We start from the raw sequence: 284425 nt of genomic DNA, 5'->3' as shown, positions 1-284425 counted from the left end.
ACATCCCTGATAGGGTTTGGGGTTTGTGTTTGGTTTTTGTTTGTTTTCAAAGCACAAATCCTATGTGTATGTGTATATATGTATTTTATGTGCATATATATGTATGTCACTTACAAAGAAAACACTTGTGACTTTAATTTACAGCTAATCCACACCATATGTATCCCTTATTTGCAATTTGCAAATCACCTTAGTGCCAGAGAAAATGCCTTCCATGCCCACTTCTGGAACGGGCCTGTTGCTGCGACAGCGCGTTTGATTGTAAAGCAACACAGAATGTTTATGACATCCACATGTGCAAGCAACTGTTGCCATGTTGTTATTTTTATAACGGTTTTACTGCATAGCGCAAGCTGAAAACCAGAAAAAGCCATTTTCATTGTGTGTGTATGCGTGTGTGCACTTATAGGCATGTAGAACAATAGAAAATGTTTGATCAAGCTACAGCAAAAATATGTCTGAAAACTTGGAGCTTTATTTAGAATTTAATTTACAGAGAGTACTTGAGTTAGCAGAAATAGTCACTGTAAATTATGTGCAACTGATATACAAAGAGCAAAAGTTGTGTCTGCAAATATATGAATAAGCTGCCCCTCATGGAATTAATTACATGCATGCCTTTGCTTGTTCAGACTGCTGAAACTAGATGTGGTGTGTGTGATAGAGGAATGGGGCTACAGCGCAAGTATTATATTGCAAATACCTAATTTTCAGAGAAAAGAAAAATGTGTGGGTGGCTTCCATTTCAGCTAGGTAGCTTTAAAAACCAGAAACCTCAAATAAGACAGACTAGACAAAAGTATAAAACTGACAACAGAGATGCATTTAATCACTTATTTTTAGCTTCTAAAAATATCTCTAGGGTATTAAAAAACATAAAAGAGGAAATGTACTGGGAAAGGAAAAACCGGTACACAGAGGTGTTTGTTGCATTTTGTGTTTGAGTTCTGAGTTTTCAATAAGGTAAAGCTGCCACTTCAGAATTGTGAAAGGTGAGATAGTTAAAGTCAACTTCCATTATAAAATTATCAGCTATTCCAAATAACATGATACAACAAGCAAATTCAGTCATCTAAAGTTCGGTGAGAGGGGAGACCTTTAGAAGATATTTTGATGCTTTCCAACACAAAGGTGTGACTTACATGGGCTGAGTTTGTTTTGGGCTTTTGAGGTGCTTGTCTTCATGAGTTAACTAGTAGCTATGGACTTAGTCTGGATGCCTAAACAGAGACTTTTAAAACTTCAGAAAAATTAATCTCTTCTTCTTTCTTGCATCTGCAAGTTGGCATATAAAATCCCCACTAAGTTAAAAGGAACTTAGACAGAAAACGAGTATTTTTGTATTCAGACTGAACTGACACTTTGTTTTGCACTGTTTTGGTGTTGTCCTTTTCCTGAATACATAACCTATCACCTATTTAATCCTTTTCCTGGATTCCTGTGCATAAATGAATAATCACTTATCCTTTGGGATATTCAGAATAATGACTATAATTTCAACAAAAACAATAATAATAATATTTCTATATCTACCAGTAAAAATTTTTGCTTCATGCAATGTCCCAAATATTTTAAGTAAAATATATTTTCATATAGATAGCTTAAACTTTGCAGTCTTCTTGGCCCTGATTTAATGCTGAGTGTGTTTCAATATATCTCCCTGGCAAGGCTTGCATTTTTGCAGTATATTTAGTGTAAAAAGAAAAAGATTGAGCAAGAAAAACAGAATAGTAAGATTGCAGTCACCATTTTTTAAAAGAAATGGATACGATATACACCGTTACAGTACGGTACTTGCACAGTTCGTTCTTTTACTATCTTATGCAATGAAATACTTTCAAAGGTTCTGTACTGTATGGCATTTTCACAAAAGGTATTTTTAAAAACTGCATCTTCATTTTATAGAATCAACTAATTCATGTTGGAAGGGATCTCTGGAGGTCATCTGGTCCATCCCCACAAGAAAGCAGAATTATTTGCCATATCACAAGTTTGTACAGTTCTGCATACACATACTTACAGAACCCATCAAAAAATGAAAGGATTACCTGCATCAAACTTAAAATTGCCAGTGTTATACTAATGCTACATAGAAGCTAGTACAGTTAACTTGCTTTACAGGTTGAAAGTAAATTTCACTTGGGAAGGAGTGAACTAAATGCAAAATATAGTAGATCAATGAGTATTTCCTTTTTTCTTCTTGTTACCGGAAATATTTTATCAGTGTTTATCAGAACCCCGAGGAAAGATCAGCAGGATATCCCACCTGCATTCCAGCTACTGCTCCACAAGGGCAGGTCTTCTGTAGGTCCAGTAGCTGCAAGCCCTGTGCAGATGTTTCAAATACTCCGTGCTGCTAAAGCATTCAGGCATTTGACTTGCTTCTCTGACTCATACTATTAATCTTGCTGATGGCACTGACAACATCCCAGTGATCCTAACAAGTTCAGGAGCAGAATTTTGGGAGATTTTTTATTCTTCCAGTAAATAATACAAGCTTGACCCTGTATTTAAACAGTTCAGACTGGTTTTGATTTGAAGCTAGTGATCAACTTGAATGGTTAGACTACTGCCTGGGAAACAAGATTTGAATTCTTTAGTTTTTCTAGTATTATGTGTAATATAAATGACATAATGTTGCACAATGGTAAATGTCAGGGAAGAAAGCAAAACAGTCTGTATCATATGGATGGCCTAGCTCATTCAAATCCAGCTTCAGTCTGACTTGACAGCTAAATACTACCCTGGAGAATAAAGACCACCAGCATCACAGATGTGACAGGCCTGGTGGAGAAAAGTTCCAACAGATGTATAAATACTCTGTCTTATTTTCCTATCAGCACGATTTGGGTGTTTCATTTATTTAAACATTCTCTGGCCATTCTGTGTGCTGGAGTATTCTTGCAGTTAAGCTTCCAAGTCTGATTGACAGCCAGAAAAGAAATTCTTGTCTGCTGCAGTGCTTTATGAGTATGTAAACAACATTATGTCCCTGCCCATGGCAGGGGGTTGGAACTAGATCATAATTAAGGTCCCTTCCAACTCAAACCATGATATATGTTAAGCGATCCTATTACTCTAGTCTTAGAAATTTACATCCTAATGTTTCAAAATATTGTATGTACACTTCCACAATGGTTTGGATCTATCCTAACATATGTATACACACACACACACACATATATATATCTCTATTGCTACAATCACATATGCCTTCCAGAACATGATAACTGGAATTTTTGGTCCTCTATAATGTGCAAGTTTGGAATGCCTGAGGCTTCATGGAAGGATGCTTAAATAGAGAAGTTATTATAAAAGTGTTGCTGTTAGTCACGTAAGTAAAACTTCTGTATTCAGTAATTGAAATCAAGTTATTAACATTGTTTGTATTTTTCTGAAAAACATTATGCATGTTTAAAACTTCTAATAGTGCTTCCTAACAAAATTGACCACCTTAGCCTTTAAGTAATAGTTTCTAAAAAGATAATGTTTGCAGAGCTCTCTACATGTAGAAGTCAATACTGTTCTTACTGATGTCTGATGGAAATGTGCCTATTAATTCAGAAACTACTTTGCCACTGGGCTGCCACTGTCCATAACCTCCAGATATAGATAAAAGCCATGAACTTTTCAGTTTCAAATGATTTTTTAATTGTTATGGCTACCAGAGTAATTTTTGAATGCAAACTTCCAGTGTTCTGTCTTAATATGTTGACAATGAAGTTATGTTTATGTGGTGGCAAGACTGTGCCATGCAGAGATGCCCAAAAGCAGGTCTAAATGAATTCCCTTGGGTATTGGAAGGTCTGTATCTGTTGCTGGCCCCTAATACTATCTGTGGACTATGAGGGTTCAGGCAACGTGTTCAGAGAGCATAGGCATTCCCAGTAACAATGAGTACAATAATTCAATCGTTCAGTTAATGACATGAAGATATACCAAGGCAAATAGATGTCCTGTAGTGATTTCATACTGTAATATTAAATACATGGAAATGATAACATGCAAATACAAAATAAAACTAGTCTGAAGAAGAGTTTGAATTTATACATGTAAGACTTGCACGTTCATTGATTCAAGGGAAAAGGAGTGTAATCACAATACCGTAACTCTTAAAATTATTATCTTAATCAAACAAAAAGCCTTCATTTATAATACTGATCATGTATCTTACTCTAAATAGGGGACACATTATAGTTATTGGCTGCCTGGCACACTGAAAGTGTTTCTTCATGCATTCTGCCTTGGGAAAACCCCTGACTCCTCTGTCTCACTGATTTGATCTTTTGGGATCCTGTAACTTCTGTTTAGTCTATCAAAGCTCTACTGACCTAAGCTATATGAATTAATTACCTATACACTATTTACTACTAGTATTCTTATTCTCTAATTATTAGCATATACTTGGTACTGTACCTGAGCTAAAGGTACTAGCAAGTAGCTACAGCTAGTAAAACTGTTAGGTTTGACTGGTATCTGGCCACTGCAGCAGTGTATCAAAGGCAGTTACTTAATGATTTAATTCTCAGTTGTCTCAAATCTGCGTACATGGCAACAGCCACCATTACAATGTTGTCCTGCTCAGAAAACAGGACCTAGGCCTGGAACAGACCTTCTAGATAAAATCCACTATCTTCCTCCTATGTTCATATAATCACATTCATAATTTGTTACTTTATTGTTAATTAGCAGCAGAATGAAAATAGCATAATTATGTTTCACAGCTGTTTGATTCTGTTTATTCTTTCTTGCCTACATGAGAAAAATGAAGCAGGGAACATTGATGAAGGAATGGAGAAGGTGCTTGAAAAGTAGCTTCATGAACTGCAAGGTTCTCAAAAACTACATAGTTGTTATTGACTTCAGAGTTTTTTCTAGAGCTGTCAGACATGATGATTTTGTTGTCATTGTCATGTAGAAACAGTTTAATAAATCTAGATTAAAGTTTTCTGAAGCCCATGTTCTAATTTTTTGCAGTATTTGCTTGCAATGATATGTATAGGCATGGTACGTATACCAATGTGTATTGGCATTATTTAGGCCTATGACTAACAAAGATATTTGTTCAAGTTCACAAACTCTACAGGGGAGAAAAATACTTGAGAGCATGTTTGTAAAAGTGGTAGGGAACTCAAACAAGTAGCACTCATTGTAGCAGAGCACAATTAGAATCCAGTATGAACTCTGGATGTGTCAAACACAAAGGAAATATTCAAACTACATAAATTTAAAAGAGCTTTTAGACAACTGCTTGGACTTCTAGATACACTAACGGTACACTAGTAGCTTTGAGAATATGGCTTTTATGCCTGTCAGGCTGATCTTGTTATTTCTTATTACAAAGACATGTACAGTTATAAAATCACATGTGGGTAAAGCTCTCTTCACTTCTACAGAAATATCTGTGTTTTAAAAAGTGATAGCTATGTAGGTATCGGCAAACTCTAAAATGCATTGTCATCTTATAGAGAGCTTTTCTACCTTTATACAGTTTGGTGTATAAACACTTTTAATCCATAATACAGCTTTCTCCTCTTCTAAATACACTTGATAATTGCTCCAACATCATGGTAAGGTAACTTTTTGCAAGTCTTTGGGATTTTGTGTTAGCAAAGAGTAGTACTTCGTGATTGTACAATCTAAGCACCAGCTGAAGTATTTTCAATCCATTTACTGTATTTATATTTCCCCAGGCTCCCACTAGTTTGATTCCTTCTTAGACAAATATTTCCAGTACTTGCAGGTGTTGGAGCTACCTGATTGTTCGCCTTGAGGGAATAGAAGGTTTGCTGTTAGTTAAAGGTTATTGATACAAGGAAGCTCCCTGTTTTGTGTGTCCACTCACTGATGAGTACAAATAGCTTTCCATTCAAAGGTGTATACTCATGTAATGAAAAAAATTCTAGGCACACACACATACATACATAGACAGTTTTGTTATTTTAGTTCATTCAAGGTGATATAAAGTTTTTCACCTGAAAATATTACTCAAATATACTGTTTTGTTAAAGCTAAACATTTTTAGGAAGTTCTTGTGATGCAGGAAACTTTTGTTAACTTCAGAAGGGAAAGGAGAATTGTAAGATCTGAACTTTTGGATTTAAAAAATACTACTTTGAAACAAAGCATTTCACATAAATGTTTAAAATTTTCTGATCAAGAAGGACATAGTTCAGATGCTTGAAATACTTTTGCAAAATGGAGAGGATGCCTTCTAGTTATTTCTTTGTTTCCTTGCTATCTTTTAATAGTGACATAAGTTTATCTCTTGTTGTACTTCTAGTGTCCAAGACCATCACCATTTTATCACACAGTTCAGAAAGCAGCTGGGGCTCATTTGCCTTCCAGTTATTCTATCTCACAATTATTTTCCCTGGTTAAAAAAAAAAGATAGATTAATGTGGAATTATATACATATATAATACATATGTATTTTATATAGCTATTATATTTAGTATTGATCCAGTTTAGCTATGTAAGATATGTATAAAACCCACCCTGGTTATACTAGTCTCCATAGTCAAGAACAAATTAGCATATCTAGAAGGATAACCTTAATCCTTGATTTACCTGTTTTTTTAAATCTAAGCAAAGAACATACCCTCCATGAAATTCAAGCTAGATTATCGCTATAATTATACAGTTTATTTTCCTATTTGATGCACTTCAGTTTTTCAGATTTTCAGAAAGTCCAAACATCCATCCTCTGAAAAGCCACTAGTCCTTGTTACTTTCTAATTCATTCTTTATATCGAGGACTTTATTTTTTACTCTCTTTTCCAGACTCCTCTATCTGAACTGCAAATATACCCAAGTGGTAAGAGAAGAGTCCGATTTCTAAAGCGAAAGTGTGAACCCAGCTTCAACAGATTGTACTCATTCTTCAAACTTCAGCAAACATCCCAAGGTAAAAATACAGTAGCTTGGCGTAAAGTTAGGAATCTTTCAATTGCAGTTTCCCTTTTGGTGCTCTGGGAGAAAGTGCTGGTCTAGTAATTTTTTTAAAAAATCCTAAAAATTATTGTTTAGCAATAATACTGACTAAGAAAACTGATTTATGCTGGGCTTTTTGGAAGGTGACATTAGATACTTCCTTGTAACTAGACATCTGAATAGCTTTTAGATCTAGTCCTTGTTTTCAGTTTGAAAGACAACAAAAAGCATACACATTTTCCGAAACTACACTTTATATATGTAAATGCCTTGGTTAAAATATTATTATAGAATCAGAATCGTTTAGGTTGGAAAAGACCTTTAAGATCATTAAGTCCAACCATTAACCCAACACTGTCCACCACTAAACCATGTCCCTAAGTGCGACAAATACACGTCTTTTAAATACCTTCGGGGTACTTAAATACCAGGGGTATTCCCTGGGCAGCCTGTTCCAATGCTTGATCACCCTTTCAGTGAAGAAATTTTTCCTAATATCCAACCTAAACCTCCCCTGGCACAACTTGAGGCCACTTCCTCTTGCCCTATTACTTGTTATTTGGGAGAAGAGACTGACACCCACCTCACTACAACCCCTTTTCTGGTAGCTGTAGAGAGTGATAAGTGCCGCTTTTTCTTCAGGCTAAACAACCCCAGATCCCTCAGCTGTTCCTCATAAGACTTTTGCTCTTTACGCTTCACCAGCCTTGTTGCTCTTCTTTGGACTCTCTTCAGCACCCTCATGTATCTCTTGTAGTGAAGGGCCCGAAACTGAACACAGTATTACAATGAATTTGTAAGGCCAGGAATAAAATATTGCCTAGTCTGCAATGGGATAGCTTTTCTGTGTCTGCCATTGTTGGGAATACTGGAGTTGCATACATACCTACACAGTTTTCATGCAATGACATCTTAACTCCCAGAATGGTTTAAAACATGTACTAGTAGAACATTAATAACTGCCAGTAAATCTGAATAGTTTTTAAGGCAATGGTAGGTCACTAGTAAGCAGTGCTGAAAACTTAACTCCAAGGTAGATAGGATTGCAGTTAAATACTGGTTTTTAACAAATAAACACTAGCAAAAACACCCCACCACAAATGAGAACAAGCTAAACTGCCATCTCTGCAACTGGCTTCCTGGGTTTTTATTTTTTCCCCTCTCTCTTACTGTGCTACTCGCATACATAAACAGCTTTGGCATTCCAGTCTGGAACTGGTACCAGTAAAACTCTAAAACAGTGCTCCATAATCTCAAAGCATCCTCAGTCTCTTTGGCAAGGCAGTCAGACCTTGAGGCTCTTGAAGAGCAGCCAGTGTGGACAAGTGCCTTTGCAGCCCTCTTGACAACACCACAGTGTGACACCTCTGCCTTCAGTGCTCTGCAGAATTTCACTGTCAGTCTTCGAAGTTCTTAATTGTGCAGCTTCTCATTATACTCTGACTTTCAGCAGATGCCGTTTTGTGTCACAAGGATAGTGAAAGAATGGGACACAAGAAGAAAGAAAACATTGAAGTTGTTCAATTATAGAGACATAAAGGTACAATCAAAAACGTAGAAGTGCTTCTGTCATGACAATCCCATTATGAAATGTAACTGTGTGAAAATTAGGGGAAAGCAATGCCTGGCTTCAGTGGCATACTTCACACAGGAAAGAGTAACACCTTGACATCTAACACTCACAAGCAGACCTTTATCTAGGTTTAAAAGGGAGACATACAGATTATAACACTTAGTATTACTGTGCCTGACTCCTGGAAACTCACAGAAATGAAGGAATTTGTGTGAACTTGCCATGCTCAATGCCCTGGAAAAATTAGGTATCTAGAAGGGAATTAATTGAAATAATTTTACAGGGCAGGTTGTAAACTAAGCTAGACAACAGAAAATGAAATTTGCAGCTGTGAGTTCTGTGGAAGCTGGGTGCCCAAAGCTGCCCAGTGCCCTTTTCCTCCATCCATAAAGAATGAAGAGAACATTCAGAGGTAATTTCTGGGCAGGGACACTGTACTCAAAGGGACTCCCTTTGTTCCAGGGAGTGCCCAGTATTAGCACAACATACCACTAGCATTGGCCTTTCTGCATGCACTTTTTTCTTCTGTCTTCTGTACCCCAAATCTGAGGGACACAAATCACTCCTCTGCCAGTTTTGCATCAGGATTTTCAGTCTAAGCCTTCCATGAGCAAACTAACTGCTGGTTCACTGGATATACTGCAGTGGTGAGGCTATTCCACTTGCCCTTTTTTTTTCTCAACAAAAGCTTCCATAAAGAAGATGAGTGTCGCTGGTGCTGTCTTTGCTTTGGCCTGGGATTGCCTATTGGCCTTCCATGCAGGTGAAGGATTGTTAAGCTGTTCCCTCAAAGAAAGATCAAATATTTTAGGTCTCAAAATTATTCTAGAATATCTAGACACCTTACAGGTTTTTGTTGTAAGCCCAGCAACCAAAATTAATACCATTGGTTTGCGTGAAGAGATACTTACACCAATAAATCCTGAAGATTTATTAGAGGAAATTATTTTTATCCATGTTTCATGTATGGAGAATTAAAAGCACAGAATTCTAAAAGCACAGATTGGCAGTGATGGAAATAAAATTAAGATCTACTGACTCTCACCTCTACACCCAAATAGCAAGGTTCCATGAAGGGAAAAAAAAGAGAAGGTTGATTTAAACATGTTTTAATAACGTAGTTTTAAAACCACTTAAATGCATTCAGTGAAGTTTAAGTCTGAGCAGAACTTTTTTAAGTGCCTGAAAACTGGTATATTAAAAGTGATCCTACATTCTTGTTGCCTGGGACACTAACAGAATATAGTGATTTTTTCCATGTTCCATCAGAAATTTTGAAGTAACTTTTTCTTCCCAATTTTGGCTGAAAAGCAAGATGTTCATCAGAGAGAAGAAGTACTGTCCTTCAGCCTGTGCTTTGTCAAGGGGAATCTGGTCACTCTTCTTGAAAGATGTCTCCCTATTTAATATAAGTTTTCAGGCAATTTTGAAATAGAACATTGTTTTATTCTCTCAGCCTCACAAAGTAAAAAATTCTTTATATCTCATTTTGTGAGGGCAAATAGCTTACTATAAGAACATACAAGAAAAAATGGAAGTTGAATTGAATCCAAGCCCATACTGTGAGAATGTATTTTCATATGTATATGACAAAGATACAACTTAGACAAATAAGCAATTTTAATTGAAAAATGCTGACAAAATCGTAACTATTTGGACTGTGCAATCTGGTTTTGATTTTAGACATAAAAGAGTCTTAATTTTATAGAAAAGACGTGATGGGACTATGTATAATTCAAAGTTCTCCATTGTCAATATAAATATTATGATCTTGGTCAACAGCGAGGGGATTGTATTCATTTTGGCAATATTCAAAATGCAGTCAACCATAGATTTATGAACGCCTTTAGACACTGTGCAATGGTGCATAAAACCAATCAATTATCCTTTTTGGCTAGGCTTATCTGGCACTGAGACTGGAAACCTGTCCTATTGTGAATTGTATGCACCTCAAAAATACATACAAACTATTTTCTTGTTTCTATTTGGTTAATTAGTATACATGATATTCCTAGTTGTACTGGGCATGGGAATCTTTGCCATCCAATTTTCACATGCATCCTTTGTCTACGAAATGTATCTAGGAAGTAAATAAACCCAGTTTATCACTCTTTCGAACCTTGTTGGATGTATCTTCTTGTCTCAGCCTCACCATGTTTTTAATCGATGTCTGCAGCATGGAACTCACAGTTGTGTGGTATACCATATTTTCACAGCATTCTGAGCCCCACATGAAAGCAAAGGACTAAATGTGTTCGCAGTATAGTTCCCTGAATAATTACTTGACTTACTCCACCAGTATAGGTGAGATCAGATCTGTGACAGGATGCACAGTTTGGCACAAATGCCTATTTCTGATCAGGATTACAAATAGCAGCGGTGGCAATCTGCTTATATGAAACTTAGCAGTATCAAGAAATTTTCTTTAATACTATACAGTGGCTCCTGCAGAGGAACAAAGGAGTCAGAGAAAGATATTATACTCTCTGAGCTTCCTGCACATTCCTCTGCTTTATTCAAAATGTCAAATCCCCTCTCTTCTTGTCCAAAATAAGCCATTTGTTTAAGACTTGATTCCAATCAGTAATCTAGTTCACCGTTACATTAAAAATGGCATATCCCATTTTATCACAGCTGTTAAGGCGTGGAAGTTTTCTCCACATTCTGTAGTATATGTTGCGTTTAGAGGATGCTGTCTTCAATCATACTATTACTGTCTTGACAGTTTAGTCATTGTTATGATGCTTATCTGCAAGTTTTTCAAAGAAGATCACATAGCTATGACCTTGAAAGGAGAATGAATGAGGCCTCTGTGTACTATAAATCAATAACAGTCAGCCCAATGTTTGTATTTTTCACCTGGGAGAAAAGAAGACAGCTACCTGTGGCCACAAGCTTCTGTACTTGTACATAATAGTTGTTACTTATGCAGAATTAAACCGCTAACATATGAGGTGGAAAAATGAAAGTGAAAAGGAAAGTTTTCAAAACCAGTGCTCAGCCAAAGCTACTAAAGCAGGAGAAATACTGTCAGAGAAGACATTGTATATATATGATTCAGAGCCTTTGAGGAAAACTTTAAAGACATTCCAGAAGAGCACAACATAATTAAAAGAGCTGCAGATATAGATATATGCATTAAAGAACAGTCAAATAGCACATTAGAGGAAAGTGTAAGTTTTACAGAAGCACAGGTAAATATATTACTTTGCTGTAGCAAAAATAAGGTACTCCTTAAAATTTTAAATTTTGAGTTAATGAATAGCATTGCATACAAAACAGTAGGTTGAAATCAGTGAGGAGGAAAATAAAACTCTATTCTCCAGAATTACTTTTTTATCCCTTAGGAATAAACAATAAATAAATGTAACCTGTCTTACTAGAAGAGCAACCATCAGATTGATAATACGGAACCCCTCAGTTCACCAGCTGAATCCCAGAACTTGCTGAGAAACTCTCCTAAAACTTAAAAATGTCTTGGCATGATGTGTAACAACATGTAGCTTTAAGGGCAACTTCATAAGGGATTGAGCAGCTACCTTATGAGGAGAGAGCAAAAAGCAGTGCAAGGAGAAGGCTGTGAAGAAAAAGTGATGAAGTGTTCTGAAGTCATGAAAAGAGTGGATAGGATGAAGGCAGAACTTCTAGTCATTCTATGCTGTAATAGAAGAACTTCATAAAAATAACAGAACATCAGCCAACAGATAAACCAAAATGTTTCTTTAAACACAAGTTAGCGAACTTCTGGCACTCGCTTGCACACAAGATTGTACAGGCAAACTATGTCAACAGTTTCAAAGAGGGATTAGACAAATAGATGGACAATATCTCCATAGGATAGGGATGTACTGCTGACACCCCTAACACAACAATGTTGTATTGTGGGAGGTGAAGGAGGAATGGACCTCTGAAAACAGCTGGGTTTGTTATTCTTTGAATAGCCTGTCTTATTGTTACTGCTGGAGACACAAAACTCAGCTGGACAGACCATTTGTCTGACCCATTTAAACCTTTTTTACATACTTAAAATTCAGAGCTCTATTTAAATGCAAGAACTAATCTCATAGGCAATACTAACCTATTACTAATTATACACAGATGGGATTCTGTCTCTTTTAATTAAAAAAAAAACATCCTATCTATTTGCTTGCTTCAAGAGAAATATAGAAGTAGCAGACAAAATTCATTTTTCAAGCAAAAGCATAACACATATACCAATAATGCTATCTTCAAAATGCTAAGAAATTCAGTAGAATACCCTACTTCTATGGAAATGTCTCAAAACATTCATCCTATCATGCAAAAAAAAAATATTTAAAAAAGATGTATTCTGAAAATTGATTGTTACGGACTCTAAGAAGACAAGTTTTGATATAGGGCTTTTTACATAGCTACTACATTATATACCTCCATGTAACAAAGCTTCAGGTATACAGGAGCTTGCCCTATCTGTGTTCCCATTTTGAAGTTCACTTTGCTGGATGGACTGAAGTTTCCAGTCAGATTCACAAAGCCCGTCTAGGTAGTCTCTGCTCTGCAAGTACGTTCAGGTGAGCCAGGTGAAGGAAGCTTACATTAGTAACTAGTGCAGGCTAATGGGAAAGGATTTGTGGCAGGAAGGAGTTCATGCTAAGAACATCCACACCACACACTTCAGGAGGGTTTACTTAGGGGTATTTATAGCCTTGTCCTGTGGCTGGAGAGTATTGGGTGTGCTTTTGAAGTGCATCTTCTTGTTTGATCTCATCCAAAAGTAACCTAGTTATATGATTTGAGATGATTTCATGATGTGAATAAAAGCGTGATAAATACTAAATAAGCGCATTCTAGAATACCAGTGGTGAAATGCGAGCATGGGTATCATCAACATTCAAAATTAGTTATATTTCAGTACTTTAAGCACAAAGGTCTTTCACAGTCTGGGTTACTTAGGGGCCATACTTGTGAAGGCTTTTCATAAAAATAGTAGATTAACTTCCAACCTTCCTTTAGCATAAGACTAGATAAGACTAAGGAAAGTATAAGATATCAGAGCAAATATGAGCTTCATAGAACAAAAGAAAAGAACTCGTTTGCAAATATAAGTATTTGCTTTAACTAGATTTATCCACCAGATGGTGTCCCATAACATATCCTTTAGTAGCTGCTTGAAAGAATGAGGAATGGTTCCACACCTTTCACAAATACCAACATTGAGTTTTTGAAACTCCAAAATATTTTTCAATAATGAATGTTCAAGGAAAAAAAGTTATAATATATCAAAAAGCCATATCTGGAAAAGTCAGGGTAAATGGTGTCCTTCATTGCTGCATTGCATTTTGTTCATTTTCATCTTTCAATGAGCCATGGAGGCAGGAAGTTCTCAAGTGTCCGTATTTTATTAAAAGTGTAGAAAACTGTGTGGTTTAGAGAACATTGACACTAAACTAATCAATTCAAGCTGGATGAGGAAAAGATCAGGCTTATATAAATAGAAAATATTCAACAGTCTACTCAATGACAAAATTTTGAAAAAGGGAAGCCGCTAAAAAGTGGAAAAATAGATCCTTTTGATTAATGACTCAGTAATGGAAGAATGTTGCCCATACCCATCTGTGTCCCAGACAAAGTGAAGGAGATGGTTTATCTCCTGCCAGGACAAAAGCCAGCACAAAAGGAACATCTTACAATGGAGAATTCTAGTGTCTTCACTAATGGTATCCCATGGAGTCACTAGTTACAATAGGAAAAGGAAACGTGACAGACTAAAAAAAATCTCACAGAAAGCCAGAAGACGAGAATTTAAGGTTTTACTAAATAGAGCTACAGGTTTGTATTTGAGTGTAATCTGGTTCGTTGCTTACAGAAGTACACAGTATCACTTTAAGTTCATAGCAGAATAGTAAGACAGGGAAAACCAAATAGATAATGAAAATAGAATATGTGGTTCCTGTAGTGTGTTGCTCATTATGTATCAGTGGACTAAACTGAAAGAGCTCATGGCAATAGGCTATGCTACTATCTGTGCAAAATGCTTCATAAACTCTTGGTATTTAAGACAACACTTTCAGTACTTTCTCCAAATTAGGAGCCTAAACCTGGTTCTTACATTAATAGTCCAATTCTCAGTTGTACGAAGTCCCCAGTCACATCTGCTGAGGCACTAAGAAGTACAGTGCTCAACATTTTAGTTTAACTTACATAGGTTTGCAAACTTTTTCCCTCACCTTTGGCACTGCTCTCACCAAAATATTCTCCCCCGCTGTTTCTTCTTTCCTCTGCAGTATGAAAACTATTGCTAACAGGCAATTTCTCTGTTGGACAAATACATACATAATCATGAGTTACAGAATACAATCATACATCGATACATAATCTTAAGAGAGGTTGACCCCGTACCATGTAGATCTCACACCCACAGCTGTGACTGATTCAGTTAACTTTGAAGAGTGTCACTATTTCTTTTCCTGGTGTCTTTTCCAGCATCTGCTTTGGATGAGGAGGAAGGTTCTGGAGTTACCATTGTTCACTACTCCATGGCCAGCCTCTGCTTCTGCCTTGGGCACATCAGTCCTTCTCCCAACAGAAATTCCCTCAGCATAGCTCTGTGCCTTGACCTCAGCCATCTTTTAGCCACTGCTCAAGCAGTGTGATTCATGGGGAATGACCTCCTATGTGGTGAACTGCCCAGAATGACAAGTAAGTAATAAACAAACAGCAAAAAAACCCAAGAACTCAGGCTCATTTTGGCTTCAAGTCATAGATTTCTATGAAATGGTGGAGGTAGAGCAAATAATTTGATATAAAAGTGATTAGTCATGATGTGCATATGAAACAGATACCATATTAAACAGGTTAATACCATTTAATATTATGCTCCATTTTCCTCTTCACTATATTCTGTCTCCAGTTTTCTGATTACTTTCCAATCTTTGTATTTAATCCTTGTTTATTAGTAAAAGTTACTTTTTTTAACTTCTCAGTGTCTTCTACAACACTTATGTAACTTGAGGAGCAACTGTATGTAGTTTAAAATGTCAGCATTCACTACCTGGATGGCAGCACTATGATGGTATGTGGGCCACCAGTATAATTACTAAGACCTTCTGCAGATTCAGGAGTTTGTCCTGATGAAATGCAGGAGAAATATACCTCTAGGTGATGGAAATTCTGGTGTGAAACCACAGGACTCGCCTGAACACATAACCTTGCCTTCAGTTCGCATCAAATGACACCAACCTTTCTCCTGCAAGTTCTAGGAATATATTAGTTTCATGTGCATGAAAACACCAACTTCCTGATTTGTGTCCAGCTTTAGAATCAAAGACAAGGTCTGTATTGTTTATTTGTAAACCAGTACATTTCAGTGAAAACAGTCTGATGATTTTGGAATTCCTATTTTAAGGTGTTTCTAGAAAGAATGCATAGGTACAAATGACCAGCATGCAATGAAAAACCATCAACCAGCCTGAAAAGGGCACACTTCTTGTTTTATGACCTTCAGATGTCAAAAAACAGGGGTAAGGGGGGGTCGACCTCAAAGTATTAATTTTCAAGCAGTATCTCTTTGCATGATGGAGCAATATTTGTAAAAGGTGGGGATACATATAACTTTTTATTAAGGTATTCTTCACTTTGATACTGCTGAGAATTTAACAACATTGTTCTTAAATTAGATTTTTGTCCTGAATGTCTTGAGGTTTTGTACTCTGTGTATAAAAGGCCTTATGCCATATTCTTAGAGACAAAAATAACTCCTTTGTGTTCAGCTGAGTAGTTTGGTAGCTGTTTGAGAGACTGAACAGTGATAAATTAGAGAGAAATAAAGGAAGACTTCAATATTCCGGAAACCTAGTGTGGCTGTACCTTTACAAGGGAAAGTACCGGGTAGTAATATAGATGAGAAATCTTTTTGCAGTCAAAACCCAAAAACCCTAATCTTCAGACTACAGATAAGACATAAACTCTCAGTAGCAAGGGTGTATGTCCAAATTCTCAGAAGAAATGGATTCTGCATCTGCTGAAGTCTTCTTTCACATTTCAGTGGCTTCCTGAAACACATTCTTTAGTCAAATACAGGTTATGAAGTTGAGTACTAAAGTACCTGGATGTATTGCAATCATCATCTAGCAATCTCCCCTGGCCTTCCAATATTAAAAAAGCTTTACAAAATGTAGTAAAATTGGATACATGCTTTGTTTACTCTTCCATTTAAAAAAGAGTAACAAATAACATTTAAATACTTTTCATGTGTGCATCAAATGTTTTACTTTATCTGTATCCTTTAGAATTAATAATCTGCATAAGTTTTTGTGGCTTCCACAGTCTCAGACTCTTGACCTCTAATGAAAAATAGTGCCTTGTTTTAGTGTCTGTCTGCTTCAGACAAACATAAAGCTGATGACAGAAGCTAAGCTATCCTTGTGAACTGACTGAAGTGGACAGCTGATTTTCTTTGGCTCTTTTAAAGACTTCAGCCAAAATTTCTTTTTTCCATGGTTCCCCTGCAAATACAATCTCAGAAACAAGAAAAAACTGTATTCCATACACTTAAAGAGGAATAGAGTGTGTATGTTTCTTTTGTCTTTCTAAACAGTTATGCTTGAAACAAAGAAATACTGTATAAAAGGCTTTACAGCCTGTGGCACGGAACAACACACAACTTGGCCAGTAGACCATGTGTGGAAAAGAAAAAAGCAATTTTAATGAACAATAGGTCCAAAGAAAAAACATCAACTGTTATCATTACTTTCTTTTAAAATTAAAATGGTCCAACTTTGAGAGAATTCTTCCAAAAACTCAAAAAAAAGTATGCAGATTATACTTTACAATTAGAAAGCAAAAAAGAAAACGTACATTTTAAAATGTTTTATGTACATGTTTATTATCTGTACCATATGAGTTGTGCTTTGTCCATAAGTGTTCCATTGATATTTACTTGAAATGCTTGGATGAGGACTGGCCCTTTGGCAGGAGTGAGGTAGACAGAGTACATAAAATAAGAATCAGTGTAATCCCTTTCTTCTGGTGAAATACCTTTTTATTTTGTTGTGAATTTTGTCTCAGTGTGCAAAAAATGCAGCTTCAATTTGGTTTGCTATTTCTAATGCCACATACTACATCCATTACTTTTCCAGTCTTACCTAACAGCATTTCAGTGAATGGTGCAGCTACTCTTCAGCTAGCTAGATCCTGCCTCACTTATGCACAATTATAGTTGAACTCAGGGAGAGTTCTTTCTTCTAAAGAAACAGATATTTGAGTTCTAACTTTTATTGTGAATTTTTGGATCTTTCAAGGCGCTAGCTGTCAAAATATAAAGCTATATGACAGTTTTGTAAGTTATTCACTGTATCCTCCATTTTATTTCCACTGTAACGAAAAAGCTTATGATCTTCCATGGTCCAAGATATGTGCTGTGCAAGGTCCAAGGTATGTGTCTGGTTGTTGCTCCCTATTCAGTTTAGTCACATAGAGGTGATTTTGAATGAATGCAGTTTGCAAAGTCTGTTGGGAATTTTCAGGATGAAAAGCACTTTATAAATGTAAAAGATTGTATTATTACAGCTGCCTGCAAGAGAGAAGTTATATTTAGCAGAACATTCAGAAAGAAAATATACAGAAATTTATTAGAAGCCTAATTTTGTTTCCAAACCCACAGTCACTAAGAGATTCAAACTATTTATCTTGAATTGTACCTGCCAAATTTTGATGAGATTAAATTCCCCCCTCCCCATTTAAAAGAGTGGGATTGACCACAGTCATAGAATCATAGAATAGTTAGGATTGGAAAGGACCTTAAGATCATCCAGTTCCAACCCCCCTGCCATGGGCAGGGACACCTCACACTAAACCATGTCACCCAAGGCTTCGTCCAACCTGGTCTTGAACACTGCCAGGGATGGAGCATTCACAACCTCTCTGGGCAACCCATTCCAGTGCATCACCACCTTAACAGTAAAGAATTTCTTCCTTATATCCAATCTAAACCTCTGCTGTTTAAGTTTCAACCCATTACCCCTTGTCCTATCACTACAGTCCCTAATGAAGAGTCCCTCACCAGCATCCCTGTAGGCCCCCTTCAGATACTGGAAGGCTGCTATGAGGTCTCCACGCAGCCTTCTCTTCTCCAAGCTGAACAGCCCCAACTTTCTCAGCCTGTCTTCACATGGGAGGTGCTCCAGTCCCCTGATCATCCTTGTGGCCCTCCTCTGGACTTGTTCCAACAGTTCCATATTAACCTGCACTATTAGGTTTTCTCCACATTCTAACCCATCTGCCTTGGTGTATTAAATCCTACTTTCATCTATGTGAGGTTCAGTATTTTCAAATCCAAGCCATAAGTCCATGTCTAAACTACAAGCAGAAAAGTGAGTTTGACTGCACACATGAACACACTGAGCCAAATGTCCCACAAATTTTCCATCTACACTTTTGTATGTAGCCCACTCACAGCTTGGTTTTAAATAACCTACACTCTTACAAAACCAACCTCCCAGTACTACCTGGTGAGCCATTACTGTGACTGATTTTGCCTGCATGCAGGCCAGGCAGACTGCCTGAACAAAAGCTTGCCTCACATAAAGCCACTGAATATAATCACTGTTTCTGAGCATAGTGAGAGTTTTTCCACCTCCTGGCACTCCTGCCTTGGTATTATTAGTTTAAGGGTTTGTGGTGTGAATTATGCAAGAGTTAGGTCTTGAGAATATTCTGAGATCTGCATATGCTTGACAGTAGAGATGCAAAGACATAAAAAATATTGTAATGGGCCCAAAATCACAAGATCAGTTTAATGAGACATTTTCAAGTACACTGCCAACTTTTGATGCTGAATCCCAAAGCAATTAGGGTTCAGGATACAGCCTGAACTTTTACCATGCAAAAATGATGTGTGCCACAAAGCTGAATGCTAGGTTTGGAGAGCAAACTCAGTGTTCCTGCTCCTCAGATGTTTTCTGAAGCTAATAAAGCAAACAATAAGCAGCTTCAGGTTCTCTTTAACATCCCTAGCCAAAAAAGGACCTTAATAATCAAGAGTAATCCTGAAGTATGACTACATTAGGCAGCCTCTGTATTCTTGGTATTGTCTTCCTTCCTTTAATCTTTGTGTGGGAGATAATTAAGATATTTTCAAGTTCTTTCAGGTGTTGTAGTTTCACAAAGTAGTGTTTAGTCTTATGTGGTGATGTGCTATTAAGTCACTGCTATATTACCTACTGTATCAAAACAAAGAACAGTTAGTGATATAAAGAGGAATGGGAATGGAGGATTCCCAAACCTCCCTTCCAAGGACAATCGCAGGTTTCTCATGTGGCATGAGATTGAATTTGGAGTCTCACTGCTGACTGTACATAGAAAGAAATGCACATAGGAGGGGATGGCGGCTTCTAGGGAAGGATGCATTCACTAATGACCTCTATGCAGACTAAATTTCTTTCAAGAAGGATTAGAAAAAGCCTTCAGATGTTTGGAACGAGGACTTGGGAAAGATTGCCATCATATAATAAGCGCAAGTCTGCTGACATTAATAATAAACATTAAGTAATGGAAAAACTGAAAAATGTAAACTAGTTTTAATGAGCTGGATAAATCAAATATTTTATAACTATGCTCCTCATAAATATGATGAACTCTTTTTAACAGGGAAATGTGAGTCCAACAATGCCAATTAAATAAAAGTTAATAAAAAGACTACATCAGTTGCTGCATATAGATAGTAATAGTTCATTTTGGCCTTTTAGACTTAAGTTATGAAACATCGTTTTTCTGTGCTGCCGGTGACCTGCCATTGCTTTATTTATGGTTTAGACTTCGAGATCTCATATGCCACCTACTGGCCAGATTTGAAGTTATTGAAATATGCACGACATGAACACGGATCATGGGAGCACTGCCAGCTAGTCTCTCAGTGAGGGTTTTACTTTATGGAGAATCTAAACCAAACTCCCTTTAAGACAGTTGGAGGATTTCTATTGACTTCAAAAAGGTTTGAATTGGACCATTAAAGTAAGTTAATGTGGCAGCAAAAAGCATACATAGATCTTCCTTCTGACAATTTATAAAATAAATGTTCTATCTTACACAGTTTACTCTCAACACTAAGTGATTTCTGGAATGTAAAATAAAAGCAAGTATTTCATGGCCATATATACCTCTGTCCTTAGTAACCATCATATCCATTCATTTTTGTTTATACTTGTTGACTAAATGAATAGTAATAAAATAACCACTTAGCAGATCTTATGATGATACTGAGCATTGACAAGAATTATGTATTGGGTTGCCCAGAACAAAATATTTTATTCTGAATAAGATGTCTTTATGTTCTCCATATTATTTTTTAGGAGGAGCACAAAGTATCTATTCTGTGCACAATCTATGACATGCTACATATGTAGATGTGGTACAGTTCCAGTAATAAGCAGATGTAAAACTGAATATAGGTATATAAAACTGGAACCGAGGCATTTGAGATATAACAGCATTTGCTGGTATTCTCTACACCTATAAACCAGAAATTATGCTGTAATTCTTTGTACATATGGAAGTAGAAGTAATTTTAAGTAATTTTCATTGAAGTAATTTCTTTAAAGCAAAAAACCCACAGATATGGTTCTGCACTATTGTAAGGAGCTCTACAGCAACAGGTACTTTCATCTGTCATAGAAATTACGAAGATTCTTTTCCACTCATTTTTGATATAAACGAGTGTGAAGTGCATTGCCACCTGTTAGTTAACAGCATCTCCTCTGAATACCTATTTTATAAAATCTGTCCCCAGATTGCCTCCTGGACCTGCCTGATCTACTACCTGTGGTGTTAGGTCACGGCCAAGGTGACTTTTGCCTTAGTATGTTGCTCTGGGACCTGTTGTCTTAGCACCTCACCTGAGACCACAGCTCATGTGTCCCCTGAAAGCAGCTCTGCAGTGGAGAGTCCTAGGGCAGGTTTTAGATCTTGGAAAAATACAACAGTAATCATCTCGTGTCAGGTTTCTTAAATGTTGAAATATTTTCTGCAATGCACTGCTGTTAAAGAAAAATTGTAATGAACACATCCTAAATTTTAAGCACATTAATTAATAATGTTTAAACATGAAAAATAACAACTTAAAGTGTATTAATTATGACATTTACTTGCTCTTATAACAGCTGTTCATATTTCAATAATATTTGCAAGATATGTATAAGAGGATAGCATAGTGAACAATGAGAAGATTTAGTATCATTGTTATTTAGGTGAGTCTTCTTAAATGCATCTCTAGATGTATATACAGTGAAATGGAAAGATGAGCTTAAAGGGAGAAAAATCCTCTTCTGGAAGTTGGTTATGTGTTGTGAATTTATCTCTGAGTGTATTATGAGCCATGACTCTTTCATGGTCCGGAGGTACATACATACAGCAAGTGAAAATATCAGTCTGTGCATAACAGTAAGTGTTTAGGAAACACAGTTATGTTTAAAACAAGCAACTGGACAGACATTTGAGTAGTGCATTCCTTTAGTTGAGTACAGCTGTATCAGTGCAATGTACCACATGAATGCTTCATGGCTTCTGGCTTGTCTCAATCCTCTGCATTGTTAATGCCTAACATGATTTTGCACCTAGCTTTCTTTACAGTGAGGGTGGTAAAATACTGGCACAAGTTGCCCAGAATGGTGATGGATGTGCCATCCTTGGAAACATTCAAGGCCAGGTAGGATGTGGTTCTGGGCAACCTGATCTAGTTGAAGATGTCCCTGCTTATAGCAGGGGAGTTGGACTAGATGACCTTTTTAAGGTCCCTTCCAACCTAAACTATTCTGTGATTCTGTGATTCTGTGACACTGTGTAACTGTGCAGCCTTAGTAAGCATCTCAAATGCTTTTCCTCTCTTGAAGATTCAACTGTGCAAAAAAAGATCTCTGGAGCAATACCCTCCCAATCCTCGTCTTCTCTTTTGGTTGCCAAAGGCGCTTCCTGCACAGAGGAACCAGGTGGACAGTCATGGAAATGCCAAGCAGTCATCACACCTCTTATGCTCTAACAGCTCACCAGAATTTGCAATGGAAGAAGTAAAAGAGGAAGTCAATATGGGATGCTAATTCCATTTGGCTACATAACAGGTGAATGGAAATGAGCATCTATGATGCAAAACTGAAGGGAAGCTGGAAGGCAAGATTTCATACCTCCCAAGAAGTATCAAAGGTAGCAAGTAAAGAGAAAACCAAAAATTATGCAAAACACCATCTTTTACTGGCTCTTTATACAAAGGTGGTTTGTTACATCCAACCTTAAGAAAGAAATGTGCATCTCCTGAATTAAAGGAAGCCAATCTGGTAACCATCAGGGAAGAATCGTGCCAGGGATTTTCACCTGCAGGATCTTCCACTTACAGTAACAACTGTTAGGTTGTTCTAATCAGGCAGGCACTAATGTGTGAGATGAGAGCTACATTTTAGCTGAAAATTCACAAAAGGGAGGACACTATTCTGTTTTTCTTCAGAGTGGAAATTTTTGGAAATACTCCTCCTGAAAACCAACTTCAGATGTTCACAGTTATGAAAACTTTAGTTGTATAACATTCCCAAGTTAGGATGAATTTTAGAAAAGAAACCCTGTGAAAAGCTTTGAAGAATTGCAGAAAGGCCAAGTGAACAAACAAAATGTTATGACATTTCCTTTCTTGAATACTGTTTATATGTCATTTGAACCAGTTTGTAATTCCAAATAGACTTAAGACTGAAGTCTCAAAATAAATGTCTCTCACAACAACCATGGTTTGCATGGGAAAAGGAATGTCTTCATTGCCTGAAAATTACAGACATAAATAGTGACAAGGTTTTGAACATAGGGAAACACACATTCATTATAGGACCTGTTCAGTTTCTGGACACTGATGTCAGGTGCACTTGCGACAAGAACTACTGCTACAGTCAGTTATGAACAGTATTGACAAAGTTTTATCTCTGGAGAAACAGTAATTTTAAACTCCTCATTGCTGATTATCTGTGCTGACAGCGGCTTCATTGTTGTTTTGTAATCATATTACTTTAACAACAGTTTAATTCTAAATGCTAATTTGTTGTGATCATATAGATATATAGAGCATTAGCTGAAGGACTGAAATCCCACTGCACTTCAGACTAGAGGATGGTTTTGCCTAAAGATCTGTGATTAAGCAAGTACAGCTAATACTTGTTTATTACCATAAAGACATACCTAGAAACTTCTAAGCTTAGATAAGATAAAATGAATAATCCTTTAAAACCTAATGTCATGCTTAAGGCAGGGATTATCCTGCTGCTGTTGAGCCAGCATTATTGAAAGTCAAGATTAATCAAAGAAAAAAAAAGTCAGAATAGTAACGTGTGGTTAGATTTTCTTTTTTCTCTGAAAAGTGTGAAGATTTTCTTCTGACTTGGATTGAGGGAAAGATTTTTAAATCTGGACACCTACTGTTGCAAAGAATTTCCATCCTTTGTTCTTCCCTGAAGTGTTTCAATACTAAATTTTACATACAACCTGGAGAATGGGTGGAATGCACTGAATTCATTCCCACCTCTTGACTTTATGGCATTAGCATTTTCCACACTTCTAGCCAAACTGAGTGTGCATGTCTTTCTACATATTATATCTGTGTATGTGAGTCAACAGCAACAACTAAATATTCTCACTGCAAAAATACCCCAAAAATTGTTAAGCAATTATCCCTAGGAGTTTGAAAACTTGAGTCTCGGTGTGCATTTTGCCACTTCATTAGTTAAGGCTGTACTGTAGTCATAGTAAGTTTTATTTAGCTTTAGTATAGTACAAATGTAATTTTATTGGTTTAAAACAGATCCTAGAGCATTCCAGTGAGGAGATCTTCAATTGGCTCTTTCTGTTACATTTTCTTTTACATGTAAATTCCAGTTAATTAAAATTGCTGGAAAGGAAGTCTGGAATGGGCTGCAGTGTGCAGTCATAAGCAGGTGATCCTTGGTTCTGTGCCTTAATTTCAATCAGCCTCATTCATTGTGTCATTCATTGATTGTACGTCTCATTCATTGATTGCATGCAACAGTTTGGTACTTAAAAGAGAACTAGGTGACTGAAATGAACTTCAGGTAGGAAGGTTGACTATCAGTAGCTGAGATGAAAAACTAGTATATCAAGATATTCTTACAGATCATTTGAGAGTGAGAGACACCTCCATTTTAATTAAGGTTCCCAGTGTTTAAAATTGTGTTTGGGGTGGTACTGTGGAAACATTTGCTGGATTATAGCAGATCCTACATGTGCAGATTAGAGGGGGTTTTAGTACTATACAAATGCACAGTAATACTGCATGGATATATTTTAATAAAACAAGCTGTATACACTTTGTTCAATTATATTCTGGTCCATGAGTTATAAGAGAAACTCTGATACTGAGTGTGTGGTAAATCTGTGAATTCGTTGTGCAAGATGAGCCATTTCTGTCTCTTGGCAGGGAAGGGATTACACAGTATTACAATTATTAAAATTTTAATTTGGGGCCAGGTTTTGCCCTCAGGTACTTCCTTAGTTTCAGTAGGGAGTTGTGCATGTTTATCTGATTGAACAATTTGGACACTAACATTCCTGGTGAAGGTAACATTTTTCTTTAACAAGAATATACACAAGCCAAATCTAAAATCTGAAGGTAGCAGGAATGGATTTCTTACCAGTAGACAAACGTCAGTAGCTGTTCTGTTTTGATAAGGGAAAACAATTTCCTTGTAAGGGAGTGGGAGATGGAGCAGAAGGAAGGAAGGAGGGATCCTCTTCCAGATACCTTGTAGGCTTGTTTTTAAATTATTACTTCGGATCTAACAACAGGTTTGGCAAGTGTTTGCCTAGGAAATCCTGACACCATGCCAGATTTTCTTAGCTGGTTTGTTGTAGAGTGTGCATTTTTTAAATACACTGTAATCACTTCAGACCACGTAATTAGAAACACAAAGCAGTTTACTGAAACATAGTGATATATTAAGAGTTCAGTTAATTACATGTAAAGAAACAGGTCAGACTTCAAAACCTTTACTCAATTTCTATTTTATTTGCAACTGGGGCATGTTTATGGGACTTTGCCTGCTTAACACTGAGTAGGAGGTTCAGAATTTTAACCGCAGGGTAAAATTTTCAAAAGCATTTAAGTGACTGGCTCACTGAAAATCAATAGGACTTCCACTCCTTAGGGCAACATTTTAGAAAGTATGTAGATACCAAAGTCCAGTTGATTTCAGTGCCTATATATATATTAAAAAATCCTGCTTTATTGCCTTCAGTTAGTTTAAAATAGAAATGTCACACTTCAGTGTCACCTAAGAGCTGCCGAAAATGTTACCCCAATAAACAAGCTGTTCTCATATTTTTTCACTTGTAAAGCCCTGTTTTGTTTTTCTTTCTTCTTCAACATACCAAGAAATCAAAAACCATGTTTTGAATGGTAATAATCCACATCATCTTCAATCTGGTCTTAAAATCTTACTGCAAATGCTCAAGGAGAGGTGGCAATTGTAATTATTGCAGACAGTTATTCACTCTACCATAAACTTTTCTAGAATTTCAAAATAAACTTAAATATTTCCCCCTTTTTTGTCTATTTACTGTCTTTTTTGATAAAAGTGATAAATTGCCTCCTTTGAAGCCACAGTCTGACCTAAATTATTCTGTTTACATTATGTATACATAAGAGCAAGTAGAGAAAATTAAAATTGTAATACAAATTCTTAGGGTGATGAAGGAGACATAAATCAGAACTAATTAGTCATTCTCATTAATGAGAATATATGTTATGTTTACCAGTCAATCTCTCAACTGTAATTTACTGTGAAAATTAAAAAGTACCACTTAGTATAGAAAAACCTGAATATTCAAAAAAATCTTTGGTTAGACAATGTGGCGGGGGATGGACGGACGGACGGACATATCTTGGTTCTCTAACACATTTTCTGTACGAGCTTTAAAACTATGCTATCTTGTTGCACAACAGCTTACAAGTTCTCAACAGTTGAATTTATTACAATTTTACCACACTTTCAGAGGAGTTCTCTTATCATGCTCCAAATCACATTTTATTCTGCTTTGAAGTACATTACTAATATGCTTATTGCTTAACAGAAAATAGCCTGACAGTCATTTCTGTTTTAAGGTGCAAAGTAATAAATGTCAGTTTCTTTTTTTGCAGTCATTTATCTGAACCTGTACTTAATCTCAAAGTATCTGCCTTTGGAAACAAGTCAGAAGTGCAGTGCTCTAATGGTCTTCTCTTCGGAACTAACGATAAAAATACAAACCCAAAGTTTGAACCTACCTTTCTGTGCAGCCTTCATTCTAATTCTGGCCTTTTCCTGTTATTATTAAAACTGGGCAGGCCCAAAAGTTATAAAAAATTGGGAATTCCTTCTTATTTTGTGCATGTTCAGTGATCATGTGGTTTGCAAGGACAAGGCTCTCTGGCAGTCATTTGTACTTGTCAGTGCATACCCTTCTATTCCCTGTGGCTGTTTTGTGCTGCTAGACAGGTGTGTGCACTCCACACAAAATTTTGCCCTTTGGACATCATTATAGTGTCTAAGAAACATGGGGGATGGGATCCTGACAGACTTATAAATGACAATGAAGAAGTGAATTCTCATTCGGGATCTCTACAGAACACATGCCTTGTATTTTCTGCATCCATTGAGAGAAACATGATTTTTTTTTTCCATCACAGAAAATGGAGAAAGCAATATTTAAGGCATGGGTAATTCTGGTTGGCATCCTCTCTGAAGGGCGATGGATGGCTTTACCACTATGTTTAGGTTCATTCAGAAGCAAGGCTGTTAAGATACAAGAAGCAGTTAAGCTGAAAAAAGCATGTAGTTAAATGTAGCACTTTATCCCAGGGTACACGTACAAAAGTTTAACTTAATCTGGTTAATCGGTTTCTTCCCTGTGCTTTCCCCACAGTCACCTTTCAAGTATCTGACTAGCCAAGGGCCTTTACAGCATGCCAGGCAGCAGAGCAGAGCTCTCATGGATCCTGTGGAGCAGTGAAATCCAGTCTTCTAGGCCCTTCACGCTGAGCCTTCAACCTCTCCAGACACTCAGGTATAGTAAGTTTGCCCTGGCTGATCTTAAGCTCCTAATGGAAGATAAAGGAGAGAGAATTTATTGCCTAGGACTCAAAGCATATAGGGTTTTATAGATCAATAAGAACATCCTGAGTTATGGCCAGAGGCAAAAAGGAAGCCCGTACAGACTTCAAAGACATTGTGTAATATATTCCTTATGGCAAACATTACATATTAAGCACAGAGCTATGCTCTACACAAGCCATTGAATCTGACTAGAGTAAGGACAGACTGTATGTTGTATAAGTCTATTCTGGAGGCTACAAAGGTAACTTACAGCCTTCACCTTTAAGAACTTATCACAATCTTCTAACTAATGACAGCAAAAAAAAATTTAAGTTTAGGAACCTGTTCTAAGGTAAGCATCAAGGAACACCTTTAGACTGTGAAGTTCATTCAGGAAGAGTAACGAAATTTGACTGACCAGCATCCCTTCCTTCATGTGACTTCTAATCTCTCTCAGGAAGACTCAAAAAAAGTCCAAGACTGCAAGCTCTAGGTTTGGCAAAAGAAAGTATAAATCAAATTAACTGACAAATTCCTCAGAAGCCTGTCTACCTTTCAGAGCAGGGAGGCTGACAATACTGACCACATTTTCATACAACACTGTAATAAGTGCGAAATACAAATGTAGTTGAAATAATGTCTACTCTCAAGTGCACAGAGAAAAATTAAGCAATTAACTTTCCTGTGGCAAATTCAGGGTCAGACTTTTCCTTTAGAAAGGCTGTAAGAGGCTTTTCTTGAGGTCTTCCTTCTCTAAGCGACAAGACCAAGAAAAGAATGTGACATATAGCCCAAATTTGAAAGGATGTTTTTTAGCCTTCATTGAAAGCTGAAAGGTTGAGGCTTAGCAAACCCAGTCACAGACCCAGTCCTATAGCCACCCCAAGATCCCATTCATTTTTCCTATGACAAGATTATATGCCTTATTTCAAAGGAAACAGCTCTCAAGGGAACTCACGATTTTTCCAAGTCTCGCCTAACGTGGGAAAATCTTCCTGCTAGTAAGAGGTCCCATGGAACTGGAAAATGGGTTCCATGTTTTTAATTATATTGGCCTCTGTTCAGCAGAGACTCCTCTGCAGTAAGGTGACAGGTTAGATGTGTGAAGATCTGTGAAGATGAGAAAATAATGAAGTAGGACTTGAGCATCAACAAAGCATATCTTTGGTTAGCTGCTGCTGAATAAAAATAATAATGGTCTGAAATGGACTCATCTTCTTTGATAATCTGCTTCAGGAAACTGGCTTTTTTTTTTTTTTTTTTTTTTTTTTAAAGGGCAGGTAAAATGCACATCTCTGCTTTTGTGCTTAAATAGGATGTAGCATGAGAGTGGAACTTGGAGCTTTGTCAGAGGTGAGCAATGATCCCATTCCTCCATACATTACTCTGCTGAAAGGTCTCACTCTGCCTTGCAACATTCTTGTTATTCCAGAACTGGGTTGGGCTAGTCATAATAGATGCAGGCAATCAACTCAACTTCCCCACACACAGCTCTGCCAGTAAAACTCACTTCACCTTGCAACACTCCTGTTTTTCCTGTGTCTTTTAAGCAAAGGCTATCAATTTGGTACTTACTGCAGGTCTGTCCTTATTCCTGCTGAAATCCAGGGTAACTTTCTTAGTGATGCAAGAAGAAAGTTTTGCTGATACAGACGAATGTCTGCTCGTGACTAGGGTGAAACAAAGCTGTCTTTTCTGCATGATTGAGATTTTGACCCTGACTAGAGCTCATACTGACCAGTGTTCCACTTCTGCTTTCATTCCAGTAAATAAAACCCAGGATGACTGCAAATACTAACTCAGTTATAGAGTGTGAGACTAGAGTCTGACCTTTGCTAATGTAGCCTTCTTCATGGTTGTGCTCTTTCCCAAGAACAAAGTTTCCTTTTAATTAGAACACTAGAGCTTTCAGTGTTGATTACTGTTATTTACAAGGAAAATCTACAGAGCATTCACCATGCTGCAGACAAGCATTGGCCTATTGACAGCATCTCTATTTACACTACCATTTGGATTTGGGCCATATAATTCCATGTAAAAAAAGGTGAGTGTGTGACACAGTAAAATGGTATGCCAAAATAAAGATTATTCTTTCCTCTTTGTTTTCTTTATCACATGAAATAATACATTAAAAATATACGAATGCTCTAGGCAATGTAGAAAACTAAAAAGGACTAGTTTGGTGAATGAGCATAGTGAGAGGCTATGAATATGGATATGTTTGTACTAAGAAGCCTAGAGGAGATACTTTTTATGTGTGGTAATACAGAAATACATACTTGTAACTCTGCACACCAGGGAGAGAATATTCCCCTAAAACAAGTACTTTCTCTAGCAGTGCTCCTTGTTGATCAAAGCTGCATAATTTAAAGCATCTAGAGGTAGCTTTAAATTATTCACAGTATTTTTTTTAAGTGATTTGGTATATTGCAGACAGTCTTCGTGTATCTAGCAGTCTTCTGTAAGTTCTATAAACTTTTGCATTCTTACAGAACTAGCAAGTTTTCTGAAAGTCACACTCGAGAGGAGGGGACAGGACTTTGCATAACAGGAGCAACCGTGGTAGCCACATCAAACAAAAATGCCAGGCATGCAAGCCAATACAGAATGGCTGGACAGAGCCGGCAGCCTCTAGGTCTCAGGCCAAACGTTGCTATGTGGTGCCTAAGAGTTTTCTGATACCCTCAAAAGCCCCAAATAGGAATCCTGCAATTAATGCATCTAACTCCTCCTTTACTGCAGTCTCCTCTCCTATTGGTAAAAGGTCTTCCCAGGCTCATGTGGGGATCCCACCCCTTTTGTGGGTTTTCATTCTGAAGCTATCCACAACTTTACACCTGAATGAATGCCAAGCCTCTCTGAATATATAAAGGAAACCTTCAAGAACAATTTCAGAGTTACCCAGAAGAAGCAGGAGAAAAACGAATTCATCCAGCTCTGTCAGAGCCTGAATCAACCATGCTTCTCCCTGCTATTCACTTCTATGGCTTTCTCCTAGCTTGCATCTTCACGAAAAGCTACTTGGCTTTCAAGAACGATGCCACAGAGATACTTTATTCGCACGTTGTTAAACCTGCTGCAGCGAGCCCAAGCAGCAACAGCACGTTGAATCAAGCCAGGAATGGAGGCAGGCACTACACCAGCACAGGATCTGACCGTAACAGTGAGTATCCTACCGGCGGCACTTCCACCGCACTCCTCTGCCCGTGCCCCTCTGGCAGCCCCAGCCCCGCAGCAGAGCGGAGCCCCCCCGGCAGCGGCGCCCCTCCGCAGCGCGCTTTGCCCCAGAGCCCGGCGCTGCAGGGAACCCGCGCCTCGGGGAAGTAGGGGCAACAGAAGATGCTGCTGCTTCCCGGCTGAGACCTGCCTCGCCGGGCGGCCCCCGAACAAAACTCCCTCCCTCCCCCATGCGAGTCCTGCAGGACCGGCTCTCTCGGGCAGGTTCCTTCCTGAAGGAGGTTCATCCAGGAACTCCGGGGCTTATGGGTTATCCGGCAGGGAAGAGAGATAAAGGAAAAGGAGAGGCATTTCTAAAGCGCTCGCTTTCTTAATTCTCCCTCCCACTGCGGTCAGGAGAGATCCCTGGGCTATTTTTCAAATGCAATAAAAAACTCCGAATTTTGTTCCCGCTGTTTATACTTCCTGCTGTAGCACTTACCTGCTTAACACCTCCAGCAAAAGTAAACAAATCAGCTCGTCATTTACCTACCATCTCTGCTCTGACTTGCATTTTTATATCTAGTCTTTTTTTTTTCTGCTGAGCTTTATGTATGTATAGCAAGATACATGGGACAAAACCTTCTGCTGACTTTATCTGTTCCCTCCCTTGTCAGCCTCCTTAAAATGAAACACGCACCCCAAGCCACCCACAAGAATTCAATAAAAATAGCGTAATCCGTGGAAAGTGAAGGCAAAAAGTGCCACAGATACCTCGCAGCTAAGCCAGGTGTATCAGCTTCTGTGAATGCTCAGGGTTTAAGCGCACAGGAAGCATCTCATCATTAGGAGATTACTGGAGCAGCCCAGTAGGTATTAATCGTCAAAGAGCTGTCACTGGAGAAAAGCTGAGCCAGGAAAGGCATAAAAACAGTAGGAGAAATGAAATCAGATCTGCGACCAGCTGCTTCCAGGTACATTCCTGAGTGCAGCTGCAGGAAGGCAAGATGGAATCTTTCCTGAAAGGCAGGCGAGAGGACGCTCCTGCAAACAGCCCCTTGGAGCAGTCCCCTGGACTGCCCATCCTGGGACACATGGGACAGGGTTAAGTAATCTTCACTCGGTGTCTCTGTTCAGAACTTGCTTCCAAAAATCCAAGTAGAAACAGAAGCAGCCTGTAGCTGTGATATGTAGATATACCTTCAAAGCCTTTAATGATTCACTCTAAAATGTTTCTAGTAATTACTTCTATTTTTAAGGCGTTAGTTAATTGCATTGTGTGTAGAATCCGTGCTGTAATTGTCCTTCAGAAAGAGGGAGAGCACAGCCAGTAGATTGCTTATTAAAATTAAGCATACTGTGGGCGTTTATTTCAAAGTGTAATTACTGAAATAAACATTTGTGTTTATTGCAGGGTGCAGAGCTGCACATACAAACGGGTACAGACATGCCTGTATGAGAAGCTCTGCATGTTCATTCTATGTCAGTTGCCTGAGATAATCTGCAGAATCTTCTATGTTGCATACAATATCAAGACTACTATAGGTACAGAGATGGTGTTCCCCTGAGGACAGAACAACCACTCTGAAATCCTTACTGCTAATTGTTCCAACTTTAGATGCAGAATGCCAGTCCCTGGTAACTTCAGCTATTGTCACTTTTGCAGTGTCTTATTGAGAGCAGCAGTGCTCTTCTCAGTCCACTGTAACCATGGAGTGACATGAAACATACTATTTGAAATTAATTTAAAATCATACAAACAGTTTCCAAAGCACTATTTCCCCTCTTGCTAATGATCAAACATAATTGTTGTAAACATCACAGAGCAGATTCCCTAGACTGAGAACAAGCAGGAAACATTTCTTCCCTTGGGGCATTTTTTCTCTTCTAAAAGGTATGTCCCTGAGAAGAAGGAGAGGGAATAAAACTGCCTCTTTTACCACAACTGCTGAAGTGCATCTCATAATAATTTCTTTCTGCTGTGGTAATAGCCAGAGATACCAACAGCACTCTAGGCCCTTCTCTTGGGGGATACAACAGTAAGAAGAAAAACTTAGTCTGTTAACGTGGAAATGACTGGTTGGTCTGAATCTCAGTGTTTATTGTTCTGTACATTCTGCAGATCGTGTTCAAGTTGGATGTCGAGAACTGAGATCCACCAAGTACATTTCTGATGGCCAGTGCACCAGCATCAACCCACTGAAGGAGCTGGTGTGTGCTGGTGAATGCCTCCCTTTGCCGCTGCTTCCCAATTGGATTGGAGGAGGTTATGGAACCAAGTACTGGAGCAGACGGAGCTCACAAGAGTGGAGATGTGTCAATGACAAAACTCGCACCCAGAGGATCCAGCTTCAGTGCCAGGACGGAAGTATAAGAACCTACAAAATAACTGTGGTCACGGCCTGCAAGTGCAAGCGATATACCAGGCAGCACAACGAGTCCAGCCACAACTTCGAGGGAACCTCTCAAGCAAAACCTATCCAGCATCACAAAGAGCGGAAAAGAGCCAGTAAATCCAGCAAACATAGTACAAGTTAGACGTCAGATGTTCTCTACTCACTCATCTCCCTGTCCTTGTGCCAAAATTGAACTCACCTGTAACCATTTGCTTTACCATTCTGACTGCTTAAAGACAAGTCTGCCATTGCTGTGTTCTCAGCTGACACTACATGCTTATTGCTTTGACCAAAACCAGAAGGGCATTCTTAGCATATGGACCTTTTGGGTGATTTTCCAAATGCTCAAGATGGAGAACAACACAAGCCTTCCAAACCCACACAATGAACTTTCTCCAGCCATGGAGGCAAAGAAAATTTGCCATGAATATTCACTGAAGTCTATTTTGTAAAAAGATGCTTTGTTGTGTGTTTTCATGAGAACAGTTATCTGTCTATTGCCTTCTATATCATGTTTTCATGAGAACAATTATCTGTCTATTGCCTTCTATATCATGTTTTATGAACTTCTGAAAACAGCTTAAAAGTACAACACCTAGCACCTGCTTTCAGATTCATTCTAAACACAAATGCCTTGCATGCTGACCTTTCTCTTATCTCAGTATACCAAAAATTAAAATCTGCATGGCAGCAATGAAAAAGTAAATCTGAACAAACTATTTATTTGTTGTTTTAATTATTTAATGAGCTTTTATGTGTGTTATAATTCCCTTCAGAATGTTCTTATGTTTATAGCTTTTCTCATGTATCAAAGTATTTTTCTATGATTTGTGGCTGGATTAGAACATACATTTTGTAGATAATGTAAAATAGACATTTTAGCATTCTTTATATATATATTTCCATTTTGAACATTCATAGACTTAGGTGTTATTTTGAAGTAGCAACATAAAAAATGGTTGGTTTGTTTTTTCTTTGTCACTCTACACTCTGTGTTATTTTGTTTACAAGTGTGCAATCAAAGACAGATCTGGTGACTTCCTGTCAAATCCATTGGGGTTTTTTTCTTTACAAAAATAAACACTGCTAAAACCTGTATTGTCTGCCTCTATGCATGAAAGTGCACATGTTGTAATTACTCACAACATTCAATCTTTAAACGTAGTAGAAAATTATTTGGTTAATAAAATCTATCCATGATATTCAAGATTAAAACAATCTTCTTGTGAAGTCCTTTTGGATGTATAGATGTAATACGGCCATTTAACAGATGGTCCTTATTAATGATCTGAGTGAGGCTCATACTGAACAATTCTCAAGTTGCACATTGCAGAGGTGTGTATTTAGGAATTTTTCCAAGCTAGTAAGATACCACCAATTTCTCTTTCATTAGTGATGATCAAGTAGAAAGAGTAATGGTAAAAACAGCAAGCAGTTTCTCCTCTCCCACAGAGCCAATAGAGTCCTACACATTATCTACAAATTCATATAGAATGTATATGGAAATGTACAGAAGGCAGTCTACCTTCCAACACATAGTCTATGAATTACTTGTCCATAATCTTTCAAACTATAGTGAAACACTATGGGCAAGCTTTCATCATGGGATTCTGTGGTTCTTAAATCATTAACTTTTACAACCCACTTGCACCCAAAGAAAAGATTACACAAGAAGAAAGTAATGAAAATTCCTGCCTGATAAGGTCTCACATAAGATCTCTTTGACATTCTCTTTACCTCATTCCATTTTGCATTTTAATTCCAAAAGATTAATCATGAAGCTCTTGGCAAAGATCTTCCTTGGTCATTAACGCAGAACTGTTTGAAAAATAACTGCTACTGTTTGACTTACTGAATCCTAAATTTTATTAACAAAATTTAATGTTTTTTTCCTCAAAGCTGCTTTCAAGAACTCTTTTTAAAATCTGCTATATGTAAGAAACATACATACATTTTTAGTTTTGGGGTTTTCTTTGATCTCGTGGTGGTGCAGTTAAAAACCATTGCATTGATGACCTTCTTGTTTCAAGTTTAATTCTATGATCAAGAAAATATCAGAACAATGAGATCAGATACCATTTAAACTTATATACTGTGATCTTAAAGGTGCTTCTTTTAAGCCTAAGAGGATAGATGATGAATAAAAGTGTGAGCAGAGAGAGGTGACATGACGTTGCTCCTAGGCATATCAGTCCACAGACATACAGGTATCCTAGGTTTTTATTTTAAACAGATATTACAGTCTCATTCAATCAATTTTATAAAAGAAAGATTATCATAGAATCATAGAATAGTTAGGGTTGGAAAGGACCTTAAGATCATCTAGTTCCAGGCTCTCTGCCATGGGTAGGGACACCTCACACTAAACCATGTCATCTGAGACTCTGTGTTCATTATCCCCAAATGCCAAACATCTATCCATTTTTAAATTGTTCTCCAGCTTCTTCAAAGATGATAAAGCACAGAAGATTGAGATAACAGACCAAAATCTAGCCAAAATTATTTTCAAAGCCAATAGTCACTACATGTCAGTAAAGCTGCCCTGCCTGTTCTGTGCTTGACTCCCAGAAATAAGAATAATGAAAAAAACCCACACTTCTTGACCATGACTCTTCTACAGTCAGTGAAGTTTGACTGTAATAAAAATATGCACATTTAATAAGAGTCTGCATTTAGCAATGGAAATGATAACTCCTACTTCATCTTTTCACACAGAACTACCTTAAGGGGAATAGTTTGTCATACTTCCATTAAGATGACTTCTGCTGGACGTGTTATTGAAAGACCACAGGTCCATCTGTAAGCCTGGAATATTTGAGGGAACATGAGGGAAGCCAGCAAGAGCTTTGTCCATCAGCAGCAACTCAACTTTGAAGTGCCACCTGGTTTAGCTATGGTCTCTTCTCTGGGCAAGACTTTGGCCTTTTGTAGGCGAGGTCTGCAGGAAAGCAGGATTACAAATATGTTAATCTTGAATTTTCATCAGGAATAATGTTACTCTTTGTGACTCATCTCCTATCTCTGAATGCTTTAATCTGGCCTATACAATCTGCCTTCTGTTTCATCCTGTTACATGTGAACTCACAGGGCTCTACCCAAGGATCTAGCAAAAGGCATTTATATAAGTACGTCCAACTATTTTTTTATTGTATAGAGACTCTTCAGCATGCAAAGTTGCAGTGGGTAGGATATGGGTATCTTGTATCTACAGTTTCTCAAAAATTCAATTATAAAATAGTACTGCTTAAACTAAAATAATGTTAAATATGATACATGTTTGTTTCATAACAAGTTTAAATGAGTTAAAACGGAAAGACAACATGCTAGAATTTTCTTAGTTGTCACCTGAAATATTAAGCCAAAGAGATACAAGAATCATGTAAATGTTTTAAAAAAGCATAATGTAGATTCGGATCATGCAAGATGTTATGCAAATTAGACTGCTAAATAGTCTAGATTTATTACACTAAGAATATACAGAAGTTGACTTTCTCAACAATATCTTAACATACTAGCAGACCACTAAGCCCTAGTGCTTCTTAAAAAACATTTCAAACATCTTAAAAAAGAACCTAACAATTTTTAAAGTTCTCATACTTGCATCTTTAGAAAAGTAAAAGTGAAGAAATTAGAAATAATATGTTAATCTGCCAGTAGCATGTCATTGCTTTCGAACTGATGAAAACTGCCCCCAGCTAAGGGGCAAATTGTTTTATATTGAATGGAAATCCATTTTCCGTAGACACTACTAGAAAGAAACTTACAGATGCTGATTGTTTTGGTAACATGGTAGCATGCAGAGGCACACTTTGTAGAGGCAGTGGTAGATAGTATGTGTCACTAAGACAGCATTGACTCTGGAAGTCAGAAGGGCCTGACACTTGTAGTCTAGACCAGAAATGCCCTTGAGAAATTTATTTATTTGTTCAGTTTTTTAGCAATAGTAACAAGTCTGTTGCTCTCTCCAGCAGCCTTGAATCAAACCATGCAGTCCAAGTTCAAGCATTTGTTTGGACAAAACATGAGCAGACATTTGAATAACACCCTTCAAAATACCTAACAGATTTCTGCCAGTAAATCACTGTAGTCCTTGTCACCTTGACCTTTATATCCTTTCTGAAGAAGTACAACATTAATCAAGAAAGGACTGTTCAATACATTCCACTGTGAGAGTCTTGTTGCTACAATATTAACCTGGAGGTGTTCCGTGGAAAATTATAAGGAATCCTTAGTGTTGGAAGGCGTCCTATCCTCATGATGCATTTCCTTTCCCGTAGGCCAGGCAAAGGGCTTTGATTTTAAGTTCACTGACATGCACATAAACATCACTCCAGGCCAAAACTGAAAATTCTCTAGAGATTTATGAGTTAAGCAGACATTCTGTCACTGGATTTAACTTTCCCTGAACATTGCCCCACAACAGAAAGCCTGCCCATGCATCTTTCTGAAATGCATCAGGCCCTTCAGCTCACTCATTGTATGAGTTATGTGGCCTGACACACTGAAAAAGTGTGTTTTTCAAGTGATATTGCCTACCACTGAGTTAATATTCAAACATCTACCCTCCTCAGCACTTCCATGACAAAAAAAATACTCTTCATCCTTAATGTTAATCAAACTACATGCCATGAAGATAGTCTCTACTAATTGCTACGAAAAATACAAAATTTGACTGTAACTCTGCTTGGGGAGTTTGTTTTTTCTTAACTCACTTTGGTTTGACAACACATTATAATGAATGAAGCAGTTTTATAGTACCTCACTGGAGTTCAGGCCTGAATGCCTCTATACAACCACAAAAAACAGAGAGGTTTTCCTAATATAGATGAAAATCAGGATCACTGACTGTAATAAGGCTGTTTGTGGAATATGGTACTTCATCAATGTAAAGGAAAATAAAAAAAACCCCCTCAGCTCTCTAGGAAAGAGGCCTAAATCAGAACACACTGCAACAATAATATAGTTCTGTTTACTAAACCCCAAAGACAACTGCTATCACAAAGTGACCTTTGTTATCATGTACTTAGGAACAAAATATTAAATCATCTGAAAATACTTTGTTGAGCACTTTGTCTATTTCTTGTCCCCTGCCCTATTTTAGCAGTTGTACAATACTGTATTATTGCCTCATTGTTTAAACCCTTAGCTGTTCTGAACTATACTTACCATAGCATGCTTTTTGATACAGAAATACTGCAAATCTCTTTTTAGAATGACTGGATGCACCAGTTTTGTATTTTGACTACCAAAAGGAAAAGTCTTTCTCTGACTTGACCTAGGAGTTGCACATTTGATTTGTTTTGTTAACCCCAGTAAGAAGTGACTTAGTGAGGATATTGCAAAGAAACTTAGTAAAAGCATAAAACAGTTTGTGAAGTCTGATGCTTTGGTGGGCTAAGGAAGAGCTAACCAAGCACATTCATTAAAGGTCTTTTATATGAAACAGTGAAGAGTTGATGGAGATGGCTTCAGGAGAAAAGTACTTTCTAGCCCTACCACAAGAACAGCCACTGACAAATAGAAGGACTGTGCAGAGCTTTAAAAGAGACTCTGTAGCACAAAACTTCGCTTTAATTGCAGCTGAAGCAAGTTTAAACATCTGTTGCTTGTTAGATTATTACTTTATTTATTTACTTATTTATTTATTCATTTATTTTGGGATGGGTTGAAGAAAGCTCTTTTAGATTCCCTATGGCCATTAAGCTGGGATGGAGAACAGAGGTCTGAGTGTTACTACAATGTAAAACTGCAAAATTTTTGGTTTTAGCAAGGTTTGCTTGCCCTTCTCCTCCCTCTCTCCCTGAAAAAAAAGCTTGCTGAAACTTTTGCTTTTGTACATATTTACTGAAATTTTTCGGAAGGTAGACAGAACAGTTTATAGCAGGGGGGAACAGGTTGTATCACTGCACTGCATCTTTTGTGTGCAGATACTGAAATGTCTGAATCTGGGTGTGTCTAGAAGAGGAGAAAGAAGAGAAAATGAATTTAAAAAAAAGGAGCAGAAAGACATGTGGAAGACAGCATGTGTTGCTTGTTCTTCATTTTCTTCTGATCATCACAACTTTTCATGAGACTTCAGAAGACTTGCTCTGTCTGCAAATGCCAAGCCAAACATTAGCCAATGCACATGCTACCCTTGGGATTTAACAGACTGTCAAGTTGAAATTCACATGGTAGATAACCATTTCTGTCTTCTCTTGCCATGCAAGGAAGGAGAAGAATGCATAGCACAGTGTGTCTGTAAAATCCACGCATTCCATACTTAACCACAGTAAATCAGGGAAACTTTGGAATCTGACATCCACAGAAACTCATGTTTTGCTACTTTGGTCATGTCTTTTGGTGGGTGACCACAGCCTCCTCCATCTGAGGAGAAAGAATACTGCCTAAGCTGAAAAGGTTCACATACAGGTTTCTTAGAATGCTATCAGTCTATCATGCACCTGAGCTTCCCTGTTGAGGAATTTGGCTCAAAATCCTGCTTACAAACTACAGAAAATCTTTCACTGAATTCTCTCTCAGTGTTACCCTTAGGAAATTACAGTAATCTGATTTTGTGAACAAGACCATTACAAATACAGGTAGTGAGCTATCCATTAAACCTCTTTCAAGTGCTCTGCAATTATTGTCCCTGTATTTTCATTTGAATTCTCTGTAATCAGTTATGAATCACAGAATCCCAAGGGTTGGAAGGGGCCTCAAAAGATCATCTAGTCCAACCCCCCTGCAAGAGCAGGGTAACCTAGAGTACATCACACAGGAACTTGTCCAGGCAGGCCTTGAATATCTCCAACGTAGGAGACTCCACAGCCCCCCTGGGCAACCTGTTCCAGTGCTCTGGCACTCTTACAGTAAAGAAGTTCTTCCTGACGTTCATATGGAACCACCTATGCTTTAGTTTACACCCATTACCCCTTGTCCTGTCACTGGATATCAATGAAAAAAACCTAGCTCCATCATCCTGACACCCACCCTTTACATATTTGTAAACACTGATGAGGTCACCCCTCAGTCTCCTCTTCTCCAAGCTAAAGAGACCCAGCTCCCTCAGCCTCTCCTCGTAAGGGAGATGTTCCACTCCATCATCTTTGTGGCTCTGCGCTGGACTCTTTCAAACAATTCCCTGTCCTTCTTGAACTGAGGGGCCCAGAACTGGATGCAATATTCCAGATGCGGCCTCACCAAGGCAGAGTAGAGGGGGAGGAGAACCTCTCTTGCCCTACTAACCACACCCTTTCTAATACACCCTAGGTTGCCATTTGCCTTCTTGGCCACAAGGGCACATTGCTGGCTCATGGTCATCCTCCTATCCACCAGGACCCCCAGGTCCCTTTCCCCTTCACTACTTTCCAGAAGGTCAACCCCCAGCCTGTACTGGTACATGGGGTTGTTCTTCCCCAGATGCAAGACTCTACACTGTGACTCTACATCTGTGTTCTTCAGACATGGGACTAATGAATAACATTCCTGGTATTCTAAGAGTATGGAACATTAGTAACATGACAAGAGATGCAGAAGCAATACTTCCAGTGTAGTAATACATAGTAAAGCCTGTACCAAATCTGCACATTTTCACTGCTGTTTTTTTTATTATCTTCATCACTTTTAAGTTTGGTGAATTGTTTCATATTCCTTCACAAACATTCCATGGAGATAACACAGAACATGGGAAAGCAATAAAACACAGTATAATGACATATATACACCAAAATAAAAACAAACTAAAACTTAAGATCATTGAAAATCCCAACTCTATTCTGAATCTAAGTTCAGATTTTTGGTATTTTCTAATGTTCCACTACATTATTATATATTACTGGCATCTGTGGCTTAATACCACATACTTAACCAGTTCATAGACTACCTCTCCTTTGAATCACTTTGGGAAAAAGAAACTACCCTTAGTCTTTCCTCAGAAATAACTGTTTCCCCAGTCACAACTGGATGTCTATCAAAAAAGAATAAATTAAACACTGCTTGGTTTATTGTTTGTTGGGTTTTTTTTTGGTTTTTGGTGGGGTTTTTTTTTTCACTGAGATGATAGGGCACTATCCTAATGGTTGGTACCTGCTGTCACAGTGACAGTGCAAAACAGCTTCTGGGATTTCTGTCCCTGAACTTACATGTCTTAATCTTTGTTAGGGTCACCAAACAATGCACTCTGACAGTTGAACACCCTAAACCATAATTCCTATACATCAGCATAATAAATAGTGATGTTAAAATTGTGCAGCTAGGCTTCCCTGACCTTGGCATTACTTAACATCTGACCAACATACCTAGAACCGACAAACACCCTCCCAAGTGCTTAAAACTAGTCAACTATTTCTAACAAAAAATTACATGAGGCCTCCATCTCAGCACACAGATTAAAGCACACCCCGAAGTATTAGAAGAATTTCTTAAAGTCTTTAACTTTTTTGAATTCCACTAGTCAGGGGCACTCATGAATTGTTGGATTAGATACTATGGGGTAATTCTCTTATCTTTAAATTGTTTTATTTTATGTACACAAAATACTCATTAGCTCTTGAACTAACTTTCCATACCCCAGAGAAACAGTTTAAAGGATTATCAAGTAGAGAACAGTTAAACACTCCAGGGTGAATATAATATTTTAGTGAAGCTTCAAAATACGTGTCAAACATCAAATGAAATCTGTTGATTTTTTCTCTAGCACTTGCATGGAACATAAGCAAGATGCTACCTCTGTTTATCAAGTATTCATAGATTGTAGAAGAAATTTATCTTCCAGAATCATGTAAAACAATGCCAAAGATGTGACATAAAACATACAGTACAACAGGTGAAACATCAACACATATTTCTCAACACCTACCTACAATGACATGCAAGTATGAAAGCACTCCATTGTGTTCAGACACCATATTTCCTTTACATTTGTAGCATATACATTCTCTATTTATATATATATTATTTAGCATATATATTCTTTATTTATTCTTTTCAACTATTCTTTATTTATTCTCTTCAACTATTAACAAACTAAAAATCATGGAACACTTCTATTTCATTAACTAGAATTTACAGCTTGCTAAGCATTTTGTCAAAAATCAGAACCATACACTAGAAATATTTTGCATAACTGCATAGAAGGCAACAGCACTTAGTATTCCCCTTAGGAATTCAATCAATAGGTGATTCTACGCACATTATGTATTGAGCATGTAAGCGCTCCTCATATTCCAGTCAACTATTTACGTGACTTAAGTTATGCATGTGATAACTCTCTTTACTGAATACATGCTGTTTTGATCTCAGTTCCACATGGCAATAGGAGCAAATCAAAAGCATAACACTATGTTGTGCTTTTCTTAATGTTGTTCATATAGCACAACGCTGTATTCCACACATCTGTAGCATCTTTCACCAAAGACTCTCAGAGCAATCATTAGTCCTTTGCAATCACATTTTTAAAAATACAAAAAATCAAAATAAGCTAATACAAGATTTTCCAGAAGGCATTAATTCTGATGTGGAGGGAAAAGTTTTGCCTTTTAAACATTCCACTATCTATGATATTGCCCTAAGCTACAGGTTCTCTGTGACATGATGATGACTTAGGAACCATGGTCACCAAAGAGCAAATACTCTGAGGCAGCTGCTGTGCAAAACTGAAACAGCGAAGATGTAAGGCAGTCCAAAAGGGCTATGTGGAGGATTAATTAGCTCTCAGTCGCAAACGACAAGCAAAAGACTGTGAAGAGCATAAAATAAAGCTCTCACACAATTATCTGGTGGTCAGTCACAACTGAAATATATGTGAACAAAATGCCTACCCAGACTATGCTTTCTTATTTTTTTTTAATATATATAGAAGTAGAAATTATGATGAAGCCTAAGACTTTAAGATTTCACAGTAACTGCTACAACTAGCAACAGACATGCAAGATAAAACCTGAAATAGAGCCTTTTTGGGGACTTTCTAATCTCTTGAGATATGCAAAGAACCTGTGTCTGTCTCTGTAAACAGTGACTTCAACAATTAGAGACAGTTACTGTTGAATTAAAGGAAGTCAAGACTGCTATCCTACTTGAATAGAAAAAGTCTTAAAAGAACTGACATTCCACTTGCTTACTTACAGTTCTGGATGTTAATTTCATGGCTTGTCACCACTGAAGTAATAGCTTCTATATCTGGATAAAATTCGTGAAATACAATCCTGCAAACCCAAGGTTCTGGCTAAGAGCCTGCATCACTCTCAGAATGTTGCAGATACTATGTTACCTGCAAGAATGGCTCTCAGATTTTAAATATTTTTAGCTTTATGTTGTCTTTTACAGATCTCGCACTTCTACTGTAGGAAGTATTTGGGTTTTTTGGGGTAGTTGGTGTTTTTTGTTTATTTGGGTTTTTTTTTGTAATTTTGCTTTTGTAATTCACTTTGATTTTAAATGTTACTTGATTGCATGCATTTCCCTTTAAAACATAAAACAGTGAACCTTGCTGCTGGTCAAGAAAAAAAGAAATTTATCTTATTTTGCCTTCATTAAAAGCAAAATGATTCCAGAGCTTAGAAATTACTTTGAAAAATGGATAGAAAATCTTGCAATTAATTTATACCACATCTACGGAAGACTCAACTGCAATTTTAAATTAAGAAATTTTATTCTTTTACTCATTTTTCACAAAAACCTTTCAGCATGATTTCTATCACTCCAATAATAATGTTCTCTGGAAACACTATTATGAGTTTCAGACTTAGATGATTTTTTTTTCCCCAGCAATTAAATTTTCAGGTGAATTTCACTTCTGTAATTTGATTCTAATTTGTACGCATCTTCTTTCTTCAGTAAAAAAGAAAAACCTCCACTTTTCTTGTCAAAGATATCACTGGCATATTTACTGCATAATTGCAGACTACTACTCTGGTTTCAGCTGTTATACCCCTGCACAGAAATGATGGATTGGCCTGCTCCTAATTTGCTTTGAGGCAAAAATGCTGCCTCTGCCCTTTTCATGCAATAAAAACTGTGCAAAGTTGTTCTCCTAATATGTGTGAATTTACTTTTTTACTCCACTTCAAATGCTTATATATGACCATGCACATATATGTACAATAACCAAATTATTAGATTAATTCCATAACATAATGCAAAATGGAATGAAACTGAAGCAATTATGTATGTACAAAATTCTATTGTGTTTCACTGCATGTTACTATCAAATATTAAAAAGATGCAAAACTGAAAATCCTGATTTGCATAACTAGTGCTAAGACACAGAATAAATTGATACTGATGTTATATACACCCTTCTGTGTTGCTAAGAAAACAGAAAGTAAAAGGAGAAATAGCAGTTAACAAGATCAGTGATCAGTCTACCCAAGACTCCAAGAATCTAAACTTAAGGGCTTACTGAAGGAACTAACAAGTGCTATCAACAAAAGACAAGAACTTTTTCCCCCAGAGGGACTGTGGAAAGCATGAAAACTTCTGAAGCATGATGTTCAAGCACAGCCAAAAGCAGTTTCAAAGTGCTGCATTGCTGGATCATCGAATCTTGACAGAATTTTATAACATATTTGATGATACTGAAGTTATCATCCATCAAAGTTATTATCAAATATAATTTCTTCTGGACAGATCAAGCCTTGTCCACCAAACATAACAAGGAAAAGGCTTCAGAACAAGAATGGAATCCATTTTGGCATGTGATCCTCTTTCTTCAAGCTCTCTTGTCTTTTTATCCTTCACATTATAAATTAACATCCATGAAAGAAATGAAGTGGGGAAACACCGGATGGGCAAGACAGAAGGTCCTAGGCACAACAGACTGTTGGAGTAGGAGAAGACACACAAAACCATAGTGTGAAGAGGGAAGGGGAAAATAGTTTTGTGTTTGTGTTTGGGAGCGTCCTACTTACCTACCCCTCAGAACCAATGTACGGTGGGAGGAGCTATGGGAACTAAAAAGACCTTACTGTGCTCTTTATAATAACAAAAACAAGAAAAATGTCTGCAAAATCAGCTACAGTTGACTAGATTAATGTCTGTGTTCTTTGTGAATGGATGTATGAAGACCAGAGTCAGGAATTCAGAATGCCTGTTACACTGAAAAACTGGAAAAAGTCAGAATATTGCAGAACAACCAGGTGTGAATGTGTTTGTATAGAAATGTTACAAGAAAAAGGATAATTACAAGTAATGTAATGTATGTGATCCAATATGACTGCAGATGCTGGAGGTACTTACCTTAAGAAGAAAAAGTTGGGCATCTGATAACAAAGAAGTGATGCTGAATGGGCGGCAATCTGTATAGAGGGGAAAAGTCAGGGCAAATTCAAAGTCCTGAAAAGAGACCAATAGACAAATATATGTCATCAGTAAGAAATCAGGTGTAGACAAATACTTTCCAAGAAAATAAAACATAAGATCCACTGAAAATTAAGAGAAACAAGTAAACACAGTTTATGAGCCAATGGATTTTCTAAAAAAAAACACAAAAAAAAATAATTCCCCCATGATAAACAGCCTGGAAGACAACTGGAGCAACACTTGTTCAGCTTCTAGCTAATGGTGAAAAGGGTCTCACTTCCACAAGTTTTTCAGCAATCTGTATAACTCATATTCTTTCCTCTATTTTACATGCCGCTTTCCTTCACTGTCTATGCTAATACATTTATTACCAAATTACTTATTACAGAAGCTTTTGAAGACATCATTATCTAAAAGGCACATCTGTATGTTTTCATTTAAGGTATCTTCCTTTGTTTGCCATCAGTCTCTCTCATGTTTCACTATATAGTATGAGGTGATGTGTTTTTTGTCCATTGTTACAACTGTCAAGACACCTCTACATGTAAAGGGACTATGTTCTCCACTGTGCTGACCCATTTTCCAAGACTTTCCGGCAACTGCAGGCATCAAGGATACCTGTGAACTCTGCTTTTGCTAACAAGGATCACTTTACTCCCATTGTGTGACTCTTACTTATGATGATTCTGTGATCCCATATGATCATTCTACCCCAGCCCACAGCTGGCACTGGCAAAGCAGCCCAGCTGGGATATAACAAACTCCCTTCCATGCTGCTTTTTCAATCAGACCCACTCTTCAGAAAAGTCTCCATATGTGTCCTACTTAGGTTCCTCTTAACTAAGAGAAACCTGGAAAAATGTAAATAAGTTAGCTTCTCTGAAAGATAAGAGTCCTGCAGGCTCTAACATCTCTGGTCATTTTAGTATATAAAGACATGGATTTTCCCAAAAAATAATGTCAAAGAGGACAGCGTTAGGGCCTGAGTGTAGCCACCTTCAAGTTTAGTTGGCTGAGTTAAGGAGTTCAGCTCACCAAGCCCGAAGTCAGCTCTTCTACTAATAAAAGCTATTATGAAGGAAGTTAGAAGCAGGGGTCTGACCCTCCTTTCCCCTTGGGAGCTACTTTTAAGCAGAGTCTTTATTGTTGACCCCCTATATCTGCACCTGATCTGGTGCCCCTCTGACCTGGACCAGCATCCACTGGCTCAGCTTCCTGGCTAGCCCTGGCACCTGCTGCCTCACTGAGACCTTATGGGTGATCACTGGACTATGCCTGACCTCAGGGCCCTGATCCTGACTCTGATTCATGCTTAGCATCTTGTTCCTTGCTGGTGAGGCTACTGTTCTCATTTGCTTTTATACCATGATCTGTTCCAGGCTCTCCTCCCCTTTTGGAGTGGCTGGTCCTCTGTGCTCCCTGACTGTTGTGAGCAATAAACTCACAATAGTTCTTGCAGATTTGCAAAGCTATATTTACAGCAAGACGTCCAAAATTTTCAGATGAGGGCAGAGCTTAGCAGTAGTATTTAAATGCACTCAAGTTACAGTGTAAGACGTACAGTGGAGTCAGACATATCAACCTGAGACCTGTTTAGCTTATTACAAGTGCACCTGTCCTTTGAAGATAGACTGAGAGAGTTGGAGTTCAGCCTGGAGAAGGCTCTGGGATGACCTTACAGTAGCCTTCCAGAGCCTAAAGCAGACCTACAAAAAAGCTGGAGAGGGCCTTTTTACTAGAGCAATTAGTGACAGGACAGGAATATTGGCTTTAAGCTTAAAGAGGGTAGATTTATGTTAGATATAAGGACCTCTTCATTATGAGGGTGGTAGGAGACTGGCACAGGTTGCTCAGAGAAGCTGTGGCTGCCCTATCCCTGGCAGTGTCCAAGGCCAGGTTGAATGCGCCTTTGAGCAACGTGGTCTAGTGGAAGGTGCTTCTGTCCATGGCAGGGGGCTGAAACCAGATGATCTTTAAGGTCTCTTCCAACCCAAACCATTCTATGTCACACTTAGCAAGCCCCCTCCTCACTGTGCTGTCTCTTCTTCTACTTAATGCATATGAGCCCTAGAAGTTTTCCAACCAACCTGTCTCACTACTGCCTACAGCAGCCCCATGAAATGAACGGGAACATCCCAGCTTCCAATTGAATTGACTACTTCTTCTTCAACCTTTCCCTCCTAAGGTTAAGGGCAACATACATCAAACTTGGGCAGGCGTATCTAACCACCGCGTACAGAAGCGGCTCCCTCACAGCCGGGGCTCGCACGAAGGCGCACAGCAGGATTCAACCCACCCTCCCCTCGGGTACAGACACGCTGTATTTATCTCCTCATGAGACAAGGCACCTCACCACAACCTGCGGAGCCCGGGGCCGGGCTGCACGGGCCGCGCACAGACAGTGGACCCGCCCCTCACGGCATGACCGGACTGCAGACGCCAACCGCCGCCCCTCAGGCGGGCGCTGCGCTCAACGGCCTCGAGCCGCGCATGCGCTGGGCGGAGTGACCCGCGCGCCGCGCGCTTAAAGGGACAATGGGTGCAGCGTCCCCCTTGTGCTGTCACGTGCCCGCCACCGGGGTGCTCTCGGTGGGTGGGTGTCTGCTCTGGCGTGTGGGTGTGTGCCGTGAGGCCGCCTGGGCCCGCACGCCTACGCGGAGTAGGGCCCAGTCCCCGCTGCGGTCAGGCGAACGAGCAGGCGCTGCATTCTTCGGTTTGCGGACGTTCCGCGCAAATAAAACGGGCGGGAGGTTGCTGCTGCCTGTGGGGTGAGAAGCACAGTAGCCGCGGCGCTCTGTGCAGATGGAACCCAGCTGCGGGAGCCGCGGCCCCGGGCCCGCCGCTGCAGCGGTGGCGGCCGTGCTACCGGCGGGCGGGAGCGGGGAGCGCCTGGGTGGCGCCACCCCCAAGCAGTTCTGCACCGTGCAAGGGAGGCCGCTCGTCAGCTACACGGTGGGGGCGATGGAGAGGTAACGAGGCAGGCTCCGCTCGTCTCCCCGCCCGCGTCTTGCGGGCCTTCCCCTTAGCCCCCGGCCTCGCCGCTTGAGGTCCGCCCGCAGGCCCTCGCCGTGCGGCCACTTAGCAGAAGGCAGCTGGCCGCGACCTTGCTGCAGGCCCCAGACGCCCCCGGCGCCGCCGCCCCTCGGAGGGCTTGATGTTGCGTTTCTGTGGGACCTCCTGCTCTCCCCGGCCAGTCAGAATGTGTAAAGGTGGCAGGGTGGCAGGAAACTGGTGTGCTCTTAGCGCTGGCTAAGGCAGGCTCAAGTGGGGAGAGGCGCTGGCTGCTCTCCCCTGTCCCAGCCCTCCTTACCACTATGTCGGGTGGCCTTGGTCTCGCCTCAGCACTGCTGATGGCTGATAGTTGTCAGTTTCCAGTGCCTCTGAAGATCAGTTTGAGGTGCTCAGCCTCGAAATTTGAGGGTTTCTGTAGTTGCAGGGGCTGGTTTGGTGAGCCTCAAGCTACCACAGCCACTGAAGACAGTCATAATACTATTGAGAGGCCTTAAGAAAAGTTTGTTCTGCCACAGTTGTTGGAGATGATAATAGTGTCCAGAGGCCTGGAAAAAAGATCCACTCTTCACAGTGGGATGAGCTCAGTTGTCTACAACGCTTGCATTATGCCTGAACATTATAGGCCATAGTACAACAACCTGCCTCAGCCAAAAGCTTAAATGCTCGTTTAGCTTTAAGTTACAGTTTCTGGGTTAGAAGCTGATAGCTCAGGAAGCATGAGGCTGCATGCATAGATTTTCTTTGTGTATGTTGGAACAAAGAATTAAAGTCATAGTCATTAATGGCATATTTTAGCAGTCAGGTTTTTCCTTGTCATAAGACTGAGTTCTAGGCATGCAACTGACAGCTAATATATTGTTAAGTGCTAATATAATGTAAGTCTTGTATCTAGTGTCACTTGAAACAGTGCAGGAAGGAGTGGAGTGTCAGATGTGTTCTGGATGTTTTGCAGTAACTTGTAGAAAAATAAACTTTTAGATTTCAGAGAGAATAAATGGTGAAGAGTAGAGGGTGGTGAAAAGAAATGGAATTGCCAACATCCCCCGAAGTTTTTAATTCATGGAAACTTGTACAACATCAAAATTGGGACTCTTTTTCCATTCCCACCCAGAGAGGCTTCCCTCAGGTCACTTGTTACTTCATGAAAGAAATATTGCTTGTTGTCTTTATTTAATTTTCAACAGCAGCAAGTCACAAAGCTAAGCACATCAGTAAGCAAGACCTCCATTCCAGAGCTTGACACAGCTGTTACTTTCTGCCAAAATGTCATGGGAATCTACAGAGAAGAATAATATCTTCACTCTGTGTATTGGAGACCTAGAAAAGAGAACAGAGTGAGGTTTGGGAAGGAAATGATACTCATAGGAAAATAAAACATTCATGAAAAAAAAAAATCCGTCATTTTTCACCACCAGTAAGCTCTGAGAAAATAACAATTCTTTGAGCAATAGTGTTATGCTTATGTCCTAAAGCTGTAAAAAAAATTAAAAGGTTGAATCTCATTGTACAGTCCAGCCAAGTGTGTGATCCCAAGTTGGTTGTGACAGTAACAGCCTAGGGCTTTTGGTTAACTTTAGGAGTGAACTAGCTGGTGCCAGTGCTGTCATAGGCAGTGCTTTCTGCCATCTCAGTGCTGAACTGGAGTGTTGGCTGTCATGCAATGTATATGGAGAGTTGGGAACAGATGTACTCTAAAGCTGTGAATGGCTTTCATTTTCATCTTGACACTCTTTACTTCAGAGGAGGTACCTTGTTCTTTGTGTGAACATAGGTGCAAAAATGTAACATTGAGGGACTGCAGTTTGTCACATAATATATCACCCTGAAGTGAGAGATTTCTGTGTTTAGCTTGATGCTCTCTTCTGATGTCTGTTTACCTGCTGTAATTGAATGAATCTTTGAGTCATTAACCTGTAATAACCCGTTCAACAGAAGTTAGCTACTGCAGTTGTTGAGTGTATTTTAATCTGGAAGAAATGTAGCAACTTACAGACAAATACATGAGCAAATCAGGCATTTTCAGCTTTGCATGTGCTTTTAAAAAATCAGGAGAAAAATGTTTTTGCACACTTCAGCTGAAAGTGGTGAGAATCTTAAATACTGATGTGGAAAATCTGGCAGACAAGACAAGAGCAGACATGAATGAATAAGCAGTGCATCCTGTTGCATAGCATAACAGCATGTAGAAGGTTGGCCTGCCAATAGTAATCACAGATGATGCCCTTAGGAGGAGGAGGTGAGAAAAAACAGGTTGAGGAGAAATTACTGTGTTTTGTTGCCAGTACAGTGGTGCTGATGGGAAGGTCGGGTCCTACCTTGGGGGTAAAATTAAAGTGTGTTGGAGAACTTAAATGTTTGGTTTTCCCAGTGGATTTGTTGCAGTATAAAATAGAACCTCTTCAGTTTCTTTTCTGAGATGGAGGAATCTCAGCTCTATGCGCATGCGCACACATGTATTTTACTAAGCAATATAGGGGAAAACAGACAAAGCTAAAGGTTGGTTTTTAAAATCATTGTGGGACAAGTGAGATACTGCTGTTCCTTCTAGTCTCAAGTTTCAGCAGTTCTTGAAAGTACAGTGAGAAGTTCTGAAAGAGGAAAGCAGGGTTTGTATGTTTACTGGCAGAATAAAGATTTTCCATAAAAGTTTCAAACAGCTTTGTTTGCTTACTGTAATGTAATATCTTAAAACAGATGGCCTTGTATAAAAACAAAAGAAAAGGAAAAAAAAAGAGGGCAATGTTACCTGGGGGAAGCATCTAAGCAATCACTGCTTCAGAAGTCTCTTGTGTCCTTATTTGCCAAATATTTTTCCCCATTGGCTGATGCATGTTCACTGACTCTACAGGTCACACAATTACAGATTTGCTGAATGTATCTACTGTGGTAGGTTTCTTCATCCAGTTGTCATTAGCTTATTCTTGAAACTGCTTATGAGCTAGAAGTAATCATAGCAAACTATCCAATTGTTTTAACTTTATGAAGGTATCTTTGTTATCTTGTATGACTAATAAGGAACACTTTCAGGAAAGAATGAATAGATTCTGTACATGAGATGCTCAAAACTTCCTTAATGTGAAACTTTTCAGGCTTAAAAGCTCCTTACTTCCATTTATTTCTATCATATATCAGTAAAGTTATAACAAAGCTGTTATGGAGCAAAAGGAAGTTATGCTAGTGTTCTGCAAGTGCATATTGTTCTTGACAGTTCCTTTTCTGATTTGGTGCTTGAATAATAAATGATTTATCTTGTATCTCTGAAGAGTTTCTGTGGCAGTGAAAGACCATATCTTACACTGCTAAAGCCACCTCAGAAGCGACTGCCTGGTTCTGGCCTTGTTTTGCTGATAAAACTGCTGATTTCAGTAGATTGTATGTTAAATAAGTTGCTACTATTAGACTGTTACTGGTCTGAGTAAGAGTTGCAAGAAATTGAGTGTATTTAAGCCTCATATCAGATTTCAGGCTCAGCACTAGTTTGTCTGTGGGTGAACCAGATAAAGAGGGTTAAATCTCAGTCACGTTACCCAAGCATGCCATTGAGGCAATACAGTCTCAGAACATAACTCATTGGTTATTTAAGTTCCTCTACAATCTGTGTTGTGAAGTCATGTAGTAGTAGCTTAATCTGTTGCTGAGTTAATGAGCTCCTTTGAGTTCTAGCTCAGGTAATATAAAGGTATATACTTTTGTTTGAAATATAATGAAACAGTGCTATTTTCTTCTAGGCAGCTGGTCTGTAAGTGGTGACAAGAAGGAAACAAGCATATAGTCCTTTTCTGCCTCATTGTTTAATCCTACTACTAATATTAAGGTCCTCCCAAGGCAGTTGTAAAGTGATTATAACAGAGTTCTTTTGTTCATTTGATCAGACCTGTTTTTTTCACTTTAGAGCTACAGCCTATCTTGCATGGAAGGACTGAAGTATTTAGTGCTTGTTAAAGCACATTGGGGTACATTATTCTGATCTTTTTTATGCCTCGTGTTGACTCTGAAGCTTCCATTATCTCAGTCTAATGTTAAAGTTATAAAATGGAAAGGGTGTTTCCTACTTTTAAACTGGTTTTGAGTAAGTCCTGAGCTTCCTCAAAAAGATTTAATACTAAAATAGTAAGAAAAGGGTGTGACAAATTGAGGGAGAAAAAGATCCATCTACTGCCAGATTGAGTGATTACTGATACTTTCCAACTTCATTAAAACATTTTGCAATATTTCCATAAGTGGGTCTTTAAAAGAGTAAGCACCTGTGTGGTGCACAGTTCTCATTCATGAGAGTTTGTAGCGTGCTTTACTGAATTAGTATTTTTCATGAATTTTGGTGGGACACATTAGGTTTCAAAGCCTAAGTTGTTCTTGTACCTAATCAATCTAGAGGGTACCTTTATACTCTTACATGAATAGGTTGCATCTCTAAATCCCAGCTTTAATTACAGAACATTAGTCCAGAATGAGTTTGAGGACATACTCAAGTTTATAAATGTGTTTATCCAGACACAGGGTGGAGCTGTGGCCGCATCCTGTCACTTTTTCATGTATTCTATCACTGGAGGCCTTAAGCCATTCCACTCCCCCCTGTGCAGAGATTTATCATAGGCTGGCCAGTATGTCTGTTCTCTTCTCTTCTTCTCAGAAGATGCAGTGTGCTACCCAGTTGCCTCATAAACTTCTTCATTTGACTCCAGAATGGGAAACATCAGTGCTGCTCTTACATAGCCATTATTGAATGTGCAGACTGGTCACTGTTTCTGAGAGCTGTGTAAGGCTATACTCTTTCTGCAAATAGAAGTGCAGAGCTCTAATTCTCATGTAGTGTGTATTTTGCTGTATTTAAATGACTGACTCTCAGTATTAAAAAGAAAAACTGAGATGGATCCAATTAGTTTGCCCTAGTTCTAAGATGAAGTCATGCAGAGGTGCTAAGTTGTGTGGCTAAATGTAAGACTATGCCAGGACTCATTTGAGAGGTTTGAAAACCTTTTGAAGAACCTGTGGTGGGTGACAAGTTGAAACTTGAAACCATATGATTTCAGATTTTGCATTTGAACAACATCAATACTTAAAATATGGTAAGAATAAATTAGTTTGGCTGTACTTTATGCCTTTGTTAATAAAATGAACATAAGGACAAATAGTTTTATTTAGAAGAATGCTAATAGCACTTCTATTTATTTTATTTTTAATAGTTGTTCTAAAATTCATTGAAATAAATTTAATGGAGTGCCATTAATTAAAAACCCTGGAACACACAGAAGGCAGAAGATGGTCTGATGTTTCACACAGTTCTAGGGGAGTGATTTGTGTCACAGATGACTTAGCTTTTGGAGGAAGAGTAGTTCCTAGGCAATGCTTTCACATCTGTTTTTGCAGGAATCAATACCTTGAGGCTGTGTATTTCTGAATTGTAAATTTTTATTTTTTTTTTTAAATTCTAACTGAAAGTATTTAGTACCTTAGTCCGTGTTATGTTTGCAAAATTAGTTTCAATAGATTTACTAATTTTAGTTGAGAGAATATACTATGGTTGTTTCCCTTCCTAATTGGATATGTAGGATACACGAGTAAATTTACGGTAGTAAATAGTGAATTATATTTGTAATTGTTGCTCATCTGATGAGTTTGGTGTCTGTCATGCACACCCCACATCTTCCCCCCCATCATCTGTGGAGACACAGAAAGGAAATAAAAGAATTTAATATCCTTTTTATACTCTAGCTGGATTTGAATTATGGTATTTCCGTTAGTTTGAAGTACAGTATGCCATGTCTGACTAAAATTTCTGTTCCTAGGTCCTTTGACACAAGTATGACTTCAGTTATGACTGGTTTTAGTCTGGTGGGTCATAGGTCATTCTTCTGGCATACCACCACTCAATTGTAGAGCTAGGCTGATACTAACAGTAACAGCTTACAGTTATCTAAAAATACACTTTTCATATTCTGGTAATTTTACCTACGTTTTGTTAGCTTTCTAGAGCAGAAATCTTTGTATGTGTGCATATTGTTTCCTGTCAATATTCAGGTGTCACAGTTTTGATTCATTAGCAATCTTTCAGTTGCTGCTTATGCCTGCCTTGATAGTGAGCTTTGTTTCAGAGTTTCCTGATCCTCAGTATACTGCACAGTAGAACATGGAGTACTTCGGGTCGTAAGATTTACCAATTTATTGGAGACTGAATTTAGAGGAAGCAGAAATAACAGACTGTAGCTGATTGATTTAGAGCTTATGTTTGAAGCTAAGAATGAAGCTGGAGTAAGAAATGTTTTGAAGATATTTCAAGGGGTTATTAGAAGATGCCTTTTTTACTGGTTGTTGGAAGCATGTCCCTTCACAGAATTCCAGTTTGGTTGACATTGTGTATTGGTAGAGATCTAATGTAGCTTTTCTTTTAAAGGTGAAGTGGTAATGCACAGATGAAAAGATGGACTCCAGTGTACTTAGACATGCTTTATTTACCCGTCTTGAAATTATTTTGATATTAATTTCTTTGTTTTATGGAGTTACCTGTACTTTTATTTAGTCATTCATGTCTACTTTTTCTTTACTGTTTCTTCTAGGATAAGTTGGATATCTCACATTATTGTGGTTGTCTCTCCTGAAAATATTGAAAAAATGAATTCTATAGTTGAAAAATATGGCCACAAAAGAGTTACGATAGTAAGAGGTGGAGTAACTCGTCACCGGTCAATTTTCAATGGACTGAAGGTGTTTGCAGAGAATAACTTTTCCAATCAGCTGCTCCAGAAACCAGAAGTAGTGATTATCCATGATGCTGTGAGGCCATTTGTTGAAGAAGATATTCTTTCAAAAGTGGTTATGGCTGCTAAAGACCATGGGGTATGTACTATACAGCAATGCAACTCTGCAGTGTTCTTTATACTGTACAGTGTAAAATAATGATTGATAAATAAGGATTTTTCTAGCAATTTTATGAATGTATTGTGTTGAATTCTAAGTAGAACAGATTCAGAATCTGTATTATGCAGAGAGGTCAGATGGGGGAAGAAGACATTTTTAAATGCTGCAGACATTTCTTGCTGTGGGGAGTAATTATTGCCAGAGACTATCAGTAAGAGATTGAATTAATAATCAATTTGCTAGTTGAAAGGTAGATTACATAATAATAGTTTACCTATTTTCCTGGCAGATTTCTTACCTAATCAGTTCAGTTAGTGATTACTGGCAATAAACAGAGTGCTGTATTGCTTGACTCACAAGCTTTGTATGTTTTCACCTTTATATGTGAATCCTAAGTATGTGCAAGAGTATCTCTGTCTTAATGTTAGATTTTTCTAGAATCTGTAAATGTTGCAAACTGCTGAGAAAAAGGGAAACTGGGAAGCCTCCAAATGTATGTTGGAGATCCTTCTGATGGAGATCACTGCACCTGAGGACTGGGAATATTTACAGGAACCAGAAAGATTTCTGAGAAACTAAGTGGTACATGAAGGGGAAGAGTTTGGTAGAAGTTGTATTATGCAAGTAGAAAGGTAGAGTTATGAAAGGCATGCACTAGCTGCAGGAGGAGCTGGTGAATAAACTGTCTGATTAAGACAGATGTAAGAAATCATGACTTAGTCACAGGCTTTTTTGTACATTTTGCTATTCTTACCTTGTACTTCAGTTCTTCATTAATAAGACACTAGAATGTTTCCCTACTTCAAAGAGATGGTTTGAGGTAGAAGTCATTAGTGACAGCAGATTGTTTGGGTACTAGCAAGCTAGGGAAATCTACCACTGCTTGTCTGTTTTTCTCAAGAAATGAAGTAAAAGATAAGCTAATTGACAGATGATTTGCAACCCTGACAGTGGAATAAAGAGTCCAAAGAATGAGTCCTGGTATTTCCTTAGCACTCCTCCACCTTTTCCTTGAAACCTCATATTATAGAAGGGGAATGTATGACTTGTTAAAATACTTACAAAAATTAAATCATGCAAGGTCCCTCAAAACACTGTTAGAAGTCTAGATATACTGAGCTTCTTAATAGTAGGCCTGTACTTTTGTGCATTGGCTTAATATGGAATGGCAATAAAATAGTAACTCTGCTCTGTAGTTTTCAGTGATACAGAACATAAGTTTCTAGTCATTAAAACTTAAATTCTGTTAGAATTTTAACAAGGTTTTTGACCTTTCTCCTATAGCACAGAGTAGCATCCTAGAATTGATTCCCTGCCAAAGACTTTTAAAACATATCCCCTTTGTAAATCTGTTCTAAATGTGATTCTTTGAGAGCAGTAGAAGAATTGGGTTAATTGTACTGATGTTGAGTTGAAATGAGAAAAACACACATTCAGAAAAGAGTTAAGGTGTCTTTGTATGTTTTGGTGTATTGTATCACATTTGTTTTTGTGTTCAAGTTTTTTGTTCATTTTTTCTTGAAACTTGTATGATTTTAATGTAATATTTTTTTTCTTGGTTTTCTTTTTAATGGTGTGTAAGACTTTTTTGGTAAAACAGTAGGGAACCAAGGCAATCTCCATTGACTTCTCAAGGCAGTGTACTCTAGTTTTAGAATAGAAGTTCTGAATTCTTGACATATATATTTCCTTACCTAAATCATGGAAGTATCTTATTTGATCTCAAAAAGGTGATCTTGCATGTTTGGCGTAGTCTTTTCCATTGTATACTGTATGTCTGAAATGTGCATGGTATTTATTGGCTCTGTGATGACTTCCTGTGTTGGCTTAGTTCCATGGATTTCAATGAGGCTAGGCTATCGGAGAACTGGACTCCAAGAGCTGTTAGCTGTTGATGTTACCTGACAAAGTAGTTGAATTAAGGAACATGAGAAGAACATAATTTTATGTAATGAACTGGAGAAACTTCCTGCCAGAGAGAGGTGGCTGTCTTCACTTGACAACTACAGAATTCTGAAGTAATAAATGACTGGAAAGCTAAGACTCTTTCTCAAAAGTGACATGCATGGTTTTGAAAAAAATTTGATCAAGGGAAGCTATCATCTGTGGTTCTTCCTATAGCGAAATTCTTTACATATCTAAGGGGGAGCCAGTTCTTCAATCTTTCAGTACAGAAAGTAATTACTTCCTTTTGCATTATGTAGAAAGGTACAAAACCTGGCAGAAACATCATATTAAATCACTAGTGTAATAGTGGTAATGCTGTATTGTTGTTCATCTGCATACCATATAGGTAGCATAATTATGAGAAGCTTTAATGTTTTTCAAAATGGCAATTGATCAAGTAAGTTATTGCACTTCTAGCTGCCAATTGTCAGACAAATAAACTGCTTTATTACACTTACTAATCAGTTTGTTATTTGCCTGTGGGAATTAAAATGTGTACCTTATCCAGAACTAATAAATTATGCCTTAAATCCCCCAAACAATCCCTTGATTATGTGAAAATATTACTTTGTAACCAATTAAATTCCATTTATGTTTTTGGGGTAATTTTGTAATTAAAATTACATGTTTCTAGAAACAAATTCTTTATTGCTAGTAAAAGTTAGGAAAAGTGGAAGCTTCAGAAGGCATCAGTCCAAAGCCTTTAGCAATATCTCTTTGCCAACATTTCATTTTAAACAATATAACCAAAAAGAAAAAGCATGCAAGGAAAAATCGGGGCAGGGAGGGGGGAACTTGTCGTTTCTTCTACTGAGAGTTTAAAAAATGGATATACAGTCAAAGACTCTTTCTGTACTTAACATAAACTAGATTTGAAGGTATAGTTTATTTCTCTGAAAGGACTGAATCAAAACAGCATTCTTCATTCTTAAAAGCTGGTTTCTGGAAGCTGTTTAACATCATTACTTTATTCTCAGCTTTAGCAAGAATCTGAATAAAGCATACATCCCAGTACAGATGTACAGTATTGCTTGGTTGCATGGGCTCTTACACACATGCACACTCCGTCAAAATAATACCCCCCCCAGACAGAAAGCCTGAATCGTGGGGGTGTTACATAGCAGATTTAGAGGAAAATATTTTATGAGCTACATGCTCTTAGCTATGATAAGGCACATGAAGGACAGAGAGATAATTCAGGACAGCCAGTGTTATGAAATGGCTTTACCAAGGTCAAGTCCTGCCTGACCAACCTAGTGGCATTCTCTGATGTACTGTTTTGATAGATGGGAAGAGCTACAGGTGTTGTCTAACTGGTCTTCTATAAGGCCTTTGACACAGTCTGCACAGCATCCTTCTCTCTAAATTGGAAAGATGGTTAGTTGCTCCATGTCCATATGGAGATCAGTGACAAGTGGTGTCCGCTAGGGGTCTGTACTGGGACCAGTACTGATTAATATCTTTATCAATGACATAGTGAGTTTGAGTGTATCCTCGGCAAGTTTGCAGATGACACCAAGCTGAGTGGTGTGGCTGACACACCTGAGGGATGGTATGTCATCTAGAAGGACCTGGACAAGCAAGGTCCTTCACCTGGGTTGGGACTACCCCTGGTGTCAATACAGGCTGGGGATGAAGGTATTGGGAGCAGTCTCATAGAGAGAGGCTTGGGAGTACTGGTGGATGAAAAGCTGGCAGTGTGTGCATGCAGCCCAAAAGGCCAGTCATCTTGAGCCACATCCAAAGTAGCATGGCCAGCAGGTCACGGGAGGTAATTCTGCCCCTCTACTCTGCTCTGGTGGGATCCCATCTGGAGTACTGTGTCCAGCTCTGGAGTCCTCAGTACAGAAAGATACGGATCTGCTGGTGTGGGAACAGAGGAGGGATACAAAAGTGATCAGAGGGGTGGAACACTGCCACTATGAAAGACAGGCTAAAAGAGTTGGGTTTGTTCAGCCTGGAGAGGAGAAGGCTCTAGAGAGACCTTATTGCAGCCTTTCAGTACATCAAGGTGGCTTGTAAGAAGGATGGAGACAGACTTTTAAGCATGGCCTGTTGTGATAGGAGAGGTGGTAATAGTTTTAATCTAAAAGAGGGCAGATTTACACTAGATGTAAGCAAGAATTTCTTACTTATTTACTTTTTTTTATGATGTGGGTGGTGAAACAGTGGACAAGTTGTGCAGAGGTAGTAGATACCTGGTCCTTGGAAACATTCAAGATTGGGCTGGGCTCTGAGCAACCTGATGTAGTTGATGATGCTTCTGTTTCTTTCAGGGTGGGTTGGACTAGATGCCCTTTAAAGGTCTCTTCCAACCCAAACTATTCTAAGATTTTATATTGCTGTGAAGATCAGAATCGCTTTAGTAGCCATGAAACTTTTTTGCATGTGTGTAGAAACCAAGTGTGGTTTTGCTGCTGTACAGAAAAGAGTTACACAATGCATTATTCCTTTTTAAACTCTATAATAATGGTAAGTGTAAGAAATATACTGATGTTTCCATAGTTTATGGGATTATTTTTCCCATAAAGAATTATAATATTCTCAACCAAGTTGTTATTTTCTGTGTTGAATGGAGGACTGATGTATTGTTAACAAACACTTGCAGTCTTTGTCCTAACAACATGTAGTGTTTGGTGGTGGGAAATAGCTGTCATTTCCCAGTCCCCGTTTAAGTGATTTAGATGATTCATTGCATTCATTAGGGAGGATGCAACTTAAAGAACTGAAAGAACTGAAATACATAAATCATAGACAGAAACTTAAATTATAATCTCCCTTTCTTCTTTGCACCATTTCCGTGTTGTACTAACAGAGCCAGCTGGGCCTAATGCAACTAGTACATAATCCTTTTTAAAAAGGTGACTTAATCCCACTTTTTTTTTAGCTTCTAAGTCTACACATACAATATTTTTAACCTGTTTTTAGGCAGGATTAGGTTATTCTGGAAATAAATTTTCAGCATAGCTTCCTGTAGTTAACAGATTGCTGAGGTCATTTATATGTAATGTCTATAAAATGTACCTCCTTTAAATTCAGAGAAATGATGTGTATCACATTGCTGTTGAATTGAGGCTAATTAAAACTTGGACACGTCATCTGAGAAAACAAAACGACTTTGGAAATGAAGCAGCCTTTAGCAAAGATGTGTCTATTTAGTCACTCAGATTTCTTCTTCCTGCAGCAGATCAAAGCAGTAAAGAATAGTTCCTTAAAATAAGGGATATCTGGCCTTGTACAGCATATATGAGGAACTGAGTAATGGCCCTGTATTATTCTAGCCACTTCTACATGGCAAAATCTGGAAGAGATTCTTAGCCATATCTCTGGCGAAGGATTAGGCATGCACACCTCTTGAGTTTTCCCTTTTTTGCCTAATGTTGCACTGAAAAGAAATCTGTGTTTTCATCCAGAAATGTCCCCAAGCTGCATTTTGGCTGAGTGTGTGATCTGGGTGGTTATGGCAAGGACAGCACCGACCCTGCAGGTTGGTTGAGGCTTCTGAAAGCCAACTTGGCCTGTTTCGTATGCTGTAATACTTCGCTGAACTGGTTCTGTGCTTATCCTTCTGTTTCCAAGAAGATAGGTCGGTTGTGGCACAGATAGAACTAAAACTGCCTTGAGGAGCATTGGAGCATGTAGGAGAGAATTCATGAGATATTAAATTCATACATATGTGTAATAAAGTCACTGAGCCAAATTTGCATGGTAGAGTATAATCCATTTTACAAGGCTCTTGATAACAGAAGCGGTCTTAGGTGAAGCTTGTACAAAGAAGTGACTTGAAATTTTGAATGTAAAGGGCTGAAAGAGAAAGAAGCTTGGGTGCAACGACAGGGCACAAGCAGTTCTGAGAGAAGCAGCTGAACAAATTCAGAAGGCAAAAACACTTGATAAGCAGCTGCGGAGTTGCTTAGGGAGCTGTTGCATGACCACGAACTATAGTGCCTGTGGTTTTGGTTGCTCAGGGCTGTGTGTGTGTGAAAGAGTTATTAATTAAATACTGAAGTTTTGCATTTTGTTGATTAAGTTGTGCAAGAGTCCTCCTGCAACACCTCAAGATTTTTTTTTTCATTATAATATGCTAATATTGCTAAATATATATTATACTACTAATATATTAAGCTTCTGATTAAAGCAATATGCAGTGGATCAGTAGCATTCTCATCATGGTGTTGTTGATTTTATAATAATAATGTAGACTTTCTGGAGGTAAAATACTACTTCTTAACTGTAATTGTAACTCCTGTGGTAGTAGTGTCAAGATTTTTAATCTGTTGAATACAGATGTTAACTCCTCTTTATAATTATTTACTCTAATAAGAAAATCCTTTGTGACAAAGTGCACTTCCACTGATAGCTTTTTGCAATATAAATCAGTAATTAGGGTATGAAAGATGGCTTCCTGACTGTAAGATGGGTTCTGTTACTAGATAATGCAAGATAATACTATACAGTCAAAGTAAAATGAATAGTCTTGTTTATTTTAGAAGCAAAAATGATTGATTTTGTGATTCATTAAGTTTTACAGCAAATATTCTGTTTAATTTTTGTTACCTAGATTTACAGTATAGCACTGGTTAGAAGGAGAAAGTGCTGGTAGCTCATTTTATTGTCTTCTTAGATTGAGTGAATGCTAAAATTTAAAGCTGTAAGTATACTTAAAAATATTTCTAAAAGTATTGAAAGCAAATAGTAGCATACTGGTCACAGGATTGGCTTTGGAATATTTAAATTGCTTATACTGAATTTTACATATCACAATTGTGTATAATATACAGCTATTGCTGACAGCTGAAAATACTGAATATGTCATAAGAAAGTCTTGAAGCATTCTACCAGTACGTGCTGCTCTTTAGGTGGAGGATACTACGTGTGGTCTGGATCATATATTTAGTGTGGATCTTTGGTAGCGTGATGCAGATATTAAACAACCTTTGAAGTACTTCTGAAAAAAACTACCAAGACAGCAAAATCTTAATGAATGAGAACATGTTGTTAAACATTACCAATTATTGCACTGTGACAAAAATAAGCTGAATATGTTGACTAAGGTAATAAGACCTTATTTGGCTAATAGCATGATAAAATGTATCTTACTGAATATACGGTACTGTTGTATTTATTGAAAACTCAGACTTCCTCGACCGTTCTTGAATTTCTCACAAAGAATGCACAGATAAAGAATGCACTAGAAGAAATGCTGTATAATTTGTATAACACGATTAAATTGTACATGTTGGTTTAATCCTGCTAGCTTTTTTAATTCTTTATATTATGATTTATGGCAGTAATTCATAGTAAAAGAGCAACATAAATGACACATACTTATGACTTCCAGTATGTGTTTTTAAAAAACACCGATTTTAATGAGATCAAATGTTTGCATCAAGAAATTACATCATTTTTGCAGCACCACTCTGTTTTTTCTTAGTGCATATGTATGTTCTTGGTTTTACTTCTTTTCCGTTTCATTATGCTCTTGAGCTTGTTTTCAGTGCTGTGTGTTGAAAAATTGCATCCTGTAATAGGCCTAGTTCTGCTTTCTTCCTCCACCTCAGATTATATATATGTTCAGTTGCGTATTCCTATCGTCCTGTCTTTTTGAGGGGAATGTTTGATTTTCTTTGAGAAATCTGAATTTTTCCACAGAATAGCATTTAGAATTTGGCATATTGTCGATTAGGTCAAAATGATATTTACTGATGCTTAAAGGTAAATGCTTTAAATATAAAAGAACAGAGATTGTGTAAAGTGGGAAAGAACGTGTGCAGCCTTACTTTTTGAGCAACAGTTTGTTATTGGTAATCTTTAGTTTGCTACAGCTAACTGGGGCTCTGACATGTCCTGATGTACATGTAATATTGTCATTTACTTAGATAATATCTTCTGATAAAGGTGACCTCATTAGAAGAAATGTTTTTTTTTCTTAAACAGTGTCATAAATATACATCACATTTGTTTAAGGCATCTTGTGTCTTTGAAGTCAGTTCAATGTACAACATAGTGTCAGCTCATTAACATTGGATCAAAGTGTATATTAAATTTCTGATTAAACATCCCCTCTTTTTGCAGCTAGGAATAAACAATTATAACTTCTTCCTTCCTGGTGTTGGTTTAAGAATAACATGTGCCCAATTTTAGTGAGTTCAACTGTTGCTTCTAGCCAGCTGGGTAAACAGACTTCAAGGAAATTATGTGGAGTTTAGCATACAAGCCTTTTTTTCATGGTGTTCAAAACTCCTTACATCTGTTCTAATTAACTTTCTTTTTGTCTGACTGATGATTAGGTTTAATATCTGTGTTAGACCAGGTTTGTTTAACATCTCAACTAGTGCTTCCTTGGGCAAATAAAAGCTGCCAGTATGAATATGTCAACATAGCTGGAATTAGACTGGTTGGTGTTACTGCCTACAGAGGAAATTTTAGTGGGTATCTTACTAATGAGAATCAAAGATGGTATGCCCATAATGACTATAAATTTTGATTTATTTTTTTTCTTCCAATGAAATTCAAAATAAGGTAATTTAAGAATTATCCTTTTTATTTAAAAAAAGGATACCTGGCAGAAAGAAGATAACCTTTTTTTATTCAGCCTTAATACCTAATGGATACACAGCCTAGGTTGTAGATTGTTCTTATATGTCAGTAGGAGAAATAGGTAGAAGGAGTCCTGTCCCCACCACAGCACTGCCACGCAAATTAAGTCTATGCTGTGTGGTAGAGCCTGAGTGTGCATGTGGGTGAAGGTATGATATACTCTGGACTCAAATTTGTGTTTCTGCATGATAATGAGATTGCCTCTGTCTTTTTTGTGGTCTGCCACTCTACCGAGTCATGCCAGATGTCCTGTAGTCCTGACTGCATGCTGTATTTGGTCCTTCAAGAGAAGCTTGCAGCTGAGGTCCTGGTCTGGAGGGGCTCTTATGGATGTGACATTAATGGAAGGAGTTATGAGGGCATATGTTATGAGGACAGGTTCTCATTGAACCCATGCTGCCAGACTGCTGCCTTGCCTTGCTGTACAGCAGGTAAGTGGGTTCTGGGTGCAGAATGGAGTTACGAACTCTGTGGTCCATGTGCAGGCTTGAATCAGTTCAGTTCAAAAATTTGGCTAGTTTAGGCTTTAACATGTCTTCACACCAAAGCTTAGAAAACTTAGCACATATAGCCAAATTGTAGCTATCAGCTTTAATCTGTATAGGAGTGGTAGCTTATAGTTTGTATTGTTACTTTGAATATGTTTTGCCAGGACTTCTGTAGGCTGGAGGAGGAAATACTCTTTAAGTCTTCTATTTCTGCAGTGGAATTGCAAAATTTCTTATAGTTACAGCTTTTGGTTATAGAAAAGATAAAATGTAGCCAGCAGCTGGATACAAAATGCAGAAAAGGAAAAGAAAAAAAAAAGAACCATAAGAAAAAAAAGATGCGGTACTTCAGTACAATAACTTGAATGTGCATTGGAAGACATTATCTAGTTGCTTTATTTCACAAAGATAAGTTATATCGCTTTATTAGATGCTCTCTCCTTCATATTTACAATATGAAAAATTTGAAAAGAACATAATTTTAAACATGTCAAATATTTTAATCTTATAATCGAGATTTAAAATTTTGCTTTGAAAAACCTGTTTGGTAAATTTGCAATAAGAAATCTTTCAGTAGAGACAGGTCTTCTGACTTAAATGGTAATTACTGAGTGTGGCTGAAGCATGTTGATTACTATAGATACAATTAGTTGGAGTGCAGATGTCTGAATAGAAATGCATGTTTCTACCTGTTTCATGCATCAGAGATACTGTGTTTATTTCTGTATTTTTTCATACTGTAGATGGCTGTGAATGCCCTTCATGGCAAGTAGTTCAATCTGTGTAAAAGAATACTTTCCCTGTACATGTGGAAAGAGTTTCATGAAATAAAATGAAAAGAAATTAATCATAGTTATTCTGAGCTTCTTCTGCTGGGTCATAGCCAGACCTAATTTAGACTGAAATCCTTAGGAGATGGCAGTGTTTGGTAACATATAAATAATCTTTCACCTAATAAAAAACATTCCAGGACATATTTGTAAGATGTTAGATATCTAGCTTCTCTAAATTAACATCTATTGTTATTGTTATGCAGTTGAACAGTGTCTTAATGCAATCCTTGTTTTTGTGGAAAATCAAGATAAAATACCAAATTCACCTCTACAAAGTTGACTTTAATGGAGTTCCAAGATGGATGTATTTGTCCTACTAACTGTAACTAGCCCCACAATCTCCATCATACTGTTTCGAAAAAGTCAGCTGTTTTGAAGTGATGAAAATGTATTTCTAATATGCTTTTATTTCCGATGTATATATGCAAGACAAGTTTACTTTTTCTAAGGCAGGGTGGCCAAATTATTTGTGAGTCTTTGTTCAGTACTGTTTTGCTTGTCAGATTTGAAAACAACTCTGATTAAAGAGTTGCAATTAAATATGAATATTGAGAAAACATGAAAAAATGTGAAAATAGGGAGACATCCTTTTAAAGATAACACTTGTAAGCTATGCTTGTATGTGTTTGACATCACGGCTATTCCTGTGTAATTTCAAAACATTGAATCTAATGCGGTGGGGTGATTGAAATATAAATGTACATTTATGTAATGCTGCTGGACAGCTGAGAAGGTAGAAAGCATAGGGAAAATGAAGTTCAGGGGAGATAGAGCTATGAATGGAGAAGTATTGTTGGTATAATTAAAAAGTAGAAGGGAGTCATGTTAGGGCGATGGGAAATGCTCACTTAGGACTGCAGTTTTTAAGTTTTAGTGTGATTCCCACTCACTTCAGGATTGCAAATTGGCCGTGTAAGTAAACTTTGTGGGTCTGCGTTAGTACTTGGGCCATACTGGGGACAAGGGTGTGCCAAAGACATAGCATGCTTTTTTTTAATTTTCTCTTAGTGTGCCAGCCTGCAGGATCTGTGGTTGTCTGAGCTTGTTACCACACAGCTGTAAAACAAAAGGAATTGTAGTTGTGGTATTTTTTGTAAGGATTTAGTGCCACTGTGATTTTCGTCTCTTCCTAGTCCATGTAATTCAACTTTTTGAGCTTTGCAGCTATTTAGCATTGTTCTGTTTTAACTCTGGCTACCAAAAATGACTGGATCAGTGGTATGGGTGTGTCGTTTTTAATGCTTTTTTGGAGCCTCTGGCTATTTGATAGCTTGTTCTTGGTAGGTTGTGTTACAGATGTGGAGTGTTCGTGTCGGCTGAATAATGCACTGTGTGTTGGAGGTATTTGTGAGCTGGGTAATTTCTTGCTTGTGGTATAAGCTCTATCTCCCACACAATCCTTTGGAAATTTTAATGGGTCCTGTTTTTTGCTCTGTGTGTGTGTTGTTTGTTTTGTTTTTTGATTTTTTTTTTCTTTTTAATAAAATGAGGATTTTCAGTTTTAATGAATATTCAGTAAAAATAAGCTATACTGCATTGTGTTAGCCAGGTTTCCATGTTGTGAGTAGGCTTCTGTGGTCTAAACATTCCTATATAATTCTCTAATAAAAGGTGTCATCAATACAGCTTAGGGTTTACTCACATGAACTGTGTTGTCTGATTTTAAAACACAACCCGTTTACGCATTCACTGTATACATGCATCTGAACAATTTCTTGTCAGAATAAAAGTATGATAAAATGAGAGATTTTTAGTGGAAAAATGAGTATTATTTAGTGGAAAGGTGTATTAGCATGCCTTGTTTCTACTGAAATAGTAGAAATTCTAATGAAAATACTTATGATACTCTATTATACTGGCCTGAATGATGCACTTCATTCTCTACCTTTTTTCAGTTACCACTAAATTTTTAAGTCTTGAATGTATGCTATGCTCTAGGCAGTTGTGAAAAAAAACTTAATACAAAATTTAGAATCTGTTCATAAATGTTTTTATTGGTGCTGTTTAAAATAGATTATAAAAGAAACCCATTGTTTCCAAAAATATCTAGAGGTTGGTTCAGTTTGCAGCAGATGGATGGATGAAGTAGCTTTGGAGTGATACCAGTCTGTCATTTCCACTTCCACTGAAGCTGATGGAATTCTGCTTTCTCAGGACATTTTGGGTTGTTTTAAGGAAATGATAAATTAAGAGGATGGGTTTTATTCCAATATTTTGTTTGCAAAAGGGGGCTGACCTGTTAGCAGTATTTGTTTCAGTGTCTGTTATGCTATGAAAGAATATTTTAGGAGCTTGCCTACAGATATTTTGATACTTTATTTAACAAAATAAGTGAAAAAAGTGTATGCATTTACTGGACATGCAGGTTCACCAAAACTCTAGTGAGTCACTGTCTTTGAAGTGAAGTGGCTTGAAGGCTGTAAAGTGGACATTGAAAGAAATTCAATCTAACTGTCCATTAACTATCTACTTCACATTCAGTAAGGATGTGTAGTGCATTTTGTGTATGATTTTGAAAGCAGATCTACTTGAGATCTGGGCCAAATTGATTATATAGTGGAAGATGAGTACTCTGGGCAGGGAAATGTTAGTATAAGACTCAGATACTTGCTTTAGACTCACAGGATTTGTATTTTGTAGTGGGCTAATTCAAAGTGTAAAAAAAAATAAATCTGTAAAACTATAGTGACAGTAACAAGTACTTACAATTTTATTTTTTATTTATCTATTTTTAAATTCATGTCTGAACTTCTTACTTGAGACCTGGTCCAAATACTTGTACATTCCTGACATAAGCACCAAGTTAAAGCCTCTCAAATTAGAACGTGATACTTAGTGTATACTCTCTTTACTAATATGGAAATAGGTGTTACTGATTTATAACCAGAAAAACAACATGGAAGTTCCTTGCAAATAATAAAATGCTTGATGTTGCATCTGAATAGAGTTACGACCCCTGCACCTGGGTTGGAGCAATCCCAGGCACAGCTACAGGTTGGACAAAGATGAGATTCAGAGCAGCCCTGAGAAGGACTTGGGGGGGTGTTGGTCGATGAGAAAATGAAATGCAAGGTTTCCTGTGTTAGGAAATCATCTCTCCTGTCCCATCTGAAAACAACTTAGGACATACACGAGCCAGGATTTTCCTTTGCTTGATTCCAGTTTCCCCTAGTCTGAAAGTCGCCTTAGGTGGTAAACACTCAGCCCTGTGTTGGGTTGTGTCATCTGGTTGAGGGAGCCCGTGTGTGTGTGCTGAAGCAGAGAAAGGTCCTGCAGAAAGGCGAACCAGTACTGAGGAAACCAACCAACCAGTTTATGTATCTTGTCACAGGATTTTAAGATTTCAGCTCAGTGCTTCACCTTAGCAAATATGCTGTAGCTCAGAGATTCACAGCTTTCGGACCCCAGCTGCTCATCATATAAAGGTTTTGTGGGCAGTAGAAATTTCCTGGCTGTAGTACAAGAGCTCTGCATTCTCCATTTATTGCATAGAGTAGTCTAGGACTGAGTTGTACTTTTTTGGAATAAAAGCTGAGGTTTTTTTCATCAAATGACTGCTAGTTACCCTGTTACTCCATACATAGTTAGAATTTCTCTCTCGCATCATCAGAAGTCAACCGTAAATCTTACTTTTTGTGTTAAACTGTTTTGAGTCATTGTCAGGTGTAGTTTAATCGGGTTTGCTGCAGAAGACATCTGTTGTGCCCATCTTGTGACTTCTCATTAAAATGGAGGAAAGGTGAGAAACTCAGCCTGCCATGCTGAACTTGGTTCTTGGGTAGTGTAAAGCAAAACTGTAGTTGTTTGAAAATGCCATTTATTAAATTTTAGGTGCGACAAAGCTCTCAATTACTTGACAAGTTAATTGGGTGTTTTAAAAAATGACGTGTTCGGATTTATTAGAAATAGGATCTTTCTGAATCTTCTGGAAAACCTAGGCCTCAGACGAGCGGGAGATATGGTTCAATATGTTGTCACATTCTGATACAGGCATTCATGAATTTTTGTTGTGCAATAAACCAGATGTCAAGAAAACAATGCATTTCAGAGCTCTTTTAAGAACATAATTTTGAGTATTTCATTTTTATTTAGAATTGCAGTTTGGTTTTTTGTTCCTCAGAGTGCGTGTTTCACTTGTGAGATTTGGTTACGCAAGTCACATTGTATTCTCTTGGCCTGTTTTACGCTTAAAACTTAACATGACATGATTGTTAAAAACTGTAATAAAATATTGGATCAACCTAAGAAATCCTCTTTTGCTAGCTGGTTTTCTGGAATGGTAAGTGCTTCAGAAAAAAAATCAAATAGATATAACTAATTACAGAAAAGCTGTTGCTAGCTCACTGCTTGCTTTCTTTTCCCATGACCTTCTAATTGTGTCATTTTTTTTTCCTCTGTCTGTGACCAATTAAAATATGACACCAGAGCAAAAAACCATAGTCCAAATGCCCAGCAGCTGGGATATAGAGGTAATAATCCATGTCCTGGAGTCATAGGAAATAGAGAAAGGACAAGTTGCACATAATTTAATCTCTCTACTTCTGCTTGTGCATAGCTTTTCCTCAAGGTACATTTCTTAAATTTACTTCTCATTTAATACATGGACGTATTACTAACATTGTAGTGGTGTTTAGTTTTGTCAGTTTGTCTTTTCTATTACAGAAGTAAAATTAATCCTGCTTAGGTCAGAAGGATGGGCTAGATTACTTCTCAAGATCCTTTACAGACAGTTCTGTCATAGCTCTTGCTGATCTTTCTGTACCATGTTGTGCCTTTGGATGATGGTGTCTTGCTCTGTGTAGTATTTTATATAGATACCTCTTCCTATGTATTTGAAAGAAAAAAGTGCTTTTCAGATTTTGGTTCACATCTCTGTCCTCATTCTGCAAAAGAATTTATTAAGAAGCTGTAATTTAGAGCTCATAAAGTGCTCAACACGCTGACTGCCTTCTTCTTTGTTTTATTGTTCAGTAGTGTGAGGGGGAGGAGAGAAGACAACTAGTTTTTTTCCTCTTAGAAGAGAAAGGAATTTGGGCTCACTTTGGTGTCTTTCTGCCACTGTATGCTTATCTGAGGTCAGAAATCTTGTAAGAATGGACAGGACTCATATATATGAGGGCAGTGCTCTTCTTTTATGTCATGAGACCTATTTTTTTTGCTGTGTCAAAGCTCACTAGACATCAGATGATCTTCTCTGGTTGCAGTGAAAAGTGTCAGACTGGTTTTCTAGGTATACTGGTTTAAGATGCTGGATAATTCCAAATATTTTGGAATAGCAGCAATTAATTTTTTTTATTATCATTAAAAATTGCTGATAAACTGTATATTGTAAGGATGCCATTCTCAGTGGTTAGCATTGTTATGGAGTGTGCTTTTTGCCCTGTGACTTGATAAGCAATATTTTGCCACTTTATCCTTTTCTTCATAATTGTATGAATAGCTCTTCCCCCAATTGCTTTTAGCGTGTGTAAACATGTGAACATTTGGTAAGTGTCTGATGAACTTTCTGGTATCAAAATGACTAAAAGCAGCTAGGAGAGTTCTGTTCCAGAGATGCCATAGATCTTTAATACTATACATTGAGGAGAAGATCAAAGTTATATGTTTAATTGGTTTAAAACTTCAGCAAACCCAAAACTGGAATACAAGCATTTAAATATCTGTTCTGGGGCACAGTGCTGCTGCATATTGAATGCTTTCTAATGTATATACTGCATTCCCAGTATACACTTGTAAGTGTGGTTACTCAGTATTTCACAGGGTGAACTCTACATGGAAGAGCAAGCTCAGTTTCCTGAAACTTTTCTTGTTGCTGATTTCTGAGCAGTTTTGCCAGATTGAAATATGTGAAAGCTACAGGTGTGGTTTGTCAAGACCTCTCAGGTCTGTCTCCTGCTGTTTCATATCTGAATAGGCCTAAAACTGTCCTCACATAAACCACCTAGTATGCATGTAGAAGAGTCTGAAAACTGAACTCAGATCTGTACGTGTGTTTGCAGTAGATGCTTATGAAGGAGTTAAGATTTTTTTTTGTTAGCTGTTCCTCACTGTGTACTTACTTATGCAGTCTTCCATTACTTTATTCAAGTTAAAAGTCTCCTACAGACTTTAGCATGAGTTATGCATTATGAGATATATAAAAGATAAGTAACTAGAAAATATATTTTGAAACTCTACCTTTTTTGAATGCAGCACTCTGATAGGCTTCAATATTAGTAATATGTAGGCCTCTTTCTATGTTTTGTTCCACAGGCAGCAGGAGCAATTCGTCCTCTAGTTTCTACTGTTATTGCCTCTGCTGCAGATGGCTTCCTAGATCACTCATTGGAACGTGCCAGGTACAGAGCGAGTGAAATGCCTCAGGCCTTCTTGTTTGATATAATCTATGAAGCTTACCAACAGGTAAGACTTTGAGACTTTCTAAGACAATTTTCCATTTAGTTTAGTTTAAAAAAAAGTAACTATTTCTCTTCTTTCAAGAATCAAGATTGAGCATCTGTTTCAGATCACAGCCATGTGCATATTACTTCTCTGTAGTCTTTTGATGAAATGTTTTCTATTTTAATGTCTTCTTTTTTTTGATTATCAAACTGCCAAAAAACAAGAGGAGGTGGGGGGTCTAAACTATTAGAAAGATTTGCTTTAATTTTTATTGTGCATTAAATACATTGCTTAAATGAGTGGGTTAATGTGTTTAAAGTTAGGTATGTATTAAGTATGCATTGTTGACTATCAGGAGTTTTGGGTGCACAGTATAATAATGACATTAATATGGTGGGATACAGTCTGGTCTAAAATGTTGGGATAATATTGATACATCTAGGTAAGTAATTAGTTGTGTGTTACATATGTATTGTACATACTTTGATTAGTGGCTGAAAATAATTGTACTGAAGTATCTTTTGTATTTCTTTTTCTAGTATATTGCTTTAACATCATCTTTATTTAAGAAAATAAAAACTGCTGGTAGTATATTAAACCCTGACTCTTTTGCCTTTATCCTTCTTGATGACTGCTTTCATTTGCCCCACCCTGCATTCACAATTTACTGGAAACACTCCAGGCTTTCGTCTCAGCATTCTACTTCCTTTTCATTCATCACCTTGTGGAAACTGCCTGTCCTCCAGGTATCTTCCAGCCTGACTAGAAGCAGAGTATTTCTTAATTTTTCACTTGCAAGGAATTATTTTTCATTCCAGTACTGATGATAGTTGCGCTTCCCATAGGTCTTTCGTTTCTAGAGTAGACAAGCCCAAGTTACTGATGCCCACCTTCAGAGAGTGCATAGCTTAGAAATCACCAAAGCAGAACAAGTGTTGTGGACAAACAATGAAGAAAAAATGCTTGCTTAATGTTCAGTAATTGTTTTACTTAGAAATGTTGACATGAGTTCCGTGTCATACCCTTTATGCTTGATACTTGAAGCTGTCCTTAGATGCTGAAGATGAAGTGCTGTCCAAGATGAAGAGCTACTCAACTGGTCGGACTAGCTCCAACCTTTTTACTTCTGATGGGAAGCAGGGGGATGTTCTTAGTGTGTACAGTAACATGCAGCTAATACAGTTACTTTGAAAGTGAGGCTTTAGCTTGAAAGTAGCAGGGCATACTCATGGTAAAGGCAGCATATTAAACGTGTAAGGGTGGTGAGGGCCATACTGTTAGGGTGGTGAGGCACTTGAATGGGTTTCCCAAGGAAGCTGTGAATGCTCCATCCCTGGCGGTGTTCAAGGCCAGGTTCAACAGAGCCTTGGATGACATGGTTTAGTGTGAGGTGGCCCTGCCCATGGCAGGGGGGTTGGAACTGGATGATCTTAAGGTCCTTTCCAGCCCTAACTGTTCTATGATTCTATATATGTGCATAGAACACATCGCAAGAGACAACAGCTACTGTTGGTTGTACAACTGTTCCTTTCTTGTTGAGGTATACCTCTTTTCCAAATTACATGTTTGTGTTATTTCTCAAACATCCCCCCCCCAAAATCCAACAAAACATAAATCCCCAAACAAACCCTTATTTTTTCCTGCTGTGTTTGCTTCTAGTTTACAGATACAGTAGAGCTGGCAAACACATGAAAAGCTTTTGCCCTAAATGCCTTGCTCAAAAGGCAACTATATTCTCAGTCCCTGTGCTCCTCTGAATAGTGTTCTCTTCTCACATATGCATTCCATCAGTTGTCTTTTTTGTATCCCTGCTCTTTCAAGAGCAAGCCACCAAAGTTGTTAGCAAGCAACCAAGGCTATGGCTCCTTGTCCCCAGTTCCCTTTGCATTGGCTAAATCCTGGTCATTTAAATGTTCTGTGCCTTGAAGCTCTGGGAAGGATAGCACTTCACTAAACCTCTCAACTCATTATTGTTTGTTAATTATTTATGTTTCAATGGTATCTAGCTCTCCAAGTCAAGGATTAAGACCCTATTGTTCTAGGAACAGTACAAACAAAAAAAATGATAGATAATTGTTGTCCTGAAAAACTTAGACAAGCTACTGTAGGACAGATTTTTGTGGGAACGGATGTATGATGCTTCCTAAATATTAACATACCCATGATTAGTTTCCAACCTAGACAACCTAGTGAAGTAGGTAAGTATCATTATACAGATGAACAAAAAAAAAAGATAAAATAATTTTGTCAGTCAATTTGCAAGTCATTCACAAAGCTGGGAATGGAATTAATTTTGGTTGACTTGGCATGGGATCATGATCCTGCTCCTGTGTATTTTTCACAGTTGTGACCTTTATGCAACAACAGTGTGGGGTAAAACTGTCAAACATGCATTCCTTAGAAAAAAGCTCTCTTTTTGAATTACCTCTTCAAGTAACATAGGCTTTTCAGTTACATTGTGGGTAATGTGGAATACTGCTTTTAAACTCTATTTAATGCATCAGATGCATCATCTGATATGAGTAGGTAGATTTATAAAGTTTACTTCCAGATATGTTGTTTTTCAAGAATGTAAGATCTCTGAGTATCTTGACCACTAAGTTGCAACATTCAGTTAAAGGTCAGTTCTCTGATTCTTACACGTTTGCCATCTGTGGTCTTTTTTGCTCCTGTCTGATACCAATCTTGGCAGACTAGCGCTCCTTCTCCATTTTTTACTTTTTTACTGGGGGAATGCAAGCAGCTTGAGAACCATTGTTGTTTCTTGGAGAAAGCAGAATTGGGAATACTTTGTGTCTGTTGTCTTGTGATGCAGCAGGTAAGTGGAGATGCAGCAGGGAAGGGAAAGCTTTTCAGTATTCTACCCCAAGTGATAATTGCTCCAGTGCAGTGGGGTCAGAAGACCACTGTTCAGGAAATAGCTGCTCCTTCCCCTTCAGAATAGTGATACTGATTTTAACGTTTTTATGAAGTTTCTGTAACATTGTTCTACATTTTACTTTTAACTAAGGGTATCTCTTGGCTCCTGTGTTGGACATCACATAAGCCAGACTTGAAAATATTTAAAGTCAGTATTGAAATTAAGCAACTGCTCAGAGCCCATAACAGCCAGTGGAGCAAAAATGGTGTCTTGATCAAAAGACCTCACTACTCTGACTTATGTGTCATTAGATAAAGCACTTAGCTATAATAAATGCATAGGCATTATGGAATTTTGGCTCCTACCCGTATGTGTAACACTGCTTAAGGTTTTCTGTTGCAAGCTTCTGTGTTCAGATGGTTTTATGAAGCATGGCAAAACAGCTGTTTTATTCTGTTTCAGTGAAATACTCTGATGCCTTCACTTTGTAGTAGGACTTTGGCATTTAGAATCATAGAATGGTTAGGGTTGGAAAGGACCTTAAGATCATCTAATTCCAGTCCCCCTGCCATGGCCAGGGATGCCTCACACTTGACTGTGTTGCCAGAGGCCCTGTCCAGCCCGGACTTGAACACGTCCAGGGACAGAGCATTTACCACTTCTCGGGGCAACCTACTCTCTCACAATAAAGAACTTCTTCCTTATATCTAACCTGAACTTCCCCTGTTTAAGTTTAAACCCATTACCCTTTCTTCTGTCACTACAGTCCATGTTGCTGACAAAGATGTTGAACAAAATTGGTCCCAACACCGATACCTGAGAGACACTAGTTACTGGTGTTCAGCCGGACATTAAGCCATTGACCACAAATCTTTTCATACGGCCATCCAGCCAGTTCTTTATCCACTCAGTAGTCCTTCCATCAGTTTATGTCTCTCCAGTTTAGGGACAAGGATGTTGTGCACAAGTGCAGGTAATTGACATCAACTGCTTTGCACCTATCCATCAGTTTAGTGGCCCCATCATAGAAGGCCACTGAATTGGTCAAACATGATTTCCTCTTAGTGAAGCCATGCTGGCTGTCACCAACTACTTTGTTGTTTTCCATGTGCCTTAGCATGCGTTCCAGGAGAATCTGCTCCAAGATTTTGCCAGGCACAGAGGTGAGACTGACTGGTCTGTAGTTCCCTAGGTCTTCAATTTTCCTCTTCTTGAAAATGGGGGTGTTATTTACTTGTTTTCCAGTCTTTAGGAACTTCATTTGTATTGGGGTAGTCCTGAGGTGAGAAAGTATGAATCATACAGGCCTCCTTACATATGCCTGTGAATGTTACTGTGTCACTCATATTTATGCCTCCTCACCTCATATTCTTATGAAGTACAGCACTAATTTAATGCCCTTCAATTTGTTAAAGTTATAAAATTTAGAAAAGTTCTAGCTTTTATTTGTATGATGCGTGCTTGATACAAGGTGGACAAATAACAGATGCAAACAATTGCAAGGAGAAAGAGCTGTGTTTGTAGTGTATGTGGTATCTTGCAGACAGGAGGCTTTACATTATCAGGGGTTTTCCTTGGGATGTTGGGTAAAAGGACATAAAATGTGTTAAGGGGGTAAACGTAACATGGCATCAGTGCTTTTAGTTCTGATATGTCATGATTTGTGAGTTCTTGTTTCCTGTACTATGTAATGAACCATGCCAGTAACCTTCAGTAAATATTAGTAGTGAACAAATTAAACTTTGTAAAATAAAGAAATGGAAGTCTCTAGCTAGTAAATCCAGTGGAAAAGTTGCAAAATTGCAGAACCTGTGATTTACTTTAGTTCTGCCTGTTCGGGACAGAACCAGGCAGTAGATTTTTTTTTTTTTTAATTTAATTTCTTTTTTAAGTTAGTAGGAATTAAAATCTTGATCTTAGGAAACACATGTTCCTTTTCTATACATACCAGCCCTAAGGGAAATCAGAAAAGTTTAAGTGTTAATTGCAAATCCATTCTATCCGAAGATAGCAAATAAAGGATACATTCTTTAGACCAGACATGCTCATTCTTGCTTCAGGTAGTTTCATGCTTCTATACAGCTTTTTAATTTAAATAGGAGCAAATATAAAATATGATCCTGTAAGCCTGGGAAGAGGAGGGTGGGGGGAAGACTTCACCTACTAGAAGTCAAGTGTTCCCCTGGAGCAGTATCTTTTAAGGATCTCTTAGAGTATCGGGAAGTCAGATAGACTACCTTTTGCCTTTAATTAGAGTAGGCTGAAACTGATTTCTGTAATACCTATTTCTGACATATTGTCATTATTGTATACTGATCTTAGATCTTTTGTCTTTAACACAAAGCATCTCGTGTCATGTCACATTAGTGTACAAAGTAATACAACCACAATATGCAAAGGCTGAAATACCCAAACTTAACAAAGCACTATGTATTTGAAATGTATCTGCCAAAGTAAGGAAGGTAGCAGGAACAATTAAAAAGTTTGTTTTTCCTGATCTGTAAGAGAAACAACTGAAAATGGAAGCAGTAGAGGAGTAGTATGTAAAAGGTCGCAAATAGCTTCTGTGCCAGAGATGTAGATAGCCTAGCGGAGATGATATGATAGTTAAAGCAGTGAATATGAATGCTGGAAGTACCGTAGAATTGCACACCAGTGTGACCAGTCTGCTGCAGCTGAGAACCTTGTAAAAGGGGAGAACTACACACAGCAGAAGAAAGGGTGGGACATTAGAAGGCTATTCTGCAGGAATCCTTCACATGTAGATGTCTTGGAAATGTCTGCTCACTATTTAAGGATAGAATGATAGGTTACTAACAATCTTAAAGAAAGATAAAAAATTGATACACAATTTTTTCCTGGTAATCCTTTAGAAGTTGTTTTACCCTTAGCCTCAAGATCTTCTGTACCTGCGTGTCCTGGGTTCAGCAGTAGCAGTCATGTTTTCTCCTTGTTGGTAGCTGGTGCAGCACTGTGTTTTGACTTCCAGGCTGGGAATGGTGCTGATAGCAGCGATGTTTTTAGGTACTGCTCAAATGTTTGGTTTGTCCAAGGACTTTCTGAGTCTCATGCTCTGCAAGGGAGGAGGGGAGGCCGGGAGGAAGGAGAGACAGGACACCTGACCCAGGCTAGCCAAAGAGGTATTCCATACCATAGCACGTCATACCCAGGATGTAACCGAGAGTTACTGGGAACGGCTAGGACTCTGGGGGTTGGAGGAGGTATCGGTTGGTGCTCGGTCGGGCGGGGGGGGGGGTGGGGGGTGATTTACGGGTCGATGGCTGGTGAGGTGTTGTATTCTCTTCACTTGTTATTTCCTTTATCATTATTATTGGTGGTAGCAGTAGTGATTTGTGTTATACCTTAGTTATTAAACTGTTCTTATCTCAACCCATGGGAGCTACATTCTTTGGATTCTCCTCCCCAGCTCTCTGGGAGTTGGGGGAGCAAGGGGGGGGGGGGGGAGTGAGTCAACTAACTGTGCGATTTGGGTTTAAACCACGACACTGGGACAGGCCAATTTGCCACAAATGCTACACCATTATGGAGGGTGGTTGTATTGCATGTGTAGTTAGTTTAATTATCTGTTGATACTAAGCCTTTTGTAGGTTTTGGAAGTTTATATTTAGCTATTCAGAGCAATGAAGCTGAAATAAAAAAAAAGGTATCTGGAAGAAGGAATATTCATTGAAGGAGGATGAGCTTTCATATGGTTAGAGGTATTTCTCTTATGCATGCCTAGAACCTCCTTACAGATATCCATATGGAACAGACTGACCTTAGGGATTCTATGTGTGGAAACTATGTAAAGGTAAGTAGTTTTGGGGACTACACTGAATAAGTACATCTCTTCATAAGCAACATTACCCACTTCTTGGCTAATGAGCAGTCACATTTTCTTGTGGGATGTTAAAGCATCTGTCTGCATAGGAGAGAGCTACTATATATAAGCATGGTAATGACAAGATACAGAATAATAGTGTGTCAGGGAAAATCATGCAAATACTTTGATGCTAAATTCTGGGAGGCAGATGTTCTTCCAGCTCCCCAAAATAATCATTTCAAGATGTCTGCGGATGGAGTTGAGATGGGGAGAAGAGATATTCTGCAAACTGTCCAACCTGGTCCTCAGTAGGAGAAAAGGAAATCCCAAAATTTTTCTGTCTAATAAACCCCTAAGAATGTTCAGGGAATTTTTTGCCACAGTAAGAAAGGAAGTTGGCTGTTGTTAGGCCCATTGTAGAAGTATTTGCTCAAAGTATTGTCTTCTCTGTATGTAAATAATAGGGAGTGTATTCCATGTGGATTTTGTAAACTTCTAAAGTGCTTTTTGAAAGGGCACAACATTACTGTGATTCTTCTTCAAACATGTGTGAAACGTTTTAGTATCCTCTGTAGCAGGGAAGTGGAGTCAGCTGTAGCAGTTTAGTAGTATTTTGGCATAGATCTGGCAAGTCCTTCAAGGCAAAATGTCTAGACTGATTTGGGTATTTTCCTGTGGGTTCATTCTTTGTTAAAAAAAAATCAATGTCTGTCAAGTTAATATTGCCAGAAGCAGCAGGGGATTAAATGAACAGTAGCGGACAAATTGTTGATTAAAACCTTGGCAACTTTGGAAGCAAGGGTGAGATTCAGAAAACGGACTGAAAGGTTGAGATATAAGTGAGGCAGAATTTGGCCATTTGAGCCTAATGCTGGAATCTTGAAAAAAAACCCAAAAACAAACAACACTGTTTGCCTCCCTCCTAGGGCTAAAGTTATCTGGATCTCCAAGGCACCTCAACTCTTTTTAATATTGACCAAATATAAAGGTTTCTGTATGTCAAGGCATCTAAGTTGTGGCAAGGCTGATCAGCTGAATATTTACCTCCTGTAAACATTCACTTGGAGAAATGTTTTTTACCTGATGCTATTCAGTCATGAGTTGATGATACAGGTTAGAGCTGTTTGTTTCTTCAGTGTAAAAACACTGAAAGAGATCACCATTTTATTTAATATATGTCAAAAAAATCAGGTAAGATATAAAGATTTATCATAAGTTGTAATTGTTTCTTGGCCTTCATCTTTGTAAAGGAGCATCAGGCATCTTTTATGAAGTGTATTATGTTGTAAGGATGGTCAGTTTACCTCTTGCTTCTTCAAATGAATTTTGTGGGTTTTATATGTTCTGTGTCTTTATATGGAGATCCGCTTCCTTTTCCACAATCCCCAGCTTTGATCACCCACTTTGCTTTAGGATTTTGTAGTTACACATTCAGGTCTCCTAAATACATGCCATATAAGATCATTGTTGTGTTTTCCCTTATTCTGCATTCCTGTTTGTGTCTGGAATACTTTTTTTTCCCCATCATCAGCTATATTCTGAAATACTGAATCAAGAAGACATTCATGAATTAGATAAGAGCTGGCTAAAATAATCGTAATCTACTACTTGTATGATTTGTATGAGGACAGTATTACAAGCCAATGCCTTTCTTTGTATGGAGTCCTAAAGACAGCATACTTCCATCTGCCTATGAAATATAACAGGTAATTACAGTTTTAGAGTAACTACCTACTTGGTTGGTCTAAGTCAACCTACTTGGCTGAACAGTAGAGTAGCATGGATTGCTTCATCTTGTTGAAATTCCTAATCCAGATCCTTTGATGGTATAATAATACAGATTTTAATTAGCTGTGTACTGGTGTCAAGATGGGGAATATCTCTGATATTCTAAGCATCTGAAATAGCCTATCAAAGTAAGTCTTTCTGCTGATTTGTGCATGGGTCGTTAGGATAATAGATCTGATTGTTTGACAAAGAAACCTGGATAGCTCCAAAATTTTTTAAGAAAACCCAGTACCTCATTTCTCCTTAACATGAAAAGATTTTACTTTCTTAACAGCACCCTTTCGTTGTTGTGGTCCGTTTCAGCTTGGATTTACCTCTGGTTTTAGTCCCATCTAAAAGATAATTTATTTGGAACTTCAGTAGAACCTGAGTTCTGTTCCATTTCTTTCCAGCTGAAAATAGGTATTTTTTTTTGTTTTGAAACAAAATTGCAATGGAGCTGATTCTTAATAACTTTGGTTTGCAGTGGATTTGGATCTGCCTTTCTCCACTCATCTTCAGGCAGATGCATACAGACTGTTGCTTAAATACGGGGCTGTCAGCCTCACCTAAATGGCTATCCTAAATTCTACAGTCTTCAAGTTGTGATTCTGAGACTTTTTCTGGGGAGATTTTGAAATTACTTCACCTGGCATCCTTTTACCCTAGCAGGTTTGTCCTGACATTAAGAGGAATAAGTATTTTTTTCTCCTTTTCCTATCCTTAAAGTCTACGTTATGCTTAAAACCTTCCCTTTCCCTATGCTTAAAAACTAAATTCTACAGAATACTTTTCAGAATAAATGTACTAAATTAATTTTGTCAGTAATGGTTTCATTTAATCAAAAGCTGAAGCTAGATTGGTGGTCTGTTGAGAAAACTATGCAAGTTTAGATAGCTCTGTACTTGATTAGTTCTCTGGCGCAATGGTAGAGCCAGGATATTGTATGAATCCCCACCTTGCCCTAATTAATTTCTGCCACAAGAATGTTTGGAGAAATTCTAATGCCTTGCATAAGAAAAAAATAAAAAGTTTTTTTTTGGTTTTTTTTTTTTTTGTTAATGGAATAATTGCTTCCATTTTATGGCACTCCTCATCCTGTAGGATCTCAAAGCACTGTGTGAATTTATATATTAGCTCTTGGAATAGTTTGGTGCAGTGGTGCAAAGCTGCCACACCCTAGGTGAAATCTGGTATCTCTGTAGCAGTGAAAAGGCATTTTGTCTTTAGATATAATTTGGACAGTATATGTTAGGGGGACACACTGCCATTAGTCAAGTTGGAAGTTAGACTGGATTATGAGAGTATTGTTGCTGGATTTACGCTGATAAGTTTGCTCTGTCCACAAGAATCACATGTTTGGCACAGGTTCAAAAATGTTGAATACTGAGCAAGAATCATTGTATCCAGCATAAAGGAGACCACCCATCTAAATTGTCATCTGCTGCTTGTTTTGAGAGAGCAAAGAAGAAAGCAAGGTGGTGATGCTAGAGCTTTTACTGTCTTAGCTACTGATGGTTTAGTGTATCAAGAGGCAAAGAAAAGGACTATTTATGATCTTGCAGAATTTCAAGAGGTGATTCTTTTCAATAACTTGTACCAAGAGTGAATAATCTTACCTGTTAAAAAACCCTAAAATTAAAACATGCATTTAAAATTAATTTTAAATTTTATTTTATTTTTTAATTTAAATATTATTTTATTAAAAATTTATTTTAAATTTTAAAATTTTATTTAAAAATAAAATGTAAATTTGGCTCACCTCTGCTTCTAAATTTGACTAAATTCTCTGTTGGTTGCTTAATTTTAGAACTACGTATATGAAATCTCTTCACTGGGAGAATGTGAATACTTCTTTACATTTTCCTAGAATAACCTAAATAATCTGTAGTTTTCTACATTGGGACAAGATTGTTTTGTCTTTGTCTTGTCCCTATAAGTCTTTTCCAAGTATTTCTCCAATTTACGAGACAGTTTTTTAAAGTGTAAAGAGTGAGTCCTAACAGTATTTTTTGATTACTACTGTTGTCACATAGAATATTATAATTTTCTCATTTCTTCTTGACATTATAGCTAAAATATGAATTTTTAAAAAGGTGAAATTGTATATGAGGTCTGAAATTCAGTGTTCAGCTACATGCTCAAAATGACTTCTGTGTCCTTTTCTGATACGAGAAAAATGAAGACTGTCTCAGGACTTGGTTTGTGAAGCCAATGTGATTAATAATTAGCGCTAGTTGCATGAGGTATTTCATGTTCATACCAGTGCTATTGTTGATTCTCATCTAGTCTGTATTCTTATTTTCATTATGCTAGTTTGTGTGGTCTTTGTTGGAGTAGCTTTAGGAATATACCTACTGGTCTGGCACAAAGGGAGAAAGACTGAGGTTTGATTTTTGATCATCTGTTACTGTATGAGGATTGTATGTGTAAACTGGGACTTCACCAGCAGCAATACTCATCCCAGTTCACAGTCATGTGGACACAATGCATGCTGAGTTCTGGGTGCTAGGGCCACACTGCAAATGATGAGCTTTAGCAGGTGCCCTTGCATATGACTTCCACCAGAAGGGAAATGACTTTGAGCTCTCCAGCTGTACAGTTGAGTGCATTTCGTATGATTCTAAGTAAGGATGCAGGAAAGACCAAAAAAGAACCTCTCCTGCATACTTTTATTGGTAATGTAGACACAACCCTTGAAATTTCTTGTTTGTGCCTGCCAGTGCCCTTCTTTTCTCAGCAAAGCACCTCCATTTATTCTTGATTTTTATTCCTGAATAGCAAAGCTGCACTTCACCCTCTTCTCCCCCCCCCCACTCCCCCTCGATTGAGCATGATTTGGCTAGGAGAATATAGCAAACCTCATTCAGTGGAAGCACTGAATTAGGGATAACTCTGGGTATATAGGGGTTAGGGGTCTCTGTAATTTTCAAACAAGGCTATGGTTGCTCAAAGTTACAGTAGTAGTTGGGTTTATGATTTTGATATAAAGTCAAGCATGTGTACTTCTTTTACAGGATGATTGGTTTGTTTGGATGTCTTCTTTGTGAAGACAGAAGCAGTAGCAGCTAGAATAAGATTAAGATTTAAAGAATAGGCTTGAATTATAGAAACACAGAATTGTTAAGGTTGGGAAAGACCTTTAACGTCATCGAGTCCAACTGTTTATACAGCACTGCAAGTCCGCAACTAGACCATGTCCCTGAGTGTCACATCTACACATCTTTTAAATACCTCCAGGAATGGTGACTCAGCCACTTCCCTGGGCAGTCTGTTCCAATAGTTAACAGGCCCTTTCAGAGAAGAGATTTTCCCACATATCAAATATAAACCTCCCCTGGTGCAACCTGAGGCAGTGATACAAGCACTATCATAATAGTCCTGTAAACTCTTTGCAGGTATCTTAAGGCATGGATTTAAAAACAGAAGGGTTAGCTCTTAGCTATCTCAAGAGAATTTTAAAACTTGATCTTCCTGTTTCTTTTATCCAGAGTCATCCTTAAGTATGCTGAGTCTAAAACCTAGTCTTGTGATTATACTCCAGCTTCTGTTTCATTTTGTGGTCAGAGCTAGAAAATGACAGTCGGTAAAGTGGCTGTCTTTTCTGTCTAGTTAGCTTATTTCTGTGTTTTTGTTGTATTGATTCCTTGATGAATCTAAATCAGAGTGAGAACTTATCTTAGTGGTTTTGATAGAATGGAACACAAAATAATGGCTTTTTAATCTAGCTCATTAGTCTAGATCCTGACTTCTGGTCACGGAATTTTGCGTGATTTGTTCCTTAGAGCAAAAAGAAAGTTGAAGGAACCTGTCAAAAATGGACAGAAATATCTATATTAAAATATGTTGCTAGATCTTACACAATGATTTTGTTTAACTTACATTCAGAAGTGCAGACTTTGATATAAATATTTGTTCTCTGCATCCATATGCATTTCTGAATCCTACTGAGTTTCAGCTTTTACGTTTTGTGACATTAATTTTTTTCAAGCAAATTTATGTTTTAAACTTGAAAAAAAAGCAAACCCAAGGAGAAAGGCAGAGTTATCCCCTACCTTGGCTAGTAGCTAAAACTTGTGATAGCGATAGGGAAAATAAGTTTCATGTTGCTCACACAGTGTGTTCAAGCTCTGCATTCTTGCCTCTTACTGCCTAGCAGCAGGTTGTGCACAGTGAACAGTAATTGTCAGCTTCAACATAAAGAGAGGTTATAAACTGCTTTCAAAGAAGACTTATAGGAAGAAAATGCATAGATAACATGACCTGGGAGCTAGTATTCCTGCAGAGGAGTATAGAACATGGTTGCAGTTGATGGCAGTGGGGACTGCTTAATTTTGTTACAGAGCAAATTGCTGTGTCTTTATTCTCTTCACTGTGGAGCACTACAGCACCTGGATGTATGTCACAATAGTTTTAATAATTAGCTACAGTAGAAATTGTTTTAGAGATGAGCTTATCTGAACTCACATTAATCTCACTGTTTCTGTGTTAATGTGTTGCCTCCTTCTGTTTGCTGCTTCTGCTATTTCTCATTTAGCTGTGGTTTATCGCTGTAGGCTGAGTGCTTGCTGCATATCCACTGTTGGATTCAGTGCTTTTTAGTTTCCATGGTAATGAACATGGCAAAAAGATTTAAATCTTTTTAAAATATGATAAAAATAGGCCAGTTGAGGTTCAGCAAGAGCTTGTGGCTGCTGCTTTTTTAACTTAGCAAAATGTTCCTGATGTATCCTGGCAGTTCAGCAGTGGAAACTTGATTTGCAAAAGTCATAAAGCTCTGCTGTTGTTAATTACTTACACATTTTAATTGCAAGTGTTCTGGTATTGTTATAGAGTGGATTCACATGGAAGAGTGAAATGGAGACACTTACTGCTGACACTGGAAAAAGCACTAAGGATGACATGCCTGATGGTTACAGGAGTGTAAAAGACTGACTTTACACAAGTTTTAAGAGTACCTGTGTAAAGGAACAGATTGGAAGATTTTCTTTCGGTTAATACATAAATAATATTAATTTTGTTTCCTTATTATAAAACTAACGAATGATGGAAAAAGAAAAAAACATCAGTGTTGTAATGAAAATTTTTCTTGCCTCTGTCTTTGTTCGACTCTATGGTTACCAATTCCCATATATGTATTCAAAATCTTTTATCAATATAAAGATACAGTAAAATGATGCATGTTAACACTAAAAGCAGTTATTAATGTTAAATATTGCTTCTTTATAATTTTACTTGTTCAAAGTGTTGTACAGGAAACAAGTTAGCTTATAGACTGTTACTAAGTACCAGGGAGATAAAGGGTGCACAGTCCTTTTTCTAAACCCTTTTTCCATGTTCATGGCTAAGTAACAGCAGTATAGTTTGCATTTTAGGAACTCATATTATTTAACAAAATATTTTCAAACTAATCTAGGAGGCAGGGGAAGAAGAGTTGGTGTAATGCTAAAATTTGGATCTTGCTCCAGCCATAGCGCTTTATTCAAACATCCACTCTTCAAAGCAAACAAAAGTCATCCACAAAAGAGTCAGTCCCCAAAACTACCTGGTAGAACTCCTTTGAATATTCAACAGTTCAAAAGCATTATTACATAACATATTTCCTTCTCTGTAATTTAAAAAACTAAACTAATCTGCTTGCTTTCTTTTGTGGATATGTTTTGCGCCAGTATTTCCAGCTGTTTCTACCATTTCAGATCTGTGGTCTGAAGCTTAAACTGTGTCTATTGTTTCACAAAGCTATGTGTGCATGTCAAGTTCAGTTAACTGTATTCTGTCAAACTTTATGTTTTTCAGTTAAAGAGAGACTTTGGAAAAAGAGTTTTTAACAGATCGTTGTAGTGTAAGTTGGCTCTAGAGGTACAATGAAATATATACAGAAGGCTTAAGATATGAACATTTGCATGGTTGGTTCACTAAGAGTTTTCCTCATAGATATGCCACAACTTTTCATTAAAGTACTCCCTGATAATGCTTAATTCATTGACTGAATTTCTTAGCACAATACAGAGGCTTTAAAATTCTGTACCTTAAATATGGATTTCTGGATCTGTTTAGTGTATGAATAATACATAAAATAAGCTGGTCTTGAGCTGATGTTTCCATTTCATTATTCTGCTCTGACATCACAGTATCAGACTTGCAGAAAAGTATACTGTGACAATGTGTTTAGGTTTAAACAATTACAGATAATTAGAGTGGTAAATGTCATGATGTACAAGTGTTGGTGAAATATGTTTTTAATTATTACTTTGCTTTGTGTCATATTTCATCCCTTGAAGCCAGCAATACCCTCAAGATGCTTTAGCCCATTTATGGAACTTCTCCACTCCCTACTAATTATCTGTAATTAATACCTTGCTAAAAAATTGGAATTGCTTAGTCTTGCCCTAGTATAATTCCTTACTCATATGTTTAAAAATGTAGCTTAATTTTAATTCAAAGGAAATTTTTTCACAGATAAATTTTACTGAAATCTTCCCTTCTGAGGCAAAATAAAAATATATATTTTTTTTTAATCTCTATATTATTCAATTTAGTAGAGAATAGTTTGCATTCTATCAGAAAATCTTCCTTAAAACTAAAACAGAAAAAAAAGGGAATGGGAACATAATAAATATTTGCAATTGAAAGTTACTAGGCCATTTCTAGTTTCATTGGCAATTTATCTCTGGGCCTCTTTACTAAAGAGATACTAAAGTATATTTTGGAGCTAGAGTTCCCTATTCCTTTATATTTTCTTTTGGTATCTTGATTATTTAAAGAAATATGAATATTTTCTGTTCAATTTAAAAATATTCCAGTGTCTTTTTTGAACCTCCTGTTTTCTATAGTATTCTGAAAGAAATCTTTCATGTCAGTATATCTTCTTGTGTGTTTTTTGTTTTGTTATTCAAATGCTTAAAAACTTCCAAAGAGCAGTATAATGCTTGAATTACTTTTCTAAGTGGGCTGTATAAGAGACTCTTCTTTTTGATTGCAGTCATGAAAACTAAAATGATAAAAATACTACTTTAAATAACGTGAAAGTGATAACTTGATTTTCCTAAGATGTCTGTCTGCATTAACAATACATTTCATATATATAATGCTGATTAATTCCTAAATTTCACTGATGCATTATAAAACAAGAATAAAAGCTAAAAATTTTCTTCAAAAGGCAAATTGTATTTAAGCACTCTTATTTGGATATTTTTTAACCCACTTAGACTTTTGTATTCTTGACAGTTCTGAATTCTTGAATCTTGGAGGAGACTGAATTACTGAGCACAGCATCTGGACTGTCACACTTTATTTTAATCACGGATTTGTGAACACATGGTTAGATTTGACGTGGAGGGGTTATTTCAGCGTTTGTAAAGGAAAGCTTATGCATTGCAGAGCTAATTATTGTTCTTTAAGGATTTTTCTGGCATCTTTTTTGAGGTTGCTGAAGCTGGTGACAGCCAACTTGCGTAAGAAGATGTTTCCCTGAACCTTTTACCAAGGGCTCCTGAAAGAAACTGTATGGATTTGGGATAAGAGCAAGAATTTATCAGAGCAGATTATTTGTTAGAAGATAAAAAGCAGAGTAAAGAGCATGACCAGTTTTCATAGCAGTAAATCCCAGTGGAGCTTTGTGAGTATCTGTGCTGGGACCTGTGCAGTTCATTTTGCTTATAGGTGATTTGGAACAGGAAGTGGAGATACACATTTTTTCATTTTTTTCTGGGTAGTAGAGATGTGAGCTAAGTAAGAAGATTTATAGAAGGATGCTATGGTAAATCGATAGGTAAATGTAGATAAATGTAAAGGAGGGCAAAATGGTTGATTGGAATTTTGAAGTAAGTTCCACACATGAAATGACAGAATAGATGTTGAACTCTACCTGTGGAAGGATGTGAGAAGAGATGTGGTGGAGCATATTGAAGGGCTGAGAAGGTGGTTTTGCACTCCATTTTCTGTCAGAACAACAGAGTGTGTAATAAAAAGAGTGGTAACTCAGATGATCCCTGATGCAGGTACTAAAAAAATACCAGTATTCAAAAAGTAATTGAATGGGTTCAAGATTCCTGTAATTCACTGCGGACTGTTAAGACAGTTACTTCTGGTTCAGTGTGTTCCCTGGGGACCTTGGTTTAGGTATTTCTTAAGCCAGAAGAATAGCTTCATATGAAGCCAAGCAAATATTCTGGGAACATAAGAAGATATGAATGGCTTGTTCTTACTTAGTCTTGACTATTCACTCTTAGCTTCTACTAGAGACTGGATACTGGGCTAGTTAGCCTGTGGTCTTATATTAATCCAGTTTTATGAAAGACCTTGTCTTAAGTTATACTTCCTTATTACGTATCCATATTTCTGGATGGACTGGTAATTCAGCAGTATGAAAAGAGACAAGAACTTTTTTACCTAAATTGAGTCAATTCATCTTGAAGTAATCCTGTCCAATAAGCTCCCAGTTGCTGCTTTTGTACTTACCTGTGTTTTGGCTTAAGAGATTCTGTTCCCTACTCAGTTTTCATTAATAGGGTTCTTATAATCACTAACTATAGGAAGCCAAACCACTTGGGAAGGACATGTTCAGAGAAGAATGCCTTTTACAGGTGACCAAAAAGCGGACAAACTTCTTTTTTTTCTGATTTTGTTTTTGTTGTTTAATCTGCAAGGCTCATGGAGCAGCATCAGACTTTGCAATTTTGTGTGAAGATAACTGAAGAAAATTGTAGAGGGAAACATAAAAGAAATACAGAGGTTCTTGATTGCTACTATCCTTTTTATATGCTGCAAAAAAACCAGCCAAGGCACTGAAGTCTTGCTTCTACAATTTCTTAACTTGTCCCATACTCTAGAAGTTTGTCACTAGAAGGTTGGTGATTTCTTTTGGTGAGGCCTCAACTCTGTCAAACTTTTTTATATATGTTACTTCTTATTGATTTAGTTAATAACATAGAGGTTTAGCAGGATATTTGCTTCACCTACTCTAATTCATTTGTCATTACAAAGTGTTGATTTACTTTTGTAATACTTTGCTGGATAGGTAGAATTTGGCATAAGCTTCTTGGAAGATTTTTATTTCTGATTCATCCTGAACCTGCCTACCTAATACAGCATGTATGATTCTGGACAGGACTCTCGAGATGCAAGTTTTAATTAATGAAAGAAAATCTGTGATTGCTGAAAAGTATGATTTCTTTAAAACTGATTAAGGATATTTATGCTTTTTTAATTACTACAGTGTACAGACTATGACCTGGATTATGGAACTGAATGTTTGCATCTGGCTCTGAAATACTGTAAAACAAATGCCAAACTGGTTGAAGGAACAGCTGATCTCTGGAAGGTAAAGGCAATAATAATCTCTATGATTTATGTATATTTTAAAATGAATAAAATTTGTATGTTACATAGAAATATAGATGTGTTTTCAATTGTAATAGGCTTTCTCTTCTAAATCTCAGAATTTTTTTTGGATTATCATAAACTTCTTTTAGAGCTCACTGTTGTAGACAGACTTGGGCAGATGTTACTTGAGATATTCAATGAGGACAGTATGTAGCTGGAAGGTGGAAAGCCATCTAGGTAATTGTAATTCTCAATTGCTTGAGAATCTGTAAAACTACAAATCCATAATCTCTAAAAGTAAGAACATTCTTTTAGGAGATAAGCTTTTTCCTTTCTCCTTTCTTCTCTGCAAAAGATATAGAAATCCTTTATCTTTTGTCTGTTTTCCTCCACTTCTGACTAGAACATCACTTTTTCTCTGATGCTAAATACCTGGCTAGCAACAGTTTGATTTTTAGAGCAGTTCATTACCTTCAGTAACACTGTAATGTTTAAGGTCTCTTCGAACAATCTTTTAAAATGTTTTTAAACATCATTCACCTTTTCTGATAATCTGTAGGTTCCTGTTGACTGACAAAGCAGGTGTGTGTACAAGTACTAAAGGATATGTCCCTGCTGCTTTAAAGTATCCTATTTCATTGTTTGGAAGGTGGGACATTACTCTTCTAGTAGCTTTCTTCTGCTGTTGTGTCATGCAATTTTTAAGTGTTTACTTTTTTATAAAATACTATTCTTTACCACACTGAAGGATCTGGAAGCAGCTCAAATCGCTCCATCTGTCTTTCACAGTAAATTTCCTCCAATGGGACATGATTTCTAATAATATGACAGTAAATCTTACACAGAAGGGTAATTTCCTGAGTCTGCAGTGTTAATTTCCTGTGCAGCGTAACAGAAAAAATTACTTATGCACTAGTTGTATACAGCAACTTCTTTCAATATCTTTCTGGGGACATAGTCTTTCTGAAACACTATATTGTCTGTTTTCCTATTCAGTTGTCTAAGGAACAGATTATGTCATACGTATTTATATTACATCACTTTTTAGATGGTTTCATTGTGCTCATTGTAAAGCATGCTACTTCCATGAGGGGTAAAAAAATATACCCATAATATTAGTTTAGTTCTTTATGTTGTTTATTTAGTTCTTTATATCTGTAGTATGTACTCTCAGATGAAACATAGTCTTTTGATCTAGAATGACAGAATAATTAGACTGAAAGAAATTATGTCATCTAGTCCAACACCTTGCTGAAATGGGGGTCAGGATGTTAGGATAAGATTTCTGTCACCGTCTTTCTCCAGCTTTTCAGGATACCTCTAAATGAGTGTTGGACCCTTGAGCATATTGAATACTTCCCCATTTGTTGACCTCTATTAGTTTGCTGAGGTTATTTCACATTTCCCAGGTTATTAATAAAGATATTGGACAGTATTATCAGGCATATTGGACATATATCAGGCCTTGAGGAACAGCACTAGTTACTAGTCCCCAGTTATACTTCAGAGTTCAGCTTGTGCACATTTCTAAAAGGGAATTGTTGAAGTGTTATGGCCACCCCAACGTTGGTGAAATGAAATCCTAATGCTGTTAACAGCAGCACCCATTTTGGTGCAGATACTGTACTGCCGGTGGTGCAGAGCAGTGAATATGCTATTTTAGTATGTACAAAGATGCTGGTGCTGTGTCATTAAAATATCTAAACCTTCTCACATCCTGTTCCCTGTCTTATTTCATAGCTAAAAGTCATTGGTGTCTTCTGTGGCTTGTGGAAACAGTCAAAGACAAAAATTATGAGGTCTGTATATTAAATTGTTTCTGCAGCAAATACTTGTATCAAAGGCTACAGAGGAAGATAGCTCCTTCCTTCTTGAATAGCGCCCTGATATTGGTCACTCTATGGGAGTGTTTGGCAGGTGACTTGAAGCAGTATTGTTAAAGAAGGCAATACTCGTGCTCAGTGTGCAGTTTGCTGAAATGCAGAAGGCTGCCAATTTTCTCATGTGATGCTTAACTACAAAATGGTTAAGAGCTATTGCTCTTTGTTCCTAATGACCTTTCAGAAGCAGAATTGTCTTTCCATAGCTTTCAGAATAATGTAATTTATATTATGTTGTTGGTTTTTTCTTTGTTTCCTGTAAGCCTTTTCAGTGCTGAGACAAGTTATATTTTGTATGCCAAGAACTCATGTGCTCTCAATGGCCCCAGTCTTTTACTTTTTCAGCACAAGTAAAAAAGATATTCTATCCAGATAAATGAGAACTGAAATAATCTTTGTATAGTAAAGAACTGTGAGAACAGTTTCTGAAGTGCAAGTGCAACAAACCAGTTTCATTCTGTGTGGACCTCAACAGATCTGATATTTGTAAGAATTCAGTTTATTAGGTGCACGACCTTTATATAACATTAAATGGCTCAAAGCTGTGGGAAAAAGTTACTTTTGTGTCCATACATTGCTGTTTGCTTGAATTAACTCTAATAATTCTATCTGAGCTCTCCCTGCTTGGAGCTCATGAAATAAGGTAACATTTCAAAGTCATTTATGGTTAATGCTAAAGCAAGAGGTTGTTTACTTTCTGGAAGCAAATGACAAAACTGAAATGTAGTTAAATGTAGTTAAACAAATGTTGTTGTTTGTAGTGACAACAAGCGGACAGGAACACTGAAATTATTTGAGTGTTATAAATATTTATAGGTTCTATTATAAATTTAGTTATTATATAATTACTTATGGCTAGGATCAGGATGGCAAAAAAAAGGAAGCAGAATGACACTATTAACACCACATTTTCTGTTTCTCTGTGCTTGACACCTTTGAAAGAAAATGACCTTTAAAGTTCTGGGGCAATATCCTCTTAAGTATAAAGTCATGTAACACAATGTGATTGGAGTCTAATATATATCTGTGTGTATAATTCACATGAAAACTGCATTGTAAAAACTTTTTTAAAGGTTTGATGTGCCTTTAAAACTTAATGCTGATAGTGCAAAAAATCCTCACCATTTCTAAAAACAATAGGTTATCTTCTAATCCTACAAAAATACCCCATGCAAAGGAGATCTGTATGATACCTTAGTATAACAGAAGGAAATGCTTCATTAAAGTGCAGTTCATTTTGTGTATGCATGATCATAACTTTATTGTATTTGCTTGTTAAAGGGTTATGTTTTGCGCTTAATGTACAGTTTTGAGCATCTGAAATGTTTGGCAAGCTACATGAGTTTGAAAAGACTGAATAATCTTGGGAACTTTCTAGATGGTGGAAAGTGGAAGTCTACAGGAAAATAAACAAACCAGCCCTTGTCTGGCGGTTTTGAGGCTTTGCTAAATAGACATAGTAGATTGTTTCTTATACAGAAAAACAGAGAAATATTTACTAACTAAAACTATTCTGCCTTTGCCAAATAAGCAGATGATGGTTTCATATTGTGTGATAGTAAAGTGATCCTGCCCTTCTAATCTGCGCTTGTGAGACCTCACTTGTAGTACTGTGTGCATTTCTGGTGTCCTCAACATACAAAGGACATGAAACTGTTGGAACAAGTCCAGAGGGCCATGAGGATGATCAGGGGACTGGAGCACCTCCCATATGAAGACAGGCTGAGAAAGTTGGGGTTGTTCAACCTGAAGAAGACTGCATGGAGACCTCATAGCAGCCTTCCAGTATCTGAAGGGGGCCTATAAGGATGCTGGAGAGGGGCTATTTATTAGGGACTGTAGTGACAGGACAAGGGGTAATGGGTTGAAACTTAAACGGGAAGTTTAGATTGGATAAAGGAAGAAATTATTTACTGTTAGGGTGGTGAGGCACTTGAATGGGTTTCCCAAGGAAGCTGTGAATGCTCCATCCCTGGCGGTGTTCAAGGCCAGGTTCAACAGAGCCTTGGGTGATATGGTTTAGTGTGAGGTGGCCCTGCCCATGGCAGGGGGGTTGGAACTGGATGATCTTAAGGTCCTTTCCAGCCCTAATTACTCTATGATTCTATGATTCTGTGATTTGTGTTGAGTTTTAGTATTTGGCCTAGTGATGTTCTGGATTGCAGCACTAATATTCAAAAAATCTTGGAGCACTAGATGCTCAAGAAGACAAAATGAAAATGTATGGTTTTACATAAAGAGAGAGAATCTGAGTAATTAGAAGCCTGTGACTTTGATATTGATCAGCAAAGCAAAAGGGTACTACAGGCATAACTTTATTAATAAAGCATTAAGGGACTAATGTAATGAATATCAACCATTTACTTATTTTGTGAAATTGACTTCAAGCCTTTTTTACAAGATTTTGTGCTGATACAATATATGGTTGGCAGAAGCTTGACTTGTTACTACATAGCACATTAATTAAAAATAGGATGAATCTAATTGTGTTAATCCTCATTAAATAGATTAAAAATTGGATAACTGATATATATTTCAAAAGATAATTCTCACCACATACAATTCTGCAGAAACTGTTAATGTCTCTATGCTATTCAACATTTGACTGATAAAATGTGTAGACAACAAAAAGATTTAAATATTTGTAAATGAAAATATAACTGATCAAAAATAACCTACTGATAAGTAATGCTTGACAAACAGTTTAAACAAAAGGTATGCTTTTTATGGCAGTCAAACCCAAAGAAGTGTTTTTTAGAAACAGAAGCAGCATAGGGCATATATAGAGAATTGTTCTAGGGAGGCAATGGTTTTGAAACTGATGTAAGTATCACAGTGGATAGTAGGTTTCCACTGTGGGCAAAATACATGTCAGCCACAGACAAAGAAATAAGAACATCAGTTAGAAAAGAGATGTTTTAGGATTATAAGTGCATCTAGAATATTATTGTCAAATCTGGACTCAAGCTCTGCACAACTGCTGATAAATAGAGAAGGGTCAGAGAAGATCATGAAAAAGGTTAAATGGTAGTTTGAGTTTGTAAAGATTTAGCTTAATAATGTGATATAAACCCCCCCAAACAAATAGAAGTGGATGAGGTAGAACATCCCTCTTCTGCAAAGTGAGGAAGGACTCCCGTGTATCATTTTTCTTGCTTGCACTTTTTTCACTGTTCTTTTTGCACCTCACGGGGCTGTGAGTGGGGAATGACATTTTACTTTCTGGTGTAGAGTGGCAGCTAAAATATTCTTCCTGGTTGACTGTGCTAGATCTGAATTGTTACTGGCTGATGTGAGCCTAGAATGCAAATCCACTTTAGTGAAACTAGAGGTAAAGCAGTATAGCTGCTCAGAACAATAAGATTGTGTTGACTAGCCTTGAAAGTTGTTTAGAACAAATGCACACTAAAACAATCAATGGTTAGAATGAGACCAAAGGGTGTTTCTGTCATGGTTACCTGCCTTTTTACTAAATCTCATCTAAATTGCAAGAGCACCTCTTAACACAAGAAAATGCAGACACCTTATAAATACTCATACTTTAAGAGAAACTTTAATCGGATTTAGCATTTTACTAAGAGGCGTAGAGAATCTCTCTCTTCCTGTGGTGATCGCCTGTGGTAACTAGCAGGGGTTTTATGTCTGTCAACATGACTATTTTCATGCAGTTTATAGGAGCTTGTATCTGAATTTAGCTTAAAAGGTTATGAAATAAATATATATGGATAGTTTGATATGGTCTCAGATGATTTATTACTCTAGGAAACCATGCTAGAAAGGATTTGTTGATGTCTTGCTCAGAATTTCAGAAGTGATTTTAAAGGTTCATTCATAATTCTATATTATTCTGTGCTTTTTTCTTGAAGACTGGGCCTAGTTTGTGAAGAGACTTCTTAAAATAAGACTATTTAAAAATAATTTCACATCTGAAAGAGATTGTGAACCTTAGAGTACATGAGACCACTTTCCACAGAATTTAGATAGTCTTATTTCATGAAAGTTTTTCAGATGGTAATCAGTTACAGGTTACGGAAAGTTCAGTATAAAAGCCCTTTAGAAACAGGTAATTAGAAAGAAACCTTGCAACAAAATTGGTCACTTAATAATGCTTTATCCTTAAATTTAAATTCAAGACACTGATTTTTTCCCAACAGTATGCTCAGATACCAGAGATTTCTCAGGCTAGATTCATTCTCTGGCTGCTTCTCCTGCAGGACAAGCTGTAGGGAACCAAGTTAATTATTCACTTAAAAAAGTACAATTCCTTAGAGAAATGATGAGTAATGAGAAAGGTAATCTTACTCTTCTGTTTCTGACTGCAATTCACAGCTTAATTTATGAGATGGAAAGGAAAGTGGTCACAAGAATCCTTATGTTAAAATCAAACAAGCATTTACTTGGAGACTAAAATGCTAATACCCATAATGGTATGTGTCTGATTTAAGATTTACTTTGCAGCACTAAAGCTTTTGGAATCCTCTTCAGTCCATTTCTAAAAGAAAGAAAAAAGTTATTCAGATTCTAGAGAAACAAATACAGAAAATCCAGTAATGTTTTATTTAACTTAAAAGGAAGTTACAGTAAAAGCAAAGACAAATATTTAGGAGTTATTCCTGTATTAGTTCATGTCACTGCATGTCATTGCAAAGACATTGCTAGCAAAGACTGTTAATGTCTTGGGTAGATGCTGCCTTTAGTTTTCTCTCATTGTATTTGCAAAGCCTAGTACTGGGCCTGTCCACCACCATGACGATGGCAGATATGAAAGCTGTTTTTTCCAAGTACCAGGTTAATACTCAGCTTATTATTGTCCATCTAACTCGGTCTGATTAATGTCTTCAGGAAGATTTTGATGGGTTTTAATCCTCTGAAAGCTCATACAAAACCTACACTGGTCTCACTCCCACTGATTAATTGGACTCTCATTAACAGTAATAGTCTTGCACTGCTGAATAATTACTGAAATAATGAGGCTTCTCCCTAGCTGTCATTTTTTTAATGATCATAACTCCCATAAAAAATTAATCTGTTTCACAGTAAAAATTATAGAATAGAATGGGTGTGTTAAAATAGATGCAACAGCATGTTTTTATGATTCTGCAGAGGGTTAAAAGTAGTTTTAGGTTTCAAATGAGATCTAAGCAGATCTAAGTATTTAGAGAAAGGTTTCTTCTGAGTCTCCGGTAATTTTTGCAACTTCTGACTCTCTGGTGATATTTTACCAGAATTAAGAAATTGACAATATCATTTGTTTATGGTATTTCAAACGTAAAGAATTGCCTTCAGGGCATTGTTTTATTGGTTTTACATTCCTTCCTGCTGTGTTAAATCTAATGAGGCTTGTCTGTCCTTTAGGTGACCTACAAGCGGGATCTGTATGCTGCTGAATCGATTATTAAGGGTATGTGTTCATCCTTGTGGCTCTCAGTGTGCATATTTCTAAGCCTAATTAAGAGTCTTGTGTGCTATAATTTTGTATGTCTTTGAGAAAAGTTTTATGACAAATAAAATGTGCTTAGGCAAGTTGTTTTGGATTGATCACTGTAATACTTATATTATGCATTATTTACCTTCATTTACTTCTTTTAGAATAGAGAACCTTAGAAAAGGCTGTGTATATTACACAGTCAAAACAGAGATTAATTTTGTATGGTTTTATAATGAATAAATTCTTTTTTTTTTTAATCTGTAGTTCAATTCTGAATCTTTCTAATCTACAGCAGTAGCCTGGAAAATAAATATTAACTCTTTATGCCTCTTCTCTCTTTTATATACAGCAGCCTGTTACCCAAATTGATACAGCAATTATATGATATTGAGATACTCCAGTAATTTATAAATACTTTGTTAAACTGGTTTTTGATCTTCCCCTGTAATGGTAACAGTGGTTTCATTGGAATTTAACATGAAGACTAGACTGAAAACAGTGTAGAAATGAAGAACTCTTAGATGCTGTTTAATGAGCATACTCAAGGTTATTGTAAACTCTTAGGCACTGATTCAGAGGAGTCTTGCTTGACTCTTGTTAAGAACGCAGGGATAAAAGCCCAGAAACTGATGAAGAGAAAGGGACATCCTTTAGAATAAAATAGTCTTTCTAGAAAAAAAAAGAATGTGGTTCCTATTTAGAGAGAAAAAAAGCAAAAACTGTGTCCTCTTAGGGCATGGTGAGTGACTGGTTAGCTGTTGACTTTGATGGCTCATGTGTTACAAGATCCAGTATTGGCTTAGCTTCTGGTTTGGATTATTCTGGTTTCAGCTGTGATACAGTTAACTTTTTCCTTTGTTTGTCTTGAGTTCAGCAAGGCATTTGCCGCTATCTCCCATGACATTCTTACTGACAAACTAATGAGGTACAGAGGAGAAAAATGGACAGTGAACTGGATTGAAAACTGGCTAAACTGCCAGGCTCAAACAGTAAAGTTCAGCTGGAGCCTAGTCACAAGTGGTCTATCCCAGGGGCGAATGCTGGTTAAAATCCTCACTAATAGTCTGAATTACAGGGCAGAGCATAGCCTCCACAAGTCTGTAGATGATGTAAAATTAGGAAGAGTAGTTGATAGACTAGGAGGTTGTACTGCTATTTGGAAGGACCTTGATAGGCTGGAGAAATGGATGAAATGGATCTTGTGAAATTCAGCAAGGGGAAATGAAAACTCTTGCACTTGGGAAGAACCATGACAGCTGGGGGCTGACCAGCTGGAAGGCAGCTCTGCAGAAAAGGCCCTGGAGGGTCCTAGTGGACAACAAATAGAACAGGAAGTGGTAATGCATCCTTATGGCAAAAAAGGACAACAGCTCCTGGGCTATGCAGGCAGAGCATTGCCAGCAGGTTGAGTAAGGTGAGCCTTCACCTCCACTCAGCACTGGTGAAATCACATCTGGAGTGCTGGGTTCAGTTCTAGGCTCACAATTGCAAGAGAGACATCATCGTACTGAAGAGAGTTGAGCAAAGGGCCATGGTAGTGGTCAAGGTAATGGAGCGTCTATCAGATGAGGAGATGTTGCAAGAGGTTGGACTGTTGTGCCTGGAGAAGTCTCAGGGGGATTTTAGCAGTATGTATAAATGCCAGATGGGACAGAGTGAAGAAGATGTAGCCAGACTTTTCCTCAGTGGTATTCAGCAAAAGAGAACAGGGAACGGACACAAACTGAAATACAAAAAAATCTATTTATATATCTGGAAAGCCTGGAAATTTTTAGGATTCTCATTTTTCCATTAGAAAGCTGGGAGATTGGAAGGGAGACTCCCTGTCCTTGATTTCTTAGGAATCATTTGTTCAGCTGATATTACCAAAAAGGGCATCTCTTGGCCTATAAAGCCATTTTTCATCTGCATTGAGTTAGAATATTTAATCTTAGAAATTACTTGTGTTAATATTTTCAGAACAGTTTTTTTTTTACTTATTAAAGCTTATGAAAAGCTTTGACAATGGAAGTGTGATCCAACTTAAACTGGAAAAACATCTTCAAGCTAATGCAGTTTCTTGACTTTGTCCACTTATTTTTTTGTAGCTATTAGATATCTAAAAACTTTATGCAAACAGAATTCATCATGCTTCTTGTGGGGAAACTAGAAAGAAATACAATGTGAAAAATGGTTTCTGTGCTCTCCCTCTGCTGCCCTCTCGTCCTTATAAAGGTGACTCCTTGTATTCTTTTAATCAGTTCTGTCCTTTTTTATAGATTTTAAACATAACCAAGCAGATTGGTTGTATTTTGAAGCATTTTACTTAAAAAAAGTTCGAATAGTATTTTATGCTAATTTTATTTAACTATATACACTGTAGTTTCATTAAAAAAATATAAACCTGAAACAATACTGCAACCTTCGTGCAAATGAATTTCCATGTTCCTGTCTGTATAAAGGCTTCAGTAATCTTCTAAATTATTAAAGAAGATTCGTTATAATTTATGTAAAAAATAAGATCCATTCCAAGCAGCTTTCTCTATAACTGAATAGGAAATGAGGATGTAGCTTGCTCAAATGAAAGGAACATTCACGAAGTTTAAGTATTTCTATAACTAGAGCTAAAAAGGCCGTAAATGTATTTCATTATGTTAGCATTTTTAGTTTTCACTAAAGCAAATAGAGTCTTTTGCAGCAGTTGTTTATGATAAAATGTTTATATAGCTTAAAGTAAAAATGAAGACCTACATAGTGGTAGATCATGCTGATCCCTTATTTGATCTTTACTTATCTGATATTCTGTTACTATGGCAGAATGCAATATATTTCCTTCATTTACCACAGTAGTCTTTGTTATGCTTGGTCTGTATGAAAAACTCTGAAGTTCATTGAAGTTTAGATTTGCTTTTTTAATTCATTGCTTGAGTTCAGAAAGGAGAAGCTGTACATGTTCTTTATTTAAGCAAGCAGTATAATGGGTGCCCTATAACTAATTAGGACATCCTGTAATAGATTTATCTTATATAATTACTTTAATGGTGTTTTGAATAGATACTGTTAGCACTCCCAAGTCTGCAGTTTGAGTGCTGTGCCCTCAAAAGATTTCAAATACCAGATATTCAGGTTGATATAACATGACTTATTTTTGTGGCAGACAGTTGATCCATGTAAATTAATATTGGGCAAGCATTTTATTCACAGTTCATGACACACTTAAAGGAAAGCATATTTAAGGGCATAATATATTTTTATCCCATTGAGCATCATCCTGTTATGCTCCCATGTTGTATCATTCAGTCTTACAGTTGTTAGGAATACCTACGGTCAGCTGTGTCATGCTGTGCCTATGGGAAACCTTCAAAGAAGGGTAGGTCACCTTCTAGAATGGCAACCATCTTACCAGCCAAGGCATGCTCAGTTAGGCCTTTCCTACTAGCTGAATAATTAAATAATTTCGTGAGTACAATTCCAAATTTCATGTAATCTATATTAATTGATGTGTTCTATTATTAGTGATTGAAACTTGGTTTTCTTCAACTTCAGAGAATGACAGTTAACTTTTTCTGTTAACCTGTTGGTTTTATTCTAAATATTTCAAATATTTGAAATATTTGTTTTGATGGAAATTATTCATCCAACTGTTTCCTTTCTGGTTTCAAGTAATACATTTTTTTTGCTTTGAATTATGAACTTCAACAGATCCCTGAATACTTTAATTTTTATGCTAACATAGCAAGATTACGCTTGGGCCTCTAGACATTTTTGCTAAGGAACTGATTCCTTATGGTTCATTTTGACATGTTTTTTTGCTATCCTGTTTATTTCTGAGATACTCTTGATTTCTGTCTGTCCATATATAAAATTATAAGTCTGTAATTAATAAAATCAAATACAAAAATTATTATGGTAATATGTGTTTGGCAATTAAATGATGTATGAAAAAAATACAGTTAATCATACGATTATAATTATGAGGCTGTTCCTGAGTCAGCTGTATTGCAAATGCAATTCTATGTAAGTAACAAGTGTTTCATAGAAGCGTATAGAGGTACTGCTGGCCTAATGAGACATAATAACGGACAACCTTCAGCTTGCTAAACTTGACTCAGGTGGAAGTAGGAAAAAACATGCATGCATCCATACATTTTTATACTTTAGATATTTATATATATATCACACATATTCAAGGCAATACAAAGAAATGCTTCACCAGCATGAATAAACTAATGACTTATCTTTAGAGATTGTTTTCTTAAAACATCTTATTAATTTGCTTACTTCCTCAAATCTGTTTTACAATTGCACTATGAAAGTGTGAGTCCTAACACCATTTGTTTAATAAACAGTAAATTTAATGCTTTTCTTTTAGTTAAGCAGGTATGAACTTGTCGAGTTTGCAGACAAAGTGGCGCATGCCCATTTCTACCTGTCTTGAAGTAAGAAAACATCCTCGTACAATAAGGGTGACTCATCTAGAAATGTAGTTAAGATCAGGCTAATACAAAACATTCTAAAAAAATTCCATTAGGACTACTGCCCTCGGGGTAGGTATCTTTGAACTCTAGTTCCAGCATGTAAACTTTAAATGGTGCTGCTCAGTAGAAGACTGCAACTCAGAGTCTTTCTTTCTTGCTCCTTTTTCTTTTCTTAAGGGCCCTTCCTCTGCAATGACCTTTTCACAAGAGAGTGCACTTGCCCTCACATTTGCTAAATAAGTGTTTACTGATGTAGTTACAATTATGTTTTGCAAGAAAAATGTAATGCCTTCAAACTGTTTATGATTGTTGGGAGCTATGTACTGTGTTTTGTTTTATATGAAGAACCCACATGACTTTTCCTGAAAAAAAGCAACAAATTGACATAAGCCTTGTTCATTGAAGGACAAATATCTTATTGGAGGTATCCTGCATTTTCATGGGCACACATATTAACCAATGTCTGCTCTCTGCTGTGAGGCAAGGAAACAGACTGGCTGCTAGGGATGTACTCCTCAGAATAGTTACTGTCAGGTGAAACCCTCTGTGTTGTCTTCTACCACAAAATCTTCCTTCCTTTTGTGTATACTAATATTGGCAGGGGCAGCATCAAGTTTGGCTTTTGGGTTTTGTGGTTACAGAAGAATGGTAAACAAAAAATTGTTAGATATTTTTGGTTACCTGTGTTATACAAATAACAATTTCAACTTACTTCTCTTGAACATAAATTAACTAGGTGCTTGACAGTAGTTATTTAATTTTTCTTGTGTTTACAGTTGTAGAAACATCTCTCTTATGAAATACTAAAAATGCCAGAGAGAAGCGTAGTGAATTTCTAGACCATTGCTATGTAGAAAGTGAAAATGGAATTCTGATAAATTAATCTACTATTTTGGATTCACTGCAGACTTCCAAAGTATTTTGATGAATTGGATGTGCTTCCAAAAGAGTAGGAATTGTATTGACAGACCACGAATGGCATGGTATGAGTACATGTTTACAAAAACAAGTGTATGTATATATGTATATGTGCAATTAAGAGAAAAAAATGTCTGTAGGCTAAATACTGCTTTCCATTCAGATGCATTTTCTTTCATATGGTATTAATTCCCTATGATATGATATTTATGATCTTTATTCAAACAAAGTATTGTTTTAATTGCTGATGTTTGTGGCCTGCTTTTCAGGGTAAACTTTTTAAGTTACTTGTTGCATTATACTTAATATGTTATCTAACTAAAATAGCTCATAAGCACGCATACATTTTAATATATAATTTGGGTGAGATTCTAGGATAAAGATGGTAACATTTATTACTGGATAATAACATGATATAAAGCTTTCAGGATATCAAAGGAGGGCACAGAAAAATGGAAAATAAAATTTTCTGCTGGAGAGAGAGGGAGGTTTAATTGAACAAATTCTGAAATCCTGTCAGATTTATCTTTAATAAAACAAATTTCCTGATGAAGAGCTTAAATGTATAACCTAATAGAATCTGGCAATGTAAAGTTTTAACTGTTTTCAATTTGTGCAGAAAATATGCTCTGAGTGGATGTTAAATGTGATGCAGTATGGGGAGGCTTTATAATCTGGTAAAGCTGGAATGAAGCTGAGAGTAAATGGGAGACATGTATTGGGAAGAGGAGGTTTCCAGGGAAATAAGTTTAAACTAAAAAGAGGAAGAGGAAGCCAAAGCAAGACGGAGATTTTGATTGGTAATGTAATAGTGAGGAGATAAAAAAGGGTTGGGCAGATGAAAAGGAAGGTAAGGTGTGAATGCAGGGAAGAAAAGAACAGTGGTTCATGGTGGAAGGCTAAGAGGTAATAGGCAAAAACTGAACCAAGGGGAGTTCCAACACAATAAAACAGAAAACTTTTTCACCATGAGGACAGTCAAGGAGTGAACAGGTTGCCTGGAGAGGTTGTACCTTCTCAAAGGTATTCAAGGGGCTAAGCATCCAGGCCTGATCTCATGCATGATCCTGCTTTAAGCAGGCCTTTGGACTATAGACCTCCTGAAGTCACTTCCAGCCTGAATTATCCAGCAGTTTGAAGAAAACCAAAATTCTGTTAGTTGAGTATTAAAATTCTTTGTGGCATGGTTGAAACATGGCTTTCCAGAATGACTGTTTTGTTCACTCAAACAGACTTCTGAAGACCAGGAATGAAATACTGCATGCAGTTAGCTTTACTGGCAGTCAGCAGAACTCATGAACTCCATGGGATTTGAGCCAGCACTCCAGCTGCTTTCACTGGGTTCAGTGTGATTACACTGAGTGACAGAGAGCTCCATCAGCTTACTGGAGGTGGGACACAGGCAGTCTAAGGGAGGAAGGCTTTACTCAGCCTTCCATCCCACAATACAGCAAAGGTGCAGACTGCCTAAATTAACACATACATCTTTTTGAAACAGTTGGGGTTAAAAATGAAATTAAGTTTTAATCTTCAACTAGAACAAAACTGTTGTTTTGCTGTGATGATTTTATAAAAAAATTATTTCCTAGACTTCCTTTATTAATTTTTCTCGATTGTTTAGAAGCATGTAGCATCTCTTCAATGTGTGTATGATCATTATTTTTTTCATACTTTATTAGTAGACTTCCCGTATAAATTTACGTTCCTCCTTCAGATTAAGAATACATTTTTTCACACTTTGTTCAGATTTTCTTTCTTCTTTATTAAAGTCAACCTGCAAATCTTAGTTGCTTTTTCAGTAGTCATCTCTCTCATTTACATTATGGGAAACTAGAGGTTTAAGGGGTCTGGGGGGAGCAGTGAGCTGGGATTTTATAGTTGCAGTCTTTGAGCAGCCTCTTTGAGCAGCAGACACTTGCTGTTGATAACTGACTTGTTTTTAAAAAGAACTGTCTGAGCATAAGTTATTGTGCCTTTTTGGATTCCACAGCCTTCTTCCACATGTGGATTTTTGTAATAGCTCCATTCTGAACTTCTTCATTAAATTAATTAGTTCAATAGAATCTGAGTTCTTGAAATCTGATATGCCAGACTGGTTTATTATGTACATCTATTTTGTATGTGCAGTGTAGCTGCATTCCGTGTACAGTACTAAATTCAAGTGGCTCTTGCTCTGATTTCAATCTACCCACCACTTTCTTTCTGCTGATAAGAAATGAATTCAGTATGGTTTCCCAGTGACCCATTTTTTAGACTGTAAAGTTATTCTGTATTAAGTAGGAGTCAATTTTGACGCACATTCAGTGTATATTTTTGCCCAGTGAATCTATGGGAAGATAATTTCTCCCACAGTTGTGGTATCCTGTGATTTCCAGCCCTGGCCATGCATTTTTTCAATTCTCACTTTCATCTGGTTGTGCTGATACACACACAGATGTTTATTGTTCTCTCTCTTTCTTCGCCCCTCCCCATTCTTGCTAACTTAATACAAAGCCAGTTGCTACCATTAGTTCATTGTCACATTATAAATATTAAACATAGTAAGTGCCTGTGATTCACAAAATTCTTGCAACAGTCTTTTGGGATCCTCAGTGGTTATTTCACTTTTCCTGCTCAGAAAAATGGTTTTAAAATCACAAGTCACTTTCCAATAATGTTTACTCTGTAGCAGCTTTAAAATTAATTTTCAGGTCCCTATGTCTGTTTATAAAGAAGCCTTTACAAAATAGAATGTGAGATATTTACTTAAGTAATGCATCTCATTGAACTTATTCTGTGGTATGCAATTAGAAAACAAAACTTTCTACATGCAACAAATATGTATCTTTATATTTGAATTTGCTTGAAGAGACAGGCCATATTTTTATGATTTTTTTTCATGTTTCACAACTAATTTGTTTTGTGGTGGTGATTTGTATATTTCTGTCTCTGAAGGTTCATTGATGTCTGCTTTAAACATAATTAGACTTTACATTTATGAAATCTATAGTGGCGCATGGAATGGCTACCTGAAAGACACTGGAAAACTTATGTTTTGCTCTGCATATTATTTCAACATCTAAATGATCAGTTCCTGAATTAGAAGTGAGAGTTCCAGGCTTGAATTAGTTTTACTTGTTTGCTTAAAGAAAGTGGTCAATGAATCCTGAAACTATAGTCAATGACAAGAGGAAATACTTATTTTCTGAAATATTTGCTTTATTGAGGAGATCAGGCAATAACTTGAAACTGTTGTTCTTGTGATCAACAAAATACTGTATTTCCCCCCCACTAGTAAAAGATTTAAGAAGTTGCCTGTGCCAAGATCTTTGTCATTGACTCTCAGCTTCTTTGGTATTAAGATGAACAGTTGTATCAGCTGTCTTCCGGAGCAGTATCTTCAATGCCTTTTTTTTTTTTCTATTATGTAGTATATATTGCTAGGAAGAGGATTTATGCTCCTCTCCTGGCTTTTTTTTTTGCCTTTTTTCAATATTGCTGACACTGCATTTAGTGATTTATCGAAGTGAGGAGTGGTATGAAGTTTCCAGAAAGTTTTCTTGGTTGTCATCTAGCGTCAGTAATGTGGACCTGAGCAAACACCTTTTCATAGAATTCCCTTATTCAAATAGGCTTTAGGGTCAGGCCTTATGTAATGTTTTCACATTGTACAGAGTAATATAAAATATAATACGAATTTTGCATTTGAGAAGTCTGTTACATAAATTATGTAGTTACATTAACTGTGCCTTGAAATAAGGTGTCTTAAATTTACAGCTGTTGAAAAGATTCTGTCAAGAGACAGCAGTATATGCATTGAAGACTATATTTAGCAGATTAATAATTTTGGTTTACTTATCTTTGCCTGAAATACTAAGGTTTTTTTCTTGATCACAGGCAACCTATCACAACAAGTTTGTATTATTACCAATGTGAAGGAAGATGTGGCACAAGTAAATTTTCTCCTTCATGAATCTCTGAAAAGCCGGATAAAAGTAAGTACAATTCTATGGTTCTAAACTGTATGATTACTTTAATGCTTCTGGTTGTCACAACTCATAAGAAATAATCTAAATAACGGAAATACAGAAACTGAGACCCCCTGTTACTGTAGTATTTATTAAAAGGGATTAACACCAGGTGTGGAAACTACCAAGAAAGAAGCATCTTCTGCCCAATTATGCTGTAGAGGGGGATCTTACAGATCCTCTTAAAATTTATATATTAGATTAGAGGAGAAATTGGATCCAGGCACCAGAGAGGCCATTTTCTTTAGATTTTATGAATTCAGTAAGCCCAAATTGTTTCAAATATGCTACAGAGGAAATACTTTTGGTACTTTGAAGTCTGAATTAAAGTCTGAACCAATTAAGGAGTATGTTGTATTATTGCAGAGCTACAAATGCAAAGGCAAATTAATCAACCTTTTTGCAGAAAAGAAGGGGTACATTTTACACATACTGAATGCTCATTGAAGCCTTTGCTGTAGGATATTGATGGAATTTTCTACTGGCATTTAACTATCTTTTCTCTTTTCATTATTCCTACTAATACAACTGTCACATATTTTCATTTTGCCAAAGGTGATTAACATTTGGTAATTGCTAAATATTGACTGATCTTGGGGTGGTTATTAATTACATCTTATGTGATGATATCACATCTTTCTATTACCCAGAGAAACAGCTGGGGAAAAGCTGTTCAAAAATACAGGTTTCCTGATTTGCATAATATCACTTCTATAAATGGTTTTATTCATACCTGTTGACACAAACATTGTGTGCTTAATTAATAGCATGATGTTCTCCTGTAGCAAACTGTATTGCTATTTTATGTCTAGAAATGTTGTTTGACATTGTACGTACAGGTTTTGTTTGGAAAAAATTGTATTTAGTATGAAAAATCATGCTTTATATCTATTAAATATCTACATTTAAAAGTGCAAAATGCTAGCAGAGTTGAGTAAGATCTTTTCTTGTCTGAATAGCTCTATAATGGAGCAGAAGTATGTGTCTGTTTTGCTAAAACCAAATCCATTGCTATTTTTCCTTTTTTCTCTCCATTTAAACTATTGTGTAGTTACTAGGCGTCACTTACCCATGCTAGGAAAAAAAAAGTACTTATTTAAGTGTTGTTTTACCTGTATCTATTTATTAGTTTTGCATATAAACACTTTAATCAAACCATGAGAAACACTTCCAAGTTGGGAAGTCTAAGAATGCACTTTTCAGAGTGCGAATTGGAGGGTAATTGATCTTAGTAAGACTCTAATTGGGAATCATTCAGTCAAGTACATATTATCTGGAATTTAAACTTACTACTGTCAAGTTTAGGTTAGATATAAGGAAGAAGTTCTTTACTTTGAGGGTGGTGAGACACTTGAATGGGTTGCCCAAGGAAGTTGTGAATGCTCCATCCCTGGCAGTGTTCAAGGCCAGGTTCAACAGAGCCTTGGGTGACATGGTTTAGTGTGAGGTCTCCCTGCCCATGGCAGGGGGGTTGGAACTAGATGATCTTAAGGTCCTTTCCAACCCTAACTATTCTATGATTCTATAATATTTTAACATTTTAGTTTTCTGTAGGATACTAACATGCAAAATAGAGTAAGAATTAATGTGAGTTATCTGATGATGTGTTCAAGTATCTAGTTAAGCAGCTGTGGTTACTTAACCAAGAGAGAAATCTGTTTTAATTTTTGCTGGATAGTATGGCTGTAAAACAAAGGCTCGGTGTACTGCTTTATCATATTCTACAAATTTAATCAAAACTTTGATAAACTAATTCAGTTTTTTAAATGTTCAGGAATACTTAAGCATCATGTATTGTAATATCTCAAAAAAACCCTCCAGAACAATGTAGGCCTTCTGTCTTGAGTAATGTTCCATTTACCTTCTGAAAAGTCTGGCATGATGTATGCTTCTAATCGTTTGAGTATGTGCAACATTGTAAAGGTACTGCAGATTTCTGATTTTAGTTCTGAGGAAGTTCAAACCAGGAGAACCCTCAAGTATTGCATTTTTTAAAGTTATATAATTAATTCTTGCCTTCTGTGATTTTTTTTTTAATCTCTTTAAGCTATTAGATGCCAACCATTTGGGGCTGTGTTACCCAGTTTTCAGCTGAAAATATTTCTGAAGTCTTTAGTGCATAGGTATCAACCTTTGGGTTTCAAACCTCATTCTTTTGCAAACAAGTTAGCTCCCCAAGTACTAATAATATAAACAAATACAGCTTTAGATAACAGTGCAAAGCCTTTTCAAATGTTGTATTTGGTACTTCTGTTGGAATGTGGGTTAAGTGACATTTTGAGGAAACACAGAAGTGTAGTGCTTCTGTTGTTTGCTGCAATATATAATGTCTTCTGGGCAGAAATAATGCTCATTTGAGCAGTGGAACTGTGAGGTTTTCTGGTTTAATAGAAGCAACATTAAGATTTTTTTTTTCCCTAATTTTCAAGTTTTTCTTACTGGCTTCAAAGTGTTATCTTCTCTTAGGAAACAATTTCTACCTCTACTGCCTGATTTGCTGTTTAACTTGAGGCAATCCTGAAGCTGATAACATAGTAGAACCTACTTTTTATTTTAATTCGGATAAGATAATTTCTTAGCTGGTGTTATAGTTACAGATTGAAAAATAAGGATGTCTGTGATTAAGACAGTATTTTGAAGTATTAATTGAGGCAATAGTTTTCAGGAGAAATTCTAAATGAGTCTTGTTTTATGCAGAATCCTAGAATAGGTCATTTCCAACCCTAACTATTCTGTGATTCTATAATAATACTTGTGCACTTGGTTTTTCATAGGTATTTCTTAACTTCTCTTGGTTTTAGTTGCATGGAGAAAAAAAAAATATGTATTTGAATATTATATTTTCTTAGTACTAGAGGTCTAGAATCATTTGATCATCTTGATCCTATGAACAGTGTTTTCAGCTCTGGGAACAGTTGAACTTCCTAACCCATGCATTGGTGCTTGTGTCTGATATTTCCTGGGCTGTTACTGGAATGGCTCCATCAGCAGTATCCTTCAGTAAAAACTTGCAGAAAACTCCACAGGGTGCTGGACTCCATGCCTCACTGCTGAGTCACGTAAAAATCTGAGCAATTTTAATTCTCATAGTAGAAATAATATTTGCCAGTTTTAAATCATTTGAATGAACAAACTTTGCCCTAATGGTGGGTGCTTTATCAGATATTTGAGGCTGAAATTTGTGACATAGCAATTTTTTCTTTAATTAGGTTGAAGCTGTATCAGTAACTCTAAGCAAAAATGATGGCCAGCTACAAGATATCTTTTCAGGACAGTGCTACAATTTTGTTTGTATAAGTGTAAGTTTTAAGGATGCATGCTTTTAATTTTCCACATAAACTTATTATTAATGGTAAGTAATAATTACTTATTTGAATAGTTGGTTGTTATTTCTGTCCTTCTGGTGTATCCATTCCAATACTTGGTGTTTTTCATGGGCACTAAATCATACGTTTGAGGTAGACCATTACCTTTGAGATACTGGTCCATACTTTCTCGCCTTGTTCTGCACTTTTGTCAGTATGCTGTTAACCCAGCCATGAATTCTAGAACAAGAGGAATGCAACTGAAATGAGTTTAAAATTTGCTTTCATATATATTGTATTGAAGTGAATGATCTCAAGAAGAGGCGTGTCATATGTGTAGTCATCCAACTGTGGATTGTCACCATGGGCTAAATTAGTGTTTCCCATTTTGGACACATGCATGCCATACAAATCTGTGTTTGGGTTCATGTATGGGAACAGGAAAGTTTTAGGTGAACAATAGCTGAGACCAGTGAGGACCCATAAGCTTGTTACATATATATTTATTGAGGGCAGAATTAGTAATCTTTTTTTTATTACTATTATTTTTTAAAATTTTCCTAACAACTGTAGCTTTACCAGACACAAGTGTTACAAATACATTAAAACTGACCAAACAAAAATTCCTAAACCAAAAAGTAATATATCTTTTTTTGGTATATAATAGATCTTTGAATTCAGTCTTTATTAAATCATCGTTTGGTATTTCAGTAATTCTAAACATTTACTTTCATTTAGGATAAAAAGTATGCAGTTGAAGAAACCCAGAAACTAGTGGATATGTTGGAAAAATCGAATACTCCTCTTTTATATCCAGTTGTCCTTATATCGGTGGGTAACTCTTGTAAGTTACTGTAGAAAGCATCTAATGAAATATTTTTAAGTGTTCGACTAGCTTTAAACTGCTGCTAGCTCTGGATAAAATTGTAAATTTGAACTGTAACTTGGATTGTAAAGAGCCTAGTTTGCACTTCAGCAGATGTGCTGCATGCTGTCAGGAAATAAAGCAGCACTAGCAAATGACAATTTATTAGTTATGTATTTTTGTAAAAAACTCCTTGTGGCTAGTCATATTGAACTGCTAACTCCTGCTTTGCTGTCATGCTCCATCTCTGCTGGGATGCTGCAAATGATGCAAAAAAAGTTGAAACAGAATTAGGTGGCTTTAGGTTTTTTTGTGCTGTGTGGTTTATTCAGAGTTTTAAAATTATTGTTGCTTTTCTACTCCAAGTGGTAAAAGATAACTTTGAATTACTTTGCAATATAACTTTAATGCATACTTTACTTATTGCGATGTTGTAAGACTGAAAAATCTACACTGGTATGTGGCAAAAGTTTTAAATTGTATTGTTGGCTGAAAGTCTCACTATTTTAATATTGCAGCCAGAATAATTTAACAGTTCATGTGGATGACAGCTGAAGGTGTACATGACTTTATTTTACTCACACTGTTAAAAAGGAGAAAATATGAGTCAGTTTGAAAGTCTTCATGCAGAGTAAGCATATCCAGTTAGTTCTGTCATGTTTTCTGGCCTAATAGGTTGGGATCAGAAGTATTGGATGGAATGAGTGTCATTATGCCATATGTCACATGTCACAAAGAGTGTGCCTCTGAACTACATTTATTATATCCTCCACAATAACACAATATGTTATGATTTTAAGTATATACTTCCATAGCTGTAGAAAACAGAGTAAATATTTATAATACATGGGCCATGGATAGCTTCTGAAGTGCATGGTCTAGTGATCTGGAAGTAAAACGAAGCATTTACTTGCCAATTTTGGGCTTAATCTGAAATGTAGGTGATGAAATTTCATTAATGAGCTAACAAATGAGGTATGAAGATCAATTACAAATAAAAAAAGTTATATCCTTACCTGTTGTATGCTGTTGGAGTGAGCTACTGATTCTATCAGTGTTGATATTTAGTACTTTATTTCTAGACCATCTTTTTTTCTTGACCCTATTTCTGAGGAAGTTCATGGTAGAGCTTTAATTTTACTGAATTTTCAAAGATAAATTATTTTGCCCTTTGATAATCAAGAGCAATGACCCCTGTCCAGTTCTGTTGCCCATATACAAGGATGGGCAGAATGCTCTTTTCTGGACCGAGAATGTTTTCATTTGCTCTTTATCAAGAATATAAAAAGACATTTCTGTGTTAAATTTTGGGGGTGTGCAGTTAAAGTTGGAATTACTGATCAAATAGGTAATGCTTATTTTGTGCCCGATTCATAGCTCATCTCTACTCTGGACTTTAAGTGCGTTTTTAGTGTGACACATAGACACATTGTTTTAATAATTACAATTATTCTGGACTTAATATTTCCTGAGAAACAGATATGAATTCAAGTAATGTTTACATAAACTCACCAGGAAGTTCCTAAGAGTTTGCCCCTCAGATACTAGATCTCAAAATCATTATAGAATCCAGCACCATTTTCAGTGAAAGTGAACTTGCTTGAACAGCCTGCAGCATGCACAAATTATTTAGGTGGACACCTTTTAAAATGGTCTCAGGATAAAAATAATACATTTAATCCCTTTACTGTACTCCATATCCATCAGTTGTTCATGACAACTACCTGAAATTCCTGGAAACTAGACGGTGGGAGAAAATGTCATAACTAGGTCAAAGCACTTGCTAACATTTAAAACACAGTTACACATATATTTGTTAAAGGTATCTTCAAATAATGGAGTACCCTAACTGTAAAAAGGCATCTTATGCTACACTTTCAAATTTTATGGAGTTACCACACTATCTTTTAGAAATAACAAGAAGGAAAAAATAGGAGGATTGGAAAGTATGTTTTAAATGACTAAAGAACTAACTAAACAAAGCATTGTCTCGTCTCATATTAATCCCTGGGAACTAAGTCCTTTAAACTTCTGATGCCTAAAACTCATTACAGATGTTATGGCTGGGGGATAGAAACTTCCTTCTGCAGTCTTTAATTAAATTCAGTGTTGGGTGTCCTCTTCACTAGGGCTTATGAGTGGGATTCTCCTCAGCTTTATTCTTTGCTCTATACTTCATTTAATATAAAACCTGAATACATTGGTAATGAAAAGCCCCATAAGACACTTTCTTTTGATGTAAAAAGGCATATTAATATTTCTCAGGCAAATGAGACTCAGAATTTTAAGCAACATGATGATACTATAATGCACAGGTTTTAAGTACTAGTTGTACAGGAAACATTATTCATTTTTACTCTGAGAAGTAAAACTATTCCTGGTAGTGAAGAACTGAAAGGATAAATGTGAAGAGCAGCTATCTGCTTCCACTCTAACCTCATGATCTGAACAGTCTAATGTAGACTTCCTCATAATTGGAGAGTTCTTGTATATTCTTTGGTTTCAGGATTTGTAACTTTTTGGTAGCAATCTGATACTTAAGAGAATCAGTTTTATTTTTCCATCAAATATGCAGCTTTAGTTGTAAAAATGACAGGTGTTACTATTGTGTTTAACCAGCCTGGGGAGAATTGTTCCTGTGAAAGGCTGGGCTGACACTATATGTAATGACTTCTGACCATATTCCCACCTATAAATTGCTGCAAATATCAGTCTTTCCTTTTTACTGGTGCCTGACTGGAATTTTTTGTGGCATCTGTATGCTGCAGCAGCAGTTGGACTATTGTATCTGGACATAGCAGAAAAGGGAAGATTAATGTTACAAGAGAAATAGGAAGCACAGAGATATAATTCATGCAATTACTTGTCAGCATCAAACAAGTATCCTTTCCAACTCTAACAAGAAGAATCATATTCTTAAACTGACATTACTTTTCTGAGTAATACATGTTCACATTTGTAGATTTTCTTCTGTTATTACTTAGGCATAGAAAGAAAAGAATGCTAGTACTTCAGCTCTGTAGTTGCCATTATTTGCATTTCACTACAAAATTAAGTTTGAGTAAAATATCTTTCTAAAGCTATGGAACAGGTTAATGGCAAATAGGTGTTAGGTCGTGTTCTCTCAGAATAATAGGCCTTAAAATTTCTTGTAATTAGCTGTAAATGAACATTACTTAGCATTGATTTGGGTAAAAGAAAAAATAGTGTGTAAAAATGAGCTCTGCCTGCATAGTAGAACACAATAGCTTTGCTCCTGGTGAATGTGCACTTAGACAGTAAACATCTTTTTAAAAGTGTTGTCAGGGAAAATGAGTATTATCTGACAGGATAAATTGAATATAATGTACAAAAGGAACTTGAAATACTTTTCCCAAGCACAGCTCTCTGGAGCTTTCTCTGTACTCCTGCCTGTCTGTAGTACTTACAGATATCGGTAGAATCAGTCTTCCAGAAAAATATTTTTCTTTTAAGGGGAAAGGTATTTCAGCTGTTAGTAGATGCTGAAACTTCATATGTCCAAATCATCCTGCATAATTTTGATTTCTACAGTTAATAGAAACTTCACCAATTAAACTGTTTAAACTGAGGAACACATAAGCCTTGCAAAAGGGTTGAGCTAGTTGATACCTTCCTTGAGCCAGCTGATACCAGTTCAGATCCTCTAAAACCCACTGTTTGTGCAGCATCCCTGCTGGATACAAGACCTGCCTTCCCCTGCCCAAGAGCTCAGGAACCTCCAATGCAGATACATTCTTTGCAGCTTCTTAAATTAGTCAACAGAAAGCAAAACTATTCTTTTGAATAGTTTCTGCTTTTAAACTTGCAGTGTTATCTTGGAATTAATCCAATTTAGGCAACTAATATGCTATACTGGAAAAGTAGTAAATTCAAAATAAATCTTTAAAGAATGGAGTTCTGTTTTGAAACCTTGAAGGTGCTTAAGAAAAACACCTCTATTTCTACAGCATCATGATAGTAATGAAAAAAAAGGGAGGAAAAAACCTTGAAAGTTAGATTAGAGCTTAAAAAAGAATGTTTGGTTTTTGATTTAATTAAATATTCTTAATATGCAATTAGAACATTCTGTTCTGATGTGTTCTGGCTTATTGGTTCACTGTGCTTAGAAAAGAAATAATTTTCATGTCACTAAATATGTAATTAATGGAATTCAGTGGTAATAGAAGCTAACTAAGGCAAACCTTTGTTAGCCTGTATTTTTAAGTGTGTTTAACACATTAAAATGAGATACAAAAAACTGGCTGTCTTAAATAGTGCACTATGGAAAATGCAGGTTTATTTTTTTAATTTTTTTTTTAATTCTTTATTTCTCCCTCTCAAGGTGCACTTGGATGTTTCAGAAAATACTTCTTGCAGTATTGGTATGGAAGAACTAACTAGGATCAAGAAATTTGCAAGGGAAGTGAAAAAGAAAAATATTTTGCTTTATGGAATCCTTTTTCAATATAAGGTATGTAATTTTTTCTACATGAAAATAGTCCTTTCTGATTTATATGATTAATGATAGGATCTTCATTTAAAACAAAATCAAAGTGAAATAAATAAGACATGAAAAAAAGATTTTTTTTTTAAGATTCTTGCCTATTCTTGTTATAGCAAAAACACAAGCATTTTGATTAGAGAGGAATAAATGGTAAACATTTTTTGAAGCACACAAAAACTTTCTGTCCCTTTTTCTGTTTGCTCTTCTACTTTGAAACTTGCTTCTTGCAGCATTAAAAAGTAAAAAATTAAAGAATAGTAAAAGAACATTTAATCAGTGGTTCTGCAGAATTCTACGTTACTCATCAAAACAGTGTTTGGTATTCAGGTGGCAGAAAGTGCATGGCATGTAGGTGTTGAAACAGTGTCCATCTCTGCAATAGCAGCAGATTGCCTCAGCTGGAGGCAATTAGTGGTGGTTAGCACTCTACCATCGTTTGTACTGACACTTATTTAGTTAAACCATTTTGCTTGGGAATCATGTTCTGCCAAAATAAAAAAGGGGCTGCCTTTTCCTCCAGTGCAGGTACAGTCTTTGCAGCTTCTTAACGTAGTCAACAGGAAGGGAGAAGTTCAATATTCAATGTAAATTTTAATAAAAAGGAATAAATGTAATCTGGACTGGATTTTTTCAGGATTTTTTTTTTTTAGGCTTTTGGGTTTATATCTAAATGATTTTAAATGGTTGTAGTTATATGCCTTCTTCTGGTATACCAAAGACTTGATTTTTCCCTCCAAATTCTGTGGCTTTATTAAGATCAATGTCTATCAATACCTATCAGTTTATGCTTTTGCAGACTTATGATGCCAACAGAATACAGATAATGCTATTGTGTGACATTAGTTTACCTCTTGTTTGTATGACATACAAGGGCATACAATTGTTTTCAACCTTCTTTCTGGTACTATCAAACTCCATTTTTTTTCCAGAGTGAATTCTGGTTTCCTTGGTAAAAATAATTTGAATTATTATTGAAACATAGTTCTAAGAGGCACATTATAATGGTAACATTGCAAAGATTGCTTTAGTGTAACTGTAGTTTCTTCTTTTTAAACTTAATTGGGTGTGTATATGATTTTTTATGCAAATGGGTCAAATATACGTACGTGGAAAACAACAGCTAGTAAAGCTGACTGGAAAATAAGGAAAAACTTTTATAATCTTCAGTGGATTTTTGTGACTATGGCAACCAAACATCTTATCAATGACAAGCATGTGTAACAGCAGTATGGGATCTGAATGAAATTCTTGATCGTTGGAGGCAAGAGAGTTGTAGCAGAATGCTGCTTCTATTTTTTGAAAATAAAAAGCTATAATGATTATGTAACATCACTGCAGGCACTTTTGTTAGCGTGGAAGAAGAGTCAAACACTTCACAAAGTATATTACTAGCTACGTTGTCTTAAAGTGGCTTTAAAACGTCTTGCTTACAAAGATGGGAATATAGTCCTGAGTTCCTGCTTATCAGTGTTTTGATAGATGGTTAACAAGTAGGTTATACAGATCATGTATATATATGTATATACGTGATATATGTATCACGTTTTCTTTTGGCTATAGACCTGCAAAGAACATAATTGTTTCTAGACCTATGGAGAGATCTATGGAAAGACTTGACATATCAATCTAGAAATTATAAAACCCAAACTTTATTGCTTGTCTGGAGAAAAGGAGGGTGGGCACTATGAACAAAAGCAATTCATTAAGAAAAAGAATCTTCCAGAAGTTTTGGTTGTTTATTTTTTGTGGGGTTTTTTCCTTTTTTTTTGTTGTTTTGCTTTGTGTTTTTTTAATTTTGTGTGGTTTTTTGTTTGTTTTGGTTTTGTTTTTTAAATTCCAAAGCATGATTTCGGTTACCTAGGTATTTTTCTTTTAGGGCAACCTATTAGCCAACAGGTGAATCCGTAGGTGAATTACATGCTTGAGGATAGAAAGGTGAATACAGACATGATGGGGGGTCCATAGGAAGTGGAAACACAGAAAGCACCTGCTGTGTAATGCAGGATACTCAGCCCATTGTCACAATAACGTCTGTCAGTATACATTTTCCAGAGGTCCCTGAAAGCTATAGTTTATTTCAGGAAAAGAGTGATGACAGATTACTTTACGGAGCTTCCCACTAGCTGACAGGTTTATATCATCACTACCAGACATGTACAGTTGATATATACAACCAGGGATAAAATGTAAGGAATGAGGAATTCATTGAGACAACTGATCATGGCAATACTGAGGTGAAGTTATTTTACATTTAGAAGGGTTATATGTTGAAGTGAGTATGATGATATGTTGCTATAAAAGAATATGGAGGCACTCTTTTAAGATTCTGCATTAGAAATGTGAATTTGTTGAAATAAATATTGTTGGAAATACATAATTGGTTTTTAGCTTTGGAAGTGGAAGTGAAATGTTTTTGGAATCTAGGAGTACATTTTTGACAGTATTGGAGGAAATGTGAAGCCTGAAGAAAAAGTATGTCTCTTCATTATAATTTCTTAAATGCAGTGTTTATTTGGTATAGAAAAAAGGTATCAAGTATTTCTATGAATATTTGATACTCCAAGAAGCTAATCAGGAAAATGAAAGGAAAAGGTGTTAATGTGCTTTATAAATCACCTGCTTTGTACCTCCCATTTGCTCAAAATTTGTACCTGTTCACGACTTGTACACAGATAATTATTTTGCTTATAAACATCATGCATTGAATGCAAATTACTGATATTGATTGAAAGGTTGGATCCACTTCATAATAGCTCTAGTTTGCATCCTAAAAGTATTGTTGGTTTAAATATCACTCATGAAAATATTTTTAAAGAGAGTTCTTTCTTAAAACAGTTCCTACATTTCTACAATTGTTAGAAATGGTTTATGTGTTCAAAACACAGAGAGGAAAGAGTATTTGGTAAATTCCAGAGTCTGATCTTTTAGAGTTAGCTTTTAAGGGGGTTTCAGATGAGTTGAAGGAAACAAGTGATAAGCAAAGTGAATTAAAAATAGGGAGAAAAAAAGCAAAGTTATTCTTAAATAAATGAAGTTTTACTTAAAAGGGGTGTTAAGAATTGTGAAGAAACCAAGGAATACAAAAGGTAATGTCAAGACATTGTATCCATGCAGGGCTGGAAAGATATTAATCTTAAAAGCACTGGTTTATGTAATTCAAAATACAAGATTCGGGAGGGAACCTCAGCTGCATGTGGTAGTTATTGATCTGTGTTCTGAGCAATAGAATAATACTGAGCATGGGCCTTAGCCTCACAAACACACATGCATTGCTGCCTTTAAGCATATGGTAGGTAGTTTTATGGGTTTATACTTGAATATGACATTAATGCTTTCTAAAAAATGCTATTTTCTCTGTTTGATGCTATTCTCCCTTTTAAAATAATGTCTTATCACTGAATTACAAAAAATAGTCAATACACTTAGAAAATACAAGCAACATTTCTGCATATTCAGAAGCTTGTAAAGGTTGCAATAATAAAAACTTGGTCTAGAAATTTCAGTAATAAATTTATTGCATTTCACAGAGAATAAAAAGGAACAGTTCTCGTCCAAAATAAAGCATACATGGGTAGACATAGGAAGCCACAGAAAGCTTAAAATATTAAGTAATACTAATATATCTTGGTTATAGAACTTTATTAATTTTAAATAATCCTACTTCAGAAAGGCACTGACAGAATCTAGAGTCAGAACAGTAAGTATATGCGAAGGCTTGGGGTGAGGTGGCTCCAAATACTTTTGCCTCTGAAATTATTTGATTTAGGTAAAGGAACTATTCACTGACAGCCAGAAAAATCACAGTCCATAGTCTAAAAAGAGACAAATGGCGTGATAGAATAATTATGAAGCTGCTTAAAACTAGGAGGAAACTAACTGTGGGTGATTTCTAATGCAAACATACTGGGCATTTATTGTACTCTTTAGGACTATGAATACAGTAGGCCCATCTACAGTATGCTTGAATGCTCAAGAAACAAGAGTGCTAAATGTATTTTCTGTCTGACTTGTTAGACCAAAAAGGTAAATGTTTACAGCTTTCTTTTACATCAAAGATCCTTTAAAAATAGTATTAAGTGCAGACATTAAGGCAGTGGTTCTCAAAACAGGGATCACAGCCCTGAATGAGATCATCCAAGTGGCAAAGTAGAAAGTATTTTGGCAACCAGTAGTAGAGATAAGGAGCTTGAAGGGCAAATGAGGTAAAATCACAAACTAAAAGTTTTGTAATTGTTGAAAATAAATGAGTCATACTCTCCATGACCTCTGCACGCTTCTCAGTTAATCTAATAATCAACATAGAATTGGTCAAATGACTGTGATCTGATTAAAATGAGTGGGATGCTGCCTGGAGACCTCTCTCTCCTCAAGATGACACTTTTTTAATTTCAGCTGCAATAACATAATAGACTGTAATGGATCTGGAAACCTACATCTATTCATAGAAGTCCTTAATGCCAAATAATTACTGTCTAATATTTTCAAGAGCCAGAAACTGAACTTTTGAGTATCATGATTCTGCAGACTATTCACTCTTTCATCAAGGAAAATTGGGTAAATGAGTGATGAGCCAGTGATGTTGCTTGCACAGTGTGTGACAGAGTGGGAAGCCACATCCAGTTTGAAACTTTCTACATGAGTAACCTCAGAGAAATCAGTTTATTAATACAGAGGACTACTGGTCATTCAGTAAAACCAGAGACTGATATTTATGAAGACTGGACACTGTTTAATCCTTACTTATGGCTACCATTTGTGATTAGTCATGCATACTTTGCAATAGTTAGAACTGACATGATGAAAAAGGTTTATAGGCACTAACTTCTAAAATAAAACTACAAGTAACTCTATGCAATTTTCAGTGAATAAAAGATACAGAACTGTGGGTTCTATTAACTTGATACTCAAGAATTCAAACAAAACTATCCCACTCCTTTGGAAATGGCTGACACAAATATAGTGAGATCTCTCATAAAGGACAAGAATGGGCCATATCGCCTTTTAATGCCCCCCAAAAGATGGCAGCATAATTCATGGAACTAAAAGTTTATAGGTGTTATTTTGCATATATCAGTTTTTACATCTTCAGTAATTTCAGCAATATTTATCTTCATGTTTGAAATTTGCAGTTGGGTGAATATTATTTGAAGCAGATTCATTTGCTTTGATGAAAAAGATTGTGCATTCACAGAGAAGACTCAGTATGTTCTGTCACTATGGTATTTTCACACACATGAACAATTGGAGATAATTTTGCGGCCCTCCTTGATAGTTTTGTCTTTCATTTTGTTTAGAAATGTCCAACAGCTTGTGGCTTATTCAAACATTTTACTGTGTGAATGTGTGGAAGTTTTAACAGGCTTTATTCAAGAAGTGTATGATCACAAACGTTGGTCCATCTGGTTGATTTGATCATCAGAATTTTTTTGTCTGTCAGACTTGATGACATGAAATCACATTTACAGAAACTTCTGAAAACAGCCATTTTTAAATGTAGATTTAGTCATACTGTTGAGAACAATTGCCTGTTAGCACAACATATTTCTATAATTTTTACATGTTAATATCCAAATTGTTGGAGGTTCTCTTAAGATTTCTGTCAGTGAAATATTTATATTGCTTAACTACAGAAAATCAGTTCTAAATAGTGTTTGAAAGACAGAAAGCTGAGTAGTTCCAAAGAAACACTTTTATATGTGAATATTTTTTTCCGCTATTTAATATGTAGAGAAATAATAAACTGATTAGGTGGCTTTTTATTTTGAACTGAAAACTGTTTGATCAAACCAGCCTTCTGCATCTATTTTGTACCATTCAAAACATGTCAAGAAGTTACAACAGGTCACATCTCTGAAACATTAGTCAATTAAAAAAATACATTAATTCCGAGTTAAACAAAATGTTGGTTAAACTTTAGGCTTTGAGTCAGGAAAGATCATAAATATTTGAGTGTTAAATTATTTAACACAAAGCTTGGAAATCTCACTTTTGCTTGAAATACTTTAGCGTGTACCATTGCACAGCTGTGTGCCCATACTGCCTCTGATTTTAGTAGGTATACTGAGGCCTGATACTGAATTATTTGGGTCAACACATGATTGTTCTTATTTTTTTTCAGGGTTTTAGTGTGTCTACCTTGAATGCATACATATGTGCTCTTATTTGCTTATTTTCTCTCTCTTTCTACCTGTTATTCTCTCTCACTTGCTTTACCTTGTTTCCCCTCAAGTCCTCTTCCTCCCCAAGCCAAAACAAGAAATAAATTAGTGGGTTTATTACAACTGTGCAGTTGTACTAAAGGTACTCAAATGAAGTGTTTCCACAAAGTAACTTTGCAACGTAGTTCCAAATTCCCAGTCAGAGGGAGATGAGCTTTTTAGAAAAATAATTGGTAACCTTTGGGATTTTCATTAAATAACTGTAAAGGTTTGTACCAGAGAAAGGTCAGAAAGTTGCTTAATTTGTCTCTGCTATTACAGCTTCTAGGAGTTTATCAAGCTGTACAGAAAATGGTGAGATTAATGTTTTATGTCTTTTATACATGACCTTTTTAAACTTATTTCAGCTATTGAACTTATAATTGGAGAAATCGGAGTTCTCCCACCACCTTGTCAGACAAAATTTTTAAGGCATGTAGACTTATCTTAAAAGTCATGTCTTTATAAAATGGTCTTTAAACTTCCTTGCTTTTATAGCCCAGTTCAACCACTCTGCAGATGTTAGTCAATGAAAGTTGCCAGTTGTTTGCTTTGTGGATATTTTAATTGTATAAAATATATTACTATAAAATAACTTAATAGTATGAAGTGAAATTTTGGGGAACAAGTGGATTAAAGGTGAAATGCTGAGCTCTAGAGGAGAGGAAAATATGTAATATACAATACAGCAAAAACAGAAGTTTGTGTGTATTAAGTATGCTAGATACTTCAGTGTGATAAGAAACACTGAATTGGAACCACTTGCAAAAACAAATACAATGAGCATCAAATCAGAGTTTCATCTTCAAATCTGTTAGTATCAGTTATTCTGCCTTTTTTTTTCTGTCTTATGAAAGCTTTGATGTTGACCTGCTATCTCTTAGTGGAAACAAACATTTAGGATGAAAGGATTTTGACACAAGATTTTGTTTGCAAACAAACTGCTTTTAACTTCTTTTTTTTCCATTGCTAGTTTGCCTGACAGAAACCTGTGAAGTCCATTCTATCTGTTTATGGACAGTTGCACTTCAGAATTGTTAGTGCTGCAATTCTTGACTTAAAGCGGTGCTTGCACTCTTTTACTGTTCAACTCTTTTGCTGGGCATCAAAAATTAGTCTTCTTGCCTTGCTTACATGCTTGTCCCTCAGAAGTGTCATTTAGCAGGTAACCGAAATACTCACATATAGTACAGAGTGTATCTGGGTTTTTTCCAGCTTAGCTGTTGAATACATAAAACAACAATAAGAAAGAAGCTTACTAAAATTGTTGTGTGTGCTTAAGAGGTGTTTTGAAAATGTTACCAGCTTTCTGTTCTGTTGTTAGTGTCCTAATTATCTTTTGGATTTTGGATGTACTTTTTTAGTGAAAAAATATAACTGAAATCTTTCAGATAACTTTTTCCAGTTTCAGTGCAAAGTTTAGTTTCATAGCTGAAGTATTAAACACCTCTGAAACAGGGGTTTATAGACTCAGTGCTAGTTTGGCTGGTAATATAAGTGTTGATTAGTATTTTACTGTTGGGTCATATTCTCTGAAAGATGTTTTCTACTACCATATAGGTTTTGTATTAATCATACAGGAAAGCTATGTAACAAACTGTTCAGGGTTTCTACTGGCAAAGATCGGTACTTTCTGCTCCATTAATTTACTTGCATCCAATGTTAAAGACACCAGTTGTGCATTTTTAGGACATTTTCATCACTGTCTCACCAGGAAAACCTACAGAGTTCTTCAGCCAGTAAAACAGGGAGATATCCCCACTGTTAGTAACTGAAACTATTCTATGGCTTGTGCTGCAGTCCTCAAGGAATGGCAGCTCCTAAAATTTGTACAGCAGAGGTAGTGACCATCAAATCTATATTTGGAGTATTAATTTGCATTTGCACCCTCTCCTGGTGTTTACAAACAGAAGTGAAGTAATCCAGCCTCAGGCTGTCTTTTGGGGATTTCTTTACAAGGGTTGGAAGCAGTACTTGAGGTTTCTGTATGCATTTGAGATACTAAACCCCAAATACTATTTGTTGCTTATATCAGGTTGTTCATGTGAAAGTCATCCATTATGCAACACACATGGTGCTGGAGTATATAAAAATGTGATATTGCATTTCATGTCAAAACCCCCATGATATTAAGAACAAAAAATGCCATTTATTCCTCAATCAGAGCACAGCCATCAGGTCCTAGTGAACTTTTAAAAATTGTTTGGGAAGATCAAAATAAAACATAACAGGCATTTTGGATTGAAAATATCAGAAAATCAGAAACTTTTAATTTATTAAAAACAAAGTGTGTTTTCTCATAATAACTGAAACACTAAGAAACTATAAACTTGCTTTTGCTACTATAGATATTTCGCACTGTGTATTCTCATTGTGTTCAAATGAGACTGCTTCTCTTTTTGATTCTGGGGTTTAAGAAATGTGAATTAATCTAGCCCCCATTTACTTTCTTTTTGTTATACTAGACTGCAACAAGATTTTTCATTGAATAAAAGATGATCCTTACCTTTGCTATTCACGCTTTATTATTTCTGCAGCTATTTAAGAATGCTTTTTTTAATACAACTAAAACCAGTTATATAACCTTTGTTACATTCAAAACTGCAGTTAAAAATTGCTAAAGCTATAGCATTAACAAGACAGAACTGGAAGAGAGTGTCTGACAAAGAATTCAAGCTCTCCCATCCTCCCTTTGTATAATACCCTGTCTGTCCTAGCTCCTTCGTGCACTTGAACACTTTTGAGATTTATACAACTATATCATCTACCTGTCTTACCTGGAAGTGTCTGCCTTGATGCATCCCAGGTTTGCATTTCTTTTTTGGGGTGGGCTTTATTATGCTACAATGTATTACCATCAAAGATGGCCATAACAGATCAGATCAGAAGTTTTTCTGGACCATTTTCTTGTGTCCAAGAGTATCTGTAAGGAAATGCTGAGGAGAGAATCAGATCAGGGCAAGCATATATGACACTCCCGTTCTCTCCCTATATTCAGTTATTGTTGTTTCCTGAGCCAGAGCTGTTTGCTATGGAAGTACTGGCCCTAATGGATTTCTGTTATATGCTCTTGTCTAGACCTCTGAGGTCCATGTAAACTTTCATTATCAACTGCATCCCCTAACAAAAAACTACATAGACTAGAAAACAAAGGGATGGTTCTTCACAAATCAGTGTCCTAATCACAGGGTCTTGCTTCTGAGCAGTAATGGTCTGCTGAGATCCCATCATTTAAAATGTGAAATACATATGCATTATTTTACATTCATTTGTATTAAATTTCATGTTCCATTTTATTGCCTAGTTACTCAGTTTATAAAGGTCTTTTTGTATTTCAGTCAGCCCTACCCTAATGAACTTCATATCATAACCAAAGTCATATTATTGCTTGCTCATTTTTCCGGTTCGTTTATGAATGTGTTGAACAACACATATCCTATAGCAGATCCCACCTGAATTATGCAGGTCCTACTCTTGAGAACTGACAATTTACTTCTACACCCTCCATTCTGTCTTTTGAGCAAGTATTTATCTATGTCAGGACTTCTGTCTTGTATCATGGCACCTTATTTTTCTTAAAAACCTTTGGCAAAGAATTTTGTTGAATTTACTGGGCTTTCTAAAACTTTCAGTCAACTGTCACCCATTCCTTCAAGGAAATCCAGTGAGACTGCAAAAAAGAAATAGCCGTTGACACTGCCATCATCTTTCACTTCCTGTCTGCTATTACTATCCACTATTTAATTTTTTGTTAAATTGCCTGATAAACGTGTATGGCATTTTCTTCTGTAGTCTTTGTGTCTTGCTAGATTTTTCTTGTTTTAAATTGGCAATTACTACTATCCAGTCTATCCATGCCTGCTAAGGCAATTTTTAAACTAGAGTTTGTGCACCACTGTTAGGAACTGAGCTTCAGAACTGTTGGGTGAATGCCATATAGTCCTGAGGATTTGTTAAATTCCTTTCTTTAATTTCTTCTATACTGCTTCTACATAGTAGCTGCAATTTTACAGGTTATTTGCCTGTTAACAAAGAGGGATCCAGCATATGAATTTCCCCACACTAATTAAAAGAATTAATTTAGTTTCCCTGCATTCACTGTACACATTTTTCATCCATTGGCCCTACAGACTCTCTGGCAGCATCCACTGGCTTTACACTTTCAATATGGTCATCCTGGAAAGCTTCCATATTTCCTGCAAGGATTTTACCTTAGGTGCTCATTTACCTTCTTTTTAACAAGTTTCCTCAATTTTTTGTTATGTAGTTTTCATTTCTGTCCTTTTGTCATTTTATATTGTGTGTATAATCCAGTCTCTTCCTTAGCTTTGATTCATTCTGTATGCTAAATACAAAATAGAATACAACACATAATTTCTAAATGTGTTAGTTCGATTTTCCTAGTACCTCATCCCCACCCATTCATCTGTGATCTGTTCTTTGTCTCAGTCTGTGATGATGCCCTCTTTTTTTTTGGCTTTTGATTGTGGATCTTTCAGAAGCAGGATCTTGACTGTTCTTATAGCTGTACTACCTGATTCTTATTGCAAGACTTCATATATTTTGACCGGTTTCTTTTCTGTTTACTGGAACAGGAAACCAATCCTTTCGTTTGTTTCTCCTCTATTATCTTCTTCCTTTTTCTGCTTGTCTTTATTGTCCTGTATTTCTGTGGAACGTTCTGCCCTATTGAGGCCTGTCACCCTGGATTTGTTATTCAGCAGATGTTTGTGAATTTTGTCTTGTCTAGACAGGCCTTTCTCTTTCTTCATTTGCAACCTCATGGCATAGCTGAATCTCCCATTCTGAGATTACTAGCACAGCATATTTTGTTGCATACTGACCACCTTTCAGCTTCAATATGTGTTTCTTGTTCCTATGTGAGTATTGTTTTAATTTCCTGTGTATCTCTTGTCTTTATAGAGAAATGATGAGGGAACGTTCGTATGCAAGCTCTTCTGATGTCTATGAAGAGCACCTAGCGTGCTCTCTTGCCTCTGTCAGCCATGGTTTCTCATCTAGCCGTTTGCCTCACATTACCTATTCAATTACTGCATTCAGAGGTGAAAGTATTCTTTTGCTCCTTCAGCACTGCTTACCCATATTCACATTAAGCAGTTCACAGACCTTACTGCAAGGTCTTGAGCATCTAATCACACCAACCACCAAGCAAGAGACAGGCAAATTTTCTTACAGACAATAAATGTGTTATCCTTACTAAGGTAAGGCCAGAACAATCTCTAAGTACATTCCGCTTGTTGCTTCTGGTTGCTGAGAGCTATTTACTTTTTAGCATTTAAAGATAACAGTAGCAAATCTTGTGGCAACTTTATCTTGCTAGTGTTAAGTCTCAAAATATTTCTGTTGGCTTTCATCTAAATATGTTTTGGAACATCTTGGTATGCAGATATCTTCGTATTTTGATACTGTAAGATGTGTAGTGTTTGAAGTTGAATTTAACTCTGCTGTGAAAAGTCTCTGAAGACATGGAAAAGCATGACTGTAAGATTAACAGAGGTAGAATGTGGTATTTTTGTATTTTATGAAAAAGTACTGTAATTCAGAGAGACATGTAGATCATAGGAAACTGCTACTGGGCAGTTATTTTCATCTGAATTTTGTTGTGAAGTGTCTTCTGAAAGTTATTTTCCCATCGTATGCTAGGATTAAAATGGTGACAGGAAAATGTCACCCTTATAGAATTTCCAGCATTTGTAGTCTGAGCTAATTATATTTGATTTTAAAGCATTCTTTGAGCTGTTGTTTTCCTAAGCTAATTTTTATTCATCCTCCTAAGTAATATTGTAACTAGATACCAAGCCTTACAGTGTCATTTCCCACTAGCTCAGAAAGTCATACTTTCTATTGAGAGGCAGAGCGCATTATTTCACAGTGTGCTTAAATAAATCCGCTTGATTTATAACTGGTTTGATCTCTGAAGTTTCTACCAAGCAGAATCTTTTCAAAAATTGGGTTGTTTACATTTGAGTCAACCTGTGTGGTACTGGCAGTGGCACAAATGCTCATTTTTTGGCAGAGCCTCTGCCTTCAGCTTTTTCCCTGACTCAGTTTTTTAATTCTCATGTAGAAATGTGCTCAAGTATCTCTCACTTGTGTATTTAATTCCAGTGTTCCATGCTTCAATCTGTCAGGCTAGGTGTTGAATTTTTGAAGGCAACATTTTCAGCAAAACATCTGAGAGACAATGTCTCCTTCTCTACTTAGTATTTCTACTTAATAATCTCTACTTAAATGACAGCAGTAAAATGAAGTACGCTTTGTAACAAAGACTAGAAGCAAACTCAGTCCTTGAGCTGTGGAATTTTACAAACTGCTCCCTATTCTGTCAGATCTTTCATTATCCAAAATAAGGTAAAATGCTTTCAGAGCTTTCCTTTGACCAGATCAGATACCAGTTCCATAGTTAAGCTTTTGATTTGTGTCCTCAAAGTGTGCTCTGTGCCTGCAGTGAGCAAGCACAAAGATTAGGATGTGGAATTATGGCAGTACTATCACTATGAGCTCATGGAGCTTATGAACTAATACTGTTGGAGTTGTCAAAAAGGACAGCATGTGCCTTTTTCTCTGAAGCTGAAAGCAACCTTCCTTCCCTTTCTGATTCTGCTGGTGGAGGAAGAGAGGAAGTTAGTTCCTTCTGTAAAAGGTAAACTACTTCTTTCAAGGACCACCCTGTCTGGATCAGGGTGAAGATCCATTTCTTGTCCTGGCTCCTCGCAGTGTGCACCTATTCCTTGTTCTGTAGATAAGAAAGTTAATTTTGAACATGTTCCCGCCTCCTCTGCTAGATGTGTATGTTATACAGTGACATAACTTTTGGAGGTTTATGTCCCTTTATGTGAAATGTGGGATAACTGAGCAAAACATGATACAGTTACCCAGAGCAGAGATGAAGCATCCTGAACTCTGTTTCTAAAAGTAGTGGCAGGTTGCTCCAGGTGCTTTCATTAGACAAGAATGTTACTGTTATTTTACTTTCTGACAAATATTTAACATGCTGGAAAGATTACAGCCTAAAATAATTACATTTCTGCAAAGAGACTGAAATATTGAAGTTCAAATAAATGCATACTACTCCAGATAAACCTTGCTGATTTTGATTTTGAGAACCTGTTCAACAGTGGTTGGTATGAAGGGGTCAGGGTCACCTGAAAATTTGAATAGAAATAGTTTCCAGTTAAAAGTTTGAATTCAGAGAATTTTAAAATTATGTCAGTGGAGCATACTGTGTTTGCTATACATAAAATGTTTTATGCTAAAAATATTCTTTAAGCTTTATTATCTACATTTGTAATATTATTAAAATCCCATTAGGGAATGAGGGACTATGAGGAGAGGTGTTTTAGGATAGGAAACAATTTTCTGATGTATTTTTTCAAGCTGCCTATGATTTTATTAAGCTGAGCTGCAAAAGCATCCCTCGGTGAAGTTTAGTGTACCAGCCAATACTTTATTACAGGCACATTTTCAGGAACACAAAGGTAGGTAAGGAAGATTCTTAATGCTATATGTATAACCTAGTAAACCCTTATGCACGTGTTTGATCCCACAGGAGAGGGTGAAGTGAATGAAACTCTAAACAGAGCATGATTTTAGGTTGGTCATCATGGGAGACCCATGTAAGGCTGTGGTCACTTCTTGGATTTCACACATCATCTCTGGCTGGGCAGGTTTGTCCTGATACAAACCATGCCATGTTCTGTGTGCACATAGTGCGTGATCAGTTATAATTACTCTGATACTGTGATAGGTGTGCAGTTTGGAAACTTTTTACTTCTGGTGAGTGAATTTGAAGTTTCAGTGGGTGTAATTGCTTTTAAACTAATGGATATGCTCAGAGAGTTACAGTTTCTGAGTGACACCAGCTTAGCTTAGTTTTGAACTGAGAATAAACCTTCAGCAGCTTTAGAAAGGTTTGGGATTTTTTTTTCCCCAAAACTTTCTGCAATAAGACTTAACTGTTAGATTGTTATTAAGAGTTTGCTGGTGAAAACCTGCATCTGAACAGCAGTCTCTGCTTGGTCCTTCTTATGTGTCTGGTTTAAAGGAAAGTTTTGTCAGTGCCTTGTAATCTAACTCAGGTGTTCTAAAGGTAGTTTGCCTTGATGTGTTTCATGGTACAGTGGAACTCAAAAGTAAATCTTAAGCCCATTCACATAAAGCCAGACTAAGTCTTTGTTTGAAATTTATAATTATAGTGGCAATATTGCTTTTATGTTATCTACACTCTTTTCTGTGAGAATAATTTTAAGTAGGATTTCTCTACAAGAAGTAGCATGAAGAGTTGTTTTTTTTTAGGGAATTATATAACATGTTTTCTGCAGTTCCTGTTTTTAAATATTTTGAAGAGGAGATGAGTTTGCTTTGTTTATAAAGCTTCAAAATGTTTTGGGGTGATTTACTGCACTCTTTGGGAGCTTCTGAAGTTCCATGAAACATGTTTGTTTGTATGTCAAAATTCCACTTATTAAAGCTTACTGTAAAATCAATTTTAAGTAGTTACCTGTGTTACCAAGTAACAGCTAACCATGCTTTTATTAAATCCAGGAGATTTAAGATTTTGCTGTTTAACTTACTGGGAATTCTTACTGGTGTCTCACAGGAAGAGAAGGCAAATGTTACACTATTGCAAATCTTGCATAAATTTTGCAAAAGATGCAAAATTTGGAGAAGATAACAGTGTAAGTGTCTGTAGTTGCAGCCCCTCAGCTTTTTAACATTCTAGTGACAGCTGAGGTGACTTGATATTTGTTTTATTCAGTTTTGTTTTCCCTGATGATTGAGAAAACTGAATTTCACTATCTGGAATTATCCAACAAATGTTAATTGCATTGTTTCCTCAAGCATATTGAACAATTTAAGATTAATTTCCTAGACCTTATTGAACAATCGGCCCAGTGAACTCAGGTGATATCCTCATGTCCTTAATTCCATCTGTCCCTTTGGTCAAAGTTTTGCTATAAGACACCTTACCACCCTACTTTTGCAGGCATTAATTAGAAAAACGTGGATTTGTATCACTTGGATAAATTAATTTTCATAAACAATATAATCTCCTTACTGAAATAATTCATCCCAAGAATAAGAGTGGCAATAGCATTCAGTGTTGTAAGAAAGTAACTGCTGAAAGTTTCTTATTTTTCTGATAGAGAATATTTCTGATATTATTCTGATCATAGTCAAGTTGCATGTCAGACACAACAGTATCGAAGGCATGAGAGCTGGTGGGTCTGTTAGCTGGAGTGATGGTTTTGTTGTGAACAGGGCTTGTATGTCTAGTGGAAGTAGAGGTATGACTTCATGTGCCAACAACTCCTTGCTGCTGTCTGTAAGAGCTTGAAATGGGTCTGTTTGTAAAAGAGATGGATTTGACTGTTCAGTGCAGAACAAAATCGGTAGCTATTAACGTTTCTTCTTCATACATAGAAAGTTAGAAAATAGAGACAGAAAAAATGATCATACAGCCACTTCCACTCTACATACAAGAGTATTCCTTTAAGAGTTGTTGTTGTCTGCTTTCCTTCCATGTTGATTTTAGTACCTTTATTCATCTTGCATAGGTGACTTGATGTAGCTCATCTGAGCTTGTTTCATTTGCCCTTCTATTTCAGGTTTTCACTGCTTAACAAAAAAAAGTTACATAATTAGCTCTGGTTATTTTTTTCCTTTTCTAATTCTTTCTGGTATGAATTAGGCCATTCTCTGTGTCTATTCAGCAAGGACGTATTTTGTACTAATTAATGTTACAGCATTAAGAGAGATTGCTTGGAGGCTTACTGGCTCAGTGCCTAATTACCGCCTGCATATTCTTGGTTAAGTGGGATATGAGCAGTATCTTTTCAAAACACACACATAGAAGCATTCAGGATTATTACTGAAAAGCGACCATTTTTTGCCTCCAGTTGTCTACCCAAATCACACTAATGTTCAGTTACATCTTATTTTGTAAGTCAAGTTCTTTCTTCATGTTGCTTTTTGAAAATGACGTTCACTCTTGCCTCAGATCAAAGGCCATCACAAACTCAATTGCTATAACGGGGCAGACCTAAGCTTTTTCTTCACAAAGTAATGGAATAGGAAATTTATTTTTCATTAAGTTTTCCTAAAAAAAGTAATAACACTGGTGAAAACATCAGAGTGTTTTGTGTTTTTTTTTTAAATCATCAATATTCCATATTTGATGTAGACACTGGAAAACATGTAAGAAATTATACAGAATGCATGTATGAGTGTTTCTCAAACTGGGGGTGGGGGTAGTTATCCACATGCTGTAAATATGAAAGAGCTGCAAGTTAGAAGTGTTTTCGAGAAGCAGGGTAGCTGCACTTAAGATACTACGTGACAGGTTATTTAGGGATGTAAAAGACCAGATTCACACAGGACAGGAACATCAGGCAGAATAGCTCAGAGGTAAGTACGAGATGAATGTAAAACTGACCCAAAGCTTTCTCACTTTAACATAGGATGCTTTTGTTGAGTAAGATCAGGAAAACTCTTGGCTATGCATGATGATGGTTCTCCAGTTAAGAAAGGAATGTTGTTACTTGTGTGGTTCTCTTACCAGATGAAAGGAAATTTACTGTATGCAGTGTGATTTGCACTGTGTGGTTTGTTTCACTTAGCAAATGCTTGTAGCCCCCCTCCTAACATTGTGTTCTGTGAGAAAAACCCTGGTTTTATGTTCATTAGGCATACTTTCTTATCTATGAGATTATCACCACCAGTTTTGCAGCCACTATGAAGTGTCCTAGCTTCTGTCCCCTCATAGGGATCCTTGAAAGAGTCTGTGCTGGTGGAGACTCCTTCCAGTCTGCACCATGAGCTAAGCTGAGATTGGATGGTATAGTAAATGAATTGGACTTTATTTTAAATTCTTCTTTCCCCGTTTTCTTTAATGAGGAAGATAAGCTGAATCCTAGTAGGGAGGGTCAACATAATAAATATCAGGAATATCTTTTTCTCTTTTTCTGTAAGCATTAATCCAGATTAGGCAAGTGATGCAGCTGTATAAATATTTTCTCTTGTACATATACTGTTGATGCCAGTGAAGGCAATAGCCCTGAAATTTGCAGACATTTCTCTGTACTCTTCATGGTTTGCTGTTCCTGGGTTCCAGCTTTTGCTGTGGAAGGCTGTAATTTCCACAAAGCCTTGAATAGACCCCACACAGGCTTTGTTTGGTTTGGTTTTTTTTTCTCTTCTTTTTACTCTGGGGAACTCATGGCAGGTCATTGCACCCATTTGGTGCTGTTGTACAATGTGTAGTAGTTGAGATGGGGTAGAATGATTTTTCTGTGCTCACTGTTCCCCTCAGCTTGGGCAGCTGGTATGCCTCCAAGAGAGAATAAGGGTTAACCAGACATTTTAATTGGAGAGGGAGAAAGAAGGCAAGACAGGAGTGAGCACTGCAAGAGACAGAAAAAGTCTGGGAGCAGGGCTTCAGCAAGTAACTTAACTTTTTATGGCATAAACCCAGTTGATCACAAATCCACAATAATTTTATGAGTCTTAGCAATCTGCAGCACTTGTTAGTGCTATTGCCAATGAGTCTTGTGGGCTGAAAAAGTGAATAATCATATGGTGTTAAAATGGTTTATGCAGAGGTATACTGAAATAGGCATCAAAGAGAAATCTTAATTATTTGAGTTCTGACATTTGAGCAAATCCTTGTATTTTAAAATAGGAAATGGATATAGCTAACAGTATACTTCCTCTCTTATTTTCTTAAAAAGTAATCTAATGTAAAATTAATTATGAGTTGGCTCAGTTGAATGTAGACCACTGCCTACAACTCTTCTGCTGAGAAAAGGGAAGGCACTGCAAAATCCTCACAATCTCTGAATGAGAGAAGGCTCTTCCACTGCTACTGGCAGAATTTGGGAACTCTATCAGTAAGTACTTCATAAATATAGATGAAAATACTACTCACATTTTTAATCTTTCTAGGAGATCTAAGGCATTTAAATTTAAATTTGCAGTTCAGATGATATATCCCCACTTGGCAACTGTAAAATAAGCCTTCTTTTTAATATTCACTCCAGGGATATAGTAAGCAAAATAAGATTAAAGATATGATTTTAAAATAAGATAGGAGGTTTCTGAGGCTTGTGCTTTGTAGACATGTTTGGAAATATTTGCTTTAATCTACTGAGACAATGTTTTACTACATATGAAAGGTATCTTAAAGATGTGATTTAGGACAATGGATGTGCATTTTATATAAACACATTTTATCCAGTAAAGACCAAGTAGTATCTTGAATTCATTAATTTATTAGCATAACAATAACATAAATCATAGGAAATAGATAATACAGGAGGAGAAAGCCAGGAGCATTATTCATTCCAGTCCAGAGGTGAATTAATTTTATGTACCAGTGCAGGTTTATAATTTATACCAGATATATACCAGGTATATATATAATATATACCAGTGCAGTATGGATTGTTTTGAGTGCCTGAGTATAAAAAAAAAGGCATTGCTTTGCAATCCCTGTAGCATAAATAGTATATTTATTCATCAGTCAGCAATATTTTTATTAGTATAATTATACTTGGAGGCAATAGGATTTTAGGCATCTGATTTTATCCAGGTGATAATTATATATTTATTACCCAAGTTTGTAATGTTTATTTTGAAACAAAACCTTCCTACGCATGCTCATGCGTGCAGGAACACTTAAGGCCTACCAAGAGTTGCAAGTGCACACTATATGGAAGAAACATGGTGTGTTCATGTTATTTTTTAAATGGATTGAATGTGTCACTTTCCAAACAGTAGTTATTTCCTAGATGGATCACATATTATTCTTAACAATGTCTGTTCATCATGGCATAATGAAGAGGAAATGGGAGCACCTGCAAACTGCTCTTTTTTTGCTGAAACTATTTCATACAAATAAAAGTACCAGTAATACGGATTGTCTTCTAGCTATTCCATCTTTCCCACTTACTACAAATTATCAGCATCTTGCAGTAGAGAAGAAACAAGGATTAAATGTTTTAGTATAGGCAAAGAGGAAGAAAGAGCTCTAGTAAAAATGCGAGTAGCAGAAAGGAATTTTAAAAGTCAGAAAGAAAATAGTGTCCTCTTCAAAATTCTTGTGAAACTGGCATACCATGAACCTTAATTTCTGGGCTTTTCTGCACCCTGGAATAACATCAGTATCAAGTTAGCGAATACTTAGTGGCTTCAGCTGAAGCATTTCAGCTTCTTTGACTGCCCTTGTTGAAAACAGGATGCAGTGATGAATAGCAGTTTTTGAAAATCAAGTGAAGTTAATTTGTAAATCTACACAGACACTCTCTTTCAGAAAAATAGTAGCCTGGGGTGAGTATCCGAGGAGGAATGGAATGCATATGGATTCACAGCTTTAGTTCACAAGATCTTAGTGTGATTCCATATTTTTCTCCAACAGTGTTTTATAGCTTTTAAATTTATTGTGCCTCTCAGAGTTTTTAAACTGTTCATGCTATTAGTTTTCCCTTTCCATACCCCAGGATAGGTAAATAGCCTCCTGCATAGCTCTTTATATGTACTATTGGAATTATTAATACTTTCATTGTAAGTGAATGCTATGAGATACTTGCAAAGTGATTTATGTCTTTTCAAGTATCAACAAGCTATCAGGCTTAGAAATGAGTATATTTATATTCTTTTTCTGCATCTGCGATTGATGACAGGACCACTGATGCTGTGCTATGTGTGGGGGAACACGTTCTAGGGAATGCTGTGTCTGGCCAGATCTGGAGATACAGATCTTAATCTCTCTGTTGAAGATCTGTGAGGAGTGAATGCAGGATCAGATTTGAAAGAAAGAAAAAGTGGTGAGGTATTCTTCATCTTAAGCATGGAATAGGTGAAAGGTTCTACCTCATGTTGAGCTTTTAGGCTGAGTGGTGGCACTTTTGGTGTTTTGGGTTTTTTTTTTTTGTTTGGTTATTTCTTTTTTGGTTGGTTGGTGTGTTGTTTTTTTTTACCTTGTATGATTTTTATTTGGGACCTTATTCTACATATATATATCTGTATATAAACAGTGTGGGTTTGTATCATTTATATTCAAGAAAGCTGAAATTAAAGTAGGCTGGGTAGAAGCCTGAGGCATTCTAACAGAGCAGAGTTTGTCTGCATGTTTGGTTGTGAGAAGCAGGGTTTATTTAGTGTTACAGTCCACGCTGCCATAGGAATGATACAATTTTTCAGCAGTCTTGTTTGTAGATAGTTCAGGAACAAGAGTCTGAACTGCAGGACTTCCTCTAGTTTTATGCTTCTATTTAAGAAAATAGAATTTATAACAGCTACTCAATTATGAAAATGATTTTGCCAGACTACTGCATATGCGTGTTAAAAAGCGTTTCTCAGTGACTGATGAAGATGTTCTGTGGAGACCCAGTTATTATCTGAGATGCTGAGGGAAAAATAATTAGTGTCAAAAAAGCCCCAGACAGTGTCAATTAACTGAGTTTTGGAATGATGCTGATATATCCTACTGGACAGAAAAGACTGCTGTTCTTGCAGGCTTGTTAATAATACTGTAAAAATTGAGATTAGCAACGTAAATTTCTTAATTTGGAAGGCAATGGAGAGTTTGTTATTAATGCTAACAACATTCTAATGCAAGATTATAAAGGTGAAATAAAGCAATGGCAGGGATATGTATTCATTGAAAATTGCAAAGTAAAGTTTGAAACCCAAGTCCATTAAAATAAATATACATGTTTGCTAAAACTTGCAAGAATAAGAAGCTTCTCCCTTAAGAATCATAGATAATATTTCCTGGACATTTTACTGCAAAATTCTAGTTTTACATTGTGGTACATCAGAACAGAGTTTGGAGAAGCTTTTTAGTTATTCATTGCTGCATTAGGCTGGCAAAATATTAATGTTTTCATGCCTCTTGAGTAGAATAGAGAGTGGAGCCCCAGATGGGTCTTCACAAAATAATATACTGGTACTATCATTGCAGTACATTAGCACAACTGACAGATGTTAAGTTTCTTAACAGTATTTTGCCTCTTTTTTGCTTTTGTGAAGTGCTAACATTAGTATAACAAAGGGAATCTCTCTGGAATTAAAATATATTGTATTGCTGCATATGGAAGATACTGACAAAATGTTCTGCCCATACCATCACAAGACGAAACCTCATAGACTTTGCCATTGATTTCAATGTCAGTGAACATGGTCCCTCAAGTACAAATTTCACTGGAGTTTTCCTGAGTAGTGTGAACCTCTCTAGTTTCCACACCTATCATATCATCTTGCTTCATGTAAGGAAAGGATATTCTCTATATAGAGTTATGTATACACTCTTCAAAGAATATGGTTTGCAAAATGCCCCCAGTGATCTTGATCCTGGGCTGCATCAAAAGAAGCATGACCAGCAGGTCAAAGGAGGTGATCCTGCCCCTCTACTCTGCTCTCGTGAGACCTCACCTGGAGTATTGTGTGCAGTTCTGGTGCCCTCAACATAAAAAGGACATGGAACTGTTAGAACAAGTCCAGAGGAGGGCCACAAGGATGATCAGGGGACTGGAGCACCTCCTGTATGAAGACAGGCTGAGAAAGTTGGTGCTGTTCAGCCTGGAGAAGAGAAGGCTGCGTGGAGACCTCATAGCAGCCTTCCAGTATCTGAAGGGGACCTACGGGGATGCTGGTGAGGGACTGTTCATTAGGGACTGTAGTGATAGGACAAGGGGTAATGGGTTGAATCTTAAACAGCAGAGGTTTAGATTGGATCTAAGGAAGAAATTCTTTCCTGTTAGGGTGATGAGGTACTGGAATGGGTTGCCCAAGGAAGTTGTGAATGCTCCATCCCTGGCAGTGTTCAAGGCCAGGCTGGACAGATCCTTGGGTGATATGGTTTAGTGTGAGGTGTCCCTGCCCATGGCAGGGGGGTTGGAACTAGATGATCTTAAGGTCCTTTCCAATAACTATACTATGATTCTATGATTGTAAATTTGCCCACCTTGGACTAGCCCACTGTAACTGAATGCAGTTATAGGCACCTGAAATTTATTTTGAGTACGGTGAAATCATTATGCCAGCTCATGGCAGAAGGCGTTGAATGTGTCTCTGTGTGTGCTGTGTGCTTCATCTCATGTCCCAAGATGGTGCTGTCCCATCCAGAGGTTCTGGCACCTCTAGTTGGTATGGGGCTAGAGGCAAAGCAGCAGTGGTGCTAGTGCCTCCTAGGAGATGGTCCCTCCTCAGACTAAAGTGCCTTCACAAAATCTGAAGTAATTTCATCTACAGTAAAATAATGGAGTGGCTACCATGGGTGGAGGAGTGGGGGCACATTTCCTTCTGTATTGGTCACTAGCAAAGTCGTGGTACAAGGTGAGAATGGGTAGGAAACTCCTAAGGACTTTATGGGGGCACTTTTGTGTAAGGAAGGACATGAAGTCTCAGACCAGACACAGCAGGAGACACAGAAATAAGGCTTGACTCCATATATAAGGCTTATAAGGAAGATGCATGTCACTGCACCTGCCACCTAGCATTATCATGTGTGACTCACAAAAGAATGATCAAGTGCTTCCCAGACTATCCAGTTGAAATATCTGCTCTTTGGAGAACCAAGATTTATGGGATAGCTTTCCTTTGAACTGCTGAAGTGGGAACTCTTGATTTGGGGCTCAGATTAGAACTACTCTGAAGTAAAATCCCCAAAATATATTGTGTAATTGCAAGGTCTTCAGCAGAAACTTAAAATATTAACCCAGCCCTTCCTAAGCCTTGGCTTTAGCTATCTGTCCCTCCTGCACTGGAAAGCAGCAGGCAATTCTTTCCCTCCCTACAACAGCTGCCCACCCATCTTGCCAGGCAATCTTCCTCTTCCCTTTTGTCTTTTCAGTATACGTAATAGTCTTCCTTATTTTCACCTGCAGCAGTGTCCCTTTTGTAAGCAAACAGTTCCTTTCCTTTACTCTGCTCAGCAGTGGAGAATCACCTGTTATCTATATTATTTGCTCTAAATTATCTTCATTTCCCTTACTTTCTCAACCCTGCCTGGAAGTTTCCACTCAGCTGTTACGGTTACTGGTACAGAGCAGAGGCAGTCTGGAATGGGTAGGTGGGTCAAGTGAAACCTAAAAAAGCCTGCCACCAATCTAGAGGCTGTTCTTGGGAGAGGGTGTCTTCCAGCCCAGTGAGCCCCCCATCTGGCTGTGTTTTACCCTCCATGCCCCTTACAGAGGTAGTTTGTCTCCTTCAACAGCATCTGGAGCATAAGCAGTTGTTCTGTGACTGTTCCAAGGGATCTTGTGCCAGATGGCAAGATCCAGAAAACGGATCCGTGTTGCTCTCACTACTTGTTACTGGGCTTGAACACAAATACAATACAAATGAACACAGCATTAAACATTTTGCGTAGTGTACCTTTTTAACTAATTTACTCTTTTCCTTATTGAATGACCTCTCTGGATCAAAATTTTTATAATGTAAGTAATAACTGCCAACTCTTACTTTTATTGGTTCTTATTGCTTCAGGCAAATATATTATTTTGATATTTAAATAATTGGCTACAGAAAGCTGCCAGTTACTAGAAAAATGACAGCAGTGAATCATCAAGTCAGACTATTTTTTTTGTAAAAAGGGGGTGGGGGGCTGTAAAAGACCTCCAGATGTTATTTTATTCATGTCTCATGACAAAAGAGAGTATCCTGAGGAGGCTGGTCCAAACAGGTAGTATTGCTCAAATACTGATAATTAGAAATTCTTCCTGACATACCCCAAAGTGCAGGAAGCCCTCTCCACTGAGTACGTGTGGTAATTTGAGCCATTCTGCAGCATACCCAAAAGAAGCATGATCCAAAATGGAGCTGGTGGCTCTGTTTCAGCTCTGCACACATACTTTTACAGTGAGACAAGCAGCCTACGCAGACCCAGGTTGCCTAGCGGATATCTGGCATTGTGCTTGGTGTAGTTACAAGGAGGACAGCACTGCAGGTGGTGAAGGTACTGTGTGCCTAAAATTGAGCAAAAACTGTTGTGGGAAATGCTTCACAAAGTTCAGTTCATCATTAAAAAATTTAATGCAGATAAGGATCTTCTCTTGGTATTAACAGACTTCATCATCTGCTTTTTTCATGGCAATTTATTTTGATAGACTGAGGATTAAACGAATGTGGAAACAATAAGCATTGTTATTGCAAAGTAGTATTTTGGTTGTTAAATAGATAATGTTTTAAAATTCGAAGTGGTGGGAACACACTTAGCAAAAAGCATTTTATCACAGTGTGCATGAAAGTTAAAGCCAGGGGGTATTAAACAGCAATTTTGTACAGTTTTATACAGTTTGTTCGATGATTCTAATGTTCAGACTTCATAATGTTTAAATACCTATCTCACAATGTATACAAGGCAAATGATTGCTGACTTTCTGAACAATTATAATCCTCATGTGTGTGTCATGTTCTATCAGGCATTTGTTAAACAACATCTCCATAAATACCTTTTAAACTTTGTTTTTGTCAAACATGTTGAAAAGCTTGTTGAAACCTCATGATGGAGGGGACTGCACTCCAAGGGTGAGGCTGTTACAGAAATGTCTCAGTATCTACATTAACTTTACCATCAGAGTTGAACTCTGCATATGCTGTTACTTTGAGAGCACTGCTTGGTGCAGTTTGATATTGTAGTGCTAAACTTGAGGCTTTGGACTTGTCTCCATTATTGCAGCAGTATACGATCAATTGAAAACTGTGTTAAAGTGATAGTACCATGTATTTTACAAAATATTACTATGTCCAGGTTAAGCACAACTATACCCAACTATTTGAGGAAAGCTAAAGCTTTAACACCTTTTGTGGTATTATAGGATGAAATTACTGAAACAGGATGAAATTACAGCAACATACAGTACCTCCACCCATACTCTTATTTGCACTGCAAATACTACATTTTTGAAACACGCACACTCTTCAACTTAAGCAGGACTGTGTTTTACATGAAATATCAGAGATAACACCTATATGCAAAATAGCATTCTAAAAATTAAGAGGGAGGTAGTTTATTGAAAGAAGAGAACACTGAGAATATGTGTGCAGTACTGAGATGTATTATACACCTGATAGGTGATGCTGCTTAGAAAGTGTGATAATAAGGTACATTGTGCTTTTATACTGGCTTTTTGCCCCAGGTTCTGCTTCATATTCTGGTAAATGTCATACCCACAAGTTGGTGCCTGTTTCAGCACTGTAGGAATGATTCTCTTGTAGTTCCAAGTCACAGAATTACAGTTGTTCAGGTTGGAAGGGATCTCTTGAGACAGTCTAACTGTCTTGCACATGTGGAGCCAGCCACAGTGGGCTTGTACAGGACCATGTCTGGTCAGGTTTTGAGTATCTCCAAGGATGGAGGCTTCACAGACTCCGTGGGCAGACTGTTGTGGTGTTTGACCACCTTCAGAGGAAAAAAACCCAAACATTTCTTGTGTTCAGATTGAGTTTCCTGTTGTTTTTTTTTTTTAATTTTATGCCCATTGCCTCTTGGCCTTTCACTGGTCACTGCTGAGAAGAGTCTGACTATTTCTTTAGTCTCACCCATCAGTTATTTCTGTGCTAAAGCCCCCTTAGCTTTCTCTTTTTTTCAGCCTGAAGAATTGCAGCTCTCAGCCTCTCCTCATACGAAAGATGCTCTATTTCCTTAATCATCTTTGTATCCCTCTATGCTCATTCCAGTAAGCCCATAGCTTTGTTGTACTGGGGAGCCCATAACTGATCACAGCCCTCCAGATCTAGACTCGTAAGTGCTGTGTAGCAAGGAAGAATCACCTCTTTTGAGCATCCTTTGTCATGAGGGCACAATGCTGACTTCTGTTCAACTTCTTGTCCTCAAGGACCCCAAAGTCTTTATCTCCAAAGCTGCTTTCCAGCCAGTCTGTCTCCAGCCTGTTCTGTTGCTTGGGCTTCTTCCTCTCTGTGTGCAGGGCTTTGCATTTTCCCCTGTTGTGAACTTTGTAAGATTCCTCTTGGGTCAGTTCTCTACCCTGTTGAGGTCCCTCTGAATGTCAGCACAACCGAGTTCCACTGTCTTCTAAATGTATCATTGGAACAGAGTAGAAATTAGGATATTTTTTAAAGTGCTTTTTAAATAAATTCTGCAATCAAAATTAGAAAGTGAAAACCAACAAGAAACTCCGGGGTATGGTAAAAGAGTGATGTGTCTGTTCTCATCCCCCCATCTGAACATAGTAAAGCATGTAAGTTTACAATTTGAAACAGCATATGAATTCGCAATATAATCAATAGATGGATTCTTTCTATAATTACCAAGAAAGACCTAGAAAAGCCTGTTCTCTGTCGGTTTATGGGCTTCCTCACATTTTTACTTGCATCTAAAAGTTTATTTGTTGCTATGGTAAATATACTCTCATATATGAATTGCTGAAAAGCAAAGAAGCTGCAAAAAGAGGAGAATTCTATACAGATTTTAGTCTTACACTCAAACAGGTTTTTCAGTGAAAGAGAAAAAATTTTATTCAAGGAATTTGCTTAAAGTATCCCTTTTTGTAAATACTTATGTATTTACAAAACTATGATCAATATGTTTAATAAGATCATATGTGGTTTTAAATCCATGAAATCAGGAATCTGATACTTCCACTCCACATTATAGTCAGCATACAGATTTATTTTGTCTTAAATATTTGTATATTTTATATACTGATAATGTTCATCAGTCTCTATCTATGGATGAGTGGAATCATAAGCAGTATACATGTACACAACTTTAAGCAAGAAGGTATTTCTTCAGTAACGCTATACGGTAAGGAACAGTAGGCTTTGTAGCACTTGCCCACTTAAAAAATTCTAGAACTTTTAGGAAAATACTTCAATAGTGTGTGCTAAACAAACAAACCAACCAGCAGCTGTCTAGTATGGTTGATAAAAAAACTTTGCTTGTTAGAACTAAGCAATTTGAGAGTGGAGTATAGGAAGGTGATGGTGGTACTCAAAATACGTCACTGAGAATCGATTCAAACTGTGAAGTACAGGGAATCAAGGTATGGTCCATGAAGAGTGGAGCTTCCTCTAGCATCTGTGCATGCAATTTGAAAACTTCAGGCAAGTTGGAAGTGCTCTGTTGAATACAGATTTGTAGCAGAGCTTGAGTAGCTTGAACTAGAAAATACTTCTTAATTGCCAGTTGTATTTGCTAAGTGAGTGGGTGTGATAGGTATGGCTTGGGAATAGACTCAATAAGCTCATGCAGTTACAGATAAGACAGCTGACATTTTTAGAGCTCTTTTGTTCATTTGTTAAAATGAACTTTGAAGGGAACTGGCAGTATCTGTAAACCACATACAGTGTGTGTCATTCATCTCTTGCTTCGCTCTATATCTTCCAGTGAATTAAGCAACAGTATCTGGCAGGCACGTTTCATTTTTCTGATATGCTCTGTCCTCCACTTATTAAATCTGGGCATTTAACAAATGCAAATGAGATTAATGTTACATTGACTATTGCTGAAGTTTATGGAACTTCTCTTTCTGTCTCAAGCTCAGATTGTTGTTAGGATTCTTAAATGTTCATGTTTAATTGGTTTACTTTATCGTGGGGGACTGGGGTAGTAACTATGACAAATGGGGATTGTTGATGTGCAGTGCCACTCCAGTTACTGACCAAAAGGAACAGGGGAAGAACACTTTCTCCAATTTAAAGATTCTTAACTTGTTTTATCTCCATCTGGGGTATTTTAAATTCTACTGAATTCTTACTCAGTATAACTACTCAGTCCTGTGTTTACAGTTAAGTTATTTTCTACATGTTGGTAGTCTCTGGAAGTTGTAAAAATAACACAAGAGGATATAATTGTAAAAATAGAATTTTCCTTTAAGAGTTCTATTTTTTTTTTTTTAAATTAAACCACAATATGTCTGAATTTATCACTTTGTGTTGCAGAACTTTCTTTGCTACACTGAAATATCTTTGGGACCCAGTATCCTGGCATTTGAATTTCGTTATGTTTGCATAGTATAGAAAGCTTCTGAACAAAAAATAAATGAATTGAGGACAAATGATTCATCACAGGTCTTGAAGAAAATGTCTGTTTCTTAACCTGTAACACTTTTACCCAGACTCAAAGTAAATGGGGAATTGAAAACAAACCTGCAAGATAAAGGCAGGCAGAAAATACAAACTTATTTAAGTGAGGAGCTATTACAATGGCTCAGAAGTATAAATTAAAAACCCCCTTCTTAGGTGTAATTTATAGCAATGTAAATGTATCAAGTCTATGTATCTTCTGTGCATGGGAAACTACTCATACAGGTACAGAATTACATGTATTTTTCTAATGGATGAATGCTTTTTGCAGTATATTGCTTTTATTCTTAGTGACTGTTCGAATGATAATTTCATAAATTATCTTTTATTACCACAGGCAGATTAAATGCAGTTTTTATGAAACATGTGAATCTGTGGGACTTGGTTTAATGTTTTGCTGCTTGTGTGTGTGTATATATATATATATATATCAGGTTATGTTTGCCTTTCAAATTGGTTTTTATTTTTTTCCTTTTGGGATTCCACACAGAACTTTGCATTTGTTATAAAATCTTATTTACCTGAGAAAACTTGTTTTCTGGGAGAGAAGCATTTTAAAAAATCTTTCTTTTCCATGTTACAATTGCTTGATACTGGAGAGGGACTCTCCTTCAGGGACTGTAGTGATAGGACAAGGGGCAATGGATTCAAATAGCGGAGATTGAGGTTGGATATAAGGAAGAAATTCTTTACTGTTATGGTGGTGAGGCACTGGAACAGGTTGCCCAAGTGAGTTCTGAATGGTCCACCCCTGGCGGTGTTCAGGGGCAGGCTGGACAGTGCCTTGGGCGATATGGTCTAGGGAGAGGTGTCCATGCCTGTGGCAGGGGGGTTGGAGCTAGATGATCTTAAGGTTCTTTCCAACCAAACCATTCTATGATTACAACAGCCAGCTATAATATCTGAACAAGTTGCAGGCATTAGGCTACTGATCCAAATCACTTTTAGGGAAGGAGAAGGTCATTTGTACCTGTAAAGCAGCTCTAGACAAAACAGGCTTCCTTATTTAGTTCTCAATTTTTTTGCATGTAATGGGGTAGAGTAAGATACTTTAGAGAAAACATACAGAGATTTAGCAGATTCTAGGTTTAGTGATTCTGCATTTTAGCAGCTTAGTGCTTCTAAACCAGGGTATCTCAGGAGCATAGCATCAAAACTGTGTGAACTACTTGATTTGTGTGTGTCCTTGGATTCTGAGTTATACTTCTGGACTTGAGCACCTTTTTCCTGTCCAAGATCCGCTGAAAGCCATAAGCCCTTTTGTGAATCTGTGTCTGAATCTGATATGGTTTTGGATGCTGTCATCTGGTGTAGGAGTGAATTTTAGTGACCATGTTAAGAGCTGTATTCCAGTGCCTGGTTTTGTAATTCTGACTTTCTTGTGGATTTTCTCAACCTGGTGGTCTGATTTTAAGTAATGCTTTTGTAGCCATGTATCTCTTTCATCACAATAGACACCGAGAGGTCCTTATGTTATACAGAAATATTTTTAAAAATCCTTTATTTGAAAACATTTTTCCATATGTGTCAGATCAAAATATTACATGGGGTTTGCTAGGGATTGTCTATGAGGTTGTGTCAACTCAGTGTTAATCTTTTATCTGTAACTGTCCACTTGTTTGTCTTCTCTCCTAAATGGTACAGGAAGCGATTCTGATCTTGGACATGGAATAAAAATTAACAAAGGAATCCATATGAAATAATGTCAGTCCTGTTGACTTTAGTCTTGCTATACATTAGTTCATCTATTAAGCTGTTTTATGTATAAGCACATACACAATATATTATTCTTGTCAACGAATTCTGCTGTCATTCAATCACTGTTTATACATGTACCCCACGAGGCTGTAGCTCACTGTTACTTTCAACTCCTTTCATATTAAATGAAATATGAAAGAGTACCTGTGACTGGTATACAAGCCAGATTCCAGATTTCTCATTTTTTTATATTGCCTTTGGAATCTGATTCCTACTTTTATTAATGTAATTGGATGACACAGTTCACCCGTTCAAGCTGCACAGTAGTGTTCTACCCTCTCTTTTTCATACTTCACTTTTCATGCAATGTCTCAAGCCACAGTTGAAAAGCAGAATTTGCAAAAGAGAGAAAACAGAGTAGACAGCTAGCAGAAGTGGTGAACAAAATGTACTTTGAGTGAACCAACGTTATTCATCCTGATTTCCCTTTTGATGACTAGCATTTGAAGATGCAGTAGAAACTGTTTATAGTAGAAAAGGTATGCATTTTACATGTTTTATCAAGACTAACTTAAAATAATTTTGAGATACAGGTACTTACCAATAATGAATACTAGGTGTTTTAAAGCTAGCAAGAGATGTAGAATCCTAGCTTAAGTACAGTATGGATGTGTTTGTGACAAATGAGCAATTAATGTCAGAACTATTTACACTTTTCCAAGAAAGCTGAAGCTCATGGAATGTTGTAATGGAATGGCCTTGTAATGCCCTTGCCAAAGCCATCCTCAGTTTCTGCATCTGAAGTACATGACTGCCACCTTCGTTATGTGTGACTTGAGAAGAGTATATATATACCTGCTGTAAAATTGATTGAGTTTGTTATAAGCAACAGTCTTTCCTCACACTTTGTTTCATCCAAAAGTCTTGATGTTTGTTGGTGTTGAATCTTGGATGTGTCTTTATGTAAGGTGGAACTGACAACCTGGGCAGTAACTAAAAACTCTGTTTTGGTGACTTATGAAGCTTTTTCTGTTTTTACAGTTCTTGCAAGGGAAGGAACTGATTCTAACATAAAATTTACATTTCACAAGTGACAAACCATAACTGCAATTACAAATTATGTAGTGTTTTGAACTACCTTACTCAGATACAGGGATTCACAGACTGTATTTTTAATGAATGCATGTGAAAACACTTCTTGAATCTTGACCCTGTTGTCATGAATTAGCAATTTTCTGTAAATATGAACTTATGAAAATATTATTTACAGATTGTAAGTTTTCAAATCCAATCATTTGTTCATGGTCTATAAATGAAGGGTGGTGGCAGTATCTCACAGTCATTTCTGCATTGTAATGCTGTTTATGAGAAACTTTTCTAGTTCTTATCATCTGAACTGCATTTTAATTTCTCTCACAGGTTAGGAAATTCAGCATGAACTGATAGTAATTGCCATTATAAATAGCTTTGGAGATCTTGATAAAATTAGTGTTCTGGAGCTGGTGTGCAGTGAGATCATTCACAAATCAGTATGTAGCCTGTTTTCCATATTTCAAAGTGTATTTTCTATTTTATATCAGTAATACAATCCAGGCATTTCAGTCCAAAACAGTACTTCTTGGGTGGTAAAACTCAATAGGTATTCAGTCTCATGCCTTATAAAGCTACGAGAGGCAAATTATAATTGTCTTGAAATACAATGCCTGTCATAACTTATTACAGTTTATGTATTATCTATTGTGTTAGTACAATATTGGTTTCTTTAAGCACACACTGAAGTCACAGCAGAAAGTAACCTCACAGTGGCCAGCTCTAGGACTTAGAAAATTGTAGGGTCCTTGGCAGCTTTCTCAGGACATTATTAGTTGAGCACGTTAAAGGATTGCTTCTACTGATGGATTTGGCTTTAGAGCTCCTGGTGTTTACTCACTGCAGAATATGAGTTTGGTCGCCACATAGATTTATTCAATATGATGATAGCTGTAGAAACAAGGATTCCTGTACAAAGCTCTTTAAATTCATTGCTGCCCTAAGTGCATCCTAATGACATGGAGTGAATCTAGAAATGTCTTGGGAAAGATGATTTTGGATTAATTACATTTATTTTAGAAGTAGCTCTGCTTTTAAAAATATGAGGTCTCTGATATTTTTTGTTGAATTTCAGAGACAAAAAACTTCCCAATTAATAATTTAAAATATCATTGCAAAATTACTATTAATATCCCTAACCAATACTTAAGACCATCTTACACAACTGCAGTTCTTTCTTTTGAGTTTGTTTGAACAGATTAATTCTAGCGTATATTCATAAGGCATTGAGATTGGTCATAAACACACAGAAATTAAAATTGATACTTCAAATTTCCATCCTGCTAATAGAATCCTATAAGTTGTATTGAAAAGTAATGGAAAATTAAGTCAGATATTCTAATATCAACCCAAATAATACTCCCGGTATGTTGTATGCTCATTACCACTATAAAAGATTTTACTAGTGGATTAGGACCTAAGGAGTCTCTATATAAAAGCAAGGCCTGTTTCTTGAAAGTGTAGGTGTTGGATTGTTGGGAAGAAACTGAACTAGTTGCTTATTTTGTCCAGGTAAAGAGAGCAAAGATTTGAAAAGTATTTCAGAAATTTCAGGGCAGTGGAAGACAGGAATTCTTTTGCTAATACATGTTTCTGTTATGCTATACAGTTTATGTAAAAATATGTGCTGCAACTTCAGTGTTACAAGAAGAGCAAAATAACTGAGGCATGAAGACAGGACTGTTTTTTCAGGTGAAGGTTAAGCTAAACAATTCCAGAAATTCTTTCTGCTAGTGTCAGATCTAGTTAAAGGGAAGGATATGTGGAAATCAGCAGGAAATAATCAGAAAGCAGTAACTGAGTCAGGATTTTTAAGTTCCATCTTTGGGCTGAAGGAAGTTCACAGACAGCCTCAACCACAAGATAGTTTATGTTTTGTTAATGGACCTTGAAGGAAAGTTGTAGCTCTGTTAGTAGATCTGTTTGCCTGGGAGAATGGAAGTTCACTTTGAGCATATAAAAATGTATTCAGCAGCAAAAGTTAATGCAAAAAATGTTCCTAATGTTTTGTTCCTAGCAAATAGGTTCCTAATGTTCTTTCCTGACCAGTTAACTTCAGTACTTAATATGAAGGAGACATTGTGACTGAGGAACGACTACAAGTGTTAAGAGATAAGGCTGTGGCACACAAGTACTGCTGCAGACATAGTTCTGCTTGCTGCATAGACAGCAGATTTATGGAAGCAGAACATGCAGGGTAAAAGCTGAGGCCAGGAGCAGGCACAAGGGAATACGGTTTGTTGAAGGCGAAAGAGATATTGAGTCAAGAGAGGAATTAGTGGAAAGGGAGTTTGAGGTTACTTCTTTTGTCCAGCTGAAACTTAAAACATCTTCATGAAAAGCCAAACTACACATTCATCTAATCAATACAGGCTGAGGAGATGAACACTGTGAAATCAGTGCCATGGAAAAAAGATATATGCAGTTCTAAATGCAGCTGTGAACTTAGAAGCAAATAATGAAGCTGAAAGGAGAGTCAAAGTTGTACTTTCTAGTTGAAGCACCAGGCGATACATTCTTAACTAGCACCTAACTCTTTTGAGAGGCTGAACCAATTTTTAGTTGTAGATAAAGCTTAGACAGAGCTAAATTCCTCTTATTTTTAACCAGACAAATCAATGGCATAACAGCTCTGCAGGCTGGAATGCCTGGGCTCACACAGTGGGTGCTTGGATTCATGTGTGCCATCCAGTGTTCTCACTTGAGTAACTGTACTATTTTGTGCGAGTTAGTTCCTCGATAGCTGTGGATATCATGGCCAGCACCACACATGATTAAGCTGCTATGTTTCCCTTAAACATAAATGTTGTCACTACAGTACAGTTTTTACCAAAACTTTTTAAAATCAATTTAAAATTTCTTTTAAAAGTCTTCTTAAAGTCATAAAGTCTTCTGTTTAGGATCTGTAATGATTAACTGCTGTCAGAATTACAATGAGATTGAAAATTACTTAGTATGCAGCTTGCTTTCATTTTTAGCAGTTACATTCAAAAATAATCCAACAATTTTGTTAAGCCCTCTAAATTATTCTTAAGTTTATTTTAAATATTATTACCAGTTGACATCTTTTAAAATAGCCCAGAGATCCTGCAAGTGAATTATGTGGGTAATAGTCAGTATTTGTGTACCACTTCTAAATATTGGTGACAGTAATATTTCGCTGAATATTCAGCTTTTATAGGGCAAGCTGAAAACCAAAATCACTCCACATGCAGGCAAGCTTCAAGACCTCTTTCATCTTGCTGTCTTGGAAGAATAGCGGTCCCTTTCTCATGAGAAACAGTAGTGCCCATCACCATGAAAACAGCACTGGTCACTTGTTCTTAGCCTGGTGATTTCAAGTAGCTTTCAATGACCCAAATTCTAAAGTGAGGAGTAAGTGATGTGGTAAACTCTTACACATCGTGTTTAGTCATGCTCTTGGATGCTGTCATAAATAGTTTGTTAATCGAATGTCTATTCCAAGAAGATACTAGGGAGAACTGAACTTACCTTTGCAGACAGTCACAGGCGTATTTAAAGTTGCAAGTAGGCACAAGATGGTTTTAGGATGTTTTGAAAAGAAACTTTGGTAACAATTTAATTGAAAATGTCATAGGCTGTAAACCAGACTCTTCTGTTATGCAACAATACAACATGCCCGAAGAGTAAGCTTAACATTGAATGCTGGTCTCATAAAAAGTGATGTGTTCACAGCTAACAAAATATCTAATCTGTTTTATTTTTAATAAACCATCTTAATTATGGAGTACAGTTAATCCCTTTGCTAAAGCAAGACTTATTCCTTTATTTCTTTGTTTTATACTTTCTGTTGCTTCTGAAAGTTTTAAACCAGCTTTTTTTTAAAAAAAGCATAAACCTAATTTCTTTTTTATTCTACAAGAATTTTATCATTTGTATCTATATTTCATTTTGAGTACCTTTATTTGTATATAGCCAAGCTATTGTGTTACATGTTTGGGGCTGATACTAGCTGGCAGAAAGAGAGAAATCTGTCTTGGCATACCCTGGATTTTACGTAAGAGAACATCTGTGAGCTCCGTATGGTGTAGCTGGACTCTCATAGCCTAAAAGAAAACTAGAATCTAAAAGCAAGTACATCTGGCCCCTTACAATTGTAAGGATTATACAGTTTGAGTTTAAGCATAAGGATTTACTGGTGATGCCTGAGGAATGGTACTAACTGCTCTGTGTTTTAGCTACAAGGCAAGTTATGGGCCCTCTTCTGCCTTCCTGTCATCTGGCTTACAGTTGAATGTTTTTTTTTCTGAAACTGGCTATCTGACCTCCAGCTATGTGGTGGTTTAATCAGAAGCTAGTGGCAGGAGAGATTCCTTCATGCAATTCTACGATTCGGATACAGAGGGGTGACTCAGAACAGCCATCACAGCATGAGCTATGTAGAGGCTGCAAAAACCAGCTGAGAAAGCGAGTAAGTGCACGTGCAAGTAGTCCGTGTAGACATTTGGTGCTATTCCAGTCATACTGTTAGCAAGTTATCTGGCTTGAGGGTATTCCAATTTTATCTTTAAAAATTATACTATACCCCTTAGCCCCATCCATCCGAGAAATAAAGTTTGGATCAGCTTTTTTAGAAATACTATTTCCTTGCGCATACTGGACAGAGATTAATTCAGTGCATGCCTAAGAGTGCTGCTCAGATAAACTGCCCAGTCTCCGTGTGTAGGTAAACATTGTGTAGGCAACATACCTGAAAGGAAAAGATAGAGGCAAAATCACATTCTCCATTCACAGCAGGTTTGAGTCTATTTGAGCGTACCTGTGTTTAAAATGCCTTTGCTCTTAGAACCATTCATGCTTTCAAGAAATGAAAGTTCCATTCCTGCTTACTAGATTCACAGAATCATAGAATGGTTTGGGTTGGAAGGGACCTTAATGATCATGTAGTTCCAGCACTCCTGGCATGGAGAGAAACACCTTGCACTAGACCACATTGCTCAAAGCCCCTTCCAGCCTGGCCTTGAACACTGTCAGGAATGGGTCAATTACTGCATAAAGACTGCTTTGGAGCAGAAACAAGTCCATGTTCTGAGCAGAGGGATGTTGAGAACAATCAGAATTACTGCAAAATTAATATATTAAAACTTCATATTGGTGTGAGAGACAAAGGGAATGCATCTTTGTCAATAACTTGTGTTGTAACTTGTTTTTCCCCTGTTGACTCCTCTCCTTTTACTCTCCAAGGAGAGATGTCACCACATGTCTTTGTAACTTTTTCTCTAATTTTTGTATGCTTTTTCATCGGTCTGGTAATTTAATTTTTTGGAGGAAAGTGTACTAGCTTGGCCTTACACAAAAGTCTTGGAATTCTAAGTTACATAGATTGTTTGCCTTCCAGGAGGATGTAGACCCTCAGCTGGAGACAGGAAGTCAGAGATGGGACATCAAACATCACACAGATGTGGTCAAAGAAATAGAATTTGAGTGATGAAAGTTGCAGGATGGACATTCAATTTTTAAATGTTAAGGTGTGATTCAAGGATGTTTTCAAATTTCAGTGTGCAACTTAAACATGTATTTTTTATGTTGTATTCTCCAGTCAGTCCCTCCTCAACAGACTGATGTAATGATGTGACTTGAGAGGTACTTGCAAGCAAATAGCTAGATTTAAATAAGAGTATCAAATTAGGGAAATCTGTGATATCAGATGCATACCAATAAGCTCCTGGACAGCCACTCACTGTGTCTCACTGCCCAAAACACTGAAATTTGAGTTACTTTAAAGCTGCTTTTGAAATTTTGAGAGAGCAGTTGGAGAAGAGAAGGCTGTGTGGAGACCTCATAGCAGCCTTCCAGTATCTGAAGGGGGCCTACAAGGTTGCAGGAGAGGGACTCTTCGTCAGGGACTGTAGTGATAGGACAGAGGGTAATGACTTTAAACTTAAACAGGGGAAGTTCAGGCTAGATATAAGGAAGAAGTTCTTTACTATGAGGGTGGTGAGGCACTGGAACAGGTTGCCCAAAGAAGTGGTAAATGCTCCATCCCTGGTAGTGGTCAAGGCTGGGTTGGAGAGAGCCTTGATCAACATGGTCTAGTGTGAGGCATCCCTGCCCATGGCTGGGGGATTGGAGCTTGATGATCTTAAGGTCCTTTCTAACCCAGACCATTCTGTGATTCTTTGATTCTGTAAGAACAGTTACATATTAGGTCTTCTGTAGCAAAAGAAAGAGTTTAATGTTGAATTCCAGTCCCTGCAACTGTAAAGTAATGGGGCTTGTAACACTGCTGTTACTTTGGTTTGTATTTCTGTAACCAAGATTGGAACGTGGCCTTTACCCCACCGAGCTGATACTATCATCCTAAAAATTTGGAAGCCATAGGACTGGGATGTGAACAATAGCCCAGCACATGTGCACACATACTTTGCCCCTCGGAATTTCTTGTGTTTTGTTTATTTCTTTCCCCAAAGGAGAAGTTTGAATTTTGTTTTTTCATAGGCTATACAGTTTTTCCTCTGAACCATCTCAAATAAATTATCTGTAACAAAGAGGAATTTTTCCAACCAATTAGTTACTGCAGCCATGTGCTGGTATTTCACATTATTCATAGTCCGTGGGAGTTGTATAGTGAATATTTTAATGACTGAACAGAATATATATATTGAAATGGATGAAAGCAAGCCTCTCATTATTTTGAAGAGCTGGTTGTCTATTATGCATAATATTCCATACGATGTTAACACCTATAGGAGGGGACAAAAGTGTGGTTTAAATTGAAAGAATGGAAAAAATGCTTATATTTTCTCTGCAGAGTTTTTCAGCATCCCCCAGGAGGTTCCAATGCATCACTCATTCTTTCCAAAGACCTTCCCTTTTTGTGGCAGTCACTGAAAAGTAGCCCAGTCTTTCTGTACAACACTGATAACCACAAATTGTATGTCACAAATTACGTGAAGTTGCTCCTGTACATTTGTATGTGAAATTCTGTAAACTGTGATAGCTGAAGCTTTTCTTTTCTTGTACTGCTTATTAGCAACTTAGATGTTTGCAAACTGCTATGTTCATTTTTTTCTTCAAAAATGCAACAACCAATCTATGTTGTCAAGAGAATATGTGAAAGAAAGGAAACACCTCTAATATCAAAATATACTGTGTTAAATTTACTGTAAAATATGTACTTTTTCACTCATGCTAGAAGTTTATATGAAGAAGTGGTGTATTTTTTAATCTCTTCCCATTAGGAGGTTTTGTCAGATCCAAAGTAAGGATGACACAGTGCTCCAGAGTTTGAGAAGCATTCAGATATGTGATACCTACCTACTTATAATTTCATGATTACACTGATGACCCCATATTTCACTGGATAAAAATGTCCTGGTCGGTTCTTTGAAGGTTTTTATTTTTTTAACCGGCAGCATGACACAGTTTGCCTATCGGATAGAGCCTCTGGCATTGATATCATCTCATCTGAGCTTTAGCAATGTCATGCTTTTTGTATTTTGAGGATGGAGACAGTCGCATACTTAATCTTTTAACTCTGTCGTTTCTCCTTCTCCCCTTTTTCCTAGCTTGCTCCCCCACCACATCTCTCCATCTTCCACACATACACATTTTTGCCTTCCTCCTTACTTCTGACTAGTCATTGAGTGAAACTGGGATTTAAAGTGCTGTATTTCTCAGCTTATAATAGAAAAACAGATAAACTGTTGAACTGCTTTTGCTTTGCTACTAGTTCCATGTGTCCAGTACATCCATAAGTTGTCCGTAACTGCTTCATCTTCACTCAGTGCCTGGTGCAGTGCAACAGCCCATAAACGATTTCAGTGATTGGGGTGTTATGTTTTGCTGGAGGCCAGCACTACTTAACCTGGTTTTTTCTCTATGTGTATGTGTGGTGGGTCTGCTATGTATTTCTGGCTGCCTGCAAAACCTAACACTGCAGTCCATCAAGTTATTTATAGACTCGCAGTGGAGCAGGCAGCGGAGTATCCACCACACATACATACCAAGGAAAATGCTATTATATGCTGTTGTAGCATGGAAGGCTGAAATCCCACTCCCATGTGAATTCGTTAGTGCTATCCAACTGATCCAAATCTTTCTGAATCCAGAGGAAAGATTTGCCACAGCTTCACTTGACTGTAGTCCAGTATTAGATTTTCAACAGCTTGCAGTGCTGGTTGTCAGAGAAAAAGGGAAGTCTCTTGTATGTCAGGAGCATTTCAGTTTTCCTATATTGATAGCAAGATTTTTTCCATCCTCCTAAAAATCATTATAGAATCATAGAATAGTTAGGGTTGGAAAGGACCTTAAGATCATCTAGTTCCAACCCCCCTGCCATGGGCAGGGACATCTCACACTAAACCATATCACCCAAGGATCTGTCCAGCCTGGCCTTGAACACTGACAGGGATGGAGCATTCACAACTTCTCTGGGCAACCCATTCCAGTGGATCACTACCTTCATGGTAAAGAACTTTCTCTTTATATCCAATCTAAAGCTTCCCCTGTTTAAGTTTTAACCCACTGATGATGGCTTGGCTTCACGAGCAAAGATTTTGGGAAGGGCTTTAACCACGCTTACTTCAAGCACGATGACCAAGGGTGAGTGGGATATGCAAATCTGGATTGAAAATGGTGCTTTAGGCAATCAGGGAGTGTCCAGCCAGGACTGTCATCTCCTGAGTAATGTTTAGCTACCCATGCACTGGTCCTCCCGCATGCAAGGTTGGACCTGCAGCTTCCCATGCACCTTGTCACCTACCAGTTCGACCCTCACCTGTTCATATCGACAAGTGAGAGCAAGTCCTTCAGCCTGCACAGGGGAGTTTTTAGGTGAGGCGCAGCTTGCGCAGAACTGGCGGCACCCTTTACAACTGAGGTTTAACTGCCATGGCCTAGTGAGCTGGGATGGTGACAGCAAAGTCTGCAGGTCGTAGGTGTTGTAAGAGTGTCCTTCTCTTAGATGGAAGACCATACAATGCTGGACGAGCTCCATCAGCCCGGGTTTGAAGATAGCAGTTTTCCTTCTCCTAAATCCTGAGCAAGACTAATTTCCTGGGTTAATCTCCAGTGACCGCTATCACGAGCCCACCGCGGAGCTGTGGTATTGCTGCATCTAGGCGGGATTCTGACTTAGAGGCGTTCAGTCATATGCCCGCAGATGATAGCCTTGCACCAGTGGCTCCTCAGCCAACCGCACGCACTGGGGGTCTGAACCTGCTGTTCCTCTCATACTGAGCAGGATTACTATTGCAACAACACATCATCAGTATGGTAAAATTAGCCTGTCTCACAACGGTCTAAGCCCAGCACACGTTCCCTAATTAGTGGGTGAACAATCCAACGCTTGGTGAATTCTGCTTCACAAGCATAGGAAGAGCCAACATCGAAGGATCAAAAAGTGACGTTGCTATGAACACTTGGCTGCCACAAGCCAGTTATCCCTGCGGTAACTTTTCTGACACCTCCGGCTTAAAACCCAGAAAGCCAGAAGGATCGTGAGGCTCTGCTTTCATGGTCTGTATTTGTACTGAAAATCAAGATCAAGCTAGCTTTTGCCCTTCTGCTCCGCGGGAGGTTTCCGTCCTCCCTGAGCTCACCTTAGGACACCTGCATTACGCTTTGACAGGTGTACAAACTCCCCACCTGCTGCTGTCCCTGGAGCTTGGCGCCAGAAGCAAGAGCCCCCCCCGGGGCTCACCCCCCTGCCTCACCGGGTAAGTGACAAAAGGACCACAGTAGTGGTATTTCACCCCCAGCCGGGACGCCGGTGGGCAGGTCGCCCCGCGCCACCGAGCGTGTGCCTCACCTCCCACTTATTCTACACTTCTCCACTCTCTTCACAGCAGCAGACTAGAGTAAAGCTCAAGAGGGTCTTGTTTCCCAGCTGATTCCACCAAGCCCATTCCCTTGGCTGTGGTTTTGCTGGATAGTAGGTAGGGACAGTGGGAATCTCGATCATCTATTCATGCATGTCACTGTCTTATCACTACAGTCCTTAATGAAGAGTCTCTCCACAACATCCTTATGCTATGTTTTACAAGGTTACTAGAGTGATACCTCACAGGGCCTGTAGGTGGAGAAGAGTAACATATATTAGCATGAATACATTTCATATTATAGACTTGCTTGGTACCATACTGTGTTAGGAGACCACCTCTAAGAAACCTCAGACACATCATATACTTTTGCAGACAACTGCATCTGTTAAATGGCTCATTCCTGCTAGTGTTTTTACACCAGTCCCATACAGGTGGCAGAACTGGCTGCTAGCTCAAGCAGTAGGTAGCTTGTTGAACAACTTAGAAAGGTAGTTGACAGGCGGTTGTACTATCACTACTGGAATACTCCTGCCAAGAGCTTTGATCAGATAGTGGTAAGTGGTGAATGAAGACTCTTGCTTAAGCTGCAGTGACTGAATCTGCTGAAAATGCTCTTTATAACAAGCTTCAGAGAATTTTTTGGCCCAGGAATTTTTATTGATTGTTCAGTATGATCATGCTAACAACTTTTCTTACAGGGGAAAAAATATAAAGACTTGGAGAAGACAAGAACAAGGAAATACATAGCCTAGGCCTCCAAGTGACAGAGGCATTGTCACTGAGTTCATGTCTGTGCCAAACACCATTTGAGTATTTCACATCAACTGAAAAAATTTTTGGAGCCGAAGTTAGAACAAAGCTCTCACATGCTTCCCAGATGTCTGGACTAGTGTCTAGACTGGAGTCTTGTTGTGATACGATGGCTCTGCATAGAATGGGTGTTCCTTCACAGGAATTTTAACCCCAATCCAAAAAAAAAGAGTAAACTGGGAGGTGGATTAACCACTTCAGACAAAGAAGGGAACTGAACCATGGTCCCCTGCATGCTGCAGGACACACAGATAATGGAGCTGATCTGAAACTGTTGATTTAGGGGAATTCTGTCTGTTCTGTTCATACTAGAGAAAGGAATTAATCCTATTTGGGTTATTGTTTGTTTGTGGTGTTTTGTTGGGGTGTTTTCTAGCAAAAGAGTGATGTTTACCTTCAGTTTTAAATCTGTGAATCGAAGGTGAAAAGATACATGCAGTAGCATTAGGGACATAATCCTTACAGGCTTACTTGTCTGTCCTCAGTGTCTCCACACCATCCTTTTAAATGTTGATGGCTCTCCATTTTCTAATGAGGAGCTGTAAGAGGCATGGTTGATCAGCAGTACAGTATCAGATATTTATGTACAATTTATCAGGGTTTGCATTGCTTGTAGCATTGATGTACAGCTGTTAAACTACAGGGAATTAATTAACTCAGATCTATTAGAGTTCATTAACTAAGGGGTCGGCTAGGCTCCATTAGAACAGTGAGTTTGTTTCTTCCAGCGCCACTCATCAGTCCTCATTGCATCCCAAATATCTAGATTTCTAAATTACTTCTATTTTGAGGAGTATCCACTAATGAAGAGTTGATTGCATTTTCTTAGCTTAGAAAGTTAGCAGGGCTGTGTATGCAGAGGTTCAATTATGAACCTGCTGGCGCAATTTTGAAGCCAGCTATCTATCTGAACTCAAATGCTACCTTAATTATTTATGTATTACTTGAAAGTAAACTTAAAAATATTCAGAGAAATAGTTCTTCTATCTTTTAGAATTATCTGCATAACTATCTTCTTATTAAGATGAATTGCTGCATTGATATTATGTATGAGATGTCACTTATCAATAGATTCTTTGGCACATGGATTAAAAAATGTGATGTGGAAGCATTTTAAGAAGAAAGAGACTTCAGATTAATTTGTACTATTACAGAAATTGAGGTTGCTTTAATGTGTAGATGCATGCCACTACTTATTTTGAGTAGGAAAAAAATGCCTCTTCATGAATGTAGCAGAGAATTCCTTATGGCAAGATTAAACACCAAACCATGTTATACGATTGTTTTCTGGTAGTGGAAGAACCTCAGCCCCTCTTCAAATCATCTTTATAAATAAAAAACATAAATTGAAGAAGAAAATGTCAAGTATTGAGGGGTTTGAGGGTAGATTTTATTATTGTTGGTTTTTGAGGCAGGATATTTTTGAGGCTGAGAGTTGGGCTTGTTCAGCCTGGAGGAGAGAAGGCTCAGGGGAGACTTCACAGCAGCCTTCTAGTGCCTAAAGGGGGCCTATAAGAAAGCTGGAGAGGGACTTTTTACAAGGGCATGTGGTGATAGGACAAGAGAGAATGGCTATAAGCTGAAAGAGCATTTAGAATAGACATTAGGAAGAAATTCTGTATTATAAAGGTGGTGAGACACTGGCACAGGTTGCTCAGAGAAGTTGTAGCTGCCTCATCCCTGGCAGTGTTCAAGGCCAGGTTGGATGAGGCTTTGAGCAATCTGGTCTAGTGAAAGGCGTCCCTCCTCTGGCAGGGGTTTGGAACTAGATGACTACTTCCAACCCAAACCATTCAGTCATTCTATGATGCTGTGATTCTCTACTTGGTTTCTCTGAGTGCAAATAAAACACTGTCAGTACGTGACATCAGGCAAGTTCTAGAGGCACCTGGTATAGCCTTAGTATAAATTGCAGCATCCTGTGGAGTTTTAAATTAACACCAGCTCCTCTTGTACTGCCAACATACTCTTTTGAAAGATGCTTGCCAGAACGCAGACTGTTTCAGCCTTTTTCCACTCATGCCTTCCAGCATACCTAGTGTACACCCAGGCCCACGCTGCGAAAGGGAGCAGTGGGCACTGCTGGATCTGGCCATTTTCCAAAAGGTGTCAGGAATGTGCAGTGCACCCCAAGTGCTGTCTTGCAGTGTGGTTCATTCCTCTCTTCTTGTCTGGGTGGGAAAAGTGACCATGGAGCAGTTAATCTTCTTTTTAAATGGCTGTGTTTTATGTGGTAGCTACACGGGATTTTTGCTTTATTCCAGGGTGGCTTATCTGATGGTTGTTCTGTGCATTCCTGATGCATTTGGGTAGGGCACAACTGTCATTTCCCAGCAATACTTCAGTTACATCTATACTGGTAAGTAAAATAGGCCAGGGATGGTTCTCCTTTCCTCAGGCTAAAAGTCACAGCATGCCTCATGTCCATATGGCTAAGCGCTTGCTTCCCAAAAGAGGGTGGCCTCATTCAGCTTGTCGTGTGGGAGCAGTCCCTGGCCTGTGCTGTCTCATGAACCATGCCCAGCCATTGTCTGGGAGCATGTTAGCTGTCAGGAGCTAAAGTGCCAGGGAGCGGGCTTACAATAGAATAGCAAGGGCAGGGGCATACTAGCACATGCCCTGGCCCTCCTTCCATTCCTGGTGCAAATGTAACTGTATCAATACTGCTGTTCCCTGAGTTTAGCAGCATCTTTAAATCAGGTTTCCTGTCAGCCATATAATCAGGGTTAACATTACAGTTCTATTAATTTTTTAAAACTGTATTAAATGGAAAGTCAAATAATATTACAGCAAAACAGAGTGCAAATAATGGAACACAGCTGGTTTGTTCTTTTGAAGGGACGCAGTAGAAAGTAGAGGTAATACCTGCAGAGGCTTTATTTTTTGAGCTAAAGAGGGTAGTGTTTGTTTTTCAAGCTGTGCTTAAACTAAACTAGTACATATGTAAATTGAAATTGCATGTATGTGAAGTTCCAGCTGGGGGGGGGGTGGGGGTGGTGCGAATCCTAAACAGATTGAAGCAAGGAAATGAATCGTTAGGGGAAAGTCAGTAAATATTCAGATATCCTCATAGTTCCTTAAACAAATGCACATTTGTAAAATATCAGATTGCATATTCCAAACACAACTCTAACTCTGTCCCTGTATCCATTCCCAGTCTTATTCTGCAAACCAGAAAACCCCTACAGTCAATAACTCTACATCAAATAAATTCTGAGTATGAGTTACAACTATCACACAATATGGTTATGTTGGAATACTTTTACTATTTAATAACAGACAAAGTGGATATTTTATTTTGGAATCAAAGTGCTGTTATGTAGATTTATGGTTTATAAGGTTGGCAGTGTTTCTGAGTACTTTCTTTTCCAAAGTACATAAATATAAAGTGGTAAAAGTTTTGTTTTTAGCTTATAAATGTAGTTAATCATCTGTTCAAACAATAAAAAATTCTATTTATTAATGGCCAAGCAACGGTTAGGGGGTTTTGCTTTTTTCTTTTTTACAAGAGACTCATTTAAGTCAACTGGATGAAATTAATAGACAGTGAATATCACAATGGGTTAGGGAGGATCATGGCACACCACTTGATCATGTGGAACTTCAGGCATTAATCCACTAAAGTCATTACTGCCTCTGAGTCTTATTTAATGGTCACAGTCTTCTTAAAGGACTTAGTCGGTGAGCAGAGGAACTCTTGGTGTTTGATGCCTCCCGTGTGTGAACAGGTGTGTGCTCCCTGCCTGCCTTGTTCAAGTATGTTCCCCACTTGGAATCTGCAGCACTGAGCAGTGGGTGGGCAGTAACGTGCAAGAGCTCTTGTGGGCTACAGGAGGATTTGTATTGATCGTTCTTTTCTTACATCCTGGTTTTTATCGTGGTTACAGTATATGCAAACACGTCAGGCAGTTAGGCATGTGAAGACCTGGCTCTGCGTGATTATTTGACTTCCTGCAACTAATAATGAGATTTTTGAAAGATTTAGTGCTATGCCATTGAATATAAAAGAGGATTGGAGGCCTGTATGTGCAGTGGGGTTAGGTGTGGTAGATGAAATTTGTCCTGGCATCCTTATTGAAGCTTTCCTGTAGGCACTATCATCTGCAGTCGGCACTGTTGCCAGAAATAACATTGCAGTGTCAGAAACATGGGTGTTTTAAGGGTATAGCCGGGGGACTTGAAGTGTTCACTTATTTGTTTAACTTCAAATTAATAAAGACCCACAAGATTCTTTTTCTTTCCCAGATTGTTGTCATTTTAATTCTTTTAATATCCTTCATAAATACTGGTAGCATCCAAATTACATATAACTAACTGAAGAAAAAGCTTAAGTGTCATTGTGGCACATTGAAAATATCCCCTCACATGCACAGTAGCGGCCTAAAATGAAATAAATTCCCAGCAGGATTGAGAAGAGAGGAAAGAATCCTTAAGATACAACTTAACCATCATGTCAGTCAACGTTATGCCCCCACTTTGAACAATGTGTTCTCTTTCAGTTGATAGAATTTCTTCTTTTTTTTTTATCATAATAAGGACTAGAAATGATCAACAAAAGTTCTAAATTATGCACAGGCTATTCCCATTGGATACTACCGTAATGATTCCTAGCATAAGAGTGAGTTTTGATTCTCAGAAAGTTATACAATGATTCTGAAATTCCTGGAAGAGTCTAGTTCTTCACATAATTTACTACCTCTTTCCAGTAAGACTGCGGCTGTAAGAATAAGGCCAGTTGAAATCAGCACACACTTGACCTCTGTGGCACTAACTTCTGCACTCAGAGGCTGGCTCATAGGCCCAGGCGCTGAATGCTGGTCAAAGAATAGGTGACCCTGAGACCAGACTGAGACAGCATTACTGGGAAGGAACAATAGGATAAATTAAAAACTAGTAACCCCAATGATAAGTACTTCAAAGGACTGCCCTGTTGAAAGCTTCAGTACATGCTGCATGATGTCATTTAACCATCAACTGTAACCATGTAGAATTAAGACTATCTATTACATTTGCTGCCTTGAATCAGATCATGCATACTCACTTAAAGATACACCCCTGCTTATTTCTAAAAAAACAGACTCACAGGGGGTAATCCTTACACCTGCCATTGTACTGATTGAGTCTCAAAAAGACAGGAACCAGTAGGTTATAATAATAGTATTAATAATCAGACTAGTAGAAATGAAGTAATTGTAAAACTTGCAAAGACATTTTAATTTGTGCAGGTTACTTTTTGTGTTTCTCTTTTTGAGCAAACTACAATTCATCACTCAATGTCAGTGTGCTTTATAGACCACTTCTGTGTGCAAGTTTCTGTACACATTGCCTGTGTTAGAAATAGTACTCATAGTTTTTTAGGTGTCTTTCCTTCAGAACATGGAAATTAGCACAACAGCCTTAGGTTTAGCTTTAGAAAAAGCTTTTTTCAGTCTAAAGGAATCTTATGGTGTCACTTTCAATCTCTCCTGTGAAAGTTAAATTTCTTTCTCTTGCTTCCTTTTATGTTAAAAAACTTAAATAATTTATTGGTGCAAAGGAATGTGCACTGAATTCAGTAACCAAAAGAGGATGTGGAAAGATTTATTGGGAGAAACATTAAGAGCATTCCTGGCCAGGTGTATTTTATTTCTTTTTCTGTGAAATGGGGGGAGGCAGGGAACATACGCCTCCAGCCAACATTACATATGGATGGAAGCCCATTTGGAAAGTACTGTCCGTAACTGGGAAGTGCTTCCTGAGAGAAACTGCACCAAAAGCGATGAGGGCACAAAGAGATTGGCATTGCTGAACAGCAAGTGTGCACTAGAGCTTGAAAGCAACTGCAGCATTTGCTGCCCAAGTGAGTGTTTGCACGTGACTTCCGCTCTCCTTGTACATTACACAGCAGCGTATACCCATGAGGAACGAGGAGCAAAACTTTTGCCAAACTGGAGTAGTGGATTCTTGAGTTCTTCTTTGCATCCTCAGTCTCTGACAAAAGGTTTTGAGGGAGCAGGACCTGAGTACATACACCTGTGCACGCCTTTCTTAGCAGAAGGAAGTGTCACTTTGTGAGCAGCAAGACACAGCTGTGGTGAACATCTTTAGGACAATTTTTTCAAACACTGATAAATATTTTTACTGCATAATAGAATATATATTACATGAATTTGTGGAGAGTGTAATCTTTTGGGGGGTTACAAACAGTGACACCTTACTTATTTGATGATTTTTATGACAAAATTCTTTGAAATACAAATATAATTTATTCAGGACTTATAAAGGAACGTGGTATAAACTATAAATTTCTAATTCTATCTTCTTACCTCTCTGGCACACTTCCTGTGATTTACGTATAGCACAAAGTTAGTAAGAGCATAATAGAATCACAGAACAGTTTGGGTTGAAGGGGACCGTTAAAGGTCCTTTACTTCAATTCCCTGCAATGAGCAGGGACATCTTCAACTAGATCAGGTTGCTCAGAGCCCCATCAATTTGACCTTGAATGCTTCCAGGGATGGCACATCCACCATCTCTCTGGGCAACCTGTTCTGATGTCTCACCACCCTAATAAAACATTTCTTCTTTATATCTACTCTGAATTTCCCCTCTTTTAGTTTAAAATCATTACCCCTAGTCCTATCGCAGCAGGCCTTGCTAAAAAGTCTCTCACCGTCTTTCTTATAGTCCCCCCTTAAGCATTTTTTTCCAGGCTGAAGAAGCCCAACTCTCTCAGCCTTTCCTCATGGGAGAGGTGATCTAGCCCTCTGATCATTTTCTCTGGCTATACTTCAACAAAGAGTGTTCCAGGGACACTTTTCCCTTTCAGTTTTTCCTTCAACCGCAACTTCTTAGTCTTCAGCTCCCCTCTATGTTAGCTGAATAGGCGGGCCTCTTCATGAGTAGCCTTAGTCCTTAAAAAAGCAGTTTAAAAGTTCTAGTTTTGTATAAGTTGTTGAAACCATTTCCTCTTTCTCCATTACTCCAAGTTTCTTAAACATCCTATACAAATTCTTCCTTGATCCAATGTCTTAGAAAAATAATGGTGAAAAATATAGAATCAAACTGCTCCATCCTTCTGCCCCAGGCAGGAAGCTGTACTTGCACCCTGTTTTACATGTAAACAGGTCGCATGTTGCAGGACCCTAATGATAAGTTTCCTTCATCTGTCCAATAATCTGCTCTATTGTATACCAGTCCCTACTGTTAAAACAACTTTCCTGACATTTTATTACCCAGTTTAAGTTCTGTTAAGTCTGTTGCTTCCAGTTTTACTCATCATGGAGAACAGCTCTTGCTTTCTCTTTGTAGCTGCCCTTATGTATTTGAAAAACGTCTAGATTCTCTCCACAGTTCTGTAGACCTTTCTTTTCCTCTGTTGCTTCACAGAAATTGTTCTCTCCTATTTCCTTCTCTGGGGATGTGTCCTTGCCTGCCTGCACCTATTGCTATTTTCCCAGTGTGCAATTGAAAACGTTACTGGTCACAAGAGGCCAGCCTTTTATAGTTGCTGCAATTAGGAAAACTTGGCAATTTGACAAAGGGCTCTTTCAAATGTGAGTTGGAGTGCTCAGTTAGCAGCACAGAATCAGTCACATTTTATTACTTTTTCCTGTGTTGGTCTCTATACTTGCCTATCAAAACCAGACTACTCTTTGAAGTCACTTGATACAAAGATCAGCCTACACTACTGAAGTCCCAGTGCTTAAATGTCTGTGTGAGTTTAAGTAGTTTGTAGACTTCAGAGAGGGTTCAGTAGGTGCTTGAAGTTACAGGTCTTTAGCTATGTTACCCAATTAAATCCATTTTGTTCCAATGTTTTCAAACCCAATTTTTTTACTACATTTTAGATCTTAAAAATCAGTTAGGAAGGAAGTGACAGAATCACGCTTCTGTTTTAGAGGTCTCTGGGTAGATGGCATTAGTTCTAGCAGTTAAAATACATTCCTTAAAACATAATTTTGCTTGCTAAATCATCATGGAGACTGGAAAATGGATATTACTATGGAATTGTGTTTCCTTAAAATGTAAGTTTTAGAAGCTCTTCTTCTAATAAGTACAAATTTGGTTGGTTTTTTTTTTTCAACAATGGTAATTTTGCAAACTTGAAAACTGATTTTAAATATATACCTTTTCCATTTTTGTAATAGTATTGTTTTCCTCACTTCCTTTTTTCTTTCCCTAGGACTGTTTGCTGCTTCAGGAGACAGTAAATTCTGCTGCTGCTCTTATCCTGGCATTAATAATGGACAGAAACCCAGAGCTGATTGGCCAGCTGTTGGTAGCATAAGACTATAAATCCTGTGTAGCTTTTGCAAATGTTTCTTTTTTCTCATCCATTCACCAAAGGTCTTGAATCATTTTACCCTTTGATGAAAGCTCTGGATTTATGACATTTGCTATTAAGATCTTTTTACAATGTATTTTTGATACTTAAAATGCAAGTCTGATAGTATGTGTAAAGTGTAAAATGGCAAATAAATAATTCTGAGATACACTGGGTACATACTGTGAGGAATGGTACTGAATGTTTTTATGAGGTAAATGTTCCATCCCTGATAGTGTTCAAGGCCAGGTTGGATGAAGTCTTGGGTGACATGGTCTAGTGTCAGGTGTCCCTGACCATGGCAGAGGGGTTGGAACTAGATGATCTTAAGGTCCTTTCCAACCCTAACCATTCTGTCATTGTATATGATCATTTGAAAAGGTGTACTGGTGACACCCAAGCATTCATGCAGAGTTGTCTTTAACCCATGTGTGTTGTACTCTAGGACTGCATGAATTAAATTTAAGATAAAAATAATCCCAAAGCACAGCTCATCTTCTTTACTTTAAATTATTTTAAATGTGCTTCTGTATCTATTATTGACCGTAGAGTTCATTATGTAGTGTAGCCTTCCTGACAGCCGCAGAAACGATATTGCAAGAAGTATTTGAAGGGTCATGTCCCTGTCCTCCATGGAACAAAGGTAACCTCCAAACAAAGAAAAGATATGCATGGGAACAGCAAGATGCTAACCCCTAGTTTTGCAGATGCAGTATCCTCTAGCTGTAGTGCTCCTTACTGCTACATTTCTCCCAGTAGCCCTGTGCCATTATTCAGAACTAGCTCCAGTGAGTACCGTATTATGTATACCCTTTGTGTTTGCATGTGTATGTATGTGTATGCATGTATGTGTGTGTGCATGCTTAAAGGAAAAGGGTTAAGACTGAAAAAAGTTTCAGAATCCACTCTGTAGGTAATGGAGAAATAGGAAGGTTCTGTTAGCTTATCCAGAAGAACACGATTTTCCTCTCTCGCTGGTTAGCATGTGTGTGTATTAAGTACTGGTGAAGAAAACTAAGTGTGATGAGTTCAGATATGTGCTACATTGACATACAAGTGTGGAAAGGTGGGACAGGAAGGTGAAATGGTGAATGGTTATTCCATAGAGTATCTCCAGGTATCGCAACCACTAATAGCAATACAAAAAGTGGACAGTCCCTGAAAACACCTGGCACTCTCTATGGATCAGATTCAGGGATTTAAGCTTTCCTCCAACTTATGAAGAGGCTAAGTTAGTGTCTTGTACCTGCCATGACTGGAATAAGGTCTTCGAGAATATCCCCACCAGAAGCATCCAGTGAGTCCCCCATTCAGGCTGTCCTGAGCAAAAGCACTGTCAGTTCAGCAAGTTTCCCTGTGAAACCAGCATTCCTCCCCTTACTCCCACTATCTTCCACACCCTGTGGTGCTCAGACAAAATATAGAATAGCATGATCTGTGTTTGGTCCCCTTCCCTGAGTATATCTTGATTTTAAATCCATTTCAGAAGCTGATGTTAATCCCAAACTTCCTTTACTGCACAATAAAAAGTTGTTGGCTGACTGTTCTGCATCCAAAGCCCCCATTTTCTTCCACACACAAGTCATCCTAAAACAATCAACAAAGTTCTCATGCATCATCTGCTTTCTTCTTTGCTTCTCTTTTCTCTTGACTTTGATTAATAATCTGTCGTCTGACATTGTACAATGTGAGCATTCATATTAGCTCAGTGTATACAACAGGCTATACAATAGGCATATTTTATTAATATATGTATTCATATATGCATAGTATGCAAGTAAATGAAGAACTAAAGAATTTATTATTGGTATTCATAATTTAGCAGGACAGCTTTCACAAATCATTTTCTTAATTGTCTTTTACATTAATAAATTTGATGAAGGAATTTGTCTCACAGGCTTTTAAAGGACACAATGAGAGATATCTCTGTATTTTGCGATTCCTCTTCACTTGAAGATTAGAATACATACAATCTGTGATATGTTTTCCTCAAATAATAAGCAATGCAATTTAGAAAATTCTTGCTGTTTTCCACTCTAATTTCTACATTGTGGTGCTTCCTTAGCATTGGTGTGCAAATTGTCGTATGCTTAAACAGAACCTTTTACTTTGTGGGTTGTTTTACTTACCTCATTCTTTTAAAAGGATTTCAATCCAATTTGAAAGTTACTGTAATGAACTGCTGTAATGAGAAATTGTATTATGGTTGTTTATGGACTTATTTTAAGAAGAGAACAGATAATGTGCAACGGAAAGCATGTTTTGGATTATCAAACATACTTAGTACTAATCTGAAATGGGAGATAATGAGTTTTATTAATGAGTGCTAATCCTTGTGTTACTTTTTTTAAAATCTTTAACAGTCTTTTTAAATAATGTACAAACACTGAGAAACCCATTTTTTTCTGGAAGCAAATACACCAATGGAGCTACTAAACTAGATCACGAAATACTAGAACTGTGGTAGGAAAAAAAAAAACTGGACTGTGATTAATGCTATTGTGTATCCAAACCAAATTTAAATGGGTTTTGGGATGATTGTTAATACTACAATGGGAATAAAGATATAAAATGAAATTAAGAAATGGGTTGATTGCTTTTTGTCTGTGCATAGTTTCTCACAAATAGCAATATACATGAGAAGCTTGGCAGTCTTTTGTACACACATGCTGTTTTGAATTTAACTAGTGAATCAGTCACCACCCATATTGCTTTGAACATTTGAACAGAGATAACACAGAGTAAATAAAAGCTCAGACTCTGCCAGCCTTGCTTACCTTACTCCTCAAGCACTCTAATTAGTGTTCTTTGGGCAGTGTTCATCAGAAAAGAGAATACAAAATATGGCCCTAGAAGTCCTTTTCATAACTGCAAATTGAGTGAATTATATTTGTATATTGAAACTAACCCACTTCATGTAAAAATCTCAAAACTAAAGTCCTTCATTTATCTTAGATCAGTAGATGGAAGAACTTCTAGTTACAATCTTTTTTTCTTCACCTTTCCAGGCTACCTAACTTAAACAAGATGGCTTGATGGCCCTCTAAAAAGGCTGAATGAAAAGGATAAAATATGGTGAAATTAAAACCAAAACTGACCCACGCCAAAAACAAACTGAAGAGCAAAGAGAAACAAAGCGAATTGTTACACTATTGTAATCTGTGCCATAACTCCAGTTGACTTTAAAATATCACAATGAAGCTTTTAGCTCATCTTGATAACTAACTCAGGCTGCAAAACAGAAAGTGCCTCTGGATGCCTTGAAGCTTTTGGTTCATTCAGGTATGTATTTCTAGTTGATGCCAGATCTTCATCAGCCCCACAGTGGTGTTTTAGGTGTCATCCAAACAGAAGCTTCCAAAGGCTCATAAGATTCCCCATTACTGCTTAGCACTTTCTGAGCTACTTTTCCTGTCTTGGAGGTCTTAGTTCGTTTGCTCTGTTCTCCCTGTCTTGGACATTTACTACTGGTCACTGCTTTTTGTTCAGGATTTACTTTTGCAGAAAAGCACATTTACTTCTGGATATGCAAAAGCATTTTTACCTCATGTCTCCTTCTTCATCCACAATTTTAATCTGACAAATGCTAGTTCATCTTACAAGCATCCACCAACATGTGCAGACAATGCATGCTCCCCTTTGTTCCTGTTAAGATATTCCTGGATGAGCCAGAATTCTGGGCAAGAGCTACCCAGTGCAACTGGCCTGATGCTTCTGACATAAAAATGGCTGCTAGTTGTAAAAACTGTGTTAAGGGATGAATCGAGCCCTTCAGAGTATTAGTAGTGCCTCAACCTTAAGTTTTTTAAGACTTCAGATTATTCTTTCTGATCCATGTGACAGATGCATTAGTCTTATTCCTGCCTGACTGGGGAAAAAATAAAGAAGTATTTAGTTATTAGATTGATTAATGAAGATGCAAAGATTAGTAGACAGTTGATTTTTCTCTTTGTGTAGGTAGTGAAAGAATGGTATTCAGAGGAATTTCCTCATTTGTTTCAAAGATCACTTATTAAAACCACAGATAATTCTGACTGAAACAGAGAAAGCTGCTGAGACTTGTAAAAAGAATAATATCTTTAAGGGTTCCCATTGATAAAGTCTGTTATGAAATACTAATATATTTATATCTTTATCTTACAGAAATATATAATTGTGATATGGAAGGACGTTTAACTACACACTATTTAAAGCCAATCTTGATGAGCTGCATTCTGAGAAACTAAGAAACTGCTTTCATTATCTCTGCCCCACTCAGTCAATCCAATCTTTTGCACCTAGTTTTGGATAAGTTCTAATGGCCCCAGCTTGAGGACAGATGCCCCAACTCTGGGTGTCTACCATGAAATATCAAGGCAAAGTATCAAAATGGTTTCAAATCTTTGTGCCCCCAAGTGCCTGCACTTTCAACTTCAGACTAGCAAATCTTTACAATCTCTGTATCCCTCAGCCCATTCCTCAGCCTGGTTGTTTACCACAATTTAGTTTGTCTTGTGCTTCTGGCAAGCACTGAGGGAAAGCAGCAGTCACTGACAATGCGTTTTTCCAAGTGTAAGTTGGTTTTGATTGACAGGGCTATAAAGCACTTGTGGAATATACATTTTCCTTGGTTATTTCTTCCAGGAATACTCAATTAGTTTTCAGATCTGAAAAAAAAAACCACAATTTCAGCACCTGTGCTAAGGAAACAGTCCCAACTGTGAAAATGTGTTTATGATAGAAAACACTTGGCTTGTATACACCAACCTGGGGAGCAAAGTGCCATTTCTTAATATATTTATTCCCAAGTTAATTAAGTATGCTTTTCAATCTTTAGCTTGAAACAGATCATGTCCTCCATCCTGTACATAGTCCTCTCTCAGAAACTGAAATGATAACTCAGTTAAAATGACATAACACTGAATTATAACACAGTTACAAAGATAAATGAGAGAGTAGAAGACTTGGACAAGGAAAAAGTGAGGTGAATTTAAATAAGATGGAGAAGCAAGGAGGCAAAAGAGAATATACCAGAGCTTCTCCAGATGGCAAAATCTGCAGGGGAGGCTCCCTGGATGGCATCCATGCTATGGGCTGTGGGCAAAAAAGCCTCCCAGGCACAGTAGCACCTGAGATGGCAACTCAATGAGGTATTTCTCTATTCAGCAGCCATTTTAGATAAACCCCTCCCTTGGATAGTTATTTGTTTCTGCATTATTTGTACTTCTGCATCTCTTTCATTATTTTGCCTCCTTCCTTTTGTTTCCTTGCCTCAGACTGGCCCTGTCACTTCAAATTTCATGTTTCCTTTTCATTTCAGCCGTTCCTGTCTTCTCCTGTGCTCTTCCCCAATCCTTTCCCCTACTTCTGTTACTTGTTCTTTCTCTCCCTATTTGCTATTTGTTGCTCTCTTTTCATTCCTCCCAGCCCACCATCGTTGAAGGAGACGATCTCCGCCCCCCTCCCTTCCACGGCAAGCCAGGCCGTGGTCTGGCATCAGAAACCCTTCCTCGCTCCTGGACTGAGAACTGAGGCATTTGAGCTTTGGCACCTCCACGCTGCTCACAGCTGGGACCGAGAACAGATGTCACTTCCGCTGCCAGCTGCAGGCAGATGAGCAGCAGCTGCCCGGAGGGACAGACCTCCTGCATGGCAGCTGCTCGGCTGACACTCAATGCCTCTTATTAGCTGGAGTGAAGCTGCAAGCAGAGGAGTCCCGCTGGAGGGGGAATGATCTGCTCCAAGGTCAGGACTTTCCCTCCCCAGCTTCAGTAGCTGGACTTGGGTTTGTGAAGTCCCCACCTAGTCAAGGAGCCAGATTTGCAAATCCATCTGAATGGCAGCAACAACAAAAATGAAAAGAAGCCAAGTCCAGGTACAGCTTGCAGCCCTGGTGACTGGAAAAAAGTGTGTTTTCACTTACTAACCAGTGGCTTTGCCAGGAGTTGCTCAGAGACAAAAGCAGAGGAACCCCACGATGCTGTGTTAAGCAGTTCCTTTCCACAGCAGAGGCACAGCCTGATTGAAGCCCCATTGAAGTCGATGGGACTGAAAGTTCCTTGCAGTGCACTCAAGAATGTGTGGCATCTCCTCCCTCCAGCCATCTTCAGCTAACTCACACATAACTGTGCTGGTTATGCTGGGGGTTTATTACTATTATTATTATTGTGCTGTAGTTTTAAGTGTGTATTTATGCTGTGCTGAACTCCCTTGCCGTTTGGTGGGGGAAACATTATGGTCTTGATTAATGCCAACTATATTCAGGAGCTTAGTTGTGACTCCAGCTTAAGCATAGGCCTATGGCACATGGGGCTATAGGGGCACTTCTGTCTAAGTGCTGTTCAGAGTTCAAAGTCTCTGAAGGCTCACTCTGAATGCAGTGACAGCACAATAAGCCTAAAAAGGATGGTTTTGTGTGTGGTTTAAGCTAGCCTGCAGGACTGGAAAAACTCTTGGCCTCTTCTGGACACAGTTTTGTCCCTCTCTCCTGCTAGCACTTAGAGTTGGGCTGCTGTGTAGCAGGTCACTTGAGGAAGCTGAAAAACTTTTATCTTGCTGGAAACTAGCCCTGCAAGAAGTGATTAGCTTTCACCAATCACCAGGCGGGACAGCTTTGGGGAAGGATGTACGTCAGGATTCCTGTTGCAAAACGTTCTAGAGACATAGAGGTCTTCAGCCATGCAAGCATGGATCAGCCTAGACTGCCTCTTGGCTGCACTGTGGGCCACTAGATTTGTAACTTTGCAGTCTTGGATGCTTCCTATGTTGAGGGCAAGATGAGTATTTGTTGTTCTAACACTGTTATGCCCCTTCCGCAGACAACGGTGTATGTAGGTGAAGCAAGGGAGGGTCAGTACAGTATATGGCCCCTCTGTTGGGCTGTCATGTGCAGCCTTTGTAAGCAGTGAAGTAAACCCTGGTTGTGTGTTGTGACATGCAAGCCTCTCTGAAAATGATACATCTGAAAATGCTCAGAGGTGAACTGCATTCCAGACTGGTAGGTCAGGATAAGAAAAGGAAGGAAGAAAACGAGGTGTCTCTCACTCCTTCTGGGAGTGGCTGTTTGCAGCAGATCAAAGAAGTATTCCTATTCCTATTTCAAGAAAAGCTGCAAAATGCCCTGAGTGCTCAGCACAAAAGGCATATTACTTCTTGGGTTTGGGGTTTGTTCTTATTATTTAAATCAATTGGCTTCACTGACTTTGTATTTATTTAATCCTGCTTTCCATTGTGCACCTTTGTGTAGGCAGCTCTACTGAGTGGAATGCGCAGGATTTGTCCAAAACTTTGCTACACCACAAGCATGGCTACTTACGGTTAGTCAGTGTAAGAATGGGCATTACCGTGGCAGCACTGCACCCTCCTGTGGCCACCATCAATATTTTATCAAAACTTCAAGTTGACTAAGGAGAAGTAGAGGAATAACCAGTATTGTGCTTTCCATCTTCACTGGTGCCCAGCAGTGATAGCCTGAGGCATTGAGATAGGCTGAAAAAACACTGAGCACGGTGTTGGACCCGTATCAGCGCAAATGACTGCAGAGTGAATAACAATGGTGTGACTTACAGAGGCAGCTGGAAAACACGCTTAGCATGTGGGTGAATGGAAAAATTGGGATCCATGTTAATCAGGCTGTGTGGGTGGAGGATGGCAGAGTGGTTTGTTACTGTCTGGGGCTGCTTCTGCCAACGCCTACCTGCCCCGGGCTGGATTCTTGGTAGCGGTTTTTGCAGACCTATTTCATTCCTGAGAAAATACACCCTGAGTGAGATTTGCTTCAGATTTCCAGAAAAACCTAAAATGTAGCCCAAATGGGCAAGTTCTGGACAATTCTGTGCTCAAATTAGGAATCTTCAACTGCTGTTATGAATGATAATTTATACTATAGTGAAAGAACTCAACTCTTTAATTTTTATATATATATATTTTAATCTGAAATCCAATTTGATGAAAGCCTTATATGCACCAGAAAAATTTTAGAAAATAGCTGCATTGTACTATGATGGATGTGATCAGTGACTCTAGTAAGTGTAAATGAATGGCTGAAGGCTTTCAAAGTGGCATTAAACAGGTAAATGTCCGCTCATCCTACATTAGCAGTCTTCTGTGCACATTAAAAAACACGTTTTTTGAGTGTAAAATAAAATGGGAAACAAAATCTCAGTAAGATTTGACATCCATTAGATTCAGTGACAATAACAAAATGATTTCTAGTCCATGATTATCACAAGAAATATCCTCTAGAGTGAATCTGGAAATGTACGTTCTTCAGGTTTGTATTTTTCCTCAAGAAAGCAATCTGATGGATCCCTCAGAGGATCTTTCAGGGCTTAAAATGAGATAATGTAAATATTCAGTGTGGAAGAAATCAAACTTATAGAATATTATCTTGCAAGTAATGCCTTGTAAGTAAAACACCATGCTATTCAGTAGCTCTTTCATGCCCTCTGCAGTTAAAATGCTGTTTTGTGTCTGTGCAGTCAAATTGGGATTTTCCTGGTTATAGAATGTAGTACCTAGGGCTAATGAAGAACTGTAGAGCAGTAGATATTGTTGGGAATTTTTGGAGGGTTGTCTGTAGGCTGGATTGTGGCTTTTATTACTCAACTCATATCTAGCAAGTGTCACAGCAAAGCAGATAATCCTGTGCTTTCACAGCAGTACTGCTTATAGCAAGAACTGAGAGCACGAAAGTAAGCAGAGGTGCACTCCTCTATGAGATCTTTGCTGGTGCACACTAGGTTTCACTACATACATGCAGCCATCTCCATGCAGGTTTGGAATTCCATGCATATATGCTGTCAGGTAGAAGCTGTGTGACCATATGAATTACTTTAAAACAATAGTAAGTCTCATAATTGCATGCAACTTTTTTTTGCATCACTTTCGGAGAATGCTTATCACACACATAGAAGCATATGAAGCCATTCATCCTACTCAAAACACTTAGAAAAACATGTAAGGAGAAGAGTCTTGTTTCAATTGATTGTGCCTTGAATGATAACTCATAAATTCAGCTGATTTCAAATAGATGTCTAATTTTAGACATATGAAATTGTATGTAGTGAATCATACCACTTCTATTTACATTTGAAGACAAGTGCAAGAGTACATTCAAAATTTCATCAGATGAAAGAAGAAATGGTTACTCAGATGCAAATGAGGATGGTAAATACCTTTCCTGTAGGTCCTACTCTTCATAAAAAAACGCACAATATTCATTATCTGTGAGGAAGCCTCATGTGCATGAAAATAAAAATTTTTATCAGAAGGTAGTCTGAAGAATATGTTCCTTCCTTATTTCTAGAGTGCCAAAGAAGGTCAGTCCCAAAGTACTGAAGAAAAAGATGAGTCCTGAAGAACCAAAGAAAAGGACTTCTGGGGAGGAAAGAGTAAGTCTGATCTAATTAAGTGAAATAATTATAACAATAACAACAATAATAATAATTAGAGGAAGTACAGAAGTCAGCAGTGCTGAGAGGATGAACTGCTGTTTAAAACATCAAAGATGTAATTTTTCCTACCAATGACATTTCTGAAGAGTGACTGCTGGTTACAGATTCTGACCTGGACTTCCAGCATGGGCAAGAAGAGGTAATTTATTGCCTGAGCCCTCAGATTCTCTGTATATACATGTGCAATTTAAACAGCACCACCTCCTGTAACCTCTCTGGGCTATGGCTGTCCCTGTCATGTATGTTCAGTGGTAGGTAAAGTACTTGGACTCAGGTGCTGGTCTAAATTGAAGTATTTCTCAAGAAACCACCATATCACTACAAAGTGAATGCACTGCTTTGGGTTCTTAATCTTGACTGAGACATTAACATGCCAGCCACTTTTGAAACAGTGCCTCTTCTCCAAGGAACTTCATAGCCTAAACAAACACCACATGGAACGAGGCCGGACACAGGTGATAGAAAGAGACTGGAGGAGGCCAAGAACACACTGACTTCTTGAGGAAAGACAAGGTCACAGGGCATTGAGGCCAATGCTAGATTGCAGAAATCCCTCAGGTCTCTACTGTGTCTTGCTCCTGTTTTCTCCCCATAAAACAGCAAAGTGCATATGGTGCACATTATCCCAGGTTAAAAGAACAGACCAGAAAGTCAGGAGAGCTGGGCACTAGTTCCACTCAGGGAAAGATGAACACTGGCAGGTTAGTAAACATCACTATGCTTTAGTGTCTTCCTCTGTGCAATATGAATAATGGCTACTTCACAGCAGTATTTGTTACAGTGATTGTATTCATATTTATGAAGTCCTTTGTAAATTGAAAACCGTAAAAGCTTAGAAGTGCTGTCTTGTAAAATTTATTACTGCTGAGATGATACTTGAGTGCTGAAAACAACCCTGTGTATCAGGGAACCCTTGATTAACCAGCTGAACCATGGAAATTTCTCTTTTCCTGCATTCATTTTTCAGTGGCTCAAGAGATAATAGGTGGTATTACTCATATACCTGAAATACTGGCAAAGACCACGGACTGCAGAATTTATCAGTGTATTAAAATTATCCAGGCATGTTTCTCATTTGTCTCATTTGATTTTGTGCAATAGAATTATGAATGCTCATCCCTGTTTATGTTCCACATCAGCTCAGTGAATTGAACTGAAATCCCTCTTGGACAGACCCGGGGTTGTCACTCATACTGATGACTGCATTGTTAAGAACCGTAGTTTTTTGAAAGCATGTAACAGAGGAAACCAGACCCCTCTGACTGGTGTGTTCAGTGCTAAGGGAGCGAGGCTGGTCGGGCTGTGCCTAACCCTGCCAGGCCTCCACTGTGCCCCACAGAATGGCAGCTTGGACCTGCTGGAGGCCAGCTTGCTCCCTGCCTGAGGGCTGGGGGACAGGCTCACCCTGCTCTCTGCCTGGCAGCTACATCCAGGCTGAGCCTCCTTCCTGGTCCCCACATGGGCTACACTGCAAGTATATTAAACCCTCAGCCCGATCCTGAGCCCGTTGCCCAGCTCTGCCCATCTCCAGGGAGGTGCCACAGCCTAGCAGCATGCTGGCTGGAACAGTAGCTGAGCTCAGGACCCTCGGCAGGGAACAGGCCCTACATCCCTCTTCACTACTGCCTGCTCTCTGCTGGGGGCTGAGGCTGACACCTGCTAGAGATAAGAAGGAGAAAACCCTTGGGAATCTTCCACCTGAATTAATTTTGGGGGAGAAAACACAGTGTCTACGAAGCTGAAATGATCCATGGAACCAAATTGGAGTATCTTGGGGGTTTTAGCTGACTTAAATCACGCAAGCTTAAATCAACTCAACAAAGCCACTGCCCTGCCTTTCTTTATGGCTACACTGGCTCCAGAGAAGAGTGTCTCAGGCTCCCCAACCCACTCCAGCAGTAGTCCCCTAGCCAGGTGCCTGAAGGATGCCATCTCCCACAGCACACTGCAGACTTTCCTCTAAGCAAGCTGTGAGGGAAGGGTGGAAGTCAGATGCCTCTGGTGGCTTTATGGGAAGATATTTGACCAGGAAGACTACTCCAAAGGAAAGATGTGGCATCAAACAGCCAAATATTCCTCCCATAAGGCACTATGCTATTACAGGGAAATGCAATTTAATATGGGTTTAAGACAAAGCATTTGAAACCAGCCACATTTAGATGCTGAACTATGTCTTACTTTGAAAATACTTTAACATATGTTTCAAAATTTCCTTTTTCTGTCACTGTTCATACCAAGGAAAAATGAAATGCCACTTTTTGGCTTAAATTTAGGTTGAAGATATTAAAATATCAACGTTCATTGAGGAATAAAAAAAAAATAAACAAAATATCCAGGTACCACAGAGCAGTAGTGAGAGGGCATGGTGGAGGTGTGCACAGGAGCGGGGGCTCCAACCTCAAGGCATGCATTAATGGGGGGAAGGAGAAACCAAGATCTCTGGAAGCACCTGAGAGCCATAAAGAAATGGGGTGAAACCCTCCAAAGACTGAGCAAGAGGAGAGAAGGTAAGTGATGATGGGATTAAAGTTGTTCCTGTGATAATCGTACAGTGCGACTCCTTAACAGCCTTTTCAGAGGGTACTGCTCCGATTAGCATGCCGGGGAATAAGGAACAACTGCAGGGGACGGAGAGTAAACATGACCGGCGAAAGGCGGGGAGCAGCAGAGAGCGAGCGGGGGCAGAGGAGCCGCGGGGACGGGGGTCGGCCGCGGCGCGGCTCGCCCGGCAGGAGGAGTATAACACCAGAAATGGCGGGGAGCCGCCGTGGCGCGGCTGAGGGGCTGTGAGGGTGCCCGCAGCTGGTCAGCGGTGCCTCCGCTAGTAAAGCACACGGCTTCATCTAACGAGCTGTTTAGCAACTTAACCCTATCGGGTATGAGCTATCTGCTGTATATGATAAAGGTTAGTAAAGGATTTAGATAATGTGGAGTAGTTTATGATGTTGTGAAGTGAAAGGAAGAGGCGGGGGGCCTCACTCAGCCCCAGGTTTCCAGGTAGCTGCATGAAGCTTAGTGTGGCAAATAAGCAAGTATATGCTGGTCAGCTAATCCCCCACAGATTTTTTTAAAAAATTACATTTATGATAATAAATGATTTTAAAAATAAAGTCATACAATCACATATTAATGGCTAGGGGCAAACCCAGCAACAGCTATTAATACACATTTGTTCTGTACTAAAGTGCTCATTCTCCAGATCTCACTTGTCTTCTTTTAGGATGGTGCATGCAGGTGTGGGCTCTTCCCAAGTGGGTGCACTGTAGTATTGTGAATGACAGCCTAGAGACACAGGAGCTGCACCTGGTGCATAGTTTAGGGAAACAGTTACCAGCTCCCCAACTGCTGCCAGGGCCAAGCAGAAACTGAGGGAGCTGCAATAGCTCCCTGTGATCTGTCTGGCAGACACTGAACGCGTGCGCACATGCACAAAGGCACGTTCAGCATTGCACCTGCACACATGTTAATTTATAGGTCCTGCCTTTAAGCCAGGGCCAGCCAGTGTTTTTCTCAGTTGTCACCAACCTCTTCACTCTCCTGTGCCGTTTGTTGTACCAGCTTGTTTTAAGCAGTATTACTAGAGGTATGGGTAACAAGTGCCTCATGCCAGTTCCAAGAAAATTCATACCTCTTATAAGTTGATTTGACTCCTTTGCTGAATGTTAAAGTTGTCTAATGACCACTTAACATGTAATATGTTTGAATATAATATAGATCATTTTAGGTACTTCATCCAGAGAAAGTGGTGACTGCTATCAGAGCAACACACAGAGAAAATATTCTGGCTGTATCAGCTTGCTGTATTCTTGATCTTTTGTATTTGATTAAATCAAGTGCTGATAAATGAAAAAGACTCCCTTTCTCCACCCATTTGTGAGAACACACCACACTTTTCAGACATGCTTTTTTTAAATTTCACACATTTTATCTAGTCAGCTCTTTCCCATTATTCTGACCTTTTGGAGACATAGAGATTGACGCCTTCCACTAGTTACTGTTAGCATTGGCTTAAACAAGTACATGATAAAACATTTAATTACCAGTGGCTCATATGTAACACTTTGCATAGGAAGATTCCCAGGTATTATAACTAGTCATTTAAGGTGACAGCAAGCAATGCGCAATAGCTAGGGAGGGCTGTTCCCATTTTGCTGAGACAGATCATTTCTTGGTCTCCATTTACCCAGAGCTTTGACAGCATGATAACACAATTACACCTCTCCTGCAGGACAGGAACACACATTCAAGAATTGCTACTGCCCCTGCCCCCACCTTTCTTATGGTAATTTGCTTCTGTGGCCCCCCACGCCCCCATAATAGCTCATTGGCTATTTTCTACAGCAGAGCAATATTCCAGCTGTTCTAAAGGATTTTGGGTAGGTGTTGCTCTAAAAAAAAAAAAAAAAAAAGACAACAAACAACCCAAAGCATGGCTAAGTTTGGATTCCAGATACTCTAACTAAAGTCTAGTGTCCACATTAAAGATCAGAAGGTTACTCCAGAGAACTGCTAAAGCAGCACATGGTGTACATAGCTCTTTGTACACAGTATTCATAGAAAGAGAAAGCAGCTGCTGGAGTCGTGACTTCTTCCACTGCTTTCAGCCACAGGGAGTGCAGTGAAGCTCCCCTGAAGTAGACAGTTTTGACCACCTGCAGTCAAGTAATCAAACTGTTCATGGAGTGCCACCAATCTCCACACTAAAACAAGGACGTACTGAAAGTAACTGAAGAATTAAGCAACTGAGCAAGCTCTGTGGGTGGAGGGGTGAAAAGGCTATTGTTCAAATTAATGGTTGCATAGATGAGAGGAATAAGTGGAAGCAAAAAGACCTGTCCAGGTATCTCCCACAGTAATTCAGAGGTCCAGCCATACTGTATAAGGCATTGTATTGTGGAGATTGTAAAGAATACCCCCCAAAACAAATCAGCTTCCTGCATATTGTACTGGGCTTGCACTTACAAGCACTACCTTCTGCAAATCTAACAACCTCATGTGCAACACAGGCCTGACATGACTGTGTTAATTTGATTCTTCTATTAGCCTGACTTCTGTTACCTGTGATCCCTCTACAACATATTCCTTTGTATGCTATAGAAAGGAGCAGAAATCAACAGATAGCTGGTTGCACAACCCTGAAAAGCCTGGAGAGAGTCCTAATGGGGGGGTAACTTAGAAATACATTGATGTGGTGAATAACTGTATTTTTTTCTCCTCAGGAAAAGGTCAGTCCTTTCCTTGTAAATGTGCAAAATTTTTTGAGAGAAATATTAATTCCTGCACCAGTGTCTCCTTTTTGGAACAGTGCAACCCCCTTGAATTTTGGCCAGTTTCTCACGTCCAAAAGGATAATAAGAGCAGAAGTTTTGACAACTAGTCCAAGATACTTCATCTGATTTCCCCTGACCCTGAAGAACGGAGACAAAAAAAAACCTGTATATCTCAGTAGTGGCTAGTAAAAACATTGCACCTTGCCTTCTGAAGTGGAACAGGATTGAAGTCTCGTGTACAAGCTACAGCAACCTGCAAGCAGTTTACCACAAGAACAGCAAAAGTCTTAAAAGCTTATAGGTTGTTTTGGTTGACTTACCACATGTAGAAACTTCCATACTTTAAAGATCTGCACACGATTCAGGGGTAAAAACTAACAGTACCTTCAGGGATATGTATCAGAGAGGGTGAGAATGGGGACCCAACAGTCAGCACTTTCCACTGCACATACTTCTCAGAATGGTGAAAGCCCTCTGATGACTCCTAGTCAGCTGCTCTTGTTCTAGATTGTATCTCAGCCTCAGCTGCATGTCTTGCTAGCCAAACTCCCTTCTACCACACCAGCTGCAAAATTCCTCCTCCCTTCATAGGCAGCTTTTGTCAGCCTCAAATCCATCCTCTCCAGCTCCATACTTTCACGAGCTTCAGGTGTGTTTTTCCTGTGCAAAGACTCCTCCTGACCCCTGAATACCTTTTTCTTGATCTTGTTGAATTGAAAAATCTCACTGACCCCAATTTGCTTGGGAGACTCTCTTCTATTTGCTAGAACAATATTGTCTGCACCCTTAAATTTCTTCCTCCCTTGCTCGATAATATCAGAGACAAATCTCATTTTTATGTAGCCCTCTTCCACCTGCTACAGCTTACTTACCAACTGCATATGGAAATTACATGGTGCTCTGAGCTTCTGGGCTGCCTTTACTGTTGACACAAGTCCACTCTGATTGTTAAGTAAACTTACAGATAAATCCACATAATTGAAGAAATATTTGAATTTAGAACCAAATCCTAGTAATGAAATGTATATACAAAGATTGCATACATGATATATAGTATGTACTTTCTATATCTATATATAAAATGTACGTTGTATGGATGCAAATATATGCATAGATATGCATTTATTTTCATTTTAATATCTATATTATATGTGTAGGAGAAACACATGTAAACAATATGCAGTTTGGGGAATAAGAATAAAACCTAACAACATTTAAGATGTTAACGTTTAAAACCAGAGTGCAGGTGAGTAATAAAAGAGGCACCTTCATCAGACATGTTCACAAATATCACGATAACCTAAGTCTGATTAAGCCAGATGTCGAACATGAAAGAGCAGGCAGGAGGTTTGGGAGGCTGAGAACAAACACGAAGAGACCAGGATCTGAAAGGACATGAACTATGTTGAAAATGAGATAGTTAAACCTGACTTATGCTGAATAAGCACTAGTTTCTTATTTGAATGCTTTGTGGGTGGACCAACACAAAATGTTTACTCTCTAGATTTGGCAGGCTGTTATCTTTCACCTAAGGACAACTTGCTGAGGCAGTCACAAACTGCATTGACAACACTCAACATACTCAGCAAACATTTTTTTCTCCAGTAGTAGGGTTTTTTTTTCTCTCCCCAGTCCATAATGCTGTCATAGTATTTGTGAACTAGAGATGTCTGATGTGGTCCAGCACAATACTGTATTACTGAGTCCTTAAGCTTTGTGAGACCTAGAAAGCTATATACCAGGTTCAGTAGAAGATAGCTGCCATGGTTTATTGCATGGCTCTGAAGAGCTCTGTGCCTTTACCACCATCTAAGGCCTGGCTGAAAATATTTAATCCCATCTTCCCAGCCATGTCTAAATGCCTAACTGAAAAAGCTTCACTTGGTTTTAAGGAGTTCAACTTTTTTTTTCATATCTCACTAATTACACAAAGTGATTAGTTAATAAACAGTTCCATTCTTTTATACCCTATGCTTATTCCACTAATTTCTAGCAGAAATTATCTAATGGAATGGTTTACCAGAAACTGCTAACTGAAGAAAGCTGGGTCATTGACTCTAGAATGCTGAGCACCAAAATCCTTGCATTTCTCAAAATGTGAGCAGTGGAGAGTCAAGGTGGAAAGCTGCTGACTTTATGGGTCTGTGTGTCAGGGCTTACTCCCAGCTGGCGGGAAGCCCTCCTGGTCCTGCACTTTGCATCCAGCACCCCTGGAGCCGGTACTTGGAGCCTGGAATTGCTGGGCTCAGACAAAGCCCTCCTTGGGGCTGGAAGCTGGTTGGTTCAGGAATTCCTGCCAGGTTGCAGCTTCATGCAGGGAAGCCCAGAGAGCATCAGTTAAATAAGAGGCTTTCCCTGGAATACCTGGTCTGAGACACAGTGAGCCAGCACAGCTGTTAGTAAGTGATGTTTTTCTCAGTTTCATAGTTGCTAAAATAACAGCATGAGCCAAAGGACTCATTTCTTTAAGAGAGATACACTCTGTGTCAAAAAAAAAAGAAAAGCTTTTTTTTTTGTAATATCTGAATCAAGAGAAATTTGAAAAAAAAAATATTAGTAATTCATTTGTATTTGAGCTGAATCTGTGTTCTTGAAAAGTCCTGCAAAGGCAGGATCCTGCTCTTTGGCCATTTCTTTGCTGAGTGGTAAGCAATAATCAAATTACTGGTTTCAGATTAGTTAAAAATCATCTTGAACTGAATCCAGCACAATTATAAGCAGATGGATAAACAAGAACAATAGGAGCTTGCAACTGACAGCTAGCTATTTTAAAACACCTCTGGAAAAAGAAAACCAAACCAAAGCATTTTTAGGGTGGCTTCAGTGGGGCAGCGTGTTTGCACTAGCTGGAGACTGTGAGATTCATCCCATCAGTAACACTACTGCAGGAGCTCAGTCCCCTAATATCTTCCAGGGCAATCACAAAACAAAACCCCATCAAGTGGCAGCTACAGAGGGAAGCCCTGAAAATAACTCCAGAGTTTTTTAGTTTGGGCTTGTATACAAAGAAAATGGTCTCCCCAGGCAGAAAAAACAACCCTCTACCTCAAAGTAGACTGCCCTTGCTTAAAATAAAGTCTCACTGGTGAGAGCTGTTCAGGGCTATGGATGGGTGGCTGAGACATTCCTGGAGTGTTCCCAGGAACAAAGGCCAACAACCACAGAGCAGCCAGCTCAGCTCTAGTAAACACTCTTAACCTACAAAACTGGGTGGCTGCTTGCAAGCCGCCATTGGGAATGGTCCTGGAAATCCCCTGCTTCTGATTTGTGCCTGGGAGTGGTTTGAAGGGTAGTTGGCAGCAGCCCTGAGGGTGCTAGGGACTTGCCTGTTTAACACCATAGATGACCATAATCCAGTGCCCAGGAATGTTCCCAGGCCCTGCTTAATTCACCAGAATAATGTAAACTCAGAAGAAAATGAAAATGATATACTGGTTTGTTGGGAATGGAACATTTCCTACTTTACAGGACATCCATTACAGAGATGGATTAAACCAGTGTGATGCTATGGTTGCAGAAATAACTGCTAAACTCACAGAGGGATCCTTTTAGCAGCACAGATAGTACTTCAGACTATCAGCTTGTATTCAGGATAGATCCAGCACTGTTCTGTCACAATCTTAATTTTGCCAGCATCAGGAAAGCAACAAATTCATCCACAGCAGACTCTTTAATGTGACTTATGGATTATATGAGTTGGGTTTCATAGGTGATAATGGCACAAACTGGGAAGCATCTGTTAATTTCTCCTCTTACTTTGTACATCTGTTATCAGCCCCTGGTGTGATTTGATTTTTGGAAGCTGGATTTCCTTGCACACATGCCATAAAGCTCACTTGTATCTCCCTTATACAGTTTACTATAAAGCCCTTGATTAATGCCTTGATTGGCCCTAACTAGGGCCAGTCTGAGAAGACAACTAGTCCAGACTGCTAGTGGTTGATACCAACTGAAAACAAAGCTTTTAGGCTATACATAGAAAGGTGCAGCCTAAGACACCTACTTTAAAGATTAGCTGTCTGCTTCAGCAACAGAAAGCACAATCACCTCCCCGACCCTCACGTATAATTTTGTCTGGGCGGGTGGAAGGGAATGAGAGTACAATTGTTTTACCTCTTCTCATTCTTAATGATCCTGCCTCCCCGCAGCCAACCTACACAGAGACATTTACAGCCATCAAACACAGAGACTGCCAGACCTAGGTGTGCTGGATTGCACCTCCAGGGAACCTGACCAGATGGTATTTTAGGAGAGGACACAGTTCATTTCAGAGCAATCCGAATGAGCAGCTTTCTTTTCTTTATTACACCATTGCATTTGGCGGCAATCCACCAGAGGCAGATTCTCTGCTCTCTAAGGAATGATCTGCCCACTCTGTCCATTTAACAGGACGTTCAGCTCAGAAAATCCAGTTGCTGGTCACACATGTGGAGCAGATGTGCGAGCATGCGTAGCAAAATAAAAACTAAAAATTCCCAGCAGCGTACTGGGAGAAATGTAGCGTAACTACTGAAAAACAGTGACACAAAAGCTCTGATTCTGAAACAGTGGTTATTGTTGTTGTAAGGAGGATTTTTCTTATTACTCCTTCTTAGGGAGGAAAAAAGTGCATAATAAATCCTTGATTATTTTTCTCTTTGGAGGTCAGGGAGGATAATTCATGTTATACTAATGCGGCTTCTTTTTTCATTTTCACAGACCTCTCCTTACAAAGATGATTCTGACTATTTTGACCAGACTATCTTGGGGCCCTACCTCTCAGGAACTGAGTGCTGGAAAACTTCCACTGGAAAAAAAAAAAACCAACACAGACTTTTAAAAGGGAGGATATCAGAAGTATACATCTTTTATCCATGCCCCACACACTTGCATGTAAAGGGAGAGCGCCAGCTGTTTTTCTCATGGTGAATGAGGGTTACTTGGGGAAATCTGACTTCCTGTTTTTACATGGACAGCTACATTGTTGCATAGCCAGTTAATTTTGGTTAGGTCAATAGAGCAAGTCTAATTATTGGAACTTTCCTTATTCACTCAAGCTTCATACTGTACAGAAGAAAGAGGGATTACTAGGAAGTCTGCGTACAGAAGCTGAAAAGCTCAACTTAATTGCATGGTCCCCACTCAAACATACAGAACATTTGGGAGAGGGGGGATGGGATTTACTGAATAGTGCAATTTGGACGCAGACTGAATTAATTTCATAGTTTAAAATATACTGAAGAAAAATCTTATAGAGATATCTGTACACCACCCCCCCCCCAATTATATATTGAAGGCACTGAGAGCAACGTAACTGCTCCTGCAGATGTGGTGAGAAAATAGTCCATTTTTCCATGACAGCACAACTCAAACCAGCAAAAGCCTGAGCAGTGTCAAATACAAAGAGCAATCCTGCACAGTTACAGGCAGCACTATGAAAAACACACCTCTCAAGTTGTGGCTCTCACAACCGGAACAACTGGTGATGGTGAAATGAAATAGCAAATAATCCCAGGTAAAATCCCCTAAGAAACCAGGAGCATTTCTTGCACTCATGTTCTTTTCTGATTTACTTTAAGTGAACACTGAGATTTTATTTTGTTATTTAGCTCAGTGACTGGCTAAGCCCCTTCCTCCATTTCATATGGTGTTACAAGTTATGGTGTATTTCTAAATCTTGGTCTTGGTTAATGCATCAAAGGACATATGGGCTGATTTCCTTCAGTTTCTCATAATATACATGTAGCCAGCTGTATGTTATTACATAACTTTAAACTTACAGCAACCAGATCATTCTAAATACCATGATCTATTTCTGTGTTTTTGATACAGTAATATTACAGTGGGAGAAATTCAACAGGGCTGTTATAAGGTAAGTTTGGGGTTTTTTAATACATATCCTTGTTCTTAATAAACATCCCCAAGAAAAATATTCAACAGCAGCAGGCAGTAATAAAGAGGCAGAAAATGGCAAAACCACAGTACTGAGGAAACCTATGTGAAAACACTGGTTGTGTCTTCCTGGTTACAGAAAACAAATAGAACTATTCAAAGCGCTTGCCAATAAGGGCCTGCCAAATAAAATATTGTTTTATGAAGTCAGGAAAAAACTAATTTTAAAGGTTATTGTAGGTTATTTGTGGTCACGTCTTGTGTTCATAAAACATGATGTCATCTTGAACCCTTCACTATTTTGATTTTGGCCCTATAAGTCTTTGTCTGAGACACTATCTCAGCAGTTGTAGAAATTTAAAATGTATTGGGAAATATTTGCAGGACTCCATTCTACAAACTGAATGGGAATAAAATTACTTAGATACAAGACAACAGAATGCAAGAGACCATAAAAACAGGGAGTATTTTAGGAGAGTTTATTTACCTGTACCAGTAATTTGGAATGATAAGATCACACCAGCAACATTAAATTTGAAATCAGAAGGTTGCAGAATTGTTCATTCTACTTACTTTTGTTTCAAATGATATTAAACCATAAACCTACCTGTCATGGCATCTGATTCTTTGCCCTGTCCCTGGAACACTGGGGGAATTATTATCATGGCCACTAAAGTAAACATTTTGTTACCATCTGCTTTTTTGGTGGAAAGAATTTATTCACCTCAGTTAGTGAGTCATCCCAGTATCCAGTCTAATGTACCTAGATGAGCTACAACTAGCAGAGAAGATAGATTTTAACAAGGAGGTCATAAAGAGTTCAAGACTTTTCCTAGCCACCATTAAAGCTTTTTGCCTCATTTCTATCTCTCTCTTCTATCTCCCTGACCTGTTGTGCTCGTTTTGGCTGGGATAGTTGATTTTCTCCAAAGTAGCTGGTACTATGTTTTGGATTTGTGCTGAAGACCGTGTTAATAACACAGGGATGTTTTAGCTGTTGCTGAGCAGTGCTTACACAAAGTCAAGGCCTTTACTGCTCCTCACACCTCCCCACCAGTAAGTAGGCTGGAGGTGCAGGAGAAGCTCTGACACAGCCGGGTCAGCTGACCCAAATTGACCCAGTGGATATCCCATACCGTATGGCATCATGCTCAGCATATAAAGCTGGGGGAAGAAGGAAGGGTTTAGGGGTATGTTTGCAGTGATGGTGTTTGTGTTCCCAAGTCACCATTACAGGTGATGGAGCCCTGCTCTCCTTTAGATGGCTGAACACTTGCCTGACCATGGGAGGTGGTGAATGAATTCCTTGTTTTGCTTTGCTTGTACACACAGGTTTTGCTTTACCTGTTAAACTGACTTTATCTCAACACACAAGTTTTCTCACTCCTACTTTTCTGATTCTCTCCCTCATCCTTCTGGAGGGGAGTGATTGAGTGCTTAGTTACCAGCTGGAGTTAAACCATGATACATGTAATGCCAGATAGAGAACATGGGGTTTTTATTTTTAAGAATCAGGGCTTCCTATAAATGGTTTCTCCCATTTGAAGGTATGTAATTGCCACCTGACTCAGGCCCAAACACTTCCTTGAATGCTGTGGCCACTTCGGGGATTTTTCCTTCTTAGCCACTGACTGCCTCTTCTCTGATACATTCACTGCTAAACCAGTTTGTCAGAGCAAAGAAATGTTCATGACATCTTCCCATGTTCCCCTTCAGGCTTATGTGCCTACTAATTTTTTCATTAGAATAAGAACATCCCTCTATTTCTCCTTCTCCTTGTTCCATTTAGGCTTCGTTTTATGGTCATGGGGAGTGACTTGACATGAACTAAGCTTTAAAATATGAGATTTTAAGACAGTGGATAAATTACTCCTTTTCTTTCTGTGGCCAATGCTTCTGAAGCCCATGAGGTTATGCTAGTCCAATGATGGACAAAGTACCCTGCATATGGAAGGAGCTGTGTTATGGGGCCTGGCCTGACAGAAGCATCTGCTTATGGCTTGGCTCCTTATGGAGAGGCATGGTGGGCACTCTGGCTTTCTGTGAGATACCAGATGTGTTTCTCCTGGTGCAAGTTCTAGTTTTACTTTCTCACTTCGTTTCTCAAAATATTCCTGTCTTTAAATTTAAAGGCAACTCCATGAGGATCTCAGTGTCATTGAGACAAGATAAGAGGTGACAACCTGGATCACCTCCTGAAGGGCACAGGACTCTTCCCCTAGAAGTAAAGGCAGTTTTAGCCCACATCTGCCCCCTATCTAGCCCAGGGCACTGTAAGCACTGAAGTAGTGTTCAGATTTTTGCAGAATTTACATAACCCAGAGGCCTTGTGTGCTCTGCTGGTGACAGTGTTGTTCAACAGCCCTGAAATGCATGCGGTTTGGCTTTGTGAGCCCGCCTCCACTGTGGGCCTGTTTGATACCTGGGGTCACTGTTGACTTTTAGAGGCACAGCCAAAAGTCCTCCTCGCAGTTGCAGGAGGAAATCTTCAGTTCCATCTGGAGCTTTCAGAGGCTCTTTTCACTGCTTGTGCCTTTTCCTGCATAAAAGAGCTGCAGTCACAGGACAAGTCTCACCTAATATATCTTACCTGTAAATGGCATTTTTTTCTCCCAGATCAGTTTGTTATAGGTTGCTGATGTTTGTTTTTTTGTTTTGCTGCCAGTTGGCATTGCTGATGCTATTTGCTTGCTGCACTATCATACTTGTGGAATGAACCTCAAGAGCACTGTTTCTATTAATGGCATATATTTTGTATTTTCTGGGTAAACTTTTCACTCTAGGATTGAGTCAGACTTCTATTTCTGCTATCAATTTCACTCCACCCAGGTGTCTCTTACCACCCAGCTTGTAAATATTTTTCTTCATGGGAAGTGCTGTGGAATTCATGCTTGGGAAACCAAGAAGGGCTTTCAGACAATTTGGGGTGCTACTCAAAGATTCTTCCGTTCCTGTGCTTAATAAATAATATTCAAATACAAAAGAGGGAAACAAACATAGGCAGTGGTTAACATTAATCGTGGAACAAATACTGTTTTCTGGTGGTAAAAATGCTTAATTTGCTAGTTTTCCTCAATAGCTAAATCTGAAATAGGGCAAAAATGTGGCATGCTGAACCACCATATTTATGTGTTTCTTGAAAGAAACTTGAAGGATCTCTAGTTACCACTTGGCTTCACGAGCTGAACTTTTTGATCTCAATCTAGTAACATTCCAGCCAGCTAGTCTATCATATTTAAACTATCATTCCCAAAGCACTGGACAACAACATAACTTGATTCCTGTTTCAGCTAACTTCTGTCTTCATCCCCTACATTGTTGGAAGGACTTGTGTTGTGTTTTGTTTTGTTTTGTTTTGCTTTGCTTTGTGGGTTTTTTTGTGCTTTCTTTTTTCCTTCTTTTTTTTTTAACATTTCTGCCTGCTCATAAGCTAAAAGAGATTATCTGTTCTGTTTTTAAAATGGGGGAAAAAGTGAGCAGTAGAAGGTCTCAGGGTTGGAGAAAGTTATGCTGTGTGAGTGAGGTAGGGGTAGGATGGGAAGGAAAATAGCCCAGCTGTCAAATCATTTCTCTGTAGTGTGACTGGAAGCATATATTGTATAATATTAAAGCAAAAGGGGTCCACAGCCCTTGCATTTTAATATACACTCATGCCATAGCTAATAAAAATAAATCATATGGAGTTTATAATAGGAAATTGCTAATCAGTACCCTGGCATGCCTCAGGTTTGCTCTCCATGATGTATTCCTGCAACAGGTACAAGTGAGAAACTAAGACTGCAAAGTTCAAACAAAAAGCCTGACATTGATAAAAAAACCTAATTCAGCAACTCTGAAATGAATTATAAGAACTCATTGTCTGTATTTCCAACTCATTACTTTTTCAGGGCAGTTCCCTGCAGGGGCTCCTCAAAATGTAGGAAGTGCCTAACAGATATTAATTGACAGGAAAGCTAGCAGCACTTGCTGCCTTTCTTTAGAGAAAGTATACATTCCTTGGAAAAAGGTCACATTTTTATCTTGCCACGAACTGGCCTCCCTGACCCCATCCCATGGGACTTTTTCAGGATGAGCCCTATTATCAAATTCACCTATGTTTAAGTCTACTGGTCTATTTCTCATTATATTGGGTTTGCGTGGTAAGGTTTAGGTAGTAGGGTAAGGGGACTACAGGGGTGGCTTCTGCGAGAAGCTGCTAGAAGCTTCCTGTGTTCAACAGAGCCAATGCAGCTGTGTCCAAAACAGATCTGCCACTGGCCAGGGCTGAGCCCATCAGTGATGGTGGTAGCACCTCTGGGATAATGTGTTTAAGAAGGGGAAAAAAGCCTTTAACAACTTCACCTGTGGAAGGGAATCCACACTGGAGCAGTTCATGAAGAGGTGCAGCTTGTGGAAAGGACCCACTTTGGAGAAGCTCATGAAGGACTGTCTCCTGTGGGAGGGACCCCACACTGGGGCAGGGGAAGAGTGTGAGAAGGAAGGAGTGGCAGAGAGTGTGATGAGCTGACAGTAACCCCTATTCCCTGACTGTCTGTGCCACTGGCAGAGATGAGGTAGAGAAATTGGAAGTAAAGTTGAGCCCGGGAAGAAGAGAGGGATGGGGGATTTTGGATTTATTTCTCACTATCCTGCTCTGACTTGACAGGTAATAAATAAATTTCCCCAAGTAGAGTCTGTTTTGCCCATGACAATAATTGGTGAGTGATCTCTCCCTGCCTCTATCTCAACCCATGAGCCTTTCATTACATTTTCTCTCCTCTGTGCAGCTGAGGAGGAGAGTAAGAGTGTCTCTGGTGGGCACCTGGTCTCTAGCCAGGGTCAACCTACTACACCCACAAACTATTTAGTGGAATTCATTCCCCACCTCACAGTACTCAGTGACGAAAGCAAATATTCTCCTTTTCAGATGGAAATATGGAAGAGTAAGGAACAAAGTAACTTCTCCCAAAGCACAGGTTTGGCAAACATAGCTCTCCTAGTCATGCTTTACCATCCAGTGCAAGCACTCTCTCTTCCCCTTGTGGTGTATTGTACAGACTAATGCTGATCATCTTGCAAGGCTAACCTTGGAGATCAGCTGAGGATGCAGGTTCCAGCTCCTAAAGCTGAAATTCTGTTGCAGAAGACATCTGCTTCATGGTGTAGCAAAGTTGTATGGAGTAACTGCTTTTGAACCTGCGGGTGGATGCTCAGAGGGTTGGGAAGGAGAATTCCCCCAAAGCTGTCACATTTCAGGTCTGTTCTCATACCTGCCAGTCAAGGTTGACAGGAACTAAGACTGGAGAAGCTTCACACTATGAACTCTTTCTTCCATCACTGCATAAGTAACTGTGTGGTGGTCTCAGCTTTCCAAATACTCAGGGAGTAATTTGAATCAAAACCAAACAGCTCTAATGCTGAAGGATATGACTGAATATTTTTTGAGAAAGCAGAATATTTCTGGAATAAAACTGTAGCAAGCAAAGCCCTTAAAGCATGGCACTCCATTCTGAAGGGTAGTATTTGAGGGAGAAGATGACATCACAGCACTGACAGCAGCTTCCTCTGGCTGAGTTGAGCTAATTTTCCACAAACCCTGAAGGGCAGTCTTGAAAAGATTCTTTCCCAGAAAAGCAGAAAGCCCTGCCAGGTTGGTGGCAGGAGGCTGGAGATGAAGACACAACAACCTGCTCGCTCAAGTCAGTGGGACAGAGCCAGTGAGGGGCATAAAACAAGAGACATCCTGGCAAAATGCATGGAACTTGATCTGCGTCAGAGCCTAACAGGGTCTCTTATGAATGGCTGCCTTGCAGTTCACAAACACACAGCCCCTCAAAGGCCACAGTCACAAAAAATGGCTGTCATGCAGCATCCTCACTGTCATACTACCCTGTATGAAAAATGTGTAATAAAAATGTTCCTTGTACATATTAGGAAAGGAGAAATAACGTAGACTCAGAATCATGGAACCAGTGCATTTCTTCCAGAGAACACCAGCTACTCCTGTGAATTCAAACTTCTGGGCTTTTAACCCCCCTTCTGATTTCTGGTTTGGGATAGCTTGATGTATATGAAAATGTACTAGCACACAGGACATCCTTATGATATCTTCAGTTCACCACTATATTTCTGAATGATTTGAAGGTAGGCACTGTCTTGATCTTCAGTTCCCACCTTTAATAGAAGATTCACATTTTCGTATCTCACCAAAGTGTCAGGAAGATTAAACACCATATTTAACATTATAGTACATTGGCAATAGATTACATTTAGAGAATGAACACATCTGATGCCTTCTAGTACAGGCATAATTTCATCAGAAAGGTTGAGGATACTTTAGCCACTCTGCATTTGGTATGTAAGAGTCTGAAGGACAGAAGCTCTGTAGCTGTGATCCTGTTGCCATCATAAGAGAGAAAGGAAGAGGCACCTTTATATAATGGGATTCATCATGGTGGTGAAGGAAGGACACACCTCCATCACGTGAAGTGACTGTACACAACATCACAAATCCTGTCTTCTGGCAGAAGACAGAAGTCTCCATCTTCAAGGAAGAAATTTTGTCCAAGTCTTCCATAAACAAGCATTTCACAATGGTGTTGTGAGGTCTGATGTGATTGCTCTGAAGACAGAAAACTTATTGAGAAGTGCTGTTTTTACTAAGGAGTAATAGCTTAAAAATTACACATCATTTATTATTAAATCCTTCTTAAGAATATTTTATAAGTAATCAGAATGGGACAAAGACACCCAAATGTTATTCAGTTAATTTATTTTCAGCAGCACAAAGAGGAATTTAACTCAAATAGTTAAATGTGTGTGTGTGTATGTATGTATATATATATGTCAGATCAAAGCCTTAAAATATTCAGCAAAGAATGTTGTTATTATTTGATTAAATCACTGGGTTTTAGACAGATGCACATATTACTGCATTTCTATGTGCTTACTGTACATACACACTTCTCATCCTTTACTGGGATTTGCATGCATAGCAGAGAGTAAGAATACTTGATGATTCACAGATTGATAATGGGATATTCAATTGTTTTGTCTCTTCATCATCAGTTCTAATGAACATCTGCTTAAAGGCCTTATTTGTAAATACTATTCAGGGTCTGTGTGATGGGATCAGCCTAGTAATCTCAAAGAAAGGTCACACAGTCATAGGATCATACAGCACAGCAGAAACAGACTATTTCTGCATCCTAAATACAGTCATGCCATAGTCAAATTCATCAAAACATGCTACTTATTTTATACATATTTTATTCTTGGCAACAATTGTTGCACCACCCCAATGTCACAAACTCTTGGCAAAATGTAAGGTTATTGTAGCCGTTAGGATAGTCTCAGTAGTATGTCTTAGGAAGCAAATAATCCATTCAATTTACTTTCCATTTATTGCATATTTGTAGCCCAAGACCGGCTGCTCAGTTTTAAGAGGATTTATTTGAAGGTATACCTCTATATATGTATGTGTCCGTGTCACTATCACTATTGCTCTGAAAGTAAATGGTGTTAAACCCTAGCAAGTAACACCCTGTGCAAGTGGCTTTGTAGAATCTTTGAAGCTCCTTTGTTTCTCTTTGAGTTGACAGGAGAAGTTTGGGTTAGATACAGGGAAGAAGTTCTTTACTGTGAGGGTGGTGAGGCACTGGAATGGGTTGCCCAAGGACGTTGTGAATGCTCCATCCCTGGAAGTGTTCAAGGTTAGGTTGGGTGGAGTAATGGGTGACATGGTTTAGTGTGATTTGTCCCTGCCCATGGCAGGTGGGTTGGAGCTAGGTGATCTCAAGGTCCTTTCTGACCCTAACTATTCTATGATTCTGTGACAGTGAATCAAGACAGAAAGTAGGCAAATGAGGGTTGCTGTATTTGTAATGCAAGAATTACTTGGGATTTGTAAGATTTAAGAGAGTATCTACTGCTAAGAATTATATTTTTAAGTTGTCCAAAGTGTATTTATTTTGTTCCATTTATCATACAGCTGAATACGTAGCTTGTGGACAGATGTTTGATTTGCAGACAGCTGTGCTAGTTTAAGATGACACTATCCCCAGCTGTTTGCTGCCAGCATGTTACTGAAGACCTTTGTTGATATAGCTCTGCAAGGCTTTACTTGTGTTTCTGGGTTTAGCTAGGGCAATGTCATTTGGGCTAGTTCAAACAGCATTGGCCACTGCTGCTAAGGTGTGCTGCAGGATGTGAAATGTTGCTCCTACAGTGTCTTCTGATTGGGGTCCAGGAGTGGCAGCTTCACACTGGTGAGCCCCAAAACCTTCTGGGAGCATCTTTGGTTGGCAAACCAAATTCCTTGCAGGAAAGTATCCACAGTCTCCTATACACTGTAATTATAGATTGTGAATAATAATCTCCTTCATGGATCTTCAGCTGGCACAATATCTTGGGTATATAGAGACCAATTCAGGCATCTAAACAAACGTATCTAACACCATTTCAGCTATCTAGGCTGTTGCAGTGTGGATGTCTTTGATATTTTAGGGTTAAGATGGCAGCAGACACCTATTTTTAGTCATCATACTTTTCCCCTCAGCGTCGAATAGCTCTCACTGACAGAAGGTAATTGCTTTGTTTGGAGAGCTACTAGAAAGTTTTATACAGCACAGCCTGAACCCAGTGAGCTACAGATTCAAGGATTAATTTAATAAGGTTTAAATAATTTGAAAGCCTGAGTTCTTTTTGAGGAAGATTCTAAAGAGTATTATAAAAATAACGTCTCTATAGGCATAATAAAATATTTCATTATTCAAACCTTTTCCTAGAGGAAGTAAAAACTCCCTCAGTCTTCCTTGGTTAGAGTCCTGGAGATGTGTTTCTCGTAATGCGATATCTAGGAGCAGCTATGAAATGTCAATATTAATGTTTGTATCTTTGCAATTTTACAGACCAAAAAAAACCCCAAAAAACTAACAAAAACACCAACTACAAAACCTGCACATTTTTCTCAGTGTCTCCTCCATGCCTTGGAAACAGAAGTGTAAGGTCACAACAGAATATTCTTGAGATTGTCATGTAAAAGCAAATGGCCCTTAAATTACTGGTTTACACTTCTTGCATGGGAAATGGGTCAGCTTTTTACAGCAAAAGTCTCTGCATCTGGAGAGAGTGCTTGTTCTTTTTACTCTCTGATTTGGATGTGTAATGGTGGAACCCTTTTGTTGCATTGAAGAGTGCATCTAACGGTGAGAGGTGTGGATTTTATACATTTATTGTCCATTGTTTTCGCTATACAAGTTTTTGCTATTTGAATATAATTCAAAGGGATAGTCCTTACCACTTCAAGAAAATGACTGAGTCATAAATAAGTGATTCCACATGCTGTTTGAGAAAGAGCCTTTATATTAGCCCTTCACTGTGCTAAGCCTACAAATCATGCTTGTAAGACCTTGTCTTTCTGGTTTTGACCTATTGCTTTAAATTCAGCGTATCTATTTTAGCTGCAATTTAAAACAAATTGTCCCACAGTCCGATGAAGACTACTTACTTTCAGTGCCAGAAAAGGGCATATGTCACAAGAAACAATTTGCACACGTACTTCGCTGTTGCTTATTTGACAGATGACCTTGATGTGAATCTCCACTGGGGGTTGAGGCTACTCATGTCCATGTTTGGTGCAGGTTGTCTTGTTACTATTTTCTTCAACTAGGGCAAAGTTACAAAGTTCTCTTCATTTTTGTCTCAACATTTCTTGGCATCATCCAAAAAGAACAATTTTGTTTTTCAAGGGAGGAAAATCTGAGGCCAGAACTCTCACTTACCATACACTCATTTTCAATGTTTTACAAACACCCAACATTCAGATACCTCAGGCTGTACTAAAACAGAATGCGACTTGTGAGGTACAAAGACACTGAGAAGGCTACTGTATATGCCCATATCTGACTCTTTCTCTAAAATACCAGCAAGAAAAAAGTAGAATTAAGATGCATACAATCTTTGGGTCCCACATGTTTTCTCACTTCAAAGCATAACCATGAAATAATATTCTAATAAATGATAGTTTTATAGGCCACTACAGAGAAGTGGGATGGGTCTCTAAGACACATGTTCCAGCGCCCTTTTTGCTTTAGGCACCACAGGACACTGAGGGATTGAATAATTAAGTTCAACAGAATGATGGAGGAGTAAGATTGTGCTATTACAGGGTCACAGATTATGGCTTTAGACCAAGAAGAATATAATTGAGTTTTCAACATAAAGCAACTGCAAATACTTCATATAATGAGTTCTCTGTATTCTCTTTGCTTCTTCCTGTCCCTCTCTGCTCACAGCTTACAAACTGTCAACACTTAAGGGTAAGTACAAAGTGATCCTTGAATATTCATATGTAAATTCATAACTATATGACTTAAATTCATAATGACTCACCTAACAACTAAGACATTTTTATTTGGGGGCTTGAGCAACACAAATAACAGAGAAATGCAACTCTCAATTCATTGTTTCATGTCACAATTTTTTTATCATTTGTATACCTATGGTACCTATAAACTGAAGCATGAGGGCAACTGGATTAACAATGATGTTTTATTCCAATCATAACAATTTCAAGTCCTTTGGAGGAAAAATATTCTTTTTGATATGCTAAGATGGTTTAAAAAAACATTTCCTAGTGACTAAATGTTCCAGAAGCTTGAGTTACATGATGATGATGTCTTTCTTTAAGTAAATCCACAGTCTCCATAACCCTTTAGGATGCTTTTTTACGATATTGCTTGTATGGTGTTTCGTGGTGACAACATTCAGTGGCTGCTTGAAATTTCACCCATACAGCAGTTGAAAATGGCACATTTCACACTGTTGTAAAAGGAGGGAGAGAATCAGAGTCGGCTTCTTAGAGGACCACTGACCAGACTAAAATACCTCTTTAAAAATTGCCTTCAAAGCAAGAATCCACGGCACTTTTTTTTCAGCCTTTGTATGTTGTTGCTAAATTTTTATTATGGAGGTGGAAACTCGTGCAATTTTCTTTGTGTATTGGTTTTTACTCTGTTTCCATTTTGTTGCATTCTTGTGTCATGATTCAACCCCTAGAAATAGCCATGTTCTTCTGGGCTTTTAATGTTCTAACATCTTGGCTTTCACAGCAAACAAGCTTATTTAGCACCAAGTTATCCTGTGTACAAAAACTATTTCTGAAGCTTTTGTGAATTGTAGTTGCATTCATCTGAATGGTAGACCCTTCTCAGCCTGTTTAGCATTATACCTCATTCAATAGACAGTTTAATGGGTGATCCATAGCAGTACATTACATTTTTCAGCTCTGGGAATAACTCTGCATAGGCCAAGATTGGGGACTGGATTTGGTGGCTGAAATCCAAAAGCTTTTTCCTTTTTTTTAAGTACCAAATGTTGCCTCTTGCCAAGTGGGATCATTTTCCCATTTGTTGAAGGGTTTTCTGCCCTTTGTAACAATATTCAGCTTCTCTGGTTCCTTTAGGCTCACTAGTATAAAATAAAGGTAACAGAAGTTAGCAGGAATGTCAGTAAGCAACTGAAGTCAGAGGCATCAGGGAATCAGACGTCTAGGTGTGAAGGACCAGGAGAAGGCCTGTCTGCATCTGGAGTGTATTAATATAATCTCCATTGTCTCCATCTCCTTTTAATAAGTGATGTCTCATTTACAAATGATTGGGAGATCTTTTGCTCTGATGCTTTCTTGATTAACACACCAGCTGTTTCTGCGAAGTCAGGAGGGGAGCATGCTATGATGGGAGTCTTTGACAGCAGCATTTATTTCATACCCCTGAGGACTTCTGAGTGTAAACCCCTTGTTTTCAGTGTGGAGTGTGCCAGGGACACAGCATATGTCCATTAATAGTGCTGAATTGCACTGCTGCAGCTTGATAAACCCTGCCCTCCATAGAGTGACAATGTGAGCAAAAGGAAATTCAGTTTAGCCCTGTGGAGAAGGACTTGGGGATGTTGGTCGATGAGAAAATGAACATGAGCCAGCTTCAGTGTGTGCTTACAGCCCAGAAAGCCAACCGTATTCTGGGCTGCATCAAAAGAAGCGTGACCAGCAGGGCAAAGGAGGTGATCCTGCCCCTCTACTCTGCTCTTGTGAGACCTCACTTGGAGTATTGTGTGCAGTTCTGGTGCCCTCAACATAAAAAGGACATGGAGCTGTTGGAACAAGTCCAGAGGAGGGCCACGAGGATGATCAGGGGACTGGAGCACCTCCCATATGAAGACAAGCTGAGAAAGTTGGGGCTGTTCAGCCTGGAGAAGAGAAGGCTGCATGGATACCTCATAGCAGCCTTCCAGTATCTGAAGGGGGCCTACAGGGATGCTGGGGAGGGATTATTCATTAGGGACTGTAGTGATAGGAGAAGGGGTAATGGGTTGAAACTTAAACAGCAGAGGTTTAGACTGGATATAAGGAAGAAATTCTTTACTGTGAGGGTGGTGAGGTGCTGGAATGGGTTGCCCAGGGAGGTTGTGAATGCTCCATCCCTGGCAATGTTCAAGGCCAGGTTGACAGAGAATTGGGTGACATGGTTTAGTGTGAGGTGTCCCTGCCCATGGCAGGGGGGTTGGAACTAGATGATCTTAAGGTCCTTTCCAACCCTAAATATTCTATGATTCTATAACTAGATGGAACAGGCTGTTGACAGTTGAGCTGGGCCAGCCACAACTGATTGCTCCAGAAGTGGACCAGGTTGAGACACCAGGCATACCAACCTGGCATGCTGGAATTTGTTGAGTTGCTGAAGAGAGTACTGAACTTGCCACAGTCCTGAGAAGTCAATAGACTTGTCTTGAGTAGTGGAATATGCACAGAAAAGGGCCAATATGTATCAACATGGATATACTGAAATGTAATAGATGTATGCTAGTATGTGAAATGCACAGGCTCCAAAGAAATTACTCCAGTAGTTATTCCCCAATAACTGGAAAATGTATTAAAAAATCACTTTGTGTGGATATTTTTGTCACAACACATTTCAGAACAGCTGTCATAGCTCTGGGAATTTACTTCCAAAAATATATTTAAAAAAATCCCCTTCATCTGGCAGCAAATGGCTTAAAACCAGAAACTACAGTACACAGAGGTATATTCCAAAAGCACATGATATAAAAAACTGCTGGTTATTACTGGGTTAATCAACACTGTTCTGGAAAGTACCAAAAATTGCGTGTAGCTGTTTCAAAAATCACGGGGATATTTTGAACATTTCCACTGGGTCAAAACAAAAATAATTATACATCTTTTTTAGGTGATTATATTCAGGAGACTGGGCTTGCTAGAGTGGCTTAACACAGCCATTATTGCAATTACAATTTAGTGATAATTACTCTATAGAATTCCAATGTTCTATTACCACAAGTGAGACCCAAGGAGAAAGTCAGCGTCCGGCATCTCTAGGGCCTTGGAATGAGTGCCTGTGATTTTATAATTTCCAGACTTGTTACATTTAGTTTGGGAGAGGGTATACCTGCATTTTGTAGGTTAAGGAGCCCTCTCTTTGCTGATTAAAATGGAGCACTGTCATTGACATATCAGATCCAACACATCTCATTAACATGGAACATCTCTTTGACCTACACTGGTTAGGATAGATGACTTCCTTAACAACTTATAAACATTTGTAGGCATCATGCCAAAACTTAAAAGCAATTTGTGTTTTATGAAAGCCTGTTTAAGGTTCCCTTTCAAATTAAAAAAAAACCCTCAAACAACAAACCCAGAAAACAAACAAACCCCTCACACAACTCACATCTTCAGAGTCAGAATCTCAACCCTCTGTAACCAGTATGTGACTAAGTCCATTTTCACCAGCAGCATTCACTCATAAAGCACGATGACTGAACTGGGAGTTCAGAACTGAACATTTCTGCTTAGAAAATTGCACAACAGCATACAAGGCAAATGTGATTTTATTTCCCAGTACTGTATATTCTGTTTTCTAGTGCTCAGATGTGGCCCCATATAGGAAGAAGGGAGGCAACTATTAGCCACCTAGAAAATGAAGGAAATAACTGATGGAGACAGGAAGTGGAGAATAGCTGAGGCTCTCAACGGCCAAAGTGAAGGTCAAAGCTGCTTGACGTTAGTGGGAAACTCTCAGTAAAATTCAGAGTGCCACCAAACTAAGAAAACATTGTGTACATTGCAAACAGTACTGTGTTTCAGCTAGTTTAGTGGAGGAAAAAAAACCCAAATTATTGGCAGGCTGTATACAACCTAACCCCCACCAAATGGTGGGCCAAGTGCTCAACATTGCTCTCAGGCTGGCATGGGATATCTATAAAATAGTTTACCAAATCTAGTGATGGTTGAACAGCCAAGAGAAATCTCTGAATGAGATCAGTGCTGGTACTAGCACAGCTAGGTGATACTTCTTCCCCTGCAGCACTCAGCTGCTGACACACTGCTTTGAGGCTGTAGCTATCAGTGCTATGGAAACCATAACCAGTGCAGGAGTTCAGACAGACATGTAGCCTGTTTTAGCACTGAGAAGACACAAACGTGAGGTAACAAAGCCTTCTTTCTTTCCATGTTTTGGTTTCTGAATATGATCAAGTCAGGAGAAGCCTTGCATTTGTCCATTAAGAGGACCCAAGACATGCAGTCTATAGGGACATGGTACTTCTTTAAGATACCTTTCTGGCTCTGACATTAACCAATTTTGAACCAAGGAAAGAGACAAAATAAACCATGTAAATAATTGCAATTGCCTTCACAAGAAAAGAAATCAGCCAAGTGCTTGATTTTTCACTTTTTTTTTTTCCATGAGGAGCTAGGATCTAGCTGAATAGCTTCGCTTTCCATCCAACGGCTCGAGGAAGGGGGTCTGGGAAAGGACAGGCTTGTCAGCTTATCCTTCTTATCTGTGCCCTGGTTTTTGCCTTATTTGAAATGACAAAGACTGGCTGTTGCAGCTAATTCCCAGCTCTCACATACACAGCTGCTTGTTGTTACCAAGGTAAGGGTGGGATACGTGGACAGCAAGCTTCGTGGTACGAAGTATTTTGGCTAGACTTTTCCTCTTAGTCTGCCCTGATTCTAGCCCCTATCCCTTCCCTGAGACCAAAATGGAATGGACAACTGCAAAAGGAAGGACTCTTCCTATCATTGCAGGTGGGGTACAGGAATACCATATGATAAATAGAAGAGGAGAGTTGAAAGAGAAATAAAAGAGCTACTGCTTTTAGTGATAGTCACCCAAAATCTGACAATCTTTTCATCATGCCCCCCTCATGGGAGGACCTCTTTTGCAATCTTTATAAACTTTGGCCACCCCAAATGTGATATTGATGTTCTTACTGTGGCAAAAGTCAACCTTGTCTGCACTGAGAGATCTAAACCAGCTCTGCAATAGAACTTCATTTCCAAAAAATATTGAACTACAACACTTGGAGGGCCTTCAGGTTATCCAAAAATAACTATTTTTTTTTTCCCTAATGCTGATGTGCCTTTGTTCTATGACAGATTTCTGGAGGCAAATGCTACAGAATAAAGTAATGAGCCACTTCTTGCAACACTCAGTTTGGGTTCATACCGGAAAGTACAGATCCAAGTTCTACTGCCTTGGGGATTTTTTTCAACATGAGGCTTGGATCCAGCCCATTATAAAAAGCCACTATACATGCAAAATGTTGAGTTTGCTGTAGGTTTGGACTCTTTCCACTGCCAAAGTTCAGAAGGTTTTGTCTGAGGGTTTTGACGTGGGCCTATCTCCATTTTAGTTTTGGAAACAAAAAAAAACCAAATACCCAAACGAAAGAAAATCCCCTTGCAAATTATGCAACTTACCTATCATGTGCAGAAACACTTTCAGCCCTCTCAGCCCTCCAGGTAGTTACTCATGCACTGACACCTATTGTTTTCAGTGGGCTCCATGTGTGAGTAATTATGCACCTGGGAACAGCCATTTACAGGATCAGGCTGTGGCAAAATAACACGCTGCTGAAAACTTAAAAGGTAGCTGTAACAGTTGATTGGATTGGTGTAGACTGCTAGCAGAGAGGCTGTCCGGATGCAGGCTATTGTCACTCTCATTTTAAGAAGCATTTTTTAAAGCAGTTGTGTTTCTCTGCCCTTGGTTTCCAGGGCATCTCCTTCACCTCCTTCTAGGAGGAGACAGGTTTCAAATGCATGTTAACGAATTCAAATGCTACAAATGAATTTTACAGTCCTCAGTGCTGGTTATTCTCACCTCATGAATCCAGAAGTGTCTATGAATTTGAAGGATTGTTTTGGGGGGGATGATCTCATCTTGCAGCTTTACATATTCTCTAGTTTTGTTTTCCCCTGCAACTCCATCTACTCAGCTAGCGAGCCAGACTTTCCAGAAAAGTGCAAACTACTACTGCTTTTCTTCCTCTTCTTTATGTTTCCTGCTTGTGTTCATCACCTTGTGGTGGGGAACAGTTTTTGTCCAGGAATAGTAGTTATTTCTTATGTTTTTAATATTCTGTGCACCTTTTATGTTCTAAAAGGCAGAATTTTACTACACCACAGATTAAATAAATCCCAGGCTTTCAAAAGTGATACAATGGAAGCTTCATCTTCACTGCAGTACAGCTGCAAATGAGGCTTTAATTGCCAGCTTAGGAAAAGGGCTGAAAATGTCCAGCCAGTGCAAATGCAGTAAATTTGAGTGGTCAGAGCAATAGAGAACAGCCTGTCTTCCACAGGGTAGAGCATATGAGGCTAGAAAACATTCCCATGAAGCATGCGGTGTGTAATGTGTGACCAAACATGTTTCTAGTTTTATTGCAGAGATAACGAAAGATGTAACAATACTTTTCTTTTTGTTAATAAATCTTTTGCTAGTGTTTGATCATTTTTAGACTCCTTATTTTGCATCATATTTTTTGTTTCCAAAGTGAAAGGAGAAATATGTTTTAAATGACAGGTGTTCTTTCCAGCATTTTCTGGTTTTGTCTCTGTGAAGCTCAACAAACCTTTGCAGGTGTCAGGAACTACTTTTGAAGTTCAAACCAGTGGATCAATTATAAAAGACCTTAATGAGAGCTCAAAAAACAAACAAAACGGCAAACAAACCTCCTCAAAACTTCCCTATAGCCCGAAATCTGTATTCCTATTTCAAAGCCTGAATGTCAGAGAGATTCTCAACAAGAGTTCATCAGACCTTATTTCACAGGAACAAAACAACTTTTTTCCTCCCCAGAGCTTTTCGTGGAAAAAAACACAGTATTCTGTTAGTCTGAAAAAAACCCTAAAAAGTGGGTCATAGGAAAACAGGAAAAAATGGAAAACTACATCCCCAAATGGTTAAGGATTTACAAGCTTATAAGCAGCTGGCAAGAGGGTCAGATGCAGTTTCAATAATAGGTGGTATTATTAGCTCAGCCTGAAACTGGTATTCTTATGGGATGTCAAATATGGGATGTTACGGAAATATTTCATTATATAATAAATGGGCTTCTCTGAACTCAATCTCTCAACATTTTGCAGCTGACTCATCAGTTGTTTCTGAAACATTGTGTCTTTGACATTGCTACAGAGACTGCCAAAAGCCAATAGCCAGTGCCAGCTGTGATGGTATTTGTGACACAAACGTATTCCCAGAGGACATTTGCTTTATTTTAATGTTCACTATGCCCCAGTTATGTATTCATTCAGGTTATCTGTTTTGTGTACTGAAGGGAAATGCAGTTCAGGAGGGTTTTGAGAAGTGGTGTCTCAAAAGTCAAGACAAAGAATTACATTAAAAAAACATTAGCTGGAATTTTTGCTGTGGCTTCTTACCTACATTTAACAATGATCCAAAAAAAACAAAGCAAAAGGCAAAAAACCCACAACCAACCGACACCAACAAAACAACCTGCTGGTTTAGCTAAACACAGCAAAGATGCAAAAACTAATGCTGATTTTACAAACAATAAGAATATGATAACATTCTGTGTTCTATTATGTTATGAAAAGCTTGTGTGTTAGTTTTCTCACTCACTTTAGAATTGTTTGGAAAGGGATAGAAGAAATAGAAGTCACCAAAGACTGTAGTACTTCCGAGTGTCCTACTAAAAACTGTCAACATGTAACTAGAACTGTCTCAGAGGCCAACGAGCAGGCAAGCACTTTTAGTGACTGTCAGCCAAAGAAGGCAGAATAAATGACATAACATTCTGTGTTGGATCAGTGAAGAAATTAACACTTCATCTTACCATCAGTCTGTGGGATTCCTTGTCAGAGAATGCCAAACTACGCAGGTTAAAAAAGAAAGTAGTTAATTCAGGGAACAAGAGTCCAGCAAAGGCTACAAAATGTGAAGGTAAAACATGTACCTCAAAAACTCCTGAAAGGTGTCATGTAAGAAGGATGTTGTGTGAGAAATATCCCAACCAACATGCTTCTCCTATTCTTGTAACAGATTAGCAGAGGGGAAGGTGCTCTTCTTCCCAGTGCTACTGCTGCAAGGTGTGTAACAGTTCCTAAGTGCCGAAAAAGCCCAATAGTACATGACTGTTAGAGCAAAGAGAAGAGAGGGGGAAGTCACTGCATGTTGGCACTCTGGTAGCTCAGTAATAAGGTCCTTTATGTGTTTGCTGCTTGTTCTTTCCTCCCATTTTCCTAGATAAGATATACCCAATTGCTCAACCTTCTAGGCAGTTATTCTTTCTGTGGCACCCGTCCAAACAATCTAGTGATGGGAAAGAATTCATTTGCCCCCTTTCAGTCTGTACCTGTACTGTCATATTACAGCTCCTGGACCCACCTCTGTTGATACTTTATTGCTAGCTAGGCTTCTGCAGCAGGGTATATACACACAACACATCAAAGGAGAACAAAATGTTACTTACAAGTGGGAACTACTACTCCAGCAGTAGTAACTACTTCTCTGTTGTTTCCCAAAGGATGCTCTGCATTTTTTTTACACTATCTATCTATGACCAGAGGATGATTTTCCTTGGAAATTCCTGCATCTCAGCAAAGCCAGCAAGGTGTAAGCTAAACTGTACAAAAAGAAAATGAGAGGAGACTCGTAGGTGGGTCTGCACCACCATCTTCCAGAGAATGAAATGTGCTGTGCAGCTCATCACTCAAAGGCTCCATGCTTCATTCCTACTCATTCCTTCCTCATGGTGTTCCTCATGGCTCCCATGCCCGCATGGGCCAAATGCACACAGATAACAAATCAAGAGCACAACACTGATGAACAACTACTCTTTTCTTTTCCCATCTGATCACAGTTCAGCCATTACTGTTTACTGGGTTTTGCCAGTCCTTAACTATGGGATCCAATCAGCAACATTCATTCTGCGCGTTGCCCTGCTGGCCACCTCTTAGGTGAAAAGAGCTGATCCTGTATTTCTGAGATAAGTTATTTTCAGCAATAATTATCCCATTTGTGCGGTAGCTGGGGAATGGGAAATGACATGATTTATTTCCCTGAAACAAGTAATGGCTGATAAGCAAAGGTTTGAGGATAATTAGTATTTCAAATACTCTTTTGCCTCAGTCTTTCCCAAATTTTGCTGGCTATTACAACCTTGATGTTTAAATGTGTTTTATATAGACTCCTCCCGCTCCCAAGAAGTTCTGTTGCATTTTTATGACTGACTCTTGCCATTCATTCCTTGAAGTAGGCAACAAGAGTTGTGCATTCCTTCAAAAAGAACCATCCCCAAAGGCTTACTTGAAGTTCTGTTTTAAATTTAAAACCAAAGTTTAAAATCTGATTATTGCATCTTCTTTTTAAAAGCACATTTTAAATGTGCTTTTAAGCTTGTTCGCATGTGGAAAATATTTTCAGTTAGAAAAACAAAGTTAATATATTTATTCATACAAACTGAGTATGTGACACGTGGTACAAGAGACCTTCATGTGTATGAAAGTTAGCCATATGATTTTTATTGCTCCTGCTGTTCCTTATGTGAGTCTACTGCTGATGTGGCTAAATACAGTTTGGCCTATCGCTTTGCAACAGAGAAGGATGAGTGCCTGTCCCTTCCTATAGGCTCATAGAAGACCCTTTAACTACTGATGTCCACTTAATGACCATGCTTTACTTGGTTTGGCTTTGTTTTGGTTTGTTTATTTGTCCTCTTAATATCAGTTTATTAAAGAGTGTTACTGTACAGAGTATGAGCCAAATTCTTACCTCATTTTAGACACTGTAAACTTCATTTAGTTTCTTGGAAGTATATGGGGCTGCTTCACATTTATGGCAGTAAAAGGAAGTTGAGAATTCTGCCTTCAGTGCTCATCTGTTCTGCATAAGCTTCCTTAACTTGCAGAAAAAACATCTTAAATGATCATTCAGGTAACTGAATGCTACTGAACCTTGTCAAGAAAGATATTGTTGTTGTTATTATTATTGTTCTTGTTGTTCCTTATTATCTGAGTAAATAAAGTTAAGCTAAGGAGGCCATGGTCACATGCCCTTTTGACAACTGACTTCAGAAAACCTGGTAAGTGGATTAAGACAGAGTAAGCAAGGGAAGCACTAAGGACAAGGGGTAGTCAGGGTCAGGTTTGTTTTGATGAGTTCAGCTTGGTGCCTTCAGTCCTCTTCACTGTGGTGGTAACTGTCTGAGTTGCCTAAGTGTTTACAGTTTAAGTCATCTTTAGACAGGTTGAGTCCTGCCAATTTCATATTTATTTTTCTTGAATTCCACCATAGTCCACATTTTCCTGTTGTTGCTTCATGTAGATAGATGCTTATCAGTAACCTCCCTTTGTAGTATCTCTGGTTTAGATTTCCTACATTTAAGAGGTGTTGCATATTGACCCATGGATGTTGTATTAAAAACAAACAAACAATCAATCAAAACCAACAAACCACGAAAATCCCAAAGGTCTGGGGTTATGTTTATTGGGTAGTACTCATGTGGGGAATAAAATCTCTCAAACAAGATGATCAGTCACTCTCTAGATGGTGACTGTAGTCTACATTTAAAGGTGTTTGGATTAGGTGAGACATCCAAACTGTCAGGAATGTGTCCTACATGACCACTCCAGCATGCCTATGATCCATTGGTAATTACTTTAAACTACTAGCAGAACATTTCCTAAATGCTTTAACTATGTACAAAAGACTGTATTACGTGACCACTTCTGCAGCTGCAGTTTCTGCTATTGATAAGTATCTTGCCTATGTACAGCTTGGTTATTTCTACTGCAAGAATTGCCTGAGGAAGCCTCCTTAGTGTCTAAGTTCTCCAAATCCTCCAAGTCCATTAACCTAGGGGGTCAATGGACTATTAAAGCATACCAGTAGGGCCTATCTGTTGATCTTGGACAGTAGGAGATGCCTAAGGGGATCTCATGACTCCCCAAAATTTGCTTCTGGAGCTCTCCAGGAAGTACTTTGCAGTGAAGGTGGCTAGGACCATGTCTTCAGCTGATCCGTGCTCTCCATTAGCCCATTCTTATCTCAGCTGGGCAGGCCCTGGGCCACCCAGGCAGTTACAGACTGAGTGCACTGGGAGTGCACAAGCACAGACTTATTATCCAGCTATACTACAACTACAGGAAAAACTTGAATTCAGTCCCGTCACATTTATAACTTAAATTTCAAAACCCTTGCTGCATTAGAAATAAAGTGCTTATTAGAGGATCACTGCTAGTTTCTTAGGGCTGCATTATGGCTTCTCTGAGAGGGTTTGTGTGGACAAAGGAAGCGTTGAGCATCTCTGCAAGGGGCTGTTTTGATACAGAGTGGAAATTTTTGCTGTCTTTGTATTAAAATTTGGAGATGAGTCCTACACATTCATCTCACTGCCAGAAGTTAGTCAAGGAAGGGAAAGGCAGTTAAGCTTTAGAGCAGAATAAAGACAATAAAAAAGGCAGAGGTTAGAATACAACAGAAACACCATTTGAGAGAAAATGAAAGCAGTTGCTACATAACTTGAAGGCATTTCAGCTTCTCAACTGGTTGCACGTGTAGACAGCTTTGACAAAAATATTTGCATGCTTAGATTTATAACAAAATCTTACCCACAAGGGTGACATGCATTATTGTAGACTCAGGCACTGAGGTAACCAAGCCAAAATAGCAGAAATAGAAGGCATTCTGGGGGCACATGAGGAACACATGTGCACAGCTCTGCTTACCCACTTTCCCATATATACATGAACACACTTGTATGTAATTCAGGTCTATGTGCCCTGAGATCTTTCCCAAGCTCCTCACACCTCACAATATGTATGCATGTAGGAATATATAGATAGGTACTTGTGGATCGACTGTACACTTGTATTTATATATTCTATGGCTAGCACTGTTTTATTTCCCAAAACATATCCCTCTTGGACCTGTAACCTCTCTTGTTGTGTGGCAGAGACAGCAGTGGCCACCAGTATACAGCCAAAGCTCCCTGCCTGTGGTATTCTCTTCTTTCAACAAACAGTACCCAAGGGAGAGCAATGCTGCTACATTTTTCTGCCTCTGTCTAAAGATCCTACTTTGTGTTGGGTATGGGGTTAGCTTAGAGGCGATGGCTGGGAAATCTGGAATAGTGTGTATAACTTCATAGAATTTAAAACAATTTAACCCCCCCAAATGCACAGGATGGAAAGTCAGTTTCTATGTTGGATGTGTATGTGATATATGGCTTCCAATACAGTGTTTGCAGGATGAGGAGCACTTGGGAACTCTGGGGCTGGGTTGGAGGTGGGGCATGCATGGGCATGCACCCAGCGCCTCTATCGCAGCATGGGAGAGTATTTGTATCTGGGGCCCTGGCACAGCCCCATGGCAAGGGCTGAGAAGCCACAAAGCACAGCTCCAGGCTCAGCTTCCCCAGCTGCTGAGCTGTCTAAATAGGGAGTTTTGTTTGAGGGCTGCCTCCTCCCATGAAGGGAAGTTTATCTGCTGTGGTTTATACGTGTTTTGTATGACACACAAAAAGATTGGTAAATCCACAGATGCTTTCTCTTTTATTCTAGTCTCTTGGCTCATTCTCTTTTTTGTTTGTTTGTTTGATTGTTTGATTGATTTTTTTTGTATGTCTATCTGTCACTTTTACTTCATGCTTTTTCATTTTCTCCTCTTTCTTTGCCTTGCTACTGTAAGGGTCGACATGAGTGAGACTCCTAATACCTAAACCCTAAATCTGAGGTCACTTAGTAAAGTATTTACTGGGCCTGAGTCTGGTCTGTTTAAAAATTCCTCTATCACGACAAGATCTTAAAGCAGATGTCACTATGCTGCTTATTAAAACTTTCTCTAGCAAAATTTGAAATCACTATAAACACTAGTCATCTACAACCAAAGTCTGACCAGTAATTTATTCCATGAAAAGTTACTTTAAAAGAAAGTTGAGGTGGTTTTATCTCCCTAGCTTAAAACTTCTACAGTGTAGATGTTTACCCCAAGCTTGCCACCTTAGCCTCCTTTTATGATTAGCAGAATGAAATAGGCACATTCTTCCTGGGACTTATTTGGCTGATTTCAGACTAAGACATATCATACGTAGAAGATCCAGTCTATCGCATGGCTTGCTGTGAGATGACTCTTGCTCCTAATTATTGCAGCTGCACAAAGCTAAAATTGAAGGTCCTCAGTAGTTTGAAATCCAGTCCTTAAAAAATTAATTGTAACACAGAATGTAAAGAGCTGTCTTGATCTGATTGACATGTAGTGTGATTATTTAACACTTGCTGACAACTTCCGCATTGTCCCTCGGAGTTACAACATCAGCTTCCAACCTATCAAGAACTAGTTTCCTGTCATCCAGATTCACTCCTTTAAAATCATGGTTGCATGATTGTTTACTGTGATTTTTCTGGTATTTGTAGACATACATCTGGGTAACTTTTAACAGATCTTAATAGAACAAGCTCCTGAAATCTCTCACTGAAAACAAGGTAGGTTACATAGAATTATAGAATTATTAGGGTTGGAAAGGACCTAAACATCACCATGTTCCAAACCCCTGCCATGGGGAGGGACACCTCACGCTAGACCATGTCACCTAAGACTCAGTCCAACACAACCTTGAACGCTGCCAGGGATGGAGCATTTCCAGGTTCCTTGGGAAACCTGTAACAGTGCCACTTGGTGTATTAAGGAATGGTGAGGAAATCCTGTACACTCTCCAATTTTCTTCAAAGTTCATGTAGAGTGGACCAAAACCCCTCTCTTTATTTGACCTGTGGGATCACCACACTCAAAATGATTGTTGGTGGTATAAAAGCCTTTATTGATACCGTCTGGACATAGGGATTAATTTACAGGGACACCCAGCAGCGGTCCCCAGTGTGTGGCCGCCATGGGCAGGGACATCCCCCGGGGCCTCCTGGGCACAGACACTGCCTCAGGGCCAGCATCCCAAAGGCCTTTCTCCAAGGCACACAGGGCAAAGGGGCAGCAGCAGCAGGGCTGCAGCAGGCAGGGCTGTGGTGGCCCTGTCACCCCTGTGTCATAGTGCCAGCACCCAGCATCACAGTGCTCTGGGGCACTATAAAGCGCAGTGCCCTTCGCCAGTGCTTTGGAGCTCCATTGCCAGGCACTGGAAGGGTTCTTGCTCCCAGGATAAATCAAGCCAGCAGCATTTTGCTGTGGTTGGAAGCCCCTGAGATGGCTCCAGGTGGAGGCAGGAAAGGCAGTTTCAGTGTCCCCTTGTCCCCTAAGAGACATAACCAACCCGTGGACCAGGAGCAGGTCTTGCTTGTGTTCAGGGAGTAGTGGATCGTCAGCTCTGGGGTCAGGAAGGAATTTTCCCCCCGCCCAGATTGGCACTGGTCCCCGGGGTTTTTTGCCTTCCTCTGAGCACTGAGCATGACCACTTGTCAGGTCTCCTCTGGTCCTGGTGCTCTGCGTTATCCCCTGACGCTCATGCACCACAAAGGTGACCCCTCATGTCCTGCAGCTGGGGAGAAGGCTTTTTTGCCCCCAGGCTGGACTAGCAAGTGTCCCCAGGTTTTTTGCCTCCTCCACAGCCAAGCACAGCCCCTTCGTGGGACTCCTCTGGGATACTGTAGCCCAAAGGCAGCTGCTTGTGCTCCATGCAGGTGACCCTTGTGCCTTGCATCCTGGGGTAGGAAGCCTTCTGCACTCCCAGGGTGGCCCCAGCCTGGCCCCAGGACTTGCTACTTCTCCCTGTAGCACTGAGCACCCCCCTTTGTCGGGTTTTCCCCAGCCCATTCTGGCTGGGTTCTTGCACTGCTCTTACACCACCACAGCACCGCTCCTGCCCCAGCTGTTTTCCTTTGTCAGGCTGTAAGGGAGGTTTTTCCTAGCTAAACTGAAGGGTGCATCAGCCTGATGCTGGCTACGCATGGGCATCAGGTTAATGCTTGTGGGCATCAGCTCTGCAAGGTTTAGGAAAACAAAACAGAATCTAAACTAAACTAGATAAAAATTAGCTAAACTAAACTAAAACTAAGTAACTTTATTTATAAATAAATAAAATACTCTTTCCACCTGTAATCTGATTTGTGTCTGACTTGTGCCTTTGAAAGTGTTTTTGGAGCTGAAAACCCCTTCACATTTCAGGTAAAGAATGATCAAACCCTTATACAACTCATAGTGAGTGCAGTGAATGGAATGGAATGGAATGGAACAGAAGAGAAAGGAAGGGAATGGAATGGAAGAGAAGGGAGTGCTATGGAATGGAATGGCACGGAAGAGAAGGGAATGGAAAAGAATGGAACTAATAGAATAGAACGGAATAGAACAGAACAGCTATATTATGTTATGCATACAGTTCTGCATGACGAGCTCTGATCCAGGTCTGAGGGGCTATCTGCAGTGCAGATCCCAGGCAGGCCAGTCCCAGGCACTGAGGTTTATGAACACCATCTGGACCCTGACAGAAGTAGACCCACTCTCCTCATACACTCTCCTTCAGACATGTATGGGGTGCCACTGGAGAGAGAGTATTGGGACAGATGGACTCCTGATGGAGTGCTGTTGTTCTCAGGCTCCTGTGTTCAGTTCTGTTTCTCCAGAAGAAACAAGTCAGGCATTTTTAAAACCTAGTGTTTGGGGGAGGGGTGGGTTTGGGAGTGAGGGGAAATCACGAGAAAAGGAGCAGCTATTGCCCACGTACAAAAGATTTGCAACCATTGACTTTAGGAACACATCCTCCTTCAGGCTGAGGGCTTGATCTTTGAGCCTCACTGATGTGGTCTTTTGCTACCCTGTGGAAACCCACATAAACTGGATGAACACAGCTTTCAGGATTCATGCCCTCCTCCTTTTCTGTATGCGGTACGGTAGGCGCTTGTGGCCCCTGCACAGTTTGGGCCTGGAGCAAGCAGCCCAGCTCCCTCTCAGCTCACATGACACCTTTGTCCTACCGTCAGTGTTCGGCAGCTCAGCCCCTGCTGCAGTAGCACTGAGTGCAGCCCTGCCCACTCTGCACCCTCGCCTCACGAGACCGGTGCAGGCACTTTCTGCCCCCCGAGCTCCGCGCTGCAGCCTCCCCTCTCATCGGCTCTGGCCGGTGCCGACGCTGCCACCGCCGGGGCAGCCGCAGCAGAGCTCCCAGAGCGAACCCCGGCCCTGAGGCGAGCGCTCCCTGCCAACTCACTGCCTGCTCGCGCTGCCGGCCCCAACCACCGCGCCGCGCACCTGCTCCGCTCAGGGCGGGGCCTCCCTCCTGGCTCCGCCCCCTGTGAGTCCCCGCTCACCTCAGCGGAGCTGCCGGCTCCTGGGCAAGGCCTGGCTGGGGCTCGAGGCTTCCTCGGTGTCTCTCGCCGCTGAGCACTGGGGCCCTTGGACGCGGTGTTTCCCCTCGCTCCGGGGTTGAAGGCACCACTCTGGAGCTGCTCACCTCTGCAAAGGAGATGATGACCTGTTTAAATCTGCCCAGTCCCTCCTGGCACCGCCCCCAGTGAGTTAGTTGGCATAAAGAGGTGTGATCATCAACAGAGGTTTCTAATCAGCCAGGAGCCATTAATTTTTTTGTGTGTTTCACTGGACAATTCGTGTTGCTCTTTCCCTGTTTCTTTTTTTTTTTTTTTATCTAGAATGGAATCTTCACATAAATAAAGTCCATATCTTTTTGTCAAGTTTATGAATCCACCTCCTAGAAAAGACACATAAATCAACCAAATTACTTACCTAAGAATAAAATGGGCTCCAACACACAAGCATGAGAAAAATCCTGATCATGACTGGAGCTGAGAATGGTACCTTGTGGTTCCTATGATTGTTTAAAATGGTTAAGCTTTGTTCCAAACTTCAAAAATACTGGCTTTTCCCAAGCATATCGCAGGTGCTCTTTCTATGGCCCCTCTGTTTGGCCACATCAAATTCCTAGTGCCTGTCATTAGATCGTGTGGGCCAAGCTGTAACAATGAAGTAAAAACATGCTGTTGCAGGGTGACAGACACTGGAGAGCCAGCAGCTTGCTGTTGCAGACAGTTCAGGTGAAGACAGTGGTTGCGGCACAGGACTCAGGTAAGGAGAGCATTTGGCTCATGGTGAAAGCTCTCAGATGAAAATTTAATGTCCTTTAACTCCACTTCTGCATGAGAGGTTAAAGATGCCCTGATTGTTAGAGCTGGTTCAAAATTTTCCAGTGCAACACTTCTCTGTTGGAAAATGCTGATTTTACAGAATTGAAACGTTTCACAGGAACATGTTGATTCCATCGAAAGTTTCAATGGAAAGCAGGCTGTCCAGGAAGCCTGTGCTCCTGGTCCCATGCCAGCCTGAGCTCCCCTGGCTCCCCGCTCTCCAGGCAGCTGCTCCACCAGCTTCCTGGCACCCTGATCAGGCCTCTGCCTTGGGAGTAGGGTGTCTGGGGGAGGAAAACATGAAATGGGGCACCCTGGCCCGCAGGTAGGCTCTCTTGTGGTAGCATTTCTTTAGACCTTTTTTTTTTTACTTTACAAAAATATGGATTCCTTAAGAAAAATTATAATAACTTCTTTCCATGGAGGAGAAATTCTGTTCTGTAGGCTGATCTACCAGCGGTGGGATACTGCCAGACTTTGTGTTCTCTTTGCTTGTGCATCACATATTTACAAATATGATCTCAGGTAGAAAAGTATTCAGTGTCTTCACAATGAAATAGTGATGCAGCTGCCAGTGCCTGAAGGGTTTGTTCTCTCTAATAGGCACAAAAATGTACGTATTCACTGTGCAGACTGTGATGAAACAAATTCACAATTTCATCCCTGGGTGAACATAATGTTTTATTATTTTCTTTATTTCTCTTTTCCCCAAAATTGTTCAGGTGAGGCTAACTAACATAAGAATTTCTAAGCCTTTCTAAGAATTTCTAAGCCTTTGAGGTGTGTATGACAAGCACCTGTAGAAATCAGTTGTCTCACCATTGCTTATATATGCCTTAGACTGTCTTCATGCTGGTGCTATTGGCATATGCAAGCTAATTATCTCATTAACTTTATATGGCCAGTAAAACTACCAACATGTAACTAATCGTTTGTAAAGTATTTTGGGTGATTTGGATTTCAAAAACTTTTTTTAAAGGAGGTAATATAAACCCAATGTTTGTTCTGAGTTTTACCACCTGCAGAGAAGTGCACAAGCTGAGTGTTTATGTGCACATGCTTACAAGTTTTGACTTGCACTGAGGTGTCACGCTGCTGATCATTTGGTAGGCGGCATACTTACAGTACATCCAATCAGGGAATCAATAAATAATGAAGCCTGCATATTAAGAGAAGTTTAACAAATAAGTGCTCATAATGAAAGTCAGTGTTGTGGATTTTTTTTCAAGGTTTCACTGGCAGTCTTGCTTTTGATCTGGGAACTGTTAGGAGCCATTGCACCACAGATGAAAGGAGTTAGAAAATTCCATATCATAATGCAGTTAGATCAGTAATTCATGGAGCAGGTAATTCACAATGACTTGCCAGCCCTTTGATTGCACGCGGTTTATGACTATTAGCAGTTTCCCCTTTCAAATTTGTATGCTTCCATACTTCCTTTCTGACCTCTTTTTCATCATTTATAGTCTAATGTGGTAGTGAAAAAACATAACTGGTGCTCAAGTGCACAGCTGTCATTCAAACCCCAATGCGTTACTGAGCAGTTTGACATTTGTGACTATGAAAAAAAAAACATTAAGCAGGTGTACAGAACACTAACCAGGTCCCTGGAACAATGCTTTATGGGATTTGCAACTTGCCTTTAGGCTATAAACCTGATTCAGCCTGAGTTTTCAGGGTAGATTTAATCTTGATATTTACACTCCCAAAAGTATCTTTCATTAGAATATAATTGCAATATGAATGACACAAACACATTTCAGATGGAAGGTCACAAGAAGAGAAGTTTTACTGCAAGAGATTTGCAATGGACATGTTCTTTGAGGTTTAACAATTATCTGTCCTCAGTTTGTAAAAACAGGGGCCGCATCCTCAGCTTCAGTAAATTGGTTTGCTCAGAGGGGTCCTGGCACTAACAGTTTCTTACTAGAAGTATAAAAGAATAAGGTTCAAATTAAAAGAAACCAAAAGAAACACTGTTTAATCACTTTTAACATAGTCATCTGCTATACAGGTGTGCACATATCACATTTTATTTCAGTTATACTTACCAGGTTTCTGGGAACTGATGCTGCAGCTTTACAAAGGTAGAGAGATTTCTACAAGTTGGATGAATAACATCAGGTATATCTGTTAAAAGAAGTTACTGCTTTGTCTCTGACGGGCTAATATAATATTGAAGTTGCTGAAAAAGGGCACCTAAAAAGAGCATTGCTAATATTTAAGTGGTCAAGTAGGAGTGAGAACTGAGAGTCTGAGAACTAAACAGTTCTCTAAGGTGTTCAATTAAAATAATCTTTTTTTTATATATGAACATGAAAAACAAAGTCCTTTCATGGTATCCCTCCCAGTTCAAGTAGTCAGTGGGTTAGGGACTTTGCCAGAGGTGCATCCGGATCACCGTGCTTAACAGCCATTGACAGACATATCCTTCATGAATTAGTCTAATCTCCTTTTGAACCCTGTTACACTTCTGGCTTCTGCAGCATCCTGTGGCAATGAGTTCCATGATTTAATTATGCATTGTAATGAAAAGTGCTTCCTTGTGTTTGCCTGAAGATTGCTGCTTGAAGATGTTAGTGAGGGCATTTGCCTACTGACCTGCTCACTTTTGTTTAGTAGACAGTTTAGCTGGTTAGTCAGTTCATAGTCTTGACTAGGTTTTTGTTTCCTACGATGGCAAAATCCATAGCAAAAAAAGAGGTAGAGAAGGACATTTAAGATTGCTTCAGTACTGATGTATTCATGTATGAATAGGAGAATATACAAGTACTTCAACTGGGAATGTTTTATTTTGACATTAAGCCTGGGGTTGATATGGCACTTGTGAATAAGAAAACAGTAGTACTGTAAGAAGACTGGTAAATGTTTTCAGCATATGTGCACATGCACGTAAGTACAGATATTATCAGACTGTTTCTAAAGTGATGTATGCAGATGCCTTTTGTATAGCACATTTCTTAGAGATGTAAAGAGAAGATTTTTTTGGGGCAAAATATGGAGAAGTGCATGGAAAGTGAGGAAAAGACCACACAAAAGAACTGTTTAGAAAGTGAGCACTGGCAGCAGTTTATGAGCAAAACCAGAGAAGAAAGTAGAAATTTGCCTCCTTCTCACCTTCACTTTAGCTTTGGACAAGAGTGGGTGGGTGGCATCTGTGCCCTTCAGGAAATGGATGGCACATGTAAGGTCATACATCAGCAACAGAATATGTGAGATAACTTCAGCATTTCACTGCTTGTGTGATCACATGAATCTATCTTTGGGTTTTTTTTGGCTTCTTGGCAAGGATGAAAAAAGTTTTGCTTAGTTTATGGGGAAAAAAGTATGTTGTTTTAGTATTACAGGATATTTCTTAGTTCTAGATGAAGGCTTCCCTGGGTTTGCCATTTTCTTCCTCTATTAATATGAAAAACTAAGAAGGAAGAAGAATTAATTTAAAATTCAAAGAAATTGAATTTGTGATATTTTTTATCTTTTTATGGAATCTCATTAAAAATGAAGCAGGAGGCCTTACTGAAACATGGCATTTTGATAATCTTTTTATAAATTATACAGAGAACATTTTTTCCCATAATACATGTTTTTCCAAGCATAAGTGGTTTAATAACTATTACTAAAAATTTTTTTTCTTCTCTGTCCATCTGGTTTTCCCCTGTCTTGTTGTTATACTCTCTGCTGTATTTTGTTCTTTGTTTTTTATCTAAGTATCATTTGTTTTTTCTCACAGGTCTGCCAAAAATTCAACCTTGACTTTTGGTCTGCCCATGTCAAAGCTTTGTTGAACAAACTATATGGAGGTCACTAGGTATAGATCAAAATAACCCCCAATTCATTCCTAACTTGAGAGGAAAATAAACCTAACAATTGTTTTATTCTTTTACCTGATCTCCTATGTGGAAGGGCAATAGCTCACTGACTGTTGTTAAAAGACCTTAAAATTCATCTGCTCTTCAAAGCGAGTAATATTTGCTTTCTTAATCTTTACACACCTCCTAGCATACCAAGGCCCTAATCCTTAGTAGTGTTCAAGGCAATTCTGCAGAAGAGTAAGAGGAAGGATAATTTTAGGGAGAACTTGGTGCTTTAGACCTCACTTTATTTCACCAATTTTTTAGGGGACTGAATGTGTTGGGTCAGAACTGAAAGAGCTGAGTTAGGAGCTGTACAGAGAGCTTATTAACCCTCTACCCTGGGCTCCTTTTCTGTCCAAATTAAGTCTTTTAAGCAGTGAAATGTCTGATAAATCATAACTGCCCAAAGGACATCAGGTTACTGACACAGCACAATTAGATTTGGCTCTGGATAAGAAAGAGATCATCTTCAGGACATAAATGAGTGACATTCTATTAAATCTACTTACTCCTTATGTTATTTTAGGAGATATTTTCTGGATTGTCTTCTAACAGGGAGCTGGGGTCCTTAATGAATTATGCTAAATTAAAATTAAATTTCTGTAGCCTCACTGACTGAAAAAAAAAAACCAAAACAACAAAAGGAGAGCTTCTGTAATATTTTGCTTGTTTCCTTCTAGCTGATTTTTCAGCTTTGAATGGTCTTGAAGATTTGATGGTGAACTTACTGATGAATGCCTTTGAATCTGTATCTACAGTTTAGATCTGAGATACGGCAGACTCTTTTCAAAATTAAATGAACCTGGAGAGCTGATGCTATTAGGAGGAATGCAACTTAAAAAGCTGGACCTCTTAAGACTTCAACTTAAACCAACATCAGTGTTTCAACAAAATAACTGATTTGAGGTTTTAGTGTGAAGACTGGCAAAACTTTTATAAAATGAGAATTGAAACAAAAGTCTAGGAGTGCATTTTTCCTAGGTACAGGAAACTTTTACTTGGTTTAACAGAGCAACTGTTGGAGAAAAAAAGCCTTTGTTCATGCCCTGTAGCTTAGTAAGCTTAAAAAAAAAAACCCTCTTCCTAAGCCTAAAAGCTAATTATTTAATTATTTTTTTTAGGTCAAAGACCCCAGAAGATATAGTCTTCTGTTCAGAGTATTTGGCTGCTCCTTGCAGGTGTTTGGGTTTTAAAATGTTTGGGCAGAACACCAATAATTTGGTTTACAGATCACGGTGTTGTCCAGTTTCCTGCACATTATTGCGATGTGGAACAATGACATTACAACAACCCACATCTGCTATTAACTTTTTTTTTTGGTCTTTTTAGACTGTGTGTCTCTTCACAAAACATTGAGCTGTGCCTTGGCCAGTTACCTCAGCTGTTTACCTATGTAGCTACAGGACATCTATTTCAAGATAGGTTACAGGCACATCACATCTCACCTTCCTGAAGGGGAAGAGGACAGGAAACTTAATTTTGAAGTTCAGCATTGCCAAATCTTTCTGATTTCCATAAAGATGCCAGACAGTGACATCATATCTACCATGTGTCTCTTTGCTTTATGGCTGGAACTTCACTGCATGGTGGAAATGTTACAGGAGAACAATTGATCTTGACTTTTGCCAGTGCTGCACTAAGCAAATGTAACAAATGGTGTCATTGCTGAAGTCTGTGAGAAAATATTTGTAGTCATGGTTGTAGCTGGAGCCAAAGTCAGAAGCACTGAACCAGAACCTACATAGAACCTAAACTTTTCCAAGGCTATATGTTATTTTATTTATTTGTTTTAACTTGACTAAGTAGGGTTTTGATCATTTAACCATGGTCCCTGTTCATAACAGGCCTGTGGGTTTGAGAGAAAATAACTCCTTGGTGCTTTTCAACACAATTTCAATTAAATATAGTTATTCAGAGCAAATGTTTTCACCTACCACATCGTGTAACTGCAATCTGTGCTTCTGCTTTCAAGTTTGTTATAGTGAACACAGGTTACATGACTGCATAAAATAATTAATAGTGGTTCTGTGTAAAAGCAAACATATTTTGGAATGAGACTGAAAAGCCCTAATCTCCAGTGTACTTAACCAAAACAGCATTCTGCTGGCCAAATCCTAAAATACTGGCTCTTTGGCCGTGACTGTGGTAATCTTCCCTGGAATTGAATGCAGGCCATTTGCTGCAGGGATGGGTACACAACTAAATGGTGAATATAAGTGATTTTAATTATATCATGACAAATACTTTTGCAACTAGATACATTTTATTTTATTTTATTTTTCTTCCCAGTTCCAGTTCTCAGCTGTGTTCTGCTCAACACCTGATGTGCTTCTCAGAAATGATTCCATTTCAAATGTAAGTGAAGTGATCCCTGCACAGAAGGCCAGATTTACAAAATTACTGATGTAATATTCTGTTTCTGACAGAAGTCAAGGATAGCTGGTGCCTAAAAACCCTTTCTGGGTATTTCTGTCTTGTAGTGGTGATTCCTTGGGTAGAAAAGGGCTCCATGGCACATACATGCTATCATGGTTTTATTCTTTATGCTAAATCACAGTGAAACTCCTAATGAAAATAAGAGCAAGGAATAATACAACTTGTAAAATAAAGCTTTCGCTAAGCACTGTAACTCTTCCTGTCTTTACAAGAAAAGTTGCCACAAGACATCTTTTTAATAACTTTAGGAAATATTATGTTACTAACGTTACAAACATATATAAAGGCACACTAAATATTATGTCAAAGTTAAGGGTCTGACTTTTTTAACCTAAAAACTAAAGACAGTTTAACCGACCCACATTCATGAAAGAAATATTGATAGACCCTTAACTCTTGTGAAGCTGGTGATTACTGGCATAAAGAAAAGAAGTAACACATCCTGAAATATGTTACAGTAAAGCTATGTACCAGGTAGTTTATAGATTTATAAGTTTTAGATTAAACCAGTATCTTTTTCTATGTTTATCAACAGCATTAAAAAAAAGAAAAAAAAGAAAAAACAACAAAAAACAACCAGTAACTGAACCTGCAATACCACAAACCAATCAATAAAGTTTAAAAGCTCCAGTGAATCTAACCTATAACAGGTCCTTGTTTGGAGAACATGCTCAAGAAACACATGTGCCTTTAAGAGGTCTTGAAAGAATTTACACCCATGGACCATTACCATTTCCAAACACCCTGCAGCTTTACCAGCCCAACATGTGCTGACTGTATATCACCATGACCCTTTCACTAAAGCTCTTTTGACTGGAGTGCTTTTAATACCCACTTTCTCAGCTGAGCTCAGGAGTGATTTGTTTTACATGCCACATTAATCCTTTCCACATTTTCTGGATGAGGCAACCACAATTCCACTTGTGAGGTGTTTCTAAAACATAGTTATAGGAATAAAGCAGCAGGGTCCCAGACTTGACAACTTCCCTTCAGGCGGCTGACAAAGTGGGCTATCGTGACTGGTGTTGGAGCTAGCAGTTGTGCCCGGCAGCGAGGGTGGGCTGCTCTCCATGGTTAGTCAGAGGTCCAATTATTGTTGGCAATTCAGCTACAATTAAAACCCTGTAGGGATCTTCATAGATTTAATGTCCAATGAATGCTGATGCAGATTAATAAAATCCAGCTCGTCTTTTATAAGCTTAAGATGAAATGCAATAGGGAGAACAGAACTGAAAGTATAAATCGCAGCTCCGTAAAACCCAAGAAGTTTATGTCTCACACCTACGTGATTGGAGGAAAAGAGCTTTTTATAAATGGGCAATTAGTGTTCAGTGTACTGGCTTTTATTATGTGGTAATTTTACAGTTTTCACTTTAAAGAAACACACAAAAAAAATCAAAGGCCAAATGAATTTCTGTTGCATGCATTTATGAGCTTTCTGTATTTATAATGTTAGCTCAATGTTACTAATGTAGGGGTTTGAAAATTTAGTGTTGTCAACAAGGCTAACAGAGTGGACCAACCAATTATAAAACTGTTTTTACATGTCAGCGCTGTGCACATTTTATTAACAGGTTAGTATTATACTCATTTTTTTACGTGTTAAATCGGACTGTACAAGTAACTGGAGGACAAAAATTATGTTTCTACACCATTTAATTTATTGCTCTTCCCCCATAAATTTTACTTGCAAGTTCAATGGTCTGAGCTGAACTATAAATTAGAGTGAGGTGAGTCTTATATATAACTTGATTTACTCTGGTAATTTCTGAATGAAGTATCTGAATCTGCATGCCTGTCCACAATTGTCTTTACAGCAAGTATAGCAACGAAATGGAAAAAAAACAGTGGCTAATTAACTGTGTTCTGTTAGAGGCTTTTACAGTCATACACCAGCTATTCAACAAAACTTCAAACAGCACAAGTAGCTTCATGAGTACTAATGGGCATCCATTCATACCATGCAGCAGGTGCCACCAAGTGTTGCCATTTCAATCTCCCAGACTCTTTTTATTTTTCTTTATTTGTTTTAAGCATGAAAGTAAGTAAGGTTATACTAATTTTTTTTTTAAATTAGCGCTGTATATCACTGTGTGTGAAGGGAGCTATGTTATTGGAAGGCCAGTTTGCTATTTGCCTTGATCTCATATTAAAATCTGTTCTTCAGGTGGAATTGCTGCTTGCAATCTAAATTTTAGTGATGAGCTGAGATTCCTGAACAACGGAATTCCTGGCATGCTGTTTGATTATCTCAGTCCCAGGACTTATTTATATGTATAAGTAAAACAAGTTATACTTAGAATATAACCACAGGCCACATATCTAATTTCCCTGATTTGCCAAGACATCTGCAGCAGCCCTGGAGAGGGACAACAGTGATGTCTACAACAAGTTCTTTCTGTAATTTGCAATGAGAAATGTACTGATCTGACTTTTCAGATATGCTAATTACCCACAGCTGGGAGTTGGGGCACCCAGAATTTTTACAGATCTCAGGTTTGTGGCCTGACTGCTCTCCTGAGCATCAAGTAGGGCTTCTCTGCCAGCTTCACCAGCTGCACATGAAGACCTTGTTGACTGTACATTTTAGGTGTTTTTTTTTCTTCTCTGACTGTATGGTGGTGTAAAACTAAGTAGTACGGAAACTTCAGCATGTCTTCCCCACATTTTCTTGAGATAGAGGACTCTACTTCTGCTAAGGAAGAGGAAAAGTGTTTGGGAGAAATGTCAGAAGTCCTTCCTTTCACATTAAATCTAGATTCACTTCTACAGGTATAGAAGCTCTGTCCCTGAAATCGCTCTCCCCACTTTGTCTGACTCTCTATTGCAAACACTTCTTGAAGTGCAGAGCACTATGGCTAAACCACTGTTTGTTGCCAGTGGGATAATACAGAGGACAGTGTGAAGTATCCAAGAAATAGTTTTTGCTGTCATTGCGGACATATTGCATCTAGTGAAGAAGAGAGAGAATACACGCTTTATGGTACTTCCCACCACCATTCCCTCAGCGCATGGACCACATTCCAGTGTCAAATATTACCTGAGCATGGACATTCATTCCACAACGGCAAAGCTGACATGGTGTACCAAAAGTCCAGGAGCTCTCTAAGTCATTCTAGCTGAGCTTGTGTTGTGTCTGAAGTTCCTCCTAATGCTCTGCATTTGAGGAAGACTGCATGTGTACCATCAGTCTGCACCCCAGAAGGACCATCTTTCATGGAATAACCAACCAGCTAGCCAACATTGCCAGCCATTTAACAGATGCATTCCCTGAATGGTACCCTTTATGGTGCCCTCTAAAGACTTGATTCTTCTCGCATAGAAACCCAGACAAATTTTGGCAATGATTCCTGTGGGAACAGGATATACTGTATGGCCCTTGGACCCCCATGCCTCTTATGGCGGTACATGTGTTGCACTGGCTTCCTCAGCAGGCTCCAGGGAGGCTGACACAGCTCTGCAGAACAGCAAAACTGCGAAGATACCCATGCCAAGCCAGCAGAGCTCTGACCATACAGCATGATGTCCACGCAACTCAGCCTTGTTCTCTTAACTCAACTTACGTAACTGAGTAAGAAGCTGGCTGGCTCAATATGAACTCCTGCTTTCAGTAGTACAGGCACTTTCTTCAGCTCTGTAGGCTGGTGTGCAGTGATTTAACCACTATACCTGTGCCCACATCTGTACCTTTGGCTCTTAGGTAATAATTCCAGGAATTAAATGAAGAGTCTCACTGCATAAAAAGGAAGGAGATTTCATATACATAGAGGGGATATGCCTCTGGTAAGTCCAACCTGTTACAATTATTTGTAGCCCAAACACCAAAACTGGAATGTTTTAGTAAACAACTTGTTTTGTAGAGCAAACAGAAACATACTTTCATCTGCTCTTCTTTGGAAATTATTATTTATGGGTTTGGATTGTTTTTTATTGTTTTCAGTAGCCATTTAATAGGAGTTTTCTTATTGTTTGTACCTCGTGATATAGATTTTGGTTGTAAAGAAGACAACAGGAAAAAAACAATCCAAGAGCTTTTTAAAAAGCTCAGGTAGCTTTTGATCACTTTTAAGATCCTATATTTGCAAAATTCTGTTATATGCCAGGGCAAAAATCAACTCAGCTGTATTTTGTGTTGGTATATAGTCTGAGCCACAAAAATTGCCTACTTCTTTTTTTGCCTTTGGGCAATTTTTCTGTCTTAACTAAACCAAGTCCATAATGTACGCCTGCTGGCCAACATTCCAGGTAAATGAATAGCTCTTAAGGAAAAATGATGCTGTTTTTCAAAAGCTTGACATTTTTAAAATGCAAGTCCAGAATTGAAACCTTCAATAATTTTTCCATGCCTATATGTTGCAAGCAGAAAAATGTTACACAAATGAATACATCTGGGATTATTTTCAAGCTGTTATTTCCCACTAGGGAAAATATTTAGAAATAAGGCTCTTTTTTTTTTTTTTTTTTTTTTTTGTGCTGAAACTACAAAGAGGCCAGCCATCTTGATGCTTTTCCAGATTTTTTTAATGGTTTTCCTGATTATTGTATAGTGACTTTACTGCCCTGTTTTGTATGCCCTTATATTCACCAATAGTAAGCATTTATGTTGGGCTTATTCCAGTTTTGAAATCTGTTTTGTGGCATTTATGGCCTAAAGCTAATAAGGACATTGAGTATTTTCTTGTAAAATATTGAAAATACCTTTTACCATGAAAATAAAGGGGGAAATGTTTTTAAAATTAAAATTAAAAAAATAGTGGCCTAACCAAAGGGAGGAACCGCCCCTATTTAAAACTCAGGCAGTCTTTGCCATAGCAGTGAAGTGCAGTTTCCTAGGCATCACGGAGCTGGCAAAAATGCATCAAGCCCAAAAAAAGCCTCCTGAACTGAGCTTAGCTCACTGGGAATCAGAGTAGAGCCCAGCAGAGGTTTGGCAGTGCCCAGGCACAAAACAGTGCTACTGGACCAGGCTAGGTTGAAAACATTTAACGAAATGGATATTTATAAAAATGCCAGTTGGTTGAAAATGAAACTTCCCCACAGAAAATGGTTTGGATGCATTTTTTGAATGAAGTGAAAAATCTGGAAGAATTTTGTATTGATCAAAACCTTCCATTTTTATTTGCTTTAATAAATAGCATCCTGCTTGAAATTACTTTGCATTTTGCAAGAAAATCCAACCATAGCATAAAAAATGTAAATAATCTCTCACATGAAATTTTTTAGAATGAGATAAGTACAATGCTCCTTAGGTGAAGACTTTTCATTAAAGAAGTATCTCAGGTTTTCAATACTTTTTTGTTTGTTTGTATTTGTTTTTGTGTTTTTTTTCTGGTTTTGCTTTGTTTTGTTGTTTTTTTTTTATGTGGTCTTTTTTCCTCAGAAATATAGGTATTGTCTTAGAGCAGAAATCTGGTTCCTGCCCAGTGTGTGTCCAGCGCTTTCCTATCATGCAGGCCTGAACTAATCCATTTCAGTGAATGTCAATCCTTCTGTTGGCTTCAATGGGAATCTAGCTTTTTCTGTGGCTTGTGTAGGGGCATGATCATTATGCCCATTTTATAGACTGGAAGTTGAGGTGTAGAGCTGTCTTGGTAACCAGGTCAGTGGCAGAATTACTGTCCTTGAGCTTATCTTTAAATGCAAATATTTGCTGGTGCTGGCCAGGTGATGTGCAGGACCTGTTCTGGTCCCTGCTGTATACAGACGTTGCAATCTGGGATTCAAGTGGCAACACTTCCTCTCAGCTTATGTTTTCTCTGTATAATAGAGGGTTAATTTGAATAAATGCCTTATTTACATTCATAACTGTAAAAAATTGCCTACCAAGACCCTAGGTGCCCCAGCATGCCGCTCGGTGAAATCACGGTAACATTGAATTCATTATTCTGACAGGAACCCAGCCAGCCAGACGCCTACAGAAGCGCTTTTCCTCTCCTTCGCTCTGGGAAGCACGGTCCGCAGCCCTCTCCAGAACGCTCTCCAGCTCCATTCATTTATTTATTTGCTGCATCGCCAGGTCACTAAATTCTGGTTTCTGTGGGCCAGGGCGGGGGGAACGAGCTGCCGGGGCGGCGCGGCGGCGGGAAGGCCCTGCCAGCTGCCCCCTCCTGCCGAGCCAGCGGCGGGGGGAGGCAGCTGCAGCTGGAGCTGAGCCCTCTCCCCCGGGAAGGGGGGCCATCACCACACATCCGACATCACCAGGGCTTCCTGGCCAGCCACCTCATCCCAGTGTTTACAGGGAATTGCATGTATTTTAAAGGAAAATGGGACAGTGCTGGCCTGGCTCTGCACGAGTCTGCTCCTGCTGCTTCATATGGGATGGGTAGGATTTGGGTTTTTTTTCGATTTTGAATTGAAAGTGTCACTGCATTGCAAAATAGGAAAAGCAAGAAGAAAAATACATCTTCATGAACATCACTCTGAGGGTCTCATAATCTACAAGGCATTGCTAGCCAGTAGCTAACTATAACCCAGCTGTCCTCCCACCCCTGCTTATTAGGAAAGTTTAGATATTAGTTCCCGTTTGCTGTTCAGAATAGCACAGATGGAAGGAAATGAATATGCCATTTGCTTTTTGTGACCTCGAGGGAGTGGAGCAAAAAATGGATTGAAAACATTGCCAGAACCCTGAAAGTTATATTCTCTCATTCATTAGTTTTCCTGCTTCTCTATTCCATATGCCCTCCTTTCCTTCAGCTCCATGGAAAAGTATTGAGGAGCCAAAACCAAATAATACAATCAAAGCTTATGCATGACCTGAATGGTGTATGTGGCTTGACTGGCCTGTTAGCCAGCTATGGTTCCAGAACCGCTGAGAGTAGCAGACTACGGCCATGAACATCCACAATTCTGTTACTCTCCAGAATGTTTCTTGATGTATTATTTGTGGATTAATGCATGTGAATGGTTCAATATAGCAAGAAGTCACAATGAATAAACAGAATGGATCAGATTCTTCATAAGGATGTACACATGGTTCTCATTTTAAGGCCTGAACCAATCTACTTAAGTTAATGTAAATCCTTCTCTTGACTTCAATGGGAATGTAGCCTTTCTGGCTAGCTCTAATAAAGAGCTTAGGCACCTAAAGAAGGATGTATGTGGAACAGCATCCAAAAGGGCTCTCCAGAAACCCGTGCTTGACTGTTGTCTAATCCTGCAGGCGCCTAGCCTCAGAAGGCACCCCTCTTTTTGATTTTAAAGTTCTATAGGTGACAATAGTTGACCAGATCATGTCCGTATCAGCCTGGTCTGAGCAGCTTATCAGCCAGTTCTTTCTTGGACTGGTCTAAGCCAGGAGCTAAGCAGAAGATGCCTAAGACTTTTGAAGGCCACATGTGGTAGGCATTTTCAGTGCATCCCAGCATACTCTGGTGGATCAAATGCTCTTCATATCACTCTTTATTTCTTCCAAAGCAAACCTGAGAATAAGAGAAGAATGGCTACTTTTTATTTATTTTTTGTGAAGGTAAAAAGAGTAATTTGCTGTAGATTGGAAATATGTTTCATTATTTATTTATTGATATTTTCACATTCTTTTTTCCACATCCACTCTCTCATGTGTTTAAAGGGAATTTTTAACTCAGCTTTGACTGTGTGAAAAATAGTCACCTCATCCCTAAATGGTTTCATGACTAGTAATGTTCATGTTCCCTAAATCAAGTTGAAAGGGATCTAGGTCAAATGATTAAATATGGACTTTTTTTTTCCCCCACATCTAAGTTTGGAAAAAACCCCTTCAGTCTATATTAAGATTGCAACTTATTAACAAAAAGGATCACTATTTGCAGAAGTAGGCTGCTGCTTTGCACAGGCAAAGCATGGGTCTCTCAAGGCACAGAGGAATGCTGTGTGTTACACGAACACTGTAAGGTGGAAGTGTTAACTCTGTGTCAGACATTTGGCAGAATAGAAATATAGCAACAGAAATAGAACATTTTCAACACATCCTGCTTTGAAAAAAAATAACTTGGCTTCTTAATGGTATTTTTTCATTAAAATAGGGGCTTTGCTGCAATATTTATATGTCAGGAGGAGCCCATTAGTCTATGATGATATTCTTTTTCCATTGACATTATCTTTTAATTATATCATTCTGAACCACATCGCTAGTGGAGGATCGATTTTTACAGCCCAGTTTACATATCGCTTCAGCATCTAATTCTGAGGAGGTGTTACACACTTTGAGGTTTCTGCTTCCCTTTTTTAAAATAATTTGGAACTCATGACTGCTTAAAAAGGCATCAACAAAGGTGCCTGTCTTTCCTTTGAAGTCATATTTTGCGGAAATCACAGTCACTGACCAAAAGGTTTCAAAAGATTAAATTGTGCTTATTTTACGACATTTTAAAACAGCAGGGTTAAATGCTGGGCCAGCTGCCAGGCAGTCAGCAGCACCCATACTTTCATGTTCAGCAGCCAGACACATCTACAGCAGTTATTTCTGAGTAGTTATTCCTGAAATATGTCACTCAGACAGCAGAGGGGTGTTAAGATTTGTGCGCTTTGATGACGAGCTAATGAAAATGTATTTTATATATATACTATGAGTGTAATGAATTTTGGAGTTAAAAAGAAAAAAGAATGTAGTGGGCAAATTAGATATTTGTAATTCTCTTTGTCAACACTGGCTGCTCCCTATGGTTGCAATCAACTTGGAGAGCCACGAAATCACAGATATCAGACACTCCTGTCCCACAGTGCATTATCACATGTAGCAAAACTTCTCTTTGCTGCTTGCTCCTTTATACAGGGGCTGTAATGGACTGAGGCCCATTTTTAACTCCCAGAACTGTTCCAAAAGGGAGGCATAAGTCTTGATGTCGTCTTTGATGAGGAACCAGAGGAGATGGAGGACACTCACACACTGCTCATCCTGGGCAGCAGCACTGTGGACTTAGTGGATCTTTTTTGAAGTTCAGCTCTGTTGCAGTCAGGATGTGATTTGCTCCATTTTATAAATTTTCATTCTGGTCTTTTCTTCCTAATCCTCCTGTGCTGCCTGGTTTCTCTTGCCTTGGTGTGGATTTTTTTCATCTGTCCTTTTCCATTTTGAGTACTCATGGGCCAGACTCTCTCTGCTGGTTTCCGTCACTTTGTATTGTGCAGGTGTTGCAAAGCACTGACTTAACTGGCCCCCAGGGAATGTTCACTGTGTAGACAGCCATGCAGCCAATGCAAGGCAGTATAAATGGCTCTCGTGCCAATTCCTGTCCCCATGCTGGCAAAAGGGAACGACTGAGATACCCAAAACAGAGTGCTCTCGATTCTTAATGGGTACATCATGGGGACTGAAATGAGATGGGATTAATTAGGGTAGATTTGAACTACATAGTCTGATGTATTTTTTTAAGCTTATGTAGTTCTGCTGCAGCTCAAGCTCGGCAGCCACTGAATTGTGTGACCAGAGCCGGCTCCCCATCTCCTATTCTGAGTGGATCTTGGCACAAGGCAGAATATGGGCCTTTTATTCTTGTCCTGCTGGCTGGATGAAGCCCCACTGTCTACAGATCAAAGGGGTTTGATGGACTGCCAAAAATAGTAACCTATACATAAAACATGTGCTTCATTTATAGCGATCATTTGGAAAGTTTCCTGCTACTGCAGAAATGCAGATTACATTGATTTACTGTCCAGTACTGCAAAATACTGGGAGGCTTTTCAATGAGTTTTATTATATGCATTTGCAGAAGGGTTGGGGAGATTTCTTCTTCCTTCCTTCCTTTCCCCTTTGGTATATAATGCATAATCATGTGAAGTACATCTTTCTGAGTATTTGCATCGCTTTAGTGAAGTGGGTTAATACCTACTCTGCACTTTGAAAGACATTGTCACCTGTGCTGATGTCTTAACCTTTGAAAAATGAAGTGCTGCTTCTTTTGATGTAAAGAACATCTCTCCAGTCTTTATTGAATCATTCCATTTTACCTCTTAGTCTATAGGGTTTTTGTTAGCTACAGAAGATGCATGTTGTCCTGCATGATGTTTTCAGGCACTTTTTGATGTTTTTTTTTTTTTGTGGGAACAAATTAGTGCTTAACATAGCAGTTAAAGAGGAAGGTAGACATGAGTACAGCCACCCTATGTTTTGAGCACAGGTCTGAATCTGCATTTGAGGCTATCTGTGCTGCAGCCCACACACCCTTTCCAAGCCTATTGATGTTCTGTTGGACAAAACTAGCTACTCTGAGTCCTTCCTAGAAGGGTCATAATAAAACTGAAGAGACAGAAAGATGTGTTTATAGACAGCCTGAGCTCAGGTTGTTGTTACAACAAGGAAGATGTGCTACATTGAGCAGCATGAACTAATGTGGACATTTGGAAGTGAATCAGGGAGTATACTACTCTGTGTCCTCTGCCTGGCAACCTACACAGGCCTAGTCTCTGTGCTAACCAAATAGGATTTGAGATCTAGTTTACAAATAAGGCTGAAAAGAAAGGAGATCATCTGCAGCTCTTAAGACTTAAGAACTCTTGTTATTCCATGTACTCATATTGGTGTTGTAAAAAAAGTACATTTAATGAAAAGTTCACTAATGTAAGAAGAGAATAAAGTCTCAAGAAATGAGCAGTGATGGTACCCAGTGGCCTACAGCCTTACAGCCTATTTGCAAACAGATATCCTCTTTGGTGTACGATAAAGAAGACAAACTTGGCCTTCACTTCATGACTCATATTATGGAAGGATGTCATAATCTTCTCTCCAAAAACTTATATACCTAATAATATTCAGAAATACCTCTTTCCCCTTCCTGGTTTTATTTTTCTAAATCATTTTCCTTCAGACCCTAGCTGCTAATAGGCACCATAAGAGTTAATTATTCTATCTCTGGATACTATTAAATTCACCCCAATTCACTCCTCTGCTTCCTGTCTGTTAACGTCCTAAGGATCAAAGCTCAATATAACTATTTTAGGCCAAGAGTTCAAAATGCCACCATTCATATTATAACTTAACAGGAAAGCATGAGTTACTTTTCCTCCTAATAAATCATATCTTCTTGAGTTATGCTTTTTTTTTCACTGAAGAATTAATTCAGTTTTTCCTATTCTATAGCCCTGGGATCCTAATCTCAAAGTTTACATCAGTCTGTTTTCATGAATCCATTTTGGAGCAGAAAAAGTTGTAAAACTAATTTAAAAATACTGAATGATAAAATAATAAATACTTTTCAGAAAGAAACATGGATCTAGAATGGCAGGGCAAAAAAAAAAAAGGAAAAAAGAAAAAGTGCTTTTCCTCAACTATTTCATTTTTACTTGTGAATTACATTTTTCTTTTAGCTTTCTACTTAATTCTAACAAGTGTTCCTCACAGCCACTCCATTTGCAACCTGGATATTTTGCACGGAAGGGGTTATTTTGATTATCTTTGTGGTATCATAGAATCATAGAATAGTTAGGGTTGGAAAGGGCCTTAAGATCATCTAGTTCCAACCCCCCTGCCATGGGCAGGGACACCTCACACTAAACCATGCCACCCAAGGCTTCATCCAACCTGGCCTTGAACACTGCCAGGGAGGGAGCATTCACAACCTCCCTGGGCAAGCCATTCCAGCACCTCACCACCCTCACAGTAAAGAATTTCTTCCTTATATCCAGTCTAAACCTCTGCTGTTTAAGTTTGAACCTGTTACCCCTTGTCCTATCACTACAGTCCCTAATGAATAGTCCCTCCCCAGCATCCCTGTAGGCCCCCTTCAGATACTGGAAGGCTGCTAAGAGGTCTCCAGGCAGCCTTCTCTTCTCCAGGCTGAACAGCCCCAACTTTCTCAGCCTGTCTTCATATGGGAGGTGCTCCGGTCCCCTGATCATCCTCGTGGCCCTCCTCTGGACTTGTTCTAACAGTTCCATGTCCTTTTTATGTTGAGGACACCAGAACTGCACACAGTCCTCAGCAATGGCTTGCACAAATTGCTGTGTTCTCCAAAAAGTGCTGGTGGAGTGCTTGATTTTACCCTGGAAACCATTTCGGTTTGAATGGTAACCAATCTGCCCTCCACACATTGATCTACTAACGTTTTCCACATAGCATGTATAGCGGGACCGGCCGGTACAAGGAGATACACCCGCGGCCCACACGCCCCCCACAGCCGCAGCCTAGCTCTGCCCGCATGGCAACTGCCGCACTGAGCACGGCCCGCGTGGCGGGAAGCGGGGCTCCTCCTAGCGGCCGCGCTCCGCACCGGCCGCCTGAGGTACCTGGCCGTTGGGCTGCCTGGTGACCTGTGCTGCCGGGAGCTCGCTGCGGGTGAGCCCGGCGGCGAGCGTGGAGAGAGCACCGGTACAACGGGCCCTGCACAGCCTGAGGGGGGAAGATCTGGAAGGTTTCCGTCAAGGGGCAACCCTAGAATGCTGATTTCAGTCTTTTCATTCTACACAAGCACCTTAAAAGCCTTGGCGCTGTGGCTGCATGTCTGTCATACTCCAGCCTTTGTATCAGGGCGGTGAACACTGCCTCAGAAATAGGGCATTGGAGATTGCAGCTTCCTAAGGAGTGATTCTGTGCTGCTCACACAGTATTTATCCGTGCCAAATACCTGAGTTACGTTGTAAAGACTTCAAACAACCTTCACCTCAGCTCATACAAAACGCCCTCGGATGGAAGTCAAGCACTGCACAAATCAGGAGTCACTTTCAGGGTAGCATTGTGCAAACCATGCAGCACGGCTGGCATCGACTTCAGCTCAGTGACAGACACGTCCCCATCAGAGCCAGCATCCCTCTCCTCCCAGAACCACCTGCAGCACCACCCTTTCCTTTACACCTTCTAAGTTGTTGCCCAGGACATTTTATTGGCCCTGCTCAGCTGTACAGCACAAAGAATGCATACTTCTTCTTCTGCATAGTGTTGTCTTTACCAGTAAAATTTAGCAGGGGCTTGATGTTCAGAAGGGTGAAGAGATGATGGGAGAAGGGAATAACCCAGGCCAGCTGTGTGTATTCTGACTGCTCATTTAAGCAAAGGCAAGGAAAGCAGTCTGGCTGCAAAAGGTAAAATATTACAGGCTATATCATAAGGTTTGGATGTGAACATATGTACACAATGCTTCTTTCACAGGATTCCTGCCGTAAACTTTGTCCTTTACCGGGTGATTCAATCCTCTGTAATGAAAAAGCTGCCCCCACTCTGAACTTTACTGAGTTTTTTTTTCTTTCCAAAGAATACTAAGAGACTAAAACAAAAGACACAAGAAAATACACTCCAGCTTGTGTTAAAAGAATCTTTCTTGGAAAATGAAAAGCCATGGTACCACTGGGATCAGCCATTCAAAGGCTCTGAAACTTTGCCACAGCCTCCACAGCTGCTACAGAAGTTCATTTGATACAGCGCTGCATTCCCTGTATGGTTAATTCACACTTCTCTGGTAGGTGACCTATCCAGCTTGTGGACAGATAGGGCACTGAGTATGAAGACACCTGAATACAGAAGCAGTACAGCTATATTTGTGTCATCTATATCCTCTAGTCCAGAGAGCTGTCATGTTAAGCATCAGCTTTTTTCCCTGTTTGATTCAGTTTTGTGGGTTGCTGTAAAATAACTGTTGCACTGTCTATGTTTTTGGCTGGCCAGGGTAGCCCAGAACCTAACTATACCACACATGCTGCTTTTTTCTAGACCTTTGTTTGCGAGGTATGGTGTATGAATGTGTGTGTGCATACAAATTGCTCCCTAAATTCTTAACTGGTTTAGGACACTTTGTACTCCATTAGAATCCTGACTATGTCAGATAGGCACACAAACTCCTAGAAACATGTTGTCCCACCTTTTAATGTTGAAGATCATCATGTAGCATGACAAGAACCTACTTTCTGAATAAAATCACTATATCTTATATACATAGATTCAGGAGACTATAGCAAGTCACTGTGTTTTAGTGATATAACCCCAGGAACACTACCTGAAAGCTAGTGAATTGGAAAGTGTTCGATCAACATATCAGTTTATTGCCAAAGCAAGATCATATTCCAGCTGTGAGAATATGAAAATCAATATAGCAATAGACCACAGTATTTTATTAACTACTGAGTGTTTTAAAACACAACAATGTGCAAAGTCTTTGTGCAAATTGGGTGCTATGTTTCACTTTTGGAAGTTGAATGTTACTAGTGTGTGATTGCTATTGAAAGTTTCAGTCCAGTAAATACAAAACTGACAGATGTGCACCAATACAGCTAATTCTGAATATGCAGGTGATGCACAAAGAGCCCAGAATATTTATTCCTCAAGTATATAGTGTTTGTTATATGATAGCTGTTAGGTACGTTTAAGGAATGACTTTGTAATCGCATTCTCACAGGGTGTCCTTTTGTTTTTCCAAGGAATATTCCTCAGTGTTTCTCTTTTCCATCAGATGCCTCCAGCACGACGACAGGAAGACATTATTTCCCCCTTACTATACAGCAGTATGTATCAGAACAGGTCCCATGCCACACTATTAAACTAACAATTGTTCGGTATTTTTTCCCCTCATTTCCCTCTTTCAAGTGGAAATACCTGATCTCAACCTGACCAAACTGACTGCAGACATTTTTGTTGACTTTATAGGTTTTTGTTCAGACTCTGTTTGTGATACAAGAGAATAAGCCATACAGGACAAGGGTGTAATTCCATCAAGGACTTCTGGTGACCTCATAAACCATGAGAGCTGGCATTGCCTTTAATGGGCACCACGTGGTTAAATTCCCATGCATCATTTTGAAAATATAGGGCTTCATTTGATATCACAGAAGGATACCAGACCTACCATGTCAAATTGTTTCTCTTTCTTCTAAAGGAGCCACTAGTTTTATGTTACAGTCACTCCTCTTTGGTAGCGAATGAAATATGCCATTCTGGAAAATGAGTATTTTCTCTGGCAAAATGAACTTCAAAAGTATGTTTCATAGAAAAGCACATATTTGGGTTATATTCTTTTAAATAAACTTTCTAAAAGATGGCAATAAATTCAAGGAAAGGTGTGGTTTGTGCAGCATTGGCTTTACTTGCAAGTTTCTAAGTATGATACATTTAAAATAATTAATTTGTACATCAGTTAGAAAACAGAGGAATGGAATTGCTTTGGGTCAGTTGAAAAACTAGACCATGTTAAACCTGGTTTAAGTTAAGCTAGGCAAGTTACCTTAAGTTGCTAATGCCAAATGACCTCAGTTAACTAACTTTAAAGCAGTTTAACTGCATTCAGTACACCAGTTTTAGGACTTTGTTGGTAGGAATTTCCAGGGGTTCAGTAAGGTTGACTGGAAGTTTTAATTTGTAAGTTTTTTTCTGTCAATCACTTTTGTAAGGCACTTGCAGATTTTTCCTTGCCTTGTCTGTACATATCTGTAAAATGTTACTGGTTATCAATCTAAAAATAAGATCCGGCACTGTGTTTATGATTCAGGTAAAGGTAATAGAGACATAACCTAAATTTGTCAGCTTAGCTTTTTATCATATCTAACATCAGTATATAGCAAGGGGATGCTCTAAAAAAATTCTCATTGTGATGACTTCATACCAGGAAAGGATCTGTCCTTCTTAATTCTGAGAGAACAGATCAGTGAACTTCCTAATCTCCATTTTGCTCTGAACATTGTAAATAGCTAGCTTGGGCCATTAATAATAAAATCTCTGTGGCACAGCTATATAATGCTCCCCTATTAGATGCATACTAGGATATGTGTTTTGTTTTTTATTTTTTTTTTTTAGTTCAGATTCAGGTATCAACTCACCTTGAGGTAGAAGGGAGAAAGAGAATACCTTCTAGACATATTCTTCAGAAACTACTTACTGTGGCCTTTCTGCTGCCTTAATGTGCAGTCCCTGGTGTTTGTCATTCTCTGGGATAACTTTTGAACTATATGTATCACCGCTCCCTGTGCCATATTGCACTGAAAAGGACACAGTTTTCACCATGTGCATGGCTCAGCCACAGGGTAGACCATATACACTATTTCGCAGGTGAAATAATTGCATATCTTAGTTTAAAAGACTTAAAAGAATTGCAAATGTGAGAATATGGGAGAAGGCTGTTTCTCCAGTGTTAGTGTCATAATACAATGGATGTAGATTTTATACACTGAGCTCCTTCTTAATGGCACTCATAATTATTCCAGCTGTAATCTCATAGCTGAGATAGTTAATAAATTAGAGGCATATCGAAGGCTGTAGTAACCTTGGGATGCAAGCTGTATTGTAGTAAGTTAGGTAGTTCGTACAGGAGGAGGATCGTTAAGGCTTGTTGAATAAATAGATGGATCTTCTCTGTGTTCCATGGAAAATGATGTGTTTTTGGTTTGTTTGTACTACTTTCTCCATATGAAACGTGTGTTTGGTCCAACAATTCTGTGGTTTCCTCATTTTGTGATAATAATTACCACCCTGACTAAGCAGAGATGACATTTGTTTAGGGACCTGACTCTGATTTTTGTTGCTCTTTTGTCTTATGTTACTTTCAATGTACATTTGAAACCATTTTGGAAAATCTAAAGGTTCAGAGATTGTTGGTTTTTTCTTCTTACTTTTCTTACATTTAGAAACTATTTCATGTAACCAACTTTCAGCCTCTGAGGATGCACAACCTATCTAGTCCTGTGGGTCTGGGTTGGCAGTAGCAAGCTGAAACTAATGCCATCTATAGAGGGCTCTAAATGCAGTAGGTTGGGAAATATTTCCTGTTTTTCTGAAGAAAAAGAAAAAATTATATAATTAGTAGAAAAGTTAATCAGTGTTAAAGTAACTGTTTTTAAGAGAATATGTTAGGAGAGAAAAAAGAAAGAATATCTTAAACCTTACTTTAAAGATTCCTGAAGCTTTGGGGAAAAATCTATTTTAAGAAGGATGACAATGGTTCTCTAGTCCCCTCAATAATCTTGTAAAAGATTAATAGCTTTGGAGTAGATGTACATATTTTAAACTTCCTTTCTGGACAGAGCACAAAGAAAACCTGGCTTGTTTGTGGTTGTAGAAGAGTCATAGGTGGCTTTGCATAAGAAATGCAGGTAGCTGCCAGGGACGTAGAAGCCTCCTTCCCTTTCCCTGTTCTTTTTTTCCGTAATAACTTTTTTTAAGATGTTATCATTTTTTCCTGCATTTTTCCTAAATAAAGTGAAATGTCAAATCAGCAGAGAATTAAAATGTATTTATAAAAAACAACCAAAAGGGCATCTGATGTTTTACAGACATTCCAACACCTTCAGGAAATTTGAACTCACACCAAAGGGTCTGATATTCATTTGATTCTCCATCTGTGCTGAAGCACATGTGTGCGCACAACACACATTGAACCACTACAGTGGAAAAAAAATCCCTGCTCTTAAATTATAGCAGCTCTCTACAATTCTTCTGTAACCACAAAAGCTTTGGTAGTTTTGAGACATTGCAGTGGCTTTGGGTGATCTGATCACAGAGCTTAGTTTTGTTAAAGAAATCCCTTTGCTGAAAGGTATGGAAAAGCTGTAGGAGAAACATGGGGAGCTGCTAGCTCACAGCGTGAGGGTAGTTTGGAGCAAAGGGGAAGGGTTCAAGAAGCTGATGTGACAACAAACACCCTATAGCCAGAGTTAACGCTAGGAACATTGCAGTGTTAGCTCCCTCACCAGAAATCCCCATGCTTGCAGGAACGGATATAGTCATTAGTCCTCAGTGGGACTATGACCTTTCCCTTTAAGTATCTGTGTGATGCTTTTGATCCTTTTGACTCTCTCTAAGGGATAGATTAAATGCATGGCACAATGTCTACGCCTGAGTGAGGATTAAGCCTGGCTTTTGGAAGCAGAACTATATTGCCTAACCCATCATCATTTATCATGTTCTCTGGGGACCTGTTCTGCCATTTTTCTTCCCCTCCCCCCATACTTTTAGAAAATCCCCTTCTCTGGGGTTTAATATTCATCTCAGCTGCGTTGGCCTTGTTTTTACTGTAGTTACTTCTGATTTTACACTTAAACAGGTCTTATGTCTCAGATATCTTGTTAAACAAAGTGCTATTCTGAGGCTGAGCTCTCATGCAACCTACAGTCCTCTTAGCACATTTTTTGTGTGTGCATTTTAATAATAAATACCTTAAAATGATTTATAGGTTTGTTTCACCCTGTATTTCAGTGAAATTCCCTGAGGATAAACCTTGCCATGTAATACTTGTATTTTGATTTAATGAAGTAGTGAAGCACGTGATTACCTTCAGGACCTGTGTAAATCCCATTTACTTCAATGAAGCCCAAGACCATGCTTTAGTGCTTCACTAAGTAGGGATGCTTAAGGCTAATATGCACATAAATACTTTTGCTGAACCAAGTCTTAGCATTTTATCCATTTTTGTTCCTGTTTCTTTTCTACACAGTCTGATGATGTAATAATTTTGGTCTTGTAGTATCTTTGCATGCTGCTTCCAAGTTAGAAGCTATGGTGGTACTGAAGATGTCATTCAGGGGAGAATAAAATTAATCCGTTCTGCAGCTGTGAACCAGAGAAGTCCCAGCAAGCTTCCCAGTAAAATGAAAAAGTGATGGTATGCCACGCTGGCTCATAAAAGTGTAATTTAAGCACTGCCCTCTCAATAAACATATCACATTTAGGACACGGTAATCCCCTTCTGAACCTTATCTTACTTTTCAACAGCTCTTTGGACTCCTACAATTGATGCACTTTGAATTTCCTGTTGGTCAAGTAGCATGACTTTCTGTACCTCCCTCCCACAACCACAGCTTTGTGCTTCATTTTTAGCAGGCAGCATCCTGACACAGCCAGAAAACTGAATCCATGGTCGAAAATTCAGTAAATTCAGGAGCTTTTAAGTACTTATTTGGCAGATGTCAGAACTACTAGTGCTCAGAGCTGTGGCCTTTGCACATATTGCAACAAAATGAAGGAAACTTAAAAAAATGCTTTTCAATTGTTTTCTCAAGACTCCTGCCAGAATTTTTGCCTTCTTTTCATACTTTTTCCCTTTTAATGAGCTCCTGATTTATGACAAGAAATCACCAGCACCAGGTTTTCTGGGCTTATTAAAATAGACAAATTCTTTGGTGTTAGAAAATCATCATAAGAACGTATATTTTTTTCCATACTAGACTGAATCGTTGTAGGCAAGTGCCCTCATCCTCCTCCCAGCTATGGTCTGGAGGCTGTATTTCAGCATGAGGAAAAAAAATAACCCTTTCCGGTTCCTGGCTCAATAAAGTCAATATTTCCACCGGGGGCAGAAGGATGACTCCTTTCTTGTCCCCACAGTATTCTGCATTTTATCTATATCAAAAGATTTGCTTGCTCTGCCTTAGCATGTACAGGGTAGTTAATCTTCTAAAAAGGAGATATCTTCCTAGTTTCCATGTCTGAATTGCACTGGTGATTTATATGCTCACGGTCTGTTTTCACAATGTCTTTCCTGGCTGTCTTGTATCTCTCCCCTGTGGAGCACTGGGCCTTAAAATCATTGCAGTAAGGACAGGCAATCAGTCTTCTTTAGATACGTATTGGATTTTACTGGTTCCTGAGCCTATGGAACGTGCCAATGTCTTTTGCGGTTCTGGCAGGCAAACCTCAGGGAAGTGTGGAGTTTTGGTCTGGATAACAGAGGAGCTGGTTGAGACTTCTTAAGCAAAGTGTTCTTTTTTATTGTTCTTTTCATCAGATAATGCTGGGAATATATGAACAACTTTCAGAAGGAGTTTTGGACCTGCAGGGTGGTGTTTCTCAAAATCACAGAGCCATATGTTAACTTGGATTCTCTCTACTTTTCTTGTTGCAAAGTGCAGCTCTGCTTCCTTCAGGTAAGGGACTTAAAAATAGAAGAATGGCCACATCAGACAGGCCAAAGGCCTCTCCAGCGCAGCAGACTGACAGTAGTCAGTAGTACATGCTTAAGGAAAGTGTCTGCTTAAGGCTAAACATGTACTGAAATATTCTGACTCGATGAAAACTGGAGTCAGTCATGTGCCATTTAAACTCTGTAATTAATAATCATAATATTTTTTCAATTAATATTTCTAATCACTTTTCACACTATAAAATTGTAGCACCTACCAACATCCCATAAAAAGTCTTCACAAAGTTTGCACGTACCTTGCGTGAGGTGTCTTACATGAAGACACTCTACTTCAGGCTTGCCAACCTCTACTTTTAATTGATATCTCTAGTTCTAGACTGTATTTCAGTCATAGAATGCATGGGTAACCTCTTCCAGTGTTTCAAAGGATATTACTTAAAACAAAGAAGACCATATAACACCCAAAGAGAAAGATGGAAGCGTCCAAGATCACCTCTATAGTGTAAAACATTTGGCTTGGAAGTAGAAATTTAGGACTATCAGGTCTGCCTGAATTGCTGGGTTATTTCTTGCTGTCTGGAATGACCGATGAGACCTCCCTTTGTTTTTCTCTTCGAAAGGCCCTTATTTCATTCCACCATAACATGAGGAGTGAGGAGGGTGAAAAGAGATATATGACGTGGGACTGCAAAACAGTCAGTTCTAGCTTCCACACTGGCAAGTGGGATGAGATTTATGCAAATTTTATGTTCGATCTGAACATCCAGGGTTTAATTCACTTGCCTACACATAGATGGTGCTATTTGAGACAATAAAGTACCTGGGATACCTGTAAGGGGCTGGCAGATAAGGAAAACTCGAGTATTTCTGGAGTGACAGTTAGTGAGCTGATTAGGTATCTTCAGGGTTTTAAAATTCCGCAAAATACACATTTGGCAATTGTATTGCACATGCCATTTCTTTCATTCTGGTTCTCATTGTCTGTGCCCTTCATATTTGTTTCAATTTACGGAAGTGTACTACAGGTCAGTTAAAACACCCATTTTGGTACAATTCTTCTTATTTGTAAAGGATGTGCACAAAATCTTGTTTCCTAAGAAAATAATAGAAACAACCAGTTATATTTTTAGCTTACTTGCAGTATCCAAGTTGCTTTTGTCACTCAGAAAATGTTCTGTATTTCTTCTCAAGTCTACAGTCTTGTAACTGTTTCATCTAAAGACTTCTGGTTTCTTATTTGTTTTGATACCTTTTGGCAGTCATTCAACCCTGCATTATATTCAAGGAATCTCTAGGTCCATTTGACTTTGCCTAGGGTTAGACCTTCTTTTGTCTTTGAGTGTTGTTTTCTGCTGTTTCCAGGAATCTTCCCACATGAATATAAGCTTCAGTTAACTTGCTGTATTCAGAGGCTGTATAGATAAGTGATAGGGTATTGGTGACAGCTTTGAAAGCCTTGTAAGATTTATCCAAAAATTCAGAGTTTACTAAAATTAAGGTTATAGGGCAGTCAAATGACTGCAACTGAACAGAAGTAAAATAGTACCAAAGCAAGCCAGTAAGATATATAGACATCCTTTAATACATGTTAGTTGTCAATGAAATATGAATTGATTTCAAGACTTACTTTTATTTTGTGAGTTAATTGGAGCTGATTTACATTCTCATACGGACTCTTCCTTTTCTGCTCTTAGACTTCATGTAAGTATCCATAAAGTTCTGTGGCCTGAAAGGAGCCTCTGGAGATTGTATATTATAGAATAATACAAAAGACCTTTAAGACTATCAAGTCCAACCTTTACCCCAGTACTGCCAAGTTCACCATTAAATTGTGTCACTAAGGACCTCATCTACCATTTTTTGAACACTTCCCTGGGCAGCCTGTTCCAATGCCTGATCACCCTCTCTGTGAAAAAAATTTTCCTAATATCCAACCTTAATCTCCCCTGGCACAGCTTGAGGCCATTATCTCTTGTCCTATCACTTGTTACCTGGGAGAAGAGATCAACCTCCACCTCACTAGTGCAGTCTAACCTCCTCCTCAGAGCAAGTCCAGTTAGAGTAGGCTGCTTGGGGCCTGATCCAGTCAGGGACCAGACCAGGGATGGAGACTTCACAGGAGCTCTGAGCAACTATAATGGTTTGGGTTTTTTTAACTAATGGGTTTTTTTTGGTGTCTTTTTTTTTTGTTGTTGTTGTTTTGTTTTCATATCTAGTAAAAATTTCCGATGTTCCAACTTGCACCTGTTGCATCTTGCCCTCACACTACGCACCTCCAAGAGTTGCAGTGCACTGTAAGAGAAAAAACAAGTTCCAATCAGGATACCTGTGATTTTTACAGGGTGATTGCCTTTACTACAGCCTTGAATTCAGATACAATGTTTGAATGATATCATGTAATTACAATTCTGACACCAACTTCTAGCATTATTCTTTGAAATGAAGCTCTTGAGAATCACATCTTACATGATGGCTTGACTTTAAGGAATAAGGATTGTTTTGAATATTAATTAAGTCTAGCTCTTTGGATTTGCATCCTGTGTTCACTTACTTCCTTGAAAGTAGAACTGACAGGCAGGTTGAACAGAAAAATGCATAGGGAAAAGACACTATTGCAGGTAATTTAGTCTTGGAAAATTTAACTAGAAATACTGATTTTCCATTCAAAAATATAGTATTTAAGCCCATCCCATAATAAAAGAAACTAATTTAGGTTAAAAAAAAAGATTTTCTGCTTTTTAAGTTAGTTTAGTCAGTGTTAGATTTAGCAGTTTCTAAGTCTATACTAGAAAATTATCCAGAGAATGAGTGCCTGAGTGTCTGTACTACTAAACTGTTGGAATAGTCTCCTGCAAGTTTTTATCCTGAGACAATTACTGATCTCCTAGATAGCAGCTTAGCATGATTTGGGAGCTAGCAGAGCCTATGGTTCGTGCTCAGTAGGCAGTTTTGGAAAGTAAAGAATGTTCGAATATATACACAGTCCATTCCATATTATTTGCCTTATTAGGAAAGAATGGTCATTTGCCCATTAAATTTTATTTTTACAGACTTTGACATTTTTTACCAGATGGAACTAAACCAACTCAATTTATACAATTTATTATGTATAATATAATATTATACAATTTCTTTCTGGTGGATCTATTTTCAAGAGTCTCACAATTGCCAGTACAGAAGGAATGACTGATCTTTAAACTACTTTTAGTTTATCCTTATTCCCTTTTAACCATGGATTATTACATGATAGTGGTGTTCAATTTACTTTTCTCACTTTGCCATAGTTAAAAGTAGAATTTGCTTTTCAGAGATCTTAAATCCTTCTTCTCTGCAGCTAATAGTTACTAATTTGTCACCTTTGCTAGAATGGGAATGAGAGAGATATAGAATTTCACCCATGGAGGGTGCTGAACAATTGTGAATCCAACACTAGGAGCTAGCTTCCTAACCCTTACTCATTTGGCACCACAACGAACTCTGCGGCCATTCTTGCATTGAGCCAATGTGTCGAGCATTTGAATGTCTAGTCCTTGGATATTTAAGGACCTGGGTTTCATACTATCAATCAGTAGCATTTAGGGACATCACTCTTCTTTCTGGATCTATATTCCAGAAATTTCAATAGGTTAAAACTATAATTACCTTTAAATATTTTGCTCCTGCTGTGTATCAGACAATATAGTCCCCTAAGTTAGGTATCCAGATTCCCAGAACATAGGTGCTTCAAGCCAGGTTCTAGAATAGTTAACTAGCTGACTGTGGAAGCACCTGAAGTCAAAAGCAAAACAGTGAACTTCCCAGAGCAAGTGAATAGGTAGTACCCATTTCCTGAAAGTCAAAAGGATGCCTCTAAACTATTTTTGGTGCTATGAGCAGAGGGTACTTGAGTGTTTCAAACTACTCTGGATTAAAAATAAAAGATAGAAATTTGTGCTTTTAAAACATGCTTAGAACTGTAGCAATATGCAGCAAATTGTGTCAGATCCCAGGGAAAAAAAAAAAAAACCACTTCTCCAGTGTTTCAGTTGGCATTGTTGAAGACAGCATCTGTTACTGTATTTTTAGAGACAGGTCTTGCTGGTCTTGTGCTAAGAGAACCAGCTGGGTTATGTCCCTTAGGACATTAAGGCATACGTGTGTGACACAGATGTGTGACAGAGTGCAGTGAGCAGAGGCAACCAGGAGATGCACTAGTCTGTGGCAATTTGTGTGGTGCACAGAAGGGTGCACAGAAGAAGGGCAGAAACTGTTGAGGATGGTATACATGTTCAGCAGTGGTGGTGACCTGTCAACAACGAAAGCAACTTGCTATGGCATCAACTCAACCTGTGGGAAGGTGCAGCTCTGCAGGTCTGTTAGTGGAGGGATGCCTCACTGAGGTGTCCTGGTTTTGTTTGGGATAGAGTTAGCTTTCTCCCTAGTAGCTGCTATAGTGGTGTTTTGGCATTAGGATGAGAGTAATGTTGATAACACACTGATGTTTTAGTTATTGCTAAGCAGTGTTTGTACTAAGGCAAGAACTTTTCAGCTTCTCACCCCACCCCACCAGTGTTTAGGCTAGAGAGCACAACAAGCTGGGAGGTGACAGGACAGCTGACCCGAAGTGGCCAAAGGAATATTCCATACCATATGATGTCATGCTCAGCGTATAAACTAGGGGAAAGCTGGCCAGGGGCTGCTACTCAGGAGCTGCCTGGAAATCGGTCGGTGGGTGGTGAGCAATTGCATTGTGCATTGCTTGTTTTGTATATTCTAATTCTTCTATAATTTTGGTTGTTGTTCTTATTGTTTATTATAATTACTAACTACTGCTGCTACTACTAATTCCCACCTCTCCCTCCCCATCCCTCCCTTACTTCTCTCCCCTTGTTATGTCTATTAAACTCATGCTATGAATTTTATTTTTTTTCTCAATTGTCTCCCCATCCCACTGAAGAACATGTAAGTGAGCAGCTATGCGGAGTTTAGGTGCTTGCCAGCTTAAACCGTGACATGTGGCTAGGGTTGGGGGAGGATGGTGTCCTGGTCTGCAAAATCTGTGTACTAATACAGGATATGTGTCATCAAGTAAAAGAGCTGGAGGAGGAGGTCTACAGGCTACATAGCATTAGAGATGAGAAGTTTGATCACATATTCTCCAAGACCTTGTAGCTGCAAGAGCCTGAATTCCACCTGGACAAAGTGAGGGGAAGACAGAACTGTTGGTGAAGGCTGCAAGCTTCTGACTTCTGGCATATGACTCCTGCTCTGTTTGCAGACCTGCAGCTACAGAAAAGTCTCAGTGTTCTGATTGCAGGCTGGGAGGTGTGCCTAGAGCAGAACCTTAAGCTTGCTGAGCCTGAGTCTCAGCAGCAGGACAATCAATACACTGAAACAAGAAATTCCATTTAAACATGAGCAAAACCACTTTCACTGTGGGTACGGTAGTCAAGAAGTAGAACAGGAGGCCCTGTTTGTGGAGTCTCTATACGTGGTGATATTTTGAAATGCAGCTGAACATGATCCTGAGCAACCTGCTCTAGATGACTTTGCTTTGAGCAGGGGTTCATAGCAGATGATGTTCAGAGGCCCCTTCCACCCTCAGCAATTCTGTTTTTCTTTGACATGGTGAGTGGAAGGTCATGAAGACGTATCATAACAGGATAAATTACTCAGTGGGGAGTGATAAATTATGAGCTTCTGGTACCCAGACTAGTTCATTAAGAGCCAATTGAGGTACATGTGACCTGTGTATTGCTGTGCAGGCATATTCATATGCGGAAACATCTAGTTTCTGAATCCAGATGGGGCTTAAGGAAAGTGTAGCCAGGGCAGTTCTGCTATGAACAGATGTGTATTTCAAGAAACACATTTGAATATTGAAGAAGAAAGCACTTAGGGCATTGAGGCACCATCAGGCCTTTTTGTATGATACTTTTTTTACTTGGGTTTCTGAATTTGCTGTGAATCTGTACTTCAAATGCCTAGGTTGGTCATCATTTTCCATCTTCAGGCCTAGTCATGCGTAACCAAGAGAGGAATGAAAAAGTTGACATCCACCTCCAAAGAGAAAATGAAAAGAGACTTTTGACTGTCTTTCTGTACATTCCTACCTTTGAGGCTGTATCATTGCTGTTGCTCTGTGCCAGCAGCCCTGCATTCTTAATTTGAATGTGTATGTAAAATGGATGACCCTCACCTTCCCACAGCTGTGCAACTATTATAACCTTATAACTTCAAATAATGTTTTACAGCTGGGGCACAGGGCTGAAATAATACATATGGTTACTTAAGTCTTTATATATGGTATCCTTCGGTTCCAGTATGTGTCTGCTGTTCCTCAGTAGGGCAAATATTGACATACAGTATTTTGCATCCCTTTAGCTCTTACACTTCCCTTTTGTCCAGATGTAAAAAACTCTTTCCTAACCTATTCTATCTCTACTGCTATGTATGTTGACACCAATGGACTTGTGAGTGAGTAGGCCTGTCAGCAGTGGTCATTTTTCTTCTCCATTGTCACTGAAATAATGACTTCTCTTGCTTTATATGGCTTTGTGTCCTACAACTCAATAATCCACTGCAGACCTCAGTGTCTGCCTGCAAGACACCAGTCTGTAATATGCCTAATAAGTCTAAACAAAGGAAATCCCTTGACTTTAAGACAAGAATGTGTCCTGTATTAGTATTCTGCAGACTAGAGAGAAAAATTGCTATCCTCCTGCATTTCTCTTTAAAGTCAGTCATTTCCTATACCTGCATGACCAGATTCCTTTAAACTACAGCAAATAACACAATACATAATTATTTTACAACAGTAAAATTTTATTTGCTATTTTACATGTTTTCCTTGTTTTCTGTTTTAAAGGAAGAATATAAACCTTCTAGAACAAAATGTGCTGAGGCTGGCTTTCAGCTGCCACATTCTTACCTAAAGCCAAATACCTTGGAAGTGCAGGTATGTTTACATCTGTGTTTTATTTCTGGCCCACCTTTAATAAAGATGCAACAACGATAAAGCAAAACACAGCACAACATGATAATATACAGCACATAATAAAGAACTGCCGTAAGTACACAGGGGGCTCAATTTTGCTTTCACTCTATCTCTGCAAAACTCCATTGTTCAATACTAAACCTTTACAATTGTCAGAGTTCCTTGTAGTTCAAAAGGAGACATTTTCCAGAATAATGAGGTCACTGGTTCCCAGTTTGCCATTCCACAACATTCTGTTTATTCCTAGAATCCCTGTTCTTTCAGCAATAGCTGATGCACTCTATAGCTGTTACTCCTGGGGGAATTGAGACTTTAAACATTCATTAAAAAGTGAATTGCTATTGTTGACAAAATACAGATGGCCAACCATGAACTACTGACACCTAGGAGTACACTTCAGTGCAGTACATGGCGATGTGGCTATGTGAATGTTCTGTCTGCTTTTACCAAACCAGCATGTCTTTGTTAGCAGATTGGCCCTGCTGTATGCTTTGACTAATTGTGGCACAAGCTGTTAAAGTAATTTATTTAAAAAATGAATTGAACTTATTTCAGCTTTTGAGAGTGAGAAAAGGTACGCTTTTTCACAGCAAAACTATTAGCGGACAATATTCATGCAAGGTTCAGCTCACAAAATAATTACTCGGAGTCAGAGCTCTGCTTCAGGCTGCTGCAAGCATAGCACTCAATGACTCCCAGAGGCTCCCTCTGAACTGTGGGGTGTGTGCCATAGCCATGTCCCTGATCATCCAGGGGGGACCTGGCTGGGCCGGAAACCAGGCGTGGGGGTGGAGGGTGGAAGGGAGTTAGCATGAAGCCAGGGTGCAGCTGGGGCGCGCGCACACACACACACACACGCTGCTGTAGGAAGCATGCCTGGATTCCACAGGTTAGACATAGCCATAGCTTTAAATCAGCCATGTATTTAAAGGGTTTATTAAGGTGCAGCCAACAGACATAGCCTCTAGAGTACAGTTAGATGCTACACAAGGGTGTAGCACACAGCATTACACTTGCATAATGATATGTACTGCACTCTGGGTTAACGTGTTGTGGAAAAAGCCAAGGGAATGCTTCAGTAGTTGTCATTTATAGCTTTGGGATTACTTTGCGATAAACTGAGGCAGTAAGATGAAACTGGTTGGGGTGTTTTGCATCTTTTTGAACACTTCTAGAGATAGATACAGGGCAGATAGGTAGAAAATGCAGTAGCTACACCAAGCTTTGGCTTATTTGGGGCTTAAGTTTTTTTTCTGGTTTTACATTTTCTGTTCATCTCCAACATATTTTAGATTTTTTTATTATCCTTATATAAGTAAGATTTTTTTCCACCATTCTTCTAATGCTATATTTAAACTCTTCCATTTCTCCTTCAATTTTCTTTACTTAAAGATTTATGGTCCTCTTTTTCCCTCACACTTTTTTGGGGTCATCCTTTGATTCATTCCCTTCTTTTGTAAGTGGGGAAAATTACAATTTGCTATTGTTTCTCTCCAAATGGTTGTGGTATTTCCCATGCTATTGTGTGTGCATGCACATATGTGTTTGTGTGTGTAAAAGAGAAGAGGAGATACTGTGAGGCTGCCAGCAAAAATCAAAATTAGAGGAGACAGGAGAGCAGAGGGAGTAAGAGACTGTCTTATTGAACTTGGAGAGGAATGAGGCCCACCTGGGGCTAAACCAACCATTGGGAAGATTAAGGAAATAAAATAATTATGGAAACTTAGTGCTGGAATTGTGAATGGGCCTGAGAGACCTGGCTGAGGCTCAGGAACTGGGAGTGGCTGCCTGAGCTGAATCAAATACTCAGTCACTAAAAAGTGGAACAAATAAGGATAGAACAGACATAGTGAGAAATTGTACTTCTGTATTTTGACTTGACTGTTTTAGCCTTATGAACTGAAAGATGACTTTTCCTTTTCTAAAGAATAAAATTAGAAAAATTTAAAACAGGTCTATTTGGTGAATGTTTAAAAAGTATTATGATCAAATAACCAGAAAAGGGAATGCAGTCCATGATAAATAGCTACCGAAATCTCTGACTTCAAATCAGAGCAAGGCTCTCAGCATCAGCTGTGAAACACAAAAAGGGTCAGCACAGTTAAAACAGACATACCTGTGAACTTGAGGTTCCTACTTCTTCCAAGTTTTTCATAAAGACTTCAGGTAGTCTTTTTCTAACTGAGTGCGTATTGTCTGCTTCTGAAATGCATAATCCTGAAGCTGATGTTAAAATGAACAGAAGTCTGAGAATTCATTTTTCACACAATCATCCAAATAACTCTAGTGTACACCACAATGAGATGTTAATGCTCTATCTTATACGCTGTGGGCTTTGTGTTGCTATTTCTATGAACTTTAAAAAGTTAATTGAAAAAATGTTTTTGTTGTTCTCTTTTTCAATAAATAAAAGTATCTTACAGCACGCATCTTTCCCTAAAAACACCCACCCAAACACTTTAGAAATTATCAAATTTACTTTCCTAATCCACTTTTCATAATATCAAATAGATTTATTTTGTAGGATTTGCATTTTTAAATCTTAAATGAGATGTAGCTAGAAGTTTAGAACTCAGCATAAATTGTCACAGCTATTAACTTACCTCAAGTTTTAGCTATACGAGTAATAGAAATAGTCCAGCTTGAAAGGGGCAAAACCTGATTGGCAAGATGAAAATGCTCTAATCAGTGCATCTTTCATTATCATCTGTGAGCATTATGATTTCAATTTGAATATATAAACATGCTACACATGCCTTGGTTTTCAATATTTCTTCATAGATATCACTTATTAGCTACTATTAACAGAATGGATGGACTTATGGTCTGATGCTGTATAAGCAGCTCTTTTAGACTTATGGCATATAAAAAGTTTGTAAATACAGGGTTATTTTAAGTCTGGTGTCATATAGTAAATAATACGATAAATAGGTAGAATTAAATTTTCTTATGAAAGGGAAGCAAGTTTAATGCAGCGATAAGTGATAATGCAGTGGAATTGAAAATCCCATTCTTGTATTCTGAACTTCAGTGAATAGGGCCAACACTTTATGATGGAGGGATCTGAGGAAGGATGAGTAGGAATAGGAAAGCAGGGATCTGTGTAAGATTATTTTATTTTTCTTCTGCAAAGACAGAGGAAAAAGGCATAAAAAGAAAAAACACTTATTTTAATCACTGTACTAACTCTTTTCTAATCACAGCTTGCATCACTGATACAGTATCTGAAGGGGGCCTACAATGATGCTGGGGAGGGACTCTTCATTAGGGACTGTAGTGATAGGACAAGGGATAATGGGTTCAAACTCAGAGGAAGTTTAGATTGGATATAAGTAGGAAGTTCTTTACTGTGAGGGTGGTGATCCACCAGAATGGGTTGCCCAAGGAAGTTGTGAATGTTCCATCCCCGGAGGTGTTCAAGGCTGGGTTGGAGAGAGCCTTGGGTGACATGGTTTAGTGTGAGGTGTCCTTACCCATGGCAGAGGGGGTGGAACGAGATGATCTTAAGGTCCTTTCCAACCCTAACTATTCTGTGATTCTATAGTAAATAAAATTGATGTGAGAGCACATCTGTATGAGATGCTACAACTCATGCTACCAATTTTTGTAGGTTATACAGTCCTTATGAGAAAGCATACTATTTTGAAATGCTTGGGGGGCCCCACCAGATATTAACTTAAGAATTATTGGTTGTGTGTAGAAATAGGCAGAAGGTATTTCCTGCTGTGAGCAACACTTGGAAGTTCTCCTTTTGCAGTACTGTAAAAAATAACAGCAGAATTTATGCAGCATTCATAGACAGCAGATTTCCCCAAATGCTTCAGAAATGCTGTCAAATTAAAGCTGCTCTTCAGTATGGCTTCATATTTTGTTTTTATTGGCTGCATAACAATAATTCAAGTGTGAATATAAAATTAATCTTATAGTTGCTGGTGGAAGTGAGGATATTGTGGGATATGGGAGTGATTCTTTTTATATTTACTTTCTGTTTTGATGGAGATAATAGAGACTCTCTAACTGATAGCTGCTGGAAAGAAAATTGGTAACTATGGATATTACCTACCTTGTGATCTCAAGCAAGACTTCGTGTCTCTCTGACCTTACTGTTGACCAGACACTATTAAAGCTATATGTTCTCTTTTCCTGAAGTATTCAGTTTTATTAATCTTGTCAAACACTTTTATACTCAGGAGGTGCAATACGAAAATCCCAGGTTGTATATTTGGGAATCACTTTCTCTCTAGCCCTGTATGTTTGCTGAGGATTCCATACCACGATTGAGAGTCTAGATTGTGTTTTTACTTACTGCTATACCTTTGATATATATTGGCCTATAGCCTCTGAAGGGAGTTTGATGCTATGCTGTCCTAACAGCCTTTATACTGGGACAGACCCAGAGATGGAAAAATACTGAAGCTTTCTCTGCCTCTGTGCAAGCCAGGCAACAGGAGGTGTGACCTGGATGCCTCCTTTTCTTTGTTCTCTGTCATCAGAAGCAGGAGCTGGCTTACAGCAAAAGGAGGTGAGCAAAGGTTTCAGTGTACAGCCATACCGACCAGTTGGTACAAATGAGCTAACATGAAGATCAGTGTGCTGACTTTCTCAAGGCGGAGCAGATTAATTGCTCATGGAAGGACTCAGGAACACATTTTGAATCTTGCTCCCTTTTCTCAGTTGCCTGAGGGAAAAGCCTGCTATGAGGTGCCTCTCACATAGGGCCATACTAGTGGGACAGGCTTAGCCTTCTGAGTTATTATCCATATTTTCATTTCAAAGCAGACTGAAAATTGTGCTCCATTCTTGTGAGAGGGTGCTGAGAAGTGCATATATGTTTTAATTAGCTATCCCTGAATTAAAATAAGTAGTATAGACTTCTAAGTGATTTTTCATTATCATTGTAAGACACAGAATCAACTGGGCTCATGAACAAATGGGTACTGTATGTCTTTCTGTCTCCAGAGAAAGATATTGGAAAAAAATCTTAAAAACTGACATAATGATGTATCAATTGCTTGAAGAATCAATAAGTCAGTCCTCAATCTCTTTTGCCTTCTATTTGAAGACTGAGGAAAGGAGGAATTGTTCTCCTTTTGTATGTGCAAACATATTTGTGTACCTGAGACAAGAAATTTGACCTCATAACTTTTATTTAATTCTAGCTAATAGTGAAACTTCACCTGGCTTATGTTAATGAGAGCTATTTACTAGGTTTGGCAGAAACCCCATTTATCCCCATTTAGAGTACAAAGCTCCACTAAAGACAGACTCAGTTTTTCACAAAGCCTAAGAAATATATAAATACTTTATTAATCTTAAAATATTTTGTGTATACAAGGAATAAGATACTTAGCACATAATCCAAGTTAGGTATATTACTGACTTTCAGTGTACCATCTAATTCATTTACGCAGGGAAATCAAACCTGCTCTTGTTGCTCTGTATCAATTTGCATCATGCTAAGCAGAGGAAGAAAGTAATTGGTAACATTAGTATTACTTCTAAGGAGTTAGAATTTACTTGACTTCGGGGATTAGCATGGATTTAAATTTGCTCCTAAAGCTGGAAATAAAAGAACCTTTCTTTTCAAAGTACAGGGAGAAAAAATACTTCCTAAATTCTATCATAACACTGAAGAAAAAATATTGGTGAGTAAGAAATGCAAATCAGCACCTTGTATAGAAGCTGTATTGATTTTAACCAAATGGGGAAAAACTTATTTTCTTAGAAGGGTAAAAATGGAGTATTACATTTGTGGGGGAGAGGGGGAAGAGGGGATGATTGGTTGACAATAGGCAAATTTAACTTCTGTCTCTGGTTGTAAGTAGGACATAATAAGTCTTTTAAGTTACGGAGCAGCTGGAGAATATTTCACTGGAAGCTATTCTAACCAGTGGCTAGAATAGGCTGCATGGGGCCCTTATCTGTCCCAAACCTCAAGATGTGATCAAGCCCACTCAATAAAATGTTCACAAGTATTGGAGTTTGCTTAAGTAGAAACCCCACTGGGAAAACAAAAGATTTCCATAGTTTTGGGGAGCCTTTGTATAAGGACCTTACAAAATCTCAAGTAGGACCTACTGTATTGTTTGAAAATGTAGCAGGGAATTAAGTTTGATGTGCTGGGTATTTTTTTTAAGAGTTAATGGACTGACATATGTTTATACTTACCACTGATGATCTTTCTTTGGAAAACACATCTAACTCCTGAACTGTATAAAATTGGCAACCTATAGGACCTAAGCTGGATTTAAAAATGGCATTTGGATAAAAATCAAAAAAATTCATCCTACTGGTTATATATGATCACTTTATTATGTTTGATAAGAAGGAAAAGCTGAAGGATTTGACAGTCCCAGAGCCTGGCATGTAAAATGAAATTCCTGAATGTAAATTAGACAGATTAAACTATCCTTTAAAAGACCCTCAGTGAAGAAAAGGATATATTTAAAATCCAATAAACTTCAGACCTCCTTCAAATGGCTTAAAATGAGGTCCAGAATGCTTGCTATGTAGGAAATATACTGGTTTTGATTTAACAAAAAAATGTATAGTCTAATTTGAAAAAATCCCGTCACTGTATTCACCTTGCAGAAATAAATATGAAACCATATGGAGAAGCATATTTCCACAAATATATTCTAATTCAAGATGAATTATCTGTATGTTCTATTTAGTAATCAGACAACAGCAAATTTCTCAAATTTCTCTACAGTTATTAAAGAAAATAATTTCAACTTCTGTATGAAAGTAATGTGCTTTTGATAGGCATTCTAAATGGATGTCTTAATAATTTTTTATAAGGTAGGGGTGTCGTAAGTAGGGATGAGGTATTTTTATGTTACTAAGTTGCATGTATGATTGGCTATGCTGGTAAAAAAGCACAAAAGAGCCTTTGTTATACTCTCAGTAGAGCTATTTATATATTGTGACTTAGTGTGTCCAAGGACTGCTTCCTGCTTCCGTTAAAAAGTAGACCCTCCAAATAAAATAAAAGCCATAAACCCTGACATTACTCAAACTCTGTCTATTGAAACAACAACAAAAAAATCACACATGATTTTGTATTGCCTATATAGAATATGCTCTCTTGAGTTTACTTAAATACAGTTCCAGATGAAGCATACTGTGGAAGTGATGCCTTCCATACTGAAAGAAGCAGAAAAGCATTTTACTTGCTTTAAAAATAATGATGGTCCAAGCAATCAATCAGGTGCATCGGCAGAATACAGCTGAAGCTGGAGAGGAATGCAGCAATTCTGGTCTTTGTATAGACAGTAAGTTCTCTAGGCAGCAGTGACTCTTTTACTCTTGCTTTTGGGGATACCTAATACATGCTTCAGTCTTTGTAAAGTATGAATTCAATAATAGAATATTAACAATATCACTGCGCATTTCCTGTCCTTGTTCCCCATGCCCATGGTCAACCACAGCTGCTTAGACAGGAGGTGCAAATTACAGCAGTCCTTGGCTCCTCTAAAACTGCAATCAGTGCTAGCTGCCTGATGCTTGTTCTGTCAGAGCAGTAGGGTCAGACCACTTGTATTTTCCCCTTAGCCTCTTCAGTACCTTTTTGTCCTTGGCATGTGACAGTCTTTCAATGTGTCCAGCAAGTACCTAGCACAAATGGTCTTGTGCCAGTGAAAGGGGGAAACTGTGTCCCATATGTGGGTGAATTTAGCTTAGCTGAGGTTTAGTTGAAGCTAGGGATTGTCTTTTACTGAGCTTGGAACACAGCAGGAGAAGGCATTGCTCCTCTTTCTGTGTTACATCTGTAATGCTGTGCCCTTGCGAGGTGCACATGTAGTACCATGAAGGAAGAAGCTATGAAATGTGTCCTCACTTGCAGAGACATGCAAAGGAAGAGCCAGTGCTAGAAGAAAAAAAAACAAAAACCCAAAAAGCAAACCAAACCAGAAAAAACAACCAACCAACCAAAAGAAACCCAAAACCTGACCCAAAAACAAAACAAAAAAGAAATTATCAACTTAGATTTTCTTTCTTCTGATTTTGGGAACACAAGTAACTTTTTGTAGCCTTATAGTGTTAGGCAATAATCTTACTCTAGAAAGAGATGAGAAAAATCTCATCCCTTCCTGCAGGCTAGAGCCCACTCTAAGCCCAGGTAAGAATTCCTAAAAAGATTAATTTTAGAAAATTTCTCGGATGAATTTTCAATATAGTATAAAAATCATCAATAAGACCCCAGCTGACTTTTAATGTAGCTTTTTTATTAGAAGGGAAGAAATTCTGTCCTATAGTTCATATGATCAACCATAGAATACCACATTGGAAGCTACTTCAAAGATCATCTGATCCAACTTTTCTAGGCAAAATGTGACCTAGATTAGATGTTCCAGCACACTTTCCAGCCAAATCTTAAAAGTGTGCATTGTTTGGGAGTCAACCACTTCCCTGGGGAGGTTATTCCAATGACTGATTGTTCTCATTGTGAAAAATTTTCCTCTTGTGTCCAATCCGAATCTCCCCAGGAGCAACTTGTACCCATTAGGTGACTCCTTGTACGTCTTCTTCGTAGCCACCATTTAAATACTGGAATTCTTACAGTTCCCAATCCCCTACCCTATTGGGAAGTTTTAACTTCAGTATAACTATTGTATATTTCTCTATATCACAAAATAAAGAATTTGCTACATCAGTTATGTTTCTGACTGGAGACATTCAAGGCCAGGCTGGATGCAGTTCTGAGCAACCTGATTTAGTTGAAGATGTCCCTGCTCATTGCAAGGGGGTTGGACTAGGTGACCTTTGAAGGTCCCTTCCAACCCGAACTATTCTATGATTCTATAATATGGCTTTGATTTCTCTGTTTATAATCATTCTACAGTGTGCCAGAGGAACTGAATCAGTGTTTCCTTGTCAGGAATAACCTTAGCAGGCAACAAGTGTTGGTGTGAATGAAATAAAGTGAAAATTGGAACTATTTAACTGCATCTAAACCAACACTTGTGCACACGCAACGGTGTACTTTTCTCTGTCTCCAGGTCACCCTCAAATATCTCATTTTAAATCTCTTGATAGCATTTCTGAACTAATTTTGGTTTAATTAGTTCTATTTTGTTTTAAAACTAAAACAAATCAGAATTTAGGACAATTTCTGAAGAGCCTGGATTTCTTTATATACATTTCTACACCACGAAAACCAGACTCCATTTAGCCTGAACCTTCTGCCATTTACATTGAAATGCCCCACTAATATTTAATGAAGAAAAGGAAAAAATACTGTTGCTTATATTTAAATTATGTGGGGTTTAATGTAAGCTTCTAATACTGTTCCCATGCTTAAATGGCAAAGCATACTTCAACTTTAATTTTCGTTGCAATATTTTGGTCACAGATATTTTCAGGAACACCATAACATAAACAGAGACTTACTTCAAGTGAGCAGCAGGGTTTTCACTGGCTCTGGCGAGTCCTAACCAGTTGAACTAGATAAACTCTGTGTAACTTTTCTGAGCAGGCTGCTAGGAATAATTCAAGGAGTGCCCTGGAGTGCGCTATATACGTTATAGTATTATTTTTACACTCAGACTTTATAAGTAATATGTAGCAAGCTAATTTTTTAATTCGTACAGAAGTAATTTTTATTCGTGGCTTTATGCATAAATCCTGAAACTCTTGGTTATTTTTTCCTTGTGTCAGGGTGAGCTTCCAATAAAGTGAATGGAAGTTCAACTTTAGTAACGATAGAGTAATAAAAACTGGATCCGGATCTCAGGATTTGGCACATGGACACTAGATCTATTAAGTCATCTTGTCCATACTCCTGCCAATGCAGAATTGTTCCCTTCAGCATAATCTCCAGTGCCTTATTCAGTCCAATTTTAACTGACTTGGGTGAAGTGGTTTCCATTACTTCATTTGGTTGAAGTATTACTTATTCCACAGACTAATATAATGCTTTTCAAGCTGCTTCATTCTCATGGATCACTTCCCAATCCCAACATTTTCCCCAGACAAACGAGTATGAGTAAGGGTAAGGAAAATGTGTGTAGAGTATAAAGGCCAAGAGGAAAAAGTGGCATGAAGTCCTTCCCCTCACTCAATTTTTTTAAATGTATTTCTCCTGCTTCATATTTGTGAAGTTTCCCTCTTCACTGTTGCCAGTAAGACTTGGACCAAACTCCTTGAGAAACAGATCCACTGTGAATTTTTCCCTGTTTTCCTGCATGTAAATAATTCCAAAAAGGTCTGTGAGGTTGCCCCCCCCCTTTCTCTGTTATATCCTATTATTTTTACTTTCCTCTGTATTCTATTTATTTTTAGTAAGGCACTTATTTTACCACTAATTGCTAAGTCTTCATTATTCATTATATGTCACTTAACTCTTAAGGTATTATCCTGATTAGAAGGAATTTTTCATAGAGGATCCACTGAATATATTTTTTGCAGGTGAATATGGGCATTTGTAATAAAACTGACGTTTTACAAATAATCAGGAATACTAAACCCAATTGTAATAGTAGACAAGATTAATGAAATAATTACTGAGAAAGTGAATAAAGGTTTGGGGGCCCTGTTTTGTAGTATATCACATGTGTACAGATAGCCAAGGCTTTAAGTCATTGTGCATGCAAAATGAGGTTGAAATATTTGGCGTTGTAACTGAAATTCCATGCTAAGATCTTTGTTTCAGTTTTCAGCTATATGCACAATAGATGTTGCAAGAACAAAGACTGAACTTGGCACTTTATTGAGATGTAGAAATTCAACAGCAGGAAATAATCTTCCTGGAAAGAAACCCTTATTTCCGTCCGCTTTTTTATATATATCCTTTAGTAGCTGATCACTTAAAACAGGTGCTGTAATTCATGATTGGACATTAAACATTTACGATGGATAGTATCTGTGTTTAGAGACAACTTTATGTACCAGTGCTTGTAAGGCACTTCCTCTCAGGAATCGAGTGGAAATAAGATCATATAACACTCTGGCAGATTATAGATTCAAATATTACAGATGCTTGAACTGTTCATTGGAATTCAATTACTCAGTTAATTTTCATATATGTAATTATTCAGTAATGAAAACTGATTCCTACAGATATGTTCTTTATATAGAAGTATTCAATAAAAGCAATAAAAAAAGGATGCCACATGGGTACAAACATGCCTGAATCTCATGTGCTACCCATGCTGTCCAACATTCTGGGCTGTGACAGTTGCAGTGGAAACATCTGGAAAAAGTTGCCAGCTGTTCAAAAGGAAGAGCATGCCATTTCAAAGTCTGGCCATGCTGGGAAGATAGTCAAAGCAGGGCTCCAAGGCAGTGGTAAGAAGTGGTGCCTGAGGGCCATAACCCCTTAGTGCAGCTTCATTTGACTAATTCAGGTTATTAAACAGAAATGAACTGCCAACAACTCCCACCCATGTGAGTCTGCTTCATGCAGAATGATTACTGTCACAGGTTTATATTCACCTTTACTGCTTTACAAACCAATCTCTTTACTGACATACCCATATTTGCCTCAAAAAGAATTAGTGATCTCAGCTGTGTAGAGACTAGGATCCCCATTTAGCCAAGATCACATTGTTCCAAGTGCAATTGAACAGCGATTGAATGACATGGGTAGAGAAGTTTCAAAAGAGATCTATCCATAAGCACTGGCTGGATGGCATACATAACTGTGCCATGGTGTGGTTGCATCCATGTAGCTATGCAGCCCTCCTCTTTTCTGTTGCAGCTAATGGCTGTGCCTGCTCCAATACTTGCACGTGGGAAAAGGTTACCTGTTTTGAGGAGCTTGTAATGGAGAGAGAAGCCAAGCTCTTTTTAAAGGAAAAGACACATATAAACTTTGAAAGGCATCCTTGCTTCATGCAGATTTTCTTCCATTGCCTTTGAAGTATCTGTGTGCCTGGACTGTACCCTGCAGAGGCAGAATTGCAGAGAGATGCTTTGATAGCTAGACACATTTTGGCTGCTAGGCACAACCTGCTCTTTGTCATGACACTCTAACTCTTTCTTGCTGGTAGCAATTGTTCAGCAGCTACAATGGAACTGCAGCACCTCCTCTGGGCACAGCAAAAGTAGCTCCAGCTGGCAGAAGCTGAGCATATTTGACTTTCCCCCTCCACAACATATAAGTGACCACTCTTGTCTGTCTTTACTCTGGGTGGATATAGCCTATATGAATATTAAAATACCTAGAGGAGAACAAAGAAAAACTGTGATACAAATGCCCTGTCTGGCATATAAATGAATATTCATGATGAACCATATGGAGAGCTAGATATACTGAGAAAGAAAAAGCCTAGTGCCATATATCTAAGGGGTTTTTAATAGATGGTTTTCACTTGAGTTGATTGTTTAAAACAGTCCTTTATATTTTAGTCTAAGTTCTGTCAGATTGGTAAATTCATTCATATGTTACTTGCACAGGAGGCAGACAGAACATTCATAACACCAACATTTTTCCAAAACATTATATAAATGATCTGCTATTCTAAGGACAAAAAGCAATGAAACAAAACCGGGATATAACCCAAGAAAAGAGTTGAGAGGCAAACAGAACCTGGAAAAGAGAGAACACAGGAAAACAAGAAACAATACAGAGGGTTTGTCATATAGGAAACATTACATCCTCCTTCTGAAGAGAGATATCGTCAAACCTACTATTATCAAAACAAAAGCTTCTTTGACCGTAATTGGTCATAAAGACATTGGGTCCTTTCCAGGCTAGCCCAATATTAAGCTGATGTCTGGATTACTCTTAGGTTTTCACCAAAACTGAGTGAGTCTTGTGAATGGTAACTTTGCTCAGAAAACTTTTCTATACTGCCATTGTCTCCAGTCTGCTATTGACCAGGAGTATATGCATGGGAGGAAAGACAGCGGACAGGGCAGCAGGCAGATTTGTCCCCATGCAGGTGTACTGTTACCAGAACATGCATTGATTAAGCATGCTCTCAGAACAAAACTTATATTGAAGTATTTTACAAAGTCCCAAGTCATTTAATTGTACAGAAGATGAGCCCTGAGAGCAGGCTGTAAACCACGTTCTTATTCACTACCAAATTAGCCAGGGTATTGCTGTGACCCAAAATCATTCCAGACGTTAGCTTCACACTTAAATCTCCACAACAAGAGTCAATCAAGCCAAGGTTTCAGGCATTAAAACCTAGGTTGTAGTTAAATGCTATTATCCTCAGCTGAAGGAACACAGTATGCAGGGCCTTACCTTCCCATGACCTAGCTTGTTAACAGCTGTTGACTGAAAACTTACAGCACAAGAAGAGACACTGGCAGGTTTTCTTTGATAGCTAAAAAAAATATAGGTTTTTTTTTTCATCTAATTGGGCATATAGTGGGTATTGCTTTATTTTGCTAGGTTTTGGTGCTTTTTCCTACATGCTTTCTGAGTAGAGAAAACAAACCAGATCCTCTTTCAGGAATATACTTTAGAAGACCTTAAGAAAAAAAAAAAAAAGAAAAAAAAAGAAGAACAAAACCAAACCAAAGAACAACCGCCAAATATTTTCACAACAGGATCTGGAGTGCTGTAAGATTCCTATGCAGAGCTCTAGCTTTAAGCCCACTACAGAGCCATATACTGCATAGGAGCTGAAGAGTATCTTTGCTTTGTAGGTAGTAGAGTGCCTTCACAATATCCAGGAGTACTTTTTCAGCAGTCTTTGCCATGATGCACAAACTCCAGATCCAGAGCATAGAAAGCACAGCAGAAAAAAAACCCCAAACATTTTCAGTCTCTCTGAAAGTCTCTTGGAGCTGAAGAGTCTTAGAGTTCTCCTCACTAAGGGAAAATTACACCTCTTTGGACCAAAAATGCTAGTAATCTTCATCTCAATGTGTTCTCCAGAAGCTGCAGATGTGGACTTTGCGAAGGCTTTTTAAACAAGCTACTTGAGATGCTAGAGAATTTGACTGACTATTATAAAGTTGTGTAGGTGATATAATACATTTATTTTACTTGCCTAAAAAGAACAAGGCACTTTAGTGTTGCTTTCACCAAGGCCCAGCTATGTTGCTGATGGTCCTATGCTTTTGGCTTCCAATGGAGGATGCTGTGCTATGGGCAGGAGGTTCAGAGAGCAAACAGGAACCTTTGTTTCCTTTTATTTAGGGAAAAGAAAACAAGACAGAAGGAGGAATGCTGTGCAGCTGCCTGAAAGCTGCTTTGTTTCAGCTTCATTATGACATTATCCCTGAATTGGTTTTTGATAAAGTATTTAATATATTGGAAGAAATCACAGAGCTATAACTGTAGTAAGCAATTTTATTTAGAATTTATGCTGTTTGTTGACTTGAGTAGAGATAATGTCATAAATTCTAATAAGCAGATGCTGTGTTCTTTGAAACAAGGCACTGAAATCTGATATACTACCAAACAGGAATTAACAGTGAATATGACGAGGCAAATGCATGGTTGTCAAACTCCACTTACCACCTATTTCATCATATGGAGAGCAAAGAAATCATGACAGTACAACATACTGTCAGCACGAGAATCTGTCTCATTTAACATCATGCTATTGTAGTCAGTTAGGAGAGCAGTTACTCAGTTTGGTGCTCTCCACTGAATATCCAGGATCATTTGAAGTTGGTGGAAATGTGCTTTGTAGTGTCTGCTTTTTACATTGTAGTGTTCTGCAACCTTAAAAACAGATGTCCGAAATACTTCATTGTGCTTTTCCTCAAATATTATACAGCACTGGTATGTGCACAGCACAAAGGATTATCTCAACAGCATTGTATAGGTCTTTGTCTTTAGTTTATGGTCTCTGTGATCTATTGTATGTAAACCTTTTTATGAGACTGGGAAGGGATGGTAGCCTAAGTAAAAGTAAACACTGTATGTAAAATTTGTAGGGCTCTGCTGTTCTGTAAGTGAACACACTGAAGACTAAAATAGAAAGACTTTGGAAATAAACGTTTTCATCAAGTAATTTTGACCTAGAGAAGCATTTTCACTAGACCACAGAAGAAGATGTTGGGTTTGGTGCTGGCAAAAGTGGGACTAATTTTCCTAAGGATCTCCATTCCTCGCATTTTGAAATTTCAGTGAGGAAACCTTAGCTATTTTTATCTTGTCAAGTCTCAATTCCTGCATGACTTTCTTCTGTGAAAATAGTGGAAATTAGTGTCAAGTACCAGTGTGGCTACAATCCAAAGAGCATGAGATGCTTCCAAGAGAAATGAGTGACATATTATAGTGTTTTGTTCAGTCATCTGTACCATTGTTGAGTATAATACATTCTTGTCTTCATGCCTAAAGACTCATGCCAGCAGTAAGCCCCTATACTGAATAAAGAAGCATGTGATTCTCTATATGAAAAAGATAATGCAATCTACCTAATTTACAGCTTGGTTTAATGGTCAGATCACCACTGGAGATTTTCAAAGTACTGTAATAACATGGAACCAATCAGTGTATAAGCCAGGATGTGAATGCTTACGTTTAAACCCACTGATCACCAGGATCCAGTACAAACTGGGTGCAAAGGACAAGATTCTCAAAGACATAAAATAGCATATCTGAAAATCCCAGTAAAGGAGCCACACAGTGTTATTCGAAAGGTATTGGAGAGAAAAAGACAGTGGACTCATTTCCTTAGTTTGCTCTTTCCCAGGAGTTTATTGATAGCTGGGGAGTAATGCAGCTGTTTGGTTACCTTCTTTCATCCAATGAACCTCATGTTGATACATCTTTAAATGAAGAGACAGGAACGTGCAGAATTTTCATAGCTTGTCACTTTGCTAAAAGATGAAATACATAAATTCAGGCCTTTACAGATTAGGAAAGGGTTTCCCTCAGGCATCTTGTATTTTGGGAGTGATGTGAACTATATATAAAATATAACATTTCCTCTCACAGTAAGGATTTTTAAGATGGCTACCTTGCTTTGTGTCTTATGTGGAGTTCAGCCTTGTGACAATTATGTGTTTTAGAAAGCAATGCTGAGTTGAATTGGCATACTGAGGTGCAAGTACAAACAGATCCTGCAGGCCTCAGCTGTGTTAAAATGGTGGCATTTTGGAAAGGGCACAGCTTACATTTCAGTAGTATTGCTACTTTAACTTTTCGTAAATCCTGCACAAGATATCATAGCCTACATTCAGCAAAAGATCAGGGAATTTCTTGCATGGAACTGAGCCATATGAAATCTGGAGATTGAAGCTTCTTTAGTACCATCTAACCCATAATGGCCTAAATTCAAAGACCTTTCATGGCAGACATTAATTTTTCCGTTAGAATTTTGGTTGTCTGTATTGCTGCACCTGCCTAACTCTGAGCAGGTGGGAACTGATCTTCCTCCAAAGCTTCATTAGAAGTACGAAACAACAGATTCATCTCTTTTGAAAGGCTTGGCATGGCAGGCCTGCATATAGAAACTTGCAGCTTAAGGCGCTCTCCCATGGGGAAGCACCCACATCCTATACTCACTTCACCTGAAGGGATTTACTGATGCCCAGCACATTGTGGAGTCATCTGTATGGGAATACTTGGCCTTGTCTTGTCTTTGTTGTTTTCCACTAAGTGCAATAAAAGAAGTTGTAAGCAATGTTGGAAGCCTGGCTAGCATAACGGTGACATTTGTCACAGTTTCCCTTGCTATATCTTCTTTTTTCTACCTGAAGACATTATATGGAGTAACCCAGAAATCCCAGACATGCATTTTACTTGTGTGTATAGAATCTATCCCACATTCACAAATCAGCTGTCCAGGGCAAATACAAGTTCAAAGCTTCTTGGAGGCATCTGGCCTACTGTGCATGTGGCATACACATTTCCTGCATGGAAAATGCAAGGCAGCAGACTCATGTAAGTGCAATAAATGTGTGAGTGTATGCAAATACTTCTGTGTAGGTTAAGCAACCTGATGTTCCAGGCTCATGATCCCACATGCTCAGAGCTGCAACTCTCACCAAAGTTCCCCAGAGGGTGAAAGGGCTCCTGTCAGGGTGTTACTTCTTGGCTGATACTGGGTGAGCTTCACCCACAGGGTCTTTTCCATTCCTTTCTAAAGAGCCCAGCACCTACAATGAAACTAGCCCTAGGTGGCCACCAGCACATTCAGGTACCTTTTACAAGCTTTGCAAGCTCTGATGAAATCGCACACTGTGTAAAGACCTAAGATGAAGTAGTTTGACTTGCCATTCTGCCAATAATGAGACCTGCAATGCATTGCACAGGGTATCTAGAAGATCACACCAGCACTATTTAGCATTATTTAGGTGCTTTAACAGGGAATTAGGTTTCAAATTGTAGACATTAGGAGTTTAATGTTGTGGTCACTGTTTGTGTGTATATTGCAGAACTCGTGGGTAAAACACTGAATAGAAACACTTTTTTATCTCATAGTTGTCTCAGAAATCATGTTTCATTAGAGCAGTGCAAAATGTTCACAATGAAACACCAGACCACACAAAAGTCACCTGGTGTGGAGTTTTGTTACAAACTAGTAACGCAAACCATATTTATCAAAAGATTTGCTTAGCATTGTGGAACTCCTGAATGATCTGAACTCAATTTTAAGCATATATGGTGTGTGGCTTTGGATCAGAATCATGCAAAACTCATAGCTTTGCATGGTTTTGATGTGAGGTGTGAATAAACACCAGGTGAAGCACAGCGATTTCAATTAAGTTTCAATTTGATCAGGATCTGATCCTCACCCGGTGTTAATCGGTGTAGTTCCATTGAAGTCAATGTTTTGCTTGGTGGTGGAGCTACACCCATTTACTCTAGCTAAGGAGCTGATTGAAATTTTCAGTTTGCTTGAACCTGAAAGTCAAAATCTAACTCAGTGGGTGTGAAACTATTTGGATCAAAATGAAAGAAAATGTTTGGACAAATGCTTGTGAAGTAAAAGCAGCTCTATATTTTGCAGCTGCAAGGTCACAAGCCTGAAATATATATTTCTAATGATATAACCATAAGTTAAAATCCATCATTACTTTTTTTTGCTAACCAGTAAAATTACTTTTGCTAAATCTACCAAGTGCTATAAGCTTAAAAGGAAAACAGGTATTTCTACTGAAGTCCTATAATCCTAAATCAAACAAGTTTTGGAAATAGCTAAGAAAACTCATGACTTTGCAAACGAATGCCTAGGAAACCTGTATTTTGGTTTTGTACTTATACATTTAATATATAACTGTAAAGGCAGCAAAGGCATGTCAGTACTACATAAGACCACAAAGATAATGCTAAAAATAACCTTTTCCATGTCAGCCCTGGAGAAAACTGAAAAGTGACATCTTTAACTGCATTTCAATTCTGCTTCCTTTGTTTATTATTTCCTTTCCAGTGATTCCATGAATTCAGGCAACAACTTTCCATTGACTTGCCCTTTCCTTGAATATGCTAAAGAGAAAATAGCTAGTAATACAACGGGCTGTGTCTCTGAAATATTGCTACTGGTTTCCACAGAAACAGAAGTGTGACATTGCACGTCTATTATAAATTATCAGCATGGCTTCACTGGCTCCACACATACTCATAAGTCAAGGCAACGTTACTGGGTGTTGGGATTTGATCAACTGTACTGTTAAATTGCCATGGCTGCCCCAGCATGGTTTTAGCTCTGGGTCACTTTCAGAGCACTGTGCAGGAGTTGATACACACTTGCCTTGTGCTTGCAGGGTGAAAAAAATTTAGTAATATGGTCATGGTCCAGGACATGCCAGTTGTTTACAGCACTCAGGATCATTCTGTCATGCTTAAATTACTAGTGTAGGTACAACCATTGTGTCTCATTCTTGTCCTGTCAGCCATCTTATGCATTTCATTTTTAGTTCTTTCAGATTCTTATGTTTGTTTTAGGCTTCTGGTTACCACATGGCATAAGCAGCATCAGTTCAGCTTTGTTGTCATGTATGTTTGTTGCACTTGTTAGTAAGACAATCTTAGGATGTCCTTATATCTTTTGGAATCTGAAAAAAAAATAAAAAATGCAGTTTGCAAACTCTTGTCAAGAGAGTAGAATTTCTTGCCTTTCAGACAGACCAATTCAGGATACTGAATTTATGTAGTTCCACAGTGCACTATGAAGAAAAAATGAAGCTGTATTTCTAGTATGAAAAGAATCCTCTTAGCAAAAGTGTTAGAACTAAGAAAGTATGATAAGAAAATCTATTATTACTCAGTGGAACAAATGAAAACTCTGTTAGGATTGGCACTGGTAAAACAAGCTATAGCTGCTTTCTCACTTTGTCAATGTTTACATTTCATTTCCTTTTCTTTGGGTATAAAAGTGTTTAAGATCTTATGTGCTGAATCTTTAACAATGTCTTATGTCATTGCTTTTGCTTATTAATAAAAAGTAAGAGGAAGAACATATACAAGTATCAAAGCTTTTATGGGAAGTGTGGAAATAAATACCCAAAACTTCCTCCAAATTCTGAAATCCAAACTGTGCCTTGGATTTACAAATTACTTGTGGAGAGCTGTTTTTTATTCTAAATATAAACAACTGAGAGCATTTACCAAAATCGTACTGTTTTATGGCAAATGGAAGGAGAGGGGGGTGCTGAAAGGGGGAGGCATTTTACTAGAACTGCTTTCCATCAGTGTATTCCATTTGGTCACTTTTCATTGGAAAAATAGCAGTGAACGCTTTCCAGAGAATTCTTCCATTACAAATTTGAGAAGATCCTGTCACAGACACAGCCTTCGCAGTGAGAAAAATTCTTAAAACTGAGTGCAAAGTTGAGGTGATGTTGAGCTGGGAGAGCGGCTTGGTGTGGGATCATTTCCGGGTGTAGAAGTGCTTCTATTTTGCCCCTATCTGAGAACACATTAGGAAAAAGTAACAAACTCCCTTTCCTCCCTATTTACTAATCCTGTTCATTGCTGACAACACTTGTGCTATATGTCATGATTGTTAAGCTGCAGTAGGTTAGACAAATAGGTCTGAATGTTGTAAGTTTGAGATAGAAATCTGTTTTAAGGCTGGTAAGCCTCAAACTCATCCTCCAAGTGGGTGAAGGAGGGAGAGTTGGGCCCTGTAGAGAGGAGTGGAAGTAACGAGTGATCTTGAAAGAGTGAAAAGAGTGTCAAGAGGAATCCTCCAAGACATCCCGTTAGAACAGAAACCACTGGAGGGGAGGGATGATCCTGTGCTTGATGAAAGGTCGAGGCTGAGAGCTGGGAGATATACAGCAGCCTGAGATAGCTCTTGAAAGGTTGTCTGCTTGCCTGTCTGCCTGTTTGGGGTGAGCTTTAAGCCCTGGACCTGTCAAATTCAGCATGCAGCTCTGTGCTGTTTTGTGAGTTGGGGCTTGGGGTTCTGTCTCAATGCCAAGGACCTTTATGCTCGGCACTTACTGAAATATTAGGGTATTGTCAAGCATTGTAAACTTGTTCTTGGGGTATGTTCATTCAGAGCTATTCTTGTTAGTATTCCATACAAAAATATCATTTTTAGAGGTGTTTTGAAAAAGATCATTGGCTGAAAAGTTAACTTCCTGCTCAAATGGATGATGCCTGCAGGGTAAAATAAATGTATTTAAAGAAAGCAGCTATCTAAATCAGTCTATTTAAAAAAGAGTTTACTTTTGTCAATAAGGCATAATCTTGTGAATCTACACACTTCATAATTTGCACAGAGGTTGGCAGTTTTTCCTCACTTTTTGGCAATGATTTAGTAGCAAAGAACTGTAACAAGGGCTCAGATTACCAGGATTATATTATATTACACAATATACTGCAGCATATTTACAGAAGAATGTATGAATTTGCATTAAAATGAACTCACCCACTGTAAATTGCTGCACTTTTTTTCCTCCCCTTTTTTTTTTTTAATGCCACAGCAAGGACTACATTTCAACATGGCATCCTGGACAAGTAGTGACGTGGTATAATGGTGGAAATGGGGAAGGGGCCAGAAGTGAGAAGTCTTCCTTTTAGATCCAGATGAGGACAACATTTTCCTCCATGCTATCAGATTAGTGGTCAGGAGACCCATGTTCTGTTTCTGAGTCAGGAATTGATTTGCTGTGTGGCTAAGTAACACTTAATCTTTCCTATTCAGTTCTGCAACAGCCTGTGAAATTTCGATAAGACTTTGATGCTTTTGATATGCTTTTCTTTAAGGTCTTGTGTACAGTTTGTATGAGGTAGCATTATTTGCTCTTAAAATGCATCCAGTGATTGCTCACAAAGCAGTTTGGTTGGAATCACTGAAACCTGGAATGGTTTAAAATACCTTTGTATAAGGTGTAAAAGGAATGAGAGCTCAGTTTGCATATCTGCAAGATTATCTAAATGGAATTTGAGACCAAATGCAAGTTAAATTGTATAGAAAGCAGTTGTCTTTAGTTAAAACAAAGTGGTTCTTGAATTCAGAGTCAGTTGGGAAACACTGTTGTTCATCTGGACAATGATTAAGAACAGAAAAGAACAGAACCTGGCCATGTATTATACTCCCTAGTTTTAATGAGATTATGATATTTATTCCACCTAAAAACGTGTTTCTGGATAATTACATGATTAAAAATTTGGCTTGGCATTATCTGAGCTTGCACAGCAAACTTGACCTTGTGTTTTATAGGATTTTAAATAGGATTACTATGAAGTAGAGAACAACTAATTAAAATATGGCAAGTTTCCAGTTTCCAGTTGATGACCTGCTGCTGCTGCTGTTGCTGCTGCTGCTGCTTGTTGCTGTCCCCAGAGTGAGCAGGGCAATATGATCCTGCACTCCGGGATGTACAGAATGTTCTGTGGTGCTCAAGTCAGGCACTCCATGGAAACTTAGCAGGATCTTGCATCCTCAGTGCTTTTCATGTGCTCTTGCTGGGGAAAACTGCCAGAAAGCCAAACCAAACATTTTTATGGGTTTCCTCAGGCCCTACCTCAACATCTTGTTGAAAAATTAAAGCACACAATCATGGGTGGGTCTGTTGAAGCAAGCAGGCACTATTATTCCAGGTTTTCAAGGTTTTTTTTCAGTCTATGGATCCAGTCAATTAAGGAAGAGCACGTATAAACTATTCTCTGAAATTTCACATCAAAAACCCCAGTCCAGGGGCACTTGCCAAACAACACTCCTCCAAATACAACTGCAACAACAAATCAGAGAAGGTAGAGATTTTTCTAGAAGCCTGAGTATCAGGGGAACTTAGCAGTATAGTTTTATTGATGAAATGGAGTTTCAGATTAAAAGGTCCAGTGACACCCCCATTGCCCATTTTACTCCCACTGTTTAAATTCATAATATACTTAGAACAAAGTCTTGACAGATTTTTTAAAATCATTATGGCTAGATAAGAATTTGAAACCTGCAACTAAGGTGTCAGCTGTGGCAGCTCGGAGTTCACTGCAGCTAAACCTCCTAAATATTTCCCCAAATTTTCAGATGAAGTTTTCAGTCTGCATTTTGCTCTGCTAAGGCTATATCTTTATCATCACCTGACCAGCTAGTTGCAGCATGTGCACACATCCTCAGATGAGCTTTAAATCGTACTTGGCTGCCATGTAGACATGTCTTTAACCCCTGCATAGCAATGCCAGACAGTAAACTTCTTGTCTGATGCAATTTTACTGCATTCTAATGAATCCTCATCCTTTATCTAGAAAGATCATCCTGGCTGGATAGGTAGTACAGGCTGTGTATATAGTTCATGTTATAAAAACTAGTCTTAAACCTTCCAAGACATGTGCACATTAAATTAAAGGAATTAAAGCAATTAAAGGAATTTTCCCCATACCCTTTTAAAAGATGGAACAGTAGATGCCAATTGTGCCAAAATGTTTTTCTAGTACAAATTCTGAAGGAGCCAAAAAATACAAGACATCTTCAGCCAGAGGAACTGCCAAGTGGAAGCATTCAAAATAGAGCTGTAAAGTGACTGGGTTGCATGGCACCATTTAATCTGAGGACAAATTTTCAGAATTTCCTGGCTAAAAGCCCTGAGCTACATAGTTCTGCATGACACGAATCTCTGAAAATGCTCCATGCTGGGATTGGAAACCCTATTATTTTGGGGAATGAATGAAAGGGAAGGTTGGCTTCTATTCATTTTATATCTAAATGCCCTTTGTACGCAAATATTGCATACCTCTACAATGTTTATGATGAAACTTACTCTTTGTACTCTTATGTCTTATCCTGGGTTTTCCAAATGCTTCCTTTTTTTGATTTATCAGTTATGAACATCCCTAAATGATATGAATCTCATAAATGTGATTCACTTACACGTATTACTTCAAGAACTGTCTCATAAATCTTAAAATATGTATAGCAGATAGAGAGAGAGGGGAAAATAAAGTGATTTGTTTTTATTTCTGCATTGGTAGGAAGGAAGATGGTCCAATCTTGCTCTAGAAGTCAGTCTCCCTAAAATATGCTTTCTACTATGGGCTAAGCTCTGTCCATGTGAATGCTTTAGAGTCCTCAGTTCGCAACTACCTAGAGGTTCCTGGAACTCTTAAAGTCTCATTTTATTCCTTCAAAGTGGAAAAAGGAACCTGGCCCAAATTAAGCCAGGAGTGCTGTTCCCAAGGCATACCAAGCTTTATGGGACTTCAAGCACAGTATTTTAAGTTCTTAATTCAGAAGTATAAGGGAAAGTGATCACCACTATATTATGCCCCTTTTTCTAAACAATCCAGTATGTTTTCTTTTTTTGTGTAAATGTGATGCAGCTGGTTCTAGTACCATATTTACAGTAAATAACCTTTTTGGTAAACTAAACACTTATTGAGGCAGTGCAGTAATAATGTGCCAAAGGATTTAGTCCACTTTAAAAATAGTTACTAAGCATGCATTTATTGAATGAATGAATGATCTGAGCATGTAGGACAACGCAGAAGATCAGAAATAAGCCATTGTTTATATTTTTAATCCACTGCTTATAAAAGAATTGTGGATTTTGAAGGAATCCTGACTTTGCTTGAATTTAGCAAAGTAAGATCTAAGGGCACTTGTGTGATGAATTTCTTCAGAGGTTCAAATGAAAATATGGAAATTTCATCCAGAACCCATTTCTTAAATTTAATGAATTAATTAGGCACAAGAAAATGCTAAAATGTGTGGAATGGGAATGACTTTTTTCCTTTCTTTAACAATGTTAAGAAAGTTAACTTGTGTTATGGTTTCTATCATTGATGCAATGTGTTTTAAACATCATTTTATCCTGGTTGCTTTTTTCCTGCATCTTTTTGGATTAAATAATATTCTTCAGTAGAGATGATGGCTGTTACAGTTTGTTTTCTTCAAAGACATTTCCCAAATATATCCCACCATGCAGAATCAAATATACTTGGATGAAAATACTTTTAGAGCACTTTTCTGTGATCCTGCTTAACTATAGCCATATTCATTTATATGACATTAAATTACCTGAGAAATCTGTTTGTCAGAGGAGTTTAAGCAGAAAACTAATGTTAGCTTACAAAGAGCCTTAGGAGACACGTAAGGAGCCCAATATTGTATAAAACAAAAAGTTGAATTCAATACTTTTTCATTTATACTGGTATGATTCTTTGGGTTCACCTTCTTTTCAGACCAGTCAAGCATTATTTTAAAGAGCCTAAGGAGAGTTTTGTTCCTCAGATTTAAACACCTTACATGAAAGTTCCTTTTGCAAGGTTAAAACTACTGACAGGTAATGGATTTTTAGCTGGGTTGGATGGTAAAGTGGCATCCTTTGGTGTGCAAGGCTGCATACTTGCCCCATATTTATATGGTCAGCCTATTTATGTTTTTGCTCCCACCTCTAATTTACAGAACACTTCACTATCACAATGAAAAAGCTATTTTCGTACTACAGCTTTTCTCCTTAATGGGCCTCTAGAACCAAGAACTGTGTCCAGCTGGGCATTTATCCTTCCAGGTGAATTTATAAGACAGAAACATTGGAATGGAAATGAAGTCTTGAGTTATCTGTTCAAGTTCTTTAATATAGCTACCATGTATTTTCATAGTTTATTAAGTTTTTCTCTGAAGAACAGTTATGATTTTTGCCTCAGTGCTTTGGAACAGATCTTCCATTGGACGGTTATTGCTGTAATTGCTAGACACCATCTTTTAATTTCCAGCCTCAAGTAATTTATGACCAGTGCTTTCTGACTTGTTATCCTGCCAGCCCTGTCTATTGGCTTGCATAACTATTCTGCTTTCCTGATGTTCATTTGTCCACCCCAAATTAATTTTGTAAGGCTATACAAGCAGAACTTTTGTAGCTTCTTCTCACATGATAGATTAATTCCTCTGGCAAGCCTGGTGCACCATCTCTACACCTGCTAGTGATGAATTAGTTTTCCTTGAACACAAGTTGTACCCGGTATTGTAGATTGCAACTGAAGGTTGCACAGTTGGATGCTAAGAATTTGCTACTCTTCCTCTACTGTTACCTTAGCAAAGCACTGCTTTTGTAGCTTCCTGCAGTTATCTGGTAGTTCCAGAGCAGACTCTGCTGAATCTTTTCCAAATGAGAGTTTTCCTTCTTAGCCTTCAATGCATGTTTTGTTATTTTCACTACTGAATGTCATCTCATTTCAGTTCACAAATATCCAGCTCTTTTGGTAGGTTTTTCTTGTCCTCCTGTACATTGATGTATGTCTTTCTGTGTTGCCTGCAGACCCCATCTGCAGGGTCTCCCATGTTCTAGAGCCAGGACTTCAATCAGAATAGTAAACAAAAGCAGTCTCTTGGGAAAATGTTCATACTCCACTTCGAGCCTGACCCTTTATTTCAGTTTTACACATTAATGTCTCAATTTTTATGCTCTCTAAATTTTTATGTGTTGGGCTTCATGCTAACATATGCTTTAATTAGAGATGACATTCTGTTACGGGGCCTAGGAAAGGAATCCAGATTGGCATTTTCCTCTGTGGCAGATGTCTTGCAAAAAATAGAAATATCCATTGGCAGGCTTTTTATCTTCTTAAGTATGCCTAGCCTAAGTGGTGCGTCAGTTTTCCTATTAGTTGTAGTAGCAGAGGTGAGGTCAGCATTCATGCTGGGCTGGTTGTGGGTTTGGAATACAGATTTCATTGGTTTGCCCATAAATAATTTGGGGTTTGTGTTTTTAAAATTGCTGGTTTATTTAGCACATTAAGTGAGAAAGCATTCAAATCACATCTTCTAATTAAAAATTATGCTGAGGCTCTCAACAGTATACAGATGTTCCACATTTGGACATGTATGTTCCCAGATTTTGATGGATAGCATAACACTCAGCTGAACAGCCAGGCTGAGACTATCTTGTCCTATATTGTCAGAGGAGCCAAGTCCACAGTAAAATGTGTTTTTCCTACTCTGAATATAATTTTGTTGCTGTCGTTTGGTTACTAATAGTGTAAGTTCACAAGTTTCCATTTCTTTTAAAGCAGGAGTGTGTCAAGATCCTCACTGAATGGCAGTTTAATAGAAACCCTCCAGAATTTGGGATATTGGCTCTGTCACATTCATAGTGAGTCTGGTTTCTTTTACAGTTGTGTGTGTCAGTGTACAAACAGCTAGTTGGATACAAGTGCAGGTCTCTTACCCAGAACCACACTAGGAAAAATATCAAAATGAGGTCCAGCATCTGAAAACAAAGAATTCTTATTAGATCATTCTTCACCTCTGGAATCCAGTATAGTGCCTATTGTTCTCTTTATTAGTACCTAAGGCAGCTCAAACAATACAAACAGCACTCTTGCCTCATCTATTCTTGGCCGCATCTAAAACCAGCCATAATATCAAGGAAAGTCTCATAGTGGAATCCTGTCTACGACTAAGATACACCTCATGTGGGCCAATGTTCTCAATCTTTCACTCACATACAGCAGCCAGTGGCTCCTGTCACTGGCATAAATAATATTTCCCACCAGGGCAATGAGTCTTTCAGACTTGGGGTTTTTCTGCTCGCACTTATGAATGCACATTAGCATTTGGACTGAGGAGGCTAGATCTGAGCAGGCTCCAGGGCCCATTAAACTTCATCATCTTGAAGTTCACTGGCATCATTGTTATTTAAAAAAAAACAAAACAAACCACACTTAAAAAATGAAGCACACATTCCACATGTACTAAGTATAACTTTCATCACTATGAGTATTTCCATATTCAAAAAATGTGAATTTATATTTTATTTGCACTTTATGAAAGAAACTATTATACGAAGTTTCCATTTTGGCTGAGTAAGTGCTGTTTAATTTCTAACTTCTCAGAGGATTAATTACAAAAAGAAACAATAATGACAAATGGAAAGATTTGTTTATCTAGGTTGATTTAAAAATAAACAGGATCATAGGGTTGGCCATTAGTCTGAACTGGTACTGGAAGACACAAAAACCTTTTTCTGGGTGGGTGGGTCTGGTTAAACTCTGTATGACTAAGAAAATGTAGCTAAGATCAGTAGACTACAGTATTAAATAACCGATTCACTTTTCAGTATAGCTGTGTCTTGTATGCACAGGATTTGGAACTCTTCAAAGATACTCTTCCCTTCTCACAACCACTTTGGTATTTAAAAACAAGATAAGGGCATGTTTCTATCTAACAAAGGTTGCAGGTTTAAATAAAAATCGGGTTTATGTTAGAAGTTACTGACTTAACACTTACAGGAGATATTTTGTGTGTAATTTCCACAGAGCTAGTTGCAAAACACCTAGGTATGATTTATTTATATTGTTAGTAATAATTAAACACAATAATGTTTTTACTCACATCTTTACATTCTACCCCACCTAGCAAACTGGATTTAGTTCTGGTCACCTTCCTGTTAACCTTTTCCCTCGAAAACTGATTATTAATTCTGACCTTGCTTTTGGTTTCTTAGCCTGTTTCTAATTCATGGCAGTATTTTACCTCTCACCCCAATTTAGTTGCTGTAAGGTTTTTTATGCAACAAAGCAAATGCAACTTTACAAAAACAGGAATTGTGAAAGACTCTTAAAGGGGCCTTATCAAGCACTTTAATCTTTTTTTTTAACTCTTTTGAAGGAAAGGAAGTAATATAAAAACACATTTACAATATACATTTAGAAAATAATGAGATAATGAAAATATTAATATTACTCTGTTGTTTTGGAAACATAACTACAATAGCTCTGAAGCAGTACATCACAGCCTGAAGGTAAAACAGAAAATGATACTGTCTGACTCCGGGAGTTCAGCCAACCACTGACTGAAAGGAGTTTAGATCTAAGGGTGAGTTAGGTGAGGAGTGGACATACTAAACATAGTGATTAGAAAATGAAAGAATTAATAAATATGGAACATTCACAAAATGAACCTTCAAGGTGGTGGATACTGAAAAAAGGAAAGCTCTCAGGCCAGCAGAATACCTAGTCATTTACACATTCCAATAAGGCAGAACATATCATATAGAAAAAGGCAATATGACTTCTAAAACATCCTAGATATTTGCAATATTAACAATATTCCTATTTATAAATGAGGAGGATGAAAGATACAAGTGTGGTTTGACATCTGAGCAAAGATGCGGCACTTTTGCATGTCAGCTGATATTTTTGGATGCAAAAAGAAATATGAATTGTATTTCCTATGCCACAGGAACTTGGAACAACATGAAAGTCAAAGTTCTGGAACAGCAGTCAACCTAGAGATAGAAAGTGACATCAGTCAACATGAAGTGGCATAAAGAAAGCAAAAGGAAAAGTAGGAGGGAGCCATTTTGTGTTTGTACTCCCAACAGGTACGGCTACATTGACAAGATGAAGGAGAATGAGACAAAACAGAGAGCAAATGAAGTCAGCCCATGTATTGAAAGTGAGCCAAATTGTGAAGGTGACTCATTATGAAGATGTAAACAATCCCGGTTGGTGACTCAGTGGTGAGGAAGCTTGGCTAAGACATCTGTAGTCCATATAAAGAAAACAGGATGATGAGATTTCTCTGGGGTATGGCAAGATAAACTATGGGACAATAATTTTGCACGTGCCTATGATAGCCTGTAGAAAGTTGGGACATTCTTACCCTTTATAGCTCATGGAGGAATGTACATATCACCAACAAAGGAAACTTTGATTGGCATTTGCCTGGGGAATCTGAGAGGAGCACTGGAAATGGATGTAGTGTGAATCTTCTGAGAGTCTGTGGAGGAAGGAAGAGGGTGGGTGATGAATATCATTGTGTAGGGAGTGAATACTGTAATGCAGAGAATATTACACTATTTGTTCAGTTAATTTGTTATGGCTTAGAAATCACAATCTTCAGAAGATCCATATCCTTTCTGATTTTAAAACCTGTTGGTGTGTGCCTGAGAGGAACTCAGCAAAGCAAAATGTGGAAAGAATGTAGATTTTCTGTGAGTTATTGTCTGTAGGTGGTGGGGTTGATTTTAAATAAAGGGTCAAGGTTTTGCATTGGTATACTTGAAGAATCAAGCTAGACAAGAAGAAAACACTATCACCAATAAGAATTAGCTGGGGTTATAAAATAGAAATGCGATAGAGTGATTAGAGCAACTAGAAAAAATATCTTGCACACTGTTTCAGTCTATAGAAAAAGAGAAAGTGGTAGGTGAATATTTTTTAAAGTTGCTTATAACTTTTATGAAACATATGGAAATGAAACCCTTCACTTTGAGATACGGTAATGAAAAACTAGGGATCAGTAACTACAGAAAAACTTGTAGATTGGCTTTTATCATTACTTGTACAGCTATTCTTGAAGCAAGACTCCATTTTGACAGAAGCTGTGGAAATAAACAGGTCAAAAATCCTTAAGGCATTCTGTCATTTACAGGTGAACACAACTGAGTAATTGCTTAGTGGCTTTGTAAAAACTATCAAATATATAACATCAGAGATGTTCTGCATTAGACAGAGAAACACTTTGCACACAGCAACTAAATACCAACTTTGAGAATTATCTGGTGGTATTCTTTGACTCTGCATGCTTTTACTTGTTTTCTCTCTAGTCATCTCTCTTCCGGAGAAATACTGCTTCACCTTCCATTATCTTACATTTTGAAAGGTTCCTCACACTATTAATATTCTACCACAAACACTAAATTGATGTTTTGACACAGACATTGCTTCTGCAGTAGTGGGGTTTGCCTGTTGTGTCTGAATTTTGTGGCCACTGTTTAGGGAAGTGTGTGCGTGGCTCATTCCTACACCTGTTTCCTCCCAGTGTTTCACTGCCAGGGAGGTTCTCCAGGGTATGTGTCATGGAGGACCCTGTGTCAAATGACTTTTCTGTAAAAAGTGTCTCTTTATGTCTCTCTTCCTCTTTTTACACATGAGAGAAATAGAGAGAAAAGATTGTTAGGAAGTCATTACTGAAGGAAGAGGTATTTCTCTGCTAGCAGGAAAGCTGGTCTTCAGATATCCCCTTGTCATAACTCTTTTTTTCTGTTCATTAAAATTGGGATATTTTACAGTTTCTGGGGTACTATTAGGTAAAAAGTTAAAGTTGCAAACAATGACGAGAATTCCTCTCAAGAGATCAGGAAATGTTACCTTCTTGGCTACTGCAATGAAACCTGAAACTTTTGTTTTGGAGTTGCATTTTGCAGTCTCCAGTCCTGTTTGATATTTGGTAAATATATCAATTTGTCAACTGAGCACCAGAATTTTGCAGCATTTTCTCCTAGTAAACTCCTATTAAAACTAATGCAAGGAGAGTAAGTTTCTGCTCATCATAAATAACTGTACCACAGTTTGGTCTTAAATGAGCTGGTAGCTATGTACATGCAATCTTTCCCAGCTGCTGGGAAGACCTGACTAAGCTGGCTAAGCCAGGCACAGGAGCAAAGAACTTAAATTCTTAAGAGCTTGAATCATGGAACATAATTTTAAAGGAAAACACTGACTGGGGGTTTTGAAGGAAGTTGATTCTGACCACTGTTACTTAACAAATATGGTGTTGTCTGTACTCTTTCTGCTTTTATAGGACATTTGATTTTCTAAACTAGTTAAAATAAGACCTTAATAAAAATTTACTATGGAATTGCCATGTATGCTGCAGAGTACTGGGAAAATTGTATCTACGTTGACTCAGATATGGATTTCAAAGGTGGAGAGTTTTGTTGGCAGTTAACCATTTGGGGTAAAATTATTTGGATTAACTGGGCACAGCCTTCAGTTCTCAGCATCTGAGAACAAAATTAACTGGATTATTTGGGCACAGCCCTAAGTTCTGAGAGCATCTGGCACTGTCTATTCAGTAGAAAACGTCTGAAATGCATGCTGCTTTAAGCTTCATAGAACAAAAAAGCAATCTCTGACAGGATTGTGATACCTTAGGAAAGCTTTCTTCTCACATTCATCCAGCTGGCAATCAGCATTGTACTTCCTGCAAAACAGGACAAAACTATGAATGCCCTCATTCATTTTTCCCAAAATAAGAATCCATCAGCCTGAAGAGGTAACACTTAGGTAAACTAGGATTTTTAGAATTTTAGCTCAAATAAGGTGATAATTAAAAGGTGGTATGTTAAGAGATGCAGGAATAGCACTAAAGGAGAAAAAGGTGGCTCATTAAAAATAGTAAGAAGCTACTTTAGTTCTAGGAGTACCAACCTAATTCTAGGAGTGCGTAGAGGTACCCTTAAGGAGTACCAACTTAATTCTAGGAGTACTAACCACCAATATACCCTTGGTGGTTTGAACTGGTCCCAAACACTGTTTCAGGTGCTTTCCTATTCATGGGAAGCAAGCAGTTCATCTCTTGAATTGATTCACACTTTCCAATCTTGTAGCTAACAACAATTATTTTTGGAAATGCAGGGTAAGGATCTCCAAAGCATCTCAGGGACTTTTCTTTACCATCTGATAGGTTGCTCTGCTCCATTTTTTAAAAAATGAGAGTAAATGTCCAAGTTCTTTACTCCAGAAACCTTGCATCAATTGCACATCTGCCTATCACTGATGTTCTATTCTTATATACAATAGCATGGTAATAAATACACCGGATATGGGCTTTAGATGATTCACCACGACAGTTCCTCAGGGGACCCAGACCCTGAATAAGCCAAATTAGGTAGCAGTGAGGGAGGACCCTGTATCCTAGTTGCTATGTTTTAAACAACCCAGTCTGTTTCTATGCTTCAAGCACATAACTCCCTGTTAATACTCTGGGCCAGTTACATATTTCACAGTTAGTATCACAGAGGAAGCTTGGTTGCTAATTGGATGTCACTCTTTGTCCCTCTTGGGTAGTTATAAAGAAAGAAAAGGGAATTATATATTGTTAACCCCCCAAAATTTAATTCCTGCTTTTAGCAGAGATTTAGTGGCAGTAGGCTCAAAAATATGAAATCATAAACATTCTAATAAATGAGCCATCCTGGGATTTCAGCTACGGTCCCTTTATCCATAGCTTATTGTAAGGCCTCCTATGAAAATTGCAGTTGTAATTTGTGTTTAGAAACAGATTTGTAATACCTCCAATGCCTCTGCCACTCAACATGTTCTAATTTGGACTAACTGGAAAATTCTGTCTAGTTTTCAGGACCGTGTAAGAGATTTATCAGTTTAGAGGGTTTTGGATACATTTATGACCAGGAAACTGAATATTCTGAGACCAAGTATCTCCTAGATCATGCAAGCTTTATCAGTTTACATCTGATGATCTATTTTGCATTGTTTTCATCTATCTACAGAATTTGCAAGGTCATATTTTAAAACACAAAATTAAACATTAACCTATGTTTCTCTCTTTCCTGGCTCTGAATGCTTGAATTCTCAACCACAGTTTTGTTCCAATCTATTTTTGAATCTTTTTGCATGCTTTGGTGATATATTACTTATGAGATAGTACGAAAACTTAGACTTTCAAAAATATCCTCTAATGGCTCATTAAGTTTTTTTTTTTCCATTTTGCTTTTTGAGGGGGGTTTGGGTTGTGTGTTCTTTTAACAGCAATTGCCTGAATTACTCTGCTTCTGCCACGTATTGGACCTCACATCTCCAGGCTGACACCTGTTATTTTTGCAATGGGCACTTATAATGTTCTTTGAAGTTGTGACAGGTGTTGCAAAACAGAGGGGTTTTTATATCATGTTGGCTTAGTTCTTATTAAAACCAGAAAATATCTTTTTTCAATTACTTGTTTTGCTTTAAAAGACCTCCTCTTCCCATGGCACAAAGGAAATGGATATTTGTTTCAGGGTTCATATGTTAAAATCAAGAAGGAGCCAGGTCTAATGCAAACAACCAAGTAATGACCTTTACTTTTCCTGTGGTTTATTCTGTAGTGAGTTGTTATCACACTGGAACGTGAGAAGGGAGTCATTGAGTCTTAGCTGAGAGCACTAGTGGATGACAGGCTTTGGGTTAGTAAATATTAGTAAATATTTTCAGTTTCTTCAGATCTGTCACAGCTTTTCCAGATTCCCCTTGATTAGTTGTCTGGGCCTGTGAGGTTTAGATCAGAAATCTTCCTCTGCTCTTTTCTCTTAGCTTATCTCACTTTCTTTCAAAGTCAAATTAGAAAACAAAGGGGGCTGAAGTTGTTTTGACCTAATTCCTGTCTCCTTCTGATGAATAAAGACTGATTTTCCTTTTTTTTTACTATTATTTTATTTGCAATAGATCTGATAGAAATAGCAGAGTACAGGCTTATGAGGAGGAGTGATATCTGTGATGTGGAAAAGAATAAAGGAAGGTTTCTTTCTGACAGATCTGAAGCACAAGTAAACTAGAGGTTCATGCCCTTGGCTATAAATTCATAGGCAGACCCTCAGGGACTGTAAGACATGATTTTTTTTTCTTTGTGATTTCCTCAGAGTTCTACCCTTAACTCCAACCTTCTCAGAATCGTGGCCTAGTGCTCCCTGGGTGCATACCCTGTGCATTTCCCGCATTTGTAAGTTTTTGAAGAATCATTCCAGATCATGTTGCTATAACATTTTAACCTTGCTCCACTTGGGAATCAATATCTTGCTCCAAACACCAGTTGACAGACACTGGTCATCCTATTGACTTGCCAGTATTATGAATTACTCAGATTTCTGTGATAGGCTTTTAGAATAATTTTGGAGTAATTTGTAGAACAATTGCTTGCCTTGCAACTGCAATTTGTGAGAATAGTAAAGTTCCAACTTAGCAAAGTGCTTAAGCATATGCTCTAATTTAAGCTTTATTCTACACATTCAGAAAATGCTTAAATACATGTTTGGGTACTTTGCAGAACTAGGGTCATGGGTCAGTATTTGAATGGTGAATTCCCAGTATATAAATAAAAATGCAGCATGGTTTATTTTGGTACTACAAAAGCTGTCAGTAAAGCTGTTATGTGCTTGCTGCTTCATCTACCTCTTCCACTTCATTTTCTGGCACACATAAATGAGGAAGGATATCAGAATTTAAAAGAAATACTGGCTTCTTGGCCTCATTTCTTTTACAGTGAATCCTGGATGCAACTGTATACCTTTAAAAACAAACTCAGACCATTTTTTTTTCAAAATTGTAATGTTGTGAACAGTTTTGATACATTTTAAAAGATATTTTTATTGTTTATCATGATTTTTAGAAAAGTTTTTGGAAGAGTTTTAGAAAGATATCATTACTTTCTTCAATTTGTTTTCTAAGTAATACTCTGTGCGCAAAACAATTTTAACTAAAATCTCACTTCATGAGCTAGTTCGTAGATTCTTAGCTAGCATTTTTGAAGGCTAGTGTGCTCAAGCCGATTCACCCTATCTCTCAGCTAAACATGCCCGTGCAGCCTTTGTGTTGGAGTTGGATTGCTGTTGCCTGGGACCACAGACACAGAGGAACTGAGGAAACTGCTTGCACCTGTCTGCACAGGCAGATCTGTAGTTTCACTAGGTATAATTCACCTCTCAGGGCTGGAAAAGAGCCCACACATTTTTCAAATCCCACTGGAGCCTTACTTTGAGGACTTCAGTGAAAGAGAGGTCTCTTGATACCTATAAATTCAGTGAAAAATTTTATTCATTTATGAATGCATACACTATACCCGCATGCTGTTCTGAGATGCTACCCACAGGTACCACATTCCTCTGATAGCTAAAGTGATTGCGCTGTTAACCGACTGAAAAAAACTATGTGCTATATAAACAGATGTTGTACCTTTCATCAATGATACCTACTATGTTCTCAGTCCACTAAAACACATGGTGTTTTCTGCACCAGGTGATACAGAGCAATCATAGATGAAGCTGATATAAACACATCTTCAAGAAACAAACTACATTATGACATTGAATATCTAAAGTTCTGTGAGAGTGACTGGTGTTTTTCCAGAAAGGAAATGTCTCTGAATGTTGGGTAGCTGCTTTGAGGAGGTTGCTGTGGGGGACAGGAGTGGGGAAAACTTGTTTGTCCAGGGTTTCTTGTGGCAAAATGGGACAACACTTATGTTGCTGCAGCACTTTGATTTCAGCATTGGGAAACTGTGTTACATTTACAGCCTCATCTGAGCAAAACTATGTTTTGTGATGTAAAGACAGAAACAGGTCCTCACATTCTTCTTAAGAGTGTGCAAGCATTGTGGTTTCAGTTGGTAGTGTTTAAAGCAGACTATTCTTTTATAAATTGGATTTGTGTGTGTTTGAGTCCCAAAGATTCTTTAGAAAAAAAACCAGTACTTTGTGGTTGTGAAGTAAATGCTATTTATAAAGGTGACTTTGAACTTAAGCCTGAGAAGTGCTGAGCATTTTTAACACCTATTAAAAGGAGGAGGATTTTCTGGGTTAGGCTGGCATTCATTATGTCAGTTTTCACATTGCGTGAAGGTTTTAATCAGATATCTTTTGGAAGTGTAGTTTCTTGTGCCTTGGAACTTCTCCTGCAATGCATGCTGTTGTTTTCAGCCTGGACGGGATATTCAGGCAGTTCATGGAGTTGTTTCACCTGTGTCTGAAGTCACTCTTATGTATCCAGACAGAAAACCTACTAAAACATAAAAAACACCTGGACATACCTTCAGTTTTGCATGGAAACCAAACTTGTTCAAATGCAGTAGTCCTTTACTGACCTGGGGTATGTGTTATTTGCACTAAGAGCTAAAAGCACATCTACTGTTTAGGGGTGTAATGGTTTCCCCTGGCTTTTGCTGTCACAAGCAGTAGTCCAGTCATTAGGAGCTTCTGTTCTTAACGGCAGTCTCCTGCTCATTACTGGCAGGAGAAACAGTCTTTACTTACATGTAGCCTTTATATAAGGAGAACTCCTAAAATAATCATGTGCCACTGGAAGCAGTCTTCCTTTTGGAGATCTAAAAGAAAAAAAAAGGCAGAAACTCAAAAAAAAAAACCTGAAACCAATCAGTATTATGTTTTGTTTCCCTTAAAAGAAAATATTAAATAAAAGCAGAAATCCCTATACCCCAAAACAGCAGCTAGAAATAAGCAGCTTCTGCTAAACACATCCTGTCATGTTTGTGAAACAAAGATAGGCCTTCTATTTTGCAGAGTACTATAAGTTACCTTTCCATTTAGAGGAAATTTTTTTTTTTAAATGGATACCAGGGCAATACCAATTAACAGGAGAAAAGGAGAGGGTGTGAAGGGACAGGGAAGTATTTTCATGCTGTTTTCATTTTCTAATACAATGCCCTTAGAAAAAAAAGGCAGAGGATGACATAACAAATTTGGAATTCCAAGGTCACAAACAGGAATTCAGACAACAAATGGGAGGGTTTAGGAATGTACATTGTAAAAATAAATCTATCAAATTTAAAAGGAAAAATAGTGGTATTGAAATACATTTCCAAATAGATGTTTGTATGGTAAATGCATCCCTTTCCCTAAAAGATTAGTTGATGCTTGAACAGTTTACTTTGTTTTTTCAATAATGTGAATGCAAATACTAACAGGTTTTATATTTGTTTGTTAGTTTTGGTGTTTTTTTTTTACTTGGCAAATTACCACCACTTTCCTAATCTTGATATTTATCACTCCACAGGAATGCTTAATTCAGTTTTGAAGTTTCAGATGATACAGTAGAATTTTCTGCGTCTCTGTAGGTAGCAGCCAGGGACATATATGTAGCAGTGATAAAACTTTATTGAAAGCTACATAACAGGAAGCTTTTGTGATGGATTTTCTGGAAGGGATATTAGTAACTTTTTTTCCCCTCTCTCCCTTTGTACCTGGGGTTTTGGCATTAGGATGACCTAAACAAGAACTGGAGCTGCTGCTTCTTTAATGAGATTTTTCAACCTTATTTTTTGTATTAGATTGCCCAGACCAAAATCATAAAAATCTACTGTACCATATAAACTGTGCACCGTTGTTAAAAAGAGGACTTTTGCTTTGTAGGCTACCGTACCTATTTGTTCCTGTTTCCTTAATATTGTTTTCTCCAGATGTTGGAAGTTAAAACACTCTTGTTATTTTTTCCAGTGTCACTCTTTGTTACTTTCCATAGGCAGTGTTCACCAAAGCCAGGCAGTAGAGGAAATAACAGATGTGTTACCCTCAAATTATGGGCATAAAAATAACCTTAATAAAATAGGTATTAAGTGACAGCACTTTACAAAAATCCAGGTCTAATTTACTCTAGCCTAGAAAGCAATAACTTAAGGGGACCTCAGACAAGCATCCGCAGGCTCCAGATATTTTGTAGCGGAGCGACAGTAGCTTGGATGATGACAATCCCAGCTTGCTGTCGGCGGCACATTCCAGGAGAGGCTGTCAGGGTGTGTTTGTGCTAGACACTTTTCTGCATGTAACACTATTGTTTGCTCTTAATTAATATTCCATTACAGACCTACCAATTCTGCCAAAGAAACCCTCCCTCCTCCTTAATAATAGTAGTAGTAACAACACAACTAATAGAAAAAAATCAGCCACATTCTGACTTTGAATGCAGACAAAATTGTCACCCTGGGTTTACTCTCCTTTTACCAGGCCTTTGGTTCCTGCTGTTCACAGAAAGCTGCAGATGGCTGCCTCAGCAGGAAACCCTTCCCCCTTCCTTAATGGAACTCGTGGGAATGCGGGGATCCTGGAACTGAAGCCCTCCTTCCCTTCCAAACCTCCTCTCCAAACCCCTACTGAGTAAAAGGAAAAAAATCCCCACATCCCTGGAAACATTTTTGCCAGCCTGTTTTTCAGTAAAAACTTAAATTAACCACTTCACTCCTGATTATAATAAAGATTTGTTATTGAAACAGCTTCTCTTTAATGTACTGAATCATTTCCACCCGCTTATTGAAGTCATCCATTTGGGTTGAATTATAGCGTCCCTCTTCCATTATGTAATAATTTCAAATAAATGGAAACAGGTTTGAATTCTCCAACAATTAGCAAAGTTTTAGCACGTTCCCCTCCCCCCACTCCTTCCAAGACACCCCTCCAAAAAATAAGATTAAAAGCCCTCAAAACTTCAGTGAAGTCACATCCTAAATTCTTTTTGCTTGTTAAAATCTTCTTCCAGTTTTGCTCAATCACATCATATGGGTTAAGTTACGGCTTCCATTTATATTTATTTTCAAGTGCAAAATAAAAACAGCTTACACATTGTGATTTGATATTAGGAATGAAAGAGTTAAATGCCTGAACAAAGCACTCCATTTATAATTTTTGTTAGAAGTTCCACACTGAGCATTAGAGTGAGGTGTGTCTTATAAAGAGGGTGTTTATATTGGATTTGATATAGTTAAGAGATTCAGCTTACATATAATAGTCTTCTCTAAGAAGAAGCATAAACCAGAATGAGTTCAGTGGGATTTGCTCAAGTATAAAATATAGTATAAAAGTCTAATCTTATAGACTACTATCAAGCACAGAGGAATTCGTCTTTGGTAAAGCATCCACTGCAGAAAGGAAAAGAAGAAAATAGGGCCAAATCTGTAGCCGTTGCTTTCAGCCATAGCCTTAAGGCCTCCGTTGTGCCCTGCATTTGCTCTTCTGACTGAAGGCTATCAGTATGAATCAAGGCAGTGGGATGAGGTTCACAAT

General features: G+C 38.3%; 2 protein-coding genes across 6 annotated transcripts; both read left to right on the top strand.

Moving 5' to 3' along the window:
* The first annotated feature begins 30368 nt into the window (after positions 1 to 30368).
* Positions 30369 to 34242, top strand: SOSTDC1 (sclerostin domain containing 1). The gene is made up of 2 exons (XM_031052577.2): positions 30369 to 30757; positions 32873 to 34242. Exons 1-2 carry the CDS (start codon positions 30553 to 30555, stop codon positions 33286 to 33288), a joined length of 621 nt encoding a protein of 206 aa, XP_030908437.1. The 5' UTR covers positions 30369 to 30552; the 3' UTR covers positions 33289 to 34242.
* Positions 34243 to 47962: 13720 nt separating this feature from the next.
* CRPPA (CDP-L-ribitol pyrophosphorylase A) lies at positions 47963 to 173994 on the top strand. Of its 5 annotated transcripts, none has more exons than XM_031052585.2 (10): positions 47963 to 48014; positions 54992 to 55271; positions 71413 to 71562; positions 89209 to 89313; positions 96551 to 96596; positions 105875 to 105972; positions 109215 to 109304; positions 110049 to 110141; positions 114518 to 114646; positions 164491 to 167182. In XM_031052585.2, exons 2-10 carry the CDS (start codon positions 55047 to 55049, stop codon positions 164593 to 164595), a joined length of 1041 nt encoding a protein of 346 aa, XP_030908445.2. In that variant the 5' UTR covers positions 47963 to 48014; positions 54992 to 55046; the 3' UTR covers positions 164596 to 167182. The 5 variants fall into 5 exon arrangements, with proteins under 5 accessions (XP_030908445.2, XP_033925394.1, XP_030908446.2 ...); XM_034069503.1 differs by lacking the exons at positions 47963 to 48014; positions 164491 to 167182 and adding exons at positions 48051 to 48394; positions 173918 to 173994; XM_031052586.2 differs by lacking the exon at positions 47963 to 48014 and adding an exon at positions 48051 to 48193.
* Positions 173995 to 284425: the final 110431 nt, after the last annotated feature.

The sequence above is a fragment of the Melopsittacus undulatus genome, chromosome 1, assembly GCF_012275295.1.
Source record: "Melopsittacus undulatus isolate bMelUnd1 chromosome 1, bMelUnd1.mat.Z, whole genome shotgun sequence".
Classification (NCBI taxonomy): Eukaryota; Metazoa; Chordata; class Aves; order Psittaciformes; family Psittaculidae; genus Melopsittacus; species Melopsittacus undulatus.
This window is presented reverse-complemented; position numbering and strand designations above follow the sequence as displayed.

Bases quoted from the DNA above. Each gene is read 5' to 3' on its own strand.
- SOSTDC1 (XM_031052577.2), top strand. From the start codon at position 30,553: ATGCTTCTCCCTGCTATTCACTTCTATGGCTTTCTCCTAGCTTGCATC. The intron at 30,758-32,872 runs GTGAGTATCCTA...TACATTCTGCAG, and splicing joins CACAGGATCTGACCGTAACA to ATCGTGTTCAAGTTGGATGT.
- CRPPA (XM_005152879.3), top strand. From the start codon at position 48,228: ATGGAACCCAGCTGCGGGAGCCGCGGCCCCGGGCCCGCCGCTGCAGCG. The intron at 89,314-96,550 runs GTAAAGGCAATA...TCTGTCCTTTAG, and splicing joins GAACAGCTGATCTCTGGAAG to GTGACCTACAAGCGGGATCT. The intron at 105,973-109,214 runs GTAAGTACAATT...TTCTTTAATTAG, and splicing joins CTCTGAAAAGCCGGATAAAA to GTTGAAGCTGTATCAGTAAC.